Source organism: Triturus cristatus, chromosome 12 (assembly GCF_964204655.1).
Source record: "Triturus cristatus chromosome 12, aTriCri1.1, whole genome shotgun sequence".
Classification (NCBI taxonomy): Eukaryota; Metazoa; Chordata; class Amphibia; order Caudata; family Salamandridae; genus Triturus; species Triturus cristatus.
In genome coordinates this window covers 63,973,690-64,262,047 of record NC_140595.1, presented here as the reverse complement: position 1 = coordinate 64,262,047, position 288,358 = coordinate 63,973,690, and the positions used below count along the sequence as shown (strand labels likewise).

Below are 288,358 nucleotides of genomic sequence, written 5' to 3'. Positions count from 1 at the left end.
TATCAGGTAGAGCTGGGGTCAGGAGTCTGGCTTTGTCACCAGGTACAATAATATGGACTAAGCCGTCAACATATTTGGCATGTCCATCATATAAAAATGTTTTCTATTGTTTGTCACGCGCTGTTGACTGTGAAGTTACCACACAAAGGGTTATAATCCTTGAGCACCTCTTTTGTCACAACTTCCAGCTCATGTCAGGGAGGGACAGTAACACATGTGACAATAAGTGACTTCAGAGAAGTTTGCACTAGGGTTCATAGTCCGGTGTGGGATGAGTGAGTGGAGTGTGTCCCTCACCCTGGGCACCAACAGGGTGGCACATAGGCCTGGCAGGCACCTAAACCCAACAGGGTTTGGATCAATCTTTATTATACATTGTAGAGTAAACAATAGTGAATTGAATTCTGCATTATTTGGTTAGGGGAGGGGGTATCAATGTCTATTTGTTACGTGCGAACCTATGACAAAGATTTTAAAAATTGTACGATGGACATGCCAAATATGTTGATGGTTCGTCCGTATTATGGTACTTGAAGACAAGCTAGGGCTTCTCCCCAGCTCCCCCTGATACTGTGCTGGCTGGCCCACCCCTGGGTAAGAGAGCCAAAGTCGAGAGAGAGGGGAGGGGGGGCACTCGAAGTGCAGAAGGAGGGAGAGGAAGAGGCTGGAGGAGAGAAGCAGAAGGAGGAAAGAGACGGAGCGAGGGGCACCTGCGTGCCGCTCAGATGCACATCCCTGGCCCAGTTTTGTTAATTGAAAATCTGGTCAGCTGCCTGACAGCTGAGTTTCCAACCCCCCCCCCCTCCCCCCCCCCCTCCCCCATCCCCATCCCCTTACGGCTGGGAGCGCACAGCCGCGGCCATGATGCGGAAATCAATGCAAGATGGAGGCCTACTCGCCTGAGCAGAGATAACTCTGCCTGAAGAGCTGAGGGGGTGAGGTGAAGGGGCGGAGGTAGGGGTGTCTTCCATCCAAACCCCTGGCATCTGTAGGAGAGGGCCTTGTCCGGAGAGGTGAGGACGGGCGGGTGGAGGCTAGTCCCATCAATACAGATAAACTGCTCGGCTGTGAAGTGCGGTGCACGGCGGCCATTAGATTCCATACACCTGCCGGCTTCGGTGCCTTTTTACTCTCTCAGGGCTCAAACCGCCGCTTTCACCGCTGGTGCTGCCAGAGTCCAGCTCACTACCCAACCCCACCCCTCACTACCCTCTCCTGCTGCTACTGCCAAAGCCCAACTCACTACCCAACTTAACTCCCACTGCCCAGCCCCAGATCTTGCTGCCCTCTCTGTCTGCTACTGCAAAAGACCAGCTCGCATGGCTCCCCATGCCACCTCCGTCTCCTACTACCAAACCTGAGGACCCAACTCCCAGGGCCCTAAACCAACTCCAACTGTCCTTAAATCTTGCTACTTAATTCCAGCTCAGGGCTATCACTCACTACCCATCCAGCTCCCGCTACCAAATCACAGCACCAACTACCTAACTCCAGCCCCCACTACCCAATCACAGCTCCCACTGCCTAACTCCAGCTCCTGCTACCCTATATCAGCACCCACTACCTAATTCCAGCTCCCGCTACCCAATCACATCTACCAATGCCTATCTCCAGCTCCCGCTACCCAATCACATATCCAACTGCCTAACTCCTGCTACCCAATCACAGCTCCCAGTGCCTAACTTCAGCTCCCACTACCCAATCACAGCTCCCACTGCCTAACTCCAGCTCCCACTACCCAATCACAGCTCCCACAGCTCCCACTGCCTAACTTCAGCTCCTACTACCTAACACCAGCTCCCGCTGCCCTACATCAGAACCCACTACCTGACTCCAGCTCCCACTATCCAGTCACAGCTCCCACTGCCTAACTTCGGCTCCCACTACCCGATCACAGCCCCCGCTGCCTAACTTCAGCTCCCACTACCCAATCACAGCTCCCGCTGCCTAACTTCAGCTCCCACAATCCATTCACAGCACCTACTACCCAACTTCAGGTCTCACTACTCAATCACAGCTCCCACTACCTAACTCCAGCTCTCACTACCCAATCACATCTCCCACTACCTAACTCCAGCTCTCGCTACCCAATCACAGCTCCCACTACCTAACTTCAGCTCTCGCTACCCAATCACAGCTCCCACTACCTAACTCCAGCTCCCGCTACCTAATCATAGCTCTATCTACCTAACTCCAGCTTTTGCAACCCAATCACAGCTCTCACTACTTAACTCGTGCTCCCTCTACCCGATCACAGATCTCACTACCTAACTCCAGCTCTGTTACTGGAACTACCCCAGGTACTGCTGCCCTGCTCCAGCTCCATCTCCACTTACTGCACTCCACCTCAGCACTGTTTCCCACTGCACCATCCCAATTTCAACCCCCAAAGCCATGCTTCCACACCCCAAACTTGATCCCCGGTCTGACTTTCCACCACTCCTTCTCTGCTCTAGCTGCATCATAGCACTCATGTGACAACTCATACTCGATACTAACTCCTTATAAGTCGTCCCCTCTGCCTCCTGTCTCTGTATCCACATATGCTCCACCAACCTTTCTGTAAACTGTATAAAGTTCAGCCCCTTCCAAAATGTGATGCTGTCTTCACTGTATGACATGTGCACTCCCACCCGCCTTCAGAAGGACACCCGCCCTCACCAAACTCCACTCCGTGGCACCTACTCAGGAAATCCCCCTCTCCTTACATCCCATATTTAAACCTTGCCCCATAACACTCAAACATCAAACACCAACCACAGCCTACAATGATCTGCACCCCCTGGAGCCCAAAATGAGTAAGATCACATTTCACCGATTTAGAACCATCGAGTTGATTTGATGCTGCAGTAAGATGAGGAGGAGATGCTGAAATTGGGTTATATTGGCACAATTCCTTCTCACAGAAGCCCCTAACACTCATCTTGGCACAATGAAAAGCGTCTTGCACGAAGCAGACAGTCTCATCGTGAAATTTAGGAACTCTCATCACTTCCCCATGACCATGTCAGAACTTCACTGGCGGCCAATTGAGGAAACAGCGTTTACAACGCTGTCATTACATAGCAGTACTATTACAACACGGTCGTCACAACAAACACGTTGTTAGTACGCGATGCATTTACATCGCAAGTCATTACAACGACTTGCTGAGGTATTGGAAATGAATTTCAACACCTTCCCTACTGTTGTGCAAACTGGAGTAGGAATAGTAAATAATACTATTCCTAAGTCCAGCTCGCCCCCTACTGCAAGTCTTTGTAATGACTTGCGATGTAAATGCATCGCGTACTAACAACGCGGTCGTTCTAACAACCGCGTTGTAAAAGCATGTGATGTAATGCATCGCGTTGTGATATGCTATATTCGGCCAATTGCAACCAACATCATATTCATGCCCTTTTTCAACATCTGCCAGGTACCTTCATACAATCCGCCACCCTCTCAACTTGAATCCGACAAACACCTTCACTCCTCCACTTCAGAAAGCAGCAGAGGAGCCATCTTTTTCCGTCACTGATAGCCTCCCAGTGGATCTCAGCTCATGAGGAGCTCCACCGCCTCCTCTTGTTTTCAACAATAACTTTGTTTCATTTATCTTGCACAGCTCTTCATTGCCACCCGGCTAGCTACATAAGAACCAAGGGACTGGGATGCAGCCAGAGTAATTACCAATGGCTGAAATTAATTCAAGTATTCCAGCTATCACTTTTTTGGTTACTTCAGTGTGATGCCCTAATCGCAATGGTACGGCCATGCTCACTGTGCCACCAGAACCAGGCTGCACCCAACTGACAAAAAATCAGGGCGAAACCGGTCTTGGGTTTCTTGTGCTTGGTTCAAGGAGAACATGAGCTGGCAGTTCGGGCTGGACTGTTCCCAGTGGAGCAGGGTCAAGACTGATTTGCATTCCATCCATCACTTTATGTACACTTTTACATAAGAACATAACATACATCATTGGTTGGCTGCGCATGGACTCCCAAGCAGTCAGACAAGAAGTGGGTCACCACTAGGCTGAAGACATGGGTGAAAGGTATCTTTTTAAACTCAACAGTAACTGACAAAGCCATTTAACATACTACCATAGGCTCTGGGGAACAGATTAAAAAACTCTCCTGAGTAAATGAAAAATAAAATTTTGCTGCAAATCTATAAATCATATTTGGCCCTTGTAAATGGTTTAATTGACACTTACAATTCTTCCAATAAATCTACTCAGATTCATGCGTTCGTGCAGTCTTTGAAAGTGGCACTTGAAAAATGTATTGAGCTCTCAGAAATTTGTGGGTGTTCACAAACTCTTTGCAGGTACTTTCTCACCCTGAAAACCAGTCAGAGATTTTCTCAAGCCAGCAGCAGTTACGCATCTACCTAAGGGAGGGAAAGGGGGGGGAACAAACCAGGAAGTCCTGGGATCTTTTGCAGAAGTGTTCCCATGATGAATAATATATGTATCATTTTGAAAGAAAAAAGGTAAGCATGTAAATGCATTTAGGACATATATTTTTGCAGACAGGAATGTCAACCTGCTACATTTCCATATGTCTATATGCTGGGCAGCTGCAACCGTCACAAAATGTAATCCTTACTCATGACATTTTTTGAAAATTTCTGGAAAGCTGACAATCTACAGTGATCCTACTCATCAGTTAGCAAGATGGCTCAGTGAGCTAATGGTCACCCAGACATCTGCAGTGATCTGAAGGTCACAACTTCTAATCTCGGGTGTGTGTAATCCGGCCTCCTCCTGTGTGAAGGCAGTAAATCAAGGGCAGTTAAACTACGCCATAGTAATATCCATTACTCACAGCACTATGAAATGACAGAATGGGGTTTGAAAGTAAGTAGGTTTTTATTAAGAGTGTAGATTTGTAACTTAACTTTGGATAGTTGGGATCTTAGGGCCATATGTATCAAGCAAAATTGCGATTGCAAACGCTGAAATTCGTAGAATTTCGGCGATTGCAATCGCAATTTTGCTGAGTGGTATGTATTAAGGCAAATCTGTCGGCAAAATAAGGAATCGCAAAATTTGCGATTCCTTAAATGCAATGTAAGAAGCACCAAAAAAGTGCAATTTGTCCTTAAGGAATCGCAAATTACCACCAACTTCAAGTTGGTGGTAATTTGCGATGTCTTTGAAAAATTCACTTTTTTGCATTTTTCAAAGTGCAATGTGAAGCTCATACATGCCCTTAGGGTATGTATGTGCACCCATGCTTATTTCAGGGGTGCAACAGGGTGTCCTTTTGACACCCTTGCACCCTTGAAATTGCATTCTCAATTTGCGATTCTCTAATTGCTAATCGCAAATTGAGAATGTCTTCCCATTCATTCCTATGGGCCTCTAGGCCCGTAGGAATGAATGGGGAGGTATTCCTTAATTGCGAATCGCGATTTGAGATTCTCAATTAAGGAATATGTAGGATTTGCAAAATTTATTGCAAATCCTACATACATAGCATTTTGCGATTCTCAAATAGCGATTCGCAAAAAATCGCTGTTTGAGAATCGCAAAAGAGGATTTTGATACATATGGCCCTTAGTGAATACATAGCTTAATGCTGTTGTGCCTGCTGTGATGGTGGGTTATTTTGGAGTAATTCATACTCCTATTTATGGTATTTGTGTTCGTAGTTTATTTTACTTTCTTTCCTTTCCTTTCCTCTTCTTTTCTTTCCTATTCTTTCATTTCCTTCCCCTTTCTCCCTTTCATTGTTTTTCTTTACTCCTTTTTTATCACTTTGGCTCCCCAACAGGGTTTACCGCTCAGCGTAAATTTGACTGAGAGAGCCACAATGCAGAGGAAGTCTGACTATGGAGCTGGCCACTGAAGTGCCTCTTTGCGCCCTCTGAGAGGGTAGGGAAGGTGCCGGTGTTCAGTACGGGGTGAGGGTAGCTGCAGGAAACATGGGCCTCAGAGCAGGCAGGGTGCTTTTGCTTGAAGGAGGAACGAGGGTTTAACTAAAAGAAGTAAAATAATGCATTAAAATATTCTTTCAGTAAATCTTAATGTGTTAAATAGGACTACAACAGTGCACTAGGATTAGGGTTTGTGTGCATCACCCAAAGTTGTCACTACTTTTGTACAGGGGCCCCACTCAATATGGCAGGCCTGTGTTTTTTATGGGAATGGATAGAAACTTATGATCATCTGTGACTAGCCTTTGTCAAATGCCAATTTAAAGGGAAGTGCATACTAATAGCCAATCACAAGCGCACTTTTGCAGGTGATCCTAGGTCAATGCGTGATTTAGCTATGACTCTTGGCCTGTGTCCCAGAGCCTCCGGGGCTTATTTATCAAATGTTCACGAAACGCAATGCTGCGAGCCACCCTGCTGCCCTGTGTGAAAGGGAGAGGGCAGGAATGCTACATATTTAACGTTATACACCACATTCCTGGCACACAAACTGCTGCCTAGCGCCAACACAGGCACCCAGGCACCATGGTGCAAGGGTCCCTACATTGTAGGCAGAACTTTTATTGTGCAGAAAGGGACACTTTCCTGTACAAAAACAATCTTCTGTGGCTTTTTCCTCTTTCTATGTGGGCTGCATTCTGCAGCTCTGGTAGAAAGAAGAAGAAAATACGGCAAAATAAACATATTTATCCTCATTACGCCTTCCCTGGGGAGGCCTAGCAAGGTGGCTTTGCGTGGCTTGGTAAATGTCATTCTAGGATGTGCATCGCCTGTGCGCCCCCTTGTGTGATGCAAGGGTAGTACAAAACCATGATATATATGCCCTTAAATGCTCTGTGGTAATTTCAATTTTACTTTCTCTGCACGAGGCAGATAGATTAAAAAGGTGACCGAAACCTATTCCGCAGCTACATGAAGTCATCCCGAAATCAATAGCGCTATCTCGCCTCCGAGAGATGATCAGCACTTTCAATCTATGGGATGTCCGGCGTCAACAAAACTCCAACCTTCACATATTTAAATGTCAGGAAAGTGCATATTGGCTCTTTGGGCATTGATCTTTTCCTGGATAAAGACAATACAAATTGTTTTGCTGTTAGTATTGAACAGATAATATTATTAAATCATTCCTTGATTGAAAGTGAGTTTAGCAGGGAAGAGAGGATCAAGCGGCTATGGCTGCTCCTCAAGGGTTCCTTTTTGACTTATGCAGCATTTAGAGAGCAGTCACTCAATGCAATAAAGGATGCTTTCTGCTAAATGAAAAGTCAGAGTGTTGTGACGTTGTATGAGACGAAGTGAAGACTCTACCTCCCGGGTCTTTTATGGTGAAGAGATACCAGCTCTGATGCAAAACTGCAATGGACGGATGAAAAGAATGCAACTGCTGCAAAAATTGATGCATATGCAAAGCATATAGCTCTCTTAGAAGAAGATCAAACACTTGGAGGAAACATATACATTTGTGAATGTGCTTAAGTAAAGAATCTGCTTACTCACCAGTGAACATCAAGCAGGATTTATCCAAGGAGGCCACCTATCTGCAAAGATCAACGACTGTATTGAAGAAATAGATTCTATATCTGGTGAGCATATCTTTTTTTGCTTTTTATCGATTGGGTATAGAAAAAAAAACATTCAACCTAGTGAAGTTGTATTTTTTACCGCTAGTACGAGTAACAGTGGGGCCTGTTGTGAGATTACCGGAGCTACGCTGGCTTTAGCAATTTCTCAGCAATGTGAATTTTATCTTGGCTTTAAATATGCCCTATGTATTTTATTCAAACTTCTGCACCTATATTTTAATTTAAAAAACTGTTCAAGTTCTGACCAACCTATAAAGCCTCCGATGTGACATTAAGAATTATGTGCTTTCTCGAAATTATTGCAAATTTGTAGATTTAAAATATAGGTATCATGGAATCCCTCTTATAATAACATCTGTTTCCCATGGGATACCCTATGAATTATACCCTTTTTTCTCTTCTTCTACTATATGATAACACTTCAGATTAGGACTAGATTTTGGTGATGCTCGAAGCGGAACACTCCAGCTTCAAAGTATGGCAAAGTCCAGGAACTTTGCACTTTACAAACAAAAGTGAAGTTCACAAATGTGTCAATGTGGGAAGTGTCACTCTAGTGGCCCATTCTCCGCAGACGGATGCTCCGCGCGGCTCTGATGGGAACAAGGCTTCTTGGGATTCTGTTCCTAAACTGACCCTCAGAGTTCCAGTAGCCCCAGCGGAAGAAAGGTATGCTTTACTACTTTTGGTTCTTGACTCTCCAAACTTGATTTTTCTTTTGTTTTGCTATGTTTTGTTTATTATTAGTAAATGAAGTGAAGTAACAATTTTGCTTGTCAAGACTCCCTTCAAAAATGTATTTTTCCCACAGCACGTGAACCTTTACTGCGCTGCGCCCTTTCAAGGCATCTGCAGGCTGTCGTTTTCTGATTGAAAGTTATTGTTTATTCTTTGATCAAAGTGAGTGAATCTGTCAGTGGCTTAGACAGAGATGAGGCTCACATGAGTGACAGTCAAATCTGTACGTTACCCACTTGTGTTTTTAGGTCTCACCTGACCCAGCGCATGCGCTGGTCTGGCGAGACTTATTGAGAGGGCTCCAAAAAGTGCTACCAGGCGAGCATAGAGCTACAGTGCATGTGAGCGCGCGCCGTGCTTTACCGCGATTACATTCACTTTCGCGGCCGCTTTGATGTTTGATCGTGATCGCGATCACTTTTCGCTTTGCATAGCCAATAGGTCTCGCTTTTGGGACCTTATAAGTATTTAGTTATGCAACTGTTGCATAGCTAAACACTTATAAGGTCCCAAAGGCGAGACCTATTGGCTATGCCAATGCTTGTTTTTAATCTCACAGCTTCAGGTGGCTTTTCTCTGTGATTATCACAGGTTGACAAAAGGGCTCCTTCAATGACCTCCCTCAGCAGTGCACCACTGACCTCCTGCCTTCCGCTAAAGGCTCCAAATGTACCACTCCTGCCCCAGCCTCCTCCACCATCACTGCCATGTAGGAATCAAGACCAGGTCTAAGATCTCACTCTGCTGCAGTGACACACCTGTGACCTCTCGTCCGCATCTTCTCTGTTGGTATTCACCGGAAGCTTCTGGGAAAGTGGAAAGGAACTACTCCCCTGGCAAGAAAGATCAGAGCAAGGCTTGGCTGAGTGAAGTATGCCTGGAGGTGGCTCTCAAGGAACTTAAATGCTCTTCGCCTCAAAGCCTTTGCAATTCAGCGGACCAGAACTGATCAAGAGGCGAGTAGGAGGCCAGAGTCTGCCCTGCTGATAAGATACAACGCATGACTTTGGGTGTGTTCAGCTGGCATTGCCCTTGACCGACTTGGGACTTCACCATTATCTCCCAAGACCAGGCCCAGGTAAAGTCTACACCTTAAGAGCCAGATGTAGGACCATAGTAAATTGCGAGTAGCAAATTGCAAGTCGCAATTTAATATGTACTACAGTGTCAGAGACACTGATTGCGATTCCCAGTGGGGTCGCAAAATGCGAGGCTCATTAATATTAATGAGACGCTCGCAATTTGCGACCCCATTGAGAATGGCTGGCCCTCCCAGGGATGGTGGCATGCTTAGCTCAGCAGACCACCATGTCTGGGACTGCTTTTAAATAAAGCAGTTTTTTTTGTAAAGAATGCAGCCCGTTTTCCTTAAAGGAAAACGGTATGCATTTAAAAAAATAAAAATGAAACGCTTTTGTTTAATTTTTAAGGGCATGCAGTCATCCCTGGGACCGCTGCCTGCCCTTAAAAATATTTTCGCATGCGTTTGCAAACGGGAAGGGGTCCCCTGGCCACCCCTTCCCATTTGCGATTGCATTACCACTTACTTGAAGTAGGTGGTGATTTGCAAGTGTTTTGTGACCGCAATTGCGGTAAAAAAACATTCATACATGGCTCATGAGTCGCTATTAGGAAGGGAACGACCTGTCCTAATAGCGAGTTGCAAAACCTATTTTGCGAGTCGCTAATTGATTAGCGAGTCGTAAAATAGTTTTTTGTACATGGGCCCAAGGTTTTTAGCGTGCGCAAGCGGGTCTAAAACCCGTTTGCACACGCAAAAAATCGACATAAATGCGGCCCCAAGTCTTTTAGCTGTGTCCCTTTGTCTGTGCTGCTCGCGCGGAGTCCTGACCATTGAACGTTCTCTCTAGCTCCGAATGTTCCTGGTTTGAAGCCGTATAGTTAGCAGTTGAACCCTAACCCTACAAACTGGATCCCAGTTTCAACTAGTCGAGCCTTGGGCCATAGGGAGGCCTGGCACATCTAGGGACCCCAGCTATCAAACCTTTGACGTAAACTGTAAATTTTATCACCCATGCTCTCCATTCGAGTCACCAGACTCCAAATTAATTTCAGACTAGTTGAGTTCCTAACTGGTCCTCCTTGTGAACTGTGTCCTCTGAGGAGATCGTCAGTTACCAAACTTCTAACACTTCTCTTGAACTTAACTTGACGCCACATTTACTTTTGCATTTGTGTTGGAGCACTGTCATAATTTGTTTCTTGGTCTTTTTATTTAGTTTTTTCTGTACTATTCGTATTGGAAACACACAAGCTGAACATCACTGAGGTATCCACATTTGGAGTTAGTTTGCGAGTAACTTTAGCAGAGCAAAAGTACATCATGTCATACCCTTTGAGTCCTAAGCTCCAAGAAATATTAATGCAAGATATAATTAACATGTGAGGATGCAATGTGATCCCGCGCAAGGGTCCGAGAGTGAAGGGGCGTCGCAGAGTCAGTGTAAGGGGGTAAGCTGAGCTAGGACAGAGAGTATGAATGTTAAGAGTGTGTGCGTAAATGTGACAGTGAGGTGTGCCTGTATCAGGGGTGGGAGATAAGTGTGAGGTCTCACTCAGCAGCAATGCCCTAAAAGACTCCTACAATCCCTCTGGCTGGCCGGAGCTCCTTTTACCTTAACCCCACCTCTCAGCGCCTTGAGGCAACAATGACTATGAAGTCCCACCCAAGGATGCACCGTGTCTAAGGGAGGCCACTTCATGAGTATAGTACAAGTTCCCTGGGTGAACTCACCTTATCCTCTGTTACTTGCCCTTTGGCCATATGCATTAGCAATGGCCCTGAGTGTAGGGTCGAGCCTGAGACCTTTACCTAGTGCCCTTAAACCAGTCAGAACTGTTTTATCGGAAGATTCTGGGTCAGAAGACCATGAATTCTGACCAGCAATGAGTGTGAGAGGCTCCTCCGGGTTAGCAGGTGAACAAAGACTTTCATCTGTTCAAGCACTCTGAGGGGCTCTCACACCCAGCCAAGACCACCTGAGGTGAGACTGCTCAGCCAGAACTTGGTTCGCCTTCTCCTCTCGGCACCAGGGTACCACTGCAGTAACACAGAGAACACTGGGCCAGAGAAGGAGCTTCTGTGTGGCTGCCGTTCTCTCTTCAGCCAAGTTTGCACTACATAAAACTGCAAAAAACTATGGCTGGGTAGCGCTTCCTGTTTGGGCTGTAGTTACGGATGGATAGTGCTTCCTGCTCAGGCTGTAATTACTGATAGATAGTGCTTCCTGCTCAGTCTGTGGTTACGTTATGTTTGTTGTGTTATGTTATAACAATTTATATAGCGCACTAATACCCATAGGTGTCTAGGCGCTTACGGTTCACATACTGTGTTAGAGAAACTTATTTTTAAAAAGCCATGTCTTGAGGTGTTTAATAAATTCAAGCAGGGATGAAATCTTCCTGAGAGAGAACGGAAGAGAGTTCCATATCCTGATAGTGCTATGTCTGAAACTCCTCCCCCCCGTACATCCTTTTGACTCTGGAGGTGGGCATCAGGAAAGCATTGGCCGAGCGTAGCGGTCTGCTCGGAGAGTACCAGCTAAAGGCATCCCAAAGGAATTGTGGACCTTCTCTGTAAAGTGTCTTATGTGCAATGCAAAGTGCCTTGAATTTTACGCGCTGGCCGACTGGCAGCCAATGCAACTTCTGTATCCCAGCCCTAATGGACTGGTATTTGAGAACATCCAGAACTAATCTGGCGGCGGCATTCTGTACCGTTTGCAATCTTCTGAGTAGATTGGACTGTAAATTAATGTGTAGGCCATTACAGTAGTCCAACTTTGATAAAACCAGGGAAGTTAGAACTGTTTTTCTGGTATTTTTAGGGATGAACGGAAGAATTGTACGTAAGGTTATAATAGTATAAAATGCGGAAGACACCACCTTCGAAATCTGAGACTTAAAATTAAGCTTCTCATCTATTATGACCCCCACATATTTAGCTTTACCTACCGATGTAGAAGGGGAGTCCAAGGTGTTTGGCCACCAAACTGGCGACCATAGAGGAAAAAGCTTTCCAAATAACACCACCTCAGTTTTACTAGAATTAAGCTTCAAGCAGTGCCTACTCATCCAGTTGCTCAAAGAGACCATACAGTCATGAAATTCGATGGAATAGTTAACATCCTTGTCTATAGTAGAAATGACCAACTGGGTGTCGTCAGCATATGAGGTGAGAATTAGATCAAAACTTCTGATCAAAGGTGCTAATTCAGACACAAAAATATTAAAAAGCGAGGGCTCAACGAGGAGCCCTGTGGCACCCCACAAGAAAGAATAAAAGGTGCAGATTTAAAATCGCCTAGTTGGAGTGTTTTGAGTTCTATCTGATAAAAACGACGTTAAAAGCGATAGGGCCTTTTCTTCTAAACCTATGGTCTTTAATCGTTCTACCAGCAGGGTGTGGTCCACGGTATCAAATGCCGCAGACAGGTCGAGGAGGATAATAGCTGCCGAACCTCCACCATCTAGTGCAGTGCGGATTTCCTCTGTGGTCTTTATCAGAGCTGGCTCAGTGCTGTGACATGCCCTAAATCCAAACTGACTATGGTCTAGAATGTGGTTATCTAAAATATAAGTGGAAAGTTCCACATTTACAATTTTCTCCACAATTTTCGCAGGAAGCAGGAGCCTCGCAATAGGTCGGTAATTGGCTGGGTCCATTATATCCAGATTGGTTTTTTTTTATAACGGCAAAATGCAGGCCTGTTTCCACATTGTTGGGAATAGTCCTTGTGAAATCCTCTGATTGAATATGCTGGATAGCTCCGGACTAATAAGATGGCTAATATTGTGGAGGATCCTCGGAGGGCAGGGATCATCCAGAGAGCCAGATTTGGCCCTTGAGAAAAGGGTGGCTATTTGCACTGAGGAGGTAGGAGTAAAATTTAAGCGAGGCGTTAAGATCCTAGCCTCCTGTTCCGTAACATTAGTGTTTGATTTAAATATACTGATCATAAATTTGATCAACCTTTGATTTAAAAGCCTGGGCCAGTGTCTTACAGAAGTCTTAAGTACAATTGGCAGCATCGTCCTTTTTAACAGATTGTTTATGATCTTAAAAAGTTCCTTGCTGCAATTGGCCGCCTTCTCTATTTTCAGCGTATATTATTGGCTCTTCTCAGCAATAATTTTTTTCTTATAATCTGCTAACATGAATTTATACTGATCTTTCCGAGCTGCCTCATAGTTTTTTCGCAAGATTCTTTCTTGCCTCCTACAGGCTTGTTTGTCTAATCTAAGAGCTTCGGAAAACCATGGCGCAAAAGGAGTCTTTTTGTTTTTATTTGTCACCGTGACAGGTGCTTGTTTAGCAAAATTGGATTCCAGCCAGAAAGTGTAGCTTCTGGCTGAAACCTCTACTTCCAACTCCGGATCCGGTTGACTTTGCACTAACTGGCTTTCCAGCTAGCCTAAGTCAATATTATGCAAAGCTCTCCTAATAAACTTAGTACTAGACATATTAGTTGCATTGGATCTAGGTAAGTCATAACGAAATATAACAGCGTGGTGATCAGACCATGTGAGAGGAAGGATGGATATTATGGAGATGGCAGGGTTATTAGTAAACAAGCCATCCAAGATATGTCCTGCTTGATGCACAGGACCTTGGACTAGCTGTCGGAGTCCTAATTCAGATGTAATATCGAGAAGCTCCTGAGTATCTTTATCGGCTAATGTTTCCAGATGGAAATTCATATCACCCAACATAGTGAAACCTCTCGATTGAATACCCAGTTCTAGTAGAGGAAATAAGTTGTTCAGAAAACGACTTCAAGAGCGTGGTGGACGATAAATTAATACTCCTTTAAAAGTCTCTTGTTCAGATGGACTAATTTTAAAAAGAAGGGCCTTGCAATCCGCAGAAGGTAGTATTGAGCAATGGGATGCAAGTTCACTTCTGTGAATTAACGCAATGCCTCCAACTTTTTTTATGGGTCTGTCGTGCCTAAATACTTTGGGGCAGATTTACAAGCCCCTTGCGCCACTTTTGCGTCATTTTTTAACATGGGAAAAATGACGCAAAAGTGGCGCAAGGAGCTTGTAAATCTGCCCCTTTATACCCACACGGCACAGCAATATTAAAATCTGAGTCAGATGTTTCTTCGCCCCAAGTTTCCATGACAAACAAGGCATCCAGCTTGTTGTCAATAATAAAATCCACAATCTCATATTTATGCTTACTCAATGACCTAGCATTGATAAGCGCTAACTGAAGTTCTGTTTTACATATACCAACATTGACCAGGTTTTTATCAGATTTCTGCTTCACCTGAGCGCTCCTATGAATTTTACTAAAGCATTCTAAGCATTGAGGATGTTCAGTTGTTAGCAGCTCTTCACTGGTGAATTGATGGCATAACTTACCCCCTAGGCTGACCAAGCGCTAAAAAGCTCTCCCTTGAGTAGTTTAATCTGGGTTTAATTTTGGTGTTTAAGCCAGGGGTCCTGGCCCTAGGCCCGGTCCAGGCGCGGACGGGCGCAGACGAGCTTGCCTAAGGCGCGCCTTCGTCGCGCGAGCGCTCTAGCTTGCACCTAAATAGGTGCTCCTGGAAGCTAGAGCGCTAACCGGTCGATGCCCCGGAAGTGCGGCAGATTGTGGTCTTCCCTCCGCATCAATCGGCTAAGCCGAGGCGGACCAGGGAAGACCAAGATGGTGTGCAAGAATGCAGAGGCAGAGGTGAGGGCTATAACAAAGTGCAGAGTGTGTGATAAAATTAAAGGTAAAACACAATTTAAAAACAGTCCTGATAAAAATTAAGGCAGGCGACCAGATAAGCAGCTAAAATGCGGGTGATTAAGAACAACAGCAGCACCTAATAGCAGTATCAGCAATTAGTTTCCTAGCAGTAGAACCGTTACAGATGGATAGTGCTTCCTACTACAGCTGTAGTTACGGATGGATAGTGCTTCCTGCTCGGGCTGTAGTCAGGGATGGATAGGGCTTCCTGATAAGGCTGTAGTTATGAATGGATAGGGCTTCGTGCACAGGCTGTTGTTATGGACGGATAGTGCTTCGTGCACAGGCTGTTGTTACGGACGGATAGTGCTTCCTGCTCAGGCCGTTGTTATGGATGGATAACGCTTCCTGCTGTACTTATGGACGGATAGTGTTTCCTGCTCAGGCTGTCGTTATGGGTAGATAGCGGTTCCTGCTCAGGCTGTAGTTACTGATGGATGGTGCTTCCTGCTCGGGCTGTAGTTATGGATGGATAGAGCTTCCTGCTCAGGCTGTAGTTATGGACGGATAGGGCTTCCTGCTCAGACTGTAGTTACAGATGGATAGGGCTTCCTGCCCGGGCTGTAGTTATGGACAGATAGCGCTTCCTGCTCAGGTTGTAGTTACAGATAGATAGGGCTTTCTGCTCGGGCTGTAGTTACAGACGGATAGTGCTTACTGTTTGGGCTGTAGTTATGGATGGATAGTACCTCCTGCTCAGGCTGTAGTTACGGACGGATAGTGCTTCCTGCTCAGGCTGTAGTTAGGACGGATAGTGCATCCTGCTCAGGCTGTAATTATGGATGGATAGCGCTACCTGCTCAGGCTCTAGTTACGGACGGATAGCGCTTTCTGTCTAGGCTGTAGTTACGGATTGTTAGAAGGTGGTTCTGACACTATGGGCCGCCCGGATTTTTCGCTTTTTGAGCACCTAATTGTTGAGCTTTTACTGTGGGGGAGCCTCATAAGTTGGGACTCACCCACAGTGAACTCAGGATGTAAGAGACTGCATGGGGATTTTACTGGTGTTCCCCTGGCTTGACCAGGCCACTGTTCAGCCGCTGGAGTAAGGGACACCGGGCTGGTTACATGCAGACACATGTGTACATGCGTGTGCACACGTGTATGGGCTGCGCAGGGGAGATTCCTAGCATGCGCAGTCCAGGAGCAGCTACAAAGTGAATGGTGTGGCAGGACTTATGCAGTATTGGGTGGTGACATGGAATAGGCTTTATACACTGGAAAGAAACATGCCAGGGAAAGTCAGTGTGTCTTACTGTTTTTTCACTTCATTATTCCCCTATGGGAATGTGGAGCCAGGGGCTAGATTAACTTCCATTAGGCCTACAGATTCCAGACACGCACTTAAGTCCAATGTAGCAAATGTGAAAAGAAGTATTCTGCAGAGTACAAAGTCATATTTGTACTGCTTTTGGGTCATCCAGAACTGTCATATTTCTCTGAGCCAGCCATGACCAGACCCAGGCTGAGGGCTGACCTCAGCTGGATGGATTGATAACCTTTCTTCCACACGCTAGGGCCTCCCCTCCACGAAGAGAAGATGGGTGGGGCTGCAGGCCAATCCATCAACTACTGTCGCTGGGTGCCAGGCACCAGGCTGCACCAAGGAGGGAAGGCAGCGTGGGTGGAAGGGGCTTCAGACATGTGGCCAGAGACACTGGACGACGCCATTTTGAACAAACCCAGAGGCTGGACAAGAAGGAGGGAGCAGGGGCAGGGACGTGATGTGTCGCTGTTTGATAGGACCAACAGAGACTTCCTGCCAGCCCCCTACTCAACTTTTAAAAAGTGCTTGCACAGGAAGAGAAGCTCTCTCTGGGGTGTGGTCTGCTGAGGCTGAAGGTGCTGGAGCCTGGCGCAATGGGCAGTTGGAAGGAGAGACCCCCTGACTGCCCCCAGGACCCTATCAGCACCAGAAGAAGAGCCCAGGACCGGTGCGCAGGAGCAGGGGCCTCTGCGCAGGGAGAAGAGAGGCCCAGAAGGAGAGCCAGGCGAAAGGCTGGCGCAGGGAGCCAGTGAAGACAGCACACTGCTGAATCTACCCTCTCAGAGACCCAGAGGGCAGAGGAGAGAGTTCCCAGTGGCTGGGGCTGGTAAAGAGGAGCATGAAGCGCCCCATAATGCCTCGCCAGGCATTTGGAAATCTGCCGTTTTGGTGCTTTGTGGCCCCCAGAGGAGGGGGGTCACCCTCACTTGTGAAAATGTGCTGGGGGAGCTGCTGGTGAAGCGCAGTCTTTCCCCCCCAGCACGAAGAAATCTGCAGTTTTGGTGCTTTGTGGCCCCCAGAGGAGGGGGGGTCACCCTCACTTGTCAAAAGGTGCTGGGGGAGCTGCTGGAGAAGCGCAGTCTTCCCCCCCCCAGCACAAAGAAAAGTCCCACCCTCAGTGTCATGGGGACCTAAAGGAAACTACCCCTCAAGGGCACAGCTAGCATTTAAACACATTCTAGGCTGGAACTTTTGTTCTACAGCTGAGGGTGTGTTGAAGTGCATCATGAAGTGAAGGGCTGAATTGGGGATGTGTGAAGAAGTGCAACCCCTGGAGGTGAAGTGGTGTAATTGCACCAAAATGCATTTACTATTGGTTATTTCTTTTTAGGTGGACTGAAAGTCACATGTGTAAAGTGAAGTACCTGTGTAAGGTGATGTTAAGCTAAATGGAGTTATGTTGCTGGATCTTCCTGCTAGGGGGTCTGGCTGTATTTACGTAATCCCATGCTTTTACCTGTGATTCTTTTCAAAGTGAAGAGGCGCACTGCAGGAGAAGTGTAGTTGCCAGGAGTACTTCTTCTGAAGGGACTGTGTTAGAAAGGATAGACGGACCGGGAGGGTCGGCCGGGGTCAGGAGGAGAGGTCTCCGGGGAGAGCCGTCTCCAGCGATCGTACAGACAAGTAACTTCCCCCCCACAGACAGATACCACACACGGATAAGGTTCAGTGTTCTTTATAAGCACTTCTTAAGGTACGGTTGAATGGTACAAGGAAGTCTGGACTCAGGGGTCCCCTCGATTCAAGTCTCTCAAAGCAGGGTAAGGGGTAGCGGGACAGTCTGTCTACCAGTCAGGTAGTTTGGATGAGACGATGATTAGCTCACAATCCTCGAGCTTAGTTGGTACGGGCCGCGGCAGCGCCAGCAGGTCCCGGAAAGATGGTCGATGTACGGTCCGCGGCAGCGCCAGCAGGTCCCGGTGAGGATGGTCGTTACAACGGGCCGCGGCAGCGCCAGCAGGTCCCGGAAAGATGGTCGATGTACGGTCCGCGGCAACGCCAGCAGGTCCCGGTGAGGATGGTCGTTACAACGGGCCGCGGCAGTGCCAGCAGGTCCCGGAAAGATGGTCGATGTACGGTCCGCGGCAGCGCCAGCAGGTCCCGGTGAGGATGGTCGTTACAACGGGCCGCGGCAGCGCCAGCAGGTCCCGACGAGGATGGATGTTGTAGAAGGCCGCGGCAGCGCCAGCAGGCAGGACGATGGTTCACAAGAGCGGGCTACGGCAGCGCCAGTAGTCCGTCAAGGCTGAGTTCTCTCGGTGTCTCTCGACTCCAGGATACAACTGCCTTCCTGCTCCGGAGTTGCCCCAGTTATAGGGCAGGTGCCCTTTGATGTCCGGACCCTCGCACTTGGAGGTCGGAGGGCCCGGGATGAAGGTGTCCAGACACCCAGCAGGGGGTGGAGCCAGCGCCTGGGGGAGCTGGAGGCGATCGGCACCTGGCGGGGGAAGAGCTCTTGACACTTCGTCCTCCCATTGACCTGCCAAGTGGTCCGCTCACCTCCCGGGTGGATGGTGGTGCCGGGATGTCGGGGCCGGCCAGGCCCGGGGTTAGGGTCGGGGCGAGGCCACGCGGCCTCGTGGTGCAGGGCCCAAGATGGCGGCTTGAACCGGCCGGGGGAGCCGGTGGGGCTGGGCCCCGTGATGAGTAGAGGTCCGAGGGCAGAAGATCCGTCGGGAGACGGGGTACCGGTGCTTTTCGTGGATTATGCCTGGTGGGCCGGAGCTCGGGCCCTGTCGTGCGGGGAGGGAGCAAGCCCTTCGTGTGGCCTGTCCAACATGCGTCCCCCCCAGCTGAAGGCGGGGAGAGTCACCCATCTCCTTGGGGACTCTCTTCGTCGAGGCGGAAAAAGCGGGACAGGCCATCCGCGTTGGCGTGGTCTTGGCCTGGTCGGTGCTCCACAGTGAAGTCCATTCCCTGCAGGGAAATGGACCAGCGCAAGAGTTTTGGGTTCTCCCCCCGCATCTGCATCAGCCACTGCAGGGGTCGATGGTCGGTTTGTACCCGGAAGTGGGTACCGAAGAGATAGGGCCGGAGCTTTTTGAGGGCCCACACCACTGCGAAGGCCTCCCTCTCGATGGTGCTCCAGCGCTGTTCTCGGGCCAGGAGACGTCGACTGATGAAGGCCACCGGCTGGTCATGACCTTCGGGGTTTAACTGAGAAAGGACGGCTCCGATGCCGTGGTCGGAGGCGTCGGTCTGTACCACGAATTCCCGACTGTAATCGGGGGCCTGGAGCACAGGGGCGGTGCACAGGGCGGCCTTCAGCTTCTCGAAGGCCGCTTGACAATCGGGGGTCCAGTTAATCCGCTTCGGTTGGTTCTTGGACGTGAGACCCGTGAGGGGCCCCACGATGCTGCCGTAGTCCTTCACGAACCGCCGGTAGTAGCCGGTGAGCCCCAAGAAGGCTCGGACCTCGGTCTGGGTGACGGGGGGCTGCCAGGACTGGATGGCAGCAATCTTAAGTTGTAGCGGGGCCACCAGCCCGCTTCCCACTTGGTGCCCAAGGTAGGTCACAGACCCTTGGCTAATTTGGCACTTGCCGGCCTTAATTGTGAGGCCGGCCCGCTGGAGGGCCTGTAGGACCTCTTGGAGGTGACGGAGGTGGTCGGGCCAGTGGCGGCTGTATACAGCGATATCGTCCAGGTAGGCAGTGCTGAACTCTTCGAGCCCCGCCAAGACCTGGTTCACGAGGCGTTGAAACGTGGCGGGGGCATTCTTCATGCCGAAGGGCATGACCTTGAATTGGTAGTGGCCATCGGGGGTAGAGAAGGCTGACCGTTCCTGAGCCCTGGGTGTGAGGCCGATCTGCCAGTAGCCCGCTGTTAGGTCGAAGATACTGAGGTAGCGGGCGGCCCCCAGCCGGTCGATCAGCTCGTCTGCTCGGGGGATCGGATGAGCGTCGGTCCGGGTGACAGCGTTCAAGCCCCGGTAGTCGACGCAGAATCTCAGTTCAGGTGCGGTGCCGGGGGCAGCGGCTTTGGGGACCAATACAACCGGACTGGCCCAGGGACTGTCCGAGGGCTCGATGACCCCGATTGTGAGCATCTTGGCCACCTCCTCCTGTATGCAGGCCCGTACCCGATCTGGTACGCGGTAGGCCCGGTGTCGGACAGGGGGACTGTCCCCGGTGTCCACGTCGTGCAAACACCAAGGGGTGACCCCGGGGGTGAGGGAGAACAGGGTAGCGAACTGCAGCAGGAGGTTCCGGCAGCCCTGGCGTTGCTCCGAAGTGAGGGCGTCAGAGAGCCGGACCCCGTCCACGGAGCCGTCATTCTCCTGAGTCTTCAGAAGATCCGGGAGGGGTTCGGAGTCTTCCTCTGCCCCACTGTCCGTAGCCATCAGGAGGCTGAGTTCTGAGCGCACAAAGTGTGGTTTGAGTCGGTTGGTGTGGAGGACCCGAAGGGGGTTCCGGGAGGTCCCCAGGTCGATGAGGTAAGTGACGGGGCTTTTGCGCTCGACCACTTTGAAGGGCCCCGTCCACTTATCTTGCAAGGCACATGGTTCGGTGGGGGACATCACCCATACTTGTTGTCCAGGCTCAAACTCAACGGAGGAGGCATTGTGATCATACCACTTCTTCATGTCCTCCTGGCTGGCCTCGAGGTTCGCCTTGGCCATCTCTCTGAAGCGCCGGGTCTGATTGCGTAGGGCCAGGAGGTATTTGAAGACGTCTGGAGGGGTCTTTAGGGGGGCCATCTCCCAACCTTCTTTTACTAGGCTGAGGGGCCCTCGCACAGGGTGCCCGTACAGGAGTTCAAAAGGGCTAAAACCGAGGGACTTCTGGGGAACTTCTCGGTAGGCGAAGAGGAGGCACGGGAGTAGTACATCCCACTGGCGACGGAGGGGCTCTTCCAATCCCCCAATCATCCCCTTGAGGGTGCGGTTAAAACGCTCCACTAGTCCGTTCCCTTGGGGGTGATAGGGGGTCGTGAATCTGTAGGTGACCCCGCATTGTTGCCAGAGGGACTTCATGTATTTGGATATAAAGTTCGTGCCTCGGTCGCTGACGACTTCTCGGGGGAAGCCTACCCGGGAGAAGATCCCCATTAGGGCCCGGCCAACCACCGGAGCTGTCACGGTCCGTAGGGGCACCGCCTCGGGGTAGCGGGTGGCATGGTCCACCAGTACTAAGATGAACCTGTGTCCTTGTGCCGTGCGGGGGTCCAGAGGCCCCACGATGTCTATCCCCACCCTCTCGAACGGGGTGGTGACCACAGGGAAGGGTTGCAGAGGGGCTTTCAGCTTCCGACCACTCTTCCCGCTGGCTTGGCATGTGGGGCAAGATCGGCAGTGGTTCAGGACGTCGTTCCTCATCTTCGACCAGAAAAAGTGGGTCACTAGGCGGCTGTACGTTTTATCTTGGCCCAGGTGTCCAGCCAGGGGGACATCGTGGGCCAGGTTGAGCAGAAAGTCTCTGAAGCGGAGAGGTACCACCAGTACTCGACCGGCCCCCAGCTCGGCGATTCTTTGCTCGCTGTATAGCAGGTCGTTATCCCAGTAGACCCAGTGAGTTCCGGTGGAGTCCCCTGCGTTCTGGGCGCTGGCTTGTTGGCGGAGTCCCTCGAGGGAGGGACAGGTCTTTTGTTCCTGGCGGAACTGTGCTTGGGTGGGCCCCCCCTCTTGACGCCACTGAGCCAGGTCAGGAAGGTCCTGGGGTTGCGCGTCCCCTTCGGCCGTCGGGTCTGGGAGGCTGGCCTCGTCGTTGTCTTCTACTGGGGCGACTGGGGGCGGAGGGGCTGGCCATTCTGGTTCTTCTGATCGAGGGACGGCACGGGCGCCCATGGACCGGGTGGTTATGCAGGCCCAGTCCGGGAGGCCCAGCATCCCCAGGTGCTCTCTTCTCTCAACGGTGGCCCACGGGGAACTCTCGAGGTCATTCCCCAGGAGGCAGTCCACGGGGGCATCGTCCCGGACCGTCACCTTCAACAGGCCGGAGACCCCTCCCCATTCGAATGGGACGCAGGCCATTTGACACATACTTTCAGAGTTGTCTGCCGAGCGGACGGGGCAGAGAATGTTCGGCAGGATCTGCTCGGGCTTCACCAGGTGACAGCGGACGGCCGTCACACTGGCGCCTGTGTCACGCAAGGCCTCGGCTCGCTGTCCATTAATGGTCACCCACTGACCGTATTTCCTGGTGTTAGCGGGTAGGGGAGCCCGCGGGACCATGTCTCTTCCCCCTAAGCACGCCAGGACCATGGCGGCCGGTTCCCACTCTTGCTGGGCCGGCTCATACTCCTCTGGTTCCTCCAATGATCGCTCTTCCCCCAGGGCGGCGGCAGCTACCTGGCGGGGCTTGGGTGTTTGGTTCTGCGGGCAGCTCGGGTCATTGGCGTAGTGGCCGACTCGCTGGCATCGGTGGCACGTGACGTTGGCTCGGACCCCAGGACGCCACGGGGGGTTGCCCCGACCGGCCGGAGTCGGGGTGCTGGCCACGGGTGTTGCGGGCAAGGCGTCTCTCCCTCGCCCCTGGCCCCCTCCTCCTCCCCGAGGACGGTGCTGGCCTTGGTTGTTTCTGTTCTGTTCGTGTGGCCCCCTCCGGCCCACTCGGGTGCTTTCCCATCGGTCAGCTTCGGCGGCGAGCTGCCGGGGGTCAGTCAGCTTACTGTCGAGGAGGTGCTGCCTGAGCTCGACGAAGCAGTTGTTCGACAGGTGCTCCCATACCATCAGGTTAAAGAGTTGTTCGTAGGTGGTGACCTGGCTCCCCTTTATCCAACCCTCGAAGGCACGGCTGAAATAGTTCACGTATTCTACCCAAGTTGTACCTGGGATCCGGGTGCAATCTCTGAACCTCTGGCGGTACATCTCGGGTGTGAGGCCGTAGCGGGTGAGGAGGGCAGCCTTCATGTGGTCGTAGGACGACATTTGGTGATCTGGGAGCTGCAGTAGGGCATCGCGACCCTCGTTGATAAACCTCCCCCAGAGTCCGGCTCCCCAATCACTCCGGTCGATCCGGTGGGAGGTCATGGCGATCTCATAGGCTTTAAACCACTGTTGTATGTCGTCTTCTCGGACATACTCGCGGACAACATCCTTGGGGATGTGGACTTTTTTCTCGATTGGCCCCGGGGTGTGTGGTCGCTCAGGCACCCCCAGTTCTTTATTCTGTTTCCGAAGTTCTATTTCCGCCAGTTTGCGCTCGTGCTCGAGCGTTATTTTTTTCTCCTCCAGCTCTCTCTGTCTCTGCTTCTCTTCTCGTTCATCTCGGAGCCGCATGTGCTCGAGGTTGAGTTTCTGTTCAGCTAACTTGAGTTCCCCATCCATCTTGAGTCGTGCCATTTCCAACTCGTGCAATCTGGTTCTTTCTCTTTCTCGGATCTCCTCCTGCGAGAGGCCCGTTCCCCGCTCCTCGGGAGCCGTGGCGTTCCCCTCTGGTGTGATGCTGCTTTGGTCGGAGGGTCCGGCGACCCCAGTTTCTGTCCACGACTCTAGGGCGTGCTTTAGATCATCTTTGGTACTCAGGCCGGTGGTAGCAATGCCAAGTTCTATGCAGAATTGTCTCAGTTCGCGGTGGTTGTATTCTTCTAATTTATCCATTTGGAATTTCTCGGTGGAGTTGCTATCTTTGGCTGACATCGTGTTGTTGTCGTGGGGTGAGCTACTCTCTGTACGATTACGCGTTGATTCGGATCGCGCCGCTGGCCACCAATGTTAGAAAGGATAGACGGACCGGGAGGGTCGGCCGGGGTCAGGAGGAGAGGTCTCCGGGGAGAGCCGTCTCCAGCGATCGTACAGACAAGTAACTTCCCCCCCACAGACAGATACCACACACGGATAAGGTTCAGTGTTCTTTATAAGCACTTCTTAAGGTACGGTTGAATGGTACAAGGAGGTCTGGACTCAGGGGTCCCCTCGATTCAAGTCTCTCAAAGCAGGGTAAGGTGTAGCGGGACAGTCTGTCTACCAGTCAGGTAGTTTGGATGAGACGATGATTAGCTCACAATCCTCGAGCTTAGTTGGTACGGGCCGCGGCAGCGCCAGCAGGTCCCGGAAAGATGGTCGATGTACGGTCCGCGGCAGCGCCAGCAGGTCCCGGTGAGGATGGTCGTTACAACGGGCCGCGGCAGCGCCAGCAGGTCCCGGAAAGATGGTCGATGTACGGTCCGCGGCAGCGCCAGCAGGTCCCGGTGAGGATGGTCGTTACAACGGGCCGCGGCAGCACCAGCAGGTCCCGGAAAGATGGTCGATGTACGGTCCGCGGCAGCGCCAGCAGGTCCCGGTGAGGATGGTCGTTACAACGGGCCGCGGCAGCGCCAGCAGGTCCCGACGAGGATGGATGTTGTAGAAGGCCGCGGCAGCGCCAGCAGGCAGGACGATGGTTCACAAGAGCGGGCTACGGCAGCGCCAGTAGTCCGTCAAGGCTGAGTTCTCTCGGTGTCTCTCGACTCCAGGATACAACTGCCTTCCTGCTCCGGAGTTGCCCCAGTTATAGGGCAGGCGCCCTTTGATGTCCGGACCCTCGCACTTGGAGGTCGGAGGGCCCGGGATGAAGGTGTCCAGACACCCAGCAGGGGGTGGAGCCAGCGCCTGGGGGAGCTGGAGGCGATCGGCACCTGGCGGGGGAAGAGCTCTTGACACTTCGTCCTCCCATTGACCTGCCAAGTGGTCCGCTCACCTCCCGGGTGGATGGTGGTGCCGGGATGTCGGGGCCGGCCAGGCCCGGGGTTAGGGTCGGGGCGAGGCCACGCGGCCTCGTGGTGCAGGGCCCAAGATGGCGGCTTGAACCGGCCGGGGGAGCCGGTGGGGCTGGGCCCCGTGATGAGTAGAGGTCCGAGGGCAGAAGATCCGTCGGGAGACGGGGTACCGGTGCTTTTCGTGGATTATGCCTGGTGGGCCGGAGCTCGGGCCCTGTCGTGCGGGGAGGGAGCAAGCCCTTCGTGTGGCCTGTCCAACAGACTGTATGTCACATGTGTAAGGAGATGTCATAAGCCAAGTGGGGTTATGTTGCCAGACAGTCCTGCTAGAGTGTCTGGCTGTATATGCACAATCCTGTGATTTCATCTGTGATGCCTTTAGGGGCTGTAATTGCAATGCATTCAAATGATCAACCAAGGTGATGAGTACTGTCATTCTAAAGTGTGCCTAAACATGGATTCTTGCTGCTGCGCTTAGGAGAAGTCCCCAGACTGCTAGCCCTTAAGATATAGAGGTGCATACTTTATGGTCAGTAGGAGATGCTCAGTCAGGGTCATGTGTCACCAAGGCAGGTTTTTACCCTTTTTAAGGCTTGTTGAGGTAATGGGGTGGGTCACCACTGGGATGGTGCCAGTGTGCAGGGCCCTCGCTCCAGGTTATGTTCAACTATCTGCATTGGGGGCAAGTTGATGTGCATACATTGGAGTGGTGGTACTAGACCCCACCCCCCCCCCCTTTGCGGGAGGGGTGGAGATGTTATGCAATGTCACAAAGTAATTCCAACAGCTTATGTATATTTGTAAATTGGTGCATAGTATTGAGTAGTGTGTGTGTTTAATAAATGTACTCTTACTTTTATAAAGCAAAGTACAGACTGGACAATCAATTATTGAGTGTTATTTTTGTGCACCTGCAAATGGCGATTACTAGCCCACACCACCTCCCTTGAGTAAGCCTCAGACTGCTCTGCAACGCTACCCTCTGAGAGTCAGGCGCTACAATTGGGTGTTTGGTTCCCAGTGAAGGACAAATGTAGTCATGTTATTTGTGCAGGCCTCACAGATGCTGCCTCATTTTCCAACATTGGTGTCTAGCGGCGGGAAACATAGTATCCCATTCTGGTGTGCATTTATAACACTTGATAAGTCCAGTTTTGCCACACATTACCTATGCAGCAATGAGCAAATGGAAGAGCGCAAGGCTCTGCGAAAGGTTCAACGTTTTGGTTATGGGAACTAAAGGTATGGGAAAGGAAAGCCCTGCGCCCATATGTGTCATGTGAAGTTATTATGGTTTAAATGTAAGCTGTATTGATATGACCGCGCTATATTGATTATAATGTGCTAGCGGGATGGTGCTTTCCAGGAAATGATTGCATACAAATGTTCTAAGCCACATTGTACAACTTTGAACCCTAACACTACATACACTACACCTGCATGAGGAGGGTGTCTCCTCAAGAGATAGTGACAGCAACTGATACCTACATCACAGGTGGGGGTGTAGGGGTGGATTGACCTTCAAGGGGGACAGGAGAAGTAGGGGTCCTGGGAGGTTCCAGCGCTTTTTAAGGGCAGGGAGGGTTTCCACAGGAGTGACCCCAGATATCCTTCCCCCACTGGAAGTTTCTTGCTAATGGCGCAGGCCAAAACCACTGGAAGGGTGGGGCAGAAGGTTTCTTTACCCCGGGTAGTAGCGCCCCAGGGGTTCCCATGGTGGGGGACCCCAAGAAACTTTTCTCACGGTGGGAGGAGGGTGTGGTAGAGTTGAGTGTCCGGCAGGTCCCCCAGGTTAACTGGTGAGGAGGTGAGCAACCCAGGGGTGGCTCATGGTAGTGGGTGGCCCCCAAGGAGGGTAGTTCTTGAGTGATGGTGTAGTGGTAGCCCCTAGGTACCCTAGGTGGGCTAGGTAACTGACCCAGTGGAGATCTGAGTGGGGGCAATGTGCTCCCTAGTTTCCAGGGGAAGGGTTAGTGGTGGACCCTGAGGTGTCGGGGTCGGGTGACCGGTGACCAGTCCGGTAGGTCCGGTGGGACTTGAACCCCAGGACCAGGAGCTGGTGGAGGGAACCTGAAGTGGTGGCTGGGGCGATGCCTAGCCGGTAAGCAGTCAGGTAGATCCTGTGGGACTTGGACCCAAGGACCAGGAGCATGGGGGTGTTCCCCTAGCTCGAGGCAGGAGGTGGACTTCTGCCAGGTAGTACCACCCTGAACACAGGTGAAGTGAAGGGACCCTGTGTTTCGCGAAGGGGTGGTGCAGGCCTAGCTGGGATCTTTAGGGTCCCTGGCTGAGAGTGGTAGTACTACCCTGAAGGCAGGTGGGGCCTATCTTAAATGAAGGGACCCTGCTCTTCATAAGGGGTGGTGCAGGCCATCCAGGGACCATGTAGGTCCCTGGGCGGTCTCCCAAGGCGCTGCAGGGAGACCGGGGAGAGCCATGAGAGGTGGGCCTGGGTCTAGCTAACTCGGGTCCCACAGGCTCTCTAAGGGTACTCCGGGAGGAGAGCGCACCTCTCGGAGGGAAGGGTACATAGGCCCTGTTCTCGCAGCGGAGAACAAGGAAGGGGTCTAGGTTCCCGGGGTAGTTTCCGTGTGGAGCTACTGACGGGGGGAATGAGCTGTAGGATGTCTGATGAGGCACCCTCAGTGTTCCTCCCTGGTACTGCCAGTGTGGTGGTGAGGCCGGTCTGAGCTCCTATCAGGGAGCCAGGCCAGTGGCCAAAGGGTGCTTTTCTCTGTAGGAAAAGCATGAGTGGCTGTGCTTTCTTCAGGGAAGACAGTCATCCCGAAAGGGTGGTGGCAGCAAAATGACCTCAGCGGCAGGCTGAGGGTGAGGGTCCAGAGAGGTTGCATCTTTGGGGTGCAAGGACCAAACGGAGAGTGGGTACTGGTTGGAACAAACTCTGGAAGGGAGGCCCGCTAGTGACCCAGGGAATGGGATTTAGACCTATCCCAGAAGACCGCATCGGTGCTGAGGCAATGTACCCTTGTCCAGAGAAGTGGTAGGCATAGTGTTGCATGCCCATGGGCAAAGGTGGGCCTAGTTAGGCTGAGTCCATGTAGACCATGAGTGACCTCGAGGTATCTAACCTAGAGCCCGGAGGGTTCTTAGGGTAGTCTGGGATCCCTGTCATGGGTGGAGATTTCATGGATGGGAGGAGTAGGTGGTCTGAGCGGATAACTGGTCAGTAAGGGGGGTCTGGTCAGAACCCCTTATAACTAGTTATCGCTGACTACGGGAAGTGTACCCATGTAGAGTGGCTACTTCTTCCCTGTGGGAATCAGCTGGGCGCGGCGTGTGTTAGAAGGTGGTTCTGACACTATGGGCCTCCCGGATTTTTTGCTTTTTGAGCACCTAATTGTTGAGCTTTTACTGTGGGGGAGCCTCATAAGTTGGGACTCACCCACAGTGAACTCAGGATGTAAGAGACTGCATGGGGATTTTACTGGTGTTCCCCTGGCTTGACCAGGCCACTGTTCAGCCGCTGGAGTAAGGGACACCGGGCTGGTTACATGCAGACACATGTGTACATGCGTGTGCACACGTGTACGGGCTGCGCAGGGGAGATTCCTAGCATGCGCAGTCCAGGAGCAGCTACAAAGTGAATGGTGTGGCAGGACTTATGCAGTATTGGGTGGTGACATGGAATAGGCTTTATACACTGGAAAGAAACATGCCAGGGAAAGTCAGTGTGTCTTACTGTTTTTTCACTTCATTATTCCCCTATGGGAATGTGGAGCCAGGGGCTAGATTAACTTCCATTAGGCCTACAGATTCCAGACACGCACTTAAGTCCAATGTAGCAAATGTGAAAAGAAGTATTCTGCAGAGTCCAAAGTCATATTTGTACTGCTTTTGGGTCATCCAGAACTGTCATATTTCTCTGAGCCAGCCATGACCAGACCCAGGCTGAGGGCTGACCTCAGCTGGATGGATTGATAACCTTTCTTCCACACGCTAGGGCCTCCTCTCCACGAAGAGAAGATGGGTGGGGCTGCAGGCCAATCCATCAACTGCTGTCGCTGGGTGCCAGGCACCAGGCTGCACCAAGGAGGGAAGGCAGCGTGGGCGGAAGGGGCTTCAGACATGTGGCCAGAGACACTGGACGACGCCATTTTGAACAAACCCAGAGGCTGGACAAGAAGGAGGGAGCAGGGGCAGGGACGTGATGTGTCGCTGTTTGATAGGACCAACAGAGACTTCCTGCCAGCCCCCTACTCAACTTTTAAAAAGTGCTTGCACAGGAAGAGACGCTCTCTCTGGGGTGTGGTCTGCTGAGGCTGAAGGTGCTGGAGCCTGGCGCAATGGGCAGTTGGAAGGAGAGACCCCCTGACTGCCCCCAGGACCCTATCAGCACCAGAAGAAGAGCCCAGGACCGGTGCGCAGGAGCAGGGGCCTCTGCGCAGGGAGAAGAGAGGCCCAGAAGGAGAGCCAGGCGAAAGGCTGGCGCAGGGAGCCAGTGAAGACAGCACACTGCTGAATCTACCCTCTCAGAGACCCAGAGGGCAGAGGAGAGTGTTCCCAGTGGCTGGGGCTGGTAAAGAGGAGCATGAAGCACCCCATAATGCCTCGCCAGGCATTTGGAAATCTGCCGTTTTGGTGCTTTGTGGCCCCCAGAGGAGGGGGGTCACCCTAACTTGTGAAAAGATGCTGGGGGGAGCTGCTGGAGAAGCGCAGTCTCCCCCCCCCCAGCACGAAGAAATCTGCTGTTTTGGTGCTTTCTGGCCCCCAGAGGAGGGGGGTCACCCTCACTTGTGAAAAAGTGCTGGGGGAGCTGCTGGAGAAGCACAGTCTTCCCCCCCCCCCCAGCACGAAGATAATTCCCACCCTCAGTGTCATGGGGACCTAAAGGAAACTACCCCTCAAGGGCTCAGCTAGCATTTAAACACATTCTAGGCTGGAACTTTTGTTCTACAGCTGAGGGTGTGTGGAGAAGTGCATCATGAAGTGAAGGGCTGAATTGGGGAAGTGTGAAGAAGTGCATCCCCTGGAGGTGAAGTGGTGTAATTGCACCAAAATGCATTTACTATTGGGTATTTCTTTTTAGGTGGACTGAAAGTCACATGTGTAAAGTGAAGTACCTGTGTAAGGTGATGTTAAGCTAAATTGAGTTATGTTGCTGGACCTTCCTGCTAGGGGGTCTGGCTGTATTTACGTAATCCCATGCTTTTACCTGTGATTCCTTTCAAAGTGAAGAGGTGCACTGCAGGAGAAGTGTAGTTGCCAGGAGTACTTCTTCTGAAGGGACTGTAAGTCACATATGTAAGGAGATGTCATAAACCAAGTGGGGTTATGTTGCCAGACAGTCCTGCTAGGGTGTCTGGCTGTATATGCACAATCCTGTGATTTCATCTGTGATGCATTTAGGGGCTGTAATTGCAATGCATTCAAATGATCAACCAAGGTGATGAGTACTGTCATTCTAAAGTGTGCGTAAACATGGATTCTAGCTGCTGCGCGTAGGTGAAGTCCCCAGACTGCTAGCCCTTAAGATATAGAGGTGCATACTTTATGGTCAGTAGGAGATGCTCAGTCAGGGTCATGTGTCACCAAGGCAGGTTTACCCCTTTTTTATGCTTGTTGAGGTAATGGGGTGGGTCGCCACTGGGATGGTGCCAGTGTGCAGGGCCATCGCTCCAGGTTATGTTCAACTATCTGCATTGGGGGCAAGTTGATGTGCATACATGGGAGTGGTGGTACTAGACCCCACCCCCCCCTTTGCGGGAGGGGTGGAGATGTTATGCAATGTCACAAAGTAATTCCAACAGCTTATGTATATTTGTAAATTGGTGCATAGTATTGAGTAGTGTGTGTGTTTAATAAATGTACTCTTACTTTTATAAAGCAAAGTACAGACTGGACAATGAATTATTGAGTGTTATTTTTGTGCACCTGCAAATGGCGATTACTAGCCCACACTAAGCCTCAGACTGCTCTGCAACGCTACCCTCTGAGAGTCAGGCGCTACAATTGGGTGTTTGGTTCCCAGTGAAGGACAAATGTAGTCATGTTATTTGTGCAGGCCTCACAGATGCTGCCTCGTTTTCCAACACGGATGGATAGTGCTTTCTGCTCGGGCTGTAGTTACCGGCGGATACCGCGTCCTGCTCAGGCTGTAGTTACAGATCGATAGTACTTCCTGCTCAGGTTGTTGTTACGGATGAATAGCGCTTCCTGCTGAGGCTGTAGTTACGGATGGATAGCGTTTCCTGCTGAGGCTGTAGTTATGGATGGATAGTGCTTCCTGCTCGGGCTGTAATTATGGATGCATAGTGCTTCCTGCTCGGACTATAGTTATGGATGGATTGTATGTCCTGCTCAGGCTGTAGTTACGGACGGATAGCGCTTCCTGCTCAGGTTGTAGTTACGGATCGATAGAGCTTCCTGCTCATGCTGTAGTTACAGATCGATAGTGCTTTCTACCCTGGCTGTAGTTGCGGATCGATAGCGCTTCCTGCACGGACTGTAGTTACGGACGGATAGCGCTTCCTGCTCAGGCTGTAGTTACAGCTCGATCGTGCTTCCTGCTCAGGCTGTAGTTATGGATCGATAGTGCTTCCAGCTCAGGCTGTAGTTATGGATCGATAGTGCTTCCTGCTTGCTGAGGCAGAGCTGTGAGTGGATAATGTCCCCCAACTGCTGTGGTGGAGCTCTGGGTGGATAGTGTCCCTCACTTGCTGTGGTGGAGCAGCTGTGGGTGGACAGTGTCCCTCACCCGCTGTGGTGGACCTCTGGGTGGATAGTGTCCCGCACTGTTTATGGTGGAGCTCTGGGTGGATAGTGTCCCTCATTCGCTGTGGTGGAGCTCTGGGTGGATAGTGTCCCTCACTCGCTGTGGTGGAGCGCTGGGTAGATAGTGTCCCTCACTCGCTGTGGTAGAGCTCTGGGTGGACAGTGTCCCTAACTCGCTGTAGTGGAGCAGCTGTGGGTGGACAGTGTCCCTCACTCGCTGTGGTAGAGCAGCTGTGGGTGGTCAGTGTCCCTCACTCGCTGTGGTAGAGCAGCTGTGGGTGGACAGTGTCCCTCACTCGCTGTGGTGGAGCTCTGGGTGGATAGTGTCCCTCATTCGCTGTGGTGGAGCTCTGGGTGGATAGTGATCCTCACTCACTGTGGTGGAGCAGCTCTGGGTGGACAGTGTGTCTCACTGGCTGCGGAGGAACTCTGGGTGGATAGTGTCCCTCACTGGCTGTGGTGGAGCTCTGGGTGGTTAGTGTCCCTCACTGGCTGTGGTGGAGCTCTGGGTGGATAGTGTCCCTCACTGGCTGTGGTGGAGCTCTGGGTGGATAGTGTCCCTCACTGGCTTTGGTGGAGCTCTGGGTGGATAGTGTCCCTCACTGGCTTTGGTGGAGCTCTGGGTGGATAGTGTGCCTCACTGGCTGTGGTGGAGCTCGGGGTGGATAGTGTCCCTCACTCGCTGTGATGGAGCAGTTGTGGGTGGACAGTGTCCCTCACTGGCTGTGGTGGAGCTCTGGGTGGATAGTGTCCCTCACTGGCTGTGGTTGAGCTCTGGGTGGATAGTGTCCCTCACTGGCTGTGGTGGAGCTCTGGGTGGATGGTATCCCTCACTGGCTGTGGAGGAGCTCTGGGTGGACAGTGTCCCTCACTGGCTGTGGTGGAGCTGTGGGTGGACAGTGTGCCTCACTGGCTGTGGTGGAGCTCGGGGTGGACAGTGTCCCTCACTGGCTGTGGTTGAGCTCTGGGTGGTTAGTGTCCCTCACTGGCTGTGGTGGAGCTCTGGGTGGACAGTGTCCCTCACTGGCTGTGGTGGAGCTCTGGGTGGTTAGTGTCCCTCACTGGCTGTGGTGGAGCTCTGGGTGGTTAGTGACCCTCACTGGCTGTGGTGGAGCTCTGGGTGGATAGTGTCCCTCACTGGCTGTGGTGGAGCTGTGGGTAGATAGTGTCCCTCACTCGCTGTGGTGGAGCAGTTGTGGGTGGACAGTGTCCCTCACTGGCTGTGGTTGAGCTCTGGGTGGTTAGTGTCCCTCACTGGCTGTGGTGGCGCTCTGGGTGGTTAGTGTCCCTCACTGGCAGTGGTGGAGCTCTGGGTGGATGGTATCCCTCACTGTCATTGGTGGAGCTCTGGGTGGATAGTGTCCCTCACTGGCTGTGGTGGAGCTGTGGGTAGATAGTGTCCCTCACTCGCTGTGGTGGAGCAGTTGTGGGTGGACAGTGTCCCTCACTGGCTGTGGTTGAGCTCTGGGTGGTAAGTGTCCCTCACTGGCTGTGGTGGCGCTCTGGGTGGGTAGTGTCCCTCACTGGCAGTGGTGGATCTCTGGGTGGACAGGGTCCCTCACTCGCTGTGGTGGAGCTCTAGTGAATAGCGCCTCCCGTGTGCTACGAACGGATAGTGTCCCACTCCGTATGGTACATATGGACCGCTCCCCCACCCCCGGATAGCGCCTTGCGCTTGCCGTGATCGGCACTATCCGGCGGATAAAAGCCTCTCTCTCCGCACTCCCGCCACCGCCCTCCCTCAGGATGGGCCCCCGCCTCTCTTTGTCCACGGAGAGCGCCCCCGCCTATCGCTTTGCGGATGAATTGCGCGTCACTCACTAGGTTAATAGGTTTAGCAATTAAAAGCCTCTCATGGCCGCGTGCCTGTTCCAGTTGATGGGCTTCGCTCCGGAGAGCAGCAGGGGGCGGGGCCTGGGGGCGGCCCCTAGGACTGGGGGGTAGTGGGGGGACAGAGGTAATTATATCGGCATCTGTCGAGCTCGTGCGCGGCGGGCCTGCTCCTGCTTGTAGGCCGCATCGCTCATTAGCTCGTGCCTGGCCCTCCTACTTCGCGTGGAAATACAATAGGCAGCGGGCCTGCGCGGACCAATCACAGGAAAGGCCTTCCACTGCGAGTCCTCTGGTGGTCTTAGTGCCTAAAGTCCCACTTCGTGGCGCCATGCCAGGGTCGGTGTGTTGCCCCGGAGGTGCCAGCCCACGCACTGCGGTACAAGTGCATTGATCTAGTGCAGGCAATGTCAGCTGAGGGCGAGCACAGATGCAGGGCGCGTGCGTGAGCGCGCGCATCCGTGTGTGCGCGTGTTTATGGTATTGTATTGTAATTGCATTATATTGTAACAGCTGTTTAGCGCTTCTGACCACTGAAGGCCACACAGCTGTTGTCCTTTGGGTAAGAGGATGCGGGTTTGAGAAAGTGTGTATGCGTGTGCGACATTAGGCCTGGCAGAAATTTAAATTACGCCAGAGTAATCGGAGTAATCTCAGTAATTCCGTGTTACTCTTTGATTTGAAATTATTACCGGTAATTAAATGATTACTCCTCCTTGCGAAATTGTGAGCAATTTGGGGGGAACATTTTTGCTCCAAGATCACGTTTAGGGAGCAGCTGTTTGCGCTCGCTATGTGTGTGCTGCAGCATTTAGCGCTGTTTCTTAGCATAAAATGCATTGTTGCATCCATTTTGCCATTTTTGTGCCAAGAAACAGCGCTAAACACAGAATTACTCTTCTTGCGTAATTCAAGCGTAATCACTGCATGGATTAACACGAGTTACGCCTCCCCCTAGTGTGTGTTTTGATTATGGGTGAATGGCGCTTCTTACCACTGCAGGCCCCCAGAGCTGTTGCCCTTGAGGTAAGAGGTACTAGCAGGCGGTTGGAGGAGTGAATGTGTGTGTATGTCAGGGAGGTAGCTAGAGGGAGATTTGGGGCATCCTGCCCCCCAGGCGATGAGACCAGATGTCTCGGAGCGTGTCTGAGGGACAGTTGAACTGGTGTCCGTCGGATAGATGATGCTGCAGCTGGTTGTGTCTATAGGTGACCTCTGGGGTCCAGCTTGGTGTCTAAAGCAAAACAAGGGTGTTTTGAGGGTCTGCTGGAGGTGTCTGAGGGCACACTGAGGGTCTGTAAGGGATGGCAGCCTTGGGTGGTGTTAGCGCCAGCTGGGGTGGCAGATGACAGGCTCTGGGTCTTGTGAGGGCATGCTGGGGGTATCCAAAGGCATGCCAAGCATCATTGTGGGCCGATTGAAAATGGAGGTGCCTAAGGGGTGCATGACTGCCTGCTGGAGGCCTTTGAGGTATGTGGTTTCTGGGGTTGTCTGTGAGTGAGGGGGCCTAATGCCTTCCTGAGGCTCTCTGAAAGCCTGCTGGGCGTGTCTGGTGGGAAGCTGAGAGTCTCCAAGGGAGGTCTTGTGGGATTTGATGACATGGTAGGGGGGTGTCTGAAAGTGGGCCAAGGACTTTTGAGGTGGTTAATGACCAGGTAAGGGGTCTCAAGGCCAACTGAGAATCTCTGAGATTTCCCAAAGGTCTTTGGGGCCTCCTGACGGTGTTTAAGGGCCAACTGAAGATCTCTAATGGCCAGCTAGCGGAGTGTAAGGACCAGCTAGGGGAGTGAAGGACCAGCTAGGGGAGTGAAGGACCAGCTAGGGAAGTGAAGGACCAGCTAAGGCAGAGGTCTTCAAACTTTTGTAGGTTGAGCCCCCCAGCTCAATTTTTTTAGATGTTGGGCCCCCCCCCCATCATCTGACAGAAATTTCTGGAATCGACCGCCACTCGCATATTCCGGGCATATCCAGCAAATAATGTTCAATACAATAAGAGTGTTTAAGTAAACTGCAGGTTTGTGAGTGGGTGTGGTGAAATGACAGAGGCTTATTACACAGCTCAAAACACCACTTTCCAAGATAAAATGTGCGCAAATTGTTTTTACTAGGATGCTTTGTTTTACACATGGAATAGATTGATAATAACACCACCAACATAAATGTGACAGGTGTGCCTGTTTTTCAGAGACGGTCAATCTGTGAATGGATTTTTGCTACTACCATCCTCAGGTTGAGCTCCACATCCAGTCGTGAACGGTACTTAGTCTTTAACACCGCAAGTGCTGAGAACCCAATCTCACACAAATAGGACGAGCTGAAAGGCAATTGAGTTTTGATAGCAGTTTCTCCCAAAGCTGAATATTCTGCAGACATTTTCAGCCAAGACAGGGACTGTAAGGGAGACAGTGTTAGCAGATTTTTCGAGCATTCCCTAGCTCAGAGTTGGTACAAGAGAAACAAATGTTCTCTAGAAATCATTAACAAATGTTTTAGGCAGCATCATAATGGGATAATTGCCCACCAACCAGCTATGGATCCGAAGACAGTTGAAAGTCCACAGAGGGGGCGCTGAACAAACACCTAATTGAGAATTCCTTAGTGGTACGATAAGTTGCTTGCTTGAAGCAGTGCGGGTTTAGGACACTTCAGGCTTATGTTTAAAAAAAATTCATGATGTTGCGTATTTTACTTCAGAGTAATGTTGTCTGACAGACTTTGTGATGGCAGGGACATGTTAGGGATTTTGGGTGCCCTGGGCCAAAACTAATTTGGGGGCTCCTGTTCAGTACAGCTTTGAGTTTAAATGATTTACTTTCAGCTCTGCCATACCCTATTTAGCCAGGCTTCTAACGGTGCACAGGCACTGTAGTCGAAATTCTAAAAGCGTTTACATCTAATATTCAGAGATAGTGATGTGTGTTTTCACTGTTGTAACAAAGCAGCAGCTCACTAATTTTACAGCGAATAATATCTGTGATATCCTCCAATTTCTCATATGTGAGGACACGCTTCGATCAAACTTTTTTTATGGTTAACTTTTTTATGGTTGTTGCATGAAACAAACACATATCTCTGCAAAAAGTAATAGACTCCCTCACACCAATCACATTAAAAAGAAATTAAACAAAACGGTATTTGCAAGAATCTGTTTAGGAATTATTCCAGGCCATCAGGGCAAAAACAGAACTGTCTCTATCAAGGGGCCCCTGGAAGACTGAATTGCAGTGCATTTAGATGCCTCCTTTTGTAATTTAGGACGAAAACCTTGATGGGGCAGGACATGCCCATACTTGTGTACAGGGGTGAGTGAAGTGACCATATGAATTTGGCTGCGCATGTTAGTGCAGAGTGGGACGAATTAATGTAGTGGTGGGCTTATTTGAGTGAGATTGTAAATTGAGCAGTGAGAGGGACAGGTGAGTGAAGTGTCACAAGTGCAGGTTGAGTAGTGTGCTCGTGTGACTGCAGGGGGAGGTACAGGCTGAACAGCGCAGGTGCATTGTGAGTGCAGAGTGATCACTGGGAGTGGAGGGTGAGCGGGTGAATGGTGTGAGTGGATGGTGATCAGTGTGAGTGCAGGGTGAGCGGGTGAATGGTGTGAGTGCATGGTGATCAGTGTGAGTGCAGGGTGAGCGGGTGAATGGTGTGAGTACATGATGATCAGTGTGAGTGCAGGGTGAGCGGATGAATGGTGTGAGTGCATGTGATCACTGTGAGTGCAGGGTGAGCGGGTGAATGGTGTGAGTGCATGTGATCAGTGTGCGTGCAGGGTGAGCGGGTGAATGGTGTGAGTGCATCGGGATCAGTGTGAGTGCAGGGTGAGGGTGAAAGTGAAGGGCGAGAATGAGAAGCGAGATGTCTGAATGCAAGGTGCAATCCCAGACACTTGAAGTAACTCAGCAAGTTATTGACGGCAGAGTAGGGTTTTCAAATGTGTTAAACTATTGCTATTATGGCAGTAACCAGGGATCAGGGTGGAGGAAATAAATAAAGTGCTTATCCCTCAACAAACTTCCAGTCTTATGATTAGGGTTGTCAGCTCATTATTTTGATGTCACCAATGGTATAAAATAAGCAGTCACCTAAAGCTGTATTTTCAGCACTTGTCTGTGTATACTTTGAACAGCAAATATAAATAGAGAGTACTTTTAATTGTTTTCTAGAGCTGCCTGGATGATCAATGACTGATAATAAAAGGGAACAAAGACAGAAAAGTCACATTACAAACGAGTACATACTTCTTTATTTTTAATAATATTTAGTGTCAAGACAAGCAATTTGCAGGCTGTTTAAACAACATATGGCTGGCTGGCATTGTGCGCGTCGGTCTGTGTAATTTTAAAAGAAACTTTCAGGGACGTTTTATGGATTTGGGGGGCCCTGGGCCAAATATATTTTGGGGGCCCCTGTTTGGACCGGCTTTGATTTTATGATCCAGTCTCAGCTCTTTCATGCCTTCTTTGGTCAAATACTAAATGTGTGTACATCTGATAGTAATGTGTGTTTTTAGTATGTAACACAACTGCAGCTCACTAATATTACTGCAAATAATCTCTGTCACACCCTCCCATTTCTCATAAGTGAGGTCCTCTATTGAGCTAAAATAAACGTTTTATATGCACGACGCATAAACACATTTTGTCTGCAAAATGTCTGTAATAGACTCTTACACATTACAAATGAATAGAGAAACGCTATTTACAACATTGTGTTTAAAAATTATTCAAGGTCATGAGGGCAAGACTCCATAGAACAGAGCTGGCTCTTTCAGCCACCCCCACCCCCTTTGAAAGGCTGGGGCCCTGGGCCAGAGCCCACTTTGCCCATGCCTTAAAAGGTCTCTGGAAACTTTGTCTCCTTTCTGGGAAGAGCTAACTCTCCCAGGAGGGGGTTAATTCAGAAAGCTGAAATGCTTCAGCTGCAGTGGGAGGCAAAACAAATGAACAGGACTGAATGGGTTGGCTTTTGGTTTTCGCAGTCCTGCCTCCAACTGCAGCTGAAGCATTTTTTCAGCTCTATCAATTAACTCCCTCCTGGGAGAGTTAACAAGACAAAAGCATGGGCACCTAGTGCCCCATCGATTTGCCTCCCTCCCCCCTCCTACCATACCAGAGTTTTCAAAGATGATTTGCGATGCAGGGAAAGAAAGTAAGATTAGAGTGGAGTGCGCTACCCCCCCTACCCCCCCCCCCCCGGAATGGTGTCGCGCTCGCGCCCCACAGATTGAAGAACTCTGTGCTAGGGTAATAAAGAACCAGCTAGGGGAGTGTAAGGACCAGCTAGGGGAGTGAAGAACCAGCTAGGGGAGTGAAGGTCCAGCTAGGGGAGTGAAGGACCAGCTAGGGCTGAGTGAAGGACCAGCTAGGGTGCAAGGATCAGCTAGGGAAGTGTAAGGACTAGATAGGGGAGTGAAGAACCAGCTAGGGGAGTGCAAGGACCCGGTAGGGGAGTGAAGAACCAGCTAAAGGAGTGTAAGGACCAGCTAGGGGAGTGAAGAACCAGCTAAAGGAGTGTAAGGACCAGCTAGGGGAGTGAAGAACCAGCTAGGGGAGTGAAGGACCAGCTAGGGGAGTGAAGAACCAGCTAGAGGAGTGTAAGGACCAGCTTGGGGGGGGTGAAGAACCAGCAAGGGGAGTGAAGGACTGTGAGAAGTTGGCCTGGTATAGGCTGGTCACTAGTTAAAGTGGCCACCTTGCACCAGTACAATTCGACTCTTATGGTAGATAGGTTTAAGATAACCTTTTAAAGAAAGCTATCATAGTGGTAGCTGTGGAGAGCAGCCTTCAGGCTCAGTCTTTAGAGGAATGTAAAGCAGCTTGTTTTTTACCTTATAATCTCTTGAATTACCAAATGAAAAGACACCACACAGGTATATATATAAAATATATATGTATTTATTTCTAGACACACTCTACTAATCTCTTTATGAGATTAGAAGTCAGGAACATGTGCACAAATCAACGTTTCACAACAAATTAAGCACTTATATGGCTGGGGCCCAGGGGCGTACCAGACCATATACTAAAAAAAGAGGTATAGGAATGTTGACTTGAGAAGAAAGAAGGCCTAGAGCCTTCAGAAGCGCTGGGGCCTCACTAATCCACCCAAGGCAGGTACGTAAAGGACCCACGGGAGACGCATGCAGTGTGAGAACACAGCCGCGGATCCCAATAGACTTCAATGGACCAAGTCGCTGTTGGAATTTTAAAGTTTTAGGATACTTCGGGAGAGTCTACAAGCAAGTCACTTACAGGGTAAGTAGTTCTAGAGCCAACACACACAGGAGCACCGGAGTGCACAGGTTACCTCACCCAGGGAAGCCGAGTGCATAGGTGTCTTTTGGTGTCGGGTCGCGGCGTCGTTTTCAATGGGAGCCAAAGAAGACTTGCTGCTTGTGAAGACAGAAGAAGTGTCCGGTGGAATCCAAGGCTGGATTCAGAAGAAAAAAGACCTGAAAGCAGAGGAGACAGTGTTCAAAGTCACTTGCCAGTGACCCGGGCCCAGGAAGATGGATGCCCACAGTCGTCGGGTGATTTCAGGTGATCGCAGGTGTCTTGACTCTTCAGCCACGAAGTCCAGGAGGCGTCGACGATGACCAGAAGCTGGATTCGGCGTGTCCCACGAAGTCTGCAGCTTGCTGAGGTGTCGGCAACCGGATTGGAGCCAACAAGCCTTGGAAACAGCAAGTCTTGTGGAAAGTGAAGAAAGTCAGTGGTGCAGACCAGCAAGATCTGAGGGACTCACCCAGCGAGGGTAGGTCAGGGCAGGCCTGGAGCAACCAGGGGTGCCCTTTGGTACTGTAGAAAAGTCTTCAGGTAACCCACAAGCCAGCCGGCAAGGGATCGCAAAGACGCCTCGGGAGGATTCACTTCACTGGAGCCCACGGTCACTCGGGACGAGGTAGGCCTCTGATTTTCGGTGGAAATCCTGCTGGAGGCTTGGACCACACGTGGTCCAATGCACAAGTTTGTAGAACGTCATGAAGGGGTTGCACTCGACAATAGTGCACGTTACCCGGGTATTGCTGTTCCTTGTCACTCGTGGGGTCCACTTGCCACAGCTTTGCTGGGGACTCACGATGGCCTTGGAGAAGTCAAGAAATCCACTTCCGGGGCTGCAGGAACTTCGGACTCCGGCGGGAGCAGGAAAGTTGGCGACCGTTGATTCAAAGTTTTGGTGCCTGTCAAGCAGGGGAGTCACTCCTTGACTCCAAGGGAGATTCTTCAGTCGTCCAAAGGTAGTGGAACGTCGAAGGGCCAGGATTCTTCTTCAGAGCGTCGTCCAGGGATATCTAGTTTGCAATGGCAAGGGTTCTCTATCTTATACTAAAAGAAAGGGAGGGACTAGCTCTATGACCACTCCTATGGGAGGGTCAGGGAAGTGGGTGGTTACACCCACTTCCCTTTGTCCTGTTTCACGCCAGAGCAGGGGCAGGTAGCCCCTGAACCGGTTTGAGCTGGCATATGCACAGAGGAGCCTACTGCTCCCCCAGTGCAGGACTTCAAAGCACTCTAGGAGTGCACCCACCCAGCCCCAATACACTAAATCCTGCCTGGAAGGTGGTGACACCTCCCTGTGACAGTATGCCTATTGTTGGGCCTCCTCCACTGCGAGTTTCGGTCAGCAGCAGGAGGGCAGCCCAGTGTCTGTGCTGGTTGCATCCATTTTGTGATGCCAGGGCTCTTTCAGGATTCTACCGTGTTTCCACAGTAGGTAAATGTCTATCCCTCTAGAAGGGTGGGATCTTACTCCCACACCAGGTACTGGTGTGGGGGTATGATTCCAAAGAGTTTGACACCAAACACAACATGTTTTGATGCAGCCATCCCAGAGTTAGCATTTACCGCGAGGTTATAATGCACTTAAGAGTATATGGTTTAACCACATCCACAAACAGCCACAGAGAATAGACTCTGCCAGCTGCAGAGGGGCCCTGCTCAGGCAGAGGCACCCCCTCACATGGAAACCAAGCACTCTGCCCTCAGGATTGATAGGGCCTGCCTTAGTGGTGACTGATCGGTTTATATGTGTGTGTAAGGTGAGATATAGGGAACCTATACCTCAGTGAGGAGTGCTAACACTACCTCACCCAGGCTGCAGTAGCAGGCCTATGGTGTCAGATTTAGCCTGCTTCCCAGGGGTGGCATAATACATGCTTCAGCACCTGGTAGGCCTGTGAAGTACCTATGCCCTTGGTACCTAAGGTACCATATACTAGGGGCTCATAAGGTACCACAGTATCCAATCACTAGTGCATCTAGTATGCACTCCAAGTTGTTTAGACAGAACGGAGAGGCTGGGGCCCTGATTAGCAGGGTCCCAGCCAGGCTATAGCCAGAAACCAGTGTTAAGATCAGAAAAAAAGTGTGGGCAACATAAGTGCAGATCCTACTCTCCTGCACACCCCCCCCCCAAACGCAGGGACACTAAACTAACCGTGACCAGTTGAGTCTTCGTGTTCTAAGTGGAAATACCTTGAGAGTCCATCTGCATTGGCATGTTGGGTCCCAGGTCTATGTTCCACTGTATAGTCCATCCCCTGTAGGGAAATGGACCACCTTAAACGTTTTGGGTTTTCACCTTTCATCTGTTTGAGCCATAGGAGGGGCTTGTGGTCAGTCTAAACTATGAAGTGAGTGCCAAACAAGTATGGCCTCAGCTTCTTCAGGGCCCACACCAGAGCAAAGGCCTCCCTCTCTATAGCTGACCAACGTTTCTCTCTAGGGGTCAGCCTTCTGCTTATAAAAGCTACTGGCTGGTCTTGACCTTCATCATTCAGTTGAGACAGTACAGCTCCCACACCCAGCTCAGAAGCATCTGTTTGGACAATGAACTTTTTGGTGTAGTCTGGACTCTGTAAGATGGGGGCAGTGCACATGGCCTGCTTTAGGTCTTCAAATGCCTTTTGACAGCTAGCTGTCCACTGAACCTTTTTTGGCATTTTCTTTGAGGTAAGATCATTTAAGGGGGTCACTATAGATCCATATCCCTTAACAAACCTCCTATAGTACCCAGTCAGGCCCAAAAAGGATCTCACCTGTGTCTGGGTGGTTGGAGCAACCCATTCCATGATGGTTTGGATTTTGCTCTGTAAAGGCTGAACCTGGCCCCCACCTACAAGGTGGCTCAGGTACACAACCTGACTCTGCCCTATCTGGCACTTAGTGGCCTTGATAGTGAGGCCTGCTTTTTGCAGGGCCTCCAAAACATTTCTGGGGTGGACCAGGTGATCTTGCCAGGAGGAACTAAAGACAGCAATATCATCTAGATAGGCTGAGCAATAAGTTTCCATACCTGTCAGAACTTTGTTCACCAACCTCTGAAAAGTGGCAGGTGCATTTTTCAAACCAAAGGGCATCACCACAAAGTGGTAGTGCCCACGAGGGGTTGAAAATGCTGCTTTGGCCTTGGCATACTCAGCTAACTTGATTTGCCAGTAGCCAGCTGTTAGGTCAAATGTACTAAGATACTTGTCTGAGGCCAAAGTATCAATTAGCTCATCTGCAGTTGGTATGGGATAGGCATCAGTCCTGGTGACTGCATTGAGGCCTCTGTAGTCTACACAAAACCTAATTTCTTTCTTACCACCCTGGGTATGAGGTTTGGGTACTAGGACTACTGGACTAGCCCAAGGGCTATCTGAAGGCTCAATTACACCTAACTCCAACATTTTCTGGACGTCAGTCCTGATACAGTCCCTGACATGGTCAGGTTGCCTGTAGATTTTACTCTTGACAGGCAGACTGTCTCCAGTGTCCACCTCATGGGTGCACCAGGAAGTTTGACTAGGGGTCAGGCTAAACATATGTCTAAACTGTTGCAAAACGTGTCTGCATTCAGTTTGCTGATGATCAGTGAGGCTGCTAGCCAAAGCAACACCATCTACTGACCCATCATCAGGGTTCTGTGAGAGCAGGTCAGGGAGAGGGTCATCCTCCTCCTGTTCCTCATCAGTTGCCATGAGCAAGTCCATGTCAGCCCTGTCAAAATATGGTTTCAATCTGTTGACATGGAGCACCCTAAGGGGGCTCCTGGGAGTTCCAATATTCACCAAGTAGGTGACTTCTCCCTTTTGCTCAACAATTGTATGGGGGCCACTCCACTTGTCTTGGAGAGCTGCTGGGGCCACAGGCTCCAACACCCACACTTTCTGTCCTGGCTGGTATACAGTCAGCACAGCCTTTTGGTCATGCCAAGTTTTTTGTAATTCTTGGCTGGCCTCCAGGTTTTTAGTTGCCTTCTTCATGTATTCAGCCATCCTGGAGCGGAGACCAAGAACATAATCCATCACATCCTGTTTGGGAGGTTTGAGAGGTAACTCCCAGCCCTCCTTCACCAAACATAATGGACCTCTTACAGGATGCCCAAACATAAGTTCAAATGGGCTGTAGCCAACCCCCTTTTGTGGAACTTCTCTGTATGCAAACAGAAGGCAGGGAAGTAAAAGGTCCCATTTTCGCCTAAGCTTTTCTGGGAGGCCTTTAATCATTCCCTTTAGGGTTTTGTTGAAACGTTCAACTAACCCATTGCATTGTGGGTGATAGGGAGTAGTGAATTTATAGTTACACCACACTCTTTTCCACATTGCTTTTAGATACCCTGACATGAAGTTGGTACCTCTGTCAGATATAACCTCCTTTGGTAAACCCACTCTAGAGAAAACTCCAATGAGGGCTCTTGCCACCACAGGGGCTGTGGTGGTCCTCAGGGGAATTGCTTCTGGGTACCTGGTGGCATGATCAACTACCACCAGGATAAACCTGTGCCCAGATGCTGTTGGAGGGTCAAGGGGACCAACAATGTCAAACCCTACCTTTTCAAAGGGCACCCCCACCACAGGTAGTGGTATCAGTGGGGCCTTTGTTGTGCCACATGACTTGCCACTGGCTTGGCAAGTGACACAGGAGCGACAAAACTCCTTGGTGTCCTCTGACATATGTGGCCAATGAAAATGTGGAGCAAGCCTGTCCCAGGTCTTGTTTTGGCCCAAGTGTCCTCCTAAAGGGATGTCATGTGCTAGGGTCAAGAGGAACCCCCTAAACTTCTGAGGTATTACCAACCTCCTGGTGGCTCCAGGGGTTGGATCTCTAGCCTCAGAATATAGGAGTCCCTCATCCCAATAAAACTTGATGGGACCCACTAGCACTTCCAGCAGCCTCAGCAGCAGCCTGCTGTCTGAGGGGTTCAAGAGAGGGGCAGCACTGTTGCTCTTTGCTCAGATCTTCCCTAGAAGGCCCCCCTGCCCCCAAGAACTCAACCTGGTTAGGTTCAAGTCCCTCTGGGGCAGTTCCTTCTTCAGGATCTGCTTCTCCTCCCTCAAGAGGTGAATCTGTGATCTGAGACAGAGGGGAAGGCACTGCCTTAACCCTACTGCTCCTCTTCTTGGGAAGCACCTGGTCCATAGTTTCAGGATCCAGAGCTGGTTCAGTGTTATGCATTTTGGCCTGTGACCTGGTCACAGCAAATACCTCTGCAGGGATGCCCAACATCTCAGCATGAGTCCATAACTCTACTTCAGACCAGGCTGAAGTCTCTAGATCATTGCCCAATAGACATTCGACAGGGATGTCTGCACTGACTACTACCTTCTTGAGGCCAGTTACCCCTCCCAAGGAGAAATTCATAACTGCCAGACTATGGTTGGTCCTGACATTGCTTGCATTGGTAACCTGGTACATTTCACCCAGGATGATCTGTCCAGGGTCCACAAGATCCTCTGCCACCATAGTGACACTAGCACCTGTTTCCCTGAATGCCAAAGCCTGTTTGCCATTTATTACAGGCTGCTGTTTGTATTTGCCCAGATTACTGGGGCTCACTAGGAAGGACATATCAATGTCTCCATCACAAATCAGCAATGCCTGAGTGGGTACTCTGACTAGACCAGAGTCCTCTTCAGAACCCAGGGACAACCCTACTACACCCTTATTCTGAGTACCACCTCCACCAGTTGCTGAACTAGGGGGAACAGTTGCCTTAGGGGCAGGAGTGGTGGTGGTTTGGTCTTTGGACTTGTCAGAAGTCCAGTGTCCTTTCTGTTTACAGAATTTGCACCAGGGCTTCTTTTGGCCTTTTCCTTTGTTGGACTGTGAATCCCCACCAGATGCAGATTTTTGGGACCCTTGTGAAGACTTCTAGTCTTTTGACTTATCCCCACCTTTCTCAGAGCCTTTAGGATCCTGCTTCTTAGTGTCACTCCCTTGGTTCTGGGTTTTCTGCCTCACCCTGGTTCTGACCCATTTGTCTGCCTTCTTTCCCAATTCTTGGGGAGAGGTCAGATCAGAGTCCACCAGGTAATGATGCAACAACTGTTTTTGGCAATTATTAAGGATCTGTTCTCTCATCATAAGATTATACAATCCCTTAAAATCAGTAACTCTACTACCAACCAGCCAACCCTCCAGAGCCTTGGTTGCACAATCAACAAAGTCAGTCCAGTCCTGATTCTGTGCTTTCTGGGTGTCTCTGAACATCAACCTGTACTGTTCAGTGGTTAAGCCAAACCCATCTATTAATGCACTCTTCAGGACTTCATAATCATCAGCATCCTCTTCTCTAACAGTGAGGAGCTTGTCTCTACCGTTATCAGAAAAGGAGAGCCACAAGATTGCTGCCCACTGCTTTTGGGGGACCTGCTGTACTCTACAAGCCCTTTCCATAGCAGTTATCCATTTGTGGATATCATCCCCACTCTGGTAGGGAGGAACAACCTTGGACAGGTTCCTATGGTCTGGAATGTAATCGCTGACTCTAGGGACACTGTTGCTGCCACCAGGGGGTTCTAACCCCTCTTTTCCAGAAGCTCTCTGGAGCTCAAAGGCTTCTTTGTCTAATGCCAACTGCTTGGTTTTGAGGGCAAATCTTGCTTCCTCATACTGCAGCAGTTTGTACATTCTTTCAGAGGAGGTCTCTCTTCTATTAAAGTATGAGTTCCTCTGCTGGACAGATTCTCTGCCAGAGTGATATGAGTGGTCAGATTCCCTTGAAGGGGGCCTAGGCCTCTCTTCCACGCTGTCAGCTCTCTTAGGGAGAATTCCTCTGTTCCTTTCAGGCCCCTGTGGGTCTGGCCCTTTAACCACAGAGTCCAGGTCATCTTGATTTTCATCATCTGACCCAGATACTATAGCTGACCCACCCCTTGATTCAGGCCTATTAGCTCCTATAGCTAATCTAAGATCATCTGCTGTCAGCAGATCTATCAGGTGTACTGCGGAGGGACTCTGTCCTAGCTTCAGGTGCCTTACAGCACACATGGCTTTCAAGTCAAAGAAAGTCATGTCCTTATACTGAGGCTGGGTGGTCCCACTGGCTCCAACCCTTAAGGACATTCTAGTGTTGTGCAGTGTTGTACTACCTACACCAGTTTGTGGCCTACTGATCCTAGCTTGAGCTGTAGCAAGGGTGTGCTATCCCTTCACACACAGCTCTAAGTTCAGTAGAACTTGTTGATACTAAGCTTGACTTTAAATGTACCTTGAGTACCTATGGTGGTTTTCAGTTAGTAATTCAAATAGAGATTTTCTGGTAAAACAATGGCAAGCTGGATTCCCACACGCTGCCCACCAATGTGAGAAGTTGGCCTGGTATATGCTGGTCACTAGTTAAAGTGGCCACCTTGCACCAGTACAAGTCGACTCTTATGGTAGATAGGTTTAAGACAACCTTTTAAAGAAAGCTATCCTAGTGGTAGCTGTGGAGAGCAGCCTTCAGGCTAAGTCTTTAGAGGAATGTAAAGCAGCTTGTTTTACCTTATAATCTCTTGAATTACCAAATGAAAAGACACCACACAGGTATATATATATATATAACATATATATGTATTTATTTCTAGACACACTCTACTAATCTCTTTATGAGATTAGAAGTCAGGAACATATGCACAAATCAACGTTTCACAACAAATTAAGCACTCATATGGCTGGGGCCCTAGGGGCGTACCAGACCATATACTAAAAAAGAGGTATAGGAATGTCGACTTGAGAAGAGAGAAGGCCTAGAGCCTTCAGAAGCGCTGGGGCCTCACTAATCCATCCAAGGCAGGTAAGTAAAGGACCCACGGGAGACGCATGCAGTGTGAGAACACAGCCACGGATCCCAATAGACTTCAATGGAGCAAGTCGCGGTTGGAATTTTAAAGTTTTAGGATACTTCGGGAGAGTCTACAAGCAAGTCACTTACAGGGTAAGTAGTTCTAGAGTCAACACACACAGGAGCACCAGAGTGCAGGAGTTACCTCACCCAGGGAAGCCGGTTGCATAGGTGTCTTTTGGTGTCGGGTCGTGGCGTCGTTTTCAATGGGAGCCAAAGAAGACTTGCTGCTTGTGAAGACAGAAGAAGTGTCCGGTGGAATCCAAGGCTGGATTCAGAAGAAAGAAGACCTGAACGCCGAGGAGACAGTGTTCAAAGTCACTTGCCAGTAACCCGGGCCCAGGAAGATGGATGCCCACAGTCATCGGGTGATTTCAGGTGATCACGGGTGTCTTGACTCTTCAGCCACGAGGTCCAGAAGGCCTCGACGACAACCAGGAGCTGGATTCGGTATGTCCCACAAAGTCTGCAGATTACTGAGGTGTCGGCAACCGGATTGGAGCCAACAAGCCTTGGCAACAGCAAGTCTCGTGGAAAGTGAAGAAAGTCAGCGATGCAGACCAGCAAGGTCTGAGGGACTCACCCAGCAAGGGTAAGTCAGGGCAGGCCTGGAGCAACCAGGGGAGCCCTTTGGTTCTGTAGAAAAGTCTTCAGGGGACCCACAAGCCAGCCGGCATGGGATCGCAAAGACGCCTCGGGAGAATTCACTTCACAGGAGCCCACGGTCACTCGGGACGAGGTAGGCCTCTGATTTTCGGTGGAAATCCTGCTGGAGGCTTGGACCACATGAGGTCCAATGCAAAAGTTCATAGAATGTCGTGAAGGGGTTGCACTCGACAATAGTGCACGGTACCCGGGTATTGCTGTTCCTTGTCACTCGTGGGGTCCACTTGCCTCAGCTTCACTGGGGACTCACGATGGCCTTGGAGAAGTCAGGAAATCCATTTCTGGGGCTGCAGGGACTTCGGACTCTGGCGGGAGCGGGAAAGTTTGCGACCGTTGATTCAAAGTTTTGGTGCCTGCCAAGCAGGGGAGTCACTTCTTGACTCCAAGGGAGATTCTTCAGTCTTCCAAAGGTAGTGGAACGTCGAAGGGCCAGGATTCTTCTTCAGAGCGTCGTCCAGGGATATCTAGTTTGCAATGGCACGGGTTCCCTATATTATACTAAAAGGGACTAGCTCTACGACCACTCCTACGGGAGGGTCAGGGGAGTGGGTGGTTACACCCACTTCCCTTTGTCCAGTTTCGCGCCAGAGCAGGGGCAGGTAGCCCCTGAACTGGTTTGAGCTGGCATATGCACTGAGGAGCCTACTGCTCCCCCAGTGCAGGACTTCAAAGCACTCTAGGAGTGCACCCACCCAGCCCCAATACACTAAATCCTGTCTGGAAGGTGGTGACACCTCCCTGTGACAGGATACCTATTCTTGGGCCTCCTCCACTGCGAGTGTCGGTCAGCAGCAGGAGGGCAGCCCAGTGTCTGTGTTGGTGGCATCCATTTTGTGATGCCAGGGCTCTTTCAGGATTCCACCGTGTTTCCACAGTAGGTACATGTCTATCCCTCTAGAAGGGTGGGATCATACTCCCACACCAGTTACTGGTGTGGGGGTATGATTCCAAAGTGTTTGACACCAAACACGACATGTTTTGATGCAGCCATCCCAGAGTTAGCATTTACCGCGAGGTTATAATGCACTTAAGAGTATATGGTTTAACCACATCCACAAACAGCCACAGAGAATAGACTCTGCCAGCTGCAGAGGGGCCCTGCGCAGGCAGAGGCACCCCCTCACATGGAAACCAAGCACTCTGCCCTCAGGATTGATAGGGCCTGCCTTAGGGGTGACTGATAGGTTTATATGTGTGTGTAAGGTGAGATATAGGGAACCTATACCTCAGTGAGGAGTGCTAACACTACCTCACCCAGGCTGCAGTAGCAGGCCTGTGGTGTCAGATTTAGCCTGCTTCCCAGGGGTGGCATAATACATGCTTCAGCCCCTGGTAGGCCTGTGAAGTACCTATGCCCTTGGTACCTAAGGTACCATATACTAGGGGCTCATAAGGTACCACAGTATCCAATCACTAGTGCATCTAGTATGCACTTGAAGTTGTTTAGACAGAACGGAGAGGCTGGGGCCCTGATTAGCAGGGTCCCAGCCAGGCTATAGCCAGAAACCAGTGTTAACATCAGAAAAAAAGTGTGGGCAACATAAGTGCAGATCCTACTCTCCTGCACACCCCCCCCCCCAAACGCAGGGACACTAAACTAACCGTGACCAGTTGAGTCTTCGTGTTCTAAGTGGAAATACCTTGAGAGTCCATCTGCATTGGCATGTTGGGTCCCAGGTCTATGTTCCACTGTATAGTCCATCCCCTGTAGGGAAATGGACCACCTTAAAAGTTTTGGGTTTTCACCTTTCATCTGTTTGAGCCATAGGAGGGGCTTGTGGTCAGTCTAAACTATGAAGTGAGTGCCAAACAAGTATGGCCTCAGCTTCTTCAGGGCCCACACCAGAGCAAAGGCCTCCCTCTCTATAGCTGACCAACGTTTCTCTCTAGGGGTCAGCCTTCTGCTTATAAAAGCTACTGGCTGGTCTTGACCTTCATCATTCAGTTGAGACAGTACAGCTCCCACACCCAGCTCAGAAGCATCTGTTTGGACAATGAACTTTTTGGTGTAGTCTGGACTCTGTAAGATGGGGGCAGTGCACATGGCCTGCTTTAGGTCTTCAAATGCCTTTTGACAGCTAGCTGTCCACTGAACCTTTTTTGGCATTTTCTTTGAGGTAAGATCATTTAAGGGGGTCACTATAGATCCATATCCCTTAACAAACCTCCTATAGTACCCAGTCAGGCCCAAAAAGGATCTCACCTGTGTCTGGGTGGTTGGAGCAACCCATTCCATGATGGTTTGGATTTTGCTCTGTAAAGGCTGAACCTGGCCCCCACCTACAAGGTGGCTCGGGTACACAACCTGACTCTGCCCTATCTGGCACTTAGTGGCCTTGATAGTGAGGCCTGCTTTTTGCTGGGCCTCCAAAACATTTCTGGGGTGGACCAGGTGATCTTGCCAGGAGGAACTAAAGACAGCAATATCATCTAGATAGGCTGAGCAATAAGTTTCCATACCTGTCAGAACTTTGTTCACCAACCTCTGAAAAGTGGCAGGTGCATTTTTCAAGGCACCCCCTCACATGGAAACCAAGCACCCTGCCTTCAGGATTGATAGGGCCTGCCTCAGGGGTGACTGATAGGTTTATATGTGTGTGTAAGGTGAGATATAGGGAACCTATACCTCAGTGAGGAGTGCTAACACTACCTCACCCAGGCTGCAGTAGCAGGCCTGTGGTGTCAGATTTAGCCTGCTTCCCAGGGGTGGCATAATACATGCTTCAGCCCCTGGTAGGCCTGTGAAGTACCTATGCCCTTGGTACCTAAGGTACCATATACTAGGGGTTCATAAGGCTACTACAGTATCCAATCACTAGTGCACCTAATATGCACTCCAAGTTGTTTAGAGAGAACAGAGAGACTGGGGCCCTGATTAGCAGGGTCCCAGCCAGACTATAGCCAGAAACCAGTGTTAACATCAGAAGTGGGGGCAACATAAGTGCAGATACTACTCTCCTGCAAGGACCAGCTAGGGGAGTGTAAGGACCAGATAGGGGAGTGAAGAACCAGCTAGGGGAGTGAAGGATTGCTAGGGGAGTGCAAGGACCAGATAGGGGAGTGTTAGGACCAGATAGGGGAGTGAAGAACCACCAAGGGGAGTGCAAGGACCCACTAGGGGAATGAAGAACCAGCTAGAGGAGTGTAAGGACCATCTAGGAGAGTGAAGAACCAGATAGGGTAGTGAAGGACCAGCTAGAGGAGTGAAGAACCAGCTCGTGGAGTGTAAGAACCAGCTAGGGGGTGAAGAACCAGCTAGGGGGTGAAGAACCAGCAATGGAGGTGAAGGACCAGCTTGGGGAGTGTAAGGACCAGCTAGGGGAGTGAAGAACCAGCTAAGGGAGTGAAGGACCAGCTAGGGGAGTGCAAGGACCAGCTAGGGGAGTGTAAGGACCAGCTAGGGGAGCGTATGCTCCAGCTAGGGGAGTGTAACGACCACTTAGGGAGTGTAAGGACCAGCTAGAGGAGTGACGGTCCAGCTGGAGTAACCGAGGGTAGGCTGACAGTCACTGCTGTTTTTGTGAGGGTATGCTCAAGATTTCTGGGAACAACATTTTTGAAGGTAGGTCGGGGGTGTTTAAGTCACAGTTGTGGATAACTGAGGGCACTGAGAAGGTCTCTGATAATATGCCGAGGGTTGGATGGGGGTTTTTGATGGCGATCTGTGAGATTCTAAATGCAAGCAGTGAGTCTGAAGGCTACAGCCTTGGTTTTCTAGGGGTCTCAGGCAGACTGACAGTCTCTGAGTGGTGTCAAAGCACCGGTTGGGACTACCTACAGGTAGGCCAAAGAGATTTGCTATTGTCTGTAGGAAGCTGGCTCTGTATATACTATACCAAAGTGAGGTATAGTGTGCACAGAGTCCAGTGGAACCCAAAATGTAGGCAGAGGTAAAAGTAGATAGAACCTCACTCTCTATTTGGGGTAGTGAGGTCGAGCAATAAGGCTGTATCAGAGGACAGTGTTAAGCATTTGTTTTACACACTCAGTCAGCAAATGAATTCACACACTCAAAGACAACTTCAGACCAATTGTTTTTGTATAAAAATATTCTTTTAGTTATTTTATTTCTTAGAACCAATCAAGCCTGGCACAGGTAAGTGATAAGTACTTTGCAATAAATATACAGTTTGTAACACAGTTTGGATTGCAATTGTAAATGCACTTTGTTTTGACTTACAGTATTGTTTCTGAGGAATACAATGCTTTTGTAAATACAGTACATATACTTTGTATAGGATTTTTAATAAAATTATAGGTAAGTTACTTTTGAGATTACTTTTCTTACACAGAGTAGTATACCTGGATACTACTCTGGGACATTTCCTGTAAACAGGTAAGTAAAATCGTTTTTGTTAATTAGTACAATTTTAAAGAATTTCTTTAGGTTTTCAAACTCCACACTTAGAAACTTTTCCAAGAAAAACAGTCAATGTTATCCTATGGAGGAAAATAGTGTTATCAGTTTTAAGGTAAGTAATTGGTGGTGGGAGTTGAGGTTCTGAGGGTAGATTCAGGGGTCCCCCAGGGTCAGGGATGCACTCTTGTTACACCCTCAGCGGCACTAGGGTCGCCGGGTGCCGAGTGCTGAGGCCCAATGTTATCCAATGGGGGATAGGGGGCCTCGAGTTGGTGGCTGCTGATGAACAGGCCACTTGGTTGTGGGAGCAAAGCTCCTAGACTTTAGCTCAGAGCAAATGGGGAAACAAAGTAGCACCAAAGGTGCACCCTCAGCGGCACTAGGGCGGCCGGGTGCAGGGTGCTGTTTTGACGTCGGCGCCCTGTTGTTTGCAGTGGGGAACCTCCTGTTTGCAAAGGCACTGCAGGCTTGGGAAAGAAGGCCACCCAAGGCCGTGGGGCGTCGGGTGCAGGGGTGCCTTTTAGGGTCTTACCAGCTCCTGGTCACGGTTGGGGGGAACTTCCGGATTTAGGCTGCAGGCGCCGGCTGGAGGTTTGAGGCAGGTTAGGGGTCGCCAGATCTCGGGTTGGGATCACCGGGAGGACCTCCTCCTGGTGTTTGCCCTCTCGAGCTCGGGCGTGGACGGCAGGTGCAGAGTGGGGCGGATTCACGGTGTCCGACCGGAGCCAGAGGTTGGAGATGAACAAATCCGGTGTTCACGGGAGACACAGTCTTTGTGATTGAAGGCAGGCAGGTCCTCCGGGGTTTTTGAGGTTGCTGGCTGCAGGATACACCGGGATTTCGCAGGAGCAGGTTTGAGGTGGAGACAGGCCGTATGGCTGGGGCCAAGTCAGTGGGCGTCTTCCTCTTGTTAGCTTCTGCACGTCTGTTTGGTCCTTCTTCTTTTCTTGTAGTTTCTTCTGGTCTGAGGAAGCAAAGTTCAGGGGTGTTCCTAAATACTAGATTTAGGGGCGTTACAGGTAGGTAAAAGGTTGGGACCAATGGGTCCCTTCCCTGGGGTGGGTACACCCCCTATTATGCCACTCTCCAGTGGGAGGGGCATAAGCCTTTCCCTGGTTGGCTGAGTCTCCCCATCTGCAAGATGACGTGGACTGAGAGTTGTGCTGCACCTCGCCTCTCCCACCTGAGGGGTGGAGTTGGCAGAGTTGGGCACACCTCTCTTCCTCATTTGTTTTTCCCGCCGGTTCTCCCACCCAAAGAGGGGGTCAGAACCAGTGGGGACCAGTTGCTGAAAGCAGCAAGTGGCTTGGGGACGCTCACATCGGCAGCAGGCCTTTGAAGCTTCCCCTTCATGGACCCTGCCCATCCTGGGGTAGGAGGCTTGGCACCACGTCCCAGGATGTGCATTGTTTCAGGCCCTGGTGGGTGCAGCTGAAAGCAGCCACTCAGCCGGGACACTAGTGGTAGGTTAGTTTTCAGGGGGCATCTCTAAGATGCCCTCTGTGTGCATGTTTCATTAATTCTCACACTGGTATCAGTGTGGGTTTAATGTGCTGAGAAGTTTGATACCAAACTTCTCAGTTTTCAGTAAAGCCATCATGGTGCTGTGGAGTTCGTATTGACAAACTCCCAGCACCATATACTCTTAATGGCAGCACTGCACTTACAATGTCTAAGAATGGACTTAGACACTGTAGGGGTACAGGGGTCATGCACTTGTATCCTCACCACTGGTATAATGCACCCAGCTAGAGGGGTGACTGACCTATGCCAGGGCAGTGGGTTGTAGGCATGGCACACAGTAATGTGTGCCATATCATCTCTTCACTTTGTTCTGCACCAAAACATGCAGCCAGCAAAGGCAGTGTGTGAGTGTGAAGGTACAGGACCTCAACGGGGGGCACAATAAGTGCTGCAGCCCTTAGAGGCCTTCTCTGGTCACAGTGCCCTGGGTACCTGTGGTACCATTTACCAGGGGCTGACCTGTGGCCAGAGATGCCAATTGGGTTTAGGCTTCAATTCAGTTTTAGGGAAAGAACATAGGACCTGTGTACCTGAACGGCAGGAGCCCAGGGCACACTCAGTCAAAGCACATCAGCAATTCAGCAAAAAGTGGGGGCAACCATGCAGAAAGAGGGCACTTTCTCACACATAACTGCAGACCGTCAGTCTCCGAATGGTGTCAAAGCACCAGTTAGGATTACCTACAGCTAGGCCAAAGAGATTTGCTATTGTCTAAATGAACAGGGTATAGGACTCACCGGAGGTATGCATTCATCGGTTAACAGCCGAGGGTCTCTGAGGGTCTTCTGGTAGTGTCTGAAGGTAAGCTGAGAGTTAGTGAGGGAAATCTGGGGGTGTCTAATGACAAGCTGGGCTCTGTGAAGGTGGATAGAATGCTTTGTGACCCATATTCATGGACCATCTAGGTGTGGGAATCCGGCAGCGGTTCCTGAGCGCCTGATGGCGCAGTTATAAGATATGCTTGGAATTTCTGAGGAACATCAAATGGTGGTGTCTAAGAATGAGTTGGGGTGAGGGAACCCCTTAAAATTCTTTGGACCTCTCTGAGTGGGGACTGGCAGTGTTCACGTACCAGCGGGGGTGTTGAAGCAGTCCCTTCCCCACGCCCAGTATCACTGACGGCTTGAGACTTGTGATTAATTTCCAGTTATCCAATGGCATCAAAAGGCAGGACATTAAAAAACATAAAACCTCCTTTTCTTCTTGCTTGGGCCAGTGCTGACAAGCAGTTTGTGATAAAAGAAGAAATATTGCTTAAAATGTATCTCTGGGCCTGCTGAAGCCTGGGCGCTTTTAGATCAGGACATTTCATATAATTCGAGAGAGAAAGGCAGAGCAAGAGAGAGAGAACGACAAACAGCGAGAGAGACAGAGAGAGAGAGAGAGAGAGAGACAGACAGAGAGAAGGAGGCAGAGACAGACAGAGCGAGAGAAAGAGAGACTGAGAGAGGAGGGAGAGAGAAAGGACAGAGACTGAGAAAGAGAGAGAGGAGAGAGAAAGACAGAGAGTGAGACAGAGAAAAAGAGACAGAGAGAGAGAGGGAGACAGAGAGAGAGAGAGAGGGAGACAGAGAGAGAGAGAGAGAGGGATAGGCAGGGAAAGACAGACAGAGAGTGAGACAAAAGAGAGAAAGACAGAGAGAGAGGGATGGAGCCAGAGAGAGACAGACAGAGAGAATGAGAGAGACTGACAGAGGAGAGAAACAGAGAGAGTGATTGTCACCACCAACCTCCCTGTGAGTGTATTGCCCGCAGCACACAAAACGATTCAGTTTCCCCTCTGGGTCAGCACAGCTCATTGATTGCTCATTTCCCCCTGAGGATATGTCATTACATTAAGCTACTCAGTCAGGCCGAGCCTCCCACCTCATTGTGGAGTCCTCACGCGCACGGCTGGACAGTGTCCAACTGGAGTTTTATGGCATGACAACTTGTTCCCGTCCTGTGGCCCGCCAGGGGGTGATGGATGGGGCTGGGAGGCGGGTCTCCAGGGAGCCCATGACAGTGATAGGACGCCAGGCGGCGCCAGCCGCAGGTATAACGCAAGGTGATCTACAGCCAATCGGCTGCTGATCTGACTACGTGGCTGCGTCATAGGGCGGGGCCCTCACCATTTTCCTAAATACAGGGGTGCGCTTGCAGGGCTGAGAGCCGGCAATGTTGCCAGATTGGGCTATTTCCCGCACAATTGGGAGACTTTTTTCCCAGTTGTGCGGGAAAAAACCATGCCTGGCGGGGGGCTACTTTTTGGGCTAGATTTAAAAGGTTGTGCGCAATTTTGTGGCCTGGGCGGGCGCCGACCACGAGGAGTCCGTCGCGTTCAGTGCACTCACTCTTATTTTGCACATGCTTGTGCGGGCCAATGTGGGGGTCCCCCAGGGCCGTCAATCCAGTAGCGCGCGAAAACGCTACCAATGACGGCCCTGGGCATCATTTTTTGGCCAGCCCCTGCGGTTCTCTATAATGCTGGGACTGCATGCGTGCGTCACGGTGCGTGACCTGACGGAGCTCTTACTTTCGGCTCGGCTCAACGGTGGACGCCAGGACGCATCATCATCATCATCATGGATTCATGAGGAGTCGGACTGGAGTCGGACGCACGTGGTGTCCCTGCTGCTGCCGCCCACTGTGGTCCACTGGTGGTCACCCAGGCCACAGGCGGCGGCGGGTGGTGCTCGCAGGCAGCGCTCTCTGCGCAGCGCAGGCTAGCCAGCCCAGTGAGCCCACCACCAGTCGACAGCACAGCCTGGAGTCACGCAGCACAGCAGCAGGCCGCCCGGCGGCGCCCGCAGTTGCTGAGTCCGGACTTCGACGCCCGCCCCGACCTCAGGTGAGTGAGTCAGAGGCGCAACTAGAGCCAAATTTCGAGGGGGGGGGGGGGTAAGAAAAAATTTCGAGGGTGGGTGCTGAGTCTTTAAGCAATAGACAGAGTGGAGATTGGGGCAGGGAATTCTTTCCGTCTCATCATTTTAGAAAAGTGCAGTTTCAATATTATATTCAATTAAGCCATGGTTGCTGCATTTTTATTTTATGAAACTAACAACCATTAACAAAGCAAATGGTTCTGGCTTGTTGGAGGTGTAACGTTACTTGTTGTGATATATATCTGGATGCAATGACAGAAGAGGCAAAATACCAGTCCGGCGATACACAATGCTAAGCACAGATTTTTAGCTTAGTTGTTTTAAGCAACACCATTAATTACATCAGACACGCCCCTTGGAGAGACCCCCAGTTTTTTCATCCCGCTTAAAGCCCTGGAAACACCATGTCACAATCACCTCATGGCCTGGCACTGTGCATCATTCATGACTCATGACTTCCACTTTTTCAGATTGTCTATGTGCAGGTGCATAGTGAACCCTCCCCCACCCCACTCCTTGATTTAGGAAGACAGCAAGGGCGAAATTCTTGATGGGCCTCTTCTGTCTGCAACTCTGCAGACAAAGGCTTAGCTCATAATTAAGAGGAAAAGGTGGGCGAGTGAGTAAGTGAAGGGATGGGTGGATGGCTGGATGGATTAGTGAAAGGGTGAATGGATGAATGGAAGGGTGAATAGATGGATAATGAGCGAAAGGATGGATGGATGAGTGAAAGGGTGGCTGATCGGTGAGTGAATGGGTGGATGGATGAGTGGATGGATGAGTGATAGGGTCAATGGATGGATTCATGAGTGGATGAGTTGAAGTATGGGTGGATCGAAGAAAGGAAGGATGGCTAAGTGAAAGGGTCAATGAAGAGAGAAAGGGAAGATGAATGGATGACTGAAAAGGGGACTGGGTGGTAGGATGAGTAAGTGGGTGGATGGATGAGTAAGTGAAAGGATGGCTGGATGGGTGAGTGGATAAATGGCTGGATGGATGAGTAGATGGTTGGGTGGAAGAGTGGATGGATGAGTGTACGGATGGATAGGGTGAAAGGGTGGATGAATGGATGAGTGAAAGTGTGGATTGAGGAATGCATAAGTGAAATGATGGATGGAAAGATACGTACGTTTTCAAATGGATGAATGTTTGGATATAGATGGAATTACTTATACACTATTACGCGATCTCCTTTGATGTGTCTGTAAAACGTACCTTTTGTCCCGAAGTTTTGTCCTGAATTTTTACCTCTCGTCCTGAATTTTTGTCCTGAATTTTGACCCTTTGTCCTGAATTTTTACACTCACCATCCTGAATTTGCACTCATGCCAGTTGGACACCCTATTTGTAGGAAGTGATGAATATTGATAGATGCCAGGAAGTTGACGTAGGTAAAGAGAGTGTTTTAACACCCAAACCAAAACTGACCACATCGGTTGTTCGTAGGCCAGCCCAGCTTCGAAAACGGTCGTGCAGGGGCCACCCAACCTCGCACGCACCTGCTGGCAGCACCACGCGCGTCTGTCTACCACTGTCCTGGCATGGATCTGACACTCCGTGCTTCACCACGTTGCTGATGCCAAGGCGCGCACTGACGCACACTGTATGCCGCTCGAACTGGAGCTGATTTCGGAGGGGGGGCTGAATCTTTAAGCAATAGGCAGAGTGGAGCTGCAGGGGCTCTTAGAAGTCGCAGTGAGAACTGGTCTTAAAAATTAATAGCATTAAGGCAGGTGCCCAGTTAACACCCTCCCACCATCTGTATATTGAATAGAATGTATATTTGTCGTTAAAATTGACTTGCTAATTTGGACTGGATTTTGGGCTGAGACTGGTCTGATTGGGCTTATTTTGGGCTTATATTTGAGCGGCTTTGGGCTTGGGACGGGTCTAAAAATCTGGCAACACTGAGAGCCGGTTCCATTCTTAGTAGAGGGGAGTGAGAGATGGGCGGCTCACAGCCAGACCCACTGGAATTATGAAAGGGATTGTCTGCAGCGTTTTCAACATCATTATGGCTTTACCGCAACATAATCCATAATCTTCTACATAATCTGCAGATTTTAACCTCAAAATCTTATTTTTTTAGCTAGAAAGAATACAAAAACTACCAAAAATGCGACATCATGGAAGGCCCTTGGTAAAGGTTGACTGCTCGTCTTTCCGTTGCTTAGTGCGGTATCTGGGTGTCAGACTGGTACTAATGAGGTGAAACCTTTTCCTGGATAGTGTTAACATGTGTAAAAATGATAAAATAATGAATGAGTACTATCACAAGAACGTGCTGCATAATTTGCCTTTTCGCGCTGCATAATTTAGTGAACACGACACATACTTGGTCCTCTCCGGGTGCATACTTCCAGCGACCTTGCTCATAGCACATGTTCTCACTAGAGGGGTGCGCCTGCTAGGAAGGCTGTCAGTGCATGGCCTTATTAGTGGGGCGCGCCTGCTGGTGTGGTACACAGCTCCTGTTCTTATTACAGGAGGTGCCTGTTGGTATGGTGCACAGCTCCTGTTCTTATTACAGTGGTGCCCCCGCTGGTGTGGTACACAGCTCCTGTTCTTATTACAGGAGGTGCCTGTTGGTATGGTGCACAGCTCCTGTTCTTATTACAGTGGTGCCCCCGCTGGCGTGGTACACAGCTCCTGTTCTTATTACAGGAGGTGCCTGTTGGTATGGTGCACAGCTCCTGTTCTTATTACAGTGGTGCCCCCGCTGGTGTGGTACACAGCTCCTGTTCTTATTACAGGAGTTGCCTGTTGGTATGGTGCACAGATCCTGTTCTTATTACAGTGGTGCCCCCGCTGGCGTGGTACACAGCTCCTGTTCTTATTACAGGAGGTGCCTGTTGGTATGGTGCACAGCTCCTGTTCTTATTACAGTGGTGCCCCCGCTGGTGTGATACACAGCTCCTGTTCTTATTACACAGGTGCGCCCGCTGGCTTGATACACAGCTCCTGTTCTTATTACAGGAGTTTGCAGTAGGGGAGGGATGTGGTCTGACGGCTAGACTGCCAACTTTGGTACTGCAAACCAGGGTTCGAGCCTCGGGTCGTATCCACATTCTGTGATTCTGGGCAAATCACTTCATCTCCCCGTGCCTACCAAAAGAAAAAAATGAATGTGTCAGTGTGTCACGTAACCAGTGCTAATGTAAAGCGCACCAATACCTTCAGGTCGAGTTTGCGCTATATAAATCTCCCCCCCACCAAAAAAAGGGTGTGGTGTCTTTTTTCAGAATGTAGGGGTGGCTGAGAGGGGTGGGGCAGGGTGGAAGCACTGGGTGGTCACATTTCCCTTTCTGCTATGATTGGAGCGCAGGGTTGGGTGAGTCCCACTTCCTGCTGTGATTTCATTGGTGGAGTGCATCCCGCCCTCCAATAAAGGAGGATATTGGATGGGATTTGTTCCTAGTACCTGTTAGTGTTCATTGGTGTGCTTCCAGGATTGCACCCAAGATCTTTTTCTCATTAGGGGATGTGATTGATAGAGTGGGTCCCAGACCCTTGTAAAGGAGAACCTTAGTAATTACCTCAGATGTGTCCTAATTCCATGTCTGATTATGAAAGTGTACAGAGTTTGTCCATAATTATTGTTTGATGTCATTTGGGGCTATCACCAAGTAGATTCATTGGTTAGGTGAGTCCCAGATCATCTTTTAAGTAAGGGTACACCGTGTATAGGTTGAAACCCACGTTGGCATCTGCTAAATGCTATCCTTGGCAATGCTTCTACTTCGCCTTTTTCCTGTGGACCCGTAGAATGGGCAATAACCCCAGACAATCCCAGTGGATTATAAATAGGGCTCCCAGTTTTATGGTATTTATTTTTTCAACATTTCCGTCTGTATTTATCCATATTTATTTTTTGCTCCTTTTTTCTCTATCCATTTTGTTGTGTGCATTTTCTGTATAAATGAAGATGCAATGCATATTTTTCTACATTTATTTAAATCACATTTTAATGTATAAAAGGTTTCAGCGGTATACAGTGCAATAGCATTATCTGAAAACACTTGCATTGTAGAATAGCAGAAATAACTGTAGATCTGCACTTTATTACTCTTAATTAGGAAATCTATTGTCTTCTTTCATCTCCCCTACCTCTCAATCGGTACATCTACTGACCTGGCAGTCATGACTGACAGTAGAAAAAAATCATCCAAAGAAGGCCTATTTTCTGTATTTTTCTGTATTTAAGATTAAATACAGACAGGAAAGTAAATAGTTTTCTGTTTGTATGTATCTGTAAAAATCAGTAAAAACGGAAAACTGAGAAACCTAATTATTAACGCCCACTGCTCTTTGATAGTGGCCTGTCCTACACCCCTCCCCAAAAAGAAATGTTTCCAAAACCGCATCTTGTACCCTTCTAAGTGCTTAAAGTGCTGCTGGCATTGATCAATTGCTCCTAGAACATTTTTTGCTATGGTCATGCCCCACTTGGAATACTCCAACATCCTATACTCCTGTCTCTTAGAAAATCTCTCCAAACCCCAGAGAGTTCAGAACTAGGCGACTCACCTGTTCTTCGGCTTTAAGCGATATGAACCCTACTGTGACGTCAGTAAAAGAATAATCAGCCTTTAAAAGTTTTTGGGCCTGATTACGATATTGGTGGCAGGGTTACTCCATCACAACCATGACGGATATCCCGTCCGCCATATTAGAAGTTCATTATATCCTATGGAATTTATTATTCGGCGGACGGGACATACGTCATGTTTGTGACGGAGTATCCCATCCGCCAGGATCGTAATCAGGTCCTTTGTCTCCACCACCAGATGCTGCATATTCACTCACTGAGTTACCTTGTAACATTGCTTCTGCGACACCCCCCCAATCATAAACCTTAAGACTCATACTTGGTATCTGCTACTCATCGGACTCGATATAAGAAATCCAGAGGCCCATCCCTTCAAGCACAAGGCTCTTTTCTGTCGAAGCTCCAGCACTGCAATTTAGATTGTAAATGACTATCTCAGATTCAAATTACCCTAAATACCCATCTCTTCGCCAGTGCTTAATTTGTGCTGGCGTTGCTTGGGATCAGCACCTGCACTCATTCATAAAATCGACACATGTTTATTCCGCCACATGCAGTGGTCGAAGTGGGCGGGATCGGCAGGGCACGACGTGCCCCTACTTTTTTAATTTAGTGGAATCCGTTCCCCTACTTTTTTTTATTATTAAGAATGCATCCCAGGGCGGCAAAAATAGCCACAGCTTATAGATGAGGCGTGGCATTTGTGGCTGTTCGAGGACGGGCTGGTGGGCAGAGAAGGTAAAGGACTCTGTCTTTTCCTTTTTCCCAAGAGAAGACAAGGACAGTGTCCACTTCTCCTGCTCTGCTGCTTGCAGCTGCCCCCTCTCTTTCTTCATCTTATTCCCTCTATTTCTGTCTTGCTGAAAACCGTGACTTTAAGAAACTCTTCTTACCCTCTTTTTCCTCTCTTTTCGTTTATTTGTTCCCCAATGAAAGGTATCCAAAAACTGAAAAACACGTTTGCTTGAAATATTGTTCTATTCCAAAGTGCAGCCTCGGGACATAGAGAAATAAAAGGTTCAATATATGAAAAATAACTAAATAAAGCAATACACAGTGGTCGCAAATAGGCCAGATTGATTTTATTCACACCCAAATTAATTAGCGCCACTTTACAGAGTTTGTCAGTGAAGCGCTACTTTTGTTTTCTTGTCTTTCTTTGAACAGCATTATTTTCCCCGGGTGGGGAAGTTCACCATTCCTGGAGGTACTGCAATACCTGGTTGATGGGTGGATTGGAAAACAAATGTGTACCGCGCCTCTGTACTAACGGAAGTGGTCTTTTAAAAAAAAAAAGAAAATACTCATTATGTTTTGTAAGGATATACGCAGTGGACATACAAACGGGTCCCTTCTGGGCCCTGTAGCCATGTCCTTAACTTTTCAGGCAAAAGCACTCACTGATTTCTGAATGAGTGTAAAAGCTGTAAGGTAGCCATGTTATTTGTTGTACCTGCTTACATTTCACATACTTTCCCTAATTGTGCATTCCCTTTGAGTGTTTGCTTTTTCCAGGATGATGTTACTTTTTTATTCCAGGCAGCATATTACTCTTGTCTAGTGCATAATTTGAATTGAGTCGCATCTAGGTGTTTATAGCGGGGCACAATTGGGTTGTAGATGGGCTGCCGGCAGTGTGAGTTTCTCTCAGTGTGGCAGTAACTTTGTTGAGTGTGGGAGAGGATGTGGCACTATGGCCAGAGCTGCCGAATTTGGAACTGGGGAACCAGGTTCAGCCTTTATGACCAGTCCACCAGACCACTCTCCTGAGAGAGCACATTCCCATTCTAGACCTGAGAAGGTCTTGCTAGACCTTAGAAGTCCTGGTGTCTTAGCATCAGCAGGTGGATCGTAGCCCCTAGCGGTGGCAAATGTGGGTTAACCTTGGAGGCCTGTCCACCACAATCCATTCTGAAGTTCACCTCCAGTCTTGCGGGCAGGCCTATGAAGCAGCACACCCTAGAGTAGCAGTGACTCTGTCACTGAGGTCACAGGACCCTTGAAGCCAGTCCGTCTCACCCTTTGGTTCCTCCATTGGGCAGGTTTCAGCAGTAGTAGTGTAACTCTCCGGGGAACTGCAATGCAGGATTTGCACACACACCAAACTAAGTTTGCAAACTTCATGGTCTCTCTGCTTCATGTTATGTTATAATGTTATGTTATGAGATTTTATTAAGCGCACATTTCACCCAAGGGTCTCAAAGCGCTAGCCTATCCCGAAAAACAGTAGAGGAGAAGGAATGAAAAGAGCAGGCAGAGGGAAGAGAAATCAGAACAGCCAGGTTTTGAGAGCCTTACGAACTTTTCTAAGGTTGGTCTCCATACGTAGATACAGAGGGAGTGAGTTCCATAGGGTGGGGGCAAGATACGAAAAAGATCTCCCGCCATTTCTGGTGGTACGAATCTTGAATGGGATAAGAAGATGTTTATTGGCAGATCTAAGAGTTCTGGAGGGGTTATACCTGATCAGTTTTATAGCAAGATAGTGTGGACCATGTCCATGTCCAAGGATAGTTTTATGGGCCAAACAGTGATCTTAAATATTATGCATTTCCTGATGGGAAGCCAATGAAGGAGCTCTCAAACTTGGTATCGAGGGAGATCGGGAGGGTAGATTTAATACCAGTCTGGCAGCTGTATTTTGGAGGACCTGTAATTTGGTTAGGAGCTCTTTATTGATGGAGGCCATTAGGGCGTTTCCATAGTCTAGCCGACTGATGATTAATCCTTAAACCAGCGGCATCCGAGATGCCAGTGGATACTTTTGGAAGATCTTACAAAGACTGCACATTAATCCATAGCAAATGCTGGCCACATGATTGACATGATCAGTCATGGACAGGTGATTGTCAGTCAGCACCCCTAGGTTACGAGCTACCGACTTGGGAGATGGAAATGGGCCAAGATTGGGAGGCCACCAATCACTCAACCACAAGGTTTGGGCTTTACTGAAGAGGATGATTTCCGTCTTGCTAGCATTAAGTTGCAAATGATTGGTTTGCATCCAGATGTGTATGTCAGACATACACTTCATGAATCGAGTTTGGTATCAGTCGGATCTGGGTCTAACGTGATTAGAAGTTGTTATCGTCGGCATACGATACTGTGTCGAAGCCATTTGATTTGATCACACTGGCTAGGGGTGCCACGTACAGATAGAAGAGTGTGGGGCTTAAGATAGAGCCCTGCGGGACACCCTTGTCTATGGATTAGCTACTGGAGACAAAAGTACCCGCGTGTACTTTCGAAGTTCGTTCTGTTAGATAACTCCTGAGCCAGTTCAATGCAGTGCCCCTGATACCCATCTCCCACCGACGATTCACAAAGTGCTGTGGGAAATGGTGTCAAAGGTGGCCGACAGATAGAGTAAAACCAGGATAGCTGATTGAGCAGCATCAAGGGAGAGTCTTATGTTTTCAACTACCTCCAACAAAGCGGTTTCTGTACTGTGTAAGGTCCGAATCTCAGATTTAGAGGGGTCCAGTAGATTATTGCTCTCCAGAAAGGTGGTAAGTTGTTTGTTAATTAGCGACTCCAGGACCTTCTTAAAAAAAAGGGAGAAGGGAGATGGGCCGGTAGTTATTTGGCTCCTTGGGGTCCAGGGTAGGCTTCTTTAATATGGGCATGACCATAGCTGATTTCCATTTTGTTGGAACCGTTGAGTGTCCTAAGGATAGGTTAAAAAGCTTGGTGAGGCCCGTGAGAAGGGCTGGCCCGATTATGAACAGAATAGGAGGGGAGACTGGGTCAGCGGGGGAGCCTGATTTAACCTTGCAGAGGGCAGTACTGACTTCCTCTTGGGTGAATTCAGTGAATTCATTCAGGGAGGTTGGATTGGAGGTATGATCACTGAAGGACCAATGGTACTGATTTTCGCCAGCCTTCTGGGGAAAGAGGCTGTGAATGTTGTTGATTTTGTCTACAAAAAAGGTGGACAGTGTCCGCCCAATCTTGCAAAATGGGTTGTTCTGGCTGACATGAGGTGGGACTGGTGAATTCTTTTAATATTTCATAGAGTACTTTGTGGGAGTTGGAAACCTTATTTATTCTGTCGCCTTGATAGGTTTTTTTAGCCGTTGCTATATGGTCAAGGTAGCACTGTGGGTAGATTAATAGACCTGTCTGTCATCGGCACTTGTGAAGTGCCTCCACTTGCATTCTGCTTTCCCGGCAGCTAGCTTATCAGATTTTAGGTCAGCAGTAGCCCAAGGTGACGTTTTGTGATTACGTTTGACTTTTATTATGGGAGCAATGATGTCAAGGGCCGGACTGATTGCTACCTCAAAAGATTCAACTGCAGAATTGAGGTTGTCTATGTTGAGCTGGGGGGGAGTGGTGAAGTGGTGAGAAAAAGTGACTAAATTGACTTTATTCCATGGCCTACTCAATTTTGGTTCTGCACGTGGCATGCTTTGAGTAAAAACTGTCTGTAAGGAGAATTTTAATGGGTGATTTGTCTGTCCAAAGGACTGGATTTGGAGACTCCACTTTAATGTGGGAAGAGTTGGTAAATAGGAGGTCGAGTGTGAGGCCTGCTGAATGGGTGGGGCCAACTACCAGCTGATTGAGGCCCAAAGAAAATTCGGCCGTGCGAGTCCTTCCGCTCAAGCGGCACAAGCCGTGGCGGAAAGAGGACCGCACATCAGGTGAGAGAGAATGAGAGCAAGGTAAGGACGACGCTGTGAGTTTTAAAAATACTAAAACAATGATAAAACAATGAGGTTAGGCGCACAGTAAATACAAAGAAAATACATAAGAAAAGAAAGAAAAACCTAGGTAACAAGTAGAGGGTGTCATGCTTCATCATCGGAGATCTTTTATAGTATTTTAGTAACCCCTCTTTTATTATTATTTTTATTTTCACTTACATTGCATGCACTTCTCACCCTCCCCTTTGGACCCCCACCCCACACACCCACATGCACCATCCGGCATTGCCTTAAAAGATCTCCGATAAAGTGACCCTTTGGGGGACCTGTAGGACATTGCAGCGCCGGCCCAACGTGGGGTGTGTGAGGGCAAAGGAGGCAAGACTTGTTCCCCCTTCCTTTTTAGGTCTCGGCTAGCGAAGGCTGCGCTTGCGAGATTTAATGTTTTCAGAAGTGAGGCTTTAACCCGCCCCTCTTCTTCCCTCTTCTCCATTGGCTGGCCTCTTAAATGCTGGTCAGCCATTGGAGAAGACCTTTGTCTCTCCAAACAAGCCCCGTCTTTTTCCGATTCGGGGGCGTGTTTTTTCACTTCTTTCGCTTTTTTGAAGCCCCGCCCCTTTCCGCCCCTTTTACACGTGGTGGGCGTGTTTTGTTTTTTTTAGCGTCGGAAGATTCGTCCATTTTGTGCGCGGTCGGAGCGGACGTGGGGTCGCCTCTTCCTTGCTGTTGGATCGGCGTTTCAAGTCCGGTGAGTAAAAGCATTAAGGTAACAATGTTGTTCCTCCTTGCATTTCACCTAGGTATTCACTTGGGCAGTTTTAGTCTGTGTCCTGTCCCCAGGGGTGAGCTAAACGATATCAAGCTGTGGGAAGAGCAAGGCGCCTTTGATCCCTATGGTAGGAGCTCCGGTGCCAGGCGGATGGCGGCAGAGTGAGCCTTGAGCCCGGGCGGGCCGTTGTCCATGGCCGGCATCCAATGAACAGATGGTTTCACCGGATGTGAACGAATGAAACAGAACGATTAACCCTTAAAGTCCTGGGTGCTAACTATGACCATACATTTTATAATTTGCTTTGATACTGTAAATATAAGCATAATTGTATGTTAAGTTTGAAGAATGTCAAATATATGCGACCCTTGCTAATCCAACAACCGGGCTGGTGCGCCGTCTTTGTATCGTTTGTGGTGAGGGGAAACATTACTGGTCACATCCACGGGGTAAGCGTCAGGGCCCATCTCATGCTCCTGTGTGAAAGCTGCGTAATGTGTGGGCGGAAGCTCGCAGGATCCAAAACACTACGAGGCCAGGCTGTGTGCTATATATAACATAACAATGCTCAGAAGGGGTCAGGCATCCGGACCATTCAATCTCAGGCCCCTTATCTGAAACTGCAAACAAGGAATTCTGTTCACATATACTCGGACATTGCATGTGTGTGGAAATGAATGAGAGAAAGTACACCTTACAACATGAGATTTGGAAAAAAAAAAAAACCAGAACTCGCTAACGCAGTAATCGGTTTTACAGCACCATTATTAACAAGTGTTTGACTTGTACATCTCAGTGGCATTCGATATATCATGCTCTGGACGACTAAGGGCTCAGCCAGACCTGTGGAATACTGAGCAGGGGATTGTGCAATACAAGCAAATCTAGTGAGCAAGCCCTTAGCTCACTGAGGTTATCTTATTGGCTGCCTTAGAAAGACGCAACACGAACAACTGATGGACAGAATGCAGGGACGGGTGATGGAGGTGGGAATGGAGAGGATTGTTTATATGGGGGATCAATACGTCACTTTTTACAGATCTGACTCAGTTCAACAGTTAGTGGAAGTAAAGTACAGGTGGATAAGTGAATCTGCCCAGAATCACATGTTCTGTAAGTGAGGTCGCTGGGATTACAGCCCAGATTTCCCCATTTCACAGACCGAGCGTCTCTCCATTGGGCCTTGGTTCGTCCTCTAGCCCTGCAGCCGCATGTGCCCAACCTGACCTGTGCAGACTGTAAGGCAGCACGACCGCTTCGCCATTGTCCCAGACATGAATGTTTATATTTGTCATGCCAATGAAGCTCTGTGCTTTGAATCGGCTGGTAATGACACCATTACGCGGCAGTGATTGCTGCTTTTTGTTGCCTGGGCCTTTCTGCCCCTTTATGGCATTTCCTGGTGCTCTCTGTGCTGAGGCCCGTCTCAGGGGGGAGAAAAGGGGCCTGCGGGGAGCCTGGGCAGTGCTGGTGGGGCAGCAGCGCTCCCAGCAGGGAGGCCAGGAAGGGATATGGGTCTAATAACCCCAGCGCTCATGTAAACCTCCCGCCTGTCACTTTTCAGGCAGGGGGCAAACAGAAGGCGCAGAGCGGCCCGGAGGTATGGCCGCAGAAGATGGGCAGGAACCGGCTGCCCGCTCCCCCAGACGGCCTGCGTCCAACAAACACGCATTTAATGGGCCGTGAACAGCTCTTAGGGTCCATCATCTCTCCCCGATGGCTCATCAGCAGCGCCATTACCACGTGAAAGCATGTCCTGCCCCCCGGACTCCCCCATGCTTTTCATGCTTTAGCTTGCGACAAGGGACATGAAAGGCAGGAGTGGATGAAGAGACCCCGACAAAGGGACAAGTTAATATGTCAGGGGCCAGCCTCCGAGCCCACCCTCCTGGGGCCTCAGAGGCCGGCCTCGCTCATAGGGGGCCCGGGAGCCCTCACTTGATGGCCTCTCCGCACATGGGGTGGTCAATTCACTGTCAAACACACACAAGCACTACACTCTGCCCTAGAAACACCAACCGCAGGCAAGTGCACACATCCCCCACAAACAACCAGCACCTTTGTACATGTGCTCCCTGACACAACCACATATCATGTTATGTACCACTTCCGCCCCAGACGTCCATGGGCTCACGTCAAATAAATAAGAAATGTCTATCCTCACACGCAGCCCAGGTCACGCACATCCTACCAGGAGGTTCCTGGGACCTTGCATTTAGTCACTAGGTTTGTGAAGGTTCTGCTCTCCGAGTTTGAAAGTATTAAAGCTTAGCCCGCTTAACAGCTAACCCGCAGATCACTAGGGTTACCATGTCAACAGGGCGTGGCTGTTTAACATTTACCCTGCCGGACAGTGAGCTACCTGGAGTTTTTAATGTCACAAAATTGTTTTATTTTCCTACTTCTTATGGTCACAAGTTTTTACTAAGTTGTTCCATTAAATGGTGATACGTAACAGTGAAAGAACACGCAGCGCCTTTCATGGTCTTTCTTGCTCTATGTGAGTGGCTATGTGTATGTGGGTGGCTTTGTGTGTGTGGCTCTGTGTGTGGCGGCAAATGCAATAGGTCTTCCATTTGAGAGTGATTAAGCTATTGACATTGTAAATAACAATGCCGTTTCTTTAAATGTTTTAAAAACAAAAACATAAACAAAAATAATGTCATGAGCAATGCCAATAGCTCTAACTTTAACAATGCCGAGACCGTTGCATTGTAAATGCTTGTTTGTTTTGTGGGGGTCCTACTTGTTACCTAGGTTTTTCTTTCTTTTCTTATTCGGGGCTCATGGGTTATCACCCAGAGCCCCGTCTTGGGAACAGTGTCCTCTTGTTGGTCTAAATAACTCATTTTAAACATTAAATAAACGTGTATTCATTGGTTGAATTAAATAACGCAATAAGCTGTAACTGGTCACTGAAATGCCAAACAAATACTAAAAATTGGGATGTTTTGCTCTTTCAGGTCACACCTCTGACGCTGCCCACTGACCGAATCCTCGGGTTATTCCCGCCCTCTGATCCTCCGCCCACAGTTCCCCTACTTTTTATTCCCCACTTCGACCACTGGCCACATGGTATAAAAACAAGAAATGGTTCTAAAAAACGTTAAATAATTCATGATTACAGACTATTTGTGACATGATAACTAGCACAACAAAGTAGCTTTTTCATAACTCTAAATCCAAAACATATTTTGAATAGGGGGCGGGTAGTGCAACATGTACTATAAGGAATTAAGTACTCGCAGCCCTATTCATGTCAGGTTGTTTCAAAGCTGGGCATTCTTCCGGCCCTTTTGTTCAGGCAGACTCAAACAGAAGCCGAGCGAAACCTTGACATTTCTCAAAGTGAAAATCTTTTCTCTAGCCCCAAACTGCCTCCTCTCCCCCCCCCCCCCCCCCCACCCCCTTGACATTTCCACGGGCATTTTAGCTGACGCAGCAGTTCAGTCCCAAGCGCCTTTGAGAAAAGACGAAAATAAGGGCTTTGTGGCTGTCAGCAGGGCCTGCGCGCATGCGCCCTGGGCTAACCGGCCTCTGCAGGCACTGAAAGTAGGTTACAGTAGCAAGTGACAGTGTGAGGGCAGATCTGGAGTGTGCTTAGTGAGAGCAGCAGGCACAGCCGGCACCAGGTAGTGTAGTGCAAGGCAGCAGAAACCCGCCTTTGGTGCCAGGTTGGTATTCTGCCCTGAATAAAAGGTTTGCTGTGATTTCAGAGCAGGCACACCCTGGTATGTCTGGGCAGCACCTCGAATTTTGTCCCTTGAAGGTTCCATATTGGGACAAGACCTTGCTCGAGCCCTGGCCTCTTCTTTACACGTCATAGCTGTCTTGGAGCATTCCCAAAGTGGTTCCATTGGTGGCAATCAAGACTACAGTTACCAGAATGCATTATGTTATTAATATTAAAGCATTGCGTCCTTTGGCACCGAGCCCTCTGCTCACCGTTCCCCGGCTTCAAGAGGATGTTCAACTTCAGGCCAACAACTTCCTCTCCTCGCCTACATGGTGAAGGAAGCCAGCAGTCCTGTTTTCTATACTGTAGCTGTTCTGTATGTCAGAGAAGCTTGCACTGTTGATACCCTGGCCAGACTACACAGGATGTCAGTGTGAAGGGCAGTTGCACTGCGGGTGTACATGTTGTGCAAGCTTTGTATGTGAGGAATATAAAATTACAGAAGGATCCTATCGGGAATTTCCACCGAAACTATTTTTAGAAAGTCAGCTCTTTGTCAAGGGGTCAAAGAACCCCCTTTTATCCAAAAACAATAAATGTTTAAGAATGCTAAGACAACGTTATATAGATCCTTGATTTTACAAAATTGGAAATCATCGGATCCCCCAAAATTCGCACAAAGGGGGGCCAAAATGAGAAGCACGAAAGAAAGAGAAAAGCTCTATTCCCTTAGGATAGGGGCTATCCAGAAATGTGTACAAATGTGGGGAGCAGAATAAAATTAAAAGCGGTAGGCACTGTAACAAAGCAATAAGTGAAGAAATAGATATGGATAACTGGTGGTAGATCTAAGAACGTTTAATATAATATATATGCCATTACTGTCTATTCTTTTTATTTTTTATATTTATACTCGGGTATAGATGCCCGCCCCTAAATATTCAAGAACTACATTGTATATTACTATTTACTTATTGGAATTATGAATTGTCGAGACATTGCTTTTTTGATTTCTCTCTCCTTTTTTTAGAAAATGGTCTGTGACCTATTGCATGGTCTGTGATTTATTGACTAGGTAAAGCTTTAAAAAAAAAAACATTATATATTTAAGGGTGTTCCACAAGCTGAGTTCAGCACAGTATTCCTGAATGTGAGGTCACAACAAAAGAGAAAAATACAACATATACTACATCAATGAGAGCCTCTGTACAGTTATATACAAAGGAAGGGATATAGCCTGAAAAACCACGTAATGGTGAGCGGCGGTATTACTATAGGTCCTTCGTCCTGGTAGAAACACAGAATTGGTATCATCTGCTGCCCTGGTGTCCGGGCCAATATACCTCTAAGATGCTCAAGCTCATGATTAATGGAGCTGCTCCTTTCCTTGTTGTCATGAGAAAGACCGGATCCCGAAGCATACATGTGTCAAAACATCGACAACAGTGCTTAATTTGAGCCGGTGTTTTCCGGTGCTCAGCACCGGCACTTAATTGTCAACACCTGTACTCATGGCAGTCTGTACCATGGTGGCGCCGACTGTCTAATTTAGAGATGAGCACAATAACAGATGCTTATTAATTCAAGATACATTAAAATGACTATTACCAGTGCTCATGCCATTCTTATAGCTTTTGGCTCCTGGAATAGTCTGAATAGTCACACTTTTAGGAGTGTGATAGTTAATAGTTGTGTTGTTACTGTCATGAGCAGCGCTGTCGGGGCAATGGCTGGTGCAAGCTGCAGTGGCCTCCTGGTGAGGGCCCGGCGCTAATTTCTTTACAAATTAAGCACTTATCGACAATGAATTAAGATAATAAATAAAGCTATAAGCATGTTGCAGATTGATTGTTACAGGGCTAAACATGGAGTTGACATCTTTCCTCATGTGGCAAACTTTGCCTATAACATTTTTCCTCAGGGTCGGGGAGTCACTGACACCCAGAGGATGTTGCAGAGCGCAGGTGATTTGATGTGGCCGTTGCCGAGATGACCCTCGGTTCCTTACTGCTTTGCAGGGTCAATGATGAAGCCGGAGGTCAAGTCGCGAGGCTTCGGGTGTACGGGTCGAGGTCAAACCACTGGGCCACAGCTGTGGTGCCGGAGTCGTAGCAGTGCGTCATCGGTGGCACAGTGCTCGACACTCCTGCAGTGGTGGTTCTTCAGAGGCACTGAGGCATCATCGAAGCCTGCGTTGTAAATCGCGGTGGTTGTGTCGTGCAGGCACCAAGGCTTTGTACAGGCAGCTGCACAGCATCAAAGTTACAAACAGGCACCGGTTCCGAAGTGCTCAGCATCATTTTCTTCTTGTAGCACGAAATTCACTTCCAAAGGCCCAAGAACTGGATTTGGAACCACTTGGCAAGTAGGACTCCCAGCAGAGGAGCCTAGCAGCTACGGGTGAAGTTTTTGATGGCCCTGAGACTTCCAAATGTAGGCAAGCTCCACTCAAGCTATTGGGGAACCTTAGAAAGCAGGATGTAGGGAGTAAAGTCCACCCCTTTCACTCCCAGGACAGAAGCAGCAGGCCAACACAGCAATACAAGCAGCAAAGTGGCAGTTTCTCCTGGCAGCACAATAGCTCTTCTTCCTGGCAGAATGTCATCAGTCCAGAAGTGTTCCAAGTAGATGGTGTCAGAGGTCTAGCACTTATACTCATTTTGGCCTTTGAAGTAGGGAGACTTCAAAGAAAGGTCTTTGTAGTGAACAAGACCCTGCCCTTCTTTGCCCTGGCTCCAGGCACACTACATGTGGTGGCGACTTCTTTGTGTGAGGATAGGCACAGCCCTATTCAGGTGCAAGTGTCAGCTCCTCCCACCACTCTAGCTCAGGAAGGCTCATCAGCCTTGTGGTGGGCTATTAGGATATGCAGGGCACACTTCATTTTCCTTTGTGTGTGACTGTCTAGAGTGAATTCACAAAATCCAACTGTCATCTAACCCAGACATGTATTCTAGGGACAGACATAGGCCCCAAATGGTTAAGTAAGAAAATGCCAACTTTTTAAAAGTGGCAGTTTCAGACCTGCAATTTGAAAAACAACTTTACTAAAATATGTGCTTTTAAATTGTGAGTCCAGAGACACCAAACTCCAACACTGCTCCCGATTGGCAGATACATTTGTAAGATGTTACAAGGCAGCTCCAATGCTAACCTATGGAAGAGAAAGGTCTTGCCGTAGAGAAAAGGAATTTAACAGCTGTTCACTACCAAGACATGTAAAACCCACGCGTACCTTTTAAATACACTGCACCCTGCCCATGGGGCTATCTGGGGCCTACCTTAGGGGTGCCTTGCATGTAATAAAAGGGAAGGTTTGGGCCTGCCAAGTAGGTGGACTAGTAGGTGGACTTGCCAGATCGCCGGTGCAGCCTGAGATTGAACACACAGGTGCTGCGGTGGCTGGCCTGAGACAGGTTTGAAGGGCTACTTAGGTGGGTGGCACCATCCGTGCTGCTGCACACCAGTAACACTTGAGTTACAGGCCCTGGGCACATGTACTGCACTGTCCTAGGGATTTACCTGTAAATCAAATACGCCAATCATGGCGAAACCAAATGCCATGTTATAGTTACAGAACACATGCAGTTTAGCACTTGTCAGCAGTGGTAAAGTTCCCAGAGTCCTAAAACCAACAAAAACCAAGTTCAGCACACAGTCAAAAACAGTAGGTCAGAAGCAAAAAGACAGGTATAATGCCAAAAGGTTCCAGGTCTAACAGACAGCATAACTAGTGATGATTTTCTAAAAACATATTAATCTTTTCAGTTGCACCAGACATTTTATTAAAAATGTGACGAACAGAAAACATTCCATTCCAAACAATTACTCCAATTGCAAGCAGCTACAATATTCCAATATCACTTAAAGAATATATAACAGAATTTAAAAATGATTGCAGCCAAATAAGTAGGCAATATTTAAAGTTGTGATAACAAATGAAAGCACACGTGTAACCAGCTTTGCAACTGAGGAGGAAGGAACTATTTTTAGGCGGATATGAAGAATGTGAGCATGTTTTGTGCAGCCCCAGAGGCCTGATCTGCTCAAGGTGCCGGGTTATCATCAGCTGTGGTTGAGGCCTTGCGTCCAACTCTTTGCTTCCTCTCTCCTTATGCCTGTTTCATTACCTGTCCTACCTCTCACCTGCTCTCCATGGCTCTCTTTCCTACTGGTACCCATCTTCATTTCCTCCCTTCTTATCCACAAACCATCTTCTTGTCTTTTGCCACAGTCCACTCCTCTTCCAGAGGATCCTCATCAGTAGTCATAAGCACTGAATATTCCCGCCCATGTGCTGGGACCCCGGAAATAATAAAAAATATATATGAAAACATATATATATATATATATATATATATATTCACAGAAAAAAACATAGGTTTCACACACGTTATAGTTAGGAATTAGCATTTAAAAAACCTTGCAAATTCACTTAAAAAACCATAGGTTTCACACATGTTATAGTTAGGTGGATATTTCAATCATAAAAAACCAATGAAATTCCCCCGTTATAGTTAGTTCAGATAACTATAACTCACGCGACCGCAATCCTCTGCTCATGACGTCACATATTACATCACTCATGACATGGTCAGTGGCATCACTCTTGACATCACTGATGACATCATCCTTGTGATAGAGTGGCGGTCGCGCGAGTTATAGTTATCTGATCTAACTATAACGGGGGAATTTCATTGTTTTTTTACGATTGAAATATCCACCTAACTATAACATGTGTGAAACCTATGGTTTTTTAAGTGAATTTGCAAGGTTTTTTAAATGCTAATTCCTAACTATAACGTGTGTGAGACCTATGGTTTTTTCAGTGAATTTGTACGTTTTTTTAAATGCTAACTTATGTATGTATTATTGTTTTTTTAATATATTTATTTTTCAATAAACTACGTATTAAATTTATTTTTATTTTTATTTTTTTATTGTTTGTCACCGTGCGCGCACGGTGCGCGCATCCCCGTGATTTAAAAAAAAAAATTTTTACATGTTTTTTTCTGCCTTCGGGGTCCTTCAGTGACCCCCTGACAAAGGCTAGGGGGTCAGGAACTCTCTACCCTGCCCCCTTTTCATGTTCGCCACCTTCCTTTTCCACTCTCGCACTGAAAACAAACAAAATGGACCGGAAACAAGCTTCCTAGGACCGGTTTCTGGCATTTCGGCCGTCTTCAGCCAGGCTTGCTTGAATCCAGTGGCAAAGTGAGCAAGGGACTCACGTCTGAGCATACCCTGCCAACTTATGGCAAACAAAGCGATACAAAAGGGGGTGGTGATGGACGGAGCATCAGAACCAATCAAACACTCACACCCAGTCAAGAGATCTGGGTTTGATCCATCACCGTTCTTTAGCCCACTCTGCCACCCCAGTTCAGACATGGCCATATGCAAATCAGTCTGACCCTGTGCCTCATGGGAACAGTTCAGCCCAAACTGACAAGCCATGCCTTCCCTGGACCGGAAACAAGCTTCCTAGGACCGTTTTTTTTTAAAAATTGTTTTTCACCGTGCGCGCACGGTGCGCGCACCCCCGCGATTTAAAAAAAAAAAAAGTAAATGTTTTTTTCTGCCTTCGGGTCCTTCAGTGACCCCCTGACAAAGGCTAGGGGGTCAGGAACTCTCTACCCTGCCCCCTTTTCACGTTCGCCACCTTCTTTTTCCACTCTCGCACTGAAAACAAACAAAATGGCGGCCGACACTTCCTGATTTCGACCGATTCGAACGTTGACTGACATGTAACAACCAATCAGAATTACGCTCGCGCACGTTAGGGTGCGCGCACGGTGCGCGGCTATAGATATGTATGTGCTTTTAACTGCAATTTTCTCAGGAACTACTGAACAGATTGACTCCATATATGCAAAAGGCACATCCCTGACCTGAGGACTACCTCTCTGCCAAATTTCAAGTAATTCTGTTCAGCCGTTCGGGCTGTACCTTCGACTAAAGGTCCTACGGAAAAATGCATGGGGAAAACGCGTTTTGGGACCCCCCTTTTTTCTCGGCCCCCGCTTGACGAATCCCCCAGAGACTTTCAGGGTAGGAGCTGAGCGGACCGCCCCATTAGTTTTGAAAATTTCGCGAAGATTCGTCAACTGGCGCCAAAGTTATTCAAAATAGAATTTTGAGATTTCCTATGGAAACACGGTCCGAACTATAACTATCTACTGGCGACCGCCAGTAGATAATATATATATATATATATATATATATATATATATATATTCAATGAAAAAACCATAGGTTTCACACATGTTATAGTTAGCTGGAAATTTTACTGATAAAAAACCAATGAAATTCCCCCGTTATAGTTACTGTAGGCAACTATAACTCACGCGACCGTAATCCTCTGCTGATGCTAATACTGTATTTAGACACTTATTTGCCCATGTCTTCTTCCATTAAATTTTAGCTATACATATATTACAAATATTTTTTTTTCATAAAGACACATATGTCATCAGCAGAGGATTGCGGTCGCGTGAGTTATAGTTGCCTACAGTAACTATAACGGGGGAATTTCATTGGTTTTTTATCAGTAAAATTTCCAGCTAACTATAACATGTGTGAAACCTATGGTTTTTTCATTGAATTAGCAAGGTTTTTTAAATGCTAATTCCTAACTATAACGTGTGTGAAACCTATGGTTTTTTCAGTGAATTTGTACGTTTTTTTAAATGCTAAGTTACTTTACGCCATTCGTGGCGTGCACGCCCACTTAACGCAGTTCGTTCCGTGCGCGCACGGTGAGCACGCGGTGCGCTTCGCGCACCGCGCGCCCACTTTACGCAGTTAGTGCCGTACACGCAAGGTGGGCACGCAGTGCGCTACGCGCACCGCGTGCCCACGTTACGCACCGTGCGCACATGGAGGACATATTATGCGCTTCCTTGTGATAGGTAATCTGTTAAATTTAATTTGTAAGTGATGACAATAATATGCCATGCACAGAGAGTGTTTTTTTTTTTTAATTAAAATTTTTAGCGTAAGCCCACCGTACGCGTACGGTAAGCGTAATCGGCGAAATTTTCAAAAAATAAAAATTTACCGTTTTTGGCCTTGGGGGATCTTTGAGGACTCAACTAACATGGCTATGTGCATGGGCGCTGTCTAAACAGCCCCTTTATATGTTTTTTGCCTTTGTTTACAGCCCCCCCCTCAGAGTGCGAGAGAGAAAATGGCGGCCGCCGCTTCCTGGTTTCGACCGATTCGAATGTTTACTTAGATGTAACAGCCAATCAGAATCGCGCTCGCGCACGCCACCGTACGCGTACGGTAAGCTTACGGTAAGCGTACCGTAAGCTGGCTCAGATATATATATTGATTTAAAGGCTATTTTCTCAGAATCTACTGAACAGATTTACACCGAACCTACAAAAGGCACTTCCTTGACCTGAGGACTACCTCTCTGCCAAATTTCTAGTAATTCTGTTCAGCCGTTCGGGCTGTAGCCCTGTCTAAAGGTCCTATGGAAAAATGCATGGGAAAAACGCGTTTTGGGACCCCCCTTTTATCTCAGCCCCCGCTTGACGAATCCCCCTGAGACTTTCAGGGTAGGAGCGGAGCGTAGCGCCCCACCTATTTTGAGAAATTCGCGAGGATTCGTCGACCGGCGCCAAAGTTATTCAAAATAGAATGTTGCGGATTTCCTATGGAAACAGGGTCCTAACTATAACTACCTACTGGCGACCGCCAGTAGGTAATATATATATATATATATATATATATATATATATATATATATATATATATATATATATATATATATATATATATATATACACATATAATTTTTTCACACATCAATGCAGCCCCTATAAAGGAGGCTAATCAATATAACAATAATTAACTGTTTTGCATTCGCATGCTATAGAATATAGACCACAGAAGGGCAAGCATTACTTGAACTCAAAATAATCTGTAAAAGAGCAAACATTGTTAGCCTACAGGCTGCATTGAAAACCAATAGCATAGAGAATGAAAGCAATTGTAACACAAAAACTGGCACCATGCCTTTAAGGCAGCCATGACCCCTAGCTTCCCATCATGCCTCTGGGGTGACAGTTAGGTCAATTGTTCTTTCCGGGTCCTTCCATCAGCACTCTGGAATTCACAGCTCCGGCTTTGACTTTTTTGACAAATGATTCTCCACTTTATTGTGTTTTTCTACCTTTCACTCAACGTCTTTTAGGCCTTAGAGTGAGGTATAACCATTTTTTTGACAGAAAGTGATTTATTTTGTGACATAATGCCATCTCATTTTGAGCCTTACCGCTTCTGTGGCAAGAAGAAGGCCAGATCTGACACACATTCTGTGTGTATTCTCTGCCTCCCTGACTCTCATTCCCTAGAGCCCTGTCAGCATTGTAAGAAGCTGTCTAGGAGAACTCTCAAGGAGAGAGAAAGGATTTGTCTCTATGGACTTTCTGAGAGAGGAAGGTCTCCGGTGAGACAGAAGAAAAAGAGGGCCAGATCGACGTTGAGAAGCGAAATCCCGATCTGTTTCCCATCGGCGTCGGGATCAGCGTCAAATTTACCAACGGTGAAGAAGTGGATGTCGTCCTCTAAACAAACGACAGTGCCGGTGCACCAAACAGCTCCAAGATCGAAGACGACATTTTTGGCTTCGAGTCATCAGATAATGGACCTTCCGTTGGCGTCAACCCGGCGACGCTCAATGTCCAGGAGTAGGTCTCCGTCAGCATTGGCTCAGCGTTCGACGTCGAGGCATGAGACTCCGTCGGCATCCTCTCTCATGCGCTCGATGTCGAGGCACAAAACTTTGTCGGCATCTTCACATAGACGTTCGACGTCAAGGCCCAAGACTCCGTCGGCGTCATCTCAGAGGCGTTCGACGTCGAGGCACAAGACTCTGTCGACGGCATCTCAGAGGTGTTCGACGTCGAGGCACAAGAGTCCGTCGGCGCTACCTCACGAACACTCGACGTCGAGGCAGTGGACTCCGTCTGCATCAACTCAAGGACATTCGACGTCGAGACGAACACCTCCATCGTCATCAACCAAAAGGCAATCAATGTCGAGGCACAGATCTGCCCCCAGGGAACAGTCGACATCGAGGACACATTGTTCGACGGCGAGACATTGGTGTTGGTCTTCCGCACGTCCAGTGAGCATTTCTCCGTCACCATCACCCACGTCAAGGGCAAAATCACCAGCATTGGTTCAGGACACAGTGACTCCACGTCAACTTTGAGACACTCTCACCAGTCGCATCGACCCATCACACGGGCTCAAAGCGCACTTCGTCATCGTCCTCAAGGTCACGGAGGTGATTATCTCGATGTCGAGCAGTTCGGCGTCTTCACCTGTACACCCCTGTTCACGCTCTGAGGCTCCTGCATGAGAAGAGAGGCAGAAATCTCCATCTGTGCACCTCTCTCCTAGGTGGATGTTACCTCTGCATCACTGGCAGAAATCTGGAACAGCGCAAGCATGAGGTACTTGGGACTACTGCAGCCCTCTACACAGGTCTCCTCTGGCCTGGCTGGTACAAGCTGTAGACCTCTCTCCTACTACTTCATCAAGGGGTCGAGATCATACACATACTCCTGCAGCCTCCTCAAGAAGGAGTTCTACATCTCAAGGTCATACAAGAAGGCGCAGGTCACTGACACGTTCACCTTCTTCTACCCAATCTTCAAAGAGGGACTGCTCTCCGACTTTTACAGACAGCCCACCATCGAGGGTCTCCCCGGTGGATGACGTCAGTACTTTTCAGGATGTTCTGGCCAGAGGGGCAGCAAAGTTGAACATTGTTATGCCTACACAACAGAGTTCATCCTCAGTGATTTTTGAGACTTTACATCAGAGGTCAGCATCCAGACCGTTATTACCCTTAGTGCTGGGGCTCCTCCAGTCGGTGATTGACACTTTTCTTACGCCGGCAACACTTAAGACCGAGCCAGAGAGGACCTTGAAGAAATACAGGCCCCCGAAAGAGGATCCATTATTTCTTAGATCTGACCCACCTCCTGACTCTGTAATTATTGCAGCTGCTAAAAAGACACATGCAGTGGCCTCCTCATCAACAGTCCCCCCTGATAAGGAGAACAGAGCACAGGATTCATGGGGGGAGAAAAGTCTGCAGCGCGCCAGCCTCCATGTTAATAGGTCCTTGTGGGACTCACATCAAAGGTTCACAGAAAAACTACCCAAAGAAGACCACAGGGACTTTGAGGAGATATTGTAGGAAGGAAGCTTGGTGGCAAATCACGTTTTCAGCGCCGCAGCTGATGGAGCGACACTGTCTGCGCACTCCAATGCACATGGAATCTGTGCCAGGCCGTCATCCTGGCTCTGCCTAATTGCACTAAAGCCTGAAGCTCAGTCACGGATCCTGAACCACCCTTTTTCAGGGTCATCCTTATTTGGCACTCACACAAATGAGGAAATGTTGAGGATGGAGACGGGGCTTGACGCCCTGAAGGCACTAGGGCTCGAAAGAAGAAAGGAGTTCACGCGCCGATACAGGCTATACGATTGGTGGCCCTTCCATCAGAGGATTCAAACCCCTCAGTGGCAGAGGCACCAACATCAGCAGAGCCAATCAAACTTCCACTATCAGGGACATCATGCTCCCAGAGGGAGAGGAGCCCCTTGTCAATCTGCTGCTGCAGCCAAAAAATCCATCAAAGCAATGAGTGTCCGCCTCCCCCATGGCCATTTCTCACTCCAGTGGGGAGAAGTATAGCCAACCATCTGGAAGAGTGGCGTGGTATCACAAAAGACCAATGGGTGTTGGCTACACTGCAGAATGGGTACTCTACGTTTTCCGCATCAGCCTCCTATGATCCCTCCAGTAAAAACTACGTGCCACCAGATGCAGATACTGAAGCAGAAAGTATCCACCCTCCTGCGAAAATCAGCCATCCAGGAGATTCCTAAATCGCAGCGAGGTCAAGAGGTATATTCAAGGTACTTCCTATTGAAGAACAAGCATTTGCAATGCAATAGGTCTCGCATTATAAAAGTGTGAGCAGTTGGCATTGCTAATAATAATGCAACACTAGCTATTGGCATTGTAAATGATAATGGCATTTATTTATGTGTTTGTGTTATAAAATAGATAAAAAAAGGCATTGTCATGAACAATGCCAATAGCTGAAACTTTTTCAAATGCGAGACCTATTGCATTGCAAATGCTTGTTTTAGACACGGATCGTCTAAAGAAAGGGGCCCAACCTTTATTAATGTGAAAGCGCGTCATGGGAGCTTGAAAACAACCAACGAGACTGTCCCCCTCTGAATGGATGTAACCCAGTGGGCTCATGTTTTTTTCGCATAAGAGACCACGCAGCAGCACACTGTTTCACCAATGACAGCGCTCCGAAGCAGCCGAAAGGCGACGCATAGCGCTATACAGAAATCCTTGATAGATACAAAAGTACCGTGCAGTAATAATGTACCTTCCATCTGGACTTAGTCCTCGCGCCTCATTACTCCCAACGCGGCAGAACGCTTCAACCAGCAAATCGATATAATATTGTGCTATTCCCCTCCCCCACCCCCCTCAGGGAGAGGATATGGCTCAGTGGTCAGAGCTACCGACTCAGTATCTGGGGGATCAGTGTTTGAGCCTTGGCATCGGCTCAACATCAGATCACTTTATCTACTAATGTAAATAAATGTGAATAACAAAGTTGAATTTGCACTCATTAGCGAAGCTGCACCCGGAAGTGTTGCTTAGGCGTGCCAGTAGGTTAGTGTACCGGACCTGGAGTATCGATTGTGTTTTTTGTTGGGTCCCGTGGGTGTCTAACAGAGTCTGTGTCAGAGTTTCTAAGAGTGACCCGTTCAGACTGATGCGCTTGCACAGTTTATGCAATCTCTGGCTTCACCCAGAGCATTTGGGAAATCCTTTCTGCCTTGTGAAGCCTGCGAGTGTGCAAAGCAGCAGGCTCAGCAACTGTGAAAAACAAAAATGCACCGACTAACCCGTTAAAAAGATCTTTGCAGCTGAAGGTGTCAACATTGAGATTCCTTGTGAATTTGAAGGAAAAGTGGATGTCCAGGGAGTTTTTCTCCCTTTCTATTCTCATCAAAATTACAATCCCAAAGCCTTGGAAGGTTCTAGTTGGTGAGGGATAGCTTCCATTTCCTAATGGCAGCTATGGCCATCAGAAGCGGCAGGCAGCTGTCCTGGTGGCTGCTGCTAGAGCCCCTACATGTCCCTTTATTTTTGGCCCATCACAGTGCTGGCGCTTTGGAGTCAGCATGTACCTCCTTCGGTCTGCTGTCCCTTGCACACCTGAATCTCCCTGGTCGCAACGATTTGCAGAAGAGATCCTGGCTCATGGATGTTGATGAAGCCGGATTTCTGCTGATTCTTGACACCACCCTCCTTGCAAAGAGCCTGATAAGTACATCTGACAAAGCGCAGAGAATCGGCCAGGTCACATTGCAGGCGCTGTGCTTACACATCTGCGATGACACCTGCACGTGATCCGTTTGAACCTGGATCTTTCTCCACCGCTCTGAAATGGGGATGCTCCCAGGGGCTTCCAGCGGCACAGCTGGGGGCTGTCTCATACTTTGGGGCAGTGTGCGCTGCCTGTCCGATCCAGGAGCCGTAGAGTTACTCTAGGCTTTGAATGGGCAGTACAGAGGAGCTCAGTGAGTGACTGGAACATGTCTGAAGAAGGTGACATCTCGTTGACCATGAATGGCTACAGCATCAAATTCAAAGCTGAAAGAAGTCCACAGAGCTCAATCCTAAAAGCCTAAAAAAAAAAAACAAGCCGGAAGTAAGGCGCCCTTGCCCGGGACGTGGGCGGGGCCTGCTCCGGCAAAAACAGAAACCGGCGTGCCGTGCAGGGCTCCCATGTTGGGGAGAGCACCGCAGTGGCGGCCGGAGTAAAGAGAAGCCCCGGGTCCCTGGAGGGGGCCAGGGTGAAGAATGCGGAGGCCGAGGATGACCACAGCAGCGCGGGGCTCCCAGGAGTGCAGGGAAGCCCCGCAACAGAAGTGCTGCAGCCGCGAGGAGGAGCCCCCCCCCCCCCAGAAGAGCAGCCCGGTGAGTAAAGAAGGGCTGGGGGGCCTCCGTGTGGGCTATTGTTGCTCAGAATTGCAAAAGTACACTTTGCGCCAACAATAGCCTCCAACGGGGCTGGCATGTTATCGGAAGCGGGACAGGAGATGTGCACATCGCGTGTGTGCACGTGCGCGTACACCAACTCAAATCCGCCAAGAGCCTGCGCGTGCCCATCTCCTGTCCCACTTCCGAGGCAAGTCAGCAACAATAGATCTCGCTGGCGGACAGCTTGAGGTGGGCGGAATTTGCGAAATTCACTTTCGCAAATTATCGCGAAAATGTTAAAAATCTCCGCAAACACGCGGAAATATCGCAAAGATGCTGACGTTTTTTTCCCGCCCGTTCGCGGTATTTTCTGCATGGTCGCGGCTCGCCAACTTACCCATGTGGTTGCTTGTGGGCGTGGCCATCTTGTTTTCACTTGTCTCGCGGTGCATGATCGCGAGAAGAAAGACGTGATCGTGCGACGAATGACGTCGCGAGACAGCGCAAATGGCTACCAACAATCCAACATCTCATGGAGAACGCGACTGGATCGGGAAAACTTGTCGGCGAACGCGGGGATTCAGGTAAGGCGATCGCGCGCACGCGAGAATGTATTATTTTACAGCGTGAGCAAGCAAAAATTTTCCGGTAAAATGCGGATTGCGGAAATTTGGACATTTTCGCGCTCTACGCGGAACGCGAAAATGTCAAATTATCGCAATTTCCGCATCCGGAATGGAATTTTAGCCCAGGCCTACGGACAGCAGCGCTTCGTGCTGCGTTCGCAGGTGAGACCTAAAAAAGGTCAGAAATCAGAATACAGACCTATTCTGGATATTCGGGCCCTCAACAAATCCATCAGGAAGTAGTTTTGCATGTTGGCTCTCCATCAAATATATCCACATCTACAACAAGGAGATTGGATGTGTTCTCTGGATCTGCAGGATGCATACTTTCATGTCCCAGCCAGTCCACATCACAGGAAGGTTCTGCAGTTTCTGGTGGGATCAACCCATTATCAGTTCAGAGTTCTTCCCTTCGGGCTGAAGTTGGCTCCTGGAGTGTTTACAAAGTGCATGGCAGTAGTAGCAGCCGCTCTACGGCACAAAGGCATCTTTGTTTATCCTTATCTCGACGACTGGATTCTGAAAGGTCCTTCTCCCCAGAGCGTGAGGAACCACTATCAGCAATGTCTAGACCTTTGCCAATGGCTGGGTCTCCACGTCAACTTCGAAAATTTGACTCAGCACCCCACGCAAATAATCCACTTTCTGGGTGCAACAATAGGCTCCGCAATAGGAAAAGTGTTTCCTTCGGAGGAGAGACTGTCATCTATCACTCTGAAATGCAAACAGATTCTGCGTAGCAACTTACCTTCGGTCCATTAGGTTGCCTCTCTCCTAGGGTCGATGGCATCTTGCATTTTCTTGTCCCCATTGCCAGGCTGAGGATGCGTCCTTTACAGCAGGATCTGGAGGACAAGTGGGATCAGCGAACGGCTCGGTGGGACGACAGGATACATCTGTCGTAAGCAGCCAGAGCATCGATTTCATGGTGGATGTGACAGGAAAAACTGTTGGTAGGGGTTCCATTCCATCAGACACCTCCCTCTCAATCATTAATCACGGATGCTTCCCTCCAAGGTTGGGGAGCACACATGGGGTCCCTCCAGACTCGAGGTCAATGGTCAACAAAAGAACAATTGTATCACATCAACATGCTGGAGCTGAGAGCCATGCATCTAGCCCTCAAGGCCTTCCTCCCTTGTATTCAGACCAACTCCATTCTAGTACAGAAGGACAATACGACCACCATGTACTATCTGAACAAGCAGTGAGGGACTCGATCGAGGTCTCTATCTCTGGAAGCCCAAGCTCTCTGGCATTGGCTCCCTGTGAGGAATCTAATGATAACAGCAATACACCTACTGGGGGAGCAGAATTCAGAAGCAGATGCTCTCAGTCGTCACTTCGAGGACCAGCAGGACTGGGTTCTAAACGAAGAAGTCGTCGAAGACATTTTCCGAGAATGGGGTCGTCCAAGCATCGATCTGTTCTCAGACGACACAAACAAAAAATGCGACGGCTTCGCCTCAAGATTCTACCGACCAGGGTCAAGAGAAAATGCCCTTTTGATCAACTGGTCAGGAGAATTTATGTACGCCTTTCCTCCCCTTCCTCTCATCCTGAAGGACGTAACCAAACCCTCCCACTCAGAGACGAAGATGATTCTGATTGCCCCTGACTGGCCACGGCAGCGGTGGTACCCAGACCTTCTGCACTCTCAGAATGCCCACACAGGAGACTGCCGTGCAGACCAGACCTGCTGTTAAAGAGGAACAGGAGCATTCATCACCCCAACCTTTCCTCACTGAATTTGGCAGCATGGCTCCTGAGATCCTCCAATATGGTCATTTAGATCTCCCTCGGGACTGCATGACCATCTTGAAAGAAGCTAGAAGACCATCCACAAGATACTCTTATACTTGTAAATGGAAGCGTTTCTATTTGTGGTGTGTGTAAAATAATTACAATCCTACCAAGGGGCAGGAGGAAGTGATTTTACCCTACCTACTTCACTTGGCTAAGGCAGGCCTAAAATTCTCTTCCATAAAAGTACACCTAGCTGCCATTATGGCATACAGACGGTCTCCTTCTCAGCTTTCTTTCTTTCAACTTCAGGTAGTGAAGGACTTCTTGTATGGGTTAAAGAAGGTTTACCCTCAAATTAGGCGTCCTTCACCTCCGTGGGAGCTGAACCTGGTTCTGTAATAGAGTAGGATCTGCTTCTTATAGTTACCCTCACTTTTTGCTGATGTTTCACTGTTTTTCGACTTTAGTCTGGCTGGGGCCCTGCTAACCAAGACCCCAGCCTAGCTGCTTCCTCTCTAAATTGATTACCAGTACTTTAGGTACACGCCAGATTGGATTCTAGGGTACCCTTATAAGTCCCTAGTATATGGTATGCTATGTACCCAGGGCAAAGGTACCCCAGAGACCTACCAGGGGTTGCAGCATGTATTATGCCACCTCTGGGAAACCTTTCAAAATTACACCACAGGACTGCTACTGCAGCCTGGGTAAGGTGGTGCATGCACCCCTTACTGATATATAGGTTCACCATATCTCTCCATATCACTGCACATATAAACATATCAGTCACCCCTATGGCAAGCCTTACTAATCCTGAAGGCAGGGCGCTGGGTTTTATGTGAGAGGGTGCCCATGCATGAGCAGAGCCCCTCTGCAGCCTTCGGAACCTTTATTCCGGGGTTGTTTGTGATGGAGCCAAACCATATACTCTTAAGTGCATTATAACCTCGCGGTAAAAGCTAACTTTGGGATGGCTGCACGGAAACATGTCGTGTTTGGTGTCAAACACCTTGGAATCATACCCCCACACCAGTAACTGGTGTGGGAGTATGATCCCACCCTTCTAGAGGGAGAGACATGACAGCGCCGGTATACCCAGTGCCAGCTAACAGAGCCCTGGCATTACAACATGGATGCTGCCATCCACAGACACGAGTCTGCCCTCTTGCTGCTGGACGAAACTCCGGCAAGGGAGGCCTGGACAGTAGGTTTCCTGTCACAGGGAGGTGTCACCACCTCCCAGACTCGCTTTAGTGTATTAGGGCTGGGTGGGTGCACTCCAAGAGTGCTTTGAAGTTCAGCACTGGGGGCAAATTTGGTGTCCCTGTGCATAGTCCAGTTCAAACCGGTTGCAGGGGCTACCAGCCCCTGCTCTGGTGTGAAACTGGACAAAGGAAATGGGTGTAGCCACCCCTCTTTCCTGACATTCCCATAGGTGGGTCCCCAGAGTATGTACAACCCCTTTCTTGGGTATAAAGAAGGAACCCCTGACTACAGGACTTTAGATTACACCTGGACGAAACTCTGATACTGAATCCTGGAACTTCGACGATCTACACTGAACTAGATGACTGAAGGGTTGCTGTTGCCAATGCTTGTTGGGTCCAATCCGGGCACCGACACCGCAGCACTCAACATCCTTCAAGGGACAGCTCAAATCCAGTTCCTGGTTGTCCTCGACGCCTCCTGGTCCTCGTGGCTGCAGAGTCAAGCTTCACCTCTTCTCACCTGACACACCCAACATCGGTGGGCATTCGTCTATTGTGCCCCTGGTCACTGGCAAGTGACCCAGACTCTGTCCCCTCTGCTTTCAGGTTCTTCTGATCTTCCATCCAGGCTTGGATTACACCGGACACTTCTCTCCTTTCCGGCAGCAGCACTTTGCAGCAGATCGCCATTGAAATCAACGACGATGCCTGACACCATTTGACACCTATGCACCCGGCTTCCCTGGGTGAGGTAACTCGAGTACTCCGGTGCTCCCATGGGTGCTGGCCCTAGAACCCCCTAAGTCTAAAGGGGTTTGCTCAAAGCCTCTCCTAAGTGTCCTTAACTTCTAAAATTCCAACCACGACTTTCCCATAGAATAGTATGGGGCTCGAGCCTGTGTTCTCACACTGCACACGTCCCCCGTGGGTCAACTGTGTCACTACCTTGGGTGGTTCCTTGGGGTCTCAGTGATTCTATGTGCTCTAGGCACTGCGTCTAGTCAAGTCGTGGTTCTTATACCACTTTCTTAATATATGGTTTGGGCCTATTGTATATTGTGCTATTTACTGTCGTTTTAGAATTGTATTATTGTGTGCCTTGCTCTCTAATTTCATAAAGGGATTAATAGAGTGTTTAGAAATAAATACATATAATTTATATATATACCTTGTGTGGTTCTCCTTTCATTTAGTAATTCAAGAGGTTATAATCTGGTAAACCAAGCTGCTTTACACTCCTTCAATACTTAGCCTGAAGGCTGCTCTCCATAGCTACCACTAGGATAGCTTTCAATAAAGGTTGTCTTTAAACCCATCATCAATAAGGGTTGTTTGGACTGGTGCAAGGTGCCCACTATAACTAGCGGACAGCATATGCCAGGCCAACTTCTCACAGGTTCTATCTAAATTGATGGGTCCCTCATTTGAGCCTATCCCCAAAGCAACTCTCCAGCACCGTACGTGGAAGGTAGCTTTTTTGGTGGTAATTATCTCAGCTCGCAGGGTGAGCGAGATTCAAGCTCTCTGCCCAAAAGAACCATACACAGTTTTTCATCTCAATAGAGTTGTTTTGAGAACCCACTCTTTCTTCCTTCTGAAGGTAGTGTCGGATTTCCATGTCAACCAAACCATTTCGCTACCTACCTTTTTTCCTAATCTCTCTACTCCAGCTGAGAGGTCACTTCATTCTTTAGACCTGAAAAGGGTTTTGAAATTCTATTTGGACAGGTCTAAGACGATTAGGAAATCTGATCAACTGTTCATTAATTACGTGTCAATCAGAACAGGGTTTCCAGCCTCCAAGAGTTCCATCTCCAGGTGGATAGTGTCATGTATCAAACTGGCTTATCAGTTAGCACAAAACCCACTTTGGTCTAGGCCCAAGGCTCATTCCACTAGAGAAAAAGCGGCTACAAAGGCTTTCCTTAACAACGTCTCGATTTCCAAGATCTGCAAAGCAGCCACTTGGAGATCTATACATACATTTACAAGACACTACTGTCTTGATTCAGATACCAGAGCAGACACCTAAGTAGGCCAGGCCTCCTTGAGAAATTTGTTCCAACACTGATTAATTCTGGTTATTTGTTTAGTCATTTTCTCTCATTTGCCCACAGGCGGAGGGTAGGCTTGCTATTCGATTCAGTGCTTATGACTATTGATGAATATCTCCTGGAAGAGAAGGATTAGTTACTTACCTGTAATCCTAGTTCTCGTCCAGGGGTATCCTCATCAAAGTCATAAGCAACCCTCCTGCCTCCCCAGGCAAATGACACTTTTGTTAAGCTATATCTTTGTTCCCTGACCTTCGGGTCTCCACAAAGAACAACTGACCTAACTTTCACCCCTGAGGCATGATGGGAAGCTAGGGGTCATGGCTGCCTTAAAGGCATGGTGCCAGTTTTTGTGTTACAATTGCTTTAATTTTCTATGCTATTGGTTTTTAATGCAGCCTGTAGGCTAACAATGCTTGCTCTTTTATAGATTATTTTGAGTCGACTCATTAAAAAGAGTTCAAGTAATGCTTGCCCTCCTGTGGTCTATATTATATAGTATGTGAATGCAAAAGCAGGTATTTATTGTTACATTGATTAGCCTCCTTTATAGGGGCTGCATTGATGTGTGAAAAAATGATATGTGTGTATATATATAGAGCTGTATACATATGTTTTCATAGATATTTTTTATTATTTCCAGGGTCCATGGACCTGGGCAGGAATAGTCAGTGCTTATGACTGTTGATGAGGATAACCCTGGAAGAGAACTAGGATTACAGGTAACGTATCCTTCCAGGTTCATCTTCTGTGTGCCTCATTTTGTTGCATCCTCTTTCCTCCGACTACCCTCGTGTGTTCCCACAGCTTGCACTTCAAGCGCACTCTTTACATCCCTCCCATCTGGGTTTCTTTCTGGTCCCCTCCCTTTCCCCCCTTTCAATGGAATAGCACAGTTGCCATGTGACATATTGTAAGCAAAGAAAATGGCCCCCCATGCCCCTCTGGTCCGGTAGTAAAAGGAGCCATACGTAGGGTGCAGTGGGCCCCTCACATCCCTGAGCCCTGGTGCCACTGCACCAGCTGCGTTAAACATAGCTACGCCTGTGTTCCCTTCTTCTGTGCATCACACCCTCTGCTGCACACCTCTCCTCTGTACCTGCTCTCTGATCCCCACGCCTTCTGACTCATCTGTGGCAGTGGTGTAACATTGGCCTCCGCAGAACTCCAGGGGGCGCCCTCAGCACAGTACCCTGGCCTATGAGCTCCAGACTAACTCCAGAGGGGGAGTCCTCCATGTACTTTGCTGGTGGGGGGCCTTCAGGTAACGTTACGCCATGTGCACCCCACTGTATGCTCTCATTTGCTCCCCTGTATCCCACTCTCGACTGCCGCCCTTTGCCCCCCGTTGGACTCTTATTCCCTGGACCGCACTATCTACTCTCTTACCCTCTTGTATGTCCAGTTCTCTGCTGTCATTTCTTCACATCCTCTGGTGCCCACCTTCTGCCTGCTGATGTAATGTCAAAATATGCCTTCCCCATGCACAATGGGCTGGGGGCCCCTGAGACTCCCATACCTCACATAAATGCATCAGCCTTAGGTTGCATGGGGACACACTGGGATGTGGGCCGCCCTGCTCCGCAGGGGGCGCACCTCAGCATCTGCTCCCTTCCCCTCATATGTACCCAAATATCTGCTGCCATCCTTTCCCCCATTCTTCTTCTGACTCCCTCCTGTGTACCCCAGTGTGTGCTCTCTTTCCCTTCAACATATTCCACTCCATGTTTTCATACCCTCTTCTCCTCCTCCTGACCTTTTCTCCCTGAACTCCATTCACTGCTCCTTTTCCCTCACATGGACCCAAACCCCTGCTTTCATTCTGTCCCCTCTTCTTCTGTCTCCCTCCTGTGTACCCCAGTGTGTGTTCTCTTTCCCTTCAACATATTCCACTCCATGCTTTCATACCCTCTTCTCCTCCTGACCTGTTCTCCCTGAACCCTATTACCTGCTCCCTTTCCCTCGTTTGTACCCAAATCTCTGCGTTCATCCTTTCTGTGTACCCCACCTTCCGCCCTCTCTTCCTCCTGTGTACCAATTCTCTGCTGCCACCCACCCCCTCCTTCTGACATCTTCCTCTCTGCTCCTTCCCCGTGTACCCCAAAGCAGACACCCAGCCCCCCTCCCTCTCCCGAGCCCCTCCCTCTCCCCCTGCTGCAGTGGTTTTAATTGAATTAGCCCAGGCGGAAGTCCCCGCTGAATACTGAGCACTTGCAGGTGGCGGCTGTCTCCAGGCCCCAGGATGCTCTGCTCGTCCCAAAATATGTTTCTGGATATTTCATGAGACAGAAGCCAGTGATGCTGAGTGGGTACCACGGATGCTGCTTCCTGGGGAGCTGCGCAGCGGAACCAGGGCCGGAGTGATGCTTCATGGCTCAATGCAGAATAATAATGGATGCATCCCCTGGAGCATGTGTTTACATCACACCCCAGGACCACGGATGCTGCCAAAACCAGATCTCTCCCACCTGCGCAATCTCAACAGCATCTCCTTCGCGCTTTCCACCCCCTTTCCCTCTTCCTTTCTTTTGCTCCTCTTCCCTTTCCACCTACCTCTCCTCATCTCCCTTCTCGAATCCCTCCACCCCATCCTCTCTTTCTCCCTTCGTCCCACCCTCCTCCTTTTTCAAGCTGTCTTCACCCTTGACGCTCTCTGGCCTTCATCATCACTTTTTTCTTTCTTTCTGATTTTTGTCTGTCCCCCCTCCAGTGTCTCTCTCCATTGCCTTTCCTTCTTTTATCTTCTTTGCAGCTGCCCCAGCTTGTTTCACCTCCCTCTTCGCGCCTTTGTTCTTGTACATTCCCCATGAAACCTTCTGGCTGAATTCCCCCTTCTCCAGAGGTTTTCATTCCTTTTCTCTTACTCTTTACCAATCTCCTCCTGAGTGGTGCTCGGGTGCTCCAAACTGAGTCCTTTGGAAGAGTGGAGTACAAGTGTGAGTAAGTTTGTGGGTGCGAGACCAAAGCAGGGTGTCCAATGAAGGTCCAGAAGGCTGGAATCCATGCCACATGTTCAGAATATAACCTGTCAATGTCACTGGCGTAAGGAAACTGGAGGGGGCCTCCCTGCAATGCAGGTGGAGGGGCCACCTCCGGACTCGAACAGGAACTCTGCAGCTAGAGTGCTGTCCTGAGGGGGCCCCTTGGAGCTTGGGGGCACCCCCGCACTGCGGGGGCCTGTGTTACGCCCCTGGTTAATGTGTTACTTATAGATTCACTATATACAAAAGTGTTGCATTGACTAGCTTTGAAAATCTGGTACTAATCTAGCCAGAGGATGGTGGTATTTCAGAATACTGTATACAGAAATATCACCTGACGTAGTGTTCTAAATACCCCCTTCAGAAATATTGTCCATTTTGTTTACATTTTATGTTACCTCCAATGGGGAGATATTTTCGTAGGTAATATTTAGAACAGATTACTTTTATCACTATTCAGTTACTGCACACATTCCGACACACACGGGCTAGAAATCCATTATAAAGCTCCTCAAAGCCACGAATAAACGGTACTTCCCTCCTCTCAGTCAGTGTAGGCAGAGAGTATCAAATCCGAAATATCGACAGGTCACAATTTATTGTAACTATAATATCGAGGGACAAAGTATTGAACGGTAAGTTTGTATACATTTTCTTGACCTAACTCCACATATATATATACCTTGTTAATATATATGTATACATCACACAGCCAGCTGCTCAAGGCGAGAAAACCTCCAACCCCCGTCCCAAGGAGGTAGAGTGGCTAAACCAGAAGGAGCAAATCAGGAACAAATTCCCAAAAACAAACTTCTAGAAAGGAAAGCCATTCACTCAAGGCAGTAGAAATGCAAGAAATAAGGCATTTATTTGTGGCAGCATTATACCCTCATGATGCGTTTCCCCTTCACTGCCTTGATCAATGCCACGAGGCCGAAACGCATCAGGAGGATATGATGCTGCCACAAATAAATTACAGATTTTTTTACACTTCTATTGCCTTGAGCGAATGGCTTTCCTTTCTGGGAGTTTGGTTTTTTAGAATATATATATATCGTTTCCAAAGAGTCGTTGCGATATCCCCGCTCTCCTTCCTATCGACGCCGGTGCCAGCCGCAGTCGCAACTCCGCTAATTACGTCTTTTCAAGGATGAAATCTGAGAGTTCCCAGAAAATAATCCAGCGGCACACCCAGGACAAAACAATACAGTTTTATTGCTTTAAACGAACAGAACTACGCGTTTCGGCGAAGCCTTTGTCAAGTTAGTGACCTGTGCCCGCTGGATTATTTTCTGGGAACTCTCAGATTTTATCCTTGAAAAGACATATATATATATATATATATATATATATATATATATATATATATTTTTTTTTTTTTTTTTTTTTTTAATTTTTTTTAAATTTTTTTTTTTAAGAAAGGTTACCCCTGGGGTGGAGGCACACTCAGGATCGCACAGGTCCAGCAAGACACAACCCCTCAAATCAAGGCATCTCCTGCTCAACGCTGCCGCTTGAATTCCTGGCGGCCGCGGACCCCCAATGTTATTGGAGTGGTGCCATCCGTGACCGGGGCCGGTCACTTGAATTTTGAAGAAAGGTTACCCCTGGGGTGGAGGCACACTCAGGATCGCACAGGTCCAGCAAGACACAACCCCTCAAATCTGCTGCCGACGCGTTTCGGGCAACCGCCCTTCTTCTTGGGCAGCCTTCGATTCAAAATTGATGACGTGCAGACAACCAGCGTAGAATGCGCTGCAAGTGTCCCTCATTTCTCATTATTTAGCCGATACACGGCTAAATAATGAGAAATGAGGGACACTTGCAGCGCATTCTATTTGGTGCAATTGACCGATACACGGTAAAATCATAATTAACTGACTGGTCATAGCAAGGTTATGATTATAAAATCAAGCATGCTGATGAATTTTCAAGTGAAATGCATAATATGTTGTATTTACCAACTGTACTTCATGAACCATGCATAATTAACCACTTTAAGATGGCGCGCATGAAGGAAACACGTTAGTCCCCTGTTTATGTCTAGGTCAACTAATGTGACTCTTTTTAATGGCGCCTCACAGCGCGTAATGCAAACACTGAAGAAGGATCTATTCTGAAACGCGTCTGTTTGTATTCGGTTTAAACCATTAAACCTTGCTGAAACGAAAGCCCCGTGAGTGCCGTTTTTCCTTCCAGAGGACGGGGGAATCTTTGGAGCTTGCATTTCGTGCGGTACACCACCGCATTCGGCACCCGCCCGTAAAGAGTGACTCGTATTTTGGTGTAATTGGAGCGACATATATATATATATATATATATATATATTATCTACTGGCAGTCGCCATTAGGTAGTTATAGTTAGGACCTAGTTTCCATAGGAAAAGCGTTTTTTCTTTTCCCAATAACTTTGGCGCCGGTTGATGAATCTTTGGGAAAGTTTCAAAACTAGTGGCCTGCTCCGGTCACCTTCTGTCTTGAAAGTTTTGGGGTGATCCGACAAGCAGGGGCCGAGAAAAAAGGGGGGTCCCAAAATGCGTTTTCACCATGTTAATTTGCATAGGAAACTTTAGACAAAGCTATATATATATATATATCTAAATATATATATATAGATAAACAATATATATATAAATATATATATATATATATATATCAGTGTGTCCCCGCGTCAAAGACGCACTCCACAGCACATCTAGTAAAAGCAAAAGGCTTTTTTAATTCAAAGTTCTTTGTTTTCCTTATGCGTTTCTGAGCACGGCTCCTTGATCACAGGCTGCCAGGGTGCTCCCAGACATACTCAAAGGCAAAACTTCTCAGCATATTTCAATTGACCTTTAGTAGGTTTCACAGGTGAGTTCCCTTGTGTTCATGCTGGGATATGTAGTCTATCTCTTGTAGGCTCTGCACAGTTTTTCCACACAAACTAACAATATTTACTGGTGACTTTGGAAACTGAAAATGGGTGTGTGGTTTTCTTGCTTGTTAACCATGAAACTTGTTTCCATATGACGTTAAAATTGGATGTTGGTGATCTCGTTTTTGTTGAAACAACCGAAGTGTCTCAAAAGTTTACATTTTCCCATCAACGCTCATATCCAGCGAGGGAAACAGCGTTTACAACTCTGTAGTTACCATGCAGGTAGGTAACAACGCGGTCGTTGTAACGACCACGTTGTTACCTACCTGCGTGGCTTTACATCGCAAGTCGTTTCTAGGACTTGCGCTAGGTGGCGTGTAGCACTAGGGAATGTGTTGGATTTTAAGTCCAACACATTGCCTGCTGTTGCGCTAGCTGGAGTAGGAAAAGTAATTTATACTATTTCTAAGTCCAGCGTGCCATCTAGCGCAAGTCGCAGAAACAACTTGCAATGTAAAGCCACGCGTGGTAACAACGCGGTTGTTGTAACCTACACCGTGGTATATGCTCGCGGTGTAACATCATATATTCATCCAGCGAACTTTGTGACAACTGGTTAGTAAGTGTTAACATTATCGAACATAAGGGAAGTGAGCAAGAGAAAATCTTCACAACTCTGCTCGTGTGACTTGAAATATTGTAGGCAAGTGATTAAAGGGTCGCCGTGGTTCAATTTACAGGCACCATTTTGTTTTAGTACTTGTTTGGCACCTAGTCAGAGTTTATCCTGTTTATGAGTGCCACCCTTGGAGGTGAGTCTTGGCATCAGGATATGGTCAAAATTATGGTAATAAATGAGGGAAACTAAAGTTAGGATAGTTACCAGTTAATTGGATCACCAACTGCGCCAAAAGCGTCATTCCCATCGTCAACAACACCCACGGAGGGGTCCACCAAGCAGGCTAGCTGGTACTCTAAAGACCTCGGAATGGCTAAATGACACTGGAAACAACTATAAAAGAGATGGCACACCAGCAAGGATGTGACCGAGAAGACTGCCTTCAAGACAGCCCTCAACCTCTACCACAGACAGTTGAGGGAATCAAAGAAAAAGACCTTAACCTCAAGCATTGACGCAAGCTCCACTAACAGTAAAGAACTCTTCAACATCATCAAAGAATTCTCCAACCCCTCAGTTTCTAACAAACAACATTACCTCCTCACAGGAACTCTGTGACAACCTTGCAAACTTCTTCCACAACAAGATCATCAACATCTACAGAAACTTTAAACTCCAACCAACATCCACCGACTTCTTCAAGCAACACAACAACCCTGCTACCACCACAGACATTCAACTAACCTAATGGAGCCAGCTTGCCCTACAGGACACCGCCTCCATCATGAATTCGGTCAACTTAGTGGTCCCAACCGACCATGTCCTCACCACATCTTCAACCAATGGGAAGCCACATTGAGCCACTCACTCAGCCCCTCGTTCAACACCTCAATTGCCATGGCCACATTCTTCAAGGGCTGGAAGCACGCAGAAGTCAACGCCCTACTAAATAAACCATCGGCAGGCCCCAGCGAACACAAAAACTACCTACCAATCTATCTGTTCCTGTTCCCAGCCAAAGTATTAGAAAAAGCCATCACATCAGGAATGAAACCTCCTACTTGACTCTTTCCAATTTGGATTCTACAGCAACCACAGGACTGACACAGTCTTCATCTCGGCTACAGACGACATCCGAGCCCTACTCAACCGAGGAGAGACTGCAGGTCTGATCCTCCTTGACCTCTCGGCAGCCTTCGATACAGTCTCCCACCACACACTCATCATAATGCCGCACAACACAGCCATCCAAGGAGCCGCTCTCAGATTGATTTCCTCTTTCCTTACTGGACAAACAAAAAAAGTCTGCCTTCCACCCTTCACCTCCGAGCCCAAAGAAATCATCTGTGAAGAACCCCAAGGATCCTCGCTCAGCCCCATCCTCTTCAACACTTATATGACACTTCTTGCCAGCATCGCCATAACCCATGGACTCAACATCATATCCTTGCAGACGACACACAACTCATCCTCTCCCTCTCCGAAGACACCACCACCACCAACACCAATACCCACTTCCACAACTGCATGACAGACATCGCCATCTGGATGAAGGACAAATGCCTGCAACTCAACACGGACAAGACAGAGGTACTGATTATTGGATATAACAACTCGCCATGGGATGCTTCCTGGTGGCCCTCAGAAGTCAGGCCAACTCCCACCCACACTGGCCAAGCTAGGAACCTCTGCATCATTCTGGACACCAAGCTAACCAAAATGACTCAGGCCAACGTTGTCTCCTCCTCTTGCTTTTTTATCCTCCGCTTGCTTTGTAACATATTCAAATGCCCCCCCCACCCAAAGCTCTTAACGCACCATCATCCAGGCCCTCAACTCCAGTCAATGGAACTACGGCAACGCTCTATGCGCAGGGATTGCAGAATGCGGCAGCCAGACTCGTCCTGGATCTCCCTAGATGAACCCACATTGCCCCCTACCTCAGGGAACTCCACTGCCTCCCTGTACAGAAAAGATGCCAGTTAAAGCTCCTGACCGCGCATTTATGGCCATACACAACTGCGGACCCGCCTACTTGAACCACCGCCTGAACTTCCATCAACTCACCAGACACCTTCGCTCTGTGTGCCTTTCTCTAACCCTCACCCCCCGCAACCAGCATAGCAGATGCGAAGGTTGTTCCTTCTCCTGCCTAGCAGCGATGACATGGAAAAAGCTACCCTTTTATCTACGGACCTCCACATCTCTTCCAAGAGTTCCAAAAGTTCCTGAAGACCTGGCTATTCAACTGAACACTGCCAGCACCTGGATACCCTGAGAGGTGACACATAGCGCTCCACAAATATACTGATTGATTGATTGATTGATTGATTACCAGTTACACTAACCTGGATAATACTAGGCCTAGGCGAAATTTTAATTATGCCAGAGGAATCGGAGTAATTACAGTAATTACACATTACTCTTGTGATGCGAAATTATGAAAATTATGCCAGCTTGAGTAACTACGAGTAAATTGTATAGAATGTTTTACTGCAGGAGCACAGGAACATTGTACTAAGAGAGAGCGAGCGGCCGCTGGCTTCTGCTGTTTGTGTCTTGTGGCATTTAATGCTATTTTCATAGTGCAAAATGCATCCTCAGGCCAATTTGTGATGCAATGGTGTATTTCACAGTAAACGAAATTACGCAAAATGCTTCTCACGTAATTACACATAATTGCCAGTAGCTTTGTGGTAATTACAAGTTAATTAGGCTAGGGAGAATTTCGCCAGTTACGCCCACTCCTAGGTAATATCAGTGCTGTGACCTGACCGACAAACTTGTACCTGTGTATTTTGAAGAATCAGCAGAACATTCTAGGCATGTGTAAAATTGATTTTCCCAGGATCAGACAACTCACAAGCAGATTCGCTGAAGCTGGGATCATTACTCGAGCATCCACAACTTGTAGGCTAGATGACACCTCCTTCCTCATTAAAGGAGGTGAAGTTGTATGTCATGAGCCCTGCACATTGAGGATATGTTTCTCAGCAGATGGGTGTTAATTATAACCAAGGTCTGCCAATTAGTGGATGTGTGGGCCCTCTGGAGTAGAGTGACCTTCAGCTGTGGCAAGACGCCCTTCTGCCTGACCGCTCAGCTCACTGAAGCTAGTGAGAGGAGACAGGTATCCCCCTAAGATGCTGCTGTAGGAGTAATGACGGTAACTCATGCCCACTGGCCACAGGCACAGAATATCCGCTCTGACACCAGGTGAGTGGGTGGCTTTTTCCAGACCTGCCAACCTTTTCACAGATTGTGATGAGAGGGCGGTGCTTTGTGCAGAGCATGCTTGTGAGGCACTTCTACACCCCCCCCAAAAAAAAAGTTTATAATGTTTTGGGGTGTTTTCAAGACATGGCTTGGGGCTCCGACTAGCCAAAGGTGCCATGTTTCTCAGGTCCCTGTCCGGCTAGTTAGGCCAGCCCAGATTTTGTTTTCCTAAGAATTCTGGGACTTGTAGTCTTATTTAACCCAATAAAAAGCCAGGACTACAAGTCCTGGAATTCTAAGAGCAAGCATCTGCAATGCAATAGGTCTCGCATTAACGCGAGTTTTAGCTACTCGCAGTATGCAATGACAATGCCTTTTATTTATATTTTGGTTTTTAAAACATAAATAAAAAGCATTGTGATTTACAATGCCAATAGCTTAAACTCTTGCAAATGCAAGACCTATTGTATTCCAAATGCTTGAAGGCATCGCTGAGTTGCCCCTTCTGTCTCCTATGGCCCCTGAAGAGTTCCCCGTTTGCTATGAGTTAAAAAAACAAGCCGGTGGTCACAACTGCACACGAGAGACCCTCCTGCAGTAAGAGAAACTCATTAAAGAAAATAGTCCATACAGTCAAAAGAAGATGTACCGTGTAACAACCGAAGTGAAAGGGTCAGTCCTCATGGGAAGTTACAAATGAAGACAAGGCGGTACTGAGGAGGGACTAACAGACCTAATAACGAATCAGAAGCCAGCATTTACGAAAGACAATGACACAAGCCAATGACAAATATGGGCGCAGAGGGGGCAGGGCTTCAAGTACATACTCCAGCATGGCTCACAGAGCAGCGCATGCGCTGCCCAGGCTATACCTAAAAAACTGGGACTGGAATTACTAGTCACATTGAGCCCAGGAAAACGTGGCAGCTCTGACTAGCGGGACACCCATTCCATATTGGTTTTGAGCCCTTTTTTGAGCCACCGTGCGGTATCTGTGCCTTACCACATCCCATGCAAAGGGAACCAATATCATGAGGCACGCTATGGCACCGTGTGTGTTGGCTGGTCTGCTTTGGCATAAGGAAGCCACAGGGGTCATACTTTTTCATAGGATCCTGCCTCCTGAACTGCAGAACCCTGGCGAATAACAAGGCTGCCACGTTTGGAGTCCACTTTAAAGCAGCTTTCTTCAACCACCCTACAATTCCTGTATTTTTATTCTACTATTGCAGGTTGATTATCATCCTAGCGTCTCCCTTTGTCACTGTTTCTCTATATTTCTTGTTCTCTCTTTTCCGTCTTTTACTATCTTGCTCTAATAACAATAGATAAATCCTACTCGCTATACTGTGTACGGGTGCCCATCAACACAAATTAAGCCCTTGGCATTTGTTTCCGGTGTTTCTGTTGAAGAAGCCTTAAAGGGCAACTCCCCAGACTTTACACACCAGTCAGACTACCCTAGTCCTACAGAGGCAGGATTTAGAGTTGAGTGGTAATGGAAAATCCTACAATTTGTAGAGGAAGCACCATATCCTCATATGGAGGGTTCTTTGTCGAAGGCGAATCCACCAGCAGAATTACATCTGCCATACCACTCCTGTGGCAATGGGAATCCCGCCACATACCTTTTCACCAGAGACATTATTACTGGAATGCTGTTTCATTCAAACAGTAACTAATTTGACAAACACTGGTTCTTAGTTGCAAAATGGCCGCTCCATCGAAATTTTACTCAAACCTGCTGCAGTTTCCCCAATGTTTTAAAGGGGATCAGGTGAAATGTCAGCCCAGGTGAAGTTTAATTTATGTCGGCATCATTTCAAGTAGGTTTGCCATTTTGAATTAAGATTGTTATGGAAAATACTGTGCTTGCGCCACAGCACATAATTGGGGCTACATTCTGGTAAAAATCTTACCGCAAGAGCCCGGGAAGAATGTAAATGAACCGAACATGAGTGACAGTTGTCCACCTCGATATAACATTGGGCTTTTTTAGGTCTCGGTGTCCTCGCACCAAAAATGTATATGAACAATGCATTTGTGCTTAAAAATAGTGCAAAATGGCATAGCCATCATTTTGCATAATAACATATCATTTCAAGTATTTTTTCGGGAATTTCGCAGAAGTTCTGCAGAGGATTATTACCAGTGCTTAATTTGAGCCGGTGATTTCTGGTGCTTGGCACCGGCCCTTAATTGTCAACACCTGCACTGATGGCAGTCTGCCACATGGTGGCCGTGTTTGTCTCATTTAGAGAAAAGCATAATGACAGTTGTTTATTAATTCGGTAAAAATTAAAAATGGCTGATACCTGCTGCCAAAGCCATTCATATAGCTTTGGAGCCTGGAACAGACAGGATTGCCACACTTGTAAGAGTGTGATGGTTAGCAGTTGTGTTGCTGCTGCAGTTTGCGGCGCTGGCACGGGCAATGGGCGGTGCAAGTAGAAGTGTCCTCCTGAAGATGGTCCTGGCACTTATATTTTTACATTTCACCAAGGCCGAGAAAAGCGAGAAAACCAATGAATTTGAAACATTTAATACCATCCCTCCATAGGGGATGTGTTAAGCGCTTCGATGCACTAGCATTTCAGCCCTGTAGAGATTCCATGTCAGGTTCAATATCATGTGTCTCCAAGACCCCATCACCAGAAACCACCGCAAACACTAAATGACGCCGAGGTGGACATGCCCATTGTCTCGATAATACACCTGGCTTGATCCTGGCATCGAATGAGCCAGCTCGCAGAGTTGCCGATGTCAGGCGGATACTCTCAGGCCGTCATAGCAATAGGAAACTTTAGGCATATAATCTGATTTTATTTTCTCAGGTCTCTTTTAAGTCAAGGTCCCAAAATCTGATTCCCACCTCAGTGCCATCGTAAGGATTTGGGGGCCCAGGGCAAGAAATATTTTGGGTCTTCTATTCAGAACAACTTTGAGTTTTATTATTCATTTTATACTTATTTGAAACCCCATGATGCCAAACACTTGTCTTATCAAACAGAAGGAGAGGGGAGCACACTGCCTCACATCTCAGCACTCAGTTTGCTCCAATGCACCATGGTAAATACAGTGCATGATAACGCTTGCCTCAGTAGTAATCTTTAATGTTTCACCCTTGTTGATGCAGTCTGTGCTGTGCAGCTCTAGACACGTGTTTCTGGATTCATTTCTTCATCAGTAGACAGCAACAAGTCATTTTGGGGGTGCTGGTAATGCTGCAAGTAGTGCAGCCTGGGAACAGGGACTAGAGTTAATTTGGATCAAATCATCCTTTGGCTTTAAAGACTAGGCCGACCTTTTATTCTCTTTGGCATGCCACTGCCAGCCAACGAGGGCAAGGGGGATCTTGGAGAATTTTATACAGTTAAGATACAGTCTCGCTATTTCATTTTCCAGTTACTGACATTTTAATATCTCTTTCTTCTGAGCTCCAGCATAAATGACATCAAAGTAATCTCGTTAAGAATAATGCCAGTTTTTAGATAATACCACCGTTCTAATTATTTTATTCAATTAGGCGCCACTGCCAGTAGCAAGATTCACTTCAGCAGCATAAGGCAAGAATTAGGGCTGTTATAAATTTCATTTTGCAGAATTTCACAACTTTTCATGAAAACTATGGAGAATAAGTGACATTTCTCAAGCCAATAAATATATATATTGGTATTTTGAACAAGCATAGCAAAATGTAATGTTTTGACCACTGGCGTGATTTTTTACTGCCTTTGACGGATACAGTGTCGCACCTAGTTCTTCTAGACAGACAAACAAAGTATGTTCTGATTGTTATATCTGACTCTAAGAATTTCCACTTTAGAATAATTCTGGCATAGGAAGAGCTCCAATTCATAACTATGTTTTAAGTAGGCAGAAATATTTTGATGGAAGTCAATGGGAAGATCCACAGTATTCAGAACTTAATTTGAGCAAGTGGTTACCAGTGGTCGGACGGCACCTAGTTGTCTACACCACACTTATGGCATACTGCCATATGGTGGCGCCGTTTGTCTACTTTCAAGATGAACACAACACCACCTGTATATTAATTAATTATGCAATAAATTGATTTATACCTGCCACCCAAGCCTTTCTTATAGCTTTGGGGGGGCGTGGAAATGTCTGAATTGTCACACTTGTAGGAGTGTGATGGTTAGTAGTTGTGTTGGGATTGTCATTGGTAGCCTGGCAGGGGCAATGGGTGGTGCAACCTGCTGTGGCTTCTTGACTAGGGCCCTGGTGCTTATTTTTCTTTACAAATTAAGCACTGCCATAGATATGCTGCAGCTAGACATCAGAAGCCTACATTTAATATTTTTCACGAATAATTTTACCAAGACAAGTAATCTATGAACATGCAGAACTACTAGAATAATGTGGTTCAGGTGCATTTTCTGCATAATTATGGATGTAGCGTACTTACAACATAATCTATCTTTCTGGTCAATAAATTACAGTTTTCAATTTAAAAAAAAAGTTTTTATCCAGTTCAAATGGATTTAAAGTTAAAAAGCATCAAACCGCGTATCTTTGTAAACAGGGATCCAACTGGCTACTCCCTCAGGCTGACTATACCCAAGTCTGGATGAACATAGAAAGATCAATCATCAACTATATGCCTTTGCCTGCTCTCCTCACCATGGATATATCCTCCGTACCCATTCAAAATATGTTTTACTTAACACTAAAAAAGCCCTATTACGACTGGAACACTTCTCCACACTAAAAGTCAACAAATATAGCCTGTTCTCTCTCTGGCACAACCCGAACCTGAAGGTTAATGGAAGGATGCTCCACGGGGAACACTGGCCTAAAAATGGTTTAAATCTAGTCAAAGATCTTTTTACAGGGACCCTCCCCGTGCCTTTCTTCGAGCTTCAGTCTCGCCATGGGCTAAACCCGATAGACTTTTATGAACTCCTAAAGATAAGATCTCTCCTCACAATGCGCTCTATTAAGCCTTCCGACCCGTCAATACTCTAAAAGATGCTACTGCTATTAAAGTCAGGACACACCGTCTCTAAAATATATAAACTCCTATCCCCCAAACCGCGCAAATCCCACATGAAATGTTAGGAAAAATGGGAATCCGAAGCCAACTCTAGCAATATCCCATTCGAATGGGAAAAGATACATATCACCCCCTTCTCAAATAAAATCTCTCCAATACTGTCACAAACTAAACTGATGTTAATAAATAGGTCTTACTGGACCCCCAAGAGGATTTTTAAACTGAACCTCAGTGAAAGCCCTACATGCTGGAATTGCAAATCCCACGTTGGTAACCTTGCCCACATGCTCTTCCACTGCCCTATCCTTCAAACATATTGGGATAAGATTTACGAGTGTATAGGCAATATTTTCAACATAACACCTCCAAAGGAATTCTCTTATGTCCTTCTAGGTGCTCTAGACCCTAAGATCACAGATGTAAATGACCGATACTTGCTAGATCTTATACTTACTCTAGCCTGTAAAATTGTTCTGAATAAGTGGAAAAACTCCAAAGAAGTCTCATTTAAGATGTGGCAAGAATGGCTCCCCTTTGTTAGAGGAGCAGACAACGTTGCACTCCACGCCTCTCCCTGGTGTAAATCACACTGGAAGTTATGGAAGTCCCTTGCCGCTTTTCCCTTCTCATATGACGCTCCGTGGAAATAGACTCAATTCCCCATAATGTAATGCTCATGGAATACTATACTCGCGGTGATACTCCTGTACTGTATTGTATTTTCCACCACTACAATCATGTAACTGTACTTGCTTGATTTGCCTGTACTGCATAGTATTTGTTATTACTATCCATGTATATCGCTGTGACTTCACTGTGATCACCATGGCAAGGCACTTGAGTAACTTGTTGTTCTCCATTTTCTTTGCTTTCTCATGATTTTTAGGTATTCTCATTTTCAATTCTCATTTTCGATTCTCACTTTCCTTCCTGTTTATCATCTCACTATTGTACTTATAATTATTACTGAGTTTACCATTATTTATTTGTTCATTTCTTAAAATGTAATAAAAATGATTCGAAATTTTAAAAAAAGCATTACAAGTGGTGCACACAGTATCAGGTGTTAACTGATACTAATGAGGGTTTTTGCCCAGACTGTATTTATGTGTGTAAATAGTAAATAGAGAACTAATACTGCCATAAAATGAGGCAAATTATGCCACAAAACTTACCTTTAATTGCCACATAATTTAATGCCACATATGTACAATACAGCGGTAATTGATGTTCTTGACCAAGTGGCACCGCTCAAACAATCTAGAAAATTACAATCGAAATCCTGGTTCAACCCTGATCTGAACAATGAGAGGGGACAACTAAAACAGTTAGAAAGGATATGGAGACAGTACCCCTCTACAACGCACCTCTCACTTCTAAGATCTGCACAGTTTTCATATAAGAAACAGATCTTTAGAGGAAAAGCCACCTTCTTTCACAACCAACTTCACCGTGCTAAGAACAGACCTAGGGAGCTCTTCAACATCATCAAACAACAAGCTACCCTTACCTCCCCTCACTAAACAACAGCCACCAACGAACGCTGTGAAGAAATTGCCAACTTCTTCACTGATAAAGTAGCAATAATTGAGCAATCCATTATCCAAGTCGAAAATCTGTCTTCCATACCAACCCACCCCACTGACTCACATTCCCCCTCAGTTGCACCCACCCCAGATTTAAATATTGACCGAATGGTCCCAAGCAAAACTAATATCAACTATGATCTCTTTCAACTGAAAAATGATGCTAATTGGTCTGATTTCAAACCCATGACAGAAAGCAGGGCCGGCTCTAGGGCAGTGCGACTGGTGCCACCACACCGGGTGCTGACTCTTCCAGGGGGCGCCGCGTTTGGAAGTATTTATGGCTTTAAAAGCACCTGCTTCTGCATTGCAGGCCTCTGTAATTTTCATACAAAAATTAAAATGTCAAGATAACAGTGATTAATGTTTTTTCTGGAGAGAGAAGGAGTTTTTTCAAGTGGAAATTTTACCTCATTTTATGGTAGCACAGAGAGTTAATGTGCCTGCTGCAAAGAATGTGTGTCATGCAGATAACAAAGTGCATATAGTTTAAATAGGTCAGTGCTTTTGTCAGAGAGATCCCTTTCTTACTAGCAGTGTGGATGTTAAAATCCTAACATGGAACAGTGAACTAATAACTCAAAGAGCTGCATGCAAACTGCAAGGTATAGATTGGAGCATTATGATGTTTTCCTCCGTCTTTCATTATTCTAATGTTTCAAAAAAGGTTAATTTCTGAAAAAATAATCCTAAACCTACTTGACTTATCTACAGCTTTTGATACTGTTGATCACCCAGCATTAATTGAGACTCTCAAGAAACGCAGTGGTATCAACAGCACAGTCCTTAGTTGGTTCACCTCATACGTGCAACGTCGCTCGTAACAAATAACATGCATTTGTAATGCAATCGGTCTCGCCTTTGGGACCTAATATGTATTTAGCTATGCAGCACAGTAGCCTGGGTGCTGAAACATCTACTGTTCGTTTACTTGGAGGGAAAGTAAGCACCAAACTGCGTGACACGCCAGGTATGGGAACACATAGAGAGAAATATTGCCTTTCAGCGGGAAATGGTATAGTTCAAAGCTCTGTTTTTAATATAAAATCAGGGCATTCGGTGGTCATATCACTGAAAATACAAGATTTGAAAAAAATATTATTGTCCACATGTGCTCGTGGAAGACAATTTCTATGGACTGGAATCTAGAGAATGCTAAAGTGATTCTGGTATTTTACTGACCTCTGCTGGTCGTTTTCTATCAAGAAAGTTAAATAAAGGCAGTTGCCAGAAAAGTTTAAAAAAGAAAGCCCTTCAGCAGAAAGCAATTCTGGTATTTTACTGACCTCTACTGGTTGTATTCTATCAAGACAGTTAAATAGAGGCAGTTGAACTGGAAAAAAAAGCCCCTAAGCGGAAGCAGAGAAGTCCTAGGGCTGATCTCCAGAGCCCACAAAGTACATACCCATATAAGTATATACTAAAGTATATACCAAAGTATATATAAGTGGTCGCGAATGCTCGACCTAAAAATAAACAACTGTCTCTAAAAGCCAACACTAGTTCCTCATGGTGTACCCTAAGGCTCAATTATCTCCCCATCTCTTTTAAATCTTTTCAGGGAACCCCTTACTGTTATCCTGAACCAGGCAGGGGTAAAATATCACCTTTATGCCGATACCACCCAACTTTACTACAATACTAAATCACTGAGTGACATCATATATCTGAACGATACACTAATCAAGGTACAAACTTGGCTTTACGCCAACCACTTAAAGTTGAACCTCGACAAAGCTGAAATACTACTTTTCTCCCCGAACAACAACCCTCTACCAATCCATGATTGGCTCACTAACTTGGACGCCCTAAACTGTCCTTTTACACTATCCAACTCCGTAAAGTCCTTGGGCATAACTCTGGACAAAAATCTGTCAATGAAAGACCACATCAACAACACAGCCAAGGAGCACTGTATGCCAGGGGCGTAACACAGGCCCCCGCAGCCCCCGTGGTGCGGGGGGGCCCCAAGCTCTAGGGGGCCCCCTAAGCACAGCACTCTGGCCGGAGAGCTCTTGATTGAGCCCGGAGGGGGCCCCCTCCGCGTACTTTGCAGGGAGGCCCCCTCAATTTTCGTTACGCCAGTGCTGTACGCTATCAAAATAATCAAACCTTTTATTCCGCCTGATGATTTTATGATGGTACTGAAGTCTCTTGTTCTCTCAAAACTGGATTATGGCAACGCCATCCTCACAGGAACTCCGAAAACCCACCTTGCCCCCCTTACAACAGTTGTCAACATGGCTGCCCGGCTACTAACAGGTGTTAAACGATTTGAGCACATTTCACTGGCCCACAAGAACCTCAGTTGGCTTCCCATCGAAGGAAGATGTATCTACAAGACTGCTTGCATCACCCACAAAGCCCTTCACACTCATAACCCAAACTAACTGGGTTCCAAACTTTCCAAAGCAGGAAGAGCCAGGGCTCATTCCTCCCACAGACTCGCTAATTCTCTGGAAATGCTCCTAGGATCTGGAAGTCACTCCCTAGAGATATCCACAGTAACCCATCCTTTCCGTGCCTCAAACGGCACCTTAAATATCTTCTGCTCAACAAATACATTAATACTCAAACTAAGCCATGCTCCCAATGATCTCACCCAATCCTTTTCGACCCTTTAAGGTGGGCATTTGATTGTTTAAGCGTCTTTGTCATTCATGCCATTAACTTGTCCTCTTCCAATGTCCTTTTTTTTGTAACTACCTTGACTGCGCAGCGTTTATCTTGGTCTGTATGTATGAATGTACGTCTATGGAACGATCCTGCATTATATTTAAACCACTCTGATACCTTCGGATCTAGCAAGAGCTGTATCAAACCTATGAATAAATATGTCTAGTAGTGCTATATAGCTCGGACAGTACGGACCACTGAAGCACATTGGCAATAACTGAGTATCACTCCCACATAGAATCTTTAACAACATTTAGATTTAAACCAGTCTTTGACTTTTCAGTTTCCACCTCTAAGGGGCAAGTCCCTTGGACACCATAAACTAAATTAAAGCTCAGTTCATTCATTGCATTATGACTAATTATAGGGTATCGGTGGCTGTGGCTGGGACTTTCAGGGACCACCTTTCACTTCCTGAGGACTCTCCCAGTGTGAGAAAAGATCAGAGGAGGACAGGTCAGAAGGCCGAGGGCGGGGGCGGGGAGGAGACCGGCGTCTCGTTAGCACGCGAGTCAGCGTGACCTCAGAGGAGAGAATTCTGGCGGGAAACTCTCCCCGGGATTAGGAGTGGAAAAAACGCATTAACGTGCAGGGGCTTTTCATGTCCGTGAAAGGCTGCTGGTGCTTTCATCTCGCAGCCAAGGTTAATGGCGTCTAATAAGGTTGTCTGCTAAGGAGAGGGCTCTTGGGGTGGACGGCGTCCTATATAGATTGCAGGTCCCTTCTCGGCCAAGTCATTATCATTATAGGAGCATCCCGCCACAAGGACGTGTCCCCTCCGTGCCGCGCGCCCTTCCCTGAGGGGAGAGTCTCAGAAGCAAGGGCGATTTCTTCCCAAAGAATTTGTCCAAAATCTCTCAGGCGGAAAAAAACATATTTATAGCCTTTTCCCTATGCATGTATGCATGTGGTATTTATATAACACAACCTTAGATGAAGGGCAGCTATGTCGTGCCTAATTTGTGCAGAACTCGTTTTGAGGGACTGGGACGTATTTATTTATCTGTGATTTTTTCTAAAGCATGGCGACCACTCATGCGGAAGTCTTTAGGCCCGACTGTTGATTATAAGACTTTGAACACCGGAAGAGAGAGAAAGGCAGAGACAGGACAAAGGGGGCAGAAGAGAAAGAATGAAAAACAAAGACAAAAGGGAGAAAGCTGAGATGAAAAATAACCTGCTGAAGAGACAGGAAGCGCAGGGTGGGGGAAGAAAGACGCACGAGGTGGAATCAAGACCAGGCATCCTTGGTACTCATGAGCAAAAGAGACAGGACGTGCAGTGTTGGAAGAAAGAGGTATAATGTCGAACCAAAACTAGGCAGCCTTTGTACTCATGAAACAACAAGCGAGGAAGTGTAGGGTGATGGAAGAAAGAGGCATGAGGTGGAAGCAAAACAGCCTCGGTACTCATGCGATAACGCATTAGGAGGCACAGCCTGGCTCAGTGGTTAATTTGTAAAAAAATAAGTGTCGGTGCTCTCATCAGGAGACAGCTTGCACCAGCCCATTTCTCCTGTTAGTGCCGCCTAAAACAGAACCAACTAGTAACCATGAAATTAGGGAGCGGATGTGGCGTAATGGCCAGAGCCGCCGACTTCGGAGCCGAGGAACCAGGTCGAGTCTCGGCTCAACATCCTGTGATTCTGGGAAAATCACTTAATCTCCCATGCCTACCAAAAATGAATGTGTTTTAAACTGTTGCTCATGAAAAGCGCCAGTGTTGATGATTAAGTGCTGGTGCTGAGCACCGGAAACCACAGGCTCAAATTAAGCACTTGGCTGGCAGAAGAAAGAGCTTGAAGTGGAACCAAAACCCGACAGCTTAGTAATCATGAGATAAAAAGAAAGACAGTGAAGGGATGTTGAAGAAACAGGCATGCTGTGGAATGAAGATCAGAGAGCCTTGAAATTCATAAACCCGGCATTTAGAATCAACAGAGACTTCTAAGGGAAGCTTTAGACCCCTGCATAATTGCACTGGAAGCAATGTCATCACTTACGACATAAGAAGCTTGGAGGCGAGATCGCTGGAGGTGGCAAAGGGAGGGCATTTGCAGATACGAAAGGTCAAGTAGGGCACCGGTGGATGGTTTCCCTCAGGTTTTTTTGTTGTTATATCAAAGATATTTGCCACTTTAGCTGTGCACTTATCATCGATGAAGATATGGCAAAATGTAAACATTCGCAAGTAATGTCTGAGTAAAATGGGTATGAATGCTGTACTGCTTACATGTTGTAAAACAATAAAAATAAATTTAAGAAAAACTTTACGCCCCTGCATGCTATAGAGGGGTGGAATTGATCAATAGACGTAGAAAATGTTTCAATTAAAACCTAATTTGTGGGCTTCAATAATGAAGGGTTGGCGTAGGGAGAGGATGTGGTGTAACGGCCAGAGCTGCTGACTTCGGAGCTGGGGATACAGGTTCGAGTCTCATCGTCGGCTCAACATCCTGTGATTCTGGGCAAATCATTTAATCTCCTCATGCCTATGGACAGCGACTGGATACCCTCACGTGTGATAAGCCACACTCTACAAATCCGAGGGGCAGATTTACAAACCCCTTGCGCCACTTTTGCATCACTTTTCCCATCTTGAAAGTGACACAAAAGTGGTGCAAGGGGCTTGTATATCTGCCCCCGAGTATTGATTTATTTAAGGGTCACATATACTTGACAGAGCTACATAGTATGCCTTCAGGTGCATGGATGTACCAGCACACGTTGAAACAGATGTAGCAAAGACAGGGGAAGGAAATTAACACTCTTTCCAAGCACTTTCTTATTTTACTGCTGAGGGCAAGCTGTGGGTGAAAGTATCGATTAATATGTAGCTGAGTATAGAAGATGGCTGCTTGGTGTGATTCTCAGAACATGACTTACGAGCAAGGATGGCGTGATCAGATTTTAATGAGGACGAGGAGTGAAAAAATGTTAGAAGGATCATGAGCTGGCACTGGGGTGACAATGAAGGTAATTTAGCGTAGCTAGGAGTATTGAGCGGTCGGAAAAATATGTATAAGCGATTACGGCAATGGAGGTACGTGTTACGACTAAGAAAAATGGCCAATCGAAAGACCAAACAGGCTATATGTGTCAAAGTGAGTTATATTTAGCCTGTATTCACAAGATATTGCCACTCCTTGAGTATAATTAGTTCGGCCCTAGGACATAGAGGGAGATTTAGTAAAATACGCCCTAACCAAGAGAGAAGAGTATGCAGGGAGCTATGTGAAACGAGTAAAATAATGCATTCAAGAAGACCGATGATGCTTTTGAAGTGTAAAGTCCAAGACGTGGCCATTATAGAGTACCATTTGATGGTAAATATAAGCGATAATGAAGTGGGGGAAATGGTCAACATAGGAGCGTGGTTCGCCATTGAATCAGACGAGCCAGCCCCGGGCATTGCACAAGACACTCTGAGAAATTGATAGTACGTCAATGGGGGTGGTGCGTACATGGGCAGACTTGGCGTTTGATGAAAGGAAGCTGAGTGGAACGTGTATGTGGTGGTTCCTGAAGCAACAATATTACATTGGCTACAACAAGAAGTGACGGCCAGTATATTGGATCAGGTTGATAATTCTCCAAAGAGTAGTTCGGGTGGGTACCAGAATGCCACTGTCATAATATCCCTTAACATAGCTATGGCGTCCTAAATATCGTTTGCAAGAAGTGATGGCTATTTTATTGGATCTCGTTGATAAATCCCTTGCGATCAGGCACGGGGAGCCTACCCGGCCGTAGAGCCCTGCCCTAATGTTGTCTACTATTGCCAACGCCTAGGAACTCTTTGTTAGTCTTCTGCTAAAAGAAGTTACGTCCCGCCTAAACCTGCCTGGCAGCCACACATACTTCTCAAGGGATGCTAATTCCTTGAAAGCAAGGTGGGGTCAGTTTTGGTCCCACACCAGATCTTCTATCAGTCACATGTTGGTGTACTCTGTGTAGTCTCTTCGGGTGAAAAATAAACAGTGAAAACATGGATGGAAAATATATAAAAATTGTGACAGAGAAAGTCAGTTGCAACAAACAACTCTTGACTTTTCTTCTTGCAGCTAGATCATGCAAATAGTCAAAACATGGTATTTACAGTTCAATAAGGTAAAATCATATATATTATGCTGCTGTCCCTGGTCTTATGTCGGACAGTCTTTATGTCGTACAATAGAGAGTAGCTTATTTTTAGTAGCTCATATTTAACTTTATTCTCATGAGGACCATCAGAACCCTGCTCCAATTTAGTGAAATTCCGAATCCACACCTCCTTAAAGAAGACTAGTCATCACGACACAATACCAGTCCACTAGTTTATCTCAGATCCGAGCTACCACTCCAGTTGCTATTTTTATCTTTGTCTTTGGCTCTGCACAGTGCTCTGCTGCCTTTTGGCTAGGTTCAAGCTATACAAATAGCACATAAGCATCAGTGCTTAATTTGAGCCGGTGGTTTTCGGTGCTCAGCACCGGGACTTAATTGTCAACACCAGCACTTATGACAGTCTGCCACATGGTGGTGCTGTTTGTCCTAATTTAGAGATGAGTGCATTAGTGTGTATTTATTAATTCAAAGTACACAAAACATTAGAAGTACTGCTGCCCAATCATTCTTATAGCTTTGGGCCCCTGGAATAGTCTGAATCGTCACGCTTGCAGGAGTGTGATGGTTAGTAGTTGTGTTGGTACTAGCATTGGCAGCGCTGGCAGGGGCAATGGGTGGTGCAGGCGGCAGTGAAATCCTGAAGAGGGCCCTGGCAGTTATATTTTTAGAAATTAAGGACTAATAGACACATTTAGTAAAATTAGGCAACCAGCTTGAGCCTGCTACAGTGCAGATCTTAAACCTTTACTGCAGCAACAGTATAATTTCTCCAGTGTCTCTCTGTTTTAAACCTACTGCACACTCCCAGCCATGAACAAATTCTTAAATGTCCATCATAAACTTATATTGTTGTATCTTCTTGGAGCCAAATTTAATTGTGATTAATTTTGAAACATAAGATCACAATTACTAAAATTATTATAAATATGTTGGGATTTTTAAAAAGATGTATTCAAATTAATTTGTATAAGGGTAAGAAACTGATTAAAAGAATAATTCAAATTACAGAGGTCACATTTTTCCAGCGCTTCCTTTAGTAATTAAGGTCTCTTTCAACCAGCTGGAGGAGAAGTCTCCAGGAAGTAGCCTCCACATGTATCTGGCAGCCACATATCCTGCTTTGGAATACAAACCACTTCCTTTGCCAGGAGTATTTCACCAAGGTCCATCATGGCTGCCCGACTCTACTGAACGTGTTTGTGATTTCACCTGCCACGACCCCATTGTGGACAAAAGAGCCTCAAAAACCTCTGTCATACGATATATACAGGGCCACTGGAATTATGCGGCAGCTGAAGAGCCAAATTATGTGCCAGGATTAGGTAAATTATGCGGCAAGAAAAGGCAAATTATGCATCCCAATGAGGCACATTATGTGATAGTATTACTTCATTATTTTGTCATTTTTAGGTCCAGCCTGGGCAACGCATGCGCTGCTCTGCGAGCCATGTTGTATTGGACTATGGACGTGAAGCCTCGCCCACTCTCCCCCCATATTTGTCATTGCCTTTGGTCATTGTCCTTCATAAATGCTGGTTTCCTATTCGTTAATAGGCTTGTTAGTCCCTCCTTAGTACCGCCTTGTCTTCATTTATAACCTTCCATGAGGACTGGCCCTTTTACTTCGGTTGTTACATTGTACATCTTATTTAGTCTGTAAGCTCTATTTTCTTTAATGTGTTTCTCCTACTGCAGGCGCCACATGCTTTCCTGCAAGATTCAGCGAGCTTTCACCGGGCGCTTGACAAACAGATGCTTTTTTGGGTAAAAGCGTCCCATACCGCACTTTCACTTTAATAGCACCTGCGGACCTTTCTTTAGACACAACTTGTCTAAAAAAAAGGGGCGTGGCCTCTAATGACATGAAAGTGCAGCATGGGGCACTTGTAAACAACAAGCATTTGCAATACAATAGGTCTCGCATTTTAGAAACTTTTTTTTTGTTTTGCAGATTTATATAGCGCGAACTCCACACGAAGGTATAGGAGCGCTTTACATGAGCACCAGTTATATTACACAAGGACACATTCATTTGTTTGGTAGGCAGGGGGAGACTAAGTGATTTGCCCAGAATCACAGGATGTGGAGTTGACCCTGAGGCACGAACCTTGGTTTCCCAGCTCCAAGGTCGTCAGTCTAGCCGTGAGAACACATACTCTCTCCTTTGAGCTATTGGTATTGTAAATGACAAGGCCTTTTATTATTGCAGGTTTTTTAAACACATAAATCAAAGAAATTGTCATTTGCAATGCCAATAGCTCAAAATCTTGCAATTGCGAGACCTATTGCATTGCAAATGCTTGTTAAACTTGCTAGCAGTGTCTGGGCATTGGTTGCATCTCATTAGTACCAATTTAACCCACAAATATAGCATTAAACAGAAAAGTGACCAGACAACATATGCAAAGGTCATTCCACTGCGCGACAACATGTGTCTCTGCGTTTTAGTAACTTTTGAACCATTTGAGCTAGAAACAGCATTTTTTTGTTCAAATCTGCAGATTATGCGGCAAATGCAGCAAATCCACAATTATGCGAAAATCCCAGAGGCCACACAATCACATAATTCCAGTGGCACTGGGTATATTGTGCTCACTCCATTCCAAAACTGTGCAAGGAGTTCTCAGATATGTAGACGATCGTGTAAAATATCTTGGTGATTGTAATTTCCAATTAAGTGTTGGCAAGGTATTTTTGGGATAAATGGTTTACATGAACTGCATCCTTGCTCCTGCATGCCAGCGAGCATTCAAAGCTATTGAAAAGCTGACCTCTCCAAATATCTGTAAAAATTGTAAAATGCATTTAAGAAGATTACTTGTATGCAAAGTGATACTGGATTTATATATGGAAAATATGAATATTTGAGATGTGAAAGACTGGAAATGCTAGACTACACTGTCGGTTCACACGGAGCCAACACCTGAATGCTAAAATTGATGTGATGTGAAAGACTGCAAGTACCAGAATGCACTGGGGTGTCATTAGGGACAAACACCTGAATACTATACATGTAGGAGCTGCCTTGTCTATGTGCTGTGCTGGGAGGTTTAGGGAAGGCAGTCGAGAGGAAGTCTGATGCTTTTAAACACCTCCATAATCTTGTTGCGACAACTAAAGAACTCACACTCTGTTAATGTGTTGCAACATCTGTCCCCAGCAGTGTTTATGCTGTTTACTAACACTTGAGCCCGGGCCAGTTTTTTTCTGGCAAATTCTCTTCCTCCATCTGCTCATTTAGTCATTTTAAGCTGATGAGCTGCTACTGAAGGGGATTTGGGAGAGGGAATCTGCACATCTCCAGCAAAGATGCCGCTTAAGAGTGATCGAGGGCCTGTAGATATGCAGCCAATGAGGGTATGGAATATTGTCCATCTGTCCAAGACAACACCAGGACCAAGCGCTTATAATCCGCACGTACGCAAGGATTTTCAACTCCCAGCGTTTCTGGACAATAGGAAAATATGACATATTGTGGGGGGTGAAGTGCAAGGGGTACGACAAATAGATCATGGTGAGCAGGAACAGGGTGAGAATTTTCAGCATATGAGGCAAAATGGAAATTAAGAAAGTCCATTTTTTAGCCTTTTGCAATAATTTGCCAGTGCCACTAGATGGCAGTTTAAGACTGCTGCATGACTCCCTTTGATGTGAGCACCTGCCGTGATCATGACAAGTAACTCAATGTCCTTCTGGACTCCATCATGTTTCCATTATAGTATTGCTAGCATACCCTGGCTTGTTTATTTTAATTGGGGGTTTAAAGGCCCCAATACCGTACCGACAGAGAGGCGGTTGCCGGCTGCTCCCTGCTGCATACCATGGTGGATGCTCATTCGGGGCGCTCAGATCGAGACTGACCACATAGCAGCAATCACGCCTGTATTAAATTTTATAGGTAAAACACCTGGCGACCCAGGCACACATCCCAGGAGATCCAAGTGCTGGAAGGCCACCAGCTACTTGATCATCAAGGTGCAGAGATCTGGAGGTAAGAAGAGTAAAACAACCTTTGTACCTTTACCTTCATGATAATGGATAGTTAATGTTCAGGATTCGATAGTTTGGCAAGACAATATTAAAACCTTGATAACATGGCAGCAGACTCTGCAAAATGGCGCTGAATCTAGGAGAACAAGCCAAACTAGGCTAAGTGATTCTCTTTCTACACCCTCTTCAGTTTGTCAGTGATATTGATCCCCAAGCATCCCATGCTTTTGTTTCTTCATTGCTTTTTCTCCCCTTGTATTCCATTACATGAACTCTGATTATGCTATAAGTTGTTTATTAACCAAGTATGCTGTCAAGGCTCAGAAGTACCTATTCACTTTCATATAGTCAGGCAATGGTGTTTTATATTCTTGTACTGCTTCTACCCATATTTGGTATTTATTGAATACGTATTTGCCACTTAGCTCAAGGTAGGCCTGTGACATTTGCATATAAATCAAGTGTTCAGCTACTGCACCTCTGTATTTACACCTTCGATAATAACATCTTCAAATTCATGCATTTTTCACACCAGTAATATTGTGGATGATCGTTTGTGGGCTCATGTCTCTTCTGATGAGGAGTCAAGCTTGGCTTGCCTACTTGTTTCTTAAGATATTTTTTCTATTGTGTGATGGGCTGATTTATTGTGTGATTCATACATTTTGCCACCAAGGATAATAGGACACTGTGTTTCCAATTTAGCTTTGAAAAACTGCAATGTACATACACATTAGTGGCTTCTCATATACAGCAAGTGAAGCGAGGTGATAACTCCTACGCCTGAATTATAACCACTCTGATCCAAAGCTGCTCACGTCACCAAAATGTGTGGTATTGGGAACACCATTTGTCTCAATTTGACCAATTTACTAAATTTGGAAACACGTCTATGTGATTCTCTTCAGCATATTGTGTGCTGACGTGTCTCAATATTCTAGATATTGCTTCAAATGTAGTAATAGTGTTAACATTTTCTGTAGTGTACACAGTAAATTGTTTGGTCTCTTAGACCATCCATCTCAACGTTTTCAGGTTTTTATTCACTAAATCTAATGTTTTCCTTTACAGACTATGGGTTTTGGAAACTGCTGCTCAAGGCACTCAGGTAATGTGTGTAGAATTGAAACAGTCAGAAATGACAAAAAATAATTATGACTTTTACAGATTCTTGTCATATTTCTACATGCCACTTGTTGCATGGCTCACATGATGGGTCTTTCGAAGACTCGGCTCCTACTTTGGTACTATGGGCACCGTAGGTCCCTGGTCTGGACTAAGACTCAGCTCCCCCATTAAATTGTGTGGCTTGTCACTCTCCAGCAGGCAGCAGAAATCAGACAATCCTATGGAAACAACAAGGGGTCAATCCTAAATCATTGACTCTCTGCTCCAAATCCCCTTCGGCCCATAGGATAACTGTCAGAACGCAAATCCAACGCATTCCCGCACAGTGCCAAAACTGTATTCTAGACAACCAATCTGCATTATAGAGGGACGTGTTTCTGTATAAAGCTGTAAACCAGATCATTACAGATGCCAAACTTGCTTAACCAAAGGAATTATTATTATTTTTTTATATTGTGGAGGGGAATATCGACTGGTCAAAATATCATGACCGGAATATCGAGGGACAAAGTATCAAATAGGTGAGTGCACAGAGGGAGCTATACATTTGCTATTCTTAACTCCACATCTATGTACCTTGATTGTATATATTACCACAATATGTATCTGAGGAGTTAGGCATAAAAACTCTATTCAAACATACTTTTCGATATCTTGTCCCCCAATATTCTGGTCGTGATATTGTGACTCGTCGATATCCTGGCATTGATATTCCTGGCCCACACCTTCACTTTGGTACTAAAAAGGTGTGTGCTGGCCTCCAAGGAGTCAACCTGTGCTCTGAGGTCCCACTCATCTTTAAAGTGAGTACTTAATTATTCATGCTATCTCACTGGCTAAAGGACTTCATGGCACATGAATTGATTAATAGCAGGAAGACAATGCCTCTTGACATCTACACTACATGCCAGGGACGTTCCCCCATCAACCAGCATGCTCTAACATCATCAGACCCTCCAGCTGCTGTATTATACCACATGGGAGGACTTGTCCTGCTGTGACCTAGAACTGAACTTATGCGCTACAGTGGTGAGCTGGGGTAGTTAAATCTCTAGAGCAGTGTGGTATCCTGCAGTAGAGAGCTTGGGGCAAAATCTAAAAACACCCTTACAACCCTATTCTTTTACCCACCCCAAAACCCTAAAAACACCCTTACTACCCTATTCCCTTACCCACCTATAAACACTGAAAACACCCTTACTATCCTATTCCCTTACCCACCTATAAACACTGAAAACACCCTTAACAAATCGCCTTCCCACCCATTGTGTGGCAATGGATGCGTGGTAAATGCATTATGTTTGAATGCCTGTGTGGTGAATGCTGTTTCCCATACTAGCGTGGGGGACTAGGGCGGCTGTGTCTGATGAGTGAAGTGGTATCCTATGGGGGAAGGGGTGGGATGTGGGATCCTACAAGTATGGTCCAGGGGAGAGCTTGAGTGATGGTTGGTCCTCAGTAACAAGCTTGGCTTGTTGCATCTTATGAGTGGTCTGGGATGCTACAGGGAAGAACTCGTGGTGGGATATCATACAGGCCGGAGCAGAGGTCCTTAGGTCCCAAGAAGGTTCAGAAATGGAGAATGTTATTGGGTTTTCCCAATAAAAGAGCTCCCTGACCATGTGCAGCAAGTGAATCGCGTCTGGAATGGAGACAGCACATTTCTCCCCATTTCAAACTTGAAATGGACAAACTTCTGTCCTTCCGCGATCGTGGATCTGAAAAGGGACATTTTATCGACGATCTGACGGTGTCAGACCTGGTAGAAGGTTATAGAATAGCCTTGAAAAAATATTGTCTGTCGAAGTATAGTGTTTTAAATGTTTTTTACACTATCATCCCATTGGTAGTAGGTTTTCCATTACTAACTCCAAAGGGGCACTATTTTTGTGAACCATGTTTGGACACTATATATTTGTAAGACGGTATCTAGTTTACAATATTCTTGTACCAAACCTGGTTGGTCGAGAACATCCTGGAAGTGGAATGTGTCTGTCCGTCAAGTTGCAATCCAGAGCACGCTAATAGAAGCATTGTCTCACTGCACTTAATTCTTACCTATGGCTGTCACGGGGCGGCGGCCGCAGGAATCGCCAGAACCCCCCGCTCTTACATTTGCTCGCCGCAGGCAGCAAACGCAGGGGCTGTCACAGGCGGCCTAAGGCCTAGCTATGGTCACTGACCAACCCCCAGTAACAAAAACAGCCCCCTTTGCTGATAAATCGTCCCCCACCCTTCCAGCCTCCTGGGGAAACACCAAATGCCCGTTACGGCCAGTCCAGACATGCATTGAATTGAACATGCCTAACATCTAACAGATTGGAGATGCTGTGTAGTCAGAAGGTTGTTGATTCTCTCATCCCTGGAACCTAGAATTGTATAGAATAGGGGTGTCCAACGTTGGTCCACAAGCACTGGCACCAGGCCAGAATTCAAGAAGAATATTAACTACGTAAATGGTCCATGTTTAGATTCATTGGGCTTGATTCTCATTACCGACTCTCGGGAATCACCACCATGTGAATGTATACCACAACTGCGTACAATTGCACAGCTGTAACCCGACCAGGCAGTGGGGCGGGAGTGTGTGTTTCAAGACATGGCTAGAACTCAAGAGTTTGTGAACAGCCATAAACTTTTTCACAAGAGAATAGTCATAATGTTCTCTGATTCCACCATGGTCCACCACTCTAGTCGAGAGCTGGATAAAGTCCATGTTCCGGGGTGGCAAGGGAACTGGAATATGTTCAGACTTCGTGGTTTGCGCGGAAACAGGGCGGAAGTCAAAAATTGAAATTCCACAGTGGGGCTAACTTTCCTCAATGCAAAACTGTACCTTGCATTGAGCTCATCAGCGGGGAAAAAGCAACAACGTAACATTACGCTGCGCTGTTACACCTAGCACCCTGCGAATGGTGCACCTCTTCAGACGTACTACTGTCAATGTTTGTGAATTCCAAAAAGTAGTAAATCGGCACACACATTCTTAGGAGTACTTTCACCGGTAAAAAAACTACTTTTTGTGTATTGCTCAAACTTATTTCAATGTATCCCAAGTGACTATCCCAATAATCTGTCATGCTTCCTCTCCCATCACCACTTGTGAGTTTGATGTTCCACCCTAAGCGGCAAGGGTACACCTAGGCGTGGGTCCCGCGCTCACTGTGCCGCTGGAACCAAGTTACATCCGACCCAAGAGACCCAATCAGGGTGAACCTGGTTTTGGGTCACTTAAAGAACAGTTGATGGACGGAATGCTGAACAATGTCAAACATTCACCCCAGTAAAGAGATCTGGGCCCAGGATGCTTGTTTCCGGTCCAGGGAGGACATGGGCTGGCAGTTGGGCTGGACTGTTCCCATGGGGAGTAGGGTCAAGACTGATTTGCATATGGCTGGGTCCAAACTGGGGTGTTATGGTAAGCAAAAGAACGATGGATTAAACTCAGATCTCTTGACTGGGGGAGAGTGGTTGAAAAGTTTCAGCGCTCCGTCCATCATCTTATTGTGGTTGCTTGTTTCCAGGATCAGCGAGGGCCTGGCCTGGCAGGTCGGGCTGGACTGTTCCCATTGGAGCAGGGTCAAGACTCATTTGTAAATGGCTGGGTCCACACTGAGAAGGGACGGTGGGCAAAAGGGAATGCTACCCCGAGCAATTGCAGGTGGTAAGACAAATGCAAGCATTCCTCCATCACCTTTTGTGTGTTTGATGTACTGCCCTAAATGGCAGAGGTATGCCCAGACGTGGGTCCCGTGCTCACTGCACTCCTGGAACCAAGTTACACTCGGCTGAAAAGACCCAAGTGGGCAAACCCGGTTCTGGTTCAGCGAGGTCCTGGCCGGGCAGTTCGGGCTGGACTATTCCTTTTGGAGCAGGGTCAAAACTGATTTGCATATGGCTGGGTCCAAACTGAGGTGATGTGGAGTGGGAAATAAGGAACGTTTGGAACGCTACCTCCCGCAGATGGATACAGAGGCACTGAGTATGTGTGAGAGCCACGCACACATACTGGGAGTCAGTCTCACAAACACACATTGAGTGATTGAGACATTAAGGGGGCGCTGCACTCAGTGAGAAAGGGAGCTTCACGCAGAGTGGGAGACCTGCTGTCACCGAGTGTGAAGACACACCTACGAGAGAGATTTTCGTCGCAAGCTATGAGAGCGGCACACAGTGAGGTGGAGAGGGTCTCACGCATAATGAGTGAGTGCTGCACCTGGTGATCAAGGCAGCTGGGCGCAGAAAGTGAAGGGTGGAGTGAGAGTAGCCGTCACGCGCCGTGTGCGGCGGTCTGCATATGTATGTGAGAGTGAGAGGCGCATTGAATGGAGCGCACCGTCACACGCCCACGTGCTGCACTCACGCACAGTGAGAGACGTGTACACACACTCACAGACAGGAAACCGGCGAGATGCGCATTCAGTCGGGAAAAGAGCTTTGCTCCATGTCGAGATGGTTACACCCTTACAGTCACAGCGGCTCCCTCTCTCAAGCACACGTACACACTACATACGCACACACACACTAAGCAAGAGTGCTACATTCCGAGTGAGCTGTGCTTGCACAAGGAGTGAGCTGCGTTCACCCGCATTGCGCGAGCTGCTCGTAGGACACGCAGTGTGGGTGAGTGTCACACGAGCGTGCACGCACAGCACAGCTGCGCACAAAGGTGAGAGCACGCTGAGAGACTGATACACACAGCGAGAGCCTACAGAGAGACGGCACACCGAGGATGGGACACTTGAGGCTACACTCACTCCTTGTGTGAGAGAGACGCGGAGACGGAGCTGCGCACACAACACACCGTGCGAGAGTCACACACTGTGAGACACAGAGCGCTACGTACAGTGTGGGCACATTGAGACATCGCTGCACACTGTGTGTGTGTGTGTGTGTGCGCGCGTGTGTTAGAGAGAGAGAGAGCACACAGAGACGAGCTGCACACACAGGCTTGAGTGAGAGAGTCACACTGTGGACACACACTGAGGTGCGCACAGGGGGTGGACACATTGAGACATTGCTACACACACACACACACAGCTGCGCACAGAGTGTGGACACGCTGAGACATCGCTGCACACAGTGTGTGTGAGAGAGCACACAGGCGATCTACACACACAGGCTTGAGTGTGAGAGTCACACGGTGGACACACACTGAGGTGCACACAGAGGGTGGTCACATTGAGACACTGTGGGTGAGTGTGTGTGAGAGAGAGCCCACAGAGACGAGCTGCGTAAACAGGCTGGAGAGAGAGTGTCACACACTGTGTGACACACACAGAGCTGCGCAGAGTGTGGACACATTGAGACATCTCTCCACACACTGTGTATGTGAGAGGGAGCACACTGAGACGAGCTGCGCACACGGTCTCCAGTGGGAGGGGGTCAGCCAGGTTCTGGCACCAGCCCCTGGAGCGGAGGCTGCAAACAGACAGACAGTCCGTCACACTCACAGCCGCTGGCAGTGCTCGGGTCCGGGGCACTGCAGACCTCACTGCCAAGGAAGCGGACCCGCTCCGGACTCCAGACCCTCCGACGAGGGGAGCACCCTTCTGTACCCGGTGCCACTGCGCCCTGGAGCCGCCCTGTGCCTCCGCCGTGCGCGGCAGGCTGCAGGCGCTGGCGGTGACACCTGCGGGGGGAGCGGAGAGACAGCTGCACCGTGACTCCATCGACCACTCCGAGAGCTGCAGCGGCGGGGACGGAGCCACCACGAGAGCCGCAGAGCGGGTCCGAGAGCCGCAGCGACCGAGGGGCGAGGCGCAGCGATGCGCAGAGCTGAGATGAGGGCGCCTGCGGGGTGATGCGGAGACCGGAGTGGAGAACTGATGCCAGGGACGCCGAGCTCCAGGCATGGGGCGGGAAGAAGTGCTGCGGCGGCTGCACGGTGAGTTCCTGCACTGGGACTAGTACGGGGAGTCCCTGCACGGGTGAGCCCCTGCACCTGATCTTTGCTGCAAGGTGAGTCCCTACACCTGGACTCTGCTGCACCGTGAGTCCCCAGCACTGCGACTTCTATGGGTGAGTCCCTGCACGGGTGAGTGAGTCCCTGCTCCTGGTCTCTGCTGCACGGGTGAGTCCCTGCACGGGTGAGCCCCTTCACCTGATCTTTGCTGCAAGGTGAGTCCCTACACCTGGACTCTGCTGCACCGTGAGTCCCCAGCACTGCGACTTCTATGGGTGAGTCCCTGCACGGGTGAGTGAGTCCCTGCTCCTGGTCTCTGCTGCACGGGTGAGTCCCTGCACGGGTGAGCCCCTTCACCTGATCTTTGCTACAAGGTGAGTCCCTACACCTGGACTCTGCTGCACCGTGAGTCCCCAGCACTGTGGCTTGTACGGGTGAGAGTCCCTGCACGGGTGAGTGAGTCCCTGCTCCTGGTCTCTGCTGCACGGGTGAGCCCCTTCACCTGATCTTTGCTGCAAGGTGAGTCCCTACACCTGGACTCTGCTGCACCGTGAGTCCTCAGCACTGCGACTTGTACGGGTGAGTACCTCCACGGGTGAGTGAGTCCCTGCTCCTGGTCTCTGCTGCACGGGTGAGTCCCTGCACGGGTGAGAACCTGCACCTGGGCTCTGCTGCAAGGTGAGTCCCTACACCTGGACTCTGCTGGACTCTGCTGCATGGTGATTCCCTGCATGGGTGAGTCCCTGCACCGGGTCTCTGCTGCACGATGAGTCCATGCACCTGACTCTGCTGTACTTTGCTGCACCGTGAGTCCCTGCACGGGTGAGTCCTGCACCTGGTCTCTGCTGCGCGGTGAGTCCCTGCACCTGAACTGCTGCACAGTGAGTCCCTGCATGGGCGAGTCCCTGCACCTGGTCTCTGATGCACAGCGAGTCCCTGCACCTGGACTTTGTTGCACGGTGAGTCCCTGCACTTGGACTTAGCCATACGGCTGAGTCCCTGCATGGGTGAGTCCCTACACCTGGACTCAGCTGCACTGTGAGTCCCTGTACTCAGACTCTACCGCACAGGTGAGTCCCAGCACCGGACTCAGCTTTACTTTAAGCCCCTGTACATGGACTCCTGCACTTGTGAACAGCTGCAGGACGCCTGTCGCCTATACTAGTGAGTCTGCTGCAATTGCAAGGTTCCTGCATGACCTGCATAACCTGCACTGGCGAGTCCTCTGCACATGTGAGGCTTCTGCCGGACGTGTGTATCCTGCACTGGTGAATCTGCTGCAAGTGTAAGGTTCCTGCAGGGCACGTGTCTCCTGCACTTGTGATTCTACTGCACATGTGAGGCTCATTTAGGACCTCTGTCTCTTGCACTGGTGAGCCTGCTGCAACTGTGAGGTTCCTGCAGGACGTGCGTCTGTTGCACTGGTGAGTCTGCTGCAAGTGCCTGTTTCTTTAAAGACCTCTGTCTCTTGCACTGGTGAGCCTGCTGCAGGTGTGATGTTCCTGCAGGACGCGTGTCTCCTGCACTGGTGAGTCTGCTGCAAGTGCCTGGTTCTTTAAAAACCTCTGTCTCCTGCACTTGTGAGCCTGCTGCACGTGTAAGGTTCCTGCAGGACGTGTGTCTCCTGCACTGGTGAGTCTGCTGCAAATGCCTGGTTCTTTGAAGACCTTTTTCTCCTGCACTACTGAGCCTGCTGCATGTGTATGCTTGCTGCAAGTGTTAGGTTTCTACAGGGTCTTGTACTACTACAGGAGCAAAGCAAAGGCAAGGGCGAGTGTTGCAAATTCTGTCTGATGAGAGAAGTGAGCTGTTGCATAAGTGGGTCTTCTGCAGGAGGTGTGTCTGTTGCATCTGTATGTCTGCTGCAAGTGCGAGACTCCTGCAGAGTGTGTGACTGCTACATTGGTAAGTCTGCTGCATGGATGAGTGTTGGAGTGTGAGCCTGCTCCAGGAGGTGAGTCTGCTGCGGGGGGGGGGGTGTCTGCTGTTCAGGAGATTCAGTCGCATTCATGCTCCTGCTGCCAACACAGGTGATTCTGCAGTATTACGAAGCCTGCTTTAGGGAGTGTTTGCTATCTAGCGACTCTGCTGGATAGATGAGTGTGGTGTGCAGGCGAGTCTGCTGCATGAATGAGTGATGGTCAGATCTGTCTGTTGCGTGACTGGGCTTTGTGCATGGTAGGGTCTGCTGCAAGCAGAGTTTACTTGAGGTGCTGGTATACTACTTGGGTGAGTCTGGTGTGTAGGTGAGTCTGCTAAATGTGTGAGTGTTCCGTAGGTCTGTCTGTTGCATGGCTGAGTCTTGTGCATGGTAGAGTCTGTTGTAAGCAGAGTTTGCTACTAATGCAGGTCTACTAAACGGGTGAGTCTGCTGTGCAGGCGAGTCTGCTGCAAGAGTGAGTGTCCCACATGTCTATCTGTTGCGTGAATGGACTTTGTGAATGGTAGGGTCTGCTGCAAGCAGAGTTTACTTTAGGTGCTGGTGTACTACTTGGTTGAGTCAGGTGTGTAGGCGAGTCTCCTAAACGTGTGAGTGTTGCGCAGGTCTGTCTGTTGCATGGCTGAGTTTTGTACATGGTAGAGTCTGTTGTAAGCAGAATTTGCTACAGATGTAGGTCTACTGCATGGGTGAGTCTGCTGTGCAAGCAAGCAAGCTGCAGGAGTGAGTGTTCCAGGGTCTGTCTGTTGTATTGCTGAGTTTTGTGCATGGTAGAGACTGTTGCAAGTAGAACTTGCTACCGATGTAAGTCTACTGCATGGGTTAGTCTGCTGTGCAAGCGAGCCTGCTGCAGGAGTGAGTGTTCCGGGGGTCTGTGTGTTGCATTGCTGAGTTTTGTGCAAGGTAGAGTCTGTTGCAAGCAGAGTTTGCTACCGATATAGGTGTACTGCATGGGTGAGTTTGCTTTGCAAGCGAGCCTGCTGCAGGAGTTAGTGTTCCGTAGGTCTAAATTTTGCATGGCTGTGTTTTGTGCATGGTAGAGTCTGTTGCAAGCAGAGTTTGCTACCAATGCAGGTCTACTGCATGGGTGAGTCTGCTGTGCAAGCGAGCCTGCTGCAGGAGTGAGTGTTCCGCAGGTCTATCTTTTGCATGGGTCAGCTTTGTGCATGGTAGTGTCTGCTGCAAGCAGAGTTTTCTACTGACGTAGGTCTTCTGCATGGGTGAGTCTGCTGTGCAAGCGAGCCTGCTGCAGGAGTGAGTGTTCCACAGGTCTATCTTTTGCATGGGTGAGTTTTGTGCATGGTAGAGTCTGTTGCAAGCAGAGTTTGCTACTGATGTAGGTCTACTGCATGTGTCAATCTGGTGTGCAGGCGGGTCTGCTGCTTGAATGAGTGGTGGTCAGATCTATCTATTGCGTGGCTAAGTTTTGTGCATCGTAGAGTCTGTTTAAGCAGAGTTTGATACCAATGCAAGTCTACTAAAGGGGTGAGTCTGCTGTGCAGGCGAGTCTGCTGCAGGAGTGAGTGTTGCACAGGTCTATCTGTTGCGAGGCTAAGATTTGTGCGTGCTAGAGTCTACTGCAAGCAGAGCTTGCTACTGATGCCCGTTTATGGAATGGGTGAATCTGGTGTGCAGGCAAGTCTGCTGCTTGAATGAGTGATGGTCAGATCTATCTATTGCGTGGCTGAGCTTTGTGAATGGTAGGGTCTGCTGCAAGCAGAGTTTGTTACAGATGCTGGTCTACTGCATAAGTCAGTCGGGTGTGCAAGCAGGTCTGCTAAATGGGTGATTTTGAGCAGGTCTATCTGTTGCATACCTGAGTTTTATGCATGGTAGAGTCTGCTACTGATGCAGGTCTACTAAATGGGTGAGTCTGCTGTCCAAGCGAGTCTGCTGCAGGAGTGATTGTTGCGCAGATATGTCTGTTGCATGGGTGAGTTTTGTGCATGGTAGAGTCTGTTGCAAGCGGAGTTTGCTACCGATGTAGGTCTAGTGCATGGGTGACTCTGGTGTGCAAGCGAGTCTTCTGCAGGAGTGAGTGGCCCACATTTCTATCTGTTGCATGGGTGAGTTTTGTGCATGGAAAAGTCTGTTGCAAGCAGAGTTTGCTACCGATGTAGGTCTACTGCATGGGTGAGTCTGCTGTGCAAGCGAGCCTGTTGCAGGAGTGAGTGTTCCGCAGGTGTATCTTTTGCATGGCTGAGTTTTGTGCATGGTAGAGTCTGTTGCAAGCAGAGTTTGCTACCAATGTAGGTCTACTGCATGGTTGAGTCTGCTGTGCAAGCGAGCCTGCTGTAGGAGTGAGTGTTCCTCAGGTCTATTTTTTGCATGGCTGAGTATTGTTTTTGCATGGCTGAGTATTGTGCATGGTAGACTCTGTTGTAAGCAGAGTTTGCTACCAATGTAAGTCAACTAAAGGGTTGAGTCTGCTGTGCAGGCGAGCCTGCTGCAGGAGTGAGTGTTGCACAGGTCTATCTGTTTCGAGGCTCAGATTTGTGCGTGCGAGAGTCTACTGTAAGCAGAGCTTGCTACTGATGCCGGTCTACTGCATGGGTCAATCTGGTGTGCAGTCGAGTCTGCTGCTTGAATGAGTGATGGTCAGATCTATCTATTGCGTGGCTGAGCTTTGTGAATGGTAGGGTCTGCTGCAAGCAGAGTTTGTTACAGATGCCGGTCTACTGCATAGGTCAGTCAGGTGTGCAAGCAAGTTTGCTAAATGGGTGATTTTTTTAGCAGGTTTATCTGTTGCATGCCTGAGTTTTATACATGGTAGAGTCTGCTTCCGATGCAGGTCTACAGCATGGGTGAGTCTGCTGTGCAAGCGAGTCTGATGCAGGAGGGATTGTTGCGCTGGTCTGTCTGTTGCATGATTGAGCTTTGTGCATGGTAGATTCTGCTGCAAGCAAAGTTTGCTACAGATGCAGGTCTACTGCATGGGTCAGTCTGATGTGCAAGTAAGCCTGTTGCGGAGTAATTGTTGCATAGGTCTGTCTGTTGCATGATTGAGCTTTGTGCATGGTAGATTCTGCTGCAAGCAAAGTTTGCTACAGATGCAGGTCTACTAAATGGGTGAGTCTGCTGTGCAAGCGAGTCTACTGCAGGAGTGGATGTTGCGCAGGTCTATCTGTTGCATGGCTGAGTTTTCTGCATGGAAGATTCTGCTGCAAGCAAAGTTTGCTGCTGATACAGGTCTACTAAATGGGTGAGTCTGCTGTGCAAGCGAGTCTGCTGCAGGAGTGAGTGTTGCAGATGTGTAGAGTCCGCACGGGTGAATCTCCTACATGATAGTGTCTGCTGCAAGCAGATCTTGCTAGACATTCGAGGCTGCTGCTTCGGCGAGTCTGTTGTCTAGGCAAGTCTGCTACAAGGGTAAGTGTTGTGCCGTTGATCTGCTGCAAGGGGGAATTTCATGCATAGTCGCATCTACTTCAAGGAGAGTGTGCTAGGCATGCAAAACAACTTGGTGATAGGGAGCATATTGTGCAGGCGCTTCTACTGAATTGGGGAGATGACTTCAAGGTGAGTCTCATGCAAGACTGAGTGTGTTGTGCAGGTCAATCTGTATGGATGTATCTGCTGAACAAGGGAGTGCTTTCTCAGCGAGTCTGCTTCGTCCTAGAGTCTACTTCAAGGGTGAATCAGTCGCACAGGTGTGATGCATGGGTGCGAGTCTGTTGCATGTGAATATCTGCTGTATGGATGAGGTGTGCAAATGAGTCACTATTCAAAGCATTATATTAAAAAAGGAATTATTAAATACCAGGCGACTTCCTAGAGCATGAGTGAGTTGTTGCACAAGTGAGTCGTCGCATTAGATGCATCCATTACATTCATGAGGGTTAGGCACGCAAGAGATTGCTATTTGGGTCCACATTGTAGTATGAGTGATTCTGCTGCACAGATGTGCATTTGCCAAACAGGTGGGTCTGTTGCATGCATACATATGTTGCAAGAGTGTGCGCTTGCTGCAGTCTTTAGTGTGCTGCATCCAAGTGAATTGCATGCATGTGCACGCTCGCTGTGTGGTTGAGTAAGCTGCACAAAAGGGTCTGCTACATGAGTGAGTGCTGTATGGGCGAGGCTACGCTACAAAGCTGCATGCTGTCCAACCAGTGTGCTCTGGGAGCCTTGTGCATGACACTGATGCAACTGAGTCTTCTGCTAGTAAGATCTTTCCCCGGATGTCATTTCTGCTGCATAAGTTTGAATCCCATGCCCAGATTTGAGTCACTAACTAACTGTCAGTCAGCAGCCCAAGTATGGGTCTTTGTGCAAAGTGTGCAGTTACTACAGGTCAACTATGGATCTACTGACTGTTGTGAATCTGCTACTCAAGTGTGAGTCTGGGAGAAAGGTGACTACTACACTGCCAAAAACTGCTGCATGTTTGAGTCTACTGCTGCCGGACAGTCTGATGAACAAGTCAGGCTGCTGCATGGGTGTGACTGTTGCACTGGTTTGAGTCAGGTGTACTGGTGGTAGTCAGGTACACTGGTGTACGTCTGCTGCATGGCCCGGTGTAAGTTTGCAGCACAGACATTACGAATGCAGAGGTAAGTCTGTTACGCAGGTGTTTTTTCTGCAGCATGAGTGAATCTGCGCCCCATGTCACTGTCTTACATGGGAGTAGGGTTACGTCTGTTGCATTGGTCACTCTCTTGCATGAGGCGGTCTGCTGCTTGGGAGAGCCTGCCGCATGTAGCAATTTCTTCCAAGGGGTAAGACTGTTGCAGCACTATGTCTTTTCCATAGGTATATTTTGTGTGTGAGTCTGCAGCAGTGAATGTGCAGCATTAGTTCGTCTCCGCCATGTATGATTGCTGCAAATGTGAGAAGAGGTACATTTACTGCACTGACAACTCTCCCGCATCAGCCGGTCTGCTGCTTGGGAGAGCCTGCCGCATGGGACAATTTCTTCCAAGCGGTAAGACTGCTGCAGCACTATGTCTTTTCCATAGGTATATTTTGTGGGTGATTCTGCAGCGGTAAATCTGCAGCACTAGTGTGTCTCCGCCACGTATGATTGCTGCAAATGTGAGAAGAGGTACGTTTGCTGTACTGGCCTTTCTCCTGCATCAGGCGGTCTGCTGCTTGGAAGAGCCTTCCGCATGGGCCAATTTCTTCCAAGCGGTAAGACTGCTGCAGCACTATATCTTTTCCATAGGTACATTTTGTGGGTGAGTCTGCAGCAGTGAATCTGCAGCATTAGCGACTCTCCGGCACGTATGATTGCTGCAAATGTGAGAAGAGGTACATTTGCTGCACTGGCCACTCTCCTGCATCAGGCGGTCTGCTGCTTGGAAGGGCCTGCTGCATGGGGCAGGTTCTTCCAGGGATCATTCTGCTACAGGTGTGTGTCTGGGCTGCAGGTGTGTATTGCATGAGTGAGTGTGCTGCATGGGGCTGGTTTTTCCAAGAATCATGCTGCTCCAGGTGTGTGTCTGGGCCACAGGTGTGTATTGCATGAGTGAGTTTGCTGCATGGCACAGGTTCTTTCAAGGATCATTCTGCTCCAGGTGTGTGTCTTGGCCGCAGGTGTGTATTGCATGAGTGAGTGTGCTGCATGGGGCAGGTTCTTCCAAGAATCATTCTGCTCCAGGTGTGTGTCTGGGCCGCAGGTGTGTATTGCATGGGTGAGTGCGCTGCATGGGGCAGGTTCTTCCAAGGATCATTCTGCTCCAGGTGTGTGTCTGGGCCGCAGGTGTGTATTGCATGAGTGAGTTTGCTGCATGGCACAGGTTCTTTCAAGGATCATTCTGCTCCAGGTGTGTGTCTTGGCCGCAGGTGTGTATTGCATGAGTGAGTGTGCTGCATGGGGCAGGTTTTTCCAAGGATCATTCTGCTCCAGGTGAGTGTCTGGGCCGCAGGCTTGTATTGCACTGGTGAGTGTGCTGCATGGGGCAGGTTCTTCCAAGGATCATTCTGCTCCAGGTGTGTGTCTGGGCCGCAGGCGTGTATTGCATGGGTGAGTGTGCTGCATGGGCAGGTTCTTCCAAGGATCATTCTGCTCCAGGTGTGTGTCTGGGCCACAGGTGTGTATTGCATGAGTGAGTGTGCTGCATGGGGCAGGTTCTTCCAAGGATCATACTGCTCCAGGTGTGTGTCTGGGCCGCAAGTGGGGATTGCCTGAGTGAGTGTGCTGCATGGGGAAGGTTCTTCCAAGGATCATTCTGCTTCAGGTGTGTGTCTGGGCTGCAGGTGTGTATTGCATGAGTGAGTGTGCTGCCTGGGGCAGGTTCTTCCAAGGATCATTCTGCTCCAGGTGTGTGTCTGGGCTGCAGGTGTGTAATGCATGAGTAAGTGTGCTGCCTGTGGCAGGTTCCTCCAAGAATCATTCTGCTCCAGGTGTGTGTCTGGGCTGCAGATGTGTATTGCATGAGTGAGTGTGCTGCCTGGGGCAGGTTCTTCCAAGGATCATTCTACTCCAGGTGTGTGTCTGGGCCGCATGTGTGTATTGCATGAGTGAGTGTGCTGCATGGGCCAGTTTCTTCCAAGGACGTTCTGCTCCAGGTGTGTGTCTGGGCCGCAGGTGTGTATTGCATGAGTGAGTGTGCTGTATGGGTCAATTATCTCCAAAGAACATTCTGCTCCAGGTGTGTGTCTGGGCCGTAGGTGTGTATTGCATGAGTGAGTGTGCTGCATGGGGCAGGTTCTTTCAAGGATCATTCTGCTCCAGGTGTGTGTGCTGGGCCGCAGGTGTGTATTGCATGAGTGAGTGTTCTGCATGGGGCAGGTTCTTCCAAAGATCATTCTGCTCCAGGCGTGTGTCTGGGTCTCAGGTGTGTATTGCATGAGTGAGTGTGCTGCATGGTTGAATCTGCTAAACAGGGGAGCACAGGTAAGTCTGCTGCTCCACCATGTCTGCACCTTAGGTGTATTTGAGGGGTGATTCTGCTGCAAGGTGAGCCTTTTGCATGAGTGACTTGAATCACGGCTGTCTCCAGTGCCTTTGGGAGTTTGCAGAGCCGGTGAGCTGTTGCACCCGTATGTCAGTGTACTGGATATGTCAGCAGTAGTTTTTTCACCACGCTGCAAAATAAATCTCACCATATGCTGAAATAATGTTTACCTAATTGAACTCAGCCAAGCTGGAAATTTTCTGCAAAAAAAATTCTCTGCCAGTTTTTGTTTGGGGGAGCTTTTCTATGCATCATGGCACTACACAGTAGATAAAGACTACGGTTGTTCTGAGGAGTAGATCTTATGCAGAATCAGTCTGCTAGAGTAAAATAATGGTGTGTTCAATATAAATTGCTGTAAAAGTAAAAAGTTCGCCTGAAAGTGGCAAAGTGAAAACGTTTTCGGTAGATCTTCAAAAGGCAAAAAAATTATTTGCAACTTCGCAAACTCCATAATGTGCAACTGGTGGCTTGTATCTACTAGGGGAAATCTAGCAGACTTGGCACAGCATTCTGTGATGAGCATGCGCCCTTGGTCTTTGAATTACAATTCACTGTTCCGAGTATGTCAGGTCCTTTTATGGTAAACAACATTCTGTGGGACAATAATCAGGGCCACTGGAATTATATGGTTCCAAGGAGGCGACCATGGACGGCTGGTCCCACCCAAGTACTGAGGAAGTGAAAGATTCCTGATTAACATCTTCAGAGAGTAGGGTCCCTGTTGGGTATGGCTCTTGTTTTCACATTCCAGGGTTATCTCTCTGTTGTGGACTGATATCCTGTTATCCTAAACTATTTTGAGGTCACTTGCGGACAGAAAAGTTGGTCACTGAAGCTCGCATCCCAAGAGTGGGATAAACAGACCCAGAAACTGTGACTTTAAGGTGCTGAGATGAGGCGGATTCTCATAAATTCTCAGAACTGCTCCTAGTAAGAGACTGCACTGGTGACAGACCACAGGCTGGTGAACAAGAAAGATTGCAGTCTGGCACCTGGTTCCTTTTCATTTACTGTCACCCTGAATGACAAGGAGTGTGCGTAGTATGCATCAAGGATAAGGGACACACACTGTACTTTGTCAAGGGTATTAGGAGGATACTCGGAGTTCAGCGCTTATTGAGAAGGGCAAACCAGCTGAGGGACGAAAGTAGCCGAAGATACAAGTCCCATCTGGAGCCCAGTGAAGAAGGCTTGGTCCCTGTGGCATAGCGGTTGCAGGGATGTCCAGTGCATGTCCAGGAGAGAAAGATCCGTGCCAAATTTTCAGGATAACCACAGAAGATACGTTTACAATCAATGGGTTTTAATGAAAATTATTGGCATGTGCCGTGTTTATCCGTAAAATCCGGGAACGGTCTGCGGCATTGGCTGGACACCTCCTATTTAGCAGTTTCACCAGTGCAATACAGATTGGAATTAGGTGTCCAGATATTTTATTTTAGGATTCACTTTTAGGCCTGGCGTTAGCCAAGATCTTTTGATTTTAATAAATGTAGATCTATACAAGCTTATCATACAATGTCTTTCAGTCAGCCCTCATCACCCTTTGTCCAGGTGTGGTGCCATTCATATTTTTCTTCCTCCATGGGGCACAATGCAATCCCACTTCAGCCTCCGGCATACCAGGCTGTGAATAGCTGCATTCTGCCTTGCACCCCGTGCACATCCACACCAAAGGTAGTCCCCTCCAGTACCAGGGCTGCTGAGCCAATATGTGTGTTTTGCTTAAGTTTGTTTTTCCTTTTCCTTTTTTACCTTTGGCGAGAATCCATCATTTCCCCTAACAGACCCCTCACGTGTCTTTATATACGCGCATTGTACGCATCCATATACTTCCAATGGTTTTCGAAAATGTTGTTGCAATATCCCATTCAGAAGTGTCGCTCGTGCATGTGCATGTGTGTGCATGTACATGCATGCGTGGGTGCTATCTGAATGGTTTTTGTAACAAAGTTTAACAGAAACCATTTACAAAACAAACATTGGCAAAGCCAACAGGTTAGCCACCAATGCCGGACAAATTGGGTTTGTCAATTCTTCATTTGTAAGAATCTATAGACTTTGAAGGCAGGAGTTGAAAAAGTCTAATAGATCAGATTCTCCCATATTAATCAGCAGTACCATCTCACCATATCAGTAATGTGCATCTACCTACCAGAAAGTTGAATCCTTTTTATTAAAAAATAACTTGAGTGGATGGCAAACAAATCTTTGTGCCTAAGGAGAAGCAATGCAAATAGATGTAATATGCTCCACTAGACAAAACTGTGCTTTGGTGAATCTTCTATGAGGAAGAATAACTCCATGGGGGTTATTTACTATGTGTTTGTGCTGGTGCACGTGCGGTGCAAAGAGAGGCAAAGTAACATGCGTAAAGACATTTTGTTTTCTGGGCATTTGCATTGCATGACATAGGAACTAGAATGTATCAAATACATTTTCTTTCTTCTTAACCCACCAGCATGAGGCGATGTCAGTAGCTTTGTGGGGCGGGTAGACAAATCCTTGGGGGGGTGGGGGGGGCTCTCTTTGGTTTCTGATGTAATGAGTAGCTCATAATTAAATTGACATTTACTGTGGGAAAGAGAAAACTCAGCATTTGAGGCCTGCGTGTGGTGTTGCCCCCTTAGATGCATCAAGACCGAATAGGTGAAACCTCATGTTTTATTATTTAAAAACATGGAACAGCAGAGCGGGGGCCAAAACTGTGCAGGGCCTGAGGCAAAGGGGCAATAGCTGCCCTCCCCTCCCCTTGTGACGTCTCTAACTAGCACAAGGGTCTAAATCAACCCGTAAGAAGCGTAGGACTGCCTTCAGGGGGCAGTACCTGCAGCACGTGCTGCACCTGTTCAATGCATCAGGGTTCCATCTGAATCTCATCCATGTCTAGGCCGAGGGTGGCTGCAGGAAGAGGGGTGCCAGGACATTGTTTTTCCTGTCTCAGTGTTTCTTGAGATAGGTTAAACTGGTGCGGCTTTAATTGCTCTGGTAAATAATGGCTTTTCATCATGCCTGTGTGTTTTTCCAAGAAGTGTTAATGGTGGCCCCTTAGCAGTGAGATGCTCCAGTCTCTGTCGGAAAGGCTGTCTCTGCCCTCTGACCCGTGGTGCTGTTTAACCCTTGATTAGCCCTAAGGAAAAAGGCAGAATGTCAGGTGTTAACATTTTTATTTTACATTTCACTAATCAACCAACTGGTACAGTGACGTATGATACCATCAACTATTTCTGGTTTTTCAGTCTACTGCCTGTTGCCTTGTGGGGTTTGTAGTTTTGCTGTCCCATTGTCTATAGGGACTCACAATTCCAGCATGCGACGTCAGGTTGCAGGGGCGTAGGTGACACAAAGTTTCTGGGGGGGACAGGGACAACCATGTACGCGCGTGTGTGTGTGCGCATGTGTACATGCATGTGTGTGTTGTGAGGATGCTTGCTGCAAGAGTGGTGAAGCACCTGGCCAAATACTGTATTTTCCCAAATCTCTTCACTTTATTTCTTCAAATCTTACTGCTGCCTTCATCAAAAGTGTAGGGATAGGGTGGCCTCTGTGACTATCAGATGGGTCACAGGTAACTGGGGGAGGTCCCAGGTCATATGCAGTCAGGGCCGTCCTTTAGCTTGGGCGAGTTGGGTCCAGGGGCTGGGCACCAATTTTCTGAGGGATGCATGGAGCTGTGTGCATTATGGTTATGCCAACAGCAACACCCTTCTCCTCTTGCTCCAGCCTTATCCTTGTCTCTGACTGTTCGTTTCTGTATGGTTTGCCAATTTAAAGTAGTTTTCGTACTTCATTATCGTAGGGCATGTGATATTTTTAACACCCCTTTAGCCTATTTTCTTACCTTCCCTTCACCCTCTGACCTCTGCTAGCACACATCATCAAACCCATCACCTGCCTTGGCAGCTAAGCTAAATGTGATTTAGGTGAGCTGGGGGACGTCCGGGATGTTTGTGTTCAGGGGCCACAGAAGGAACCCCCTCCTGCCTCATTCAATTCACTACCATCAGCAAGGGCACCAGAGTCCTCCCCGCCCACGCCCAGGGAGCGCTATCTTGGCAAAGGCCGCTCTGCCTGCAGGGACATTAAAGGTAGTGCTTTCACGCGCCAAAGGCCCTGTGAATCAGTTCAGTTCAAAAACTTTATTCGATTCAAAACAAAAGAATCATAAAAGTCAAACAATTTCATTTACAAGCATTATTCAAAGTTCATTTTTAAAAGACAGTCTTACAATTATAACACTAAACTAATAAAAATCCATTAGCTAATATAATCACGTATGGAGACCCCATAGCTTTTGCTTTCAATCAAATTAGATAATTTCATAAGTTCTTCGTGCCGGAGCATGCATTGAAGGGCCGAAGAATAAATAAGAAAATCACGATGCAACAATATACAATATACATGATCAAAGGGTCAGCTTCTTGGGGCCAGATTTAGCCATACCGTTTTCTAATCAAAAGTGACACCCGTATAAAATTTAACATTGCACAGCAGACACCAGGTGAAGACAGAGATAATAAATAATCATAACCCTCTATATAATGGCATGGTTGCTTTTCCTTAAGGATCGGCTTAATAAACCTGATTCTCGGGTCCTTATATAGGGAACAGAAAAGAACAATATGCATCGTGCTTTGGCTATCTTTGTTATTACAAGGACAGGGGGGCAGTCTCTCACACCAACCCCCCTGTTTAGGAAACGCAAAAAGGAAGTGCAAGATGTGTAGCCTAAACCTTGTCAAGTAGAATCGCCATTGCACGTGGTTTGTGAAGGTTAAATAAAACTGGTGCTGCAAAGTCGCCTTAAAAACATTAGGGCTAACCGGGGAATTCACAAACGGTGATTTCCAATAATTTGTTTTAATTACAACTTTGATATCTCCCTGTATATTTTCGGGGTTGTCAAAAATATCACCCAAGCCTATTTTATGGAGCATCTCATTTACATAGGATAGCCAGGGGATCTGTTTCATGTTTGCCAGTTTTAAACAATCCCGGAGGATATCTCTGGTAAGTTGTAAGTCCTCTGATAGCCATATTTTGCCCCATAACAGTAAAGGGGAAAGGCGAATGGTGTCACTCACGTGGCTTAGACCTATTTCGTTGTGGGCAAATCTATTTAAGGAGCCTGGTGGAATAGCCAATACACGCTTTAAAAATGTATTCTCCATGATCTGTATCTTATCTGGGCTTTCAGTCCCCCAGACCCCTGCCCCATAAGTAGCAACCGACAAACATTTAGCTTTATACAAGGTTTTTAGATGTATAACAGGTTTTTGTCCTAGTTTGCCACAAAAACGAAACAGACCCTCTATGGAGCGACTAGCACTTTGAACTCGAGTCTGGATTAACGGGACCCAGCTTAGTTTGTTGTTAAAGAGGTTTCCCAAATAATTAAAGTTTTCAACCTTTTCAATGGTGGAGTTATTGACTACAAACTTTCTGGTTTTGGTACCCTTTGGGCCACAAACCATGGCAAAGGATTTGGCAAAGTTTACCTTGAGGTCTAGGTCCAACATGAATTTGTGGAAGGCATCAAGACAGTGCTGCATACTGTTTCCTGTGAGTGTCATAAGTACCGTGTCGTCGGCGTAAGAAAGCATTGGAATGCTCCTGCCGTTGACGTTTGGAAAATCATGACAGTGGTCCAACAGATATTTTTCCAGACCATTAGTGTAAACAAGAAACAAAAAAGGAGCTAATATGCATCCTTGTCGAACGCCCTCAGTTGAGAGGATAGACTTAGTTTTCTCTCCCCCTGGCCCAAACCTTATGGCCACAGTAGTGGATTCATGGAGTCTACGGAGCAGGGTGACTAAGGGTTCCTCGAAGCCCATGACCTCCATCATTTGCCACAGCTTGCTCCGACACACAGTGTCAAATGCACTTGAAAGGTCCATGAAGGCAAGGTGAATGGAGGATTTCCTTGCCTTCATGTATTTCCCTATGATCAGGGCCAGGTTCAGGCACTGTTCAACAGTACCTTTTCCTTTTCTGAACCCATATTGGGAATTCACAATAAGGCCCACCGAATCTGCCCATGTTTCTAGTCTGGCTAGAATAACCCTACCCAATATCTTACACGATGCATCAATTAAGGAGATTGGGCGATAGCATCGGGGGTCTGATCTATCGCCCTTCTTAAAAATTGGCACCACTACTGCCTCCTTCCATGATGCCGGAATACGGCTAATGACAACTGCTCTAAAAACATTTAACAACAGGGGGCCCAAACCTTAACATTGTGTTTAAAAAAGTCCAAAGGCAATAAATCAGGGCCGGGTGCTTTTAATGGTATGCCTTTTGACAGAGCATCTTCCACTTCTTGTAAGGTGAGCGATGAGCTCAAGGACAAAGAAGATTGAGAGACCACCGGTTCCCTAGCGTCTCCTAGTGATGGTTCATTGGATAGAATACCATGTGGGTTAAAAATGTTCCCAAAATGGGATTCCCATTCTTACCCTCCCTTCACCCTCTGACCTCTGCTAGCACACATCATCAAACCCATCATCTGCCTTGGCAGCTAAGCTAAATGTGATTTAGGTGAGCTGGGGGACGTCCGGGATGTTTGTGTTCAGGGGCCACAAAAGGAACCCCCTGCTGCCTCATTCTATTCACTACCATCAGCAAGGGCACCAGAGTCCTCTCCGCCCACGCCCAGCGAGCGCTATCTTGGCAAAGGCCGCTCTGCCTGCAGGGACATTAAAGGTAGTGCTTTCACGCGCCAAAGGCCCTGTGAATCACAGAAGGGAGAAGAGAAATTATTTTGTCTTCTCGTTCCCCCCCACCCTTGTCCCCTGCATCCCCACCACTTCAAAATCTGGGGGGGGGGGGGAATATGTCCCCTGCGTCCCCCACACTTCCTACACCCATGTCAGGTTGGCTATAATGTCAGAACTGGCGACGGTGTTATACATTGCTGGTAGCCGCGCGTCAGCCATGTTTTAAAAGTTTGCAAAGTTAGTGTTGTAATCTTCCTTCCTTTTCCTTGGTACCCTCCACTGCAATGTTATTCTCCTTTCTCTCCCTAGTGGTAGCTTCCCTCGTTTCCCCCCGCCCCCTCCTCCCTCTTGGAACGTTCCTCCAGAGTTCACCTTAGAATGTTGACATGCTGTCAGTTACGGAGAGTGGATGACAGAATAAAGACGTTGTACTCACACTTGCCTCAGAGTAATAATTTATAACAGTTAGCTAATCCATTTTGATTTTTCGAATCAATTTGTATAAAGGAAACCATTGTACCAAGCTTCACAAGAGAACACATGTACAATGTGAACAGCAACAGCACCACCTTACCCAGCAAAAATAATAAATAAAGGTTAGGTGGCAGGGGCTTGAGCAACATCACATAATTCTCTCACACATACAACACCAGAGCAACATGGGTATCACACGCAGTAATGAGGGAGGGAGAGGAAATAATAGACGTGTGATCTCTGTAGACATAAACCTACAGAAACAGAAAAACCTCTGGCGTGAGTGCCATATATTAATGTGTTTCTTCATATAATGTCATGTAATCCTTCAACAGTGAGTCCCACATCCAACACTGGGAAGCATCCGAGAGAACTCCTGTTCACTTGTTGTAAGTTTCTTAGTTATAGGATCCCTAGTTTGGCTGGAGTTATGCTCATAATGCGTTGCTAAATTATCAGACCTACATTAAAATTGTGTAGGGGATAGTTGAGGCGTTTTTACCAGTGCCTCCCTACCACAAGATAAAAAAAACATGTGTGTTGACCAACAGACCCTGCTTCTCTTTTCCGTTGATACGTTTCAACCATCAAACATTGCCCCTAAAGGGTCAGGACCTTCATCAGGACTCGCTATCTCGCATCAAATGTTGTACAAAAGTCCCTGGTTCATAGTGCATGCTATGCAAATGTTTTCAATATATCCTTTCTTTTTTCAAAAAATGGAACAACAGCTCTGTTTTTGCTGAAAGGGTAAACCATGGGTAGATCCTGGCCAGGCTTTGCTTTTTCGGGGGACGGATAAGGCTAGGACAGCAGCATACGCTTTCTCCATCATGGGGCATGTACAAACTGGGCAGCAGCAGTGCAAGCTTTCCTTTCTCCTAGAACAGGTACCGTGTGGGAGACGTAAATCAAGCTTCCCTCATTCTCAAAAGGCAGGAAGGGCAATCTTCCATTCCCTGCAAACATTTTCAGCAGGGCAGACTAGTGCAAGCTTTCATCACTCACAGTTGAGGCAAGAGTGACATGCAAGTCAAAGCAAGATCTGGATGGAGCAGAAAGATGTACCTTGTTTATATATAGAATATGTTGTTACCTTGGTGATATATAGAATATATTTTTATTCTCAATATTCTGGCACCCAATCGTAGCTGATCCTGCCCCAGCCCAACAAACTTTCAGAGGCACTGATTTGACAGTTTATATTTTCTGACATTTCAATTGCTCTAAACCAGGCTTAGCCACTTTTCAGAGACACTGGCTTGTCAGGAAACGTTGACTGACATGTAACTGTCTCCACCCAGCCCTACCTGCCAAGCAGAACTGTCCCCTTATTCTTCAAGTCAGCCCACCTCTAAAGGCTGTGCACCCACTCAGTACGCTTCTAGTTCGACCGAAAAACAAGTTGAAGCAGTGTTACTAATATAAGTTAAAAAAAAAAAACATAATTTTAGGAACACTTCACCTTGTAAAACCTCATGCCTGGTACTTGCCACCCAGAGAGTGCCCTTCTTAAGAACAATTGTATATATTGGCTGACAGCCTATCAAAACACTTGGGCCTTTTTTAGGAACCACTCCTAGATATTGTACAGACCAAGTCTCCAATTGCCTGACACATTAATTTATTCTTAACAAACAACTTTGAAATGTTGTGTTTTTCCATTTGCGTCAATATAAACTTCAGCGTTAAGCAGAGATGTTGAACTGCAGTGCATATCTGACAGAAGTGTTACAGCACCATCCTACACTGGCAGGTAGGAGCATTGAATAGAGTAAATACGGTAATCTATGACGTACTATGGAAATGTGTTTATAGTGTAAGCAGTTACTCTTTGGAACTGGCCCTCTCCAGCAGTGGGACTTCTGGTCGCCATCAATACATGAAAGTCCCGAATGGGCCAGTCCTTGAGCCGAGGTCTGTGGCAAGTGATTGCCAGAAATAGCAATAGTCAGGATTTCACGTTAGATTTCCGTTTTTTGGGCAGGAGTGGCAAATACTGCAATTGTACTTTTGCACCTGACTTCCAAAGGTGTTGGTGATCGAAAAGCTCGGCTCCATTATCCTTGCATTCTTTTTCACTAGTGAGCACTATTAAAGTCTGCACAGCTGTTGGTTGTGCTTTTTGGTGAATCTCAGATCTACACCGATGTTTCTACCCAACACCCTGTAATTGGCAAAAGGTCGGATCAAGATTGGGAGATGGAGTGGGGTTGAGGTGGGTAAAGTTTCCTCACTTCCATTGAGGCGACGTTTAGGCCAGCCGACATGTTGAGGGTGACGACTTCCTGGACAAACCAGGAAGGGGCGGGACATCCGGCTGCAGAGATGGTAGTTGTTCAGTGAGCAGCAATAGCCATGCCCTGGGAGAACAACTTTGACTACAAGTGGGGCACTTTACCCACTCCCCACAGGTGCTTGGTGTAGACATAGATGCAGAAATTATAAACCTTTTATTCTGCACTATTCAGAACATGTGCCTAGCGTTGTTTGTTCCGGGGAGGGGCGGGAACAAACCGCTCGTTGATACCCCACCTGGAAAAGTGCCAGGCAATGAGTCCCGCTCTCCTCCGTGGAAAGGAAGGGAAGGCGTGCAAGTTCCTGGCCCTGGGGCAGGTCTGCAACAGGAAAGTGGTCTGGGAGCAACGGACTAGTGCAAAAGCGTATTTTCGAATGTGGAGTGGCCAAGCAACAAAAAAAGTTTTTTTTAAAAATCCAAATGACTCTGAGTGTGTGGAGCAATGGAGCAGTGGATGGTTGAACGTTAAACAACTAGGAGATTTTCGGTATTGGAGTGGTAAACTGTCCTCAGGAGAGAGAGGAGGAATAAGAACACAGGCACTTTCTTCCCTAAATTCAAGCAGCGGAATAATACAAGCCAGACAATCAAAATGATGGTAAAGAGGCTATGCTCCAGGGGAGGAACAAACACATGAAAAAGGAAGGCAAGGCAGCCAATAAGGAGAAACCAGATGTGAGTGACAATAAAGCCAACCAATGGTAAGCAATGGGCAGGCTCTAAACCCAATGTACGTTTTCAGCATAGTCCGTATATATGCTTTCACCTACAGACAGCTAAAAGCTGTCTGGTAGACCAGACATAAAAGAGTGTACATTAAACATCACCTGTAAACTAAAGAGAAGCTTTTACTGAATAGGCAAATGTTAATAGATTTTTGGAAAGCAAAGTTACATTGTGACATGATAGGAATGACAGTTTTTCTACATAACAATACATCAGTGATGCTCAAAGTACGGCCTGGGAGCTGCATGTGGCCCTCCTGAGCCACATGTGACCCCGTGCTGAATAACAGCATTGTGCTGCTGTTTACTTGAGAGAGCACAAACATGCAGAAAGATGTTAAATAAACAGGCAGGTGTTATTTACATAATTGACGTAAAAGAAAATAAGCAAATAAGGTGTCCTTCACCTCTTAAATTTAGGCACACATTCATTTTGTAAGACATCTTTCAACAAACGTGTAAAAATATGATAAAGTCTCTTCAAAATTCAAAATAGTGTATTTCATAAGCATGTAGAAGTGTCTATCTCCCAACCTTCCTCCTTCCTCACACCTCTAGGCGCTGCAATCCCAAGACAAGATCAGAGCAGATCTCTGGTCACCCATGAACAGCACCAAGAAACGTTCTAAGTAGGATCACAGCAATCATAACACCCTGATAGCCCTGCCCCCACCATAGTGTAGCATGCTACCCAGTGCTTAATTTGAGCCAGTGGTTTCTGGTGCTCGGCACTGGCACTTAAATGTCAACACCGGCTCTTATGACAGTCTGCCACATGGTGGCGCTGTTTGTCAAATTTTGAGATGAGCACAACAACAGTTGTCTATTAATTCTATGTACATTTTAAACGACTAATACCTGCCACCCAAGCCATTCTTATAGCTTTGGAGGTTGAAATAGTCTGAACTGTCAAACGTTTAGGAATCTGGTGGTTAGTAGTTGTTTTGATACTGTCATTGGTAGCAATGTCGGGTGCAATGGATGGTGCAAGCTGCAGTGGCCTCCTGACGGGAGCCCTGACATTTAATATTTTGCAAATTAAGCACTGACTACCTGTCTCCAAAATGTGCCCCGGCACCCACATTGGGGCATGAAGCACTTTATGAAGGATACCACAACACACCTGTCCTGTCCAAGGCACAAGTCTGTCCTTGACTCCACCATTTCCCCAAAGGCCTGTGGGCACTCATCACCCAGCACACAGGTCAGACACTCTGGCAGGACTGCAGGAGGTTTTCAGCATCCTCCTCCCTGCACAGAGGGGACAGAACAGCAGGGCTGCTGTGCTGCAGAAAGCAATTTGTCAAGATGTCAGATTTCATTGTGAAACAGGGAACATGTGCTCATTGCTCTGTAAGTGAAATATTAGGAGGCAATTCTAAACAGCAAATAGTCATATATTATATTATTGCAGGCTCAGGGTCACACCATTTGTAAGAGATCTGGGGTGTGTGCCAGCATTTCCTCTGCTCCCTGGAGCCATTACTGTAATCAGGGGGCGAACAGTGCTGGGCTAGGGAGATTGGACCAATGCCAGCGTGTGTAGACAACCACTAATTATGTAAATGAGGGCCTGAAGATTAATTATATGTAAATGTATCTTATGTGGCTATCCTGAAAAACACTGCAGGGATCCTGCCTTCCTGGGCATATGGGGAAGCGCACTGCTGTAAATTAGATACCCTTTAAGTATGTTACAGTAAAAGCTTGTTGAAAAGCTAGCAGTGTGGTGAGATGCAGTATAGAGAAAAAATGTTTTTGTTTTTGGTAATTCTTTATGTTCTTTGCATATTTGTGCTGATCACGGTGATGCGGTTGTCACTGTGTAGCTATAGTTAGGACCGAATTTCCATAGAAAATGGATTTTTTTGTTTTTCTAATAACTTTAGTTCCATTTGAAAAATCGTCGTACAACTTTGAAAAAGGTTCCTTTACCTCAGCTGCCTCCTGGAAAGGTTCAGGGTGATCCGTCAAGCAGGGGCCAAGAAAAAGAATGGGCCCCAAAATACGTTTTCCTCATGCAGTTTCCCATGCGAACTTTAGACGCGGTTACACCCAAAATGGCTGAAAAGAATTACACAAAATCTGGCAGAAAGCTAGATCTTTACAGGGTTTGCATGACTTTTGTGATTTAGTGTTTTAGCCGATCATAAATTTTGGAGGAATTAATGATGAAAATGTATAGATCGTTCTGGCACAGTAATACTGTGGGACCGGCATATCAAAAAATGAGATCTGATTGGCTGGCTCACAGCAACAAAGTTTGGCAGCCAATTTAGGACTCAGAGACTCAGTCCTTGTGTCCAGAGTTTTTTTTAAATCATATATATAATGGAGTATATTTACCCTCCCTCCTTAGGTATTGTGGGGCTTCCCTCGGGGCCAAAGATGCTAGTAGTGCGTTACCGCAGTAAAATAATAAGAAAAGACTCCCGCCCATTTTTTATTTGAATCCCTCTAGGTGAGTCAGGGCTCTGGGGCTCGCAGCATCAAGGTGAGGGCAGTGTCCTCCCGAGACATTTAACACTTCCAGGGAGCCCATCCCTGGGGTCCTCCACACATATATTTTAGTTTAAAGTGAGGAGGGTGTGCAGCCACCCTTCCTGAGACATGTAATGGCCCCAAGCACCCCATCCCCCAGGGCCCAATGAAAATTTTATTTGTGGAGGCGGGATGGGGCCTCCTCCCCAAACCATACAATGGCCCTTGGACCCCTTCCCCTGGTGCTCAATTCTAGCCAGCTCCCAGGAGACTTACATTTTTTAAAGATTTTCTTTGGCTCCCGCTAAAGTTCTGCATGCATTTTGTCTGCTTGGTTGCAATATTTCCTACAGTTTCAAAGTGCTGAATTTATTGAAAGAAAAAAGTAAGAAGGAAGTTTATTGTTGGATTAATATGGGTTAAAATGACAAAACAGTGCAATTGTAGCACCGCACAGCAACTACGCGGACTCAAGCTGAAACCTCTCAGAAGCTACCAGTCACCAGGGTTGCAAACCTACCTACCTACCTCTATTAACTCAACACATCATTGGAGGGGGTGGGGCTGCAAACCTACCTACATCTAATAACTCAACACATCATTGGAGGGGGCGGGGCCTTGGAAGGGGCCGGGCTTCGTAACGAGCACTACCTAAGAAGCACTTACATCACCTATCAAAATTAAAAAATAAATAAATACAACTTTTTGAAGCTGCCTCCAATGTCCTTAAGATATTTTTAAAACCCACAGCAGACACCAGCTGTGCAGAGACTCCGCGGCTGAACTGCACGGCGTTCTGGTTCACCGTTCTGTTCGCTGTGTGACATCAGTTCTTTACCTAGTGACTGTGTGAAGGGAGCTGACTCAAAAAGTAGAAGTGGGCAGGACCTACTGGCAACAGTGTTCCCATAATATTTTAATAGTTACCATATTTATTAGTTTGACCTTGAGTTACCTCTGGCTGAAAGGGAGTTAAGGGGTCTTCTGTACTGTGAAGCGAGAGGAGGGACAGACAGCTAAAGTAGAAACAAGTCTTGCCTCCTGGGTACCCCCTATCTGAATGAAATGTAAATGTGTGTGATTGGTTAATCAGCCAATCAAAAGGCTGCTTGGGATCCAGTAAGGCTTTTTTATATATTTTTTATTAATTTTTTCATAAATTGTATACAATCACAAAAGCAGTAGCGTGGTTAACCACGGCTGTCAGAAAACTTTAGTACATTACTGTTCTTAGGCGGTTACCCCCTTGCTGGCTAGATTTTTGATAGAGAAGTAGGTGCAGGATGAGCGGATAGAAAAGAGAGAGAGAAAGAGGATAGGACAGGCATATAGAGAGGTATACATTTTTGGCTTAAAACATTGGCGTCCGGTATGTCCACTACTGTTCGTTTTGTCTCAGCACGAGATATTCAGGCTAGTTTCCGAGTCTCCCCGATCCGTATTTTTGCAGGGTCTTGGATCGTTTACAGTAGGTGTCCTGGAGAGAACTTGTCTACTTCGCTCCGTGTCTCAGCCTGCCCCACACACTGACCCCACCCCATTGTTCTCAGGATCACAGTGCGCATACTTTACATTCACTTTGGCAGTTGTGTGACATAGGATGGCACCATATGCGTTGACAGGCCGGGGATAGCGGATTAAGTTCCTCAGGGTACCTCGGCAGCGCCAGGTATCTAATGGAGCTGCCGTCGCCAGCCGAGCGCAGAATCGCATGAAAAATGAAGTAGGTCTGGGACTGAAGCAGGAGGTAAAAGGAAAGTGCTCACGCGCATAGAGAGGTGCATGCTGGGTACTGCAGCCAGCAAGGTGAGTGGGCGGGGAGTGAGGGACAAAGAAGGCTGTTGAGAGGAGTGAAGCATGGACCTAGAGAAGAGGAGGATGGGAAAGAAAAGTGGAGTCCCAGGATGAAAAACCAAGAGATGGAGCTAAGCTAACGTAACCATGGGAGCAGCATGGGCAGGGAACTGCCCACACAGTACATAGTTGTCAACCCAAATGATCTAGGACCTTATTAGAGTGTGGCGGACGGGATACTCCATCACAAACGTGACAGATACGCCATCCGTCGTATTACAAAGTGCCGTAGGCTATAATGAACTTGTGATAGAGAGGACAGGATATCGGCGGCGTTCCCGCCAAACTCTAAGCAAAGCTCGTAGGCAGTAGACGACTTCAATTTTGGAAACATTACAGGCTACAGATTTATCTGAGCCATCCTACTTCATTTTGGGAAACTGTGAATTTAACCTATTTAACAGACGCAACAACTCGCTGAAGGCGCTGAGTGTTGTAAAAGGCATGGTCTGCAGCTTTTTTTTTTGCAGAGTTTTATATAGCGCGAACTAGACCCGAATCCAATCAGGTATCAGAGCGCTTTACATAGCACCAGTTAGGTTACATGAGGACACACATTCATTTTTTGTTAGGCACAGGGAGATTACGTGATTTGCCCAGAATCACAGGATGTTCAGCGTCATTACCGAGACTCGAACCCAGTTCCCCAGGTCCGAGGTCGAGCGCCCTAAGTACTGAAAGCATTTGGGAGGCTACGGCTGGCTGTAAAGGTGTCGTGAGTAGGCCTGAGCGAAAGTTTCATTATGAAGAAATAATCTGGCAGAATTTTGGGCACTTCGCATTACCCAAAAGTACATGTTTTTATATAGCGAAAACTTGATCCAAAGGTATCAGTGCACTTTACATGAGCACCAGTTGGGTTACAGACGGACACATTCATTTTTGTTGGGCACGGGGAGATTATGTGATTTGCCCAGAATCACAGGAGCTTGAGAGTCCCTGCCGAGACTCGAACCCGGTTCCCCAGCTCAGAGATCGACCGCTCTAGCCGTAAAGCCACATCCTCTCCCCATCATTTATGCCTTGTCATGTAATTAAAGCACATTTGCACCAAAAAATCCTGCAGTGGGAGCACAGGAACAAAGCAACGATCAGAACATGTACGGCTTCTGTTTTCGGCACTGGTACATTATGCTTTTTTTTTGCTTGAAATGCATCCTTGTGTCCAAAATACACACAAGGACACATTTTGCACTAAAATATAGTGCTAAATGAGTAACTTTGCTGAACTTTCCTGAAATTAGGGATAATTACGCGAATGAAAATTAGACCAATTTCGCACACCCATAGTCATTATGTGGAACAGAAGTCACATGATATTTTCTTCTGCTCTAGAGTCCGTTTAATGTGACTTGATTTTGTGCAATATCATTTCTTGCGCAAAGGCCTTGCGATATCCTTATGCTTGTTAGATTTAAAACCTGATCATCTTTCTGGTCAAGGAATGGTAGCAATTATGTAAAGTATATGGAGTCATTTGACTGGCTTGGAGTCTGCGCCATGCTTGCGCTTCCAGACCATCTCAAGCACACCCGCATGTGATGATGGTCCCTCCCTGGCTCGCACATGAGAAGTCTCATCATCAGCACTGATAAACCTGGTACCCCATACATAGTTGCCAGCTGATCCCATGTTATGTGTGACACCTCCAGCCAGTCCTGGCTTTTTAGCCCACATCAAATTGCGTGCACACCTGTAAATGTGGTGCCTCGTGAAGCACGTTGTCTGGGTGTCTGTCTGTAAGTGTCTTAATCTGTGTGTGTTGATGTTTCCATATGAGTTGCTCTGTCTGTATATGTTTTTGTGTGTATGTGTTTGAGAATGCAGGAGAGAGAGCTCTGTTAATTGCATCTGGGTGTTGTGTGTTGCTATGTGTATTCACTATACAAAAGCCTAGACTATTGGTGTGTGTTGCATTCTGTAGTGTGCGGTATGCGTCGGCTCTTCATGCTGCTCTGAATTAGGGGTGGTTGCCTCTGGCCCGACCCCCAATCACAACTGCCCCACAGCTGATGCTGAACTGTACCTTCATGAGAAAGGGCGAGAAGAGAACAGTGCAACAGATCACCTCTAGAGGTCATCTGCCCATTAAAAAGCTAACCACCCTACTTCCCACCCTCCCTCACTCTGGCCTTTTTCTGCATCTCTAGATCTCCTTGTCTGATTGCCCCCTTCACCATATCTGAACCCATCTTTCTCTCTTGCCTGACCGGTCTGTGCTCCCTCTTGCCTGTTCTTCAGTGCTTAGTTTGTACTGGTGTCTTCCCGTGCTTGGCACCAGCACTTATTTGTTAACACCAGGTACATATTTATGAGAACCCACCACATGGTGGCGCTGTGTGCATTTTCAAGCAGCGTTCATTAGTGGCGCATTAAACTATGTAATATACCTTTTAAAAAAATGATAAAACTTGAATTTAAACCTGCAGTTAAAAAGTGACGTGGTGTGCCAGCTGCAGTGAACCAGTGAGTGATACCTTGGGCCCTGGCACTTAGTTTTTTACACATAAAGCACTGCTGCTCTTCCTGTCTCGATATGTTCCTTCAGCCCCTTTCTCCTGCACTGTCTTTCCCTTCTGACCTGTGAGCAGCCCTGTTCATTCAATTATTCATTAATTTACCAGCTCCTGGTTATCTGAGCACTTCTTCAGTATCTGATGTCAGCATGTGTTTACTTTCTGACAAAGGGATACACGGAGTGATGTGACCACAGCTGGTACTCGAGGGCCGGAGCCATACAGGCTGGAGTTGAATTTATTACAAAGCAGCACCCTCAAAACTTCAGCGACTATGTCACCGGAGAGTATATCACAAGAGACAGGCCTGTGATGCAATCTAGAGTATATCACAAGAGACAGGCCTGTGATGGAATCTAGAGTATATCACAAGAGACAGGCCTGTGATGGAATCTAGAGTATATCACAAGAGACAGGCCTGTGATGGAATCTAGAGTATATCACAAGAGACAGGCCTGTGATGGAATCTAGAGTATATCACAAGAGACAGGCATGTGATGCAATCTAGAGTATATCACAAGAGACAGGCCTGTGATGCAATCTAGAGTATATCACAAGAGACAGGCCTGACAAGAGACAGGCCTGTGATGCAATCTAGAGTATATCACAAGAGACAGGCCTGTGTTGGAATCTAGAGTATATCACAAGAGACAGATCTGTGATGCAATCTAGAGTATATCACAAGAGACAGGCCTGTGATGCAATCTAGAGTATATCACAAGAGACAGGCCTGTGATGGAATCTAGAGTATATCACAAGAGACAGGCCTGTGTTGGAATCTAGAGTATATCACAAGAGACAGATCTGTGATGCAATCTAGAGTATATCACAACGAGACAGGCCTGTGATGGAATCTAGAGTATTTCACAAGAGACAGGCCTGTGATGGAATCTAGACTATATCACAAGAGGGAGGCCTGTGATGGAATCTAGAGTATATCACAAGAGACAGGCCTGTGATGGAATCTGGAAGGAACGCGCCCCTCTGACCTCAGAGACCAGGAGGCCTCTTCAGTAGCTGATTTGGGACAATATTTAGCAGTACTACAATAGTACTACTCATGTACTACAAAATACTATTCAGTAACCTAGGTGCAGAGGTCCCCGCCTACATCTCCTATCTGTTTCTGGGTGGAGATCACCACCCGACTGCGAAATTTCCACACACATAAGTGTAGGTTTTAGTGGTAAATCAGATCGACAGAGGGCAGTGGCTGGGTAATCGGAACTATTTAGGACTAAAGCGGAGGGGATTAGGGAAGAGTAAGGAGAGGATCAGGGAAGGCTAGGAAGGACGTTAGGGAGAGACATGCTCCCATCCAAAAAGAGTAAACTGCTAGCTGTTTACAAACAGTGCTTCCAAAGTTATTACATCCAAAAAGAAACCAAAACAGTAGCAAATCTACTCTGGAATATGTTTAGCAGGACACAAGGCTAACCACTGGTGCTGCAACACACTCTCACAGAAAATAATGGGGGCAGGGACTTAAAATAAATAAAAACCAGTAGGAAATAATGTTACAATAAATTCAATTATTAATAACATTTAAAAATGTAAATACAAAATATTTGTTTCATTTTTAAAATATATTAATAACCTATTTATATTTCAGAATTACTGTAGCGTTCGTTTTTATTGAATAACAATTAAATAACTTTTAATTAATTCTATACAACACTTTCAATTTTGGGTCTTGGTTCAATAATGATGACTCTAGACAGGAATATCTTCCCTTTCAGGGTTCCTCTTGGAGACAACCACCCAAGCTCCCCTGCTCAACTGCGGAGAGACCTGTAAATGTTTCCTGTTACCGAGAAATGTGCAAAATGTCCCAACAAGAGGGTTCTCTATTCTTTTTTAACCTTCTCCGGCTTAATAAAGTACTGCATTCACGATGATCAAAAAATATAAAGGCCACTAATGAGTTTCACTTGGACAAGAAACCTTTCCCGCTGCACCAAATAGTTAGCAGTGGACCGGCACAGCTTGCTATGAGCTTCCTACCCCTAAGAAATCCTGGCTCCAATCTCAATCTACCTTGTATTGGATCACACACTCTCCACTTGCATGCGTTTCCTCAGTGCTTAATTTGTCAAAAGATAAGTGCCAGGGCCCTTCTCAGACGGCCACTGCAGCTTTCACTGCCCATTCCCAATGCCAGCGCTGCCAATGACAGTACGTACACAACTACTAACCATCACACTGCTACAAGTTTGACATATCAGATTGTTCAAGGCTCCAAAGCGATAAGAATGGCTTGGTATCATATATTAGTTGTTTTAAAAGCATATTGAAATAATAATTGACTTTTGTTCTGCTTTTCTTCAAATTACACTAACAGCACCACCATGTGGCAGCTGCCATAATTGCCGGTGTTGACAATAAAGTGCCAGTGCTGAGCACCAGAAACCACCAGCTCAAATTAAGCACTGCTTTTCCTCCTTTCAGGAACTCAGAACACTGTTATGCACCATTCCATGTCCCATCTCACAACCCAAGACACCACCATGGCACCCCTTGCTTTGCAGGACGGTGCAGGCAGACAGTTCAAAAATCCACTCCAGGAGTTCACACCATCATAACCTTCTGCAGCAGTAAATTGCCATTAGAACTGGAGGCGGTCTCTGCAACGTCTTCCCAAATGAAGTCTGACAGTCGGAAATCTTCGCTTGACTTCAGCTAGGGCAGTATACAACTTCACCTGATTTGCCCAGGATAAGGTTTCGGACTCTGCAGACACTTTTTCAATTTCCATATCCTGTTTCTTAAACGAGAATGTTGCTCCAAACCCAGGGCTCCAATTATGCGGCAGGAGAGCACCAAATTATGCGGCAGGGTTGACTAGATTATGTGGCAAGAAAAGGTGAATTATGCTGCAATTTCTATGGTATTACTTTATTCTTTAATCTTTTTTTCTCATGGTAATACTTCTGGGCAAAGATTTCTCCACACTAGTAACAATTTAACAACCAAATACAAAAATAAGCATCTGAAAGGTGCCCCTTAAACTTTGTGCAGGGCCTTCCACTGCTGCAAACACGTCGGCACGTTTTAGTACCCTTTGATCCGTTTGAGCTACAAACAAATTTATTTTTTTCCTACAGTTTGCAGATTATGGAGCACTTCATGGATTATGTGACAAATGAGGTAAAATCATAATGATGCAAAAAGAGTGTCAAAATCGCATAATTCCAGTGTCCCTGTCCACACCTTAGCTTTGTCCACAATCTGTGAGTTGTACCTCTTTACCTTCTGCCCCACATGTTCAAATCTCTGCTGATCTCATCCTTACATTTGTGAGACATAATGCCTAGTACTTGACTGTGCCCCCCTAGTTACAGTGGGCAGGTGGTGGGCACCAGCGCTCATTTGTAGACGTTGACCAAGAGCAGACATGGAGAAAGAAGAAGAAGAGAACGGTAGGGATTTGGATGCACTCCGAGGTGTTACAGAAGTCAAGAAAATCAGCAGCTACTTCTGACTGATGCACTGTTTTGACATTTATACCATGAATCTTCCTAGCCATTCTCCTAAATGTGTATTTTTCTTCTATTTTTCAACTTAATGGCAACCTATTTTTCTCCCTCGGTGTAATGTTGCCTCTTTCCTTGTTAATTCCCACACACTTGATGTGCCTCCTAATTGGAAAAAGTGCAGTTTCATCAATTCTGTTTTTGTGAGATTGTGTGCATAATGGGCAATTTCATTTGGCGTTTAGATAGCAAATAAAGGATTTAAAGATAAGATGGATGGGATTGGAGAACGGGGTCAGGGGGAGGTGGGCAGGCTAATTCATTCACATGACCTCATTGGCTGCTCCCTCTATGCGCTTTGTGATTGAAACAGAGGAAGGGTTCTGAACCTCATATTTCACTTATGCATTGCAGATGCAAGTCACAGAAAAGTAAGAGATATAGTTACTGGGGCGCATTACAGCTCCTGTGAGGCTTGTGTTACTCACTCCCAGATGTGATGGAGATCAGGTCCTTGCCTTGCAATCATGAAAGTCTGCTTGGAGAATTACCTCTGCCTGTTGTAGGTAACTTCAGTCTTTATGTCAACATCTATAGTGGCGCTCAGTCTTCAAGCCCGCACGCAGGGCCGTTTCTAGGTGTTTTGCCGCCCTAGGCGAGAATTGAAAAATGCCGCCCCTCCCTTTTACTACTATCACTCTCTCCCCCGTCTTCCAGGCTAGAAGAATTAATGCATTAGATATTCCCAAACTCATGTTTTTTGCCGCCCTCCCCCTTTTGCCACCCTAGGCGGCCGCCTAGTCTTGCCTAATGGTAGAAACAGCCCTGCCCGCACGGTTGTTGAGGTGTTGTTTAAGATTGCCTTATGTCCAGGGCTTTAAGTGGGCCGGGTCCTGCCGGTGCTGAGCACCAGCAGTTCTTAAAAGCATGTGCCAAGATGGGTCCTGCCCTCACCCTCAGGTTGGAAAAGAAATGTATAACTCTGCAGCAGTGCCTTACCACTACTCAAAGACTTTGATGTAACTTCAAAAAGACTTGTTTTAGTTCTTTCAGTCTCATCATTTCAGAACTGAAGCATTTTCAATATTCTATACAAAAAAAGCCATAGTCGTTGCTTATTTATTTTATGCAACTAACAACCATTGACAAAGCCAATAGCCCTGGCTTGTTGTAGGTGAAATGGAATGTTACATGAAAACTACCAGTGGGGCGGCACACTATGTATGCTAAGCACAGATTTTTAGTTTACGTGTTTTTAAGCCATGCCCTAAATTACATCGTCCACGCCCCTTTGAGAGACCCCCCAGTGTTTTTTATCCCACTTAAAGCTCTGTTAATGTCCATGTGGTGTTGGGGCATTGTTCGGGAATTACCTCTACCAATTGAAGGATAGTAGGGGGAGAAGATGTGGACTAACGGCCAGAGCTGTCGACTTAGGTGCTGGGGAACCAGTTTGGAGCCTCGGCATCGACTCAACATCCTATGATTCTGGGCAAATCACTTAATCTCCCCGTGCCTACCAAAAATGAGTGTGTCCTTCTGTAATGTAACTGCTGCTCATATAGAGCGCTCTAATACCTTCAGGTCGAGTTCGGGCTATATAAATCAGCAACAAAAAAATCTTTACGTTAATGCCTATTGGGTAGACTAGCCTTCATTGTACGTGTTGCAATATTGTTTGACGTATTGTTCATGGAACTATTTACCAACACCCCTCTGTTGCATCACAGACCAAACTGTCTTATGTAAGGCCCTGAAAATTCATTTTCATTCTTTCCATACTGCCCTTAAACTCAGCTCTGCTGGTCTGGTTCTAGAGCCAAGATGCCCCTGGGTGACATCTATTCTTATAACTACATCATTCATTCATTCACTCTTGAGTAGTCCAGTTTGCATGCATTTGTTCAGATTTTGTAGCCAACAAGGATTACTTCTAAGAAGTATAGAGTTGTTCAGTCTCTATGCATGTGCAATTTACTGGGTCTTTTTGCAGCATTGCATCTATTAGGTTCTCTGTGCCCAATTGGAGCAATTTCCAAATGGATAATCGAGCCAGCCAATCACTGTCCACTTCAGAGAGTGGGTCTAGATATTGGGTGTCACTCAGAGTTTAGCCCAGCAGGGATTCCGACAAATTTATTAGTGCGGGAACCGCTGACTGGTCCCCAGGGTAATCTCTATTGGTGAAGCTGGTTGTCAATCATTAGTAGAAGCCTGGTTACCAGAGAACTGTGGCCTATGGTACACCGGGAGAGCATCCCTATCTATAGGCAGTGCTGGACTTGGAACAACTTTACTCCGGGAACCCATTGCCTGGAGACTGAGATGTGCAACAAAAAGAGGGTGGAGTCACAAGGAGAGGAGTCATGAAAGGTATTCTGACAATCAACTAATACATATTTTTTTACTAAAAACTCTACCACAAAGCATTTGGCAACAAGTATGGGTGACTGAACTGGTTAAAAAGGCTGCATTTTAGAATATCTCATGGGGTTATGGTAACTGCTAAAGAGAGCTTTGCGCACCCAAGAATACTCAGAGAAAAATATAAATGGTAAGATAACTCGGTGGCTAATGCACTTGCTGGAGAGATTTGTGTTTTGTCTAGTTGCAGTAGTGACTCATACAGGAGCACTGACATTCTTACAGTACATGCATAATCAGGGGTTGAAGAAAGTAAGAAGCTTGCCTCCAAGTCATAGTTTCTCTTAAGTACCTGTGAAGTGATAAGCTGTGCACCTTTGTTTCCTTCCATTGCTTGGCCTCTAGGTGTGAGGCTTTGAGCCAGGATCATACTCGAGCAAAAGGAGGGCTGGTGGCCCTTTGTTTTGCGCCCAGCTGTAATGTTGTTGTCTGCAAATTACACCGTGACAAACTCAGCATATTTCACTGGGGCCAAGCGGATCCCCGAACAGCTGCCGGATCTGGAATCCGGCTGGATCCCCCTTCATTCCAGCAGGGGATCACTCAGTGCAGATTTTTCCTGCCCAGAATTGCCATTCCAGGCATGGAGGACACAGGCAACAAAAACTAGCAATAGCCCAATCAGATGGGTAGAATTTTCTCTATTGTCAAGCTTGTTAAAATGTTGTTTTTTAAAAATAACCCCACCTTTGGATGCTTTGTTTGTAAGAGAATAAAAGAGGACCAGAGGGGTCACCAGCATTCATCTTCACTGAGGGTGTATCAATACTCAGAATATGCAAACATGCCGGGCAAAAAGATGCCTACAAGTAAGGCCGGCATTTCTCAACTGGACTGGCAGGTGTCTGTCCGCCGGGCGCAAACTATGGCCTCTGTGGCGAGGGTGGTCCGGCAAACCGCCCACAAGGCTCAAAACAGTTATCCATGGGCCTAGTTCAAGGAGCGCACCTCGAGACCTCTCAATGGTTCATTTAAAAATGTCCCGCATTAGTCAGTCTGTTATCTTGTAGTCCTTTTTCCATGTCTATGCCTTTCTTTGGGTCTTGTAGTTGGATGACTTTTACCTCTTGTAGGATAGTGCATTCCCATATAGGCTTTGTTGGGTGATTAGTTTAAGACATTAATGTCACATTTATGAAGTCACTGGGGAATGGATGTGCATTAAGGGTGGTCGGGGATTGCAGTGGGCCCCTCTTCCCATCACTTACCCCCGGGCACTGCTTTTGTTACGTATCATCTCAAGCATCGGTGGGCACCAGCAGGATTACTAAGTGAAGTGGATTCCACGAGCCCTAGTTACTTTCAAGGATCTCTACTTCTTGTAGGTTGGATTGGCTCCCAGCAGCAGATAAGGCAGGTGAGAGGCAAAGGATGTGAAAAGGGTGATGTCATCTGATGATGCTTGAGGTCATTTCTGCTACCCATGGCATTGGCATGACTTGGCATGCATGCTCCTGGAGTTTTGGGAAGAGATTGCCTCTAGCAACTCCAGATTAGTTTAGTGCCAGGATGTTCTTGAACAGCTAAGTGAAGATGTCTGTGTGTGCCAAGAGAGTCTCCCACCCTGATGAGGGGGTGATGGGCGAGCCGTGAGGGCCTGAGGGCACTTGTGTTTCCTCAACAGACTTTGGTCCAGAGCAAGAGAGAGAAAAACACAAAAGGGGGAATGAAGGAGTAAGAGAAAGACAGGGAAACAGTGTCAAAGGGAAAAAGCAGAGAGGAAAAGGAACCTGAAAGAGTGAGATAAAGTGGCAGGGAGGGGTTTAGTGAAGGATTAAAGAGGCATGAGGTGGAATCGCGACTATGCAGAGAAGGTATTTGCTACTCTGACCTTCGATCGCGACAGCCACAGACTTGTGAGTAAAACTTTGGGCCCCGGCACTTATTCTTTTACAAATGAACACTTACTGATGCTCACAGACCTGCCAACTTATTGTAAATATTCACCAAGTGAGGAGGTGTCGGGGCTTTCTACGGAGCGCTGCCTTAGAAGTACCTAGTCCGTGGCGCATTTAAACACCCATAATATATCAACTGTGCACAGCCTCCAAAGACGAGCTGGAAACCCACATGATGTGCACAGGTTTCCATCTCACCTGGCGCCCACAGGTGATATCAGCTCCCCACTGGGTGACCGTGTGATGAGAGCCGATTTTGGTTGCCGCACGTGAGTTGGCCAACGGTTACAATGGTGGACGCTCTACGCAAATGGCCAGTTAGATGCAATTGGAGCAGTCATGGTGCAGCTGGTGAGCACATCTCAGAAGCATCCCAGGAGACATTCCTCCCTCTCATCACCTTCCCCGCTCCCTTTCTCTAAGCCACACAAACCAACCAAGGTCACGTCCTGGGAAGACCCCCCATGTACCTCTTTCACGCACCCTTCTTCCCTCCCACAAGCCCTGGCTGTGGTCGTCATTTCAACATTCCAGGATAATTTGGGACCGGCATTATAAGATTTGTATTCAGACGTCAATCAAAGGGTCCAGCACCAATAGAAACGGTGCTTCTTTGTTTAATGATGCCTGCTCTGCAGCTGCTGGGGAGAAAGGCCTTGGCATTCATGAGAACTAAACGTGGGCGCTATTGTTTTGCTAAATTACAGACTGAGGTTTATTTAAGGGCGAGAAGTGGCGGCTTCTCTCAGGGGCTGCAATCTGTTGTGCAGCAGATGCAGTGGCACCGGGGCCTAGGAGTCTAACGGGCCTGATGCACCCTAATAAATGATATTTTATATTTCAAGCCCAGGGATGAGGGACCCACTGTCCAGGTTTGCACTAGAATCAAGGACGCGCATGTTAAGCTATTGGAAGACATGTTCTTAGAGTGGCTCGGTTATCACCTGGGGAGCTGGATTCTAACCTAAACCTTGGCATTTGTACAACATCCGGTGATTCTGAGCAAATCACTTCATCTCCCTATACGGAAAATTGTAATTAAATATACTGTAAAAGCAACACACTTTTAAACTTATAATTCAAATAATAAAAACACTACTTGATGTGTAGGTAGCCTTCTCTGGTCTCCTGGGCCTATACTGGTAATATGTGCATGTCAGAATATTGTGTACAGAAATATCACCTGACATAAATATGGCATTCGAAATATAATTTAGAAAAAGCTCATCCTAATTGGTGTGAATTTTCCATTACTATCCCCAGTAGGGTGCTTTTTTTTTGTAGTCCATACTTAGTAAACAATATTTATGTCACAAAATTTTCGGAGAACGATATTGTGAGACCATAGCAGAAAATCAGCCGCATTATGCCACACTCCAAGCACAATGTATGTTTTTTTAACAGATTAACAAACTGCGAAGCAGATGAAGATTTATGTTTTTAAGGATTATATAAGGGAGCCCTGTGTAACAGTGGGAATCTGCTTGGAAGAAATGAGTGCTGGTCACACCAGCTGGTCAAATGCTTTAGAGGAACTACTTTTTGGGCCATATGTATCATTCCAAATTGCGATCGCAAACGCAGCAATTTGCAGCATTTCGGCGTTTGCGATCGCAGTTGGGCTCAGTGGTATGTATGAAAGAAAAACTGCCTCGCAAAATAAGGAATCGTAAAATTTGCGATTCCATATTTTGCGATTGCATTTAAGAAATCGCAAATTGCAATTCCTTAAATGCAATGTAAGAAGCACAGAAAAAGTGCAATTTGGCCGTAAGGAATTGCAATTTACCACCAACTTCAAGTTGGTGGTAATTTGCGATTTCTCTGAAAAATGCACTTTTTTGCATTTTTCAAAGTGCCATGAGGCCCACATACATGTCCTTAGGGCATGTATGTGTGCCACATGTGCACACATGCACATTCCAGGAGTGCAACAGGGTGTCCTTTTGACATCCTGGCACCCTTGAAATTGCATTCTCAATTTGCGATTCTCTAATTGAGAATGTCTTCCCATTCATTCCTATGGGCCACTAGGCCCATAGGAATGAATGGGGAGGTATTCCTTAATTGCGAATTGCAATTTGCAATTTGGAATTAAGGAATATGTAGGATTCGCAAAATTATTTGCAAATCCTACATACATAGCGTTTTGCAATTCTCAAATAGCGATTCACAAAAAATCGCAATTTAGGAATCTCAAAATCAGAGTTTGATACATATGGCCCTTAATCCATATCACCAAAGCCATAATGTACAGTTAATGGCGCAATGGCCAAGTGCCTCCTGCAAATAGCAGAGGGGCGCCATTAGTCACTCCACACCTAGGATCAGTGGTGCGGAATCCGTTGTCTATTTTTTACGAAAGGGGCTGTGACGTCATCAGGAGGTGTCCAGGTCGGGAACATTTAAGGCATCGAGAGGCAAGTTCAGTCTCTTTTTTTTTCCATCACTCACCAGCTGCCAGTATACTGGATTACACACACCCACCCATGCACTCCTGGAAGAAGGCCGAATCGGCTGAATTTCTAGCAGCAGAAACAAGGGGGCTAACCAAAAGGTTGGACTGATTTACTGAACTGACCCAGTGTAGGAGTGTTGGTTTGTGTGGGCAGTGGGCAAGCAGGAAAGGGGCTGACCTTCTGGTGGTCCTGAACCTTTCTGCCCTGGAGTTGAACATTTTGGGGGATTTGCATGGTGACAGGTACCCCAGAAGGGACGTAGTGCTATGCAGTTCCCTGGTGAATGTGTTGGTATAGAACTGCGAGTATTGCCCTTCCCTCTGTGCGATGGAGGGGAAGTAGCTTCTAAGGTATGATTGCTAATAGTCTCCTGGGTGCCCTTGGTTGAGGGCATGGGCGATGAGCAAAGGAAAAGGGGCCTTCTGGCACTTTGCATTCTGGAGTGTTGCGCTGTATGGAAAGCGTAGACTACTGTTGTACTGCTTGTAAATCTTTGAGCGGTTTTGCTGACCTTGCATCCTGTATTCTCTGAACAATAATGTCTGCTTAACTACGGTTATCATTTCTCACTGATGCTTGTGTCTATGTGAAATAAAAGTTTACGCCTTGGTTGAACCATCATAATCGCAGCTGTCTCTCTCCTCTGGAGTCGTGTCAGTGAGGGCAGCGACTTGCACATTGTGAGCGCCTTCCGATTGCATTTTTCCTGCCCGTCTCTACAATGTGAGCCATGTGAAAAGGATAATTGCGTTGTTTTCTCAGAATTGGATGTGTGTATGGACGTGGAGTTGTGTTGGGGGAAAATATCAGTCCTTTGAGTGGACAACTCTAGAGGAGTTTGGCCGGCCATAGGTAAAGCGGTGAAACAGTGCCACTGACTGTCCGTTCAGCCTTCAGCCTGGCCATGTCACCAACAGCTCAGACAGCTGCCTCTGTGTCAAGTTGTGAAAGGACAGGCCAGCTTCTGTTTGCTATTTCTACAAAGCAGTTCTCTAGCTAAATCTCAGCTTTCTTTGCCCTGTGCTGGATATGAATTTCAAGTATTGTGTGTAGCTCCTAAGAAGGGAGGTTAGCTTGTTTCAATGCGCTTAACATTTGAGCTTGCAACTGAGGCTCAGCAAAATGAAGTGGTTGTCTGAAGATCACCCAATAAGAGCAGTCGGGATAGCTAGGACCAGAGCTCAGGGCACCTGATTCCACAATGTGAAACATTGTCTCTAGATCAACTCTGACCTTCTTCAGGGCTTCTCCAGACCTACAGGTGCCTCAGATGGCTCCAGACTGAGAACCAAGCTGACCTCACGCATGAGAGTCCAAGCGGATAAGACATGTTTAGATGACTTGAAAACACTAATTTTTCAAAATGCACAATTTGCCTTTTTAAAATGTTTATAATCTTGATCATCACCCAGAGTCTCACCGAGAGCATCCCAGATGCTTGGACCCTGGGCAGAGAACGCCTGCAGTGTTCCTGATCTGGAGTTTCGAAGCTGGTGATCGCAGAGCCCACAGTGAGGCGCAGAATCAAACGTGCTGCTGAGAGTACCGGAGACCAGGCTGCAGCACTGTGCCTGGTATACGAGAAACCCCAAAAAAGGTTTCCGTGCAGGTTGTTGAAAGTTCCCACATGCTTTGAAGCTGAGAGTACACCTACTTTAATTGTTCAAGATTTCCTGCAACCTCTTCTGAACATTTAGAAGCATGGACCATACACAGTGTGCCCCGATCCATTATAGACTGGGTTTTTCCATCATTGAATTGCCTGGGATATCCCATAATCAGCCTTTTGCTTGCTAGTCCCATAAAGAATGAACTGGTTGTTCACTTATTTAAATTGACTTGGCATTCCCGTAATCAATTTACTGGGCATTCCCATTATCAGTCGACTTGGCATCCCATTCTATAATCAACTGACTGGCCGTTCCTGTAATCAGTTCAGTGGGTGCTCCCTAATCAATTGACTGGGCATTCACAAATCAATTCACTCAATCAATCAGTAGATTTGTAGAGTGCTTCTTGTCGCCCGTGAGGGTATCCAGGCAGTGTGTGTTCCCGAATCTATTAACTGGTGTTCTTATAATGTATTTCCTGGGTGTTTCTAATCAATTGACTGAGCGGTCCCATAATCAACTCACTCAGCATTCGCTAATCAATTTACTGGGCATTCCCATTATCAATGGACTGAACGTTCCATAATCAATTCACTTTGCATTCCCATAATCAACTGACTGGGCATTCTCATAAAGACGTGAGTGACTGCTCCAATAATCAGTTGCCTGGCAATGCCAATAATCAATTGACTGGACATTCCCATAACTGAACATCAACAGATTGGTGCCTTGAAAAGCGAAGCTCGACCATGGGTGGGCGGTGAGGGCATAGGGCTCTCGTGCGATGGTGCTGCAAAGACAGGACAGACTCTCCGATGAAACCAGGCGCTGTTCCCTAGAAAAGCCCCGTCTGGCTCTGTTTACCCTTTTGAAGTGTGTGTACATTCTGTGTAATCCCAGAGCAGGCCTGTTGCTGACTTCTGTGTAGTTGCTTATCCTTCTCTGCCGCCCCCGGGATTCATGATGTCTGTTTGTTGGGCCTTCTGGCGCCTCCGCACAACCTACCAGGCTGGCATCTAGTCTTCAACCTCTTCCAGGAAGATGAAATCATAAATCTGAGACTAAAGAATGCTCCTGGACCTTGGGTGACCTTGAGACCCAGCATTAGTATTCCAGCTCATCCTCCCATTGCACCCCAGGGGCAGCATTCCTGACTCTTGAGATTTTCAGAGTGAGTTGCAAGGGCTGTGCCTTCTCACATACATGCGTCTCCCATCTCCGTTACTAGATCTTTCTGTCTATCCGAAGTCCCAACACCATCCTGCCTAACTACCCATCCGAAATCCAACTCTGTACTTCTTACCTGCCTACCCCAAAATCAAAACCCCTTCCTATCTAACTACTTATCCAAAATCCAACTCTTTGCTGCCTATCTATTCACAATCCAACCCTTTGCTGCCTATCTATTTAAAATCCAACCCCATTCTGCCCAACTACCCATCCAAAATCCAACCCCATTCTGCCCAACTACCCATCCAAAATCCAACCCCATTTTGCCCAACTACCTATCCAAAATCCAACCCCATTCTGCCCAACTACCTATCCAAAATCCAACCCCGTTCTGCCCAACTACCTATCTTAAATCCAGACCTATACTGCCTAACTACCTATCTTAAATCCAGACCTATACTGCCTAACTACCTATCCAAAATCCAACCCCGTTCTGCCTAACTACCTATCTTAAATCCAGACCTATACTGCCTAACTACCTATCCAGAATGCAACCACCTTCCTGCCTAACTACCTCTCCAAAATCTAACCCCAACCTCCCTACCTATCCAAAATCAAACTGCCTAGTGACGTATCATAAGGTCCCGCAATCTTGCCTCCAAACTACCTATCAGTGGCGGCTGGTGTTAAGGGGCGTTGGGGCTGTGGCTCTCCCATTCAAGGAGAAGGAGGAGCTCTCCGAGCAGTTCAAGGCTGAGGATGGCAGATTGATCTCAGTGGATCGGCAGGGACTGTTTCTTTAGAGGGATGGAGGAGGGATGGAGTGGGAACTTCTGCACATGTGCGAGGTTTCACTTACCCTCGAGGTCCAAGCCGGTGCAATGACGTCAGGGCCGTTGGGCATGGACTTTTTTAGCAGCTCTGCATAAGTCTGCCATGGGGCACTATTGTCGTGGCCCAGGGTGGAGCCAGCAGGGCTGCATGCACGTGAATGGCTGGGTCAGGGCTGGCTTACAGTGGGACTGTGGGAGGGGGTGGTGCTGGGGGGGGGGGGGGGGGCGTATCTGTCAGCTGGTTCTGGCCCTGGAAGGCTGGCGTCAAGGAGTGGAGCCCTGCCATGTGCAGCCCGCACCGGGAAGCCACGGAAGAGCTGCGTTCCATGCTCCTTTCTCATGCTTGGAATCCCACCTTTTGTATCATCGGACCTTCCGGCTGAAATGCAGGACTTCTGGAACAGCAGAAGCTTCATAGCCCCTCCTCCACCCTCACTCTGACTGCCCCTGGCAGTGCCAGGGGGCTGGCGTGCGGTCAACATTAGCGTGGCAGTCAGGCCCAGGCCTCCCTCCATCACTGCATGATTTAAAAGCTTGCTGCAGTTCCCAGATGCTTGGCGAGAGGAACTTTACTTTTTTTCTGCAAAAATCGATATATAAAAGACACCTACTGGTGTCACAGGCTATACATGTTGGTATTGATTCCCTGAAACGCGGGTTTGAATGGCTGCTTTGTTGATTATCATGTCACCTAAAGCTGACTTTGTTAACATTTTTTTTAAAGACAGCAATGACATGATGCTTTGGGGCAGCCCCATTTGATTTACTCCACTATATTTTAAAAGGAGACACAGAATTTCATGGGCGGCTTGCAAACAGAAAAACCCTCCAAAACCCTCCTGCGTTTCAGTCATGCCTGCTCACTTGCTCAGTGCCCATCACTTTTAGAATCCACCGGCTGCCACGCTTTCCTGTCTGCCTAACAACCCGCTTTGTACCACTCCTTGTGAACATGTGCACGCGGAGCCCAAAGTTTCCTTGTTCTCCTACCACGAGTGGGCGCAACTCGTGGAGTTTCACTCAGCGGAATTACGCGGAGTCACATACAACTCTGAGAGTTTCCAGAGTTCTGAGAGCGGGTGCAAACAATATGCAGTGCGCACTGCTTGCGCTGCAATTTAGAGCCAGCAGTGCGAGCAATGCTGAAAAATCACAGCAAACAGCAGAATGTAGTGCACAAGAGCGTGCGGCCAATCAAGCTGATTTTGCTGTCACTCGAGTCATTTTGCTGTCACTCGAGTAGAAAATCAACTCAGGCAGCAGCAAATCTACTCAAGAAGCAGTCCTCTGACTGCGACCGCTTGGATTAGAAAATGACGCTAGGGAACGCCAATTTTTGCGCACGCTCGCATTTCTGGAGCCTCCGGAAAAAAATTCTGCCACGTGGCGATTGGCGGAATTTGGCCAGAATTCCATGTTACAGGAGTAATGCAGAATCGACAAATTCCACCAATTCCACAGGCGGAATGAAACATTCAACCCAGGTCTGGACTAGGGAACTCAAACCAGCCCTGGTGATTTTGTCAGCGCGGATGGGAGGGGGGGTCACACTGTAAACAACGAGTAAAGAAAGCAGGCATGGTGTGTTATGCCACTATATCGTGGTCGAAATATCGACATGCAAATATATTGAATTCTATATGGACTACCACTATAACATCAAGATAAGTAGATGTGGAGTTAAGATAGTACACCTATATTTATCTACATTTTAGGGACCTTGGCAAAATAGTCGTAGTCGATACTGTGGATGCAATATTTTCATAGGTCGATATTTCAACCACAATAGATCATTTTGGGATGCAGGGCAGCAGCTGAAGATGTCTTGAACAAAAACAAGTCAACCTGCCCCCAGGATCTTCTGGTGTCAATTTTGTACAACTTACTACTTAAAATAGTTACAGCAGATAGGCATCCTCGGGGTAGCACATGTTTCAACGATGCTGTGGTCACTTATGCCTGTTGAATGATCAAAACTCCTATAAGCGACCATAGCACGACAATGGGGCTCAAGGAATGATAGCGGGTACCTATATGTGTAGGAAGGACCTCAACTTCTGGAAAACAATGTCCCGTGCAGTTGAGTAGGCTGACCGCTATCACAACTGCACCAACTAACTAGCTGGACCCCCATCTTGTCCCCCGCTTCCTGTGTATTGCTTGGGGGTATGAACTGTCTGTGAAGGTGTTCTAAAGGAGTTTATTTATTATTTAATTAATATGAGAGAAATAATTGTGGTAAACGTGGCAGCCTGTCCAATGCATTCTTCCACTGCTTTAAGGTTTGTGGTACAGTGACGTCATCAACGTGCGACCCTGAATCGGTTTATTAGCTACCGTTAAGGAATATCTTGACACCCCTTCTCTTCTTCTTTTCCAGGGTGTCGACGAGTAGGTGAGCAAAGGCCCCAGCATTGAGCTGGTTCAACCCAAGCCCTCCCACTGTGCCCAAAGCTGCCATCAGCCGCAGGACGGTAAGAAAAAAGTATGATTAGTGGGTTGTGTGAGATTTATAAGATGCTGATATTGATGAGAACTCGCAATCGGCCCCTGCGCAGGAGCCACCTGTGGATGGACCACTATGTATTCTCCTCAATACACCTGTACTCTCAAAGGACCCGGTTCTAGGCATGAAATTCAACTAGTTCGACTGGGGAACTGTTTACTTGTGATGCTGGGGTTGTGTTAATATATCAAAATAGCTGGAGCGGCGTTCCACTCCTGTATCGGACGCCCAGCTTGATCCTATATAAAACACAGGTATCGCTGATTATCAAATTCAATATTTTTTATTTATTTTTGGTTCATCCATAATTCTGTACTGCTTAATCTTGATTTATATTGTCACATGGAAGCCGGTTAATGTATTCAGAAAGCTTCTAATGATGCAGATTGGCCAATCCAGACCTTATTTCTGTACCACGACGTATTCATTAAAAACATCTTCAGTAGTATTTTCCAATACATTTTGGGCGTGATGCCCTTCGTCGGGGTTCACTACAAGTTTAAACAAACAACAACGTTAGGTTATGAAATCAAACCTTAATGCTAACAAACAGTACATCAATCAATGATATTATGCATTACTTTTTGCCTCAACTCGTATTCAATGTATTCCATCTAATTACGTGACATCACGCTCAAACTAGTACCTTGAAAAAACTCTCCCAACCACCAAAACTTTCCCCTCTGGACCCCCAAATAAGTTAATCCTCTTCTTTTCAGACAGAAAATCGTGCTAGCAACACTCTCCGTACCTATTAATCATCTCCTTCCCACCGAATTCCCTTCATTCCTTACACCAAGATGGAATCCTTTCACATCATGCCTCTCTACCTTTTCAATACATAAGACGTGTCTCCACCCCCTCCATTCAATCAATAGACGTAACTCAAAAACCCTCCTTACTACATGTCCCAAAATGCACTCTCTTCGCCTCCTTATAGGTATGGAATGATCTAAAAAATTATAAAGCTAACCCGTACTGTTTTGGAGAAACCTCACAAGGCACCTCGATATAATACTCCGCCCATCCTCGGATGTTGTCAACACATTGAATAAGAAATCCGGCAAAATTGCACTATGCTATAAACATATTTGTTTAAAAACATATTTGTTGAAAAACAATGTGCATATGTTAACTGGCATAATTTTAAAAAGTCCGATTCCTAATCGTCCATATTGTTTTAAAAAACACACAAATCTTGAAAATTAGATGTTTCAGTTGTGTTAATATACACAGGGCCACATGAATTATGCGGCAGGGAAGGCCCAAATTATGCGATATCGCTGAGTACATTATGCAGCAAGAAAAGGCAAATGATGGGGTATATTATGGCACATCTTGTGATAGTATTACTGCAAGATTTTGTCTTTTTTACACTTGTTAACACTGTCTGGGCATCGGTTGCACCTCATTAGTAGCCGTATAACACTCAAATATAACAATGAACAACAGAAAGGTCACCAGTCAGCCTTTGCAAAGGGTCTTCAACAGTGCAGCAACCTGTGTCACTGCATTTTTTGTAACTTTCGAACCCTTTAGGCTAAAAAAAGATTTTTTTTTTGTTAAAGTCTGCAGGTTATGCAGCAGATGATGGATTGTGTGGCAAATGCGGCAAATCTAGAATTATGCGGAAAATGCTGTGGCTGCACAATCGCATAGTTCCAGTGGCCTTGCCTGTATGTGAGACTGGGCTGGAGCCCAGGCATATGTGTAAGATTGGAGTCCAGCCCCATATGTGTGAGATTGGAGTCCAGCCCTGTAAGTGAGACAGGAGCCCATTACAACGCGTGATGGTCAAGCCCGCTGCAATATGTCAGACCAGAGTCCACTGCTATGCATGGTACGGTAACCAGGCCCTATCCGAGGTTGAAGAACTGTCTATGCGTCTTGTGTCCAGATGACTCCATTTCTGTGGGACACCACTTTTCCATTCCTGGACTTTGCTTTTACATGTCATTGTTATCAGGTGAGTTTGTGCAAATGGCTCAGTTAAAATGAACCAAGAATGCACTAATACGTCAAATCAAAAACTAGAACTGATAACCTATTTATGTGTGATGCTGGGATTCAGTCCTAGCTGTGGGACTCAAGACATGTCTTAGTTTTAAGGCTGGAGTCCATTACTGTGTGAGACTGGAGCCCAGTACTATGGGTGATGTTGAATCCTGCTCCAATGCGTGAGACTGGATGACTGTCTCCGTATGACATTAAGGTCCAGTCCTATGTTTGAGACTGACATCCGGTCTTATGCGTGATTCAGGCACCAGGTACTATCTGTGACACTGAAGCCTGACCTAACACATGAGGCTGGAGAACTGTGTATGTGTGATACTGGGGTCCTGTCCTATGCGTGAGACCGAAGCTCTGCCCAGTGTGAGATTCGAGAATCTGAATGTGTGATACTGGGGTCCAGTCGTATGCGTGAGACCGAAGCCCGGCCCAGTGGGAGACTCGAGAACTCTGAATGTGTGATACTGGGGTCCAGTCCTATGCGTGAGACCGAAGCTCGGCCCAGTGTGAGACTCGAGAACTCTGAATGTGTGATACTGGGGTCCAGTCCTATGCGTGAGACTGAAGCCTGGCCCCGTGTGAGACTCGAGAACTCTGAATGTGTGATACTGGGGTCCAGTCCTATGCGTGAGACTGAAGCCAGGTCCAGTGTGAGACTCAAAAACAGTATATGTGTGATAGTGGGGTCCAGTCCCATGCGTGAGACTGAATCCCGGCCCAGTGTGAGACTCGAGAACAGTGCATGTGATACTGAGGTCCAGTCCTATGCGTGAGACTGAAGTCCGGCCCAGTGTGAGACTCGAGAACTCTAAATGTGTGATACTGGGGTCCAGTCCTATGCGTGAGACTGAAGCCCGGCACAGTGTGAGACTCGAGAACTCTGAATGTGTAATACTGGGGTCCAGTCCTATGCGTGAGACTGAAGCCCGGCCCAGTGTGAGATTCGAGAATCTGAATGTGTGATACTGGGGTCCATTCGTATGCGTGAGACCGAAGCCCGACCCAGTGGGAGACTCGCGAACTCTGAATGTGTGATACTGGGGTCCAGTCCTATGCGTGAGACCGAAGCTCGGCCCAGTGTGAGACTCGAGAACTCTGAATGTGTGATACTGGGGTCCAGTCCTATGCGTGAGACTGAAGCCAGGTCCAGTGTGAGACTCGAAAACAGTATATGTGTGATAGTGGGGTCCAGTCCCATGCGTGAGACTGAATCCCGGCCCAGTGTGAGACTCGAGAACAGTGCATGTGATACTGGGGTCCAGTCCTATGCGTGAGACTGAAGCCCGGCCCAGTGTGAGACTCGAGAACTCTGAATGTGTGATACTGGGGTCCAGTTCTATGCGTGAGACTGAAGCCCGGCCCAGTGTGAGACTCGAAAATCTGAATTTGTGATACTGGGGTCCAGTCCTATGCGTGAGACCGAAGCCCGGCCCAGTGTGAGACTCGAGAACTCTGAATGTGTGATACTGGGGTCCAGTCCTATGCGTGAGACCGAAGCCCGCCCCAGTGTGAGACTCGAGAACTCTGAATGTGTGATACAGGGGTCCAGACCTATGCGTGAGACCGAAGCCCGGCCCAGTGTGAGACTCGAGAACTCTGAATGTGTGATACTGGGGTCCAGTCCTATGCGTGAGACCGAAGCCCGGCCCAGTGTGAGACTCGAGAACTCTGAATGTGTGATACTGGGGTCCAGTCCTATGCGTGAGACCGAAGCCCGGCCCAGTGTGAGACTCGAGAACTCTGAATGTGTGATGCGGGGGTCCAGTCCTATGCGTGAGACCGAAGCCCGGCTCAGTGTGAGACTCGAGAACTCTGAATGTGTGATACTGGGGTCCTGTCCTATGCGTGAGACCGAAGCTCGGCCCAGTGTGAGATTCGAGTATCTGAATGTGTGATACTGGGGTCCAGTTGTATGCGTGAGACCGAAGCCCGGCCCAGTGGGAGACTCGAGAACTCTGAATGTGTGATACTGGGGTCCAGTCCTATGCGTGAGACCGAAGCTCGGCCCAGTGTGAGATTCGAGAATCTGAATGTGTGATACTGGGGTCCAGTCCTATGCGTGAGACTGAAGCCCGGCCCAGTGTGAGACTCGAGAACTCTGAATGTGTGATACTGGGGTCCAGTTCCGTGCATGAGATTGAAGGCCGGCCCAGTGTGAGACTCGAAAACAGTATATGTGTGATACTGGGGTCCAGTTCTATGCGTGAGACTGAAGCCCGGCCCAGTGTGAGACTCGAGAACTCTGAATGTGTGATACTGGGGTCCAGTCCTATGCGTGAGACTGAAGCCCGGCCCAGTGTGAGACTCGAGAATCTGAATGTGTGATACTGGGGTCCAGTCCTATGCGTGAGACCGAAGCCCGGCCCAGTGTGAGACTCGAGAACTCTGGATGTGTGATACTGGGGTCCAGTCCTATGCATGAGACCGAAGCCCAGCCCAGTGTGAGACTCGAGAACTCTGAATATGTGATACTGGGGTCCAGTCCTATGCGTGAGACCGAAGCCCGGCCCAGTGTGAGACTCGAGAACTCTGAATGTGTGATACTGGGGTCCAGTCCTATGCGTGAGACCGAAGCCCGGCCCAGTGTGAGACTCGAGAACTCTGAATGTGTGATACTGGGGTCCAGTCCTATGCGTGATTCCGAAGCCCGGCCCAGTGTGAGACTCGAGAACTCTGAATGTGTGATACTGGGGTCCAGTCCTATGCGTGAGACCGAAGCCCGGCCCATTGTGAGACTCGAGAACTCTGAATGTGTGATACTGGGGTCCAGTCCTATGCGTGAGACCGAAGCCCGGCCCAGTGTGAGACTCGAGAACTCTGAATGTGTGATACTGGGGTCCAGTCCTATGCATGAGACTGAATCCCGGCCCAGTGTGAGACTCGAGAACAGTGTATGTGATACTGGGGTCCAGTCCCCCGTTTGAGAATGAGTTCCTTCAAACTGTGGGACTGTAGTCCAGCCCTATGTGTGAGTCCAAAGCCCTGAGGTTTGGCCCCTGGAGTCACTGGCCCCTGATTCCGCATAGGAGCATATTTTCAATCCGTGCAAACAGTAGTTTGTCGAGGGATTTGAATTAAGAGTTTTGCAATAATTATCACACCACTGCTGTTTTCCACAGACAAATTCAGATTGAAATCTTGGTATAGTTTGTAATAAGTTTACACTCAACCAGAGAGAATGGTATTTTCTTGGTGCGGTAAATACCTCACCCTTTTTCAACCACCACATGGGAGGGGAGCTTCGGAGGGGGCTACAATGAGGTTATAAATATCACACAACTTGGAATTTCAATCCCTGTGGGATCGGAATTTAACCCTGAACTCGTAATCAGAGCTTTACTGCTAAAGCAAGATTGGCATCAGGGTCATAGCCAGGCCTAACTTTGACGTGTGTATTTTACAGTGCTTAATTTGAGCCTGTTGGTTCCGGTGCTCAACACCGGCTCTTAATCATCAACACCGACGCTTTTAATGAGCACCCGTTAAGGACACATTCATTTATGGTAGGCACGGGGAGATGAAGTGATATGTCCAGAATCAAAGGATGTTGAGCCGACGCCGAGACTCGAACCTGGTTCCCCAGCTCTGAAGTCAGCAGCTCTGGCCATTACGCCACATCCTCTCCCAATGTTCATGGTTAGTAGTTGGTTGTGTTTTAGGTGGTGCTAACAGGAGTAATGGGCTGGTGCAAGCTGCCTCCTGACAAGAGCCCCGGCACTTTTTTTTTTTACAAATTAAGCAGCGCCAACCCCACCTTTAAAATGCCTCAGAGCTCTATCATATAAAGGGGTTTGAGGAAGGGACGGAGGAGGGTACAGTCTGAAGGTGGACTGAGTCCTAGAATCAAATTTAAATATAATCCGAAATAAAAGATTACACTCCAGACCTTTGTGTGAAAATTGAGTTCAGTTCAACCCAGGAAAGAAGGGTTTTCACTGCTTTGGAGCGCGCCCTAGTCTCTGAAATATAAGCATTTGCGAGAGAAATATGTATGGCCTTGGCAAGACAGTGACTTTTTTCGTTATTTACAAACATGTGTGACGCACACGTCTACAAAAGCAACATGCAGTCACTCAGAGTGAAGACAGCCAATGGGGGGAGAGGGCTGGCCTACCGTCCAATGCGGTTTGCTGTAGTTGCTGGAAGCAAAATGTGAAAGACACTGTAACAGACCAATGAAAGAAGAGGACTGAAGGAAAGTCCTTCTATGTATGTATATTGTGATATTTTTGTAAATCTTAAGTTGTCTCGGGGTCAGATCTAAACAGGCACTATTGGGATCTCTAGGGCAGCCTTCTTACCTCACCCTGCATCGCCTGGTTCTCCATGTGAGAGGAGACGGAATTCCCACACAATATATTGCCTGATGTCCCGTGTCTTTTAGAGGTCATCCAACCCTGCCTACGAAGCCATTTTGGCGATGACAGACCCTATCTAGTCATGATGTTATGCCAAGGGAGAAGCCAGAAAATTTAAATCCCCCCATCCCCACACTTTGAACCAAACCTCTAATAATGCGGAGTTAGAGATACAAGTAAGTCCATCCCATCCTACAACAATTTTACTCACCCTTGTATCTTTCTGTCCATTCTTTCTCATACCTGCCCTCCACCCATCCATGTTTCCATTTTTTCCTTCTTCAGTCCATCCTTTCACCTTTCCATCCATCCATCTGTTCACACCTTCATCCTTTCACCCAACTATCCACCATTTGTTTTCTATCTATTCTTTCACCATTCCGTCCATCTAATGCCCATTCTGTTCACACATCAATTCATTCATCCACCCATAGCCACCCTTTCACTCTTTCAACCATTCTTCCTTTCACCCATCCATCCATCCTTTCAAGCGTTCTTGGGCCCTCTATCCACCCATCCTTTCTTCCTTCTTCCATGAATCCTTTCTTCATTTGCACTTTTCAACCTCCCATCCTACCACTCTCCCTTTCTTGCAAGTTTTCTTCCAACATTTCATCCTACTTTTATTCTCCGCTCTCTCCTTTCCAGTTTCTATCTACCATCTTTCTTACTCTCCTTTCTCTCTCGCACTCGCTTTATTTGCTGCTCTCCACCCTCTTAATATTTTCATCATTTCTTTAATTGTCTCCTAGTTCATTGAGCTGCCCATATCGCCCACACCTCATCTCTGCCATGGTATTCCCTTACTGAGTTTTATGAGGCTTTTAGACATACCTAAAAACAAGAGAGACAATAAAAAAAACATTTTGGCAAGTCCCAGCTTACCAGGCTTTTTGGGCCACTGGGAACCCCAACTTAAGCTGCCAAAGCGCGGGGCTGATGACGCCACTGTGTTATGCCCATCCCTCTGTCACAAACCACAAAGCCCTGAAGGATAACTAGGTGTGTGTTTCACTGCACAATTATGAATTTCATATGTTGCCAGAGCCTTGAGCTACCTCTTAAGCATTCTGCAACCACTATGGTTTGGATCTCAGCTCTAAAGTTATTTCTCACTTTGACCACACAATATTTATAGTACGGGGTGGCCATTTTAGGTCCAGGAGGGGCAATCCCAACCAGATTTTAGGATAAGCAATGACTAAGTAAATGAGTTCCATTTGGAATCATTGTATTTACATCTTCCTTACATGGATATGCTTAAGATCTGCCATGGATCCGGCCCTCCTGGGCCTACACTGGACACCTCTCTTGTAGAATATCACCGGCTTGCTTACTTGTGACCAGCAGACCTACTCACTTGCAATTCTTTCCACTGTTCTTGGGACGCGGAACTGTGTTGAAGGTTCGAGAAAGAAGCCAAATAAGTAACTCGCTACTCTTAGATCGAGGGTCCCTTCATTTATGTTTTTTGCAGTTTGATATAGCGCGAACTTGACCCAAAGGTATCAGAACGCCTTACATGAGCACCAGATGCATTACAGACGGACACATTATTTTTTTTAGGCATGGGGAGATTAAGTGATTTGCCCAGAATCACAGGATGGTTGAGCCTCCCGCCAAACTTGAACCTGGCTCCCCAGCTTCAAAGTCACCGCCTTCACCTTTGCTTCACTCCAATATGTGCGTTGCATGGCAGCCAGTGGGGGTAAAGGAGCTGAGATGGTGAGTCCTCGTAGGAGCGTGGGCCTAGTGATGGGTGTGTAGTAGAGTTCACTCGTTCTGTGCTGTGTCGCACTCTGCCTGTCCAGTACGGAAATGAGGCCTCGTACTTTGTGAAGTTGTGTAGAGTAGTGAAACTCCGCGAATTTCCGCCCACCCATAGAGAGCAACACTTGGTATCATTTGGAATGCTGTGAGCAGGGTGGTACATTCCGTTAAGGACGGAACTAGTGAAGGGTTAGCTATTTATGACTAAAGGCTTTTGGACAGTAGCGCTGCTAGGATGCCAGGGGCCCGGTGCAAGCAAGGAAAATGGCCCCTGAGACTACTGTTTGGGTAGTAAAATACAGCAATTATCAGAGTGTAATTGGCCACTTCGGACGCGGTTGGTGTAGTGCTTAATTTGAGCCGGTGGTTGCAGGTGGTGGGCTCCAGCACTCATTTTGGGGATCCGGGACATTTTTCATAATCAGACTTTCACCAAGAGCAAGAGAGAGAAAGACAGAAAAGGGAGAAAGAGGGAGAAGAGAAAGGCTTAAAAACAATGACAAGGGCAGAAAGCTGGGATGAAAAAAGCCTGCTAGAGTGAGATAAAAAGAGAAGTGAGGGGTGGTGAATAAAAGAGGTACGAGGTGGAATCAAGACTATACAGCCCTGGTATTCAGCCACCCTGAAATTTGGCACCCCCAGCATGGGCTTCTGAGAAATACTTTGGGCCCCGGCACTTATTGTTTCACAAATTAAGCACTGGCGCTGGTTAATGCACGCTCTGCCACCGTCACACTGGCTGGGCGAGCCGGGGCGCCACGGAACCCCCTAGTGAAACCCCAAGGAGGGAAGTTACTACAGTGAAAAGCTGGCCAAACACCTTCTCGGGAATAAAGAAAATATAATACAATATAGAAAATGTAGCCAAAAATATGATAAATAAAAGAGTAACTCTTTAAACTTCCTCATCAGCAGAACCCTACTTGCTGCCCCCCAGCGGGCGCGTGGCCGAGTCCCTGCGGCTGCGATTAATGCGGCATGGGGTTTTCTCGGATGGCTCAGGAGGCTGAGCGGATAATCCTCGGGCCCGGGGTGGGGGCAGCGGATCTGATTAAATCAAACATCCCAACGGAGGAGGACAGCTGATGCTTGGCCCGCTGGCACCGCGGGCCGTGGCCGCCTGGGAGCTGCCGTTCCCCCGCAGCCGGGAGCATCAAGCGCCGGAACAACCGCGCATGCGCACTGAGGGTTCAGATTGTTTCGAAACCCCAGAGTGGGCATACGCAGCCTCCAGCTATTTCATTCAATGGTGCATACCGCAATACGAGGTGCATAAACAGTGCATTGGGGGTGCAATGGGATGGCGCAAGTGTGCAGGGGGTCAAACTAGGATTGGGGACAGTAAAAACCTTGTAGCTGTATGTGCGGCCTTGTACCCCTCGCGGCTTCCTTGTAGTTCTCTGTGCCTCCACAGGGCTCCCTGTGAACTATTATTGGTCACACTGCCGCCCTGTGCTCATGCCCATCTTGAGTTTAATTGTAGCACCAGGGTCGTAACGCAGGCCCCTGAGGCGCGGGACAGTGGGGGATACATTCAGGTGGCCACTGTTCGGTCCAAGACCACTGAATATCTGTGAGATACGGGCTTCTCGTGACTCACTCTGTTTCCTTTTGGCTCTCCCTGCTTCCTTGTGTTTTCTCATTCACTCTGTTTCCTTGTAGCTCTCCGTGCCTCCTTGTGTCTTCTCATTCACACTGCCTCCTTGTAGCTCCCCGTGCCTCCTTGTGTCTTCTCATTCACTCTGTTTCCTTGTAGCTCCCCGTGCCTCCTTGTGTCTTCTCATTCACTCTGTTTCCTTGTAGCTCTCCGTGCCTCCTTGTGTCTTCTCATTCACACTGCCTCCTTGTAGCTCCCCGTGCCTCCTTGTGTCTTCTCATTCACTCTGTTTCCTTGTGGCTCCCCGTGCTTCCTTTACCTCCTTGTGTCGTCTCACTCACTCTGTTTCATGGCTTCCTGTGCTTCCTTGTGCCTCCTCCTTGTGTCTTCTCATGGCTCACTCTGTTTCCTCGTGGCTCTCCGTGCTTCCTTGTGTGTTCTCACTCACTCTGTTTTCTTGTGGCTCTCCGTGCTTCCTTCTGCATCCTTGTGTCTTCTCCTGGCTCACTCTGTTTCTTTATGCATCTGTGTAAGGGACTTATGTTCTGTGCCTTTATATTGAATGTGTTAACTCCTTCCGGCTGCCTCTGTCTCCCTGGGGTTGTCACTCCCTGTGGTTCTCTGTACCCCCTTAAGGCTCTGTGCCTCCTGACCGCGTTCTCTACCTCCTTGTGGTTTTCTGTGGCCCTTGGAGTCCTGAGTTTTCTTATGGCTCTTGAAACCTTTGTGAGGCTCTTGATGTTCCATTCCTCCCTGTGGCCTTTGTTCATCCTTTTGACTCTCTGTGCCTCCTTACAGCTCTCTGTGCCTCTTCGTGGCTCTGTGTAACTCACTGAGGCTCTTTGTGCCCCTCTGCGTTTTGTGTCTTCATAATTCCACAATGTTCTATGCCTCCTTGGACCAATATGCCTTTTTGTGTCCTTCTGTGTCCCATCTTGGCTCTCTGTGCCTTCTTACAGCTTTTTGGACCTCATTGTGGTTGTCTGTAACTCATTGCGGCTCTTTGTGCCCTTGGAGTTTCTGTGCCTTCTTATGGGTCATAATTAGGGCTCCCGGTTTTAAGGTATTTTTTTTTTAACATTTCCATCTGTATTTATCCACATTTATTTTTTGGGCATCTTATTGGTATTTATCCACATTTATTTTGTGTTTTGAAGATAAATGGAGCTGTGAAACGGTATATTTCCACGTTTATTTAACTATTGTGCATGCACTCAAACCATGGATGCCTGTCATGAAGCAGTCACGCAAAACAAAACACTACACTCCCAGGTACACATTAGCGTTATAATAAAAACATATGTTAGCATATGCCGGTATTTAAGGAAATATCATCCTGTGTTTTAACCCTCCATGCTGTCCCTCTGCTCAGCTGTTGTCTGGATTTCATGAAAGACAGCATGGAAAGTCTCTCACAAGAAGCACCATTTTCAGTATTTTTCTGCTTTTAAAAATAAATAGACAGGAAACACATTTTTTTCTATTTGTATTTATCTGTAAAAATCAGTAAAAATGGAAATGCGGAAGTCTTAGTCATAATACCTCTGTGTGGCCTCTGTACCTCCTTTTGCCCATATGCCTCTTTGCGGCCTTCTGTACCTCGTTTTGGCTGTCTGTGCCTTCTTATGACTGTCTTTGCTTCCTTGTGGCTCGGTGTAACCAGGGCCGGACTGGCCGTAGCGGGCACCAGGCAATCCCCCGGTGGGCCGCACTGGTGGGGCCGGTTTTGGGCCCCTGGGGGCCGTTTTTGTTACAGGGCCGTTTTTGCAGCATAGCAAACAGGCCCTGGCAAAAAGCAGAGCCAAGCACTTTGCCAGGGCCTGTTTTGGTTCCCAGTCCGGCCCTGGGTGTAACTCATTGTGGCTGTCTGTGCTCCTTGAAGTTCTCTGCCTACCTAGGGGTCCTTATGCCTTCTCGCTGCTCTCTGTACCTCCTTGATGCTTAGTGCATCTCTGATCCTCCTCTTCGCTCGCTGTACCTCCTTGAGGATCTGTGTCTTGTTGTGGCTCTGTACTCCATTCTATCTCTGTGTACCCTCTTAAAGCTCTTTATCGGCCTCTTTGGGGTATTGTGCCTCCTTCCAGTTCTACATGCTTTCGTAGACTCCCTTGTACCTCTTTGTGTCTTTTTGTTACATCCTCTAGCTCTCTCTGCCTCACACAAACGGCCCCCAGAGCCTCCTTTCGCTTTGTCTAATTTAGCCTCTTTGCGGGATGTTTCTGCCTCATTATGTCACATTTTGCTAAAATGTGTAATCTTTCTACCTCATTAATGATGTGCCTCGTTGTGGAATCCGCCGTAATAATGAGTTGTTCCCTAGAATGGCTTCTAAGTCGGTTTAGCCTTTTTTCATCCATTCGCCCCTCCTTGTTTCTAAAGTTTGGACCCTGTTTCTTGACTCTTTCTCACTCTGCTGTTCCCAAATGTCCTTTTCGCTGGCCTAACAGTTTTATTCTATTCTCTCTTCTTCTTATCTCGGCTCTTTCCCCTAAATGTTGCCTCTTTCCTGCTCCCTCCTGTGCCCACCAGACTGTCTCATTATTTCACCTCACTGTTCCCTCCTTCTGGCCCTCTTTACATCACCCCTCATTATAATATCATACTTCCCAAGTGCCCTTCCCACCACCAACTTGATTTTTCAGCGTACATCCCTTTTTGGAGCACTACGTATTGGGATTAGGCACATGCATTCAAGGAGTAGGGCATCAAAGCGCTTTCTTCTCTTTGGCACCCTTATGCCACTTTGCCTTTTCCTTCTGATTCAGCCTTTCCGTTCTACCTCCTGATGATGTGTCCGCCTCCGTTCTTTTTTTGTATTTTGCAGTTTTATATAGCACAAACTCGACCCAAAGGTATTAGAGCGCTTTACATGAGCACCAGTTATATTACACAAGGACACATTCATTCTTTCATAGGCAGGGGGAAGATTAAGTGATTTGCCCAGAATCACAGGATGTTCAGCCAACGACGCCGAGACTCGAATCTGGTTCCCCAGCTCCAAAGTCGGCAGTCCTGGCCGTTACGCCACCTCCTTCCTTTTCTGGCCTCTTGTTCCCCTTTCTACGACAGCTGCCTCTTCGATGCCCTGCATGCCTCTCTGAGAACCTGCTTCCCCCGCCGACGCCTCCTTTTCCTCACTGGTGTCCTTGTATCCGCCTCTTCCCCCGCCAGCATGTTCTCTCCCCTCCCTCTCTCTCTCCAGGCCTCTCTTGTCTCCAGACCTCACCTAAATCCTTAATGACTCTCGTCCATCCCCTATGGACACTGTCATCTTTCTCCCACTCCCTGTCTGCTCGCCCTCTCTGCCAGGCTCTCTCCCTCTGCCCCCTCTACCCTCCCGCGTCCTCAATGCTTTTCACGCTCGGCTGAGCCCTTTTACTCCCGCAGCGAGCTTTAGTTTTACACCCAGCTGTACATACTGAGTGCATCAGTGGCTGCCTATAAACACTGCAAATCCCCAGGTTTCACCACCACCTCACCGCGGCTGTCCAGTTCACAATCAATCACCATCATATCTCACCAGGGCTTTACATTGCATGTATGTTATGTTATTGCTATTTGTAGAGCGCACTGTTACCCGTGGGTGTCCTGGCGCTGTAGAGTCCTTTTGGGGCCTGAGAGGAGAGGAAAGTATGTCGATATTTAGGTGGAGAAAAATCAAGTTTTTAAGGCTTTTCTGAAAGAGAAGTGATTTGTCATGGACGGCAGGCCGTTCCATGCTTTAGCTGCACGTGCAACAAAGCTTCTGCCTCCCCAACTGGCTTTGCGCACTTTGGGTACTAATATTAGTTTTGCTTCTGATGACCGCAGCACTCTTTTTGGTAAATACCATTGACATTTATTTTTCAAAAAATCTGAGCCAGTTCCCTGTAGTGCTTTGTGAACAAGGCACAGAGCCTTGAACTGAATCCTCTTTCTAATGGGCAGCCAGTGGAGTTTTTTGATCTGGGCTGAAATTGAGGCAAATGTTGATGTACCGGTGAGCAGTCTAGCAGCTGCATTTTGAAGAAGTTGTAGTTTGTGCAGGAGGCCCTCTTGTAGGGAAAGATATAGCCCATTGCAGTAGTCTAGCCTTGACAAGGCCAGTGAAGTAACTACTGTTTGAATGCTGTCTTTGGGCAAGAAGGGTATTATTTTCCTGCATACCCTGAGCGTGTAGGCGGTAGAGGATATCACTATGTTCACCTGGTCTTTAAAGTTAAGTTTATTGTCAATCCACACCCCCAGGTTTTTTGCTTTATTCCTCAGGGCGGGGAGGGTACCCAGAGAAACCGGCGTCCAAAAATTGGGGTCATTTCCAAATACTACCACTTCCGTTTTTCCGGAATTTAACTTAAGACAGTTCCGAGCCATCCAGTCCCCTACCGCTGACATGCACTCATTAAGACGTTAATAAGAGAGGCCAGTGAAGAGACATAAATATTGAAGAGCGTCGGGCTCAAAGAGGAGCCCTGAGGCACTCCACATGGCAGGGAAAAAGGTCTGGAGGAAAATTCACCCATGGCGACTGTTTGGGTTCTGTCAGAGAGAAAGGATTCCAGCAGTTTCCAGGCGGTGCCCTGAACTCCAACCTCCTTCATACAGTCCATCAATAGTGAGTGATGGACCGTATCGAAGGCCGCCGAGAGATCCAGCATGATCGTCACTGCTTTGCCGCCTTTATCGATTATGGTTCTAATCTCCTCTGTTGATTTAATGAGGGCTGACTCGGTGCTGTGACCAGCTCTGAAACCATGTTGCGATGGATCCAGTACCTGTGAATCAAGCAGGAACGCGCTCAATTGTATGTTCATGATTTTTTCAGCAACTTTCGCTGGAAGAGGAAGCCTCAATATGGGTCTAAAGTGGTTAGGGTATTTGGGATCCAGCAAGGCTTTCTTAAGTAGGGGCAGTATAGGAGCACTTTTCCAGTTTATGGGAAAATATCCCTGAGAGAACATCGAATTAATGAGGAAAGTCAGTGCCGCCGCTATTGGTTCAGGCGCTAATTTCAACAGAGAGACGGGGCAGGGGTCATTAGGTGAACCAGATTTTGTTGTCATGCTGAGGTTTAAGATTTCTAAGATTGTAACTTGGGAGAAGTTGTCAAAAGATTCCCTGTTAGTTTCCAGTTGTTTGTTGTCAATCTGGATGGAGAAAGAATTGTCTGCGGTCTTGGAGAAGGTGGAGAAGATAGACTCTACTTTGCCCAGAAAAAATTGTGCAATGTTATCACATAACTCCTGATTGGCGAAAATAGTAGGAGTGGTAGGAAGTGCAAGTGATGTGACTGTTTGGAATAGTTCTTTGGGCGAGTTTTTTTGCAAGATTTATTCGTTTGGAAAAGAACTCTTGTTTTGTTGTGAATAGTAACTGTTTATATGGAGTTAGACTAAATTTGTAGTTCTTTCTATCATTCTCATTTTAGTTCTTCCTCCAGATTCTTTCAAAATGTTTGCAACTCCGTTTAAGGTCTCTGAGCTCTTGGGAGTACCATGGGGAAGATGGTCTTGCCCTATTGGGGTAAAGGAGTTTTTTTGGGGGCAAGCTTGTCTCCAGCAACTTCTAGCCATTTTGTATAAGCTAGTGTCGCCTCATCCAGGTTCGTAGGGAGGGAGGGGACAGTTGCAAGAAGTGACTCTTGCAATTCCTCCGCATTCATTTTATTCCATGCTCTACTGATCTGGTGCTTTTTCCCAGGTCTCCATGAGTGACGACTGGGCGATACGGTTTCAAAAAGTACAACCCTATGGTCTGACCAGATGACTGGAAGGGTGCTAGTAAGATGTACAGCAGTCAAATCCCATATGGGCTTTCCTTTTCAACATCATTCCTAACCAGACCTCAGTAGGCCTTGCATTTTCATTAGCATTCATCTTCACAGCTCACCAGAGCTTCCCAGTTCACAATCAGTCATCACCACATCTCACCAAGGTTTTCCAGTTCACAATCAATAATCATCATATCTCACCAGGTTTTCCATTGCACAAGCAATCACCATCACCTCACCGTGGCTCTCCTTTTCACTATTCCCTCACCATGCCTTTTCAGGTCACAATCAATCATCATTACATCTCACCAGCGCTTTCTTTCCACCAAGGGCTCTCCTTTCACCATCATTCCTAGTCTGACCTCACTAGGCTTTGTCTTTTCACCATCATTCATCATCACACCTCTCCAGGGCTTTCTAGTCCACAATCGATCATTTCCACATCTCACCAGGGCTTTCCAGTTCACAATCAATCATCGCAACATCTCACCAGAGTTTTCTGGTTCACAATCAGTCATCACCACATCCCAGCAGGCTTTCCATTTCGCGTCCATCAGTCAAACCCCAAAAGGCCTTTCATTTTCACCATTATTCCTAATCTGACCTCACCAGGCCTTGCCTTTTCTTCATCATCGCAACCCACCAGTGCTTTACATTTCACTATAGGCCACAGTCACACCTCACCAGCAGTCACGTAACAATAGCTCCTGCAGCCCCCGTGGTGTGGGGGAAGGGGGGCCAGGCCCCAGGTGACCCTCTTCCGGACTGTTGACAGGCCCCTGACCTGATCGTTCCCTACTGTGTCTGGAGCATGGGGGCCCCTTCCACGTAGTTTGCAGGGGGGCCTCCTCATGTTTCATTACACCACTGCTCACCAGGGCTTTCAATTTCACCATGAGCCACACCTCACCAGGGCTTTCAATTTCACCATGAGCCACACCTCACCAGGGCTTTCAATCTTAGCAACTTCCATCATCACTCATCACCAGGGCGTTCAATTTCATAATTATTCACATTTGCACCTCACCACTTTAACACACACTGGAAATACCAGATCCCACCACTGTACCAACACTCAGTGGTGGCCCATGCAGGTATGCGCAATGGGGCTGGGTGAAAGTGACAAACGACGGGATAAGGAATGTACAATAAAAAAATAAAACCACTTACCTTGAACTCGCGGTATCGCAAGGTAAGTAGTTTTATTTTTTTATTTTACATTCCCTATCCCATTGTTTGTCACTTTCACCCGCCTCACCGCGCTTACCTGCACGGGCCGCTACTGCTAACACCCACACCACTGAATGTCTACCTAACCACCATAACACCAGCAACCAGCATTCCATTACCACCCCATAACACTTTAAAACTTTGCAATCTCTACCATACAGGTATGCACAACCACCTTCGATTCGCCCCCCACACACGCTTTGCAATGGTTATTTTGTTGGTCTAAAGTCCTGGAAAGTCTCAGTGTCCTGGACTGGAAGGCAGGGCATGTCAGCGACAGGTCGTGTAGGGACGCAGCACTCATAGCAGCTGGGACACTGATCCATCCTTATCAATAATTCACATTTATCCTGTTCTTCAAGCCGACCACCTGTGTTCATTTAAAATACAGGACAGGTAACAAACACGTGGGTCGACAACCTTGACAACAATAGACACATTTGTCTTGGCCTAGGGACTGAACTATCCAAAGACAGTGGCCACAATCCTATTACATAAATGTTTTTCCATAGTGTCCTTCCACATTCACCAGGTCTGTGGTGCTTAATTTGTAAAAGAATAAGTGCTGGGTCCCAAAGTTTAGCTCATAAGCCTGCATCCGACATTGTTGTATGTCAGGGTGCCGAATACCAGGTTGCGTAGTCTTGATTCCACCTCATGCCTCTCAAATTCACCACTAGCCCCTTTTTTCACTTTTGCACGTTGCTGTTTTCTCCCTTTGACTCGTTTTTCCCAGTCTTTGTCTTCCTTCTTCTTTCCCCTTTGTGTGTATTCCCATTCTATCTCTGGATCAGATTCTAATGAGGAAACATAAGTGTCGGTCCCCAACAATAAGTGCTGGTGGGCCCTGCATGCAACCACCGTCTCAAATTAAGCCCCAAGATGGTGAGGTAGGGAGAAGGGGGTTCTGATATGGGCATCGGAAAAGGGAGATGACATGTAAGGGCCATCCATGGCTGGAATGGGGACAGAAGTAGCTTGTTAAACTGTAAAGGGGTGGGGGGGGTAGAATGAAGCATCTGGTTTGAGAGTTGATAGAGGGTGAAGAGATGTGGGTCCAGTTATAGGGCATGAGCAGTAGAAGGTGTAGGGCCACCAGATTACCCCAAATCACATGGACACAGCCCTTCATGACCTAGAATTTTCTTGCAAGTTTGTCTTCAGGCGTCATTATCCAATGGGTTGCAGTGAATTAGCTAAAGTCTACAAGTCCCAGAATGCAGTGGTCTGTTGAATGAAAGCCTGAGATTGGAAGCAAGATGGAAGGGGTCATAGCACGTGTGCATGGCTGTGAAGACTAAAAGAAGGACAAATTCTGCCCGTTAGAGAGATTTTGAGACTGTGGTAAATTGATGAGGGCTGGTCTTGGCAAGTAGTGTTTGTGGGACTTGCAGGTGGGGATGCGGAGCTCCCATGGTCCCCAGCTCCATTCTGGAGCAGCTCTTCCGGTCCAGGTTTTTTCTATGCATACTGGGACTAAGATTCCTGTTAACTGCATAACACAATCAGGGCTGCAAAATAACATACAATACCAGATGAACTGCTCACACAAGGACCATGGAAACCTCTGAGCTCTAGTGTGAACCGAGAGGCAATGTGAGGTAAGACAGCCTCCTTTTTGTGATGTTTAGGAGGGGGCCTGGTATGGGAGCACAGATGGGGAGTTCAGAGTTGGGCAGGAGGTGTGCATGCCTGTGGATAGTCAGTATTCACTTTTTCAGGCTCTTCCCTCTCAGAAGTGGATTCGAGTTATTTTTAATGCCTGGCCCCCACTGCGCGCCTGCCGCATTGATCCGGCGGCCCGCCCTCTCACGTCCAGTGACCTGCCCGTGCCGGAGCCCCGCCGTGCGTCACCCGCCAGCTGTTCTTCCCAGGGCAGGCCCCTCTGCCTGGCTCGACGGTGCAGCATCCGCTCAAGGGCGCGCGGCCCCCCACGCGCGCGCAGGAAGTCGATTGTTTTCCCGGTGACGTTCTTCTCCGCGTGCCAGCCGCGCCGTGGGCGTGCGTGCGTGCGTCACCAGGTAGGGTCCCCTGGGTCACCTGTTGCTGGGAGAGGCACTGTTTGCATCAGATGTTTTGTTTACATCCTTTGCGTGCACTGGGTGGGGGCGGCTGGTTTGTTTTTTGTTGGCGCTGTTACTGCATGCATTCCGTTACTGTACTTTGTGCTGTAGCCAGATCTCCCAGAGAAGAGTGCTCCTAAGTTTCCAAGTTACACCTAGAAGTTGCTCAGCCACTTCAGTAGAGCTCTCACTTTTCCAAGATCCATGCGTGGGTAGCGGATAGAGTCCAGGTTTTTACTTTGCAGTCTGGGTCTTGTAGTCCCATGTAACCAGTAGAAAATAAGAACTACAGGAACCAGAATGGTAAACAAAAATGGCCTGGATCAGCTATTCACAAATGGACATGGGAAACTTGTGAGCTCTGGCATCCATGAACAGGGTTGGATTGGGATTAAAAATCGGCCCGGGCACGCAAAAAATAAATCGGCCCACATTTGCATAATTAGGGTGACCATCTGGCATGGATGCAAATTCAGGACAGTGAGTGTAAAAATTCAGGACAAAGGGTCAAAATTCAGGAGAGAAATTCAGGACAGGTCAAAATTCAGGACAAAAGGTAAGTTTTACAGACACATCAGAGGAGGTTGCGCAATAGTATTTAAGTCAGTAAATAGACAACCACTTAAGTACAAGTGAAAATAAGTTTACATTAGGTTGAGACAATTGTGCACTTCATGGTTTTTCAGTATGCGCGCAGCTTTAAGCAAATGTGCAGGTCTTTTTGTGGTAACAAAACCGCCGCCCCTTCCCCACCTTTACAGCTCCCACAGAAAACGCCCGATGCACGGTCCGGCCAGTGTGGCCTTGCTACCCTCCTCCAATGGCTCCCCTCATCTTCACATAGAGCCTCTCTCATGTGTATTTAATTTCTTCCATAGTGCTACTCATACCAAGTATGTAGGGCAGAGTGTCGGAGTGCGTTACAACACACACATATTATATAGAGACAATCCCTCATATAAATGTGAAAGTCAATGTATAGGAAATGTTGCTTAAGATAATAGGGCTTACAATGTGTAATCATACTTCATCCATCATTCAGTCTATCACCACTCATTCTGTCTGTCCTTCCATCTGTGTGCCCATCCATGTCCATATTCAACCATATACAAACCTATCCATCACGTATCCTTCCATCCATCATTTCACTCATCCATCCCTCCATCCACCCTTTTACTCATCCATCCATTATCCATCCATCCACCCTTTCACCCTATCCATCCGTACACTCATCCATCCAGACATTTACCTACCCAGCCATCCTTTCACTTACTCATTGATCCACCCAGTCACTCATCCTTCCACCCATTCACCCGTTCGGTCATCCATTCACCCATCCTCCCTTTCTCTCTCTATTCCCCTTTCACTTAGCCATCCATCGTTCCATCCACGCACTCATCCATCTACTCATCCACTCATGAATCCATCCATTGAACCTAGCACTCATCTGTCCTTTCACTCATCCATCCACCCTTTCTCTCATCCATCCACCCTTTCTCTCATCCATCCACCCTTTCACTCCTTCACTAGTCTATCCATCCTTTTGTCCATCTACCCGCCTCTTTACTCACTCATCCAGCCTTACATCCACCCTTTCACTCATCTGTCCATCTAGTCACCCTTTCACTTATCAATTCATCAATCCACCTTTTCACTTATCAATTCATCAATCCATCCATCATTTCACTCATCCAGCCATTCACTCACCCATCATCCACCCTCTCACTCATCCATCCATCCAACATTTTACTCATCTATCCAGCCATCCATCCATCCATCCACCCATCCCTTCACTTACTTACTCACTCACCTTTTCACATTAATTGTGAGCTGAGGCTTTGTCTGCAGAGTTGCAGACAGAAGAGACCCATCAAGAACTCTACCCTCGGTATAGTTCCTAAAGTAAGGGGTGGGGTGGGGCAGGGTTCACTATGCCCCTGCACATAGGCAATCTGAAAAAGTGGAAGGCATGAGTCATGCATGATGCACAGTCCCTGGACGTGAGGCGACTGTGACATGGTGTTGTTTCCAGAGCTTTAAGTGGGATGATAAAACTAGGGGCGTCTCTCCAAAATTGTGTTTTATGTAATTAAGGGCGTGTATAAAAACACCTAAGCTAAAAATCTGTGCTTAGTATAATGTGCCGCCCGACTGGTATTTTTGTTGCTTCTGTCATTGCATCCAGATATATAATACAAGAAGTAACGTTACACCTAGAACATGTAACGTTACACCTACAACAAGCCAGAACTATTGGCTTTGTCAATGGTTGTTAGTTGCATAAAATAAAAAAGCAGCAACCTTGGCTTCCTTGAATATAATATTGAAAATGCGTCAGTTCTAAAATGATGAGACTCTGAAAGAACTATAAACCTTTCCTTTGAACTTCTTTCCCCGCCTCCCTACGATTAACTCGATTCTCGTGTAGCAGCAGATTGGGCGTTTTTGCACTTCCATGGGACAGACTGCGCTGCCCTAGACCAAGGCTGAAGGAGGCCACCACATGCTGTGCCAGGCCAGACTGCCCCATTGTCATTCTGTATGTGGCAATCAGCCCTACACAGAATGACAATGGGCAGGTGGGGCTGCTCTTGTGATCAGAAAAGTGTGAGGCGGCCCCATCAGGGGGCTGAGGCCTTTCGCAGGGGAACAGCTCTGTTCCCTGAAAGGCCCAAAATTACGGACAAAAGGCGTCCGTAAACGGAATCCTCACGGACAAGGGATGTGAGGTCCAATTTACGGTCGGTCTGTGAAATTTACGGACGGTTGGTCACCCTATGCATAATGCCTTTCCTCAAATCACTGCTTCAGCGTAATTTTATATAAAAAAAAGGGCGGGGGGGTGTTAAAAAATACATGCATTAGTTTACACTGGTGAAACCCTCAGTATGCCTACATTAATGGGAGGCCCAGCGAGAGAAAGGGAGTGACACCTCTGCCTGTTGCTAAACGGAAGGTAATGAGCGCACATCTCCCTCTAGAAAGGCCACTCAGGCACCCACTGGGCCGCTGGCGGTATGCGAACAACAGAGACACCGCCCAAATCGGCCCCCCAGGCTGCTAAAAAAAGCAGCCCACAGATGGAACTCGGACCCCGGCCCCTCGGGCAGTGCCCGAGTGCCCCTGTTCCCAATCTGACACTGTCCATGAACATAGTATTTACACTGCTCACAAGCTTCATAGGTCCATGTGTGAGTAGCCCGTCCAGTTTAAAATGTTCTGTGTATTTTGGGATTTGTAGTCCTTTTTGTCCCATTATAAAATTAGTATTGACAATCCCACAATGCAAAAAAGTGGACTGAATCAGCTAGTCTGTCATCCTTGGAAACTTGAAGGATGAGATTCACTTTTTTTTGTAAAATTGGGCTTCTAGTGAGCTGTTTAAAATATAAAATCAGGATTGCAGATCCTAGAATCCCCAAAAGCTTGACCTGAATGTACTACTCACGCACAGAAATGGGGAAATGTGCAAGCTCTGCCCTCCTCAACCATAGTAATTACATTACACTCAAGCTTATGGCGACAGCGGCGCGGAAGCGAGCGGGCGCACCATAGGCAAGCCCTTCCGCGCTCAAGCGTGACCAGGAACCCTGCCTGTCCCACCTCAGACCACCATAGACGAACTAGCTATAATGCAAGAGAACTGATGCGGATTAGGCCGATTCTGACTCCTCAGTGTGCACACACCTTTATGCCTGAAAACATTATAGGTAAAAAGGTGGTCTGTCACCACTGTAATGCTACCATAGGTAAGGATATTTCTAGTAAAAGTACAAAACGAGGTAGACCAGGAGAGAAGGTACAATGGAAAATGGGGCTAATAAATAGCAGATCTCTCCCAGGACATAACAATAGAGGTTAGGCTACTAATCGAGGAAGAACTCCTTGACGTGCTATTTGTAACGGAGACTTTGCTAAAAGATAGTTCAACACCGGACATAGTTATGTCCCTTCCCCTGGGCTATGTTATTAGCAGACAGGATAGGGAGGGGAAAGGTTGGAGGTGGAGTGGTAATTATTCTCAAAGGAGAATTCAGCTGCTCCATTTCACCCCTGACGATAACCAACTGCGACATAGCACAATTCAGAATTGCACTCTCCGCCACCTGCACATTTTCAGGGATTCTCATCTATAGGCCACCAGGTCCATGTAGCACATTTATAGAGGTTTTCCCTGACCTCTTAGCCAGCAATATTTTTAGTAAATGATGCGTGACGGTGCTCAGTGACCTTAATATTCACTTAGATGAACATAACAACCCATCTACCAAAAGACTCTTACAAGATGTGAAAGCTATGCAACTTGTTCAACGTGTGGGATCCGCCACACATGAAAAAGGGCATTCCCTTGATCCTATCTTCTCCAATGACCCTAAAATCGAGGTGTATACACCTATCCCAGTTCCATAGTCAGGCCACTGCCTCATCCCATTCTCATTGATAAAAACACATATACAAACGACGTCCAATAGCAGCGTGAATTCAGGCAGGAAATGGTCAAGACTCAAATTGGACAGCATGGTCAATTCCCTAGAATCTGCCATCCCCGTCCTAACAGGAAATCCAGATGAGGCCGATATGATTTGGTCAGAGTGGATCAACCAAGTGGCTGACCAATGTCTTCTGAAAGCTAGACCAAGAGCACATCGGACTTAAAAAAAACGGCATGGTTCAATAATCATTTAGCCTCCTTGAAGAACACATGCTAGAAAATTGAAAGAAATTGGAGGAAAACTTATACCCCGACCTCAAGTTCCAGTAATAGAAGGCCATTAGACACTATCATAATGAAATAACTAGCACAGGCCAAGTATTTAAAGGAGAAAATTAACTTGGCGTCAAACTCTCCCAGCGAACTTTTCAAGATCGTGAAATCTGTCAAGGTGTCGCCCAGCACCAATCCTCAAAGGAGAGATGTAATGAGCTCGCTACCTTCTTTAATAAGAAGGTGGAGAACATCTACAACTCTCTGCAAGAGAACAATAACCTAGGCAGGTTAGATCATTCTCTAGGAGTAGACCACATGGGGCAGGTAATAGTGCCAATTTTAGACCACTTTACTGCCTTGAGTAAGGAAACCATCAGCCTGCTCTTGCGGAATATCAAATCGGGCTCCCCACTAGACTCAGTACCCCCACATATCTTACTTCAGAGTGGGGACACCACACTTTCCACCACAGCGGAGCTTCTATCTCTATCTCTTACAACCGGGATAGTTCCAAAAAAGTGGAAGAATGCTATAGTCCGGCCCTTACTGAAGAAGCCCCATTTAGACTCTACGGTACTGGGGAATTTCCCCTCCATATCATTGCTACCCATTCTAGGAAAAATAGTGGAAAAACACGTTAATCACACCCTCTCACAGTCTCTGGAGGAGAACAATATCTTACACAAGAATAAGATAGGCTTTCGGCCGCAACGTAGCACGGAGTCACCTCAGCTGGTGGTCACAGATGAACTTAAAGGAATACTCGATGAGGGGGGTGCTGCCGCAATTCTACTACTTGACATATGTGCGGCTTTCGACACCGTGGACCACTGTACCCTGATACATAGGTTGAAGGAGGCAAGCATTCGGGATAGTGCCCTTCAATGACTCACTTCCTTTCTAAGCAACAGATCATTCCAGATAATGGAATCTACTTACCTTTCAGCTATGCTACAGGTTCCATACGGAGTCCCGAAGGGATCCGTGCGTAGCCCCACATTGTTTAACTTATACATGTGTCCATTAGCCAAAATCGGTCAGGAGTTTGGTCTATCAATTGTATCATATGCAGATAATACACAACTTGTAGTATCGGTGTTGGAGGGCCCCAATTCCAATTACTGACAACTGATACCTTGCATGGAAAAATTGGCCAGCTGCAGCTAAAAGCTGAATGGTGATAAAACAGAACTGATGTTCCTGGGAAACAATCCCAGACCCTGGACCACAATCAGCTGGCCACAAGATCTAGGCTCCCCACCCCAAACCCCAAAGGGTTAATCAAACAATTGGGGATGTGGCTGGATCACAGCCTATCTATGGAGATACAAACAGAAAAACTAGCAGCCACCTGATTTGGTATACTCCAAATGATCCGCAAGATCTTAACACTTATTCCTGAACAGACACGGAGAACCATGGTACAGGCTCTGGCAGTCTCTCGCCTGGACTACAGGAACTCCCTGTATCTGGGCTGCCCAAAAAATGTTGTGAACAGATTGCAGGTGGTTCAAAACGTGGCAGCGAGGGTGCTCCTAAAAATACCTAGACAAGAGTCAGTGAAAGCTGCTCTGAAACAGCTACACTGGCTGCCCATCCAAGCCATGATTAAGTTTGTCTCTCTGCCTGGCTCACAAGGCTATGAATGACAGGGGCCCAGCATTGCTTAGGACACTTATGTCCCCATATGTTCCCAAGAGGTCCCTCAGATCATCATCAGACCATCTCATGAAGACGTTGAGGATAAAAAGGTCAAGATGGGGAGGAAGGTCTTTCTCACACCTGGTTCCGAAGCTTTGGAATTCCATGACCAAGGAAATGAGACTGCTAAAAGATTAACAGTTTCAGAAAAAAACAAAAGACATGGTTGTTCCCGTGATGACTCACTAAATCCTCTCAATATCACCTCCTCTTCGCAGCAGTTGGAAGTCCTTGGGCAGCCAGGCGCTCTACAAATTCCGCAAACATAAACATGTGTAAGTAACCCATTCAGTCCAGGGTATGTTTTTTCAGTGCATTTTGGGATTTGTAGTCCTGTTTGTCCAATTTAAAAATCAGGACCACAAATCCCAGCACGCAAATAATAATCCCAGACTGGATGAGCCCCTTTCACATGGAACTGGGAAATTTGAGAGATTTTTAATTGTAAAGCTGCATGTCGCGGAATGCAGTCTAATGTTAGCCTCCGCTTCCTCAATTCTAGTATAATACTAGTTTACACATAAGAGGCAAGAAAATAATAAATAAAACCTACCTGCCTGTACATTGAAGTGAAACCAGAAGAGGGTGAGTGCTACATTAAAACCACTGCAGACAGCTGCCTTGTGGATTGCTGAAAAATCAAAATTTAATTTTGCCTGGGGCCCTCGTACACTCTTCAGTGGAGAAGTTAGAAATTCTTTATGTACCACAGCATTTTACTTTTTATCCCTCCTGCCTGCAGGACCTTGACCTGCAGCGATTTAATGCAACTTACATTGGCGTAAACCCCTGCACAAAAATGCAGTAGGGCATTTCTTGTCACAAACCCCCTGTTGGATGTCCGATAGATCACTAGTATTAAACCCGCAGCGGGTTGGTGCAACAACAGTTACTGTGTCCATTACACGAAATAAAAAAATGCTTTATAAATGTGAAGTAACTAGACAGGCGCCTCCCTGGATCTACACTTGAGCTAGGGTGACCGGGCATCCAGGGTCTGCTGTGACAATCCTGGTTTTTCACCATCTGTTCTGGCAAATTTCAGTAAATATAGCACATTTCCCAGTTTTTAGAGATGGTCGACTGAACACAGAAGTAGGAGGGATATTATGTGTACCGGTGCAGAATTAGTTATTAGCCTTTAGCAGAAAGTAACGTAGGTTAACGCGAATGACTCAGTGGCGGCCGGCACAGGTAAACGCAGTGGGGGGGAGTTGGGAGGGGGGAAGTCGACAGACGGCGGAATAGGTATAATTAAATAAATAAATCATACCTATTCTGTCGTCTGTCCGCCCTGACCCGCCACACCGCGCTTACCTGTGCTGGCCGCCGCTGGAATGATTGTGTGTGTATAAGTTGCGCTTAACCTGCTTTAGTGCCTCATTGGCTATATTTTCTCTGTTGGTAAGCAATGCCAAGTAGATTCTTTGTGCTCTTCGGTCAATGCAGTCCTACTTAGGAGCAGCCGGTGACCTTTCAAAGTGGTAGGGCGAGCGAAGTGCCTCACCATCCCCCCAAAAATACATTTTCCACGCATACTTAAAAAAAAAACCTCCCTCAAAAGCCCCCCAAAAAATAACCCCTCCCTCCAAAATAAAAGAAACACAAACTAATGTACATGCATTACAGATTTTATATTAATGAAATAAAATGACATTGTAATTACCCACGGGATCCGCGACTTCCTTGCTGTTCTTCTGAAGACTATAGAAAGAAGAACCCCATAACCAATCTCCAGGATTGGATGGAGCAGGTCGGCTTAACGTTCCTTCAGGCCCTAGTGGCCTGTGCTTGGTCTCTACCCAGCGATCTAAGACAGCTGGGTGCAGAGCTTCAAAGTGTGCATGTTACTTTGGCCAGCCAAGACCGCCAGCCAAAGTGACATGCGCACTTTGAAGTGTATGACCACGACTACCGCAAAAAACGTTTTCTGTCCATTGTTTTCAAAGAAAATCTCTCTATTAAAATATTTTGCCCGCTTGTAGGCCTGTTTCATGATCTTGTTAGGGTATCCCCTGCATTAAAATTTTTCTTTCAATAACTCCGCATGCCTCTCAAAGTCCATTCTGTTCGTACAGTTCCTCCTCAAGCGGAGAAACTGCCCATATGGTATATTGTCTTTTCGTCATCTAGGGTGATTGCTACCATAATGGAGAATTGTGTTCCTATCACTGGGTTTTGTGAAAAGTTTTACTTCTAGGAACCCCTCTCTCACAACAATTTTGATGTCCAAAAAAATCACAGAATGTTTGGCTCATTGTGGATGTAAACCTCAGATTCGGATCGCCACAATTCAACCACTGTATAAAGTTGACCAATGTTTCTTGGTCCTCCTGCCAAACAAATGTATTTTTAAATGAGTGTAAATAGGAGGAATGACAAAGGAGGCCTTCTGTTTTTGTTTTACATCTTTGTATAAGATTGATCGATGAAAATGTTTTATGACGTTTTTATTTAGAATATTGACATTGAGTATTAAAGGCGGTGACATCTTTTGCAAAAAACAGGTTTTATGTATTTTGAGTGTGTATGTATGCATGAATGTGATAATAGAAGAACAATAGGGGTATTACACAAGATTGATTGAATCAGCACAAGGGGGACGATAATAGTGCTTTTCGGTTATTTGAACCCAGTTCCCTTTGTTCGTTTGTAAGGTTACTCTCTATTAGTTTTAAAGTTTATGACCACGACTACTCCAGTCCTCCTGATGCCAATCATCAGCAGAGGATACACCCTCCTGGCTTGGAGGCAGGCTGCTGGCTGTGGCGGAGGTTTCTGCGATGTCCCAGTTTTTTGTTTTCAAAATCTGTCCACATGTGACTTTTTTCCCTTTTAAGCCCACCACTAAGCCCCTCGATTTCAAATTTTCACCTCCAGTCTCCTGCGTGTCTAGCACGCCAGTCTTCAACCGTGAACCCCCACTCTGAGTCTCTCTGAAGTCTAATATTGCAGCCTATTAATCCAGACCTTCCCTCATTCAGATGCATTAAAACAACCTCTCACTGCAGAAACTTCTCCTCCAGTCTCACTTCAGTGCTTATTCCTGAACCTCCTACACTGCAGCACAGGATTGCAACATTTTCCCACTGCACCTTCCCCCTCTAGTCTCATATAGTAACCCCTACTTCTGAGACTGCCCCTCCAGACTCATGCATAGCTGCAAAGTGTCCCACGTCATATGTGACATCTTCAACCAGCCGGGCTTTTTAGCCAGCATCACACAGTGAAACTACAAGTCCCAGAATGCAACAGGCAGTTCAGAACTGTATGAAGATGTCACTCATGACACGAAGCCACATATAAAGGCCTCTGTCCGTTGTGCCTCCAACACCACTAGTTTCACATTGTGACCTTTTACCTCTTTATAATGCCTGTGATTCAATCAGTCCTGCTAATCTTTTAAAATAAAATATGTCTTTGTTTTTTTTCTCGTTTTAATCGCGGATTGAGTGTGTCTCCCGCGAACCAGTGCTTACTAATAAAAGCAGCATTAAGTTTTCAATAAATATTCTACTAAAGACGTACAATAGACAGTGATGTACCTTCAGGTGACCTCATCAGTGTCAAGGCGTGTGATGCCCCATCTAGTCTTGCATCCCCCAGTGGTGCCTTCTTCTTAATGCATGCATATACTTTCAGTTTGATGCAGTTGACTGGAAAGGGTGAGCTGCTTACCTGTGTGGCCAGAGGGCTGAACTGGCTCCCAATAGAAGAAAGACTAGAGCAGGCGTGGCCAATGATGGGCCACGACGGCTGCATCCATACCATATTAGGAGGGTGGCCATGTAAGACATAAGTGGCACAATATACTCATACATATCAAAAGGGTGTGAAGCAAAGGAAACATGTTATGTGTGGGCTGACAACTTAATTATGAATTAAATGTTTCATTAATTAATTCGTTTCAATATATTAAATGTAAATTATTATTTTAATGATTTATTTTTTAAAAATCCAACCTAAAGTAACATTTTCAAATTGACTTATTATGTATTAAAATTTACAAAAGTTTATGTGTAGAATCAATTTACTTTCATTTCTTAAAAACAATAAAGTTACAATTAGTTTAAATTAAAGACTGGCTATCAAAATATTTTTTCCATAAAACAGCATTTATCTATTTATCTTTTATATTTTTACCATTAAAAACAATATATATATATATACATATATATATATATATATATATATATATATATATGTCATTTTTATATTATTTCCTATTGGGTTCTACTTTAGGCCCTTGCCTCCATTTTGTTCTATGGGACGGTGTTTCAGTGCCAGTGTTTGGTCTTGTCTCACTGGACTTACTCCAGGGATGAGCTGAAATATATTTACAACTGTTTTGGGTCTTTTCCGGATGTAGTAGCTTTAGAAGTGCAGTTTGTGAATAGCAGTTGGCTTACTCTTTTGTGGGCGAGGGTCTGACCCACCTAAAACCACTCTTGAACCCTTCCTAAATCACTCTTTACTCCTTCCTAAACCTGTCTAATACGGTAGTAAATTTTCTCCTTTACCAAGCTACTCCCCTTGGCCCCACCCATTGTTTACTGCTACGTAGTAAACTTACATGTGTGAGTATCTCCACATAGAAAAGATGGTGGAGGTTTACACTTAGAGTTTGTGAATTGCACTTTGTGGTAAGTAAGCGGTAGTACTAATTTACGTACTTGAAAATGCAGTTTGTAAATTGTGCCCAATGTTTGGTCGCCAAGAAGTTCTCTAAATCACCGATGCAGTCACCTAGCAGGGAAACTCCTAAGACGATAGTAGGAAGAAAATTACTAGGATGGGTGCATGTCTCACCTGGTAGTAAATCAGTAACCCCGAGCCATTGCTAGGGTTATAGAAGGCGTGGTGCTGAAGGCTGACACACTCTTGGGAGGTGGATGCTGTCAATCTGCTTCTTCATTGGTCCTGGCAGACAGATTCTACCTCTAAGCTCCCTCCACCAAGCCGACATTTGCACCTGGGAGCAGATCCTCCTGCACAGACTCTTCCTGCCTCAAGCGCCTGTTCCAAGCAGACAGTAACGCAGCTCACAATGCAAGCAAAGTCTACACCCAAGCCCTCATACTCCATTAAGATCCACTCCCCCAGGTGCCAAATCCTCTCTTATCAGCTATCTTGTGGCATACATGGGATATAGGAAGGCATTTAGACCCTGTTGTAGGTTCAACTTTAGAGTCCCACAGAACTGTGGAGGACAGGCCCCACTTTCTGCACAGAAGGCTGCCAGACCTGACCCTACTTATGGTACAATTTAGAGCCCCCTCTAGAACTGTAGACGTGAGGTCTACACATACACGGGTCAGGGAAGGTCCCACAACCCTACTTGTTGTAGGCTGCCTGGTGGGGAAACGGAGAACTGCAGAGTCTAGGATACACAGTTCGCAAATACTTGTACTTAGGGAAGGTTAGAAGACACACTCCCTTGTAGACTCATTGTAGGCCCACTTGAAACTGTAGACCACAGGACACTGTATCAATTCATGCCTGGTCACTGAAGGTCAAGAGACCTAACGCCCTTGCATGCTCTAATGTAGGGGCACCAGGAAATGCAGAGTATCCTCACAGGCTCACATGTGCTCAAGGCCCCATTTATCTCTCACCTAAGGCACTTGTTACATATCAGGTGATTCTAGGCGAACCCAGACAGGTGAAGCAGAGACCTCACTCTATATCAAAGGTGCACATAATCTAACATAGGCTGCACGAGCTGTGACTTGGAAACCTGGATGTCGGTACTTGTCTGTGTCTAGGGACTCTGGACTTATGTATCAAGGGAGGACCAAATTATGTTGCAGCATTGACTAAATTATGTGGGGTTATGTGGCACATTTTGTGGCAGTATTAATTCATTGTTTTGTCATTTTTTACACGTTAACACTGTCTGGGCTAAGGTTTCACTTCATTATTACCAATTTAACACCCAAAATCTGCAATAAACAAATGAGTGCTGCTCAGACAATCTTTGCAATGGGGCTTCCACTTCGCATTAACATGTGTCGCAGCATCTTTAGTAACTTTTGATCTGTTTGGGCCATAAACATTATTTTTTTCAAATCTGCAAATTATGCAGCAGATGATGGATTATGTGACAAATTTGTAACTGTGCGGAATACGCCATGGCTGCAAAAATGTATTTATTCCAGTGGCCTTGCCTTTTTCCTACAAAGAAGGAACCAGACTTAGACACGGAGATCTCCCACTGGAGGAGCTCTTCCCGCACGTGCACGTCAGCTTGTCAGGGGTTCAGCCCAGGGGTGGGCCCGAGTACGGTGCCTGTTCTGCCCTGGTGACTGGCAGGTCCTCGAGTGATAGGGAATCCTGGGTGTAATTGCAGGGCTTTGCTGATGCTCTTGAGTCACAGCAATAGAGTTGCGTACAAATTGCAGCACGCCTCGCGCTCCCCACTGCGCCATGAAAATAGCAAGATGTTCCTGGCATAACACTGCCTATACTTTCTGATCTGCCCCGCTGGTCAGGACATCTCCTGACCATTTAGGGGTGTTCTGGACAGGCCCTAAGTATTACTTGCAACGTCTTGGTTAATCCTAGGGAAAAAGGCTGTGCTGGTCCTATTGGACCTGTCGGCAGCGTTTGACACGGTCTCACATGTAATCCTTTTAGACCGTCTCGCTTCCTTCGGCATCTCCCACACAGTTCTGGCTTGGCTAAAGAATTTCCTGCAGAACCGAAGACAAGTTATCACACTGGGTCAATATAAATCATATGAAAAACCACTGCTCTCCGGAGTCCCTCCGGGATCCAGTCTTAGCCCTACATTTTTTAATGCCTACATGGCACCATCAATTAGGCTGATATTGTCATTTAACATAGAGACCATCTCATATGCTGACGACACGCAGTTAATTCTAGTTCTGGATAAAAACTCTACACAGGCGGAAGAAAATCTACGCCTATATCTTACTGTGACCTTCAACTGGATGAAAAACAACCACCTGAAGTGTAATACTGAAAAAACAGAAATACTACCACTAGGGAAAGGGCATACTTTCTCTCCTAAGATCTAGTGGCCAGTTGATGCCACCCCCCCGCCCAACACGGTAAATGTTGTTAGGAACCTAGGAATCACATTTGATGCTACCCTTGCCTTTAAACAACAATCACTGGCAGTTGCTCGTACCTGTTTCCACATCATGAAAACCCTCAGAAAATTATTTGACCTGCTTCCCATCTCCGCCAGACAGACTGTTGCAGTGGCCCAAGTCACGTCCAGACTGGACTACTGCAACAGCCTTAATGCAGGCACAAGTAAGTCAGTTCTGCACAAGCTTCAGATGGTTCAACATGCAGCAGCACGTTTAGTGCTGAAATGGCCTAGGAGGTCGTCTGCATCGGCAGCTTTGGAAACACTCCACTGGCTGCCAATTCACAAAAGAGTCCTGTTTAAGATCCTGATAATTACTTTCAGGATGGTCTACTCCACAGGCCCCCACTATCTCCAAACCAAATTCATGCGCTATATACCGTCGCAAAGTCTTAGGTCGTCCAACGCCAACTTGCTGAGGGTCCCTGCTTTTAGACTTCTTTCAAAGGGAGGGAAATCACTTGCAGTAATTGGTGCTAAGGCTTGGAAAAAACTTCCCAAAAAGCTCTGCCAGATCCAATCTGAGACCCTCTTCAGAAGGGCTAAAAAAACGTGGATTTTCACAACATCGGAGGCTGTATGCAGAATTTAATGTAATCACTATTCTTCGCGTACACCAGTCGTCTAGCATGTGTTCATCAGCCGTGTTGCTTTCCGCTTAGCGCCGTGATGCTCTTCGGAGTGATAGTAGGGCTCTATAAATGCATAATTACATTACATTACACATTGTAGCCTGCACCAATGACGCCTACATAGCAGTAAACGATGATTCTGACGTGGAGATGCTGCTGCCCTTCACTGCTCCATCTTGGTGTAAATGCAACAATGCTGCAAATCGGAAGGATGGACAGCAGAGGACGGAACCTTCAAATCATTAAAACCTACATCTTTTTTATTTAATTACTTTCACAAATACATAGCCTTATTATTAAATGACAGTACAAAACTGAACAAAAATGTTAAAAAAAATTGACATAACAATTTACATATTTAAAAGAGATATTGAACTCTCTCTAATCCTATTTAACAATAAATTATGGTCAGTCCGTGTGCCAGTTAGAATACTACAACATGAAGTGAAAATTCAAATTGATTTCCATAATGAGCGCTCACTACTTCTTTATGATTCATATTCACTTAACATTAGAGTCATTTGCTTTGCCCGGCCTGTCCGTCGAAGACCGTGAGCAGCTGGACGCCCCCTTGTCTGTAGATGAAATTGCAACTGCGATTCGGTCCCTTCGTTCGGGCAAGGCGATGGGTCCCAACGGGCTGCCTATTGAATTATATAAGTTGCGCCCGGATAAACTCGCGCCCTTCCTCCGTCGTATGTTTCAGGAGTCCCTTGAGGCAGGCCACCTTCCTGACGACCAGCGTCTGGCTACGATAGTCGTGATCCCCAAGGACGGTAAGCCACGAGATCGTTGTGCCTCCTACAGGCCTATTTCACTGCTAAATGCAGAGCCTAAAATCCTGGCTAAAGTCCTTGCCAATCGTCTGTTGAGCGTCATCTGCGATTTGATTCATCCTGATCAATGCGGCTTCATCCCTCACCGTAACACCGCTCTTAACTTGCGGCGTCTTCACGGCGCCCTCGCCAGGGCGGAGTACCTCTCCGAACCAGCCGTGCTGGTTTCTTTAGACGCCACGATGGCCTTTGACACCATCGAGTGGCCATTCCTCTGGGCTGTCTTGACCAAATTCGGCTTTGGGGAGGGATTTCTTGGCTGGGTGAAGCTTCTTTACACGGGACCCATGGCTCAGGTGGTAGTTAACGGGCGGGTCTCTCGGCCCTTCGCTCTCGGTAGGGGTACGAGGCAGGGGTGCCCGTTGTCCCCTCTGCTCTTTGCTCTTGCCTTGGAGCCGCTCGCTGCTTGGCTCCGCTGGGAGCCCTCGATCAGAGGGATCCGGTGGGCCCCGGGCTTCGAGGATCGGGTCTCGTTGTATGCGGACGATATCCTCCTGTATCTCACCTCGCCGCGGCAGTCGCTTAATCTTCTCTTTGATGTTCTGACTTCCTTTGGAAGAAATTCGGGCCTAACGATCAACTGGTCTAAATCCTGTGTATATCCTATCTCCGGTGACCCTCCTCTCTTGCCGCCTCGGCTTCCGATCCAATTATCTCTGTCCGGCTTTAAATACTTGGGAATATACGTCTCGATGGACCCGGTGGCTCGCTATGAGCAGAATCTCCTGCTTCCGCTTCGGCGTTTGAGGGAGGACACGGCTCGGTGGTGTAAGCTGCCCTTGTCCCCGCTGGGTCGGGCAGCACTGTTTAAAATGATGTCCCTTCCCAGATTTCTCTATGCACTTCAGAACTCCTTCGATGTTATTCCTGTGTCCTACTTTCGGGAGGTGGAGAGCCTGCAGAGGAGACTGGTGTGGGACGGACGGGCGCGTATCGCTCTGGCAAAGCTTACTCTCCCCTGGTACGACGGGGGCATCGCGCTTCCCGACATTCGCAGGTATTATTGGGCCTCACAGCTATCGGCCATTAACCATGCCACGTATGCGCCTGGCTTGAATCCGGCGTATGAGATGGATAAATTCCTGCTTCCCGGCGGAAACTATAACAGGGCACTTTACTCCAGCTCGGCTGGACGGACCCTTACGGGCCCTACTAAGATTGCGGTACGGATCTGGAAGGCGGCCAATGTAGCCTTGGGCTGGAGTGAGCGATTAACATGTGCTACTCCTCTGTTTGCCTCCGACCGCCTGGGAAGCCTCTGGACAACGAAGGGGTTTGAACGTTGGGACACGATTGGTATTAGTAGAGTGGGAGACTTATGGATTAAGGGTGCGGTTAAAACATTCGCGGCGCTCCAGAGCGAATACGAACTTACGGAAAGGGAGTTCTTCCGCTACGCCCAGATTCGGCATGCCCTGCTCTCTGTTTTTGGGGAGGGGACCGCGATCCCGGCTTCTTCGCCCCTCGAGGACCGCATACTCGATGGTCATGTCCCCGACAGTACTATCTCATTAATTTATAAAAAAACTTATCAATAATCGGGCTGACCTCTTGGTGCGCCTCCGGGAGGCATGGACGGGGGATGGGGTGGAACTGGACGACGAGGACTGGCAGTCCGCTCTGTCGTCCCCCAAGGAAGTGGCCATTCCAGCCCGTCTCCGCCTGGTCCAACTTAAGATTCTCCACCGGGTGTATGTGACGGGTCCCCGTTTGGTCTCGATGGGATTTTCTGAAGACGAGCTCTGTAAGCGGGGATGTGGACTCAGAGCCACCTTTCTCCATATCCTTTGGGAGTGTCGCGAGGTGGCGGAATACTGGCGCCACGTTCATGTGGTCATGGGACAAGTCACCGGGGTTGTGTTGCTGCCGGAGGTGCGTCGCTGTGTCCTGAATGTGTGGGAGCCCAATGATTATAACGCGGCTCAGACTCGGTGGGCGGCCCTGGGGAACATGATTGCCAAGAGAGATATAGCACAGCTTTGGGGTTCCCAGCGGCCTCCCACCGTGTCCGTATGGAAGGAGAACATGGACTGGTGCATGTTCAGGGAGAAGACTGTGTATGTGGCTCGTGGTAAACCGGGGGCATGGGGTAGAATCTGGGGGCAATGGAACGCGTATCGTGGGGGTATCTGTATTCCCCCCCTAGTGGACACCGATATTGCTTTGTCCCCCTGACCCTTGATGGTTCCTTGCGACTTTTGGAATAACCGAATATAGACGTTTCTCTCCCGTGACCCCCCCCCCCCGACCTATCAGTACTCCTTCCTCTTGATAGCTATTTGAAGGTCTGAAGTAGAGTCCCCCGGATGTAGCCTGACCCACATTTTTTGCCCTTACGCCTCGCCTTTTGTTTTTATTTGTTATTTATGTTAAACCTATGTATCCTGCTTCCCTAGGACTATCCGGAGCCATGTACGGGTTTGGGCCCCGGGAGTCGACTACTGCCTTAACATCTGTATGATCCTTTCTGAATCTAGCGGCCGGCCCTGGTGGTTGTAGGCCCATGCTTGTAATTGATTTATTGTTCAATAAAATTTAAAAAAAAAAAAAAAAACATTAGAGTCATTACTGATGGAGACAGAAGAATTTAGTGAGGACGGGAGACCAGTGACTGTATTTCAGGTCAAGCAACCCAATGTTCACCTATTTTCACTACTTTGTGCTAGTGCAGACACGCTCTCCTTGCACGACTAGATACTTAGGGTGATTTTAGGAAGCATATAGTGTATGACATGGCCGCAGCTCCATATCAATACAATTTTTTTTTAAATGGGTCCAATTGTTTACAGTATATTATCTTGTTACACGACTTCTGTGAAAGCGCCCGTTCACCTGGAGGAGTTTTAATACTACATGTGCTATGATCCCAAATGAATACTAGACACATAGAAAATGAGTAATGAAAATAAATGTCAAAATAATGAGTCCTTTTTGTTAGGAGGTATAACCTCGAATCCTTGCAGCAAGAGTTGGATAGCGGTTACATTACTAAGAACGCTATAAGGATCTGAATGGAATTGTTAAAATATAAACACACTGTTGCATAGTACCATAACATTTAACATTTGCATGGAGTTACCAGGCCTGGAAGTAATATTTTTTCTTGGTTTGCAGAACTCATTCGTCTTTTCCAAATGTGTGAAATTCTTGTGGTCCTGCGAAAATGTGCAATTTATTTGTAAAAAATGTTGAGGCCTGATATAGTACCAGAAATTTGAATTCAATGTAGTTCATCGTCTAACACTTCCCATGCAGGTGTTCTGGTAATTTCAGCAAAAGCCTTACATCCAAAATAGCAGTCTTAACAACACGCATCACTAGAGAGAGAGATTCTAGTAGGAGCGGTAACTAATTTAATAGCCTTCATGAGTGGATGCTAAAGATATTGATTAGAACTCTACCAGGGGACGAAAACATTGCATTGTTGGTGATAGGTAATCTAATAAAAAAGTATATTTCCATCTTTTGAAAAATCTCTCCATTGATTTCCTTGTAACTAAACCAATATATTAACATCATTAAATGTCAGCATGAACTGCATTTCTCTCTACACAATTCAGCTGTAAGTACACCCGATCATGGTATCTCAAAATGGCTTGGATAAAGATAGGCATACTTCCAAATTTTAGCTGAGAGTATTGTTGCTTTAGACATACTGTGCAAAAGGGTTTATCTTCATACTTTAGATAAAAGCTATTTACACATCACCCATTTTCAATGTCTGAATTCAGACTCTAGTATCGGGGACATATATGATTTGTTTCTACAACATTAGAAATAGTATTTTTGCCAACTTCGCCTTGTGACTAGGAGTGACTTGCCTCCGGTTCAGCTCTTTGCTGCAAGGCCAATGAAGGTGATGTTATGTGAATTTGTAGAGCACAGCTAATCACCCTGAGGGTATCCAGGCGCTGAGTAGGGCAGGCCAGAGGGGGAGATCAGGCCTGTTTCATCTGGAAGAGCCACGTCTTGAGGTTCCTTCGAAATCCATGCTGGTGGGGGAGTTTCGGAGGTGTGTTGAGAGGTCATTGCAGGTGTGGCTGAGAGGTATGAGAAGGAGCGTCTTCCGCCTCTGGTCTTCTAGATGCGACGGAAGTGTGCTCTTGTCTGGAATAACAAATCACACCAGGGTGAACAGTTTGTTTAATCTAATTATTCTGCTGTAGGCTTGTTTCCCTTTTGTTCATTGCATCTCACATTCTCCATCAGAGAACGTCTCTTCGGGGATGTATGAGTTTATATTTGCAGGCACCTCTGTGGCTATGTCTCACTCTAGACAATAACTGAAAAGCCTGGAGTGTTGGGGCTGTGAGTGTGGTCTGGCTGCACCTTTTTATTTGCGGTGTCTTTGTGATGGCAACTCTCTCCCGGGTAACCATATTTGAGGAATTCTGCAAGTGAAGTTTATTTTTCAAGTGCCAATGTGAGCTTCCCTCTAAAATTAAATGAAAACTATATGTGCATTATTTAACTGTTCTTTTGAAGAGTGTCTCAAAGTACTTCTTGAGAAATTTGTAAGGTGTATTTTCTGGTAGGTTGTAAAATTATTCAAAATCAGACCTATTTATAAGATATCCCATGGCCTTCAGACAAGTCCTTTATCCCCCAGTCACAACCCATTGTTGGCTAAAAAACTATTAGGGAATTTTCATAGGCCTTGGTGGAATTTTTTATCATTGGAGAAGAGTTAGAAAAGTCACCCACCTTATCACAAAGATGCAACCTCATGTGTTACTGCTAATGTCTTCGGCAATATTCTCTGCAAAATATTTTTGCCCCATATCTTGTTGGCATGCTATTCTTGTATGTACCTTGATCCTGTTGTCCCTTGACATAAGGTGCCTTAGATTTTTGTATTTCCAAGTCTGCTCGTGACTCCAGTTCGGATCCTTTTTGTATACTTTTTACAAGCCCACCCGGAAACAGACCCTAAGACCAATGTCTCCCGGGGGTAAATGCCAGAGTGGCAGCATGGCCACATCAGCCTTGAGTGGACTAACCATCTGAAACATAGTGCCAATATCGGCAACTCACCCAACCTGAAAACCATAGCATGCTCATAGTAAATAAACACACAAGACTCGTTTTGTTGGAGAAGCTATTGCTGCACGTTTCTTTCAAACAAGAAATATGCCAACGTGGTGGGTCGACTTACTGGCGCTCCAAGGGCAGACAGCTGTGACTCACCTAAGCTGCCCTGCCCACCTGATGAGCCAACTGCACTGTGGCCAACCCAATCGGTGCTACCCTTTTTGGGGAATCTCCCCCTTAAATACCGTGGACCACCAGTCCACCCCTTTACTCACGCCCTTTTAGGGGCGGAGCGCGTCCCGGCAAGCCTCCAGTTGCTCAGGCTAACAACAGCCTGAAAGACTAGCGAGACGCCGTTGTATCCTCCAGGGTCCTGCCGTAAAGACTCCTGGGGTTGTTTGGTATTTGTACCCTTCTTGTGCTCCTGAAGAGGATACCCCTATGTACCATTCAGCCTCTGAATCGCCCTGTAATTCTGCCACAGCTCTGGATGTGGCAGCCTTCACATCCAGGGACACCCACCAAGGCAGGCAACTTTCTTACTTCCAACCCGCTGACTCTAGGGCATCGCCCAGGTCCAACAGGAACAGATCCATGCCCACTTTAGACAGGTGAACCCCATCCTTGTCCAAATACCCAGTGGCCTTAGCATGTAAGAGTCCATGTCTGATAAAGCCAAAACTCATCTGTTCCGTGAACTTGCGCATGGCGCGGTGTGCTCTTCCACGGGAAATTTCAATGGCCTCCCCTGACCTGGCCCCATGCCAGAGCTTCCGTGAAGTGGTGTGTCTTTTGCTTTCTCGCCCTAAGTGCGCCAGGTATGCTCAGACGTGAGTCCTGGGCTCACTGTGCCACTGGAATCAAGCTATCCTGGCTGAAGAGGGGTGAAACCCCGAAACCGGTCCTAGGATGCTTGTTTCCGGTCAAGGGGGGGACCTGGCTTGGCAGTTCGGGCTGGACTGTTCCCATGAGGCACAGGGTCAAGACTGATTTGCATATGGCCAGGTCTAAACTGGGGTGGCATGGTGAGCAAAAGAATGATGGATTTAACCCAGATATCTTGACTGGGGGTGAATGTTTTGATTTGTTCTGCATCCCGTCCATCAATTGTGTGTCTTTTGCTTTCTGATCTCGGACCACCATAACTTAGATTGCCCCATCTGATTACTTATCTCACCCATCGTGGCTTTCATAGCCTGTAGAAGTGCCTTTCTACCCATGAATGTCAAGTCATTGACCCCAAGGTGGATGACCAAAATGTTGGGGGGAGGTCTACCTCCTGCTAGTCTGTGCCTCAGCTTCTTCAGCAAGCTGTGCCATCGCATGCCTGGGAACCCCAACCAGACTATCTCAGTGAGGGAAAACCCATGCTTTCAACTCCTGCCTTTGGCCCATTGCGCCACGCTAGCGATGCCTGAATGGCCAATCACCCACACATTTGATCCTGACGAAATAAAGAAATGCATAGTTGCCAATACCTTTTAATTGTAAACACAATACACGATTGGAAAATCAAGTAACACGCATAACTGACAACAATATGCTATAAAAGCTAACACTGCAAACTGATCAAACACATCTATAGCCATACTGATGCTCAAGCGTGCACCTTCCTTTCTTCTGAACCTTTAAGGGCGAATATAGTGCTCATAAAGACTCCCACCGCCCCACCTGTTTGATGCAGGCCAACCTTAAATGCTGAGGTGGCCGCTCCTATTCTAAAAGAATGGCTGTAAAAACACTTTCCAGGCCCAGACTTCATGACTTACTCCATCTGGAACTCGGTGAGGGGCATGCGGTCAGCATGTATTAGCAAGTAGCCTCCTGTGTCAGGACGAGGGGCTAAGAAATTAGAGACCAAGCCAACTAGGCAGTACCTTTTGTCCCCAGGGGTTGTAGCCAGATTACCTTCCCCAGCCCAACCTGGTCCGTTTTGGATCTCTTCACCTGAATTCTTAGGGATTCTCCTTTGTGCTGGGTATCCTGTCTCCCCATAGCGTACCCAGACCCATCTTTATTTGACCTAGCCACCAATTCACTTATTCTTAAGACCCCAAAGAATGCCAGGCAGAAAGCTGCCGCAAAGAGGTTGGCTTCATTAGATGAATGAGTGGCCCTGTGCACTACATCGATCATGCACTGTAATGTTAGGAATTCGATGGGCGACCTAGAATCTGGAACTCGTGTTTTCTCTCTCGCCCATCCCTTCAGCGCCGTCCTGATGGAGAACGCCCTCGCAGAATCCTGTTGGCCCCTGTTCTTGGCATTGTGGCTCAAAGCAGCTAGGTGGCCTGTGACTCAGGAGTGGCTTTTGTCCTGGTCCTTGGCCCACAAGACAAAGATTTGGACCTTGTACTCTAATGTCATTGTACCCCCACCACAGGCCCCTACCACTTTGTAGAAATTAGCTACATAGGCCTTGTAATGCCTCCTGGTCCCTGGCGCTAGAAAAAGCTTGCCCAGCTCCCTTAATCGCTGTTCCACTGTAAAAGGAGCCAGAGGTGCCGCAGGAATGGGGTCATCTCTGCTCTCGCTCGCAGCCATGCCTTCCGGAAACTGAGCCACTGAAAACGAGTGAGCGTCAGCTGCTACGTTCTTTACCCCTTATATGTGCCTAGCCCTAAACTCCACGTTATTATGCAAGCAAGCCTGCACCAATTCCCTCAGTAAGCAGAGTACCAGTGGACAATTAGCTGTTTCTGCATTTATGGCCTGAACCACTGCCATATTGTCAGACCAGAAAAGAACCCTTCTAGCTCTCAGAGCATCTGGCCAGAGATGGAGGGCTGCCACTATTGGGAAGCTCCAGAACAGTTACGTTGGCCGTGATCTTCCTCTTATGCCACACATTTGGCCATTTCTGTGCCCACCACTCGCTCCCCATGATTGCTCCGAAGCCTTCCCTGCCAGACGCATCCCTGAACAGGCACAGCTCGGGGCTGCCTGCCCAAGGTGCCCTCCAGATAACAAAGCCAACGAAGTTGGCTAAAAATTCAGCCCACATCCTGAGGTTCTTCTTCATTCCCTTGCTCAGTCTACCCAGGTGATGTTTCTTCTTTACACTGGCCGTGGCCCTGGCCAACCTTCTAGCAAAGACTCTCCCTGCTGGGATCTCTTTAGCCGCCAAATTAAATTTATCCAGAAGGCTCTGAATTGTACCTAAGGTTGCTTTATCTTTTGCCAGTGTTACCTGAATTTCCTGAATCAGGACCTGCACCTTGCCCGCTGGCAGTCTAGACACTCCCTCCACTGTGTCTAGCTCAATACCCAAGAAGGTCAGGACCTGCGCTGGACCCTCAGTCTTGCCTGGTGCCAATAGGACCCCTAGATGGTCAGCTAGACTTTCAAAGTTCTGGAGTGCCACCCGCAATCCTGCGTTCCCTTTTCCCAATGAACAAGAAATCATCGAGGTAGTGCGTCACCCCCTTTACACCATATGTCCCTTGTAATTCCCGTTGCTAGAAACAGCTGAATGCCTCGAAGTTAGCACATGAGACTGCGGAACCCATGGGCATGCATCGGTTGTAGTAGGAATGGCCATCCAGCTTGAAACCCAGCAAGTGTTGGTTGTCCGGGTGGACTGGCAGCAAACAGAAAGCCGATTCAATATCCGCCTTCGCTAACCAGGCCACTTTACCCACCCTCCTGACCAAGTCCACTGCTACCTCAAAAGTGCAATAAGACACAGAACAAGTTACCTCCTCCAGCCTGAGTCACTGAGTTCCCCTCTGGGTGTGACAGGTGGTGAATCAGCCTAAAGCTCATAGGCTCTTTCTGAGGGACCACAACCCCATGGGTAAACAGCAAAGTTGTCGAGCAGAGGGTGGGTGAAAGGCCCTGCCACTCTCCTGAATGACACTTCTTTCGCTACCTTGGCCTGTACAACTGCTGGTAGCTCCTTCGCCGAACCTGGGATTGTCCGCATCTCTGCTGTCCAGAGGGCCTACATAAGGGATCATAAAGCCATCAAGGAAGCCAGGTGCCAGCAGATGTCCATCTTGTGCATTAGCATATTGTCTGAGTAATGGGAAGAGGTTGTGCAGGTGTATTAGTGACGGGACCTTGACTGCACAGGCGGGGACTAAAGAGCTGTCAACGTATAGGAGGGGGCCAGCATGTGAACAGGAGGCAACTGGTTCCAAAGGTGTGCTGTGGGGTACCGCCAGGAGGGGGAGGAGGTCAGGGTTCACCTGTCTCCACTCAACTGTCCTGCCTGTTTTTGCCAGGTGCAGGGGGCTCCTGTTTGCTGTAACAGGCCGCCACATTTGTTGCAAGTGTGTTTGAATTTGCAGGCCTTGCCCCAGGAGCAGGAGGCGGCATTGAACAGCCTACAAGTACCCGTGGGGGGGACGTTTGAAACCTCCCCTCTGGGTTGTTCCCCCCCCTGAGTGCCTCAAAAGGGCTGTTTGAAGTGGCATCTCCCAAATTGGTATGGACCTTTTCCTGCAGGTTTCCCACCCTGGAATTTAGTCTGGGATTCCTTCTGCTGCAGGGTGGATTTACCCATATGCTCCATTCAGAGCTGAACTTTCTTTTGGTCCCATCTTATGTAGGGATACATGGCCATCTTTTTCCTGAACTCCCTATCGTAGTTGTACCATCCCGTGCCTCCCCACTTCAGGGCCTCATAATGAATGGCCCGGGAATATTGGAATAAACCTGGGCCCACCTCAGGGTGTTTTTCCTTGACCACAGACGACAGGATGGAAAAGGCCTCTAACCAATTTTCTATAGTTTTTTCAGGCCAGGCTTGATATTTCACCTTCTTCTCATCCTCCTTCCCACCCATCTTTCTTTTGTCCAGACCGTGCATCAAAAGTGTGAAAATATCAATAAATTCCCGTCGCCAAATCCCCTCCTTCGCTGCCAACGGGACCTTTCAAGCCAGAGAACAGGGGAGCCACTGATATGAGTGGCGGACTTTCAGGTGCCTTAGGCGTTACCTTATGGGTTTCCACTCTAGTAGCAGATGGGGTTGTGCCTTGAGTGTGTACCGGGTGGCCTGCCTCATTGGACCATGCTAAAGTTCCCAAAATGACTGCTGACTGGACAGGGGGTTGCAACGAGGTGGGTGTTGTACTGGTGAGTGCTGGCGTGCTCCTATGTATTGTTAATATACCTGCGGCCTCAATGGGATCAGGTTGCCCCACCACTTGTGTGGGGACTGCTGCCACATCTGCGGGGGAGACAACTCCCTGGGTCTGCTTTTCACTGGGTTGATTTCCCCACACCTTCATAATTGCCGGAACTCCCCACCCCCCTCTGCTTGGGCCATTATGTGAGGGCAGGGGGCCTGGGCTAGCGCGGCAGGATTTTAATTCTGCCATAAAACTCATCATAGTGTCCATGAGCTTACCCATCATGTCCATGGAATCGGAATTTGCTGGGGCTGCACTAATGTTTGCCATTGCCACTGTCCCTGCCGCTGGACAAATGAGTGATGATGTCACGGGTTTGGCTTTCCGGAGAATGGCCGGCGTTCTAGCCCTAGGTGCAGGGGCATCAGCGGGGAACTCCTTGTTTGTCGGCCTGTGGGCCCTTTTCGGCCTTGAAGGCCCCATGTCCGCATTGGCCAACTGTTCAGTAACGGGTCTGTCGATTTCGACCCCGAGTACTCAGGCTCTCGCACGTTCATGATTCTCTTTACCCAATCCAAGCCTTTTGCCTTCGCCATTCTGCATGGATGCCACCCATTCTGCGTCCTTTAACGTACGCAGCTGCGATTCCCCCACTGACGTCATCTGGAAGAATAAGGAGGGAGAGCCCTGGCTATCTATGCCTTAGGCTTCAAACGTGAGCCAACAACATCTGATCCTGTGGGGAAAGAGAAATGTGTGAGAATGGCCCCCCCACACCTGACTGACCGGTGTTATGGAATGGTCCATGGCGTATCTTTGTCTCCCTTTATTTAGCTCTTGGAGCCCGCCTCCCCTATACTTACTTATTCGATGTGAGCGACCTCGCTGAGAACCTGCGTGCTGGCGTTCTGCCCTACGAAGGATCGGTGGTTACTTCAACAAGCGCACTCTGTAAAAAGGGGGGTGGGGTAAGTGAAAAGTGAAATGTCACAAACTGTAGCCTCTGATGTGTGCCGCCAACGCGATGGGCAGACACCGGTGGGTTCCCCGCCTCCCCGCCAACCTGACCCTCCAGTGCGCTGCTCTGCCCCTCAGAGGGAAGTTCAGGAAGTAGAACAGTCCCCCGCTAATCCTGCAACCTCGAGAACCCCATGGTTCGCATACCTGGTGACATCCCGCGATCCCTCTATCTTTTCCTGTTCGCAGCTTTCTTGTGCCCAGTGGTTCGCTCCACTTGCATCCGTGATGTCGTCTAGGATAAATGAAAACAGTTATTTTCATGGCCCCTCCATTCCCATTACAGCGCCTGCGGAGCCCACCTCCCTATGTCATCGCCAGTGCCGCCAGGTGGCAGCCTATTTAGTCCCCTTGTACCTGTTTAGCCGACCTGCTCCTGACCGTGCAATGCTCGCGTCACTACCTATCGTGTTTTCTTCCTCTGAATGTCGCGATTCAACACAAGTAAAATAATGAATGCTCGTCTCCCCTGCCTGAACACCTTTGTGCCTCAATTCATGCTTGGTGCTATTGCTCAGTAGCTGGGGTGGGCAGCTGCTAACTCGCATCCATGCCCCCCCAGGCGAATCGGGCACCCCAAAGATGCCGCCTCAGCTCCTCCTAACGCTGGGAGCACGCTGCCCTAATGAGTGTAACGCTTTCTTATGCCGCCCTGGCTTGCCAGCCTGCCGGCTCGGACGTTGCAGCCTATGCATTCTTCTGTTCTTCCCATCATGGAGCATGCCACCCTTGCCAGCCAAACAACTGGGGTGGAGTCCACCACTCCTTGAGGCCGGTGGCAGTAGCCCTGTATTCTCGTGGCCCCACCCACGGCGGCAGCAGCACATGTAGCCGAGCAGGAAGGCCCGCACTCCCGCGGCCCACCCAACAGCATACATGCCTACATTGTACCGCTCCCACAAGTCAATCGGCGGGGGCTGCTAACCTACTGATGCCGCACAGGGCCAAGCGCTCGCAGCAACGCCCCCCCGCGCAGCAATCCCTGTGCCGCACCAATTTGAGCTGATGCAGAAACGGCCTCCTCCATATGCCGAGCGTGAGGTCCATTCACCCTTCCAGCCCATCACTCTATGATGGTACTTGCAGTCCAATGGCCCCCTCCTAGCCACTCGCTATGGCGGAGGCGACCACTTGCATGTTGCCGGGCGGGCAGGCCTACGCTCCTCTGGCCTCCCGCCACTGGGGCAGACAGCTCCACTCTCAGCCGCCACAGCTTCCCCACTCGCTGGGGCAGCAACTGCCTCTACGTATCTCCAAAAGACCAGGGTTTGAACACATAACCTTTGGAGTAAGAGCCTGCAACCTTAACCACTAGGCCACAGAGACCTTTGGCTGGGGGCAGAGGCAGCCTCTTCACCCTGCGGTGCAGGAGGGGCCCACACCCTCTTACGAACCCCCCTTCCCAGCAACCATAGAAGCATCCCTAGGTCGCCCCTACGGGCTGGGGATGGAGGAGGCCTATTCAACCTTGGCGTGCAGGCAGGGGCCCACGCACTCTTGCCACCTCTGCCAGCAGCTGCCCGCACCTCACTAGGCTGCCTCTGCATAGCCGCTCGATGGATCGAAGGCGGCCTCGTCACAACTGTTGTGCGGGAGGGGGCCTGCGAGCTCTTGTGAATGCCCGCACGTCCTGCGGACGCCCCCGCATACCCTTGGAAGCGGCCTCTCTGTAATGCGAGTCCAGAGGGGGGCTGCGCCATGTTTCGATGCCCTTTAAGGTGCCACCACAGTCACTCAGCCGCCTCAGCGTGGAAGCTCGCTGGGGCGGAGGCAGCCTCAATCTTCCACGCAGGCGGGCCTTCTCACTCTTGAGGCCCTCGCAATACCTTTAATGCCCCAGCCGGAGTCGACTATGCCCTGGGGAAACCCGCCGTACCCTAGGTCCGGGGAAGCCGCCCTCCCCCACCACCCCCAGGCCAGACACCAGCCCAGGCTGTGGCCGGGTGGCTGCCTAAATGGTGTTTTTCTGGTAATCAAGGGGGTATTTGGCTTGGACTCACTGCAATGGCAGCAGCAGCTCCTGGACCCGACCGAAGGACACGTCCTGACGGCGTGATTAGTTGGCGCAAAAGGGAGCACCGGATGGGCGGAGCAGGTATAAGTACCTTGCCCCCGTCCTACTCAGTGCGCCGGAAGTGACGTGTATTGGACCTCAGGGACCCACCGAGGGTCCCAACTACTGGACCAGTGTGGGGGTGCCTAATGTGGCACTAAGGTGGCCGCCTTCCTAAGTGGGCCTCCTGCGTGCACCGCGGGCAGCCTCACACTTGGGCCTCAGAACTAACATGGAGTCACCGGTGTGGAGGCTGGCACACGCCCCGGAAGTTGGCTGAGCTGTGTATGTTTTGGTTGGGCAGTAAATAAGTCGCTGTTTTCACACGCTTCGCATACGGTGTTTTCTTTAAATCCTTGACATGAAATCCCTGCCTCCCATGGAGATGCAGATGTCTTGTATTTTGCATAAACTGTCATCCTCTGCACATCCGGTCCGGCGATGAATGCCTGCGCAGCGCGGCCCCTGATGAGAGCAGCTGTCCTCGCCCGCGGCGGGACTGCCTCAGGAATCAATCTTGTGTGCACAACATGGCGACGGGGAAGTGAGGGCATGGAACTCGGGCGCGCGTGGGCGGGACTGAGGGCGCACGCGGCGGAAGTGTGGGGGCGCGAGCCATTGAGTGTCTGGGCGGAAGAAGTATAAGTGTCTGGGAGGAAGTGGCAGGGAGAGGAAGACCTTTTACTGTGTGTAGAAAGACCTGGTTGTTGAAAACCCATAGTGGGAATAAAAGGCAATCAAAGCCGAACACCTGCCTGGAAAAATAAAAATATTTTAAATATTCAGAAAGAGCTAGCCCTAAACGTTAGCACACCCAAACATTTGCCTAGAGAAGCTCAACACTTGGTGCAGAAAACGCCTACCATCCCTGGATAACAGTTCAATCAACTTGCCTTTTTAATTGGCTGTGTGACTGTACCGTAAAGTTAATTTAAAAGTGTGCTATAGAGGAGTAAACGTGGCATCCATCACTCTTAATACAAAAAAAATTACATTTTCAAAAAATACAATCAACTTATTTTATTTACTCAGTGGTAGTGAAACGTACATTTTTTTGAGTCAGCTAACCTGTGTAGCTTGTCAATCGTTTTAGAACGCTTCCATTTTATTTTAGGCGTTTCCTTTACGTTTGAAATGTTATGCTTAAAAAAATATTCCTTTAATTGCGAAAAGGGTACATTTCTTCACACGTGAAAATGACGTGAAAACACATCTATATGTTTGATATTGTTTATTACTTTTGTAGCTTTCATATAAAGGGTAAACACTTGGGGGGGGGGGTTACTTCAAAGCACTAATTCAATAGAAATCGCTCAGAAACCTAGTAAAACATGTTGCTTGTCTTTTATGCATCGCTGACATCAGATGATGAATTTGAAATCTATATGATAACAAAATTGAGCATACATAGCTTCTTAAAGCAATCTCTTCATTCATTAATGTGTGCTTCATTGATGCCACACATCTTGAAGTACAGGTGTAAGGGTTCCTGAAGAGATGTGTTTACTTTTAAAGGGGTGACAAGCCTGCATACAATTTACAACACATGTGTAAACCTTGTTTAGGATGGAAAGTACATGCTAGTTAAATAGTTTGTTGATTTCCTCAGGTGGGTCTGTGTTCACCCCTTCAGGGTAGAAATGTGATGGGCATTCTTAAGAATTTTTGCCAGTGGTTAATTTGCTTTAAAAAAAAGTGCCGGGGCTCTCATCCCCTGGCAGCTTGCACTAGCCCATTTCTCCTGTTAGCGCCGCCTAAAACAGAAACAACTAATCACCATGAAAGTGGGGAGAGGATGTGACCTAATGGCCAGAGCTGCCTACCTCAGAGCTGGTGAACCAGGTTCAAGTCTCTGCATCGGCTCAACATCCTGTGATTCTGGGTAAATCAGTTAATCTCCCTGTAAATAAATGTGTCCTTAACTGGTGCTCATGAAAAGCGCCGTTGTTAATGATTAAGTGCCGGTGCTGAGTACTGGAAACCACTGACTCAAATTAAGCACTGATTTTTGGGCTACGGCAGGAGCAACTCTACAGCTAGTTCTGGCTGCACGTTATTATGTTTTTTTCAAAATGCCTTGGGGCTGGCAGGGGCAGCATTTGTTTTACGAGCTCAGCAGAACTCTATTCTCACACTGTGGGGAAGCACAGCACCACCAGATCCGGTTCTGTCTCCCTTTGTCCATCTCAAGCATGGCCACTGGAATTATGTGGCAGAGGAGTACCAAATTATGAGGCATGGTTGAACCAATCATGCACCAAGAAAAGGCAAATTATGAAGCATAATAAGGCACATTTTGTGATAGTATTACTTCATTATTTTGGCATTTTTACACCTGGTAACATAGCTAGTTAACCTTATTAGTAACAATTTAACACCCAAATACAGCAATAAGCAACTTAAAGATGAACAGTCAAACTTTGCAAACAGCGTTCCGGTGCGCAGGAATCCATTCACCATATTTTTTGTAACTTTTGATCCGTTGGAGCTAGAATTTTTTTTTTGTTTTTGTTTAAAACCTTCAGATTATACAGCAGATGATAGATTGTGTGGCAAATGCGGCAAATCCTTAACTATGCAAAAATCGTCGCAGCTACAGAATCACATAATTCCAGTGGCCCTGATCTAAAGTACCCAGCATCCCTCTGACCTGAGTACACAGAATTTCCTTTTTTTTCAATCAATTTAAACATACTTAGGCCTTCCATCTAAACAGCTATCTAAAGTAAAACAAATCAGCAACAGATCCCTTGTGCAGTGCCACTGGTATTAAGCGGCAAAGGAGGCCCAAATTATGCGGCTGAGTTTACTAAATTAACCAGCAAGAAAATGCAAAGTGTTTGGCTCGGTGCCAGTATTTCAATATTGTGTTATTTTAAAACACATGAATGCTGTCTTGGTTAGAGTTTCATCACTTTAGTACCCATTTAAAACCAAAAAAAACAGCAATCAGCAACTAGAAGGTAACCAGCTAACCTTTGTCGAGAATCACACGAGTCGCTTTTTTTCCTTCTAACTTTTGATCCGTTTTATGTAGACTCCGGTTTTCTTTGCCAGTCTGCATTCTGCGGCAGTTGGAGGTTAACTGGTAAGTGCAGTAAATCTATAATTATAGTGAAAACGCGTGACGGCCCTAAAATAGCACATCCCATAGTCTATTGCTTCGTGCCTTCCAGGGTAGCTTTCTTTAGCGGGTCGGACCCCTTTTCTTGGCTGACGTCACCCGTGCTTTTTGGACTGAGCACTGGATCACCAAAGCTCTCGAGCAGACAATTAAACTCTCAGAACCCTTTTCGACGTTGTAGTAAAAATGACGACGTGAGTTAATGACGAGCCCGGCCAGCTAATGAAAAGCAGTCACACGAATCCTATATTTATTAACCTTATCCTCCCCCCCCCCCTAACTCCACAGAGAGTAAAGCCTGCCCCAGTCCCCAGTTAGGCTTTCTGTTTACAAAAGGAAGTGAGCTGGGCCCCGGTGCGCTGCACCCGCTGCACCACTGATAGAAGTACCCCTGGACCCAGCACCACTGGCCCCCACGCAGCGGTTCAGTTGCGTGGAGGATGAGAGCACGGGGACCACGACGTCACGGGCAGCCCCTAAAATAGGGTCCCCGCCTGAGAGGTGGTCGGTGCGGGGTTCCCTAGGGACTGACGGGTGACGGTCACGCACTAGTGTCAGCAGGTGTGCACGAGTGGTGTCACCCCTGCTCATTGTTTCCAGGACTCCTCGTGAGGTGACTATTAATATCCCGATGTGTGTGTGTGTGGGGGGGGGGGCGCTGTTAGGGGTAGCCAGCTGGTCGGAAAGGCCTCTCTCTCTCAGGATGGCTAGGGCGGGGTCTGGGTTGGGCGCACGTCACTGAACATCTCTGGGGGGCCCACAGCCACTCTTGTGCTTTTCATGAGGAAGCAATGTTTTTGTTTCTCACGCCAGGGGCGTGACGCGGGGGGGGGGGGGGGGGGCACAATTCACGGGGTCCCTAATTCATTAAAAACAATATATATATATAATATACATATATATATATATTTTAAGATGTGGGAGATTCTGGGACCCCCTTACTACTTTCTGCAAGGGCCCCCATCATTTTGCGTAACGCGTGCCTCACAAGACGTCACACGAAGCAAATATCGAATATGTTGCCGCGAGATGTCCCCTTGAACGGACATTTTGCCATATTAACCCTTTGAAAGACGGGCCTCAACAGATACAAGAAGGGGCAGGAGCAGGCCAGTCAGAGGTGTTTGTGGGGCCTGGGTCACTACCATGAGTGTGTGTGTGTGTGTGTGGGGGGGGGGGGGTCTCTGCCACATGAATACCTCTTTCAAAACAATAACTTTATTCTGGGGCACACATCAAAGCAGCACCAGTATATGGCCCCACATAGTGACGACTGATGCCACCTGCCTCATTATGTCTGCTTTTGGGCTATATTAAGTGCTTTAATAATTGCTGCGCGGGGCCTGGAGGAAATAGCTCTGACCCCCCCCACCCCCCCCCCCCCCCCCCTGCATAGCTGCCAACTGCCAAACGTTTTTGCCGGGACAGTCCCATCAAGTTGGAGACAGTTCCAGGCAATTCACTATCTCGGGACAGTCCCGGCAATTGCACTTCATAGTGAATTCCAATGGGAATTTCAAACTTTAGGCCAAAGTAGCCGAGTTGGAAAAATTCTCCAATGTAGATGAATGGGAAATTTTTTCCAACTCAGCTTCTTTGTCCTTAAGGTTGAAATTCCCGTCTCAATTCCCTGCAATTCTCACTTTATTGAGTAGACCCTATAATCTGCACTATGATAAGTAGGCATAGTTAAATTATGCTAATTATGTGGGTTGGGCAGAGTGGGTGGAGCTTTGAGGCAGTAGGTGTGGTAACTTTTCAAGTTAGTAATTGATAGCTGTGCTGCAAAGTGATCCTGGATTTTTGTCCCCCCAAATGTTGGCAACTATGCCTTTGTGACAGCACTCATGAAGGAGGTGGACAGAGGTCTGTGGAACAGCCCCGGACTGCTCGCTTCCAGGTGGGCAGGCGGGGCCTGTGTGGCTGTGTGGTCCAGAGAAATTGGGCTGCAGGGCGCTCATGGACTGCCCTGACTTGGAAGGGGCAGAGCTGTGGCACGGCTCAGCAGGGACTGCTCGTGTATGGGTGGCCGGGAAAGTAGAGTGCTATGGGTGAGGTGGGCATACTAGCTCTGGTGAGGGTCGTCCTAGGGAGCATGAGATAATTTGGGTATGGGGGTATCTCTAAGCTCGCAATAAGGGACTGCCCTCTGGGTGGGGAGCAATTCACCTGGTCTCCTGCAAAGCGTTCCCTGCAGCAGAAACAGAATCCTGCTACAGTCTACCTCAGCCTACAGTATTTTGGGCATATGAGTTAACGCATATAATTTTAATTTCCTCCACCGGTCAAATAATGTCGCTAGTGCATACATTTTTGGCTAAATATACCCCAGAACAAATAAAGGTGTTAGGGCAGTTTTGGTCTTCATTTACACACCTACCCCATACCTTGCCACGAGAACATTTACATATGCAAATGAGGTGGTGGAAAAACAGCTATGCACACCCACAGTGTTATGACTTTGAATTTGTGTGACATTTTCCTGATGGCCACTCTCCTGCCTGCACCCTGGATGCCACAGTGTTCTGCCTTAACCCCACCCTAGCTGATAACCTGGATGGAGCCATGCGTTGGCCATTATTAAGCTACGTGTGCCTAAATATTAAACTTTAGTCGGGGCCACTGGAATTATGCAACAGTGGGCGACCAATTTATGCGGAAGGCTTAACTAAATTATATAACAAGAAAAGGAAAACAATGTGACATACTGTAGCCCATTTTTGGCACTATTCCTGCATTATATTAACATTTTTACAAATGTTAACACTGCCTGGGCAAAGATTTCCCCTTAATAGTACCAGTTTAACATCCAAATACAGCAGTAAGCAACTGTAAGGTACACCGTCAACATTCCACTGCACTGCAACACATGTAGCCAGGTTTTTAGTAACTTTTGATCTGTTTGAGCTAGAAACAACAGATTTGTTGTTTTTAAAATCTGCAAATTATGCATCAGATGATGTATTATTTGGCAAATACAAAGTTATGAAGAAAACACCACGGCCGCTCAATCACATAATCCTAGTGGTTCTGACTACAGTCCATCCACCTTGACCATGGGTTTGTCTCAGGGTTGGACAAGGAACACCCTCAAAAACTGTGTACCAAGAAAGCACGGACCAAGACAGCCCATCCTGTATTTGAGTGCATACTAGTCTATAGTGTATCACAATCAATAAACAATTCATCTTCTTTCAGCAGGACTAAGTCACAGTTCGTGGAAATGTAGAGTATATAGATTTCATAGGTTTGGCTTATGAGAAAAGGGTCATAGAAAAGAATTCTAGCTTATTTTGGCTTTGATAATTTTACAAATGGTAACTCAGTGCTTAATTTGTGCTGGTGTTTGCCGGTGCTTGGTACCAGCACTTACTTTTTAACACCAGCACTTTTTTATGACAGTTCACCACGTGGTGGTGCTGTCTCTGCATTTGCAGCTGGGTACACCAGTTTAGCAATGCATAATGCACTTAAAAAGTAATAGCAGTTTGTCCGGACCATTGGTACTGGCATTTTGTAGGACTGGCAGGGGCAGTGGGTGGTTCAAGCTGCCGTTACATCCTTAGTGATCCCTTAGGCGCTGGCAATTTTATTTTTAAAAATTAAGCACCAGGTAACATTACATATCATGATTTCAGAGGAGTATACAGACATCCATATTACTGAGAGGTAATGCAGTGCACTACCAAATTGTTCTATTGAAGTGACACCAAGTGGTCAATTTTCTTCAATGGAGATAGTCTTTATTGTAATCATCCAACAGAAATATGAAGACAATCTCAGCGACGATAAATAATAACCCCACAGTAGAGCAGCTCTCTGCATCATACAGAGAACTGCCCTACTTTGGAGTTATTATTTATCGTCGCGCATGCCCTGACGAAGTTCAATTCCTGAACGAAACGCGTTGGCTGAGATTGTCTTCATATTTCTGTTGGATGATTACGATAAAGACTATTTCCATTGAAGAAAATTGACCACTTGGTGTGACTTCAATAGAACAATTTGGTAGTGCACTGCTCCATTACCTCTCAATTTTTGTTTATCTGCTTGGCAGTTTGCGTCCTTTAACGGCGGATCCAGGAGCAGTTTGTGCACACCAACTGTAACCATATTATTAACTACACCTAATGGGAGCGCAGTAAAGAGGTGCGGCCTTTGGAGTCCGCCGTTAGTCCTTGTTTTCTACAGACATCCATATTACATCAGAACTTAGGACCTCTTTGTCAACAAACAGCCATACTGTCATAGTGACAGTTTGACTTATGGTCAGAGAACATATATTTTTAAATCACACTTGATGAACTAACCTCTTTTTAACCAGGGGCACAGCCAGAGCTAAAGGAATTAGGAGTAGCATTGAGCCTCACTAAATCTTCCTTCTAGATCTGACCTAGAGAAAGCTTCTGTCCCGCTAGCCTCATGTTTTCCAAAAAAAACTAATGAAAATACATAGATACATTTATGTTAAAGCTGAATTGTATTAGTTGATTTTGATACCCACAAGGACAAACAACCCATTTTCAGCTAATAATAAAGTAAAAAAACAGACTATCTGTGTGAACTTTCTCTTCTCTTTTATCCTCTAGGGGCCGCCTGGCTGGTAGGTGAATTAAGACCACAGCACCGACCCTGCTCTGCCTCAAGCCCTCTCTCTGCACCCAAATGTGGGATCCTCCGCTCCGCTATAGGACGGTAAGAGCCAAGCTGAGCACTGGGCTGTGGGAGACGTGGGGAATCCGCTGACTGACAAGGATTTCTTACAGGCATCCCCTTGTCGTTCAGCATCATTGTTGCAGTATTTGTTCACGTATAAGGGCTTTGTAACATGCTATACATGTTCTCTCTCAGCTTCTCTGATTATACCACTGAATAACGAAGATGGAAATATCATGGTATTAAAAAACATGCAAAAAATATCAAGAACCAAAATATCGAAAGGTGGGAGCAAGTAGCGGAAGTATAGATTTACTTTTCCTAACTCCATCTATCCACGTCATGGTACATATATTTGGAGATCGTAATCTAGAATTATATGTTTATTATACTTGCTTTTCGATATTTCGATTTCAATATTTTGTTCTTGATATTTCCATACCACAATACTTCGTCTTCGATATTCGATACCCCGCTTCTTTAAATTGAGTCCTGTTGTGAGGACCACTAGATGTTGTAAGTGAATCCCCGTGGTTAGCTTCGTATCGTCTGCTTCCATTTCATCTCCTGAAGATGACGTGATGTTCGGAAGGTGTTGGTGTCGGGTATGGTGTTGGTTGTCGGACAAGCCACTCCTGGGAAGCCAGCTAGGATGCCATCAGCAGACATGGGCCCAATTGTCTATAAGATCAAGGTCTGTGGCCTTGTTGTTAGAGGGAGAGCGGCATGAATATGTTACTTCTCCTAGAGCTGTAAAAATCCTTGCTCCGGCCCAGGACATCATGTCCTACTTCCCCACACTTGTCCCTTAAGGGCAATGCCAGTTGCTTCCTCTCGGTTTCAATCGAACGTGAGACTTGATTTGATCCAGTCCAACTACAACAATTAAAACAAATGATAGCTGTGGCCTATTGGAATAAAAATTGGTCTGACACTTAATCACAACCGTACAAATTGACACAAAATCATGATGTTGAAATGGACGATTCAACGTTACAAAAATAGAATTGTATCTATGTTCCTTCATCTTTGAGTGCTTGACAGCAGATGAGAGGTGAATCTTTCTTCCTTGTTTTCCAGAGGAAGTATAGGAAGGTAGATCTTTTGCGGTCAGTGCCAAATTTAGAGATATCATATATAAAGCTTGGCAAGGGAAGGGGATTGTGGTTGTCAATATACATTCATAACACAGGGCGTGATTTAGATCTCGGCGGACAGGATACTCTTGTCACAACAGTGACAGATATCCCATCCGCCAAAATATGAATCCCATTGTATCCTATGAGATTTATATGTCGGCGGACGGGATATCCGTCACCGTTGTGACGCAGTAACCCATCTACCAAGATCTAAGTCAGGCCCACCTTTGCTAATCCTGGAATTGAAGTCCTGCTTTTGACGTTAAATTGTAACTGAGTCAAAAAGAGGAGCTTAGACCGCATTTCCAAATTTGTAATCCCAAAATGTACACTTCAGTGCGATCTTGGAGTATTATTCTAACCATAGTGCAGTAGACCGTTAACCTGATACTAATGGTATTGAAGGGATTCTGGCATTTCTCCCTGTGTTCCAAGTGCTTCTTTCTTACCAGAGTCTCAGTCACAGAATTTGTTCCCATTTTAGCATCTCCTCCTGTCCCAGAATCACCTCTGGTTCTTCTTTCACACTATATTCTCCTCCTGTGATGGGTTTTCCTCCTGTCTCACAGTTTGCTCCTGTCTCCCTGATGGCCTGCTTTAGATACCCTACAGTAGTTCTTCCACTGATTGGTGCCTTTTCAACCAATCTTCCAAACCCACATAACATTTTGGGATTTAGGGCATATTTTGGAAATTTTTTAAAACATTTTTAATGCAGTCTTCTAATTATTTAGCATTTTTCCTATTTTTTTCACTTTCTTCCACATAAAAGCACGTTTCTTCATATGTACTCCAACAAAAGAACTAAAAAACATCTGGTGTTTCTCCAGAGCTCCTTGTAGAAGATCCTCAGACATGAGGATTTAAACTTACAGAAAGTAACTTGCTTTGTGTCAGTTTTACAACTTGGACATGTCTTCCGGGATGTATACTTTGAGGGAAATTAGGTTTCGGCATTGATGCAGGCTCAGGGTTTAACCGTGGCCTGACTCACTGCCAGTGCTTAATTTGAGCCTGTGGTTTCCGGTGCTCAGCACCGGCACTTAATCATCAACACCAACATCGGCACTTTTCATGAGCACCAGTTAAGAACACGTTCATTTATGGTCTGCACAGGGAGATTAAGTAATTTACCCAGCATCACAGGATGTTGAGTCGACACCAAGACTTGAACCTGGTTCCCCAGCTCCGAAGTTGGCAGCTCTGGCCACTACACCACACCCTCTCCCCACTTTCATGGTTAGTAGTTAGTTGTGTTTCAGACGGCGCTCACAGGAGAAATGGGCTGGTGCAAGTGCCTCCTGACGAGAGCCCCAGCAATTCTGTTTTTTTACAAACTAACCACTGCCCACTGCCGTCTCAGCACCAACTCATCTAGGTATTACTTTAACCAATGGTGTGCATGCTACCAGAAAATCCAATTATGACCTCAGCTCTCGAGGGCATTATAGGCTCAGAGATGTTCTAACCCTCTCTGCACATTCCAGGCTTTTCCTGAACCTTCAAGAAAGATGGCACCGCTGCTGTTTGCTGTCCAGAGCAGTCTGTGGAGAGTACATGAACAGAGCGAATCTGCCCCCAGCGCGCTTTGACGAGCCGAGGAACTGGCTGCTGTCTGGCAGATTAATCCACCACGCTTCTCTCCTCGCTGTCAGCAGATTCCACATCTTCCCTATCCCAGGGAATGTCTTTCCTTCCTTACTTATCAGGGTATGATGCCTTTTTACGCCTTCGTCTTCGCCACTCAGTATTGTCACTGAGCATTGCTGCTTTGGGGACAGTTTCAGGATTTTCATGCAAGATAGCAACTGTAATTGCATTTATATAGCGCTTACCAGGGCTTTAAGTGGACCGGGTCTTGCCGGTGCTCAGCACCGGCAGTTCTAAAAAGCAAGTCATTTTCAATCCAGGCCCCGCAGAAACAGACTTCCTCAGAGCACAGTCCATAGAGCTAACTGTCCATCCTATTGGCTGCTTATTTTGAGGCCTCTAACCCATGTGATACTGGCTAGACAGCTCAAGTTAGGGAAACGTCCTTCAGACCGAAGTCGGAATCCTGCTGTGCCGTTACAGCGCTGGCAAAAGAACGAACGCGTCTTTAGTATGCATTTGTTCTGCACGCTAGTCGTTATAACGACCTACCTTAGGGTGGAGCATTGGCGGAATGGTGTTGGATTTAAAGTCCAAAACCTTCCCTACTATTGCGCCTACTGGAGTTGGAATAGTAAATTAACCTGTTCCAAAAGCCAGCGCCCCCCGCCCCCTAAAATAAATCATTATAGCGACTTGCGTGCTGAGCGAATGCGTACTAAAGACGCATTCGTTCTAATGACGGCACTGTGATTCCAGCTGGTGGGAAACCGTCACACATTCCTCAAGCTAAGCTCAGGGCAACTGGGATTTTATGCGATTCTGCGGCCTCAACATTTTCCGCTTAACTATGGATTTTCTGCATTTGCCACTTAATCTGTGATATACTGCATAATCTGCAGATTTTAATTAAAAAACTGTTTCGTTTAATCGGATCAAAAGTTACTAAGCATGTGGCAACACATGTTCACAGGCAGTGGATTGCCCTTCGCAAAGATTGATTGGTCACCTTTCATTTGTGAACTACTGTATTAGGTTCTAAACTGATACAAAAGTGGCTTAATCTTTGCCCAGAAATGTTTGCCATGTGTAAAAAACACAAAATAATGAAGCAATACTATCAGATAATGCATTGCACTACATCACATAATTTGCCTTTCCTTTGCCGCATAATTCAGTCAGCCCTGCCGCATAATTTGATCCTGGCAGGCCTCATAATTCCAGTGGCCCTGGCTAAGCTTCACCAGCAGCAGGGTTGTCAGGACTTGGAATTCATTAGCGAGCAGAGGCCACCTCTGTGGGCTGTGAGCATCCCTGGAGTTCCCGACCCTGCTGGCCATGTCGTGTGTTTTGCCTGGGACAGCCTCCAGCAGCAGATGGCATCTCGACAGGTCGCTCCCCCTGGCTTCTCTCCTCGGCCTCTGCCAGGCAGAGCCCTCGGGTTGTAAAGACAGCCAGAGGACAACTCTTTCCAGTCGCTCCCTGTCTTCTGTTCTTACAGGGCTTTTTACAGCGCTGAGCAGCAGGAACTGGCGATGTTTAGAAGCAGAGGCCAGAGCGCATTTCTGTCTCACAGGGCCGTTTTAGGCATTTTTGTGGCGTGTCACGCGATATTTTTTCCTTTTTTTGCCGTTTTATATAGTGCGAACTCTACCCAAAGGTATTGGAGCGCTTTACTTGAGCACCAGTTACATTACACTAGGACACATTCATTTTTTAGGAACGGGGACATTAAGTGATTTGCCCAGAATCACAGAATGTTGAGCGGTGCGGAAACTCAAATCCGGGTTCCCCAGTTCCAAAGTTGACAACTCTGGCCGTTACGCCACATCCTCCCCCTGGATTCATATGCTCCAGCGGATTTTCACCTATTCTCAAGTCACTGACTTTATATTGTAATTTCATTTATATAGCGCTTACTACCCCTGATGAGGTGTTAAAGCGCTTTATGCCAGGCAGCACTTTACTCCAGAGCCCAAGGTTCGTGGTTAGTCCAATATTATTGGTTATTATTGGCTACTGAGATCAGTTTTGTGTGTTTAAGATAACCCTTCCACGCATTCACCCCAGTTTCTTTGTGGTGGATTAAATGAACTATATACTCTAGTGAGGCCTCACTCATTCCCACTTCACTGACCTCATAAACTCCCGCGAGGCCTCACCTTTTCACACATCACTGACCTCACACACTGCAGTGACTTCTCGCTCAGTCCCACATCCCTGGCGTCATAAACGGAAGTGAGGTCTCACTCATATTCTCATCAGTGACCTTATAAACTTCAGTGAGGTCTCACTCATATTCTCATCACTGACCTTATAAACTTCAGTGAGGTCTCACTCATATTCTCATCAGTGACCTTATAAACTTCCGTGAGGTCTCACTTATTCCCACATCCCTGACCTTAGATGCTACTACAAGATCTCACTCATTTGAACATCACTTAGAGTCATTAAAGCCCCGAACAGCTCGCTCATCGCTGCTTGTCCGGCCCATGCGCTGCAGTGATCTCGCTCATTCCCACGGCGCCGGCCCCCTCTGCTCCACTGGAGTGGTGCTCATTCCCACGTGACTGAGCTCGCACTGTGTTGGATTATGAAAAGGGCTCCCGGTTTTATGGTATTTATTTTTTGGCCATTTCCGTCTGTATTCATCCACATTTATTTTTAGCCCATTTTATCTGTATTTATCTATATTTATTTTGTGTTTTGCGTATTTTTCGAAATTGTAAAGCTGTACATTTCGATATCTATTTAACTGATAGACGCGCACTCATACTTTGATGTCTGCCGTGTTTTAGCTATTTAAGCTGCCAAATATTACATAATGAAACATACAGTAGTAAATATTAGCAGTATACCATAAATATATGTTGGCATATGCCATTATTTAAAGAAATTTCATCCTATTTTTTAATTTCCCATGCTGTCCATCTGCTCAGCAGGTGGCCTATAATTCATGAAAGACTGCACGGAGAGTCACTTCAAAGAAGCACCATTTTCTGTATTTATCCACTTTTAAAAATAAATGCAGACAGAAAACACATTGTTTCCTGTCTGTATTTAGCTGTATAAATCCGTAAAAACGGAAAACAGGCAGCCTTAATAATGAATCCGCCTATCTCACGTTGCACTCCTGTGCTGCAGTGGCGTCTCACTCACTCTTATGTTCCTTTATTGGTGTCGAGGATGAGCTTCACACACGAGAGTTCGCGCTGCAGGGGCGTTGGCAGGTCGGGGGCAGCAGGGACGCATCTTCTCAGAGTCGGGTTGCTTTGAAATGTATCCCACAGCCAGAGGTGTGCAGGAGCACAGTCTCCTAGGCTACTCCAGCACCTACCAACACCACACCGTAATCTGCACAATTCACACAAGTACCAAAGGACAACAACCAATTGTGAGCCAGACCCTCTTGGTGTTTCTCGTTCAATGCCCCTCACTGGTCTTGGGTGATCTAGTACAGTCAGTGATTGATTTGTAAAAGAAATAAGTGCCAGGGGTCTCGTCAGAAGGCCACTGCAGCTTGCTCCACCCATTGCCCCTAGTAGCACTGCCAGTTATAGTAACAACTCTACTACTAACTATCACTCTCCTATAAGTGTGACCATTCAGACTGCTCCAGGGCCCCAAAGCTAAACGAATGGCTTGGGCAGCAGATAATAGTCTTGCACAGTCACCCAGGAAGTTCCTCTTCAGCCATGTGTAGTCGCCCCGGAAGTAGCGCTTTAGCCTTGCACAGTCACCCAGGAAGTTCCTCTTCAGCCATGTGTAGTCACCCAGGAAGTAGCTCTTTAGCCTTGCACAGTCACCCAGGAAGTTCCTCTTCAGGCATGTGTAGTCGCCCCGGAAGTAGCTCTTTAGCCTTGCACAGTCACCCAGGAAGTTCCTCTTCAGCCATGTGTAGTCACCCAGGAAGTAGCTCTTTAGCCTTGCACATTCACCCAGGAAGTTCCTCTTCAGCCATGTGTAGTCACCCAGGAAGTAGCTCTTTAGCCTTGCACAGTCACCCAGGAAGTTCCTCTTCAGCCATGTGTAGTCACCCAGGAAGTAGCTCTTTAGCCTTGCACACAGTCACCCAGGAAGTTCCTCTTCAGCCATGTGTAGTCACCCAGGAAGTAGCTCTTTAGCCTTGCACAGTCACCCAGGAAATACCTCTTCAGCCATGTGTAGCACCCAGGAAGTAGCTCTTTAGCCTTACACATTCACCCAGGAAGTACCTCTTCAGCCATGTGTAGCACCCAGGAAGTAGCTCTTTAGCCTTACACATTCACCCAGGAAGTACCTCTTCAGCCATGTGTAGCACCCAGGAAGTAGCTCTTTAGCCTTACACATTCACCCAGGAAGTACCTCTTCAGCCATGTTTAGTCACCCAGGATGGGGGCATGGGTCATAAGATATGCGTCTATGAATCAAAATGACATTGGGAACATACCCGGATTTTGTTGAACCTTACAATGGCAATGCGCCAGATGTTGTTGAGCTTACAGAGGTTTGGAATAAGCTCGATAATCATGCACCGTGCAGAACGAGAGAGCTGGAACAGGAGTTACTAAGGTCAATGGCGTGTGTAGACTAATTTGTGGTCCCGTAAAACCTACTGCCAAACCCTTTGACGTGTGAAAGGACAAACACTGCTGGAAGAGCCCGCATCTGGTGTGCACAGGAGGGTAAAGAGTGATGATCGGTGAGGTGTGATGCTCACGACTTGACCAAGAACTGAGACCGTGCTCAGTGCTTAATTTTGCTCGGCACCTGCACTTAATTGTCAGCACCAGCTCAAGTAACAAATCCAGGGATGGTTGGGCCGCTGCAGTCAGGCATCATAACATCTGATTCCACACAATCCCCAGCCTACTTTCCTTCCTCTTCCTGTCTAAGAGTTGCCGTTTAAGAGGCGGGGATTCAAGCTTGGAGGTCATAGCACCGCTCACAAAGCTAAGTGTGAAATGTATCCTTTTCCCGGAACCTCACATTCTCTTGATCTGCTTTTCTGCCACAATTTAATCCCCTGTGTTAAGAAGATACACTGATGTCCAAATGCCATGCTGGCAGATGGCCAAATGGAAAGCAAATCGCAATTTTTGGCCCGAAAACAACAGCAGTTCCATTTCCGTTGGTTGCAGCGGTTCTAAAAGCGTATACAGTGTTCCTCCAACCCTTGTTTATAGTCAGCTTTTGGTGGGTTTCTCTGATTATTAAAAAAGTAACTGGGCCAGAGTGAGGATTGAAAATATTTTTAGTAGATAATCCCTCCACCACAGCAAAAAAATGTTCCCGGCAGAGCTTATGGGCCCGTTAGATCCTGTAGCGGAATCCGTAATAGGATCGTCGGCGGAAAGGATTAAGTCAAAGCTAGCACGCTATTCTGCACATACTCATAGCTAAATCAAGTGACGGGGCAGAATGGTGAATGTTTTATAATCTTGGTGGGATTTGTCTGCAGGTATGAGTGCTCTGATTCGTCTCGCAACGGAGAACCCTGTCCGCCAAACTCGGCCCACCCGCCCAATTCCTTGACTGCCTTTACTCAGTCTATCAACCTTTAGAGGAGGTCCTATGTGAGTTAATCTGCTCTTCCAGGTGTGCAACTATGCTTCCTATTCAAAGACTAAGTCTATATCAAACAAGGACAGCCCAAACAGTGTGCAATCCCTCATCTGGTCTCAAATTGTCTCTTTTTCGAATACATTTTCAAGGGCTCGTTTTGAGGTCTGGACAGACCACCTAGCCCACAGTGGAGCAGATGTCCCCAAAGGATGCTCGCGATACAGGGCCAGCCCATTCAAGGAAGGGAGTGGGCTTTGCTCACCGAGGCGGCTGCCGCCAAGCCAATGTGGTCCAGGTTCAGGGAAACTGCGAGCGGCTATTCCACATGCCTGTGCAGGATAGGAGAATTCTCCTCCTTTAATGTAGACACCTGAAATGTACCATGAACTGGGGGCATATGTCCAGTGCCCACACTAGAACTGCTCCTGACATGCTGGAAGTTTTCTTGCAGTAAAGCAGGCATGCTTTTGTGTGGTGCCATGCAAGACCACCATGGTCTACATCACTCTTGCACGGAGGTGGCAAACCAACTAGCTTAAATTGAGTGGTCAGTGTGACCAGTGGCAGCTTCAGCAACTCCGCAGAGTAGCGGCCCCATTGGCGGATCTGTAGTTGGACTTCACTAGCAGGGAAGCAACCTTTTTATAATAGGACGGGGATTAAATGCCGATTGTCTTTTTGTTAGCCATCCAACCTTACATTTTAATACTTTTATACCCAAAATGCACACAACTTTAAATATGCATTTGCATGTAGGCGGGCATTGGAAATGTTTATGAACACCCTCATTGTGTAGTCTTCTATATGAGAACTATCTTTCAGCTTTCCTTGGAACACCTAGGTCTCGCTAAGCTACCAACAAAGTGAAACCTGTCCACCTGATACTTTCCACTGTCGTAGATGGAATTTACACTCAGAAACGGATTCCGTGAGTCAGGATTTGAGAATCGCAAGTCGCCCCCCTCCCTCCATTGGTGCAAGCATATCCTATTAAGTACATATTTGGCATACTCTCCGTTGATTTAAGGTTCACCGTATGTATGATTTTGCTTACTTTATTTCCTGGCTAATGTAGTGTGACCCATTCGAGCTCATAAAGATTGCTTCCCCCTTACCTTTATAATTGCGTAAAAGTAAACTAACAGTCAAACTGCCACGCCTCATTTTTTGTCTGACACGGGTGAGCATACAATGTTCCCCCTGTCAGAGAACCCTTCAGTTTCCCTACCCTAACACACTCCACTCCCGCCCTCGCACTTATCCCACCTGGTGATCCCAGCATAAATTTACCACCGGCTCATAGGGGCGGTAAATGTATACGGTGACCCCCAGGAAATTCGATGTGACATTACCAACCTGAAAAATGGGATTAACACAGCAATTTCCCACTCCATGGGGTTTAACTTGTAATTGCACAGTACCGGATCATATTAACCTCGCTGCAGCAGTACATTCACATGTAGATCTACCCTGCACATGACCTGGGACTCATAATAAGGGCCTAAGTGTCACAACAGAGGAGGGATGCCCCCCCCCTACTGTGATGATTAATGCATGACACATTCATCACCAGGAAGGGACGTCTGACCTCCCTGAAGCACAGTATGGTACATTCTTCATCTGGGGGAGCATCTAACCTCCCTGAAGTACAGTATGGTACATTCTTCATCTGGGGGAGTAGCTAACCTCCCTGGAGTACAGTATGGTACTTTCTTCATCTGGGGGAGTAGCTAACCTCCCTGAAGTACAGTAAGGTACATTCTTCATCTGGGGGAGTATCTAACCTCCCTGAAGTACATTGTGGTACATTCTTCATCTGGGGGAGCATCTAACCTCCCTGAAGTACAGTATGGTACATTCTTCATCTGGGGGAGTAGCTAACCTCCCTGAAGTACAGTATGGTACATTCTTCATCTGGGGGAGCATCTAACCTCCCTGAAGTACAGTATGGTACATTCTTCATCTGGGGGAGTATCTAACCTCCCTGAAGTACAGTAAGGTACATTCTTCATCTGGGGGAGTAGCTAACCTCCCTGAAGTACAGTATGGTACATTCTTCATCTTGGGGAGCATCTAACCTCCCTGAAGTACAGTATGGTACATTCTTCATCTGAGGGAGCATCTAACCTCCCTGAAGTACAGTATGGTACATTCTTCTTCTAGGGGAGCATCTAACCTCCCTGAAGTACAGTATGGTACATTCTTCATCTAGGGGAGCATCTAACCTCCCTGAAGTACAGTAAGGTACATTCTTCACCTAGGGGAGCATCTAACCTCCATGAAGTACAGTAAGGTACATTCTTCATCTGGGGGAGTACAGTAAGGTACATTCTTCATCTAGGGGAGCATCTAACCTCCCTGAAGTACAGTAAGGTACATTCTTCATCTAGGGGAGTATCTAACCTCCCTGAAGTACAGTATGGTACATTCTTCATCTAGGGGAGCATCTAACCTCCCTGAAGTACAGTATGGTACATTCTTCGTCTAGGGGAGGGTCTAACCTCCCTGAAGTACAGTATGGTACATTCTTCGTCTAGGAGAGCATCTAACCTCCCTGAAGTACAGTATGGTACATTCTTCATCTAGGGGAGCATCTAACCTCCCTGAAGTACAGTAAGGTACATTCTTCATCTAGGGGCGCATCTGACCTCCCTGAAGTACAGTAAGGTACATTCTTCATCTAGGGGAGTATCTAACCTCCCTGAAGTACAGTAAGGTACATTCTTCATCTGGGGGAGTATCTAACCTCCCTGAAGTACAGGGTGGTACATTCTTCATCTGGGGGAGTACCTAACCTCCCTGAAGTACAGGGTGGTACATTCTTCATCTGGGGGAGTACCTAACCTCCCTGAAGTACAGTGGGGTACATTCTTCATCTGGCGGAGCATTTAACCTCCCTGAAGTACAGTATGGTACATTCTTCATCTGGGGGAGCATCTAACCTCCCTGAAGTACAGTATGGTACATTCTTCATCTGGGGGAGTAGCTAACCTCCCTGAAGTATAGTAAGGTACATTCTTCATCTGGGGGAGTAGCTAACCTCCCTGAAGTACAGTATCGTACATTCTTCGTCTAGGGTAGCATCTAACCTCCCTGAAGTACAGTATGGTACATTCTTCATCTAGGGAAGCATCTAACCTCCCTGAAGTACAGTATGGTACATTCTTCATCTGGGGGAGCATCTAACCTCCCTGAAGTACAGTATGGTACATTCTTCATCTGGGGGAGTATCTAACCTCCCTGAAGTACAGTATGGTACATTCTTTATCTGGGGGAGTATCTAACCTCCCTGAAGTACAGTGTGGTACATTCTTAACTTTGGGGAGTATCTAACCTTCATGAAGGGCTGCTTGGTACATATTTCACTGGGGATTATGGGTTCTAACCTTCATGAAGGGCAGCACCTGACTGCTGTGTGCCCTCCTCTCAACTGCATTGAGTGGAAAAATCCCAGAGGAGAAACCGCCTCTCATTGGCTGTCGCATCGAATGGAGGCAGCGGCTTAGTGCTCGTGGGTGTGTGCCGCACCGGAGTACAGACGGCACCTCACATTGTATTGTAATTTCATTTATATAGTGCTTACTACGCTTGATAAGGCTTTGAAGCGCTTTACGCTGGGCAGCACACTCGTCTATAACCCAGATTTCGTGATTATTCCAGTGTTATTTGTTATGGTTTGTAATTGGCATTAGTCTTCACAAAAAGACCACTCATTGAGTAACTCCAGCTCCTACGTCGTGAATTATATTAATACGAGTTGGGTGCGATCCTTCGCGGCGGAGGAGTAATCAAACCCATGCAGATGGTTGGTGGGATTAGCAGAAGAGACAGAGGAGAGTAGGCATGTTCGGATTGCAGAGGTATGACTTTCAAAGAAGGAGAGGTTGTAGTCTTTAAAACGAGCTGTGAGCAATTTGCAGAAATACAAGAATAGTGATTGGAGCGAACATGCATGTGACAGAGTAAATTGTGCTGAGGTAGGAGGCATGCAGCGGAGGTAAGGAGAGGAGAGGGCCATTCGAAGGAGAAGAAGAGAGGCCACCTTCAGAAGCTTTGAGGAAAGGCCTGTGCTTCATGCAGGGTTTTAGGAATGCAGAGGAGGTTTTTTGAGATAGCATGCAATTTAAGGAAGCAAAACTGTAGGAAGAAACTGTATTATTTGAATGTGAGATAGTGACATATGAGGTACTTGTGATAGGCAAAGAGTATATCCACTGCTGGGCTACCTGTAGACCACGGCTCCAGCAAGATCAGCTGATCAGGTGTGGGATTTTAGCATTATAATTTAAACCTAACCCAAATATGAAGGTAAGGGCCTCTGTGTAGAGCCAGGTCTGGATAACAAAGTAACTGCAGCCCTGGGAGGGTAAATCTGCCCTTCGAGCCGTGTAGCGGCAGACAGAACCCCTCTTTTGAATTCAGCACCATATTCTCGAGTCCACCCTGTGGAGAGACCGCGTTGATTTTGCAATCATGCGGTGACCCTTGACGTTTAGTCCAAAACTATGTATGCAGCTCATGCACATTTGTTGCAATTTGTATTGTATTTGTTATTTTTAACCTTATACGGTTAAATGAAGCACTTCCCTCCCTCAAAAGAAGAGGTAAAAAATCAAAATGGAAAATGAGGAATTAACCAGTTTTATTTTTAAAACAAGGGATATTGCCTGCCATTGGATTTAGCATGGTTAAAATGTCACCGATGCGACGAAGAGATGTTAGGTGGTAGAAAAGACTTTCCGTCCTCAGCTTGCGATACATTTATGTATATAGAGCTTACCCCCAGAGTCCTCGGCTTCGAAGCATCGTCTCTGTAGGCACTTTTCAGTACCTTATTTCAGGTGTCTCAAAGGGCAGAGCAGCTCCGATGAAGTCTAGTGATCCTATTTGTTATTCTATCTGTGCCAGAAACATGTGATGTAGCGAAGGCCTACAGCAGATGATTCACTTTGCTATGAATTATTCCGTATACAACTCACCCCTTACTAGAGAAACCTCGCTGTGCTGCCTTTCCCATACATTATTCTGCATGCATTACAATCCTCGAAGGTGGAATAGTCGCGCCAATTGCACATTTGTTTACATTATTTAAAAGATGGTGACGGTTCCTTAAGATGTCTGTCCTATCAACTTTCGATGATACCTTCTCTGCCTACTGTCGTGACCATGAGTCATGGAGATTCAATTTCCAGGGAGGCAGACTTTTTGTGTGTTTTTTAACGTGGTTGTTGTAGAGTGCCGTGCTTGGCCTTTTCATAGGCTGTGGGTCCTATTGAGCGACTCTGGGAGGTGAAGGATAGGTTGTCCTATTGGCCAGTGCTCCTGTGGGTATCCATGGCAACCCTTGTCTCTATGTTCTTACCTCTTGTCTTCCTGTGCTGATGTGCCCTGGGGATGTTTTATCCCTTATACCCTTGGTTTCCTCACTTTGCATGCTTGCATCTCTCAAGGAGACAGTATATTCTCTCTCAGTGTGTGCTGCTTGTGCTCCTGACCACTTTCAAAAAGTTGTTGACCATCTCCATGAATGTCTTTATAAGGGGTTCTATCATGTTCATTTTTATTACACTTTGTGACTATGTTGAGTCAAGTACAGAAAACTGAGCCGTGTGTGTGTCCTGGTTCAGTGTATTCCCTGCCCTCCATGGATGTAGGAGTAGCCAAGACAGCTGCTAATCCTCATATGCTCTACGGTACCTCCTGCCGCTGCCATTACTATCCCCGGTATCAGGGATTTATGAAGGCAATACAGGAACAAAATTAAAGCAGTGCTGACAAAGAAATGGGCAAATGAACAAAAGGGGTAAAACTATTTTTTAAATGTGCCAATACTCCGGAAGTGACTGAAAGACTACTCATATTTAAAAAAAGTAAAATAAACAAACTAAGAAAAAATAAAATGCCAGTTAATGAGGAGATTAAATTCCCCATATTTTGTTTCCTAAAGATCCACTTATGTATTTCCAATTCTTGACTTTGTTATGTTCCACATTAGCCCCATAGCAGCAAACAAGAGACTGGGAAGAAGTAAAGCAGGACACCAAGGTCAACCCTGTGATGTCATCGGAGGTCAAAGGGTGTGTGATGTCACTTCTGCTGCTCATGTATTTCATGGTCTCACTCTCCTTACCATTTCTATGTATGCATCAAAGCCTTTTGCACTATTTAACATTGCTGTGCCCTCTCTCACGACTAGGCCTTGCTAATCGAGAACCCCCTTTACCACCTTCCTGTGTGTCATTTCCGTCTCTCCCAATAAGCCTTGAGACAAATGCTCAAGCTAGCCCCATTCTGCAGGAGGCAGCGACTAGAATGCGGCTTTGGGGACTTTCATGGCTCAGTCATGGTAGCCCACTCAGCTCTAGAACAAGCCCTCTAGTGTGCAGGCTATGTGGGCAAGTGGCAGAAAGGCCAGTCCTGCCCTGCCCTCTGTAACTGCAGACTTTGTCTGTGCTTCTCTTTGGCTACTTCCATCCCTATGCGAGCCGGAGGGGTTTACGCCATCTGGAGCACGGCACGGAGACCCCTATAATTTGTAAATGCATTCGTTATCGCACTAATGAGAGGGCTGTGTTCATCTGGTGCCTACGGTGGTCCATGCTGTCTGAGTTCCTCTTTTTCCACCCCCAATGTCTCTCTCTTTTCCCCTTGCTTTTTTCCTCTCTCTCTCTCTCTCTCTTATCCTCTATTTACCTATGTCTTTGTATATTTTGTCTCTTTTACTCTTGTTCGTTATATGGCTGACATCCTTGCTCCGCTTGACCCATCCTTCAGTTGCATTTGAAGACCGAGGCACTGGATTAAAGAGTGCCAGGTCCTCGTTAGCATTTCAGGCAACACAACCGCACTAAGACCACCAGTCTTCCTTTGTCATTCCAAGGTGATCCACCTTGCTGTACACTGCAAACATCTCATTGGCATTCATATCCTTGTGCTATCGAATGGTGGTTAACACAATGTAGGGCTGAGCTGCCAAAGGCGCAGGCAACACGTGTTTGCCATACATAACGAGGTGCAGCGGGACACGGCACGAGGGCCGCGTGCACCTAGAACGATGACATTTTTCAGGACACTCTTGCCTCCATTATATGCAGGATTTTCTGAAACTGGAGAAGATTAGACTCCTCGCAGCTGTATTTTCTACTGCCTGGCTCCTATGAGGTCAGAGGTCATCCAAGGTGTTGCTTCTTTGGGCAGGGCATAGTTCTTCAGCCATATGTGGACTTCTGGCTTATAGTGTTATGTGTTCCATTGGAGCATCTGGCCTGCATCACTGCAGGATGGCTTTGTGGTCCATGGGGACATCTTTCTTACATAGCATCTTGTCCATTAGGGCATGTGATTTATAGGGGCATCATTCCTACATATCATCTTGTATATGGGGGCATGTGATCTATAGGGGCATCATTCCTTCGACATATATGAGTATTTGGCCTACTTAATATCCGGAACATAGAGACAAGTTGTATTTATGGTTTTCTCCCATAGGGACATGGATTATATAGGGCCATCTAGAACACAGGGTGTGTAGTTTATACCAACTCGTGCCATTCTTATGTTTTTACTACAGGTGAGTCCCTGGGACAAAGGGCCCCTCACTGGGCTCTCTCTGACCGGACTATGTTGAAGGGGTTGGGTAACCATCTCTGCCAATTAAATGATTGTCCCTGCTAAAAGCCCGTTGCCTTGCTGTACAGAAATGTTCCACCACTGTGTGGGATTCATAGAACAAAAAAGTTCTCCACTAACTTCTGTCTGCCGGTGTCCACAAACAAACATTAAAGTTTATCAAAAGATTGCTGATGATGGTCAATTGGACAACAGCAATGGCATCAGGAAGTGGACGAGCTGGGCCAATAGCATCAAAGAGTAAAACAACTGGGCCACTAATAGAATCGGGGAGTGAAGGAACTGGGCCTATGGCATCACGGAGTGAAGGGGCTGGATCAATGGCATTGGAGGACGAAGAAGCTGGATCAAATGCATAGGAAGGCGAAGGGGCTAGTCTAATGTCATTAGAGGAACTAGAATAGACCTACATAAAACAAGCATTGGCAAAGCCATTACATCTGGTCTTGGTAAGTTGATGGAATGGATATTTCTTTTTGTGTCAGCATATGCCATTCCAATAAAAAGAAGAAAATAATAAAAACATGCTCTTTGAAAAACATGGTGGCCACATGCCTACAATAAAACATTTTAAACTGCGGAAAGAAGAATGCATGTGATTTTAATGAAGCTGTGTGAGTGCCTCCTAGCAGACAGTTAAGTTTATAATAGGTATTAATTCACATCACAGAATATTGTTATTTTTATTGCAAAGGCTCTGTTAACTTTGAATTATTGAAAATTAAAGACACGTTTTAAACACAGAAGAATGACAAAAAATAACTAGCATTTGCCATGCAATAGGTCTCGCCTTTGTGAGAGTTTGAGCTATTGGCATTGTAAATGACAATGCCTTTCATTTATGTGTTTTGAAAACCTGTAAGCGGTCCGTAAACACGCACTTTGTACTAATAGCTGGCAGTAAAAGAGGCGCAGTTACTGCCAGCCTTGCTTCTCGTAACCAACGACTATAAGTACGAAGTGTGTGTTTACGCACCGCTTGCAGGTTTTCAAAACACATAAATAAAAGGCATTGTCATTTACAATGCCAATAGCTCAAACTCTCGCAAAGGCGAGACCTATTGCATTGCAAATGCTTGTTGTTTTTGTGTGATTGCCACCTATTCTTTTTATTTTACTTTTTCAACTTTCCCATTTGTATCTGTAACGTGTAAGTTGGTAAATTTCCTCATGTATCGTACTTGGTTCTATTGTGAAGCTCTCTGACTTTTTTGGGTATAGTCCACGCTATATAAAAATGCATTAAAAAAATTAATAAATCTTTCTACATGTGTCCCTTTCCCAGAGCTCACACTAGCTCGGTCCCTTCACGCCAGCACTACCTCTGTCCCTTTTTCACTCCATCACTAGTTCTGTCCGTTCTTTGGTCCAGCACAAAAACACTGTTCCTTCACCCTGGCAATAGCCGCTTCCTTTCCTCTCTCAAGTACTGACTCTGTCCCTTCTTGCCTACACCAGCTGTGTCCCTTTTTCAATCCAGCACTTTATCTGTCCCTTCACAATTGCACTAGCTCTGTCCCTTTTCACTCCTGCACTAGCTCTGTCCCCCCTGCACTAGCTCTGCCCATGTTTGATTCCAGCACTAGCTCTCTCCATTTTTCAATCCAACACTAACTCTGTCCCTTTTTCACTCCAGCACCAGCTCTGTCCCTTCACACCTGCTCCAGCTCTGCCCATTCACTCCTACACTAGTTCTGTCTCTTCACACCTGCACCAGCTCTGCCCCTTCACACCTGCACTAGCTCTGCCCCTTCACACCTGCACTAGCTCTGCCCCTTCACACCTGCACTAGCTCTGCCCCTTCACACCTGCACCAGCTCTGCCCCTTCACACCTGCACCAGCTCTGCCCCTTCACACCTGCACCAGCTCTGCCCCTTCACACCTGCACCAGCTCTGCCCCTTCACACCTGCACCAGCTCTGCCCCTTCACACCTGCACCAGCTCTGCCCCTTCACACCTGCACTAGCTCTGCCCCTTCACACCTGCACTAGCTCTGCCCCTTCACACCTGCACTAGCTCTGCCCCTTCACACCTGCACCAGCTCTGCCCCTTCACACCTGCACTAGCTCTGTCCCTTCGCACCTGCACCAGCTCTGCCCCTTCACACCTGCTCCAGCTCTGCCCCTTCACACCTGCACTAGCTCTGCCCCTTCGCACCTGCACCAGCTCTGCCCCTTCACACCTGCTCCAGCTCTGCCCCTTCGCACCTGCTCCAGCTCTGCCCCTTCGCACCTGCTCCAGCTCTGCCCCTTCACACCTGCACTAGCTCTGCCCCTTCACACCTGCACTAGCTCTGCCCCTTCGCACCTGCTCCAGCTCTGCCCCTTCGCACCTGTACTAGCTCTGCCCCTTCGCACCTGCTCCAGCTCTGCCCCTTCACACCTGCACTAGCTCTGCCCCTTCACACCTGCACTAGCTCTGCCCCTTCGCACCTGCTCCAGCTCTGCCCCTTCACACCTGCACTAGCTCTGCCTCTTCGCACCTGCTCCAGCTCTGCCCCTTCACACCTGTACTAGCTCTGCCCCTTCACACCTGCACTAGCTCTGCCCCTTCGCACCTGCACCAGCTCTGCCCCTTCACACCTGCTCCAGCTCTGCCCCTTCACACCTGCACTAGCTCTGCCCCTTCGCACCTGCACTAGCTCTGCCCCTTCACACCTGCACCAGCTCTGCCCCTTCACACCTGCTCCAGCTCTGCCCCTTCACACCTGCACTAGCTCTGCCCCTTCACACCTGCACTAGCTCTGCCCCTTCACACCTGCTCCAGCTCTGCCCCTTCACACCTGCTCCAGCTCTGCCCCTTCACACCTGCACTAGCTCTGCCCCTTCACACCTGCACTAGCTCTGCCCCTTCGCACCTGCACTAGCTCTGCCCCTTCACACCTGCTCCAGCTCTGCCCCTTCACACCTGCTCCAGCTCTGCCCCTTCACACCTGCACTAGCTCTGCCCCTTCGCACCTGCTCCAGCTCTGCCCCTTCACACCTGCACCAGCTCTGCCCCTTCACACCTGCTCCAGCTCTGCCCCTTCACACCTGCACTAGCTCTGCCCCTTCGCACCTGCTCCAGCTCTGCCCCTTCACACCTGCTCCAGCTCTGCCCCTTCACACCTGCACTAGCTCTGCCCCTTCACACCTGCACCAGCTCTGCCCCTTCACACCTGCTCCAGCTCTGCCCCTTCACACCTGCACTAGCTCTGCCCCTTCACACCTGCACTAGCTCTGCCCCTTCACACCTGCTCCAGCTCTGCCCCTTCACACCTGCACTAGCTCTGCCCCTTCGCACCTGCTCCAGCTCTGCCCCTTCACACCTGCTCCAGCTCTGCCCCTTCACACCTGCACTAGCTCTGCCCCTTCACACCTGCACCAGCTCTGCCCCTTCACACCTGCTCCAGCTCTGCCCCTTCACACCTGCACTAGCTCTGCCCCTTCACACCTGCACTAGCTCTGCCCCTTCGCACCTGCTCCAGCTCTGCCCCTTCGCACCTGCTCCAGCTCTGCCCCTTCACACCTGCACCAGCTCTGCCCCTTCACACCTGCACTAGCTCTGCCCCTTCACACCTGCACCAGCTCTGCCCCTTCACACCTGCTCCAGCTCTGCCCCTTCACACCTGCACTAGCTCTGCCCCTTCACACCTGCACTAGCTCTGCCCCTTCGCACCTGCTCCAGCTCTGCCCCTTCACACCTGCTCCAGCTCTGCCCCTTCACACCTGCACTAGCTCTGCCCCTTCGCACCTGCTCCAGCTCTGCCCCTTCACACCTGCACTAGCTCTGCCCCTTCACACCTGCACTAGCTCTGCCCCTTCACACCTGCTCCAGCTCTGTCCCTTTTTTCACACCTGCACTAGCTCTGCCCCTTCACACCTGCACTAGCTCTGCCCCTTCACACCTGCACTAGCTCTGCCCCTTCACACCTGCACTAGCTCTGCCCCTTCGCACCTGCTCCAGCTCTGCCCCTTCACACCTGCACTAGCTCTGCCTCTTCGCACCTGCTCCAGCTCTGCCCCTTCACACCTGCACTAGCTCTGCCCCTTCACACCTGCACTAGCTCTGCCCCTTCACACCTGCTCCAGCTCTGTCCCTTTTTTCACACCTGCACTAGCTCTGCCCCTTCACACCTGCACTAGCTCTGCCCCTTCACACCTGCACTAGCTCTGCCCCTTCACACCTGCACTAGCTCTGCCCCTTCACACCTGCACTAGCTCTGCCCCTTCGCACCTGCTCCAGCTCTGCCCCTTCACACCTGCACTAGCTCTGCCCCTTCGCACCTGCTCCAGCTCTGCCCCTTCACACCTGCACTAGCTCTGCCCCTTCACACCTGCACTAGCTCTGCCCCTTCACACCTGCTCCAGCTCTGTCCCTTTTTTCACACCTGCACTAGCTCTGCCCCTTCACACCTGCACTAGCTCTGCCCCTTCACACCTGCACTAGCTCTGCCCCTTCGCACCTGCTCCAGCTCTGCCCCTTCACACCTGCACTAGCTCTGCCCCTTCGCACCTGCTCCAGCTCTGCCCCTTCACACCTGCACTAGCTCTGCCCCTTCGCACCTGCTCCAGCTCTGCCCCTTCACACCTGCACTAGCTCTGCCCCTTCGCACCTGCACCAGCTCTGCCCCTTCACACCTGCTCCAGCTCTGCCCCTTCACACCTGCACTAGCTCTGCCCCTTCACACCTGCACTAGCTCTGCCCCTTCACACCTGCACTAGCTCTGCCCCTTCACACCTGCTCCAGCTCTGTCCCTTTTTTCACACCTGCTCCAGCTCTGCCCCTTCACACCTGCACTAGCTCTGCCCCTTCGCACCTGCACCAGCTCTGCCCCTTCACACCTGCTCCAGCTCTGCCCCTTCACACCTGCACTAGCTCTGCCCCTTCACTCCTACACTAGCTCTGTCCCTTCACACCTGCACTCGCACCAGCTTTGCGCTTTCCCTCGCTCACTATCTCTGTCTCCCCTTCGCTCCACCATTAGCTCTGCCCCGTCTTCAATACTGTATTAGCTCCGCCCCTTCATCACTCTCGAACGTACTCTGTCCCTTTCACTCCAGCACTAGCACCGTTTCTCCATCCAGGAATACCTCTGCCCTTTCTTCACTCTAGCCCAAAGCTCTCCCCCTTCCCCATGCACTAGCTGAGTCCCTCCAGCGCTGAGTCCCTCCAGCGCTCTGTCCTTTCACTCCTGCAGTAGCTCTGTCCCTTTACCCCAGGGCTGCCTCTGTCTCCTCTTCACTCCTGCAGTCTTGTTGTCCCTTCATCCGTCACTGCCTCTTTACTCCAGTAATACTCCTGTCCCTTCGCTCGAACACTAGATCCGCGCTTCCTTCGCTGCCGCGCGCTGACCGTGGCCCGCTGTGATCTTCCGTCCTTGTCTCCTGTGGGTGTCTGCGGGGGTTCTCCTCACCCCACCTCTGTCCGTGGTTTGCACATCGCGTGCCCGGAGCAGACGCGCGCTCATGAGATGAGTTGGGACATTTGCTGTGTCTCAGAGGTTTGGACCGAGTCCATGGCATGTCCGCCTGCACGCGATCACTCGTGGACAAGGAGAGAGACAGACCCCTTGCTTCACCATCTTTCGTATGACTCAGACATCCTGGCCAGTGGTAGAGCTCACCTGGCGGGCGGCCACAACGGTGGGCGTTGCTCAAAAGGGTCAGAGGTCACTAGTGAATCCAACGCAGAGTGTCCTCAACATGTGTCAGGGCGCTTTGGTGTTAGGTCATCTGTAAAACGAAGGCCTTGTTAGCATGCCCCCTGACGCGTTCTAAATCCCACCTCGCTTCGGCTTTCCAAACTATGCAAAGAGTTTGTAGGCATTTTATAAATCAGAAAAAATACACAGGCCACGTTTAAGAAACTAGTTTTAGGGAGCTACCTTGTTCATAAAACCAAACATGTCGTGAAGCAGAGTCACAAAAAAATATATATAGAACTTTGCTCATGTAAGTTCCCACTCAAGTTTTGGGTTAAACTTCTGATTTGTGTGAAATCCACACCGCTTCCAAAAGCACACCTGGGAGGCTCTGGCAGTCACATGTTCCGACCGCCACCATACATACACCCCCTGCAGGTGTGTCCATGTCACTGAAGCCCCACAGGGGACCCTCTCATGCAGCGGTTTTTGATCCCGCCTCTTTATGACGGGTCTGTGACAGGGCCCGTCATGGCGGCTTTTCACCCGGGCCCCTCTTTAGTGCGCCCTTCACGGTGGCGGACAGGGCCGGACTGGCCATAGCGGGCACCGGGCGTTTCCCCGGTAGGCCACTAGGGTGGGGGCCGGTTTTAGGCCCCTGGGGGGACGTTTTTGTTACCGGGGGTCGGCAATCGCGCCCCCCGGTAAGAAAATCGGCGGATACCGGCCCTCTCAAACTGCTCGGCTGCACTCCCCCCTCACCCCAGAGGGGGGGCGGCTGAGCAGTTTGCCAGGGCCGGTTTCTGTTACCAGTCCGGCCCTGGTGGCGGACAATGCTCGGGGCGCTGTTAATCCGGGCACCGTTCACGCCCAGGATGTGGGAGGAAGAGGGAGCAATGCGACGTATAGACTCGTAACACCACACCCGGGGTCCGACTCGAGAAAATACAGAGAATTATATTTCCTTCCTGACTTACAGAAAAGTGGGGCTCTTTCAAGCGGAAAAAAATGAAAAAAAGTAAAACAAATAAAAAACATTTTTGGCGGATTACTCGAGGCTGACTCCTAAATACAAAGAGGTGGAGTGCATGTCTTCCTATTTATTGATTTAGGAGCACAATTAACACATTACAAAAATAAATAATGATTCCCCGAATGTGTAGCAAACACACTACAATCTAAAGTTACTAATGACACCAGACCCAGGGTAAACTGCCGTCTGAGCTGAACACGAGGGAGGCCGGTGGGGAGATTTGGTGGCTGTGCTGAGCGTGAGCAAGAAATAAAGACATCTTTATGTAGCATTTCACACTTATCTTAATGGCACTCATTTTATCGGCCTCAGAAGTATGACATGCTGAGATGGCTTTGTCAGGATTCACACCGCAGCACTGAAGATCCCCCCCCCATATGTCAGCTACAGTTGTACGGTACAGGTTGTAGCAAAATCTAAAACATCTGTGAGAGGAGCAGAGAAGGTGTGAAGTAATCTTTTACCTAACACAAATGAGTTAGACGGGAATAAAAATGATTAGAGTTTTCACAGCTGTGAAGATGTGCACGCGGGGACTGCCTTTACTGGCGGCGAAAAAAAAAGTCCCCAGAGTATCACACCGCCAGTATAGCATCCAATCCCCACGTGCACATCTTCTGTCTCCCCGCGTGCACGCTTTGGAATCCGTATCGATTCCAAAAGGCCCTCTTCATGGCGAGAGCAGCGCATGCGCTCTGCTAACGCCAGACGAGACCTTAATAATGGGAAAAAAACTGTGACAAAGTAAATAATGAATCCCTCAATCCCAGCACTAAAGTACACTTTTGAGGCGGATGTGCACTTGTAATCAGGAAAAAATGCCATTAATCAGCCGCGGTCCGTGCAGGTAAGAGCGGTGGGGCATTGGGGCCTTGTATGGGGGGGGATTTCAGCATACGACCATGAGGGAAAATTAATTATTTATTTAATTTTCCCTCGCAGTCGTATGTTTAAATCCTCCCCCCTCTACCCGGCCCCACGGCTCTTACCTGTACGGGCCGCGGCTGCCATTAATCGCAGTGCAAATGAGCCAGTGGCTAAAGTGGGCTGTCCAGTTGCCCTACGTTTTATTGTCCGGTGAGCGGAAACAAAATGTGAATGGAGTTAAACAAACCAATAGATGATGACTCCTCCCCCAAGCCCCTCATCAGTTGCGGCTTGCCCATATGGTTGTCCGGGCTCCGCCTTCCTTTTCTTCCTTAATTTTATTATACCAATAGTGGATATTAACCTATTATCACTACTGGCATAATGAATATAAAATGTCTACCTTCGCTGCGTGGGTTAGGTGGCAGCCTGAGCCGGGCCGTGAATCTGTCTGATGGCCGAGCGCAGACACACGGAGGCGCCGGCAGCAGCCATCAGACAGATAGTTCTGGGCTTGCAACGTCCCGGCCCTGCCCTCAGGGGTTGCCTCTCCTCAGTGGGCTGTCCATTAATGAGGCTGTCACCTCACTCTCTCCCTTCTCATCACTCTGTGGTATGGTGTGTGGATAGGAGCATCACTGACCCACACCACTCAGTAACAGAATGGGAGAGGGTGAGGTGAAAACCAAGAAGTCTGCACAGCCAATGGCTTATTCACTCTTCAGAGCTGTGGAAGGAGCTGTGCGCCTGCCCGATGGTCCATGCTCCTGCAGCTGAGGAACTGACGCAGAGCGATGTGACCTTTACCCTTCCATCTCTTGGGGAGAGGATGTGGTGTAACAACCAGAGCTTCTGACTTTGGAACTGGGGAACCGGGTTTGAGTCTCGGTGTTGGCTCAACATCCTGTTATTCTGGGTAAAACACGTAATCTCCCCGTGCCTACCAAAAATGAATGGGTCCTTGTGTAACGTAACTGGTGCTATGTAAAGCGCTCCGATACCTTCGGGTCAAATACGCCCTATATAAAACTGCAACAAAAATAAATCTCTTACCCACAATGCGCGTGGGCCCTGACTGGTCATACCGTGCAATGGGATTTTACCCGGTGGGCTAGTAGGGTGGGACCCGTTTTTGTTGCTGGGGCCCGGCCAGACACATTTCCTGTTGCAACACTTTGGTGATTTGCAACCAATGCATGACAAGTGGTTTTAAAGCGACAACACTCGCTTCAAAACTATTTGTTTATGTTTTCAGTTGGTCCCTGTCTGCTGCAGGTTCCTCACCAGCTGTGCTAACCTTCAGGGATGTAGGGAGAAGGGAGTCTTCTCTTGTCTCAGAGAGTCCAGTATATATATATATATATATATATATATATATATATATATATATATATATATATATATATATATATATATATATATATATATATATATATATATATATATATAATTTTCAAATCCACAAGAACCCACAAGGCAGGGTGCACTCACAGGTTGGCGTCTTTGAGATTCAGGAAGAGACCAGCACAGCAGGCGCCAGCAGTTACCTGGTACTAGGTAACTGCTGGCGCCTGCTGTGCTGGTCTCTTCCTGAATCTCAAAGACGCCAACCTGTGAGTGCACCCTGCCTTGTGGGTTCTTGTGGATTTGAAAATATATATATATATATATATATCTCGCTCCAAGGTTTTTCCTCTCTCCCGTCCGGGAAGAAGATAGCTGCACTCGCGGGTTAGGTTGGTAACCAGTTTTTTATGAAGCGCTAAATAAAAAACTGGTTACCAACCTAACCCGCGAGTGCAGCTATCTTCTTCCCGGACGGGAGAGAGGAAAAACCTTGGAGCGAGATATTAGACACGGGGCACCACCGTGTGAGCAGCACCCGCCAGCGAGTGATCCGTTTCCAAAGGTGCGTTGGAGCAGTCATATATATATATATATATATATATATATAAAGACTTTTCCAAATGTAAAACAGTTTATTTCTATAAAAATGTGACAGTTGCAACACACTTCATTATATTGAAGTATACAAAAGATGATGATATGATGATAGTATTGGTGAATCTAGAGGAACTCGGTTGTCTTTCGCCCCCTGTGTGTGGTTTATGGTTTTACTGTAGATGGACTAACTTTACAGTCTTTTGTTCTTATGCAGCACACACCCTGAACCAATGTTTTTAGAGGTGCTCTCATGTGAAGATGAAAAGAAATGGAGGCACTGAGAAAAAAAGTAATTGCCTAGGATCACACAATGCGGTCAAGTGGAAGGCGGGATTGGTGCAAGGTTTCCTGATTTCCCATTGTGCAGTTTGGCCCCTACATGGTTATTTCTTTCTCTTCTCCTTTTCATTTCAAAGCTTAATGCATTGTGTTAAATTCTTTGAGGCAGTAAATCAGCGCGTGGTGTCAAATACATCCCAGCTGTGCATGTTTCACAAGACTCGGTGCTGGTAGTGTTCGGAGAGGGTGATGTTTTAAGGCAGAAGCTAAAATGAAGAATATAGCTCCCACCCTCAGTCTGTGCATTGAGACCATTTGTTCCACGTAGAGAAAAGTCATTTTCATTGTCATCCATTCATCCAGCCACTCCTCACCCATCCAATTATTCAGTTTCATTACGCCATGTCTCCTATCTCTACTCATCCCTTCAATTATTGCACAAGGTTCCAGAAAGACAAATATATTGTAAACTGCTCAATATTTGCAATTTCTTTGGTGAAGAACCCGCCCCCCCCACCCCAACCCTCCTTGCAGTGGCCATGCTCACTCGCTATGTGGAAAGTGAGGGCATTTGCTAGGACTTCTTTTGGTTCCCAGTGTGTCCCCTTTGATCACCAATTCTCATTGCTTACCTTCTGGCCTGGCCAGACCCTTATGCCCGAGGAGGAGGAATGTCTATCTTACTCCTCCATACATACACTTACCAGAAGTGCTTAATTTGAGGTGGTGGTTGCAGGTGGGGCCTACCGGCACTCATTTCAGGGGATCAGCACTTATTTTTCCTCATCATACCTTAACCCAACAGCACAAGAGACCGAAAAACCCAAAACGGGGAAGGAAGGCGAAGGAGAAAGACAGAAAAACAGTGACAAAGAAAGCAGTAGTGAAAAAGAACCCGAAAGAGTGAAATAAATGGAGAGGGAGTGTACAGTGGTGGATAAAAGAGGATGTGGCGTAATGGCCAGAGCTGTAGACTTTGGAAAAGGGGAATCATGTTGGAGTCAAGGCTTCAGCTCAACATCCTGTGATGCTGAGCTAATCACTTACTCTCCCTGTGCCTAAAAAGCAATAAGGAATGTGTCCTTGTGTAATGCAACTGCTGCCAGTCCTGCCAAGTGCCACGCATGTTGCAGTAGGGTAACACAACTTAAGTTCCCGCATTACCGCATGAGCGGTAATTTGTCATGCAAACAAGACAAAGACACAGCTAAACGAGATATCTCGAATTCCCTGCCATGTGGTGGATGGCTCTACTCATTTGAATTAGCTATCAGACAGTGACACCTAGTGGCAGCCAGCTCCGTTGGTCAAAACAGCTGTAAGAGCTCTGCTGAGACATGGGCAAGCTTAGCTAGGCGCCTGAGAGCAGGCCCCTAACCCGGCCAGCCCTGAGAGTGTTTCAGAGCTATGTTGCAGCTGCTGGCAAGAGTATTGGGGCCAAGTACATTGAGCAGCTTAACACTCCCTGACTGTGGCACCTGTGTGGCAAAATAATTCCAATACATTGATGTTTGCAGGTCCAATTGAATTAAATGGAAAAAATGTACATATCTGAAATTCCTCTGCCTGCGGGTGGGAAATGCCATTGAATGAGAAACACGGTTTATATTTTTGCAGGGTTTATGTTTTGCAGACGAGGCAGTGGTTGCCGAGTGGCCCTCTCTTATGGGATTTACACTTTCTGCCAGTTCTGACTTTGCAGTCCGATTGATTACCTGTGTCAGTTGGCTACATTAAATGCAGGTTTAGAACGTCGCCACGGCATGAGATCACGGCCATATGTAGATAATTCCTATTTACCGATTCCTAATTACCGAATTTTACCGATTCGGTATTTATGAATCGGTAAATAGAATGTAGGTAAACATTCGGTATTTTTTACCGATTCGTTAATAATCGTTATTACCGATTCGGTATTTACCGAATCGGTAATAAGGAATACCTTCCCATCCATAGGTATGAATGGGAAGCCATTCACTATTACCGATTCGGTAAATACCGAATCGGTAATAGGGGGAGCATATTTAAGGGTGGCAGGGTGTCACATTGACACCCTGTTGCACCCCTGAATCGTGCATGTGTGCACATGTGGCGCACATACATGCCCTAAGGGCATGTATGTCTTGGCACTTTTAAAAAAGCACAAAATTGCTTTTGAAAAGGTATTCGGTATTTACCATCAACTTGTAGTTGGTGGTAAAAAACGGATCCTTAAACCAAAAATGCACTCACTTGAGTGCTCCCTACATAGGATTTAAGGATTCGGTATTTTACCGATTTCTTAAAATACCGAATCGGTAAATTACCGAATCCTTCAATCCAGCCTCCTACTTCTCAAAGGGCTAAATACCGGTCCGTAACGGAAAATTTACCGATTTTCGGCCGTTGCCGACCAGTATTAGCCCACCTACATATGGCCCCACATGCCTTATTAGTGTCCGTGAATATAAACGTGTTTGAAAACAGCCTTGTGAATTGCATTCATGTGCAGGAGCTGGTAAATCCCACACTACATTCAATACATTTTGGTGCCTCATGGGCATACCAACACAACTTAGCTGAGCTGCACTTATGTTCAGAGTGTGAACAGTGTGGTGCTAGGGATGTGCACTCGTTAAATGGACAAAAACGCTTGATTACACTCACCATCGAATTTCACTCAAAGTGCCACACATAAGGCAGTCAAATGTCACACAAAAACACTATGAAAACACAGAAATGTCACACTTAAGGAATCAGAAAACTTGGCAGCTATACATCCCTTGATTGTGCTCGCGAAAAAGTGTCACTCATAGTCGTTGAATGTCACTCATAATTACACCGAAATTATGAAAATGTCACGAATAATTAATCTGTAACCTTGGCAGCTACGTGGTGCTCATGTAAAGCGCTCCAATACCTTTGTATCGAGTTTGCGCCACATAAAAAAACTGCAAAAAATAAGAGGCATGAAGTGAAATCAAGACTATGCGGCCGTGGCACCCTGACATGCGATGGAGCTGGGCGTGGGCTTCTGAGCTGAACTTTGGGCTTCTGAGCTGAACTTTGGGCATCGGTACTTATTATTTTACAAATAAAGCACAGCCTACCAGAAAACGACCACACAACAGCTGGGAGAAGTGTGGCTCAATTATTAGAGCGGCAGACCCTGATGCAGAGGTCTAGCCCGGGACCAGGGTTCAATTCCCCGCCTCGGTGGGTCTTGGGCTCAAAAATTCCACGGACCTGATAATTCTCGCCTCGGTGCCTATTCCAATCATGGAGTCCCACTCTGCAACTCTGGGCAATAGCTTGCTTAATCTCCACAACGGCCCCCACAACGCTAAGGATGCCTGGCCTCCACCTTGGGGGTGCCCAGGAGTGGACGCCTCACAGGGAAAGCCAGGATGGGTTCCACAGCGGTATTCGTACAAGCGCCTTGAGACCCTTGCAGGTGAGTAGTGCGCTATACAAGTATCAATTTACATTTACAACAGCTGCACAAGGAGGCCCGACTGCTGTATCCCGCATCCATTTCTTCTCATTAGGCACTTTCTTCCATAAACAGAGAATTGCTCTCATGGCAGCCATTAGTGAGAAGCCATTTAAATGGAGGGCAAATACTGTACTGCACCTGGAAGTGCTTGCTTGCTATGATTAGCTGTTATTGTTTTGCAGTTTCTTGCCCATCATTCTTCTTAACTGCGAGCCAGCTGCCACCCTGCGGTAGTCTAATTAGAAGACATGGACTGTAAGGGCATATTAAACCAATGTGGTGTTTATCACAGCTGCAGCACATGCCCATGTGTTACTATGGTAATCGTACGTTCAAGGTCTGTGGCGTGTCCTCCCAACACTTTGTTCATGATTACACTTCAAACACATGCCCAGCTGCCATCTTGTTTCTGACTACGCTACAAACGTGGCTGTCGGCCATTTGTTTACACTGCCCTAGAGCCAGTACCGATCTGTCTACCTCTTTGTGTCATCACAACTTCAGCAGACATCAGAGCTTCACTTGTTCTTCATCACATCACGAGTACGTGTCCCACTGTCACATAGTTCTTTAGCACGCGTCATCTCACCACTTACCGTATTCTATAACACTCCTTCAACATGTCCTTCCTCTGTCCAATATAGGCTTATGTCTAATTGTCACCTTTTCGTGTGCCACATCATCGGCTCATGCCACCCTACCATAAACTTAACGTTGATGGACAGCAAGGTTTGGACTTCTTCTGTGACTTTAACCTATCAGATTTCCGTTTTGTCCCGGAAACAATCACGATGAAGTTCTAAAAGCGCCTGCTTGAGTACAAGGGCGTGATCCATAATACCAGTTGCATCTGGTTCACCTGCATCAACTCAATAAAGCAAGCCTTGCGGATACAGGTATTCATGTTATCAAGACTTTGTAGAGTCCATTGTTAAAAAAACAGAAGTACTGTGGAACTCTAGTACGGAAGGGCGTATGAAGACTGAAGACCCAGAGACGGGCACTGTTGACAAGTGTCTCACTTGTTTGCGTGCCTCAGGGATGAAGGGGCAATCCTTGCTTGTAGGATCAAGCACTGATCATACAGCTTCATGACCACATTCCATGCCTCAAGTGGTCAGCATCCCTCTTTTTCCAGTTAGGTACCACTGTGTTTCTCATTCCTGGCCTAAAGATCTCTTTGCTATATCTCCTTGACTCAGAGGATCCTCTTTCTAAGCACAATTACCTGTAGCACTACAACAGCCCCCTACATGTTTGGTTTTCAGTCATATAGGTGTGGATTTTACATTCTTAAGTAAATTATGGCAAGTTTATATGCATCAATCATGTGCCATTTACCCAAAAAAATGTGGCTAGATGACCAATTTAGCAGATTTTCCCTTTTAGTAAAGTTACACTTATCCTTTCCCACTTTCAGCAACAACAAAAAACATCTACATCTCAACAGCTCTCCTGTCTTTATTAAGTCAAACACTTTGTTATTCATCTAAACCCAGTCCCTTTGTTTCCAAGGTTCCTGCGTGCAGTTATTGCTGGCCACATCACCACTATGTCCCCACCAGGGCAAATAATGTCATTATTTTAACACAGCGGGAAATCTGTAGAGTGAAACACTCTTCCATGGGCCAAAAGGGCTATTTTAGAAAGTTTAGTTCTTTCTACGACCAGCATCCTAAGTTACATTTTCTTCATTCTTGAGGCCGCTGCTAGGTGTTTATACGAACTTTGGCGGTATCTATTCCTAGTATTTTAGCTGTGTAATAGAAATGTTTTAAACTTTCTACCTGCTCATGAGAGATTTCAATTTTAAAATTGTTTGTTTCGCACACTTTCCACATTTTGATATATGCCATATTTGCACATTTGTTTTTAAACTATTGAAACTGTTGTACTCACGCAAATTGTTGCTCCGCCCTGCCTAGTTGCCCCTGACCCCGTTCCGTCACGGCTGGTGCCGATTGAGCAGAGGGTCATCGGGGCTGGTACTCACTTCCGGTTGACATCGGAACCTGTAGGTTAGCGCTTCAGCCTGCACCCCTTCCTCCTATTTAGTTCCAGCTAGGGCGCGGACGCGCGCAGCGGCGCGCCAGCGGCGCGCCGAAGGCGCGCCAAAGGCAAGCCCGTCTGCGCCCGTCCGCGCCTGACTGCAGCCAGGAGCCAGGTACTATGGTAGTATTGGATGATAAACTGTATTAGCGCCCCACTAATTCTTTGTCATATTGCCCCATTTCCATTATCTTAAGTGCACTGTTAGAAATATGGGTTTCATCCAATATACGAGCCAAGAGATTAAAAATGTACATCCCTATGCAGGCTGCTTTACTGGTACATGGGAAACCGACCCATCTAAGGTCCAGGACATATGGCGTTTTTCTGCACCTTTTCGTTGCAGGACCCCAAAACGTCCTCATTATTGCGACAAACAAAACCCGCCCCTTAAGGCGATCTACCTAAATGCTCGCTCTATTCCCAAACACTCAACTGAGGTATGGGATATATTGAATTAAAAAAACCCTGGCATATGTTTCATTACCGAAACCTGGCTTCACGCATATGCTGGCCCAGATATATATGTCACCTTTCCCTCACAATATAAAATCATTCGAGTTGACAGGAAAGGAAAAAGAGGGGGTGGTATACTAATAGCTCACAAAGACACCTTAGCAATCACAATTTTAGATAATATAATGAATGAACAGATGGAAATATGCGCCGTTAAGATTAGTGGTCTCTTAAATGGTACTTGGAGAGCGGCTTTGGTCTATCGACCTCCTGGTGTTAAAGGTAATTTTTCCAACCAAATACTAGAGTTCATAGCACCACACGTATTAGCCTCGGATAACTTTCTCCTGATTGGCGATTTTAATCACCATGCAGAGGTATTATTAAACCCTGATACGGACAAACTAATTACTAATATGAGTTCGCTGGGCCTTGCACAGCTGGTTGATGGTTCTACTCACCAAGCGGGGCACACGCTAGACCTTCTGTTCACTAACATACCTGACATTGTTATGGAACCTCCAGAAGCACTGATATGGACGGACCACTACCTACTGAAATTTATTATCCCCACCGTCTCAATAGGGAAAAATAATCTGGAAAATGAAACTGTCCTACGCAGATCTTGGAGTAAGATTACTCCCCATCTTTTTCAAGAACACTTTGGCGCAAACCATAAAGTTGCAGAAATCGGCACTAATCTAAGGGCATTAAACTTGAATGAAGATATTCTGGCCACTCTAGATAAAATTGCCCCTTTCAAAAAGGCTATCCCTAAGGCTAAAACCGCCCCTTGGTTTACTGATCAATTAAAAATTACTAAAAACCTATGTAGAAGGGCTGAAAGATTATGGCGGAAAAACAGAAGCCTTGCAAATGAAGAAAGGTATAAAAAACTGCACCATCGGTATATGAACGAAATAAAACAGGAAAAAAAATCCTATTTGTTGAACCGAATAACTAGGGCAGAGAACTCTTCTAGAGAACTTTTTCACATTTTAAAAGATTTCACAACCTCCACAAACCTACCGACCATACCTGTGTCTCAAGATTGGGCGGATTCGCTGTCAAACTTTTTCGAAGAAAAAGTCATGACTATTCAAAAGTCCTTTCCCCCCATACCTAACGATAGTCACCTAACTGAACGACCCTGCTTCTTATCAAATCCATCGGGCCTTCTAGTCAAATTTGTTGAATGCGATCAAAAAACTGTTATTTCTGCTATGCAGAAAATAAAGTCCGGCTCCCCGGCTGACGTTATCCCTGCTAAATATTTCTCCTTAATAGCACCTACTGTCCTTGACAGTCTGATTGCACTTTTTAATCAATCTTTGGCTGACGCGGTGTTCCCTTCTGTTTGGAAGGTAGCTAGTGTCAGACCAATCTTAAAGAAACCAACAGCGGACCCCAAGGTACTTTTGAATTATCGTCCCATTTCACTGCTCCCATATTTTGGTAAAATACTGGAATCCATTATAAATCAGCAGTTGGTGAGCCATCTGGAAATGTATGAACTTCTGGACCCCTCTCAATCCGGTTTTCGGGCAGCACATAGTACAGAAACGGCATTGGTCGAGGTCACCGACAACATCAGACTGACACTTGACAAACACCAATCTGCTGTGCTTGTCCTGCTCGATCTTTCCGCGGCTTTCGACACCATCTCCCATAAGATTCTTGAGCAAAGATTGTGGGAGGTTGGTGTCAGGGGAAATGCTTTGAGGTGGTTCATCAGTTACCTATCCGAGCGCACCACTGCTGTCCAGTTGGGAAACTTTGTTTCCTGTGCGAAGCCTATGAAAATGGGAGTTCCTCAGGGTTCAATTTTAAGCCCGACTCTTTTTAACCTTTATATGACCCCTTTGGCTGAAGTAATTAGATCACATGGGTTTGATGTCATATCCTATGTGGATGACACACAGATTTTGGTCACTCACGGCTCCGACCCAAGTGATACAAAAAAGCATTTTAAGGACTGTCTCATTTGTGTTGACAATTGGATGAGATCAAACCATCTTCAGCTAAATGGGGCCAAATCAGAGATCGTGCTTTTTGGAAAAGCCAGTAACTATTGGTCACAGGACTGGTGGCCTTCTGAGCTCGGAATCTGTCCTGTTCCAAAGAAAACAGTCCGAAATCTAGGCTTTCAGATAGATGACTGCCTATCTATGCGCAACCATATTAAGCATGTTATAGGGACCTGCTTCGGCGTCATGCGCAGTCTCAGAAAGGTTTTTAGATGGCTCCCCATGGAGGCGCGTAAACCCCTGACTCAAGGACTGATCACGAATAGAATAGATTATGGCAATGCCCTATTGTTATCCATAAATGAAGACCTCACGGACAAACTCCAGGTTCTACAGAATACTGCTGCGAGACTGGTCCTAGCCCATCCATACAGATCACCTTCGGCGGCCTGTTTGAATACCCTCCATTGGCTCCCGATTAAAAAACGAATCCACTTCAAAGTATTGTGTCTTACACATAAGTCTATTTACGGAATTGGCCCAAAATACTGGCGAAAAAAGTTGCAATGGTATCAGCCGACTAGAAGGCTGCGTTCTAGTGATGCGGCATTACTAACTCCGCTAAGAATAAATACCGCTAGACAAGGAGGCCGTTCATTTTCCTTCCTTGCACCGACTCTTTGGAATAAACTACCTTTCCATCTACGTACCATAAAAGAACATGGTAGTTTTCGTAAACAGCTGAAAACATGGCTATATGTTATTTAGCCTGGTCTTTGCCCTCCTGAGCAGTCTGCAGCGCCATGAGACTCTTCTGAGTGATATGTTGCGCTATATAAATTTTCTTTGATTTGATTTGATTCTACGCCAGTAGTACCAACTATTTGATTGTGACTTGTGAGATTTTCATGGGTGATTGAATTGATGATCGAGTCAAGGGATTGTTTGAAATGGGATTTCTGGTTGGCTAGGGCATGTGCCTAAGCCAGGCAGAAACCACCACTCTAGTCAGGGCAAGGGAGTTACACGCTGAAGAGAACCCCTTCTCACCCCCTTGGTAGCTTGGTGCGAGGAGTCCGGCTTATCCCAGAGGCAATGTGTAAAGCGTTTGCGCAACACACACACACAACAGCAACACACTAGGCACACCACAAAAGAAACTCCACACAAGGTTATATAATAAATAGCCTTTGTATTATCCAAAACACATTAGAATCATAATCACACATATACACTGTGCCAACTGGCACTGGGCAATATTCACAGGGAATTATATACAGGACCGGGCCAATCAGGCCGCTGTCAGAACCTTTAGAAAGCACTAGTAACACAGATAAAACACAACCAGTAACTTCTGATCAAATACTGTACTTAGCATTATCACCTGCAACATAAACGCATTATTGCTGCATCACATTAGGCATAAAACACATTACGCATAAATCACAATGAGGAGAGCACCTCAATGACCCTCCCTAGGTGCATACATCACCTTCTTTTAGGGCCTTGCGCCCCCCTAGTACTCACAGGTACCAAACCTGACCCCAGGCCAACTGGCCTTTCACTGGGGCTCAAATGCCCTCTGTCTAGAATGTTAGGGAGTAATTGTTGGGCCTCTCAAGTAGCCCTCTGGCTGCCAAAGCAGCGAATCTCTGTGCGCAATCCGCTGGGGGCGTGGGAGTGGATCTCACTCCTTTCTTAGCAAGAAACAAACATGCCCCCGTCGTTGTAGCTGCCCGCGCTCTTGCAGTGCAGCCGTGCTCTTCTCAACCCGCACCAAGAGTGCCTCCTTAGCCCCCTCGCAACAGGGCTCTGCGCTGGGCCTCAACTTGGCCCAAAAAGAACTCAGCATTGGCACCAACTGTACTTCCCAGTCCAGCATCACTCACCGGGCTGCTTGTGGACTCCTCTGGCCTCCTCTGGGCCAGGGGGAAAGCACCGGCAATGTGCCTCGGCCGGCCCCTCACCTGGGGCCTCCTTCCTTTGCACCGATTCCGGGTGGCCACCGGGGGACTTTGGTCAGACGCTTGTGACCACACACGGGGGTCACAGCTCACCTTGTGGTGCCCCCCACTCACGGAGTGAAGTCTCCATCGCCGTTGTACATTCGCCAGCGCGGGGTAGACTCCCGCCTGGCTCCCCTTCTCTGTTGCGGCAGTGCGGCCCACCGGAAGTCCCGCCTCACATCAGGCGCAGGTTTGTCTGTCTTCCAGTGGCGCCTGGCAGCAATTGCCTTCCGTGTCAGCTTGTCTACCTCCAGACAGCCCGCCTGACTTCCTGCGTGGGCACGGGGATCGCGGAGAGAGTTCACCGCCGGTTTTGTTGATCTCTGCGGCTCCTTCACCAAACAAATGCGGGGTGGGCTCCCGCTTGTAAATAAGCATAAATGCGGGGTAGGCTCCCTTTCAAAGGGACCTCAATGAGGGGTAGGCTCCCGCTTTCCTCAGCATACCACGATGCGGGGTGGGCTCCCGCTTTGCCACCAGCAATGCGGGGGAATCCCCACGCCGGGATTCCCCCCGAAGATGACGCAGCCTGGCGCTGCAGGGCACCCGCTATCTCCCTGTCCTGGGAGAAAGGTCACAGCGCTCACGAGGCACTAAACCCCAAGAGTTTCAGGGCACAGGCTAGGCACAGACAGGCCAGCTCACAGGGCCCTCCAGCAGGGAGGTAGTCCCTCATGGCGGTTTCTCCTGGGGTCCAGCAGCAGCAAGATCCAGGTCACAAGGAAGCACACTTCATGGGGTCACAGCCCCAGTATATATACATCATTTTCCTTTGTTCTGCCCTTGACACAGGGCTGGGGGAACCAGTCTCAACTGGTTCTGGGGGGTGTTAGAGCACTCCGTATACAGTGCTCACAGCCTACTTGTTCAGATGGGGGCTCGGTCCTCAGACACACCACAGTGGGGCGGAGCCTGCATTCACCTAGGCAGGCACAGACCTATTCAGGGTCAGGGGACTACTCCTCCCACTACTCCAAATGCAGATCCTCTATTCAGCCTAGCGCTGACTCACCCTGCCCTCCCCGCAGCCACACACACCTCCCCAGCCCCTGTCACTCCAGAGCCAGACATGCAATCCACGGCAGGCAGGCAGGCAGGCAGACACATAGCACACAGAAATGCCAACTTCTAAAAGTTGCATTTCTAAAATAGTGATAATAAATCTGTGCACACCATTGCGCAGCATTTATTATTACTATTCCAACCATACTAAACGTGACCACGCTGCTCCTCTCATATCTGGAATTACCACTGAAACACTTATCAGGGAATCCCCAAAGCATTCATATGAAAGGGCAGCCTCACAGCAGTGAGAAACCAAAATGGCTGTTTGTCACTACCAGGACATGTCAGACACTTAAGGTACATGTCCTGCCTTTTTACCTACAATGCACCCTGCCCATAGGGCTAGCTAGGGCCTACCTTAGGGGTGACTGACATGCAGTAAAAGGGGTGTCACAGACATGGCACACACTTTAGGTGTCATGTCACAGTGGCAGTAACACTGCGTGCACAGGCCCTGCAATGGCAGAGGCCTGAGACAGGTTTGAAAGGCTACTTTGGTGGGTGGCGCAATCAGCGCTGCAAGCCCACCAGTAGCATTTAATTTACCAGCCCTGTGTATATGAGATACCACTTTACAAGGGACTGACAGGTAAATTAAATATGCCAAACAGGTGTAGACCAATCTTACCATGTTTACCACAGAGAGCACATGCACTTTACACTGGGCAGCAGTGCCAAAGTGCCCAGAGTCCTAGAACCACCAACACCATGTCAAATAAAAGGCTAGAAGAAAGGCGAAAAGTTCGGGGATGACCCTCCAAAAGGGCCAAGTCCAACAGTGATTAGATGTGAGCCCAGATGACGGAGGGACAGACAGAGACAGGTTCTCTTATAAATTAATATATGTATGTGTGTAAGGAAGGGATATTGACTTGTAGGGGGAATTACCTCTCTTGGATTTATGTACAGGTCAGTGGATGAATAGATGTATACTGGCCAGAAGGTGCAAGGATTTGTTGGTGTCTTGTCAAGTGGGTGACGTCACAGGAGGCGCTATTGAGAGGATTGACAGACTATACAATATCTGTATTGATGCACTTATAAAAAGGTCAGAATATGGACCTTTGACCGCAATTCAGGATTAACTAGAGTATTGTGATAGGTCGGTGGATGAAAACATTGATAGATAGGTAAGTTGATTGATAAGTGTATGGTTACTGTTGAAAGATTATAGTCTGGAACAATTTACAGACCTCTTAAATGAACCTTTTTCCCTATTTCAAGATTTGCTAGGGTACGTTTGGAGGGGGCAGTAATCACACAGAAAATCGAACAAGTGACTCCTAAGAGGGACCAATTTTAGAAGAAGACATTTGGGATATTTTGTCTTTGACCAAAGTCAAATGAAAACATTATCAAATTGGAGAGAAGTGTGTGCCAGGTCCATAGACTGCAGTATCTAAATGGTCTACCAGCAGGGGACCTAAAGAATGGAACAAGTTTTGCCAGCCCTCGATTGACTGATCAAATCTACGAGAGGTCAAAGGACGAGATCAGAAAATGTTGGGGCTCAATTGATTAAAAAAAGGATTGAGCTGAAAACTAGGCATCCCATGCTCAAAGCGTGGAAGCCAGTGACCGAAGCGATTAAAATCAATACTGGAAATTATGGACGAATGTAGTTAGGGGGAACCGGAACAAAGTGATGGTAGAGGATGTTCTAATAAATACAGATGTATAGCTCATGTTATGCCCCACTATACATAGTGAAACTGATTACTTTAAGTGAAAATGATTGTAGGTGGATTTTGGTGCATATGAACTATTTGACTCAACTTATGAAGAAATTAGCAGTGCACTAGACGTCTAGAAATCTGGGAGAGCAGGATGCCATGATCACGATCTACCAGAGTTGTGTAAATATGAGTGAAGGATCTGTGGATCAAGACTAAAATAGTGTCGGTCTCAAAAAGGGAAACAGAGGCAGCCGAGAGGTTACCTACGTACCTTATATTAGATGCACACATCAACCGCTTTCCGTGGCTCATTCATGTGAGGTGGGTGGATTGGGGTGAGGGACATAGGCACATCTCATGTTCTTAGTTCTGGGCCTGTAAAAGCACAGTTGATCATGCCCTAAATTTGTTATTCTAAGAAAATGTACACCAACACAAAGGACTTCTTGGAGCCAAGGACTGTGTTTGATGTGGTCTGTTGAGAATTGAGGTGGCCTGTACTTAGGAATATGAGATTGGAAAGTGGCCTTCTGAATTACATTACACCAGTTTACTTTAACTATCCTGTAATGTTAGTATTGGAAGCCAGGAAGGAATGAAGAAATACAGAGGAAGAAGGATATATCCTTGCCGTTGTTCTCTTTATTTCTACGTTTTTTAATAACGTATGTAAAGAACTAACCGATACAGTCAGGTGTTGCAAAGATGTCTGATCTTATGGTTCCAATCCTCCTGTTCCTGGATGTCACAGAGATGACGGAAAAAGGACTATATGGTCATCATATAACCCTAATGACATTCAATGATTTCTTTAAATAATAGGACCTGATAGGGAATTATGCTAATTCTATGAAAATGGTTGTGGGAACTACCATCATGGGAGATACCATGAGATGTATGTTTTACTGAGCTGGACTATGGAGCTGGACAACAATCATGACTGTTAGGGGATAAGGTTTTCGGAGAGGCCAACCGAGCCAATAATCTGAAAAAACTAGAGTCATCACTAGCACAGTCTAGTGGGACTATTCTGAATTCTGCATTGTACTAATTCACTTTACACAGTATTATCAATCAATCAATCAGTCGATTTGTAGAGTGCGGCTAATCCCCCAGTAGGGTATCCAGGTGCTGCAGGCCGTGCTGGTTCATGATGGTGTCCAATATGTTTTCGATATATCTTGGTGCAAAGGCCGATGACCTACTGTCCCCGTGGTAGGCTTCTCACTGTGGTACGGGGAACAGAAGGGGGTGGAAGGTGGGAATGGTTGCATCTCCATTTGAGGGAGTTACATTTTGCTTTTTTTCTGTAATAAATTCCACCAATTCCATTGACTTACTTGTTTGCTTTTTTCTGGGTCTGAGAGCAATCGTACGACTGCCCTTATACCCAGACAGTTCTTTCAGTATATGAATTTTTATGATCTTTTAATACATCTTAAGAGATTGTAGCATCATAGTTCTTGAAAGGCCTAAAGATAACATCAATTGAGAAAATAACTATGTTGGCGCTTGCAATGAAATGCTGATGACATTCAGAATGAAATAGACGTGAATTGAATTGATTTGGTTCCTGTTGCTAAGGAGGCGCTCAGGCTGTTCCTTTCTTCGCAGCTCAATGTTCATGACGCGCGGCCATTGATCACGTATGGCTGAAATTATACCCCCTACGGCTGTCGCTGCATTTACCACTGAGCCGCGTCTCTAGCAAAGCAGGAGTGACACCGTCCACCTTTCCCAGAGCCGGGAGTGGGCATGTTAGCATCTGACAGCAGTTGGCCAAGCTGCCATATTTGCCAGTTCAGAGTTGGATCAGAGCCTATGTGCCTGCCACTGGCCAGGAAATGGAGCAGTGCCTAGCTAACCCATCTACCCACTAAGCGGTTAAAGCAAACCACTTGTGACATGACTACCCCTGTCAGAAATATTTGCCGGCCCTGGAGCATTATAAAAAAACACAGTCCACAGCCAGAGCTTAATTTGAGCCAGTGGTTTCCGGTGCTCGGTACCGGCAGTTAATTGTCGATACCGGCACTTATGAAAGCTGCCACATGGTGGCGCTGTTTGTATAAATTAGAGATGAGCTTAATGGTTATTGTTTTTTAATTCAGTATGCGTTAACAACAACTAACACCTGTCGCCCAAGCAATTTTTATAGCTTTCTGGGCCTGGAATAGGCTAAACTGTCACACGTGTAGCAGTGTGCTGGTTAGTAGTTGTGTATGTTTTGTCTTTGGCAACGCTGGCAGTGGCAACGAGTGGTGCAGCACTGCCCACAGCTCCTTTCTGATAGGACTTACATGACAGCGGTTCACAATGGTCAGGTCCTGAAATCAAAGTGTTAAGAGGAGCCATTATCTAAAGACTGCTAATCTGGGCCAGTGGCAAGTCCCATGCCCGTTCACAGCCTCATCCTTTCGATGCCATTTTCCTCTCTCTCTTGACCTTTGATGACAGTGTGGCTGCTATGGACGAATTTTTACCTTGACTGCTGGCAACGGAGATCATGACATGCGATGGGAAAGTAAGTGGTCTGGCATAGGTGGCACGAGCAGGGTTGGATTATAATTAAAAATCGGCCCGGGCACACTAAAAAAAGTGGCCCACATTTGCATATTGCCTTTCCGCAAAGCACTGTTTCGGCCACTTTTTTTTTTAAATGAAGGGTGTGAGGGGTCTGTGACAGAGGCATGTTTTCTTAACTTTATTTAGATAAAAAATGCACAGATTAGTTTAAACTGGTGAAACACACATGAAAAACAAGTGAGGCCACTTATGCTCAGGCCCCCTGCCCCCGCTCAATATGCACACATTAATGGGCCGGCCCAGAGAGAGAAAGGGGGTGGTACCTCTGCCTGTTGATAAAAGGGAGTTAATGGACGCCAGTTTCCCTCCAGAAAGGCCACTCAGGCACACACTGGGCCTCTGGCGGCATCTGAACAGCAAAGACTGCCCCGAGGCTACCCAGTGGCGTAACGAAAGTTCAAAGGGCCCCCCTGCAATATACACGGAGGGCCCCCCGCTCCGGATTTATTCTTAAGCGCTCAGGCATAAGTACTGTGCCGAGGGGGGCCCCTGCAGCTCGGGGCCCCCCCGCACCGCGGGGGATGCAGGGGCCTGTGTTACGCCCCTGAGGCTACCCAAATAAGCAGTCCACAGCTGGAACACAGATACCGGACCCTCGGCCATTGCCCGAGTGCCCGCCTTACCAATCCGACCCTGGGCACGAGAGCCATTTTCAGAATGCACAGACTAATTAATTTGCCCAAACAGACCGCTTATGGACCTTCGAATTTTCTTGGCATTGCTGCAGGAATTCAGAGTGCCTTAAATCACACCCCTAGGAGGTGCTTCACCTGAGGCTGGTTAGTTGAGACGAAAGGATTTGTGGAAAACCTAAAGTGAGGGGGAGTGTTCCTACTGGAGAAAATCCCCGTGGAAGGCGGGTCTTCCAAACCTGTTTGGAAGGTATGTAGGGGTGAGAAATGTGGGTTGTACCAAATGTCATTTGCTTTTGATTCCTTGATGTTGCTGTGACTGGTGTTGTGTGGTTTTGAGCGGGTGAAGGTACAAAGGAAGAATGTGTTTGAGGTTATCGCCTTTGAAGGTGTGCAGTTAAATTTTTTTGTCTACCCTCTGTATGTTCGGCTTGCTTGCCCCTCACCCCCCGCTCCGCACCTATTTTCCTATATTGCCCTTAACTTTTTTTTTTTTCCGGATAGTTTCGTATTTATTGCCAACATGCGACCCCCAAGGGGATCACAGGACACGCATGACCCTTTAACAAAATTTAAGTAAAATACCTTTAAGTAACCTACAAAAAATTATTTGTACTGTCTTTTTTTTAAAACAAGCGCACAAAATATAAAATGAAATAATAAAATTATAACATATTCTTTTGACTTATTTTGGAATTTTCTGACCATTTTTTACTTGGTGGCATTCGAATAGCCATTTCTTTTGTAGCATTTTTGAGGGGGTGCTATCCCAGAAGGTTGGATCTCAAAATTACTGCTCACATCTACTTGTTAAAGGTTTGCACTTACTATTCATTTAAATTGCCTTAATTTCTATGATTTAGAACATCCCCGGCGGAACTCCTAGGAAATCTATACCATAGGATTCTCCGGGGGAGGGATGTATGATGTTACAACGCATGCTTTTACAACACATGCTGTTACAACGAATTTTTTACAACGCAAATGCTGTGACAACGCAAGTCTTTACAACGCAAGTCTTTACATCGACTTGCAGTAGATGGCGTGCTAACATTAAAAAAGGGTAATTTACTATTCTAACTCCAGTCCACGTTGCAGTAGGGAAGGTGTTTGGATAGTAAACTACACTATTTTTAATGTTAGCGCGCCATCTAGTGCAAGTCGATGTAAAGACTTGCGTTGTAATGGCATGCGTTGTCACAGCATTTGCGTTGTAACAGTTTCGTTGTAATGGCAGTGCGTTGTAAAAGTTGCATTGTAATGGTTGTTCACCCCGGGGGAGTCCTACCCCTCTCAACGTACGCCTTTGGCTTAACTGTAGGACTAAAAACAGGTTGAAAATGTGTATTTTTCTTTTTCATTTTTTATTCCTATGAAAATATTTTTTCCATGGTGAAAAGCCTTTCTCTACGCCCCTTGAATGTGTGAGTATTGCATCCTGGTGAATTTTCAACTATTTTTTTCCAGTGCACAAACCGATAGGAATCTTTATACATTACTTTAAAAGTTACAACTTTAAGGGCTCTCGCCGTATTCCAAATGGACACCCTCCCCTCCTTTCTCCACTCCTAAATCCATATTTTTACAGACATTTTCTTTATAACAGCAAAACCTTAAAAAACGAATCATAGTGCGTTTTAATGCACTATGCGTTCAACTGCCAACTCTTACCCTGAACTATGACAGTGTTTCTGTTTAGCTATTGTGCACTTCTGAAATATAAACTTTGTGTTGCACCCTTTCACTCATCAAAATTGTTATCCATAATTTTATCCTAAAATAGAACATACTTAATGGAATTTTTCGCCGCTACAGCTGCAGTGGACGGAAGAATTAATGTATGTCCCTCATTAGCCCTCAGACTGTTCAGGGTTCCTTCAAATAGGGCTCGATCGACCGTATCACCCAATAACACGCTCCAATGAGACGGAATGTCCAAAGGCCTGGCGCGTGTTCACGAGCGCGCGCCCATCAACATTCATATTCCTCTATTGTGGGTAATTCCATTCATAGAACCTATTTAACTGGCCTGGTGGTGGGTTCTGTAAACTCCTCCCCTTTGAGGTCACAAAGACCACCCCCTCGCTTCTGCCGCCCACCCGAAAGAAATATCCACTCTAATATGCTCCCCATCTGCATGTACATATAATTAATCCAGTTCCATTATGTGAGATAAAACAATAAATACCGATTTTTCAATGTTTGGGATATGATTTTCCGTTTCATGCAAATCGTATATAAAGAAACCTTGGAGTACATGGACAAGTGGACTCGAACTGAATTTCAATGTGTGTGTGTGTATGTTAAACATTTCTGTCCTGTCATCTTCCCCATTAAGTTGTTGTACGTACAAATGCATAGGATGTGAAAGAATTTAAATTGATCAATTCTCACTTTTTTTTCTCCAATTACATGGCTTTGTCAGAACAAACTGATTTTTAAATTCCAAAATATTTGTTGATGTGCATGAATAATACTGACAACTTACATTTGAAGGAGAAATGATTTTTGTCCTATTTTGAGTTTTTGGGGGGAAATAAGTCAGTGAATTCCTCATCTTACCTGCACGCGTGTCGTCATCCTGTGTGTTCTAAGTCTCTAAGACTTCATTAAAAATCAATTAAAGTTTTACCGTGACCGGGCTGCAATGTCCAAACTTAGGACTGGAGTCATTAGATCTGGAACACTTACCGCTGAAGGGGTAAACTAAAGTCATAAAATGAAAATGGATCTAACACATCCGTAGATTTAACAGGAAGTGCCTCTCTGCAGTGGGGAAGGTACTGCAAGGGGAAACACTGCTCTAAATGAGTCATGATCAAACACCACGTGAACAGTCCACATTTACTTGTATGCATTCATGCAGCTGGAAAGAGGTTAGCATTCTAGTCTTCCTAGGGTGTGTAAGATTTGTTTGCTGACGTTCTATTTGATGTGATGTAAAAGAATCAAGGCGAACACAAGACTGGCGGATGAGTACGGCAGCAAGCAAACATGGAAACAAGTTTGTGTTGCTGGCCTGTCAGAGTCACTTCTGAGAAGTTTTAATTAATGCCAAATGGCAAGTCACATATATAGCTAATTGGACGCCAGAAGACAGGAGACATGTTTGTGGTATTGTGTGAATGTCGTTTGCGGCATACGGCAGAATAAGCACACATGGTGCATAAGGTAGGATCTGTTTCTAGTCAGACTTTTCAGAAGTGCATGATTATACATTACTTATTATACGACTGGAACATTATTCTGTTTACAATTTGGTATTCATGACTCAAATTCATGAATTTAAGATAAAATAAGATTATATCGTAGTAAAATGTGGGCAGGGGGCAAATTATTTATCTGTTAAAAAATGTAATCTTTCACTTGATTGGTCCTAGTCCAGAAAGTTCTTTTAACAGCTGTTGGTAGACATGTCAGGGCTGCACATTTCCATACTGATTCATAAATTGCCATTAAATTGAAAAGCAGCTGACAGCAATTATGATTTGCAGATATTTTGGTAAAATAGGTCTCATGGATATTTCTAAAATTGTGGGTGCACGAGAAACATCTGATTTTCCTTCTAATTTTCCAAAGAGTGCCTCAAATTTGTGGGGGAAAATCCTGGGTTTTCCCGTCTATGAAAATTCACTCAGAATGTGGGACTTTGGTGGATTATACAGAGTTTTCACATGGCAATTTAGGTAATAGGTACTAGTAGAATTTGCAAATACTGATTATCAATCTCTTGGGGAATTTAAAAACTGACCAAATCACTTTTTCAAGTCTAGCTTTAACATTAAAGGCTTAAAGGCTTTGAGTTCAAAGGTAAATATTGCTGTTTTGAGAGATAATTGACTTATTTTTTATTTTATTTTTCTAGGTAAGTGGAAGGATGTTTGTGTACCCATGAGACCATGTTCCTGACAATGAGATCATGCTGGCTTCCTATCTTAGGTCTTCCTTTGCTTCTCCTCAACACAAACTCCGCTTCAGCCTGCCCAGCCCGCTGCGAGTGCGCGCCGCACATCAAGTCTGTTGTGTGCCACCGCAAGCGTCTCACCGCCATCCCTGAGGGCATCCCCACAGAGACAAAGATCCTTGACCTCAGCAAGAATAAGATCCGCTGCCTGAGCCCCGGCGACCTTTCTCCATACCCTCTCCTGGAAGAGATTGACTTCAGCGAGAACGTCATTTCCACCGTCGAACCCGGGGCCTTTGGCAACCTATTCAACCTTCAGGCTTTGCACCTCCGCGGTAACCAGCTGAAACTCATCCCCACCGGGGTCTTCACCAAACTGACCAACTTGACTCTTTTAGACATCAGCGAGAACAAAATAGTGATTTTATTGGACCACATGTTTCAAGACCTCAAAAACCTTAGGAGTCTGGAGGTGGGTGACAATGACTTGGTGTATGTATCGCAGAAGGCGTTCTCCGGCTTGTTATCGCTGGAGCAGCTCACCATAGAAAAATGCAACCTGACCACACTGTCCGCTGAATCCCTGTCTTACCTGCATAATTTGGAGGTGCTTAGACTCCGTTACCTTAGCATTGGCGCGCTGGAAGAGCAGAACTTTAAAAGGTTGTACAACCTAAAAGAGCTAGAAATTGACAACTGGCCTTTTTTGGAAGATGTTCCACCAATGTGTTTCCAGGGTCTGAATCTAACATCCCTCTCCATCACCTACACGAACATCACATCTGTCCCCACCGCAGCTTTAAGAAACTTGATCTACTTGACACACCTGAACCTGTCCTACAACCCCATCACCAAGCTTCAGAGGGCCGCCTTCAGGGACCTCATTAGACTTCGCGAACTCCACATAGTAGGCGCAACGTTAGCTCTGGTGGAGCATCAGGCGTTCTTTGGCCTCAGACTAATTCGCCTCCTTAATGTCTCGAACAATTTTCTGTCCACCTTGGAAGAGGCCGCCTTCCAATCTGTCAACACTCTAGAAACACTCCGCATCGACCAGAACCCCCTGGCATGCGACTGTCGCCTTCTCTGGATCCTGCAGCGCCGTAAGACCCTCAACTTTGATGGCCAACAGCCTATGTGTGCCTCGCCCACCGAAGTCCAGGGCAATGCGCTGAGGGACTTCCCAGACTCTGTGTTGTTTGAGTACTTTACCTGCCAAAAGCCTAAAATAAGGGACCGAAAGCTTCAACACCATACTGTCCATGAAGGTCAGCCTGTGTCATTCCTCTGCCGGGCAGACGGGGAGCCTCCCCCCATTGTTTCATGGGTGTCTCCCCAAAGGAGAATGATCACCACCAAAAGTGTTGGGCGGGCAACTGTCCTCTCCAGTGGTACCTTAGAAATTCGCTTCGCGCAAATGCAGGACAGCGGCACTTACATATGCATTGCCAGTAATGCAGGGGGCAATGACACTTATTTTGCCACCTTGACAGTGAAAGGTCACACAGGAGATGGGTCCATATATGCAAATCGGACTCTGTACCTCAGCGAATTCAACGACACATCCCACAATGACACACAAGTCTTTCTGAAGTTCACCCTCGACCTCAAGACCATTTTGGTGTCGACCGCCATGGGATGTATCACTTTCCTGGGGGTGGTCCTCTTCTGCTTCCTGCTCCTTTTTGTCTGGAGCCGTGGCAGAGGACAGCACAAGAACAATTTTTCAGTCGAGTACTCATTCCGGAAGGTGGATGGCCCCACGTCTGCTGCCGGGCAAGGTGGGGCAAGAAAATTCAACATGAAGATGATCTAACCGCGAAATAGGAGGAAATAAGCGGTATTTGCCATGGCTTCCCTTGTATCTTGAGCTTTGGTTCAAAGGGGAGCAGTGGAGGGAGATGGAATTGTAGAAGGTTAGACCTGCCGGTCCGGAGCAAGAAGACCGCTGCGATAGAATCCTACAATGGATTTATCGCCTGAGCTCACATGCAGCTGGTAAAGTTGTTTAGTGAAACAACGTGAAAGAGAGGCTGGGTCAACCTTTCTTGGGGTGCATCTGTGGTTTCAAAAATCTGTTGTGAGTTTCTTAAAAATGCTGTTTTGAGTGGATGCAGGAATGAGCCAAAAGACCAAACTCAATTTTTTTTGACAAGCACAACACCCGCTTTTTTATCACTCTATAATGTCGCCTACAGGCTGCTCTGGGTTTTGGGTGAAGTATTCCTTTTTTTAAAGAACCAAGTCTTTGTTACTTTCACATATCAGAGTAAAGAATGACTCTACACTGTGTTTATTGCTTTTTGTATCTTCACAAGTTCATTGGTTTCCACAGTGTCTCATGACATGCTTTCCTTACCACCCACTAAGTGTTAGGAGTGCTGAGTGTATTAATATGTTCCCTTCCTCTTGGAGCAAGGATGTGCAATAAGGATGCATGAGGGACAGACCTAGTCCAGATTTGGAGGATAGGATAATCATTGTATATGTGAATGTGCTCCAATTAGATTTGAAGAATGTAAATTCATCTTGATTGAGTATCCTGAAAGCATGGTCTGGACCAGTCTCTCTTGGACCTACAATGGACCTCATTGTCTGATAATATGTGACTGCCAAGTGGGAAACTGCCACTCAAAACTTATCCACTGCTCCCTGAAGAGTCTATTCAAAGAAACATTCTGCTTCAATGTGGACCTGGTTCCATTCTCACAATGCATTTAATTTTCATCACAAAGCATCCTGTGTGTGCTTTTTGAAGTTTAACAAAATACCTCACTGTTTGCATTTGTAAAAATCACGTTACTTCCAAATGAACAAGCATTAATCTACTCTGGCTGTCTTTGTTTAGTACGTCCAAAAGAGCCAGAATAAGAAAATTGAAATGGCTGGATGAGACGAGTATTGCTTAACTAATAAAATTACACCCACTTGTGACATTAGTCTATAATATTATAAAGTTGACATGTTTCGGCAATCCAGTGTATTGTTCCTACCTTCATCAGAGTTCTTTTTGTTGGCACTGAGGAGAGAAAGCCTCTGTAAAAGTGTAGGTGTACAAAATGCACATAAATGATGCTCTGTGGTGGGCCGTGGTTTTGTAGAGACAGTCAAGTCAAGAAAATACAATTATTATAAAATAAGTAACTCCGTTTTCGACATATCCATTTGCCTGTTTACATAAACATCAGTATAATTCGAGAATCATATCAGGTTGCCCTGCCCTGCTCTGTCTCACATCAACCATAAGGACTCCAGACAAAGAATGATCAGTACTTTGAATGAGATCAGGTGACATTTCAAAATAGAAGTAATAAAGTTGGACATCTTGCAAAGCAAGGCTTTTTAAACAAGAGTCTTTCAGTTACACAAGAAGTGAGAGACAAATGAAAAACATGAGGTTGAACCAAAAGTTCTTACTAAAGTATGCAATGAGTCTGTTTTGGCTTGATTATTCTTTTATTTCTTTTCTTTCGTCTCAAGAAGAGAACAAACATGCGCAGCTAACGCGTTTCTCCCAGGCATGGTCTTCTTCAGGGCAGTATTGTTCTAATAGTAGTAGTACTATAGTCGATAAACGACACCGTCCTACCGGAGTTCTACGTTATCCTTTCCTCGCTAAATAAATACAAATGGAAGCTAGAAAAAAGTCAGCAAAGATAGGTTGTCCTGGAAGTCATGATACCAACAGAGTAATCCTTATTTCTGGTATAGTTATTCAATAAAGCAAAATACCGTGTTCGGCAAAGCCATATAGCCCCGTCTATGTCCACCCACGAGTAGAAAAGGAAAGACCTTGTGTGTGTGTGTTCTACAGATTCTAAAAGAAGATGCTGAGATCCTACACACCTACGTATCCACGGTCAGCTGTGCATTTACTCATGGTTTGCCTCTAAGGTGTTGTGTTCAATCATTTTGTTGGGGCTGCTTTGGTCAAATTGAGACTGTTGAATGGACAGACCAGAGCCTCTGACACCGGGAATCCTGGGGCAGTGAATCATGTGTCTGCGTGACCGAGGATTAATGAGCAGAGCTGATATTTAAGAAGCATTTCCCCCTTTATGGTTTGACCATCCTTAAAAAATACATTCACCAATAAACTATGGTGTCTCTTTGTGTGAGTAATGTATCACAGAAGGAAACCTGGTCTTCCTCTAATTGATGAGTATTGATAGTCCCTTTTTGAGTGTATTCTTGTAACAGGAAGTGATGTTACTATATGCTCTTCAATGGTATTTGTCTTTGAATCCTGTAGATTCTCTAAGCAGTATATGTTGCATGATAGCCAGCCATATGGCAGCATTCTGGCCTAGAGTTTGCTGATTGGCCATTTGGCTGATTGTTACTTTGACACCAAAGAGTGGAGGGCATCCGATGGCTTACTTCTGATGGCACCTGCTCTGTTGGGCTATTGGAGGAATTTTTACAACAACGCTGTAAATGTCATCCTTTGGCATAAAACTTGTTTTCTACTCCACTCAGAATTGGGTGGGCAGACATGGTACCTCATCACCGATGCAGCGGAGTACCAGACCACCAAACTCAAAATCAGACCCAGTGGCTAATTTAAGGAAAATCAGCACTGGCCCTGCTCTTCATGCAAACAGTCCATCCCGGACCATGATAATCTCATCCATTCCTCCTGCAACCCACTGCATTCTAGTTGGAAAATTTGAGAATCACACTCCCAGATCTCACTGACCAAACTAGGCCCCTGATCAAAGTATCCACTTCGGTTGGACTCTGAAGCAAGAACTTAGTACGAGAAGTATCCTACTGTTGTCAGCCTGTTTCTAAGTGTTCCCATTTTTTTTTATGTTTAAGAGGGGGAAGAATGAAATCCCTGAGATCTGACGATTTAGTGAAGTGGGTATTTAGGAATTGGACCTCTTGTCACTTCTTCTTCCCTTTAAGCCCATTCTTCTGAGTTATTTCCTAATAACAAACTGTAAAGAGCAATTTTGCCACAGCTTCACATCCAAAAGCTCATCTAAAGTACTACATGAGTAGAAACAGGAAGATCTTACAGAGGAAAAAGTAACTTTTGATCTATTGACACCACTTCCTGCACCAAGAAATCCCTCAAAAATGTTTTTCTCCATGACACAGGGAAGAACAGGCAACAATGAGCAGATTCGCTTCAAGATACTCCTCACACGCGCGGATCCTGTCTCTTTATACTCAACACATACAAAAGCTGTCCCTGTACTTCCAGTTTTACTGTATAAATACATTTAGTGTCTCAATTTTAAAGATTTTTGTTAATTTGCTAATAGTTCACAAGTCTTCCTGTGGAACTGCGAATCGTTGTTACTACACAGTGGTTATAAAATAACCAAACAACAACACATAGTGGTTTTGTCTTCTGTTGTTTTGTCTGGTGTTCATTACTGGGCCAGGTTCTGCAGCTGGTGCATGTATTTGTGTTATTATTAACCCACAGTAGTTTCAAAATATATATTCCTTTTTTATATGCGGTTCTGTAGGCTTGGATTTACTAAGTCCATGCATCACGCAAGGCGATGCAGGGCAATGCAAAGGCTTATTTGGAATTTACAAAACCACGCAAGACCGATTTGTGTAGCCTCACATAACTATCTAAAGAAATGTAACTCAACGCTGACGCTAGCACTATGTTACCTTACATTTCTATGTAGGAGGTGTTTCATGGGGTCATGGGTAGAGCATGGGTGTTCCAATGCATCTACCAATGGATGTTTGTGCACTCCTAGATTTGCTAAAGCTAGTAACCCTGGGAATATGTCAAAATGTTACACCTTCCCCAATGAGACGTAACGAGGAGAACTGTCTTTATTTCATATTTTTATTTCTTCTTGCCGAATGTGCTGTATTTTGCAGCATACATAGACGGAGGAAAATGCCTCTAAGGATTGTTTTTGTACAGGAAGGTGTCCCTTCCTACACACTGCCCATAACACATACACTCTTGCACAATGATGCAAGGGTGCCTGTATTGGTGCTAGACTGCATACACTTCGCCACAGCAAGGAGAGAGCAGAAATTCTCCATATCTTTGTAAATGTGGTTTGTTACAAATGGGATTTCTGGTTGGCTAGGGCAAGCACCTAAGCCAGGCAGAAACCACCACTCTAGTCAGGGCGAGGGAGTTACCTTACTGAAGATAACCCCTGCTCACCCCCTTGGTAGCTTGGCACTAGCAGTCAGGCTTATCCCAGAGGCAATGTGTAAAGCGTATGCGCAACACACACACACAGCAGTGACACACTAGGCACATCACAAAAGAAACTCCAAACAAGATTATATACAAAATAGCTTTTGTATTACTCATAAATCACATTTGAACGTAATCACATATGTACACTGTGCCATCTGGCACTAGGTATTATTCTACAGGGATTATATACACTTACAGAGCCAATCGGGTCACTGTCATAACATCACAATGCACAGTTAGCAAAGTAACCAGTCACTACTGGTAAACACTGTACTTAGACTAAACACATCCTGCATACCTCTACCATAGTGTACCACTGTAAACACTGGTCATAGTACACATAAGTCACCAGGCCAATCAGGCCACTGTCATCTCTAGTACATAAATGACCGCTAGGGAGGACAGCCAGTAACTACTTTTGGTTTTGCTTTGTTCGCCCTAAGATGGCAGGGTATGCCCAGACGTGGGTCCCTTGCTCACTTTGCCACTAGATTCAAGCTAGCCTGGCGGATGACGGCTGATTAGCCAGAAACTGGTCCCAGGATGCTTGTTTCTGGGCCAGGGAAGACATGGCTTGGCAGTTCGGGCTGGACTGTTCCCATGAGGCACAGGGTCAGACTGATTTGCATATGGCCATGTCTGAACTGGGGTGGCGGAGTGAGCTAAAGAATGATGATGGATTAAACCAAGATCAGTTGACTGGGGGTGAGTGGTTGCAATGTTCAACACTCCGTCCATCATCCCCTTTGGTTTTGCTTTGTTCGCCCTAAGTTGGCAGGGTATGCCCGGACATGGGTCCCTTGCTCACTTTGCCACTGGATTCAAGCTAGCCTGGCTGATGATGGCTGATTAGCCAGAAACCGGTCCCAGGATGCTTGTTTCCGGCCCAGGGAAGACATGGCTTGGCAGTTTGGGCTGGACTGTTCCCATGAGGCACAGGGTCAGACTGATTTGCATATGGCCATTTCTGAACTGGAGTGGCGGAGTGAGCTAAAGAATGATGATGGATTAAACCCATATCAGTTGACTGGGGGTGAGTGCTTGCAATGTTCAACACTCCGTCCATCATCCCCTTTGGTTTTGCTAAGTTAACAAAGTAACCAGTAACTACTGGTAAACACTGTAATTAGCCTAAACACACCCTGCATACCTCTACCATAGTGTACCACTGTAAACATTGGTCATAGTACACATAAGTCGCCAAACGGGCCACTGTCATCTGTAGTACATAAATGACCGCTAGGGAGGACAGCCAGTAACTACTGGTGAGAGTGAACTCAGCACCCAGCATGAGGCAGGAACCTTGTGGTCATAATCCGCTTATTATGCATACCTCATAATTACATCCGGCCCCCCTTGAGCCAAAGCATAACTGCACCTATTGGGAACCTCAGCTCCTCCCTAGGCCTATTACCACTCAATGTTGTTGTCTCCCAGTCAGTGTTCCCAAGCGGGGGCCCTATCCTGGGCTTGCCCCATAATGTCACATTAACACCAAAATTGCCCCGATATCTCGGAAGCGCTCAGCTGCCCGCCACCATGCGGCGCAGCTGCACTTAGGGGGAACAAATGCCGGAAACAATAAGGCTTGTCATGGACCTTCGTTGAGGTATCTTTCACTCTGCGGTAATAACCCCGCTGCTGCTTCCCACGAGCAAAGCAACCCAAAAGCGACTCAGGCAGTCTTGGTCCCCGAGGGGGGAGGAAAACCCATACCTTGCTCCCCCTCCTCTGCCCCGGATTAGGATGCGTGATGCTCCCGCCCTCACGGCGACCGGAGATCAAAGGCACAGAACCTCAGCCCCACTCACCATTACTTGGGGGCTGAGCGAATTACATTGCAGTCATCCCGCCACTGATGGCTCAGGCTCCTCTGACTTGCGGTCTGAAGCACGAGCCACCTTCATCCTGCCTACAACCAGGCCCCACCTGGCTTCCGGCAGATTGGCAATGCGGAATAGGGTCCCACCGGGATGCAGACTCTGCGGCGTCTCTGTCACCACAAGGCAACGCCTGACTTCCGCTGACGGCCATGTCCGGCCCTCCGTGCCTGTTCTCGCTGCACGACTCCGCCCACAGTCAGGCCGAGTTTTCGCCTGACTTCCAGTCCTTCCTCGGGCGATACCTCCTCCGGCCGGCCACGCCCTAGGTCAGGCTCTCCTCGCCTGACTTCCTTTTTCCGAATGGGAGCCCAACTTCTCTTCCCGCCAAACATGCACTGCAGGGGGACACGCCAGCACGTTTCATATGCTGGTTGGGGGTCTGAACATCCCTCTCTCCCCTCAGGGCTACACGAAAAGATGCGGCAGAGCCTCTTGTACTTCCTCCGAACCAGCACTCAGGGAAGTTCCCTCCCCCCAAGTGAAACACACCGGGGGCTTCCAGGCCAGTATGCAGGAGCAGCCCAAAGCGCTCCTTTCGTGCTGTTCCCCGCCAGAGAACAATGGGGCACAGGCAGCAGGCCAGCACACATGGTCCCTGAGCATTGGGCAGTCCCTTCAGCAAGCGGATCCCAAGTCAAAGTCCCAGTGGCGGTACCCCTGCCAGCGCAGTGCCTTCTTCAATTCCAAAGTAAGCACCAACAGCCACCTTACATGGGGTCACAGCCCCAATACTTATACCCCCTATGTTTTTTGGTCTCCCCCTGGCACAGGGCTCTGTGTCCGGTCTAAACCAGTTCTGTGGGGCACTTAACAATGCACAACAACCTCCTTTGTAAGTGTAGGCTCTGGCCCCTGACACATCACAGGGCAGCGGAGCCAGCATTAGGGAAAGCAGGCACAGTCCTATTCAGGTTCAGGTGCTACTCCTCCCACTACTCCAAATGCAGATTGGCCTATTCAGCCTTGCACTGACTCACTCAGCCCCTCTGGAGCCCCTGCACCTCCCCAGCCTCTGGCACTCCTGAGCCAGACATGCAATACACAACAGGCAGGTACAAAGACACATAGCACACAGAAATGCCCACTTCCAAAAGTTTTTCTAAAATAGTGATAATAAATCTGCGAACACCATTGCGCAGCATTTATTACTAGGGGTGGGTGACAATTTCCGTTCCGCTCGCGGAAATTGCGACAATTCGACATTTTCGCGTTCCGCGCGGAACGCGAAAATGTCGAAATTTCCACGATCCGCGAGGGAACGGAAATTGTCGCCTTGAGTCCTTTCCTGTCACAAAAATTAAACCTCAACAGGAAGCACTTACAGATATAAATAAAGCAGGGGGCGAGTTGAAGCTCAAATTCAGTAACGCATTAATCAGCACAAAACATTCGGGAGCAAGGTTCAGGCTGGGCAGGTGTGCTTTTCTCCCCATATCTACCGTCAAAAATTAGCTCTGATCTTTGATGGAGCTCTGTGCAGCCATGACTTTCTCGAGCGCAATTCCCTTGTAGTTCCTGACACCAGGAGGTTCTGTCTCCTCGTCTGCTGCTCTGATCGGTCTCTGGCCCTTTATAAACAAGATGCATGTGAACTGCATGGAAGCCCCGCTGTTGGACTTGGCCCTTCTGGCAGGTTCACCCCTGAACTTTTTTTGCTTTTTACTGGTGACTTGGTGTGGTGATTTTTTGGTTTCTACGCACTTTCCCTGTGTCCCAGGGTAAAGTGCGTGCGCGCTCTGAGTGCATGTGGTGAGATAGGCCTGCCCTCCCATAGGAATGCATGGGGAATGTATGTGTCCCTAGTAGTTCCTGATGCGTGGGGTGTGCAGGCCCGAGTTTGGTATGTGCGGACTCGTCGGAGTGAATGCTGCGCGATGATGTGTGCGGTGTGCATGTACCTAGTGTGGAAGTGCCACTTCTAGAAGTGGGCACTTCTGTGTGCAGTGTGTCTGTCGCGTGATTGGCTGGTCATATCATGTGACGGGCTAGGGATTCCCCAGAGTCAGGATGAGTCACCCAGTGGTGAATGGGGAGATCAGCAGCTAGATGGGTGGGAGGAGTACACCTGGGTCCTGAATAGGGCAGGGTTTTCCACACACAATGCTGGCCCCGCCCCCTGTGGTGCGACTGACGACCCTAGCCCTGCCAGTGAATAGAGTGAGGGGCTGAGCACATCAAGGGTGCTCCCCAACCAGCTGCGACTGGTTTTCCCCCTCACCCTGAACCAAGAACAAAGACTTTTACTGTATAAAAAGGGGCTGTGTCCCCTTACAAGTTGTTCTCTGCCAGGATCTTACCTGAGGGGGGCTGCTGCTGCTGCTGGACCAGAGGACCGCCACTTGGATTACCTCCCTGCCTGGAGGCCCAGTGAGCTGGCTCTGGGTCCAGCCTGGCCCCCCCCCCACCCCTGCTTGGCTGTATGCAGGGAAGGACCTTGCTGGACTGTGTTTTATCCTCCTAAGCGCTGGGAGCGCTTTATTTGTATCCCTGAGCGCCTGAAAGCGCTTTTTCTGGACTTATAGCGCTAGGAGCGCTCTATTGGGGCCCCCAGCATCAAGAAAGCGCTGTCCCGGAAAAGCGCCTGCCTGGGAGCCCGTAGCGCGGCGCTACGACAATCCAGGAGGGAACCCCGACGTAGGGGTTCCCCCGTTTTTGCTTGATCCTTGCGGGTGCCTACCCCGCTTATTTTATTATTATTTCCAGTGCGGGAGCCCACACCGCATACTGTGCCCGCCGCGGGTGCCCACCCCGCATGGTGTGCCCGGAGAACGGTGTGCCCCGTGGTACGGCGCCGGAACTCTCAGGGCCGCCGCGCTGCCCGCGGCGACCCGGAAGCAGCCTGGGAAGCCCTGGATGTGGGCGGGTCCTCATCGCGGACCGGAAGCTGAGGGAGGCGGAGAGGTGCGTGTTACGGCCGGAGCTCCCGGCATGTGAGGGAGCCCCGCAACCCCCCCCCCAGTGGCCAGCCCAGGAGAGAAGACAGCCCGGGGCTCTCGTGAGCGGAAAGAGAGCCCCGCAGCCCAGCGAGGTCGGAGCGCTGTGTGCTCCACTCGCGTCGTCGGCCGAGCAGGAAGACGACCCACCACAAAGAGTCCGGTGAGTGGGGGCTGCTACCAGCCTGGTGAAAGGGGCTGTGTGGACAGAGTTAGTCCAAGAGCCGTGAAGGCTCCAGCGGCGATGGAGATAGTTGTTTAGAGCCTGCGAGGCTCAGGGGCATTTGGTGCAAGAGCCGTGAGGCTCCAGTACAGAGCCCCGTAGGGCTCCAACATCGGGGGCATTTCTTTTGCAACCAGAGCGGCCCCGGAAGACAGCGGGCCGCTCCCACGCATACGGGGGCATTTCTTCCGTGTTGTGAGTGGCCCCAGATGGCAGCGGGCCACTCCCACCTTGCCCCCATGATTTCTCGAGCCTAGAAGGCTCTAGGGGGCATTTCTGGTTGTTTTACGCCCACGAGGCTCCAACGAAGGGGTGGAGTATTGGTTGAAAGCCCACGTGGTTCCTACATCGCTTTTGGGGCATTAGACATGCCCTGAGCCTGGTGAGGCTCCAGCGTTGGCCCCATCATCTGTCCAGAGTGCCACATTTGTCTTAAAAGGCACAGTGGTGCCCACGCTCCTTTTCCCAGCTGCCCAGCACTTAGTGGGCAGCTGCCACGTTTAGGCCCCCCTGACTTTGGGACACAGGGCGTCCTTGCCCCTTCAAGGCCAGTTGGCCTAGGGACTGCCACAGATAGTGGCTAATGTGAGTTTTTGCGCCATTGTTCCTTTCCTGCACCTCTGAATGCGTTTATGCGTCATGTGCTCTGCTTTACACCTCTGAATGTTATGCATCATGTGTTTCTGTGCTTAGACCCCTACAGGTATTGTGATACTTAGGTGGTTGTTTTCTCCCTAGTTCAGGTGGTGCTAGTGAGGTCCTGATTCCCTGCGCAATATTTTCCTAAGGTAGTTAGGGTTGCGTAGGTGGTACTTACCTGATACCAGTAGTTACTGGTTGTGTGCTACATATGTTATTTTGTACTACAGTATTATTCCTATGTTCTAAAAAGTGCTAATTCCTGACAGTGGTCCAGGTGGCCCTGTCCCCTGTATATATAATCCCTTGTAAATTCTGCCCGTGCCTGTTGGCACATTGTAGAGTGTGTGTTTTTATCTAATGTGTTGTGTATAATACAAAGGCTATTTTTATAGAATACCTTGTGTGGAGTTTCCTTTGTGGTGGGCCTTGGGTGTTGTTGCTGGGTGCGCGCGCAAACGCTTTACACATCGCCTCAGGGATAAGCCTGTCTGCTCGTGCCAAGCTACCAAGGGGGTGAGCAGGGGTTATCTTTGGCGTGTACCTTCCTTGCCCTGACTAGAGTGGTGGTTTCTGTCTGGCTTTGGCGCAAGCCCTAGCCAACCAGAAATCCCATTTCTAACATTGGTGATCAGCGGTGGGATTTGGACTTGCGTTTGCGCTGTACTGCAGCGGCAACTGGCCGCACTACAAAACTCTGCATTTAGATAAATCACATGGTATAGGGATTATTGTTCTAAGATTGTTTTTAATTGTCATTTCTTTGGAAATGTGTTTTTGTGCACTGTGAGTTAGGTGTCCCTAGCTCGGGAGGGTAGATCATCCCCCTTAGTGCATTGTGTTTTCTGGATTCACCAGAGGGTGGGATCCAGTGGTGGCAGCGTAATAGTGTCCAGTACATTTGTCCCCCGCCCTGCGCCCACAGTTGGTACCTGTGTCACGTGGTGGTCAGGTTGAGGAATCAGGGGTGGTAGAAACTGCCTTACCAGTCCGAGGGGAGGGTTGGGTGTGGATGAGTGGTGTGTGGCACTAGGCAAGTGAGTGTGAGTTCTCTGGGATAGAGAGCTTGCTGAATCCTTTGCGAATTGTGTACTCCTGTGTTAAGCTCAGACCCCTAGGTTCCCTGTGTGATCTTTTCTCAAGAACGTCCGCCAAAATGGAGCCAGCTTTTGATTTCGGTGATCTGTTTGGGTACAGTATGTTGGAGTTGGTAAGGTTCTGTGAAGAGAGAGACATAGGGGTGGATGAGTCAGACTCTCAGTCCGAACTTAGAAGCAGCCTGATCCTATGGCAAAAGGGTCAATGGGGTCTTGAGCGCAGTAGGATAAGGGCCCGGGCCTCACACCAGGAGGGTGGTGGGTCTGTAGGGAGCCCTGAAGATTTAGAAGAGGAGGAAGAAAGTAACCTGACAGGGACGCCAGTAGATAGTGGAGACCCCATAGATAGGGAGTCCCTTGCTGGGTCCAGTGTCAGGAGCAGCACCCCATCCCTTTCCCTGTCCCCAGAGGAGTGGGTAGATAGGAGGGAAGAAAGGGAGCATCAGCTGGCCATGGAGAAGCTCAGGATAGAGCATGCCAAGCTGGAGACCGAGAGGGTCTTAGCTCAGAAACAGATGGCGGAGGCTGAGCGGGCCTTTGCCACAGAGAAATTAGCTCTGGAGGGTAAGTTGTCCCCTGAGCGCAGTTGTAGTTGTCTGGGCTCCCCAGGGAGGGTTGAGTCCAGTGGTGACAGCGAGATAAAGTCCAGTGCAGGAAGTCCCATTCCCAGTTTACCCAGTCTGGTACCTGTTTCCCAAGAAGAGGAGTATAGGTTGAAATTCAGGGGCAGCAGGAAGCTGTCTCACCAGTCTTGGGACACGTTTGTGGGTGAATGCGAGGATGCACTGGATGATTGGGTAAGAGTAAACACGAAACGGGATTTTGAAGGACTGTATGCTCTGGTTATCAAAGAGCAGCTACTCAGTAGTTTTTACCCCGGGTTGCGCCAACACCTGTTGGGATATTACGATTTGGATGCTTGGGAATTTGCAAAAAGAGCAGACCGATGGGAAGGGGTCCCAAGTTCTGATGAGGAATGGGAGAGTGATTCCAACAGTAGTGGTTCAGAGATCCTCCAGCCCAGCGTGGTGGAGGAGGCTCAGTGTAGCCCAGCTAGGTCCCCGGTTAGCGAGGAGGGTGTAGGGGCTTACGGCCTGGCTCAGTGGAGCGGGAGTAAGTGGGTGACCGAGGGTCCCCAGACGCACGAAACCCTGCCTCATGACTTGGATGGTTTCATGAGGGAACACCAAGTCTGGGACCTAGGCTGTCCTGTTAGTCCATTTGAGGAGGATCACCTAGTGTATGGAGGACCTGGAGCGTCTGCAAATAAAGCTCCAGTGGTTCTGATGTCTGGCAGTACCGCTCCAGTAGGGAGGGTACAGAAGTCCAGCGAGAGGAGTGGCATGGGGCGGTGTTCCCCGGTGGAGGAGCCAGTGGGTCAGGGACCAGTCGGGAGGGCTGAGTCTCCTCGAGGTGACCATGGTGACCACACGTCTGTCCTGGGGGATCTTTGCGCACTGTCAGGTGGACAGGGGACGGGAGATCTGCGCCAGGCAGACTGTCATGCAACATATGAGGCATATGTTCCTCTTGGGGGGATGGTGTGTAAGTCCCCCGAAGTCCTGGAGTGCCAGGCAAGTATTCCACCAAAGGCTCTAGACCCGAGGTTGGGAGGCCAGGTTCAGGATCAGCCTGACCTGAAGGGTAGGACGACTGTAACCAGTGTCCTGACCGGTTCTTCTTCCAGAGGTACCGCCCCAGTTGGTAGGGAGCAGGACTCTGGAAGGGGGTGCAGAGGGTGGGAGAGCCCACCTCTGACCCCAGTGCAACCTGAGGGGTTAAACCCTAGGTTGGGAGACCAGTTCTCAGGGAGGGGTCCTGAGCTGGTTGGTGAATTGCGTTACGGGGTCGCCTCTCGGAGGAAGAGAGGACGGAACCCTAGGAGAAGAGGTAGGGGGAGGAGAGCCTCACCCGTGAATTTTGGTCAGCTTGAGGGTACAGACCCTAGGCTGGAGGATCAGTGGCAGTTTAGAACTGCCCTGATGAGGGGTAGAGTGGAGAATGGCCGCTATGTGCCAGGGGTTACTACCCCCCACTCTATGGTTAGGCAAAGACCGGTGGCACCTGGGTGGCCTAGGGCCTGGTCTTGGCCGCGGACAGCTTGGGAGTACCAGTGGGGTAGCCCAGTTGGTCCAGACAGTGGTGTTAGAAAGAATTCCATGGGTTCACCGCGGCGTAGAACCGGAGGGTGTCCCTGCAGTTGCGGGCCCGCATCCGTGTTCTATCGCCCCAAGCAGGGAAGTCCATCACGGTGGTGATTGGTCTGCCCTGCGTTTTGGCTGGAAGGGGGTTGTGTTGGACTTGGCCCTTCTGGCAGGTTCACCCCTGAACTTTTTTTGCTTTTTACTGGTGACTTGGTGTGGTGATTTTTTGGTTTCTACGCACTTTCCCTGTGTCCCAGGGTAAAGTGCGTGCGCGCTCTTAGTGCATGTGGTGAGATAGGCCTGCCCTCCCATAGGAATGCATGGGGAATGTATGTGTCCCTAGTAGTTCCTGATGCGTGGGGTGTGCAGGCCCGAGTTTGGTATGTGCGGACTCGTCGGAGTGAATACTGCGCGATGATGTGTGCGGCGTGCATGTACCTAGTGTGGAAGTGCCACTTCTAGAAGTGGGCACTTCTGTGTGCAGTGTGTCTGTCGCGTGATTGGCTGGTCATATCATGTGACGGGCTAGGGATTCCCCAGAGTCAGGATGAGTCACCCAGTGGTGAATGGGGAGATCAGCAGCTAGATGGGTGGGAGGAGTACACCTGGGTCCTGAATAGGGCAGGGTTTTCCACACACAATGCTGGCCCCGCCCCCTGTGGTGCGACTGACGACCCTAGCCCTGCCAGTGAATAGAGTGAGGGGCTGAGCACATCAAGGGTGCTCCCCAACCAGCTGCGACTGGTTTTCCCCCTCACCCTGAACCAAGAACAAAGACTTTTACTGTATAAAAAGGGGCTGTGTCCCCTTACAAGTTGTTCTCTGCCAGGATCTTACCTGAGGGGGGCTGCTGCTGGACCAGAGGACCGCCACTTGGATTACCTCCCTGCCTGGAGGCCCAGTGAGCTGGCTCTGGGTCCAGCCTGGCCCCCCCTCCCACCCCTGCTTGGCTGTATGCAGGGAAGGACCTTGCTGGACTGTGTTTTATCCTCCTAAGCGCTGGGAGCGCTTTATTTGTATCCCTGAGCGCCTGAAAGCGCTTTTTCTGGACTTATAGCGCTAGGAGCGCTCTATTGGGGCCCCCAGCATCAAGAAAGCGCTGTCCCGGAAAAGCGCCTGCCTGGGAGCCCGTAGCGCGGCGCTACGACAATCCAGGAGGGAACCCCGACGTAGGGGTTCCCCCGTTTTTGCTTGATCCTTGCGGGTGCCTACCCCGCTTATTTTATTATTATTTCCAGTGCGGGAGCCCACACCGCATACTGTGCCCGCCGCGGGTGCCCACCCCGCATGGTGTGCCCGGAGAACGGTGTGCCCCGTGGTACGGCGCCGGAACTCTCAGGGCCGCCGCGCTGCCCGCGGCGACCCGGAAGCAGCCTGGGAAGCCCTGGATGTGGGCGGGTCCTCATCGCGGACCGGAAGCTGAGGGAGGCGGAGAGGTGCGTGTTACGGCCGGAGCTCCCGGCATGTGAGGGAGCCCCGCAACCCCCCCCCAGCGGCCAGCCCAGGAGAGAAGACAGCCCGGGGCTCTCATGAGCGGAAAGAGAGCCCCGCAGCCCAGCGAGGTCGGAGCGCTGTGTGCTCCACTCGCGTCGTCGGCCGAGCAGGAAGACGACCCACCACAAAGAGTCCGGTGAGTGGGGGCTGCTACCAGCCTGGTGAAAGGGGCTGTGTGGACAGAGTTAGTCCAAGAGCCGTGAAGGCTCCAGCGGCGATGGAGATAGTTGTTTAGAGCCTGCGAGGCTCAGGGGCATTTGGTGCAAGAGCCGTGAGGCTCCAGTACAGAGCCCCGTAGGGCTCCAACGTCGGGGGCATTTCTTTTGCAACCAGAGCAGCCCCGGAAGACAGCGGGCCGCTCCCACGCATACGGGGGCATTTCTTCCGTGTTGTGAGTGGCCCCAGATGGCAGCGGGCCACTCCCACCTTGCCCCCATGATTTCTCGAGCCTAGAAGGCTCTAGGGGGCATTTCTGGTTGTTTTACGCCCACGAGGCTCCAACGAAGGGGTGGAGTATTGGTTGAAAGCCCACGTGGTTCCTACATCGCTTTTGGGGCATTAGACATGCCCTGAGCCTGGTGAGGCTCCAGCGTTGGCCCCATCATCTGTCCAGAGTGCCACATTTGTCTTAAAAGGCACAGTGGTGCCCACGCTCCTTTTCCCAGCTGCCCAGCACTTAGTGGGCAGCTGCCACGTTTAGGCCCCCCTGACTTTGGGACACAGGGCGTCCTTGCCCCTTCAAGGCCAGTTGGCCTAGGGACTGCCACAGATAGTGGCTAATGTGAGTTTTTGCGCCATTGTTCCTTTCCTGCACCTCTGAATGCGTTTATGCGTCATGTGCTCTGCTTTACACCTCTGAATGTTATGCATCATGTGTTTCTGTGCTTAGACCCCTACAGGTATTGTGATACTTAGGTGGTTGTTTTCTCCCTAGTTCAGGTGGTGATAGTGAGGTCCTGATTCCCTGCGCAATATTTTCCTAAGGTAGTTAGGGTTGCGTAGGTGGTACTTACCTGATACCAGTAGTTACTGGTTGTGTGCTACATATGTTATTTTGTACTACAGTATTATTCCTATGTTCTAAAAAGTGCTAATTCCTGACAGTAGTCCAGGTGGCCCTGTCCCCTGTATATATAATCCCTTGTAAATTCTGCCCGTGCCTGTTGGCACATTGTAGAGTGTGTGTTTTTATCTAATGTGTTGTGTATAATACAAAGGCTATTTTTATAGAATACCTTGTGTGGAGTTTCCTTTGTGGTGGGCCTTGGGTGTTGTTGCTGGGTGCGCGCGCAAACGCTTTACACATCGCCTCAGGGATAAGCCTGTCTGCTCGTGCCAAGCTACCAAGGGGGTGAGCAGGGGTTATCTTTGGCGTGTACCTTCCTTGCCCTGACTAGAGTGGTGGTTTCTGTCTGGCTTTGGCGCAAGCCCTAGCCAACCAGAAATCCCATTTCTAACATTGGTGATCAGCGGTGGGATTTGGACTTGCGTTTGCGCTGTACTGCAGCGGCAACTGGCCGCACTACAAAACTCTGCATTTAGATAAATCACATGGTATAGGGATTATTGTTCTAAGATTGTTTTTAATTGTCATTTCTTTGGAAATGTGTTTTTGTGCACTGTGAGTTAGGTGTCCCTAGCTCGGGAGGGTAGATCATCCCCCTTAGTGCATTGTGTTTTCTGGATTCACCAGAGGGTGGGATCCAGTGGTGGCAGCGTAATAGTGTCCAGTACATTTGTCCCCCGCCCTGCGCCCACAGTTGGTACCTGTGTCACGTGGTGGTCAGGTTGAGGAATCAGGGGTGGTAGAAACTGCCTTACCAGTCCGAGGGGAGGGTTGGGTGTGGATGAGTGGTGTGTGGCACTAGGCAAGTGAGTGTGAGTTCTCTGGGATAGAGAGCTTGCTGAATCCTTTGCGAATTGTGTACTCCTGTGTTAAGCTCAGACCCCTAGGTTCCCTGTGTGATCTTTTCTCAAGAACGTCCGCCAAAATGGAGCCAGCTTTTGATTTCGGTGATCTGTTTGGGTACAGTATGTTGGAGTTGGTAAGGTTCTGTGAAGAGAGAGACATAGGGGTGGATGAGTCAGACTCTCAGTCCGAACTTAGAAGCAGCCTGATCCTATGGCAAAAGGGTCAATGGGGTCTTGAGCGCAGTAGGATAAGGGCCCGGGCCTCACACCAGGAGGGTGGTGGGTCTGTAGGAAGCCCTGAAGATTTAGAAGAGGAGGAAGAAAGTAACCTGACAGGGACGCCAGTAGATAGTGGAGACCCCATAGATAGGGAGTCCCTTGCTGGGTCCAGTGTCAGGAGCAGCACCCCGTCCCTTTCCCTGTCCCCAGAGGAGTGGGTAGATAGGAGGGAAGAAAGGGAGCATCAGCTGGCCATGGAGAAGCTCAGGATAGAGCATGCCAAGCTGGAGACCGAGAGGGTCTTAGCTCAGAAACAGATAGCGGAGGCTGAGCGGGCCTTTGCCACAGAGAAATTAGCTCTGGAGGGTAAGTTGTCCCCTGAGCGCAGTTGTAGTTGTCTGGGCTCCCCAGGGAGGGTTGAGTCCAGTGGTGACAGCGAGATAAAGTCCAGTGCAGGAAGTCCCATTCCCAGTTTACCCAGTCTGGTACCTGTTTCCCAAGAAGAGGAGTATAGGTTGAAATTCAGGGGCAGCAGGAAGCTGTCTCACCAGTCTTGGGACACGTTTGTGGGTGAATGCGAGGATGCACTGGATGATTGGGTAAGAGTAAACACGAAACGGGATTTTGAAGGACTGTATGCTCTGGTTATCAAAGAGCAGCTACTCAGTAGTTTTTACCCCGGGTTGCGCCAACACCTGTTGGGATATTACGATTTGGATGCTTGGGACCTTGCAAAAAGAGCAGACCGATGGGAAGGGGTCCCAAGTTCTGATGAGGAATGGGAGAGTGATTCCAACAGTAGTGGTTCAGAGATCCTCCAGCCCAGCGTGGTGGAGGAGGCTCAGTGTAGCCCAGCTAGGTCCCCGGTTAGCGAGGAGGGTGTAGGGGCTTACGGCCTGGCTCAGTGGAGCGGGAGTAAGTGGGTGACCGAGGGTCCCCAGACGCACGAAACCCTGCCTCATGACTTGGATGGTTTCATGAGGGAACACCAAGTCTGGGACCTAGGCTGTCCTGTTAGTCCATTTGAGGAGGATCACCTAGTGTATGGAGGACCTGGAGCATCTGTAAATAAAGCTCCAGTGGTTCTGATGTCTGGCAGTACCGCTCCAGTAGGGAGGGTACAGAAGTCCAGCGAGAGGAGTGGCATGGGGCGGTGTTCCCCGGTGGAGGAGCCAGTGGGTCAGGGACCAGTCGGGAGGGCTGAGTCTCCTCGAGGTGACCATGGTGACCACACGTCTGTCCTGGGGGATCTTTGCGCACTGTCAGGTGGACAGGGGATGGGAGATCTGCGCCAGGCAGACTGTCATGCAACATATGAGGCATATGTTCCTCTTGGGGGGATGGTGTGTAAGTCCCCCGAAGTCCTGGAGTGCCAGGCAAGTATTCCACCAAAGGCTCTAGACCCGAGGTTGGGAGGCCAGGTTCAGGATCAGCCTGACCTGAAGGGTAGGACGACTGTAACCAGTGTCCTGACCGGTTCTTCTTCCAGAGGTACCGCCCCAGTTGGTAGGGAGCAGGACTCTGGAAGGGGGTGCAGAGGGTGGGAGAGCCCACCTCTGACCCCAGTGCAACCTGAGGGGTTAAACCCTAGGTTGGGAGACCAGTTCTCAGGGAGGGGTCCTGAGCTGGTTGGTGAATTGCGTTACGGGGTCGCCTCTCGGAGGAAGAGAGGACGGAACCCTAGGAGAAGAGGTAGGGGGAGGAGAGCCTCACCCTGTGACTTTTGGTCAGCTTGAGGGTACAGACCCTAGGCTGGAGGATCAGTGGCAGTTTAGAACTGCCCTGATGAGGGGTAGAGTGGAGAATGGCCGCTATGTGCCAGGGGTTACTACCCCCCACTCTATGGTTAGGCAAAGACCGGTGGCACCTGGGTGGCCTAGGGCCTGGTCTTGGCCGCGGACAGCTTGGGAGTACCAGTGGGGTAGCCCAGTTGGTCCAGACAGTGGTGTTAGAAAGAATTCCATGGGTTCACCGTGGCGTAGAACCGGAGGGTGTCCCTGCAGTTGCGGGCCCGCGTCCGTGTTCTATCGCCCCAAGCAGGGAAGTCCATCACGGTGGTGATTGGTCTGCCCTGCGTTTTGGCTGGAAGGGGGTTGTGTTGGACTTGGCCCTTCTGGCAGGTTCACCCCTGAACTTTTTTTGCTTTTTACTGGTGACTTGGTGTGGTGATTTTTTGGTTTCTACGCACTTTCCCTGTGTCCCAGGGTAAAGTGCGTGCGCGCTCTGAGTGCATGTGGTGAGATAGGCCTGCCCTCCCATAGGAATGCATGGGGAATGTATGTGTCCCTAGTAGTTCCTGATGCGTGGGGTGTGCAGGCCCGAGTTTGGTATGTGCGGACTCGTCGGAGTGAATGCTGCGCGATGATGTGTGCGGCGTGCATGTACCTAGTGTGGAAGTGCCACTTCTAGAAGTGGGCACTTCTGTGTGCAGTGTGTCTGTCGCGTGATTGGCTGGTCATATCATGTGATGGGCTAGGGATTCCCCAGAGTCAGGATGAGTCACCCAGTGGTGAATGGGGAGATCAGCAGCTAGATGGGTGGGAGGAGTACACCTGGGTCCTGAATAGGGCAGGGTTTTCCACACACAATGCTGGCCCCGCCCCCTGTGGTGCGACTGACGACCCTAGCCCTGCCAGTGAATAGAGTGAGGGGCTGAGCACATCAAGGGTGCTCCCCAACCAGCTGCGACTGGTTTTCCCCCTCACCCTGAACCAAGAACAAAGACTTTTACTGTATAAAAAGGGGCTGTGTCCCCTTACAAGTTGTTCTCTGCCAGGATCTTACCTGAGGGGGGCTGCTGCTGCTGCTGGACCAGAGGACCGCCACTTGGATTACCTCCCTGCCTGGAGGCCCAGTGAGCTGGCTCTGGGTCCAGCCTGCCCCCCCCCCCTCACCCCTGCTTGGCTGTATGCAGGGAAGGACCTTGCTGGACTGTGTTTTATCCTCCTAAGCGCTGGGAGCGCTTTATTTGTATCCCTGAGCGCCTAAAAGCGCTTTTTCTGGACTTATAGCGCTAGGAGCGCTCTATTGGGGCCCCCAGCATCAAGAAAGCGCTGTCCCGGAAAAGCGCCTGCCTGGGAGCCCGTAGCGCGGCGCTACGACAATCCAGGAGGGAACCCCGACGTAGGGATTCCCCCGTTTTTGCTTGATCCTTGCGGGTGCCTACCCCGCTTATTTTATTATTATTTCCAGTGCGGGAGCCCACACCGCATACTGTGCCCGCCGCGGGTGCCCACCCCGCATGGTGTGCCCGGAGAACGGTGTGCCCCGTGGTACGGCGCCGGAACTCTCAGGGCCGCCGCGCTGCCCGCGGCGACCCGGAAGCAGCCTGGGAAGCCCTGGATGTGGGCGGGTCCTCATCGCGGACCGGAAGCTGAGGGAGGCGGAGAGGTGCGTGTTACGGCCGGAGCTCCCGGCATGTGAGGGAGCCCCGCAACCCCCCCCCCCAGTGGCCAGCCCAGGAGAGAAGACAGCCCGGGGCTCTCGTGAGCGGAAAGAGAGCCCCGCAGCCCAGCGAGGTCGGAGCGCTGTGTGCTCCACTCGCGTCGTCGGCCGAGCAGGAAGACGACCCACCACAAAGAGTCCGGTGAGTGGGGGCTGCTACCAGCCTGGTGAAAGGGGCTGTGTGGACAGAGTTAGTCCAAGAGCCGTGAAGGCTCCAGCGGCGATGGAGATAGTTGTTTAGAGCCTGCGAGGCTCAGGGGCATTTGGTGCAAGAGCCGTGAGGCTCCAGTACAGAGCCCCGTAGGGCTCC

The 288,358-nt window shown here is 47.8% G+C and overlaps 1 protein-coding gene across 3 annotated transcripts; it reads left to right on the top strand.

The window, feature by feature from the left end:
• The first annotated feature begins 122,810 nt into the window (after positions 1-122,810).
• LINGO3 (leucine rich repeat and Ig domain containing 3) lies at positions 122,811-271,211 on the top strand. 3 transcript variants are annotated; one of them, XM_085637570.1, is made up of 4 exons: positions 122,811-123,370; positions 165,548-165,641; positions 220,337-220,442; positions 265,830-271,211. In XM_085637570.1, the coding sequence occupies exon 4, from the start codon at positions 265,864-265,866 to the stop codon at positions 267,682-267,684; it is 1,821 nt and encodes a 606-aa protein (XP_085493696.1). In that variant the 5' UTR covers positions 122,811-123,370; positions 165,548-165,641; positions 220,337-220,442; positions 265,830-265,863; the 3' UTR covers positions 267,685-271,211. The 3 variants fall into 3 exon arrangements, with proteins under 3 accessions (XP_085493696.1, XP_085493698.1, XP_085493697.1); XM_085637572.1 differs by lacking the exons at positions 122,811-123,370; positions 165,548-165,641 and adding an exon at positions 183,867-183,988; XM_085637571.1 differs by lacking the exons at positions 122,811-123,370; positions 165,548-165,641 and adding an exon at positions 184,260-184,408.
• Positions 271,212-288,358: the final 17,147 nt, after the last annotated feature.

Coding starts and splice junctions, on each gene's coding strand:
- LINGO3 (XM_085637570.1), top strand. CDS start 265,864: ATGTTCCTGACAATGAGATCATGCTGGCTTCCTATCTTAGGTCTTCCT.